The sequence below is a fragment of the Pipistrellus hanaki genome, assembly GCF_964339955.1.
Source record: "Pipistrellus hanaki genome assembly, chromosome: 13".
Classification (NCBI taxonomy): domain Eukaryota; kingdom Metazoa; phylum Chordata; class Mammalia; order Chiroptera; family Vespertilionidae; genus Pipistrellus; species Pipistrellus hanaki.
In genome coordinates, this window is record NC_140515.1 from 32,629,920 (window position 1) to 32,905,157 (window position 275,238).

Genomic DNA, 275,238 nt, shown 5'->3' on the forward strand with positions numbered 1-275,238 from the left:
ATCACCATTTATCCCCACTGTATCCTCTTCTGCATCCCTCAGCCTCCTTTTCCTCTGGTAACCACCATACATTTGTCTGAGTCTATGACTTTTTTTTTTTTCTTTTTTTTTTTCTTTTCTTAATCCCTTCACCCTTTTCACATAGCCCCTAGTCACCAAATATTTTTTTTATGTGTTTTTATTTATTTTAGTGGGAAAGAGAAAGAGAAACATCAATGGGAGAGAGAAACTTTGATTGGATTGCCTCTTGCACACCCCGGGGCAAGTGTATGAGACCTGAACGGGAATCAAACCTCTTTTTAAAAATACATATTTTTATTGATTTCAGAGAGGAAAGAAGAGGAAGAGAGAGAGAAACAGCAATGATGAGAGAATCATTGATCGGCTGCCTCTTGCACACCCCACACTGGGGATTGAGCCTGCAACTTGGGCGTGTGCCCTGACCGGGAATCAAACCCTGACTTCCTGATTCATAGGTTGACGCCCAACCCCTGAACCACACTCGCCAGGCATCAAACCTTTTGATGTATGGGACAACACTCCAGCTTACCGACCACACCGGCCAGGGCAATAGCATCGCACTTTTATTTATTTATTTATTTTTAATATATTTTATTGATTTTGTACAGAGAGGAAGGGAGATAGTTAGAAACAGCTATGAGAGAGAGTCATCGATCAGCTGCCTCTTGCACACCCCCTACTGGGGATATGCCCGCAACCAAGGTACATACCCTTGACCGGAATCGAACCCGGGTCCCTTCAGTCCCCAAGCTGACACTCTATCCATTGAGCCAAACCGGTTTCGGCAGCATCGCACTTTTAAATGTGGTCGCCATTTGAACCAAAAGCCTGGGTCTGGGACTCCAGGCCAGGCATTTTGGCATGGGGGCCAGGACCACTGACTGGAGCTAAATTGACTGGTTTTTAAATATATATATACTTTATTGATTTTTTACAGAGAGGAAGAGAGAGGGATAGAGAGTTAGAAACATCAATGGGAGAAAATCATCGATCAGCTGCCTCTTGCACACCCCCATTGGTGCCCACAACCAAGGTACATGCCCCTGACCGGAATCGAACCTGGGACCTTCCAGTTCGCAGGCTGACGCTCTATCCACTGAGCCAAATTGGTTTCGGCTTGACTGGGTTTTAACTAGCCCCATCCCTTATCTAGGATCCAGGAAATACTATTAACCTGGTATGCCCAGGCTTTCACATCTGTGAACTTAATCTACTCATAATACCTAACACCTCAGCATCACCAGGGAATTTTCTGGGGTGACTGAAAAAAAGGCCATGTCTTGATTGGTATTTATTTGGGTTGTAGGGGTGTACGCATCACCAAAAGTCAGAAAACTCCTGATTTGTGTATTTTATTGTAAGATATCCCTCAATTAAAAAACAAAAAGAAGAAGAAGAGAAGAAGTAAAAACCCACGCCCTCACAATAAGTGTCCGGGAACATTGGAGAGGGGAGGAGGCTGCTATGGGGGCCTCAGGAAGGGATGCACGCCGTAGCCCTGGGTGAGCTCCTGAGGCAGAGCCCCTCGGACTCCTCTCCAGCCTCAGTGCCCCGTGCAGTACAAAGCATGACCGGCATTCCCAGAGCACCACCGAGCAGGAGGAGATGACGGGACCGTCTCCTCCAAAGCTCACAACAAGCAGGAAGGACAGACTGTGATGGAGCAGACCCTTGGAGGGATGCAAGTCCCAGCTCAGGAGGGCGCGCTCTGTGGGCCTGCAAGATGGTTGGATGTGCAGAACCCAGGGCTCCCCTCACGTGGCCCCTGCTTGGGCTCCAGGCTGCACTTGCTACAGGAGCTTGTTCCGGACGATTTTGAGCACAAGAGTTTGGAGGTGGCCCAGCGAGGCGTGCTGATTACCTCATGGCTAGCTGAGCCCAAGGACTTCCTGGTTTTGTCCCATCACAATCAGCTTTGGAGGCTTCTCATCTGGTTCCTAGGAATCTTGGCCCTCAGCCCATCTTCATGCTGAGGATCACCCTTATCTCAAACGCCAGAACCTCTTCCCTTGAATCCTCAAGTCCGTAGAGTTTAAATGAAGAGGCAGATCTCCTGTTGTTGAGGTTTGCAGTCGCAGAGCAGCCCATTCCTGAAGTGACTAATAGCCGACCTGCCCTCACCTGTTACACCTGCCCCAGCCTAAAAGGAAATGACAGCAAAATATGGCCTTGGAGGGGGAAAGGAAGGCATTTCTAACTATGACCGAAATCGAGAAGCCATAGAGCAAGGTTGTTAAATACAACTAAATAAACATTTTTTTAAAAATGCTTGATTGTAGAAACCATTATAAGCGAATTCAGAAAACAATGGACTGGGGACACATTTTTCAATTCGTGTAATAGAATAAGAGTTCAACTTCTCCTATAAATCAACAAAGACCAACCCCCCGGTTTAAAGAAATGACAGAAGCTGTGAAAAGAAAGTTCTAGATAAAAGTTATAGATCAATTCTTTAAAAAATTGATTCTAGAGTGGGAGTAAGTGGGAAAGGGAGGGGGGGGAAGAGAGATAGATAGACCCCAATGTGAGAGAGATACGTTGATTGATTGCCTCCTAGATACACCCTGACCGGGAATTGAATCCACAACGTAGGTATGTCTCCTGATCAGGAATCAAACCTGTGAACTTCCAACCAGCTGAGCCTCACCAGCCAGGGTAATAAGTGACTGTTAAGATTAAAAAAATTATCAGCCTCACAATGAGAGAAGTAAAACCACATAAAATTGCTGATAGTCAAAAATTAATTTTACCTAAAAAAACAGCAACTTCCTATGGCTAATGCTAATACAAATTAAAACAACATGGAGATACTGGTTTTATCCTTTCATATTGATAAAATTAGAAGGTTTATCAACATCTTGTGTTGGCAAGACTCTGAGGAAACAGGGACATTGAGGGCAGAATGCTAACACGTATGGAAGGCGATTTGACAGTTGCCTCTCAAATGATAAATGTAAATATACTTTGAGTTGGCTATTCTGCTGCAAAACAAATCTACAAAGGTACTCACATACCTAGATATACACAGTTATTTACTACAACAATGAAATTTCAAACAATTAAATGTCCATCAGTTGGTACACTGGCTAGATAAATTATGGTACATTGATACACATGCACAACAAAGCATTAGTAAAAACAGAATGAGGAGTCGCTTTATGTATTGGTTTTAAATGATCTCTAAGATACACTGATAGGATTTTTAAAATTGTGCACACAAGATTCAGAACATTATGTATAGTATGTTACCATCTGTATGAACAAATATAAAGGTGTGTGTTATAATGACCTGGAAAAACATTTTTGTTTTTAAAGGAGCCAATTCTTTTTTTAAAATTGATTTCAGAGAGGAAGGGAGAGGAAGAGAGATATACTAGTAGAAAAACTAGTGATGAGAGAGAATCATTGATCAGCTGCCCTTTGCATGCCCACATTGGGGAGTGAGCCCCCAACCTGGCACGTGCCCTGAGGGGGAATCGAACCACGACCTCCTAGTTCATAGGTCGATGCACAACCACTGAGCCACACCAGCTGGGCTGAAAGCATTTGTTGTGCCTACAAGTGGGGACTTGGGTGGCTGGAAAATAGAGGTAGGAGGAAAGCATTTCATTGAATACTGTTTTATGCCTTTTGAATTTTGAACCCTGTGAATAATTACCCATTCAAAACAAACAACCCAAGGAATAGCCAGTATTCCCTATTAAAATACCACCTTCTAACCAAAGCATTAACAGAACAGGATTAGACAGAAAGAAACTCAGCACACGAAGGGTCCCTCCTCCCAAAGTCTGCCCTATTCTTCTGACGTGTATTGTCTCAGGACATGTTGTCTGAGCAAAGAGCTGGGAGGGATTTGGTAACACTAGAGCTAAGGTCTTAGGCAGGCGCTGGTCTGAACTTCCTGAGCTCCTGCTGGGCGGGCCCTGGTGACAGGAGCTTAGAGGCAACTGGAGGAGACAGAACTCATTCAGGCTGGAGACAGAGTTAAATAAGAGACAAGACAGGAGAGCCGCAAGGTGAGACTGGGGTGCTGGCTGCCGAGAGATACCCGGCGAGCTAAGCCAGAGAAGAAGGTGACCTGCAGGGGACCGGGAAGTCAGCCTGGGCCAGGGAACCCGAGGCTCCGGAGGCCCATTTACCATTGCTCCTAGGATCCACTTTTGTGCTTGTGGTGCCTGCAGCTGAGTTCTGCAGTGTTGGGGGTCCTGGACCCCAAAGGGGCTGCACTCTTGCCGGGGGACACCACAAGACTCCCGTTGAATTACAAGCTACAGCTCCTCGCCAGGGTCCTGCTGATGAGAGGAGGCAAGGGTAAGCGACAGTGACCAGAAGGAGGTCAAACTGCTTTTACATAATGGACAAGAGGAACACGTGTGGGGCCCAGGGGACCCACTAATCCACTCCACCCCCTTGCCTCAGAACTATGAATGAGCATGTGCAGCAACCCCAGCCTGAGATAGGTATGATTACCAGCGGTCAGTCCACCAGGTCAGCTACAGCCTGCAGAGGTGACCCGTACGAGGCATTTTGAGTAAGTAGTGAAGGGGGGAGAGAATAAATACCAGTTGCAACTCAGAGATCGGCTGCAGCCATGGGTGCTGGCGTTGTCCAATAACCTCCCAGAAAGCAAGGCATTCAGGATCCTCTGTGGAAAAACACATTTGTGCAATGCAGGGGGGTAGGCTGAAGTGGCCCAGATAATGTGCCCCTCAGATCGCCATCTGTGGGGGTGTTTGACCATCATGACAGGCTTCTCGAAACCAATGGCTAAGCTCATCAGAGACATGAGGGCAGGCCCATCTCCAGGAGCCCAGATGGGGACTCCTCTGATGGCGACTTAGACTCAGAGTCTCCTTGTCAGCTTAGCCAGGACTGCACTTGCTCACTCACCTTCCTTCCTCCTCTTCCTCCACACATGCTAGACCTACATCATGGCCTGATGCTCTCCCAACCCCCTCCAGCTTCCTAATCCTTTTCCCTCTCGGGTCTTTTCCCTGTAAGTTTCTTGAGGTTCAACTCCATCTTGGCATCCACTTTTCAGAAGATCTGAGCTAAGACAAAAACTATTGCCATTCTGTATAAAATGAGTTTTCTGGCATCACAGAAAAAAAAATACTGAATTATTATATGGTAGTCATAAGTGCTCTTCACCAAGTATCTTTAGTCCCTCCACTTCCATGCACATTGTTTTGTTGTTGTTGTTGTTTGTTTGTTTTAATATATTTTATTGATTTTTTACAGAGAGGAAGAGAGAAGGATAGAGAGTTAGAAACATCTATGAGAGAGAATCACTGATCAGCTGCCTCTTGCACACTCCCTACTGGGGATGTGCCCACAACCAAGGTACATGCCCTTGACTGGAATTGAACCTGGGACTCCTCAATCCGCAGACCGACGCTCTATCCACTGAGCCAAACTGGTTTTGCCTAAACACACATTGTTGAGTGCTTCCTTGAATTTAATTGCTCTAAGTCAATAAGATTTGGAGGGGATCCTTTTTATAACCCTCAGCCAGCCTTGCCTGAGTAATAACATACGTTGGTTCTTTGTCTCTTACTCAGTGTTTGCCAATAGCAGCAGTGCTGGCGGCATGGATCAGAGAATCTTTGCTGTGGAAGACAGTACTATGCATTGTAGGATGTTTAACAGCATCTCTGGCCTCCACTCACTAGATAACAGGGGTACTCCCACAGTTGTGACAACCACGCATGTCTCTAGGCATTGCCAGAAGTCGCTGAGGGGGCAAAATCTCTGTCAATTGAGAACTGCTTATGTAAACAGTAGCAGCAAAATTTTTCTTCATAAAGAGGTCAAAGGGAGCCCTGGCTGGTGTTGCTCGGTTGGCTGGAGCATCCTCCTATACAAGAGAATGTGGCACATTCGGTCCCCCGAGAGGGCACATACCCATGTTGCAGGTTCAGTGCCCGGTGAGGTCACATACAGAGGCAACTGTTCAGTGTTTCTCTCTCCCTCTCCCCCTCCCTCTCTCTCTGAAATCAATTTTTTTTTTTTTTTAAGTTTGAGTTAAAACACACACACACACACACACACACACACACACAAAACAACTTAGAATAAAAAAACAAGTTACAAGCATAGTGGATATAAATCCAGTGATATCAATCATCATTCTAAATGTGAGTTGTCCCATGAGAATAAGAAGACAAGCCACAAACTGGGAGAAAATATTGGCACTGTGTATACTTTCTGCTCAATTTTGCTGTAATTCTAAAACTGCTTCCCCCCCCCCCCCCCAATTTTTTTAATAGTTAAAAAAAATGTGAATGGTCTAAATACACAGACTGAAAGAGACTGTTCAAATGGGCAAAAAAATAAATAAAATCTACAGATAACTTTGCCCTCAGTAGTGAGAAACTGCATGCTTTCCCTTCAAAATTGGCAGCAAGTCTAAGGCAAGGGTGTCTTCTCTCAACACTCTGTCTCAGCATTGTGCTAGAAGGCCTCGCGACTACGTTAAGACAAGAAAGGGAAATAAAAGGTAAACAGATTGGGAAGCAGTTACAGATTACATGATTGTTTATGTAGAAAATCCCAAAATAACTTCTGGAGTCAATAAACAAGTATAGCAAAGTGGCAGTTCATACCGATATAAATAAATGGTTAAATAAATAAATAGGGAGAAGTAGTACATTTCCTATGCAGAAGAATTCCAAATAATGTAATGTTAAAATTCTAAACCCTGGCACTTGTGAGGTTACTTGGAAATAGTGCCTTTGCAGAAAGAATTAAGTTGAGGTGAGGTCATTAGGGTGGGCTCCAAACTATAATAATAAAAGGGTACAATGCTAATTAGACTGGACGTTATTCCGGATGAAGCCGGGGCTGGAGGGAAGCCGGGGCTGGCAGCCGGGGGGCGGAAGGCCTACTCATGCACAAATGTTATGCGTTGGGCCTCTAGGCCAATATACAATAATTGGTGGTCTGATCAGAAGAGAAGGGCAGAGACAACAGCAGAACCCTTTGTGCTGATGGAGGCAGACACTGGAGTGATGCATCTACAAGCCAAGGAACACCCAGGCAGCACTGTGAGCTAGGACAGAGGCACCAATCAAAACCCTCAGAAACTTCTGAGAGAACATGGCCCTGCTGACACCTTGAATTCAGACTTCTCGCCTCCACAACTAGAATAAATTTGTCATTTTTTTTTCTTTTTCCTCCCCGAAACTGGTTTGGCTCAGTGGATAGAGTATTGGCCTGCAGACTGAAGGGTCCCAGGTTTGATTCCGGTCAAGGGCATGTACCTTGGTTGCGGGCACATCCCCAGTAGGGGTGTGCAAGAGGCAGCTGATCGATGATTCTCTCTCATCGATGTTTCTAACTCTCTTCCTCTCTGTGAAAAATCAATAAAATATATTTTTAAAAAAACTTCTGTGTCATGCAATTAAGAAGATTGAGGAGTATTTATCTATTCCCAATAGCGATTCCCATGCCTCTCTCATCTGCGATGCTGCCATCGCTAACATACCTATAAGGAAGGGGAAGGGAGTGTGAGGACCTTGCAGGATGGCTTTTAATGGGCTACCCATGAAAGTGGTATACATCAGCTTCCACTTGCATTTCTTTCTCCATAACTTCATCAAGCCCCTACCTAACTGCAGAGGGCTGGGAAATGCGGCTGGAAGCTTAGGGAAAAGAGGAGTGGTGTTTGGTGAGCATCTGGACAGTCTCATCATCACACATGTAACACCATTTACCTTCCACTAGGGTAGGTGTCAGCATGACCTCGGCCAGAGAATCCTGAGACATGCACACCCTTACTCCCATGCTATTCTTTGGTCTGAGGTGGACCAGCAACCCAGTGTCTTCCTTTCTCCCCTCATGCCTCACAGCCAGTCAGTCACCAAATACCATGGTCTCCACCCTTACATATCTTTAAATAGCAATCATCTCTCTGACTGCAACTGGCAGACTTTAGTGCATCAGCCTCCCACATGGCCTCCCTTCATGCAAGACTCCTGCTCTCAGGGGGCTTCTATCCCATATAACAAAAGCATAATATGCAAATCGACCTAACAGCGGACGACCAGTCGCTATGATGTGCACTGACCACCAGGGGGCAGACGCTGAATGCAGGAGCTGCCCCCTGGTGGTCCATGCACTCCCACAGGGAGAGCGCCGCTCAGCCAGAAGCCGGCTCACAGCTGGTGATTTGGGGTGAGAAGAAGGAGCTGATTGATATAGGACAGTCAGTGATGGTCGCATTGAAGAGGAAGCTATGGCAGATATTATAGTACGTATTATCCAGAATTGTCCAGAAAAGCAATATTTCCATTTTAGTGTACTGTTGCAGAACCCTGCCACTCCCCATGCAAGTGGTAGAGTATCTGTTCTTGAGACTTGTGACTTGCTCAACTAAAGACGTACAACAGAAGTGACGCTTTGTGACTTCTGAGGGTAGGTCATGAAAGACAATAAAGCTTACACCTGGGTCTTTGGGGACATTTTCCTGGAAACCCAGCTTCATGAACAACCAAGGCTCTCAGGCTTCAGCTCTGGTGCTGCTCATAAATGACTTTCGGCACCAGCTTGCCAGCCATGGGAGTGAGCAGATCCTCAGTTCTTGGTGGATTTGCCCCAGGGGGCAGAGATGCATCTTCCCCATCAAACCCTGCTCAGATTACAGAAACATAAGCAAAACAGATGACAGCTGTTTTGGAGCCACTGAACTTTCGAAGGTTTCATTATGAAACAAAGCACTGAACTGAGGCCTAAATACCAAGGAGCCAGCCACAAGGAAACCTTGACGGCATCTTAAGCATTGCCAACAACAATCCCATGGCTCTGCGACAGGAACAAGCTTGGCACACGGAACGAACCAACAAGACCACGTGGCTGAAGGGGAAAGCAGTAAGACATGTGACTTCAGAGAAAGGCTGTAGCCACATATACAGAGCCTCCTGCACCAGGATCAGAAGTTTGAAATGTATCAAAAGTTCAACGGGAGCCTTCAGAGGATTCTGAGCAGGGGCTGTGGCCTGTCCTTGAGAGATGGCTCTGGCTGCTGTGAGGAGGGTGATCTGAAGCAGGACATAAGTAGAAGCAGGGAGACCAGTTAGCAGACCCCAGAAGTTGTCTGTGATGAACTGATTGCCACAAAGTGGTGAAGAGAAGAAGATAGATTCTGGGCATTGGGTAGAGTCAATAGGCCTTGCCGATAGATAGAATGAGGGGTGAAGGATAATAAAAAATAAAGGTTGCCCTAACTGGTTTGGCTCAGTGGATAGCAAGACGGCCTGTGGACTGAAGGGTCCTGCAGGGTTCGATTCCGGTCAAGGGCATGTACCTTGGTTGCAGGCGCATCCCCAGTGGGGGGTGTGCAGGAGGCAGCTGATGTATGTTTCTCTCTCATCGATGTTTTGGTTCTCTCTCCCTCTCCCTTCCTCTCTGTAAAAAAATCAATAAAATACATTTTGGAAAAAAAAAATAAAGGTAAACGTCTAGGTTTTTCTCTCTCAAACAGCCAGGTGAATAACAGTGCTACCGCCTGGATGGGGAAGGCTTGGGGAGGAGCAGGATGGGGGGATAGGAAAAACAGCTCATTCCCTTGGAATATACAATTTCGTTGTGGTTATAAAAAGAACTCAAGCTGATTAAATAGTTCTCACTAAGCACTTCGCAGTCAGTACAGAACTTCTGGGTCAGGTAGGAGTGGGGATTCTAACAGCTGCGTGGCTTTAAGAAGTCCTTTCTATTTGTTTGCCTGTATAGCTTTAAGAGTCTCCATGCAGACTGTGGTTGATACAATGACTATGGCAAAGATCCCAGTTGGAAGCTAAAACACACCCAAAGGAGGAAATTGAACTCAACACGTAGGGGATCCAGCCAAGCACTTCCTCCAAACCGTACTTCATTTGCCAGTCTGGGGAAAGGGTCCCCGTGTGACCAAGAGGAAGGGACCAGGCCTTTGGTGCTCACTGCGAGAATGGCTGAAATGTGTTGGGGGAAGAGCTTGAACTTCAGTAAGGACTTTCATTTCCAGCAGGCAGACCTAAGCTGCTGGAAGCCTTTTACCTCTCCTTTGATTCTAAATGAAAGCTTTGCTGGGTAGAGTAGTCCTTGCTTTTCATCACTGAATATTTCTTGCCAATCCTTCTGGCCTACAAATCAGCTGACAGTCTCACTTGTAGGTAACTAACTGCTTTTCTTTTGTTACTTTTAAGATTCTCTCTTTGTCTTTAACCTTTTATATTTTAACTAGAGACCTGGTGCACAGATTTATGCACCAGTGAGGTCTCTCAGCCTGGCCTGCAGGGATCGGGCCAAAACCAGCTCTTCCACATTCCCTGAGGGGTCCCGGATTGCGAGAAGGCACAGGCCAGACCAAGGGACCCCACTGATGTACAATCGGGCTTGGACAGGGACTGCAGGAGGGCTCTAGGAGGTGTCCTGCCCATCTCACTCCGTGCCGATCAGCCAAACCCCAGCAGCAAGTTAACCTTTCAGTTGGAGCATCTGCCCCCTAGTGGTCAGTGCGCATCATAGTGACCAGTCAAATGGTTGAATGAACGGTCGGACACTTAGCATATTAGGCTTTTATTATGTAGGAATATGATGTGTCTTGGTGTGGGCCTCTTTGGGATGTCTTGTTTGGGACTCTACTTCCTGGACATGTATGCCTATTTTTTTCACCAGGTTAGGGAAGTTTACTGTCATTATTTTTTTATATGTGTTTTTATTGATTTTAGAGAAAGAGGAAGGGAGAGGGAGAAAGAGAAACATCGATGAGAGAGAAACATCCATTGGCTGCCTCCTGCAGGCCTCTACTGGAGGCTGACCCCATGGAGCAGAACTTACAGCCAGGAACTGAATTGGTGACAGGGACGCTTGATGCATAGGATGATATCCAACCAACTGAAGCCACGCTGGCCAAGAATACTGTCATTGTTTTTTCAAATAGGTTTTCATTGTTTTTCTTTCTCTCTGCTCTTTCTGGTACTCTCATGATGCGAATGTTGGCACACTTGAAATTGTTCTAGAGGCATCTTAGACTATCCTCGGGTTGTTTTTTTTTTTTTTTTTTTTTTGATTCTTTTTCAATTTGGTGATTTGGTCATCTGCTTCATGTACTCTACTGTCCATTCCCTATAATGTATTCTTCATTTCAGTTAGTGTATTCCTTTCATTGCTGACTGGTACTTTTTTTTATGTTTTTTATCTCCATTTTTACATTTCCTATCTCATTGTTCAAGTTCTCGTTAAATTCCTCTACTCTTCCCCTGAGTTCACTGAGCATCCTTATAACCACTGTTTTGAATTCTGTATCTGGTGGGTTGCTTTTCTAATTTAGTTCTTTATCTGGAGTTTTGCTCTGTTTTATTTAGTTCTTTTTCTGGAGTTTAGTTTTGTTCTTTCATTTGGGCCATGTGTTGTTGTTGTTGTTGTTGTTTTGTTTTGTTTGTTTGTTTTTTGTCTCCTCATTTTGACAGCCTCCCTGTGTTTGTTTCTGTGCATTATATCTCCAGGTCTTGGTAGAGTGGCCTTACGTAGTAGGTGTCCTGTAGGGCCCAGTGGTGCAGCCTCCCCAGTCACCTGAGCTGGGTGCTCCAGGTACACCCCTCATGTGGGCTATGTGCATCCTTCTGTTGCACAGTGACTGCTGTTGGCACATCAATGGGAGTGATTTACCCTCCCCCACCTTGGCCAATCAGCTTCAAGGACTGGCCACAACCACCTTGGAGGATAGCTGTGAAGGGACTGACCTTATGGAGCAGAACTCACATGGAGCAGAGGGGCTCAGGTACCCATCAAGTTTATCTCTTGAGTGTGCTGCTCATGAAGGTGGTTGGATCTGAAGCTGTCCACCGGGTGGGCTGTGGGGCCTCTTGGGAAGTGCAGGCCAAGGTCAACTGCCACCTTTTCCCTGCCTGGTAGCCACCGAACCTGAGCTACAAAGTGATATGCAGACGACTGCTACTTGTGCTGGGCTTGGAGGTACCAGGGAGAGGCCAATCTGTGAACCAAGGCCTGCTGCCACTAGTGTTGGGCCTGGGGCCACTTGGCAAGAGGTACGGGATACACTGAGGCCCGACGCTGCTTGTTCGAGAGATTTCAGGAAAGTTGGCAGCATGAGCCAAGACAGCCTGCGTGTATGGAAAAGCCACTGGAAACAACAGGTAGGCCCACAAGCTGGGTGGCCCGGGTCTCAGGGAATCATCATGGCAGGGCCAACAGTGCTAGGTGGATGGAGACTGCGATATGGTAGCCTGCCTGCAGGCTCTGTCAGGGGAGGGCCCAGCAAAGGAATAATGGCCGCTGCCAGCACCTCTGCCGGGAGAAATTTGCCTCTCCGGTTCTTACCCTGCTGCCAAACAATTTAGTGCCTCCCCATATGTTGCTAACACCTTTGCTGCCCCAGCACTGGTGTTCAGGGCAAGTGAGTTTGAGTATGTCTGTGGGTGGGCCCTTTAAGAGGAACACCTATGACTCCAGCAGCTTCCATCTCACTCAGCCACAATCCCTGCTGATCTTCACAGCCAGAAATTATCGGGCCCTCTTTTCCCAGCACTGGAACCTGGGCTGGGAGGCCTGGTGTGGGGATAGGACCCTTGGCTCTTCGGGGGGACCTCCATAGCTGACATATCCCTCCCATTTTTTAACTGCCACGTGTGGGTGTCAGGCCAGCCTGTTCTGCATCTCCACTCCTATTAGTTTCTTCTATAGTTTAATTGTAATTTTGATGTGGTTGTGAGAGGTTCCAAGTACTGTGTTTGCCTATACTGCCATCTTAACCAAAAGCCCCGTTAAGTTTTAAAGAATTTATTTGCATTTTTCCAGAATGTCATATACTTTGGATCATGATGTGTAGCCTTTTTAGATTGGCTTCTCTCACTTAGTAGTATGCATTTAAGTGTTCTTCATATGTCTTCAAGACTTGGTAGCTTGTTTCTTTTTAGAGCTGAATATTCCATGTAGAGTGTGCCATGTATACATTGTATTGACATACCACTGGTATTTATCCATTCACCTCCTGCCTTCAGTAGTTGGTTATTCATCTGGGTTGCTCTCTGGATGCTTTTACTATCGTCTCCCTGTCTTTCAGTTTTCCTATGAAGAATGTAGGTGTGGCTTTTCCACCTGATCTCCCTCCCCTTGAGCATGCTCTGGCTGTATCACCAGTGCCGCATCCTCTCCTTCCAGCCACCCCTTCCAGCCACTTGTCATGGTCATCTGACGGTGACAAAGTGTTCTCAGAAGTCTTCAAGACCTGGGACATTGCTGATGGGCTGTGCCTGGAGGTGAAGGAGATGATGGTCAGGAGGATAGCAGATAGCATTGATGACTCACTTATTGCTGGGAATGCCTCCGCTGAAGGCCTGAAGGGCAGAGGGACCAAGAGCACAGTCATCACTGTTGTGGATACTGTCATGACCTTCATTTACAGGAAACCAGCTTCACGAAAGAAGACTATGAGAAATACATCAAGGACTGCATGAACTCAATCAAAGAGAAACTTGGAGTACAGAGACCAGAAAGCATAAAATTTTATGACAGGGTGCAGAACCAATCAAGCACCTTCTTGGTCATTTCAAAAACTATCAGTTCTTTTATTGGTTTGTTGTTGTTTTTTTAGATTGTTTTGAGAGAGAGCCAGAGAAGCACCAATATGAAAAACATCAAACAGTTGTTTCCTGCACGCAGCCTGACTGGTTTCTGCTTGCACCCCAACCCCGGATCAAACCTGCAACCTCACCAGGAATCAAACCTGCCACCTTTTGGATGCACCAACCAACTGAGCCTCACCTGTCAGGGCCTATCAGTTCCTTACTGGTGAAAACATAAATCCAAATGGCATGATTGCTCTGTGGGGTTACTGTGAGGATAGTGTGACCTCAGATATGATCTTCTGGATAAATGTATGTATATTGACTTCAGAGAGGAAAGGAGAGGGAGAGAGAGATAGGGACATTAACGATGAGAGATAATCATGGATTGGCTGCCTCCTGCACACCCCACACTGGGGATCAAACCTGCAACCCAGGCAGGTACCCTTGACTGGAATCGAACCTGGGACCTTTCACAGCCCATGCTCTATCCACGGAGCCAAACCAGGTAGGCCCAGTTTAGAAGTGGGAAAATGTTAACAAGTTTGGCAAGTGGGATCTATCACCTGCCATCATAATTGATTGCTGCTTGTCACCCACACACCAGGATTAGGACAAATGAGTTCTTGAGCTTTTCATTTATTTTAACCTGGATTTATTTTGAGTGGAAGCATGGTTTTTAGAAAAGCATGGCATGTAGGTTGTCTAACAATGAAATGCATTTAAACTCACTTGAGAGGATTCCTCTTAGCTTAATACATATTTAAATCAATCTACTGCCGAAACTGGTTTGGCTCAGTGCATATCAGTCTGCAGACTGAAGGGTCCCAGCTTCGATTCTGGTCAAGGGCATGTACATTGGTTGCGGGCACATCCCCGGTAGGGGGTGTGCAGGAGGCAGCTGGTCAATGTTTCTCTCTCATCGATGTTTCTAGCTCTCTATCTTTCTTCCTTCCTCTCTGTAAAAAATCAATAAAATATATATATTAAAAAATAATAATAAAAATTAAAAAAAAAAAAAATCCATCTACTTTTTGATAGTGTTAAGTATATTCACATTGTTGTGCAACCAATCTGCAGAACTTTTTAATCTTGCAAAACTTTATACCCTTAAACAACTCCTCATTCCATCACCACCTCTGCAACCTTCCTGTTTTGTTTTTTTTTTAATTTTTAAATATATTTTACTGATTTTTTTTTTTTTTTTTTTTTTACAGAGAGGAAGGGAGAGGGATAGAGAGCTAGAAACATCAATGAAAGAGAGTCATGGACCAGTTGCCTCCTGCATGTCCCCCACTGGGGACGTGCCCGCAACCAAGGTACATGCCCTTGACTGGAATCGAACCCTGACCCTTCAGTCCGCAGGCCGACGCTCTATCCACTGAGCCAAACCGGTTTCAGCCAACCTTCCTGTTTTTATGAATTTAATTCAGATGCCTAGTATACTTGAAATCATAGAGCGTTTGTCTTTACATGACTAGCTTGTTTCACATAGCATGAGGTCCTCAAAGTTCACTCGTGCTGAAGCATGTATTAGGATAGCTTCCTTGTTAAGGCTAAAGAATATTCCGTTGTATGTGTAGACCACATTTGTTTATCCATTAACCCATAGATTCCCTGATGCCGCTGTAAACATGGGAGTGAAAATATCTCTTGCAGATGCTGCTTTCAATGCTTTGGGGTATGTACTCAGAAGTGGGATTGCTGGATCATATGATAGTTCTATTTTTAATTTTTTTTTTGAGGAACTGTTTCCCACAGTGGCTGTAACATTTTATATTCTAACTAAGACTGTGCAAAGCTTCCAATTTCTCCATATCTTCATTAACACTTGTTGTTTTTTCTTTCTGTACTAAGGGTTTCATGAGGTTTGTTTGGGACAGAATAAAGCACAATGGTATTGGATCAACAAATATAGACTCTTCAATTTTTAAGTTCCTCATTTTTAAGGGAAGTTTCCAACCACGCCACTGTGGTTAATGGTTCATTGGCCAGCCTGCGATCCAGACTCCTAAATGGGAGGTTTCATTGATATGTAAGAATAACTAGTGTGACAGCATTTCCCCATGGCTTCCGAGAACAGTCCCCGGAGAACTTGAAAACAGAACTCAGGAGAAAAGTTGGGGGGGGGGGAAGGGACTCCTGAGCCGCGGAGGACCACAGCTACCGGTACTTACTTCTTCAAGGTGGCCCCAGGCTGCCAGGTCCTGTGTACAGGTTTCCTATCCCCTTCCTCTTCAAGGTCAAGAATTCCTCTGTACCTTCCCTCTCCCCCAAAAACAGACCTATTAAAAAAAAATCTGCTCAGCTGGTGTAGCTCAGTGGTTGATCATCAATCTATGAACCAGAGGTCACAGTTCAATTCCCGGTCAGGGCAGATGCCCGGGTTTCGGCTTGATCCCCAGTGTGGAGCGTGTAAGGAGGCAGCCGACCAATGGCTCTCTCTCATCATTGATGTTTCTATCTCTCTCTCCCTCTTCCTTCCTCTCTGAAATCAATAACAATATATTTTTACAGAGAGGAAGAGAGAGGGATAGAGAGTTAGAAACATTGATGAGAAACATCAATCAGCTGCCTCTTGCACACCCCCTACTGGGGATGTGCCCTCAACCAAGGTACATGCCCTTGACCAGAATTAAACCCGGGACCTTTCAGTCCGAAGGCTGATGCTCTATCCATTGAGCCAAACCAGTTTCGGCAATAACAATATATATTTTAAAAAACAGTCCCATAAAAAAACAATTCCTCTGCCCTCGCCAGGGAATGGAGGCCTGCTGTGCCCATCTGGAGGAGGCTTCTATTCAGAGAATGCATTCAGCCTTTAGAATGCATTTGGTGGGAAGAACGCTGAACCAGGAATCTGGAGCTCGGAACCCTGGGTTTCAGTTCTGGTGCTCTGGCCCCGAAGCTGTGGGAGATTACACGGACTTCCTGCAGAAACTCCCTTTTTCACAGGATGCAGCGACCTCACCTGCTCTGGACCCACGGCCGAGACAACTGTCCGAGTTCTGAATGCCCATCCTGGTTCAACTGTGCCTTGCTTTTCTATCATCTTTATCGAATAGTGAAAAACCCACCTTCGTAAGAAACAGTTGCATGACTTTTGGGTGTTTTTTTTTTCCTCCAACAATGAAAGCCAGGCAACAGTATGACTGAATGTGATCCCCACTCAGGAAGTACGGAGGCATGAAGTGACTGCCACGGTAGTGAGACTCGTGGGCGGGAAGCGGGGGAGATGTGCAGGGCATGAAAACTTCTCCTTTAAGAGTTAGCGCATGCCGAAACCGGTTTGGCTCAGTGGATAGAGCGTCGGTCTGCGAACTGAAAGGTCCCAAGTTCGATTCTGGTCAAGGGCATGTACCTTGGTTGCGGGCACATCCCCGGTGGAGGATGTGCAGGAGGCAGCTGGTCGATGTTTCTCTCTCATCGACGTTTCTGGCTCTCTATCTCTCTCCCTTCCTCTCTAAAAAATCAATAAAATATATTTTAAAAGAAGAGTTAGCACAACATCGTTATTATAGTTCCTAGTTAATGGCAATGTTTAAACACAAATTTAAAATGACAACCTAGGTTCTTGTAACTTAACTCAGGTTTGCGTAAGAGGGCAAAATGTGAAAAGCCCACCCACCTATCTTTCACCACCCAGTACTTTATCTCCCCTTGTTAAAAGCAATTGACTCTGCATCAGATTTGTGTGCAGGTGGTTCACTGGGAAGTATTCTCAGAAACAGCACTTGCAAAGGACGGAGACAAGGGAAATGAGGCATAGAGAGGGCAGGATGCAAAGCAAACGCAGTTGCAACAGAGGCTGCGGCAATCCCGTGGGGAGCTCTGAAGCTAGGATGGCCCTTCGGAACTGTCCCAGGCTGAGGCAAAGGGGACCTGCCTTTGTACTGCACAAAACCAGTCATTGTGTTCAATCTGTCCCCGGGGAGGGGCTTCAACGTGGCAAAGCAGCTACGTGCAGCTGAGGGCATGCCTGGAGGGGCACTCTGCATAAAGCTGTCAGCAGACAACATCCTGGCAGCTGGGTGAAGTGTCTTGGTTCTAAAGAGAGGCATCTGGATAACACTGCATAGTGCCCAGTACACCCTTATATTACTGTTTCCTTCCCCAGAAAGAAAACCCATGACAGTTAAGTGTGCATACCACTGGACAGTGTTTTGTTTTGTTGTTTTGTTTTTTTAATATATTTTATTGACTTTTTCAGAGGGGAAGGGAGAGGGATAGAGAGTTAGAAACATCCATGAGATAGAAACATCGATCAGCTGCCTCCTGTACACCCCCTACCAGGGATGTGCCCACAACCAAGCTACATGCCCTTGACCAGAATCGAACCTGGGAACTTTCAGTCCGCAGGCCGACGCTCTATCCACTGAGCCAAACTGGTTTTGGCTGGACCGTGTTTTTTAACTCAAATGCATATGTTTTCATACACAGATGTACAGTATATGTAAATACCTTTTCCTTTTTCACTTCAAGAAATTCATAAGATATGCATTGTCCTATTGCTTTGTTCACTGTGCTGGCAATCTTTCAATTAGGGTATAAATCCCTCCCCCCCCCCCTTTTTTTTTTTTTGAAGCCTACAACACCCTTTATTCCCAGTGGTCTCCCATCCAAGTACTAACCAGACCTTGCTTAGCTTCCGAGATCAGACAAGGTTGGATACGTTCAGGGTTCCATGGCCATAGACACTCTCTCTCTGTGTTTTTAAACAATTATTTCATTACATATGTGGCTGTATAATTTCATCAAATACTTTCTTGACATCTATTGTAATAATCCTTTGGTCGTCTTCAAGCTTATCTAATTCTCAAGATTGTTTGAATTGAAAAATGCATGAGCACAGCTCTGGCTGGTGTGGCTCAGTTGGTTGAGCGTTGTCTTATGCACGAAGACAGAAGAGAAGCAGTCCAGAGATGGAAGACGCTGACGATGCCTTGCCATACTAGCAGTCAGCAGCTGTGTGTCACTGCAGGTTGCCCAGTATCAAATCAGAGAGGGTTGGACCTGCATTACCACCATTTGCCCACCATACAGAACTGAAATATCATTGCTGACATGTACACATAAGGAACTGTTTGACATTGAAAATGGGTCTCAAAAGAACTGGTGGCCCAGAAAGAAACTCACTGCAGACTGATTCATATGCCTTTCAGCATAACTATTATTGCTTGTCTCATTTTTTATTCTTATAAGTAGATTTCCAGTAGGACATGATCTAACTCATCTAGGGGAAATGGTGAACAACATAGACTGATGAACAAGAACAGACCCAGAGATAAGGAGCCATGGGTCAGACTGTTACACCTCAAAGGGAGGGTGGGGATAAAAGGGAGAGATCAACCAAAGGACTTATGTGCACACATATGAGCCTAACCAGTGGTCAAGGACAACAGGGGGATGGGGGCATGAGTGTGGGGGGAGGGGGGGGTTGAAATGGGGAGGGTGAGGACAAATATGTGATACCTTAATCAATAAAGAAATCTTTTTTTTAAAGGTCACTGATTTGATTCCCAGTTAGGCCACATGCCCACATTGTGGGTTTGATCCCCAGTCGGGAGAGGCACATATGGGAGGTAATTGATCGATGTTTCTCTCTCACATTAATTTTTTAACTCTCTCCCCATCTCCCTTTCTCTCTAAAAAAAAAAAAAAAAAAAAAAAAAAAAAAAAAAAAATCAATAAAAAACATATTTTTTAAAAAATGCATGAGCACACACACAAAAAAAAACATTAAAAAAAATTATCAACATTGAGAAAAATTGCCTTAGATACCAAATCATAGTAAAAAGCAACAGGAATGGACACAGTGTGGTATTATTGCAGGAGCAGAAAAATTATTAGAATGTATAGAAAACCCCGAAACTGGCTCTGCATACGTATAAAAATATATTCAGTTTATGATAACGATGGCATTTTCAAATCAGCGAATTGGAATTGAAGCAGGCTAGTAGTAAGCCAGGACAAGTGGGATAGGGGAACTGAGGCAGACAGTTAAATGGGGGCCAAGCAGTTAACAGCCATCTAGTAAATCACAAAATCCTATCTTCCCTAACCAAGGACATTTACACATCTCCCCAAACAGAGCTTGAAAAAAAAGCTTTAAATAACCCTAATCAGGGCGATAGCAGAAATCCATTAAGTACCATTTGTGCCAACCACACCCAGGGACAGATGCAGTGAGGGGATAAACCTCATTTTGGCACATCAGCGTGAAGCTGGTGATGACTCTAGGGGGTTCCTCCCCTAAAACCTCCCTTAATCCCCCCGCCATTAACACCCTCCATCCAAAGGACCCAGCGTGCACTCTTCCTCCCTTCTCCTTCCCCACAGGCGTGCATCTCCTGACCTCCACCCAGGACACTTGCTACCACGGGATGAGCAATGGGCCGTGGCAGCGTGTCTGGGGCGAATTTCCTGAACCTGTGTCCATGGCCCCCTTTGCTCTGACTTCTCGGCGAGCCAAAGCAGCCCCGCCCCGTCTCCCTCCTGTGGCTTCTTCTGTCCGAAGCCTTTCCCTGTTTTACGGTCCCCAGCTTGGATAAGCACACACTCATAATCACCTGCACTCACTGTGAAGTCTTTCCCGCCTCAAGTCAAAGAACCCACACACTGCAGGCTGGCCCGGGGCTGATCGCTCTGGGCCAGTCTCTTTCCAGTATCAGAATGAGTATTCAGTGCATGGAATTGGCAACTGACTACTATTTATATATTAAATTATATTCTACCTCACCCCCCATATACAGATTAAAAATCCCACACATTGAAGAGCCCGGCTCAGTGTGGCTCAGTGGTTGAGTGTCAGCCTATGAACCAGGAGGTCACTGGTTTGAGTCCCAACCGGGGCACAGATAACAAAAGATGTAAGTTATGGAACAAGAGATATAAATATCCAATAAAGATATAAAAAGCCACTATCCTTACTAGTAACCAGAGAAATGCGAGTTAAAACAACATAAATTAGCTGATAAGTATCTCAGCGTTCACAGCAGACCCAGGTGAGGCCCAGCCCCAGCGAACTCTGGCTGTTGCAGCCATCCCGCTTGCCAGCCAGGAACTGACCCTGTGGCCTTTGATTTTGTTTGTTCAGCGTTTCTTCTCCTGAGAAACACGGAGGAATTTTCTGTGGTTCTTTGCCATGAAAAAGTGGAGGAGGAGCTGAGACTGTGCCCTCAGGAATGTCTCACTGTCAAGGGCAACCTGGCACAACTGGTCAGTGACCATTCAAGTGTCCTCACGTTTACACATGAGGCCCCCCGGTCAGAACAGCACAGAAGCAGAGGCTGCAGCCTGAGCAGAGCCAGGTTCTGAACAGACCTGGTGCTGCTTGAAGACCTGCTGGTGTGCTGAGGAGACCGGGCTGTGGGGAACAGATGGTCTGAGAATGGAAAGTCACAGGTCTCAGAACTCATGAAAGGTTTCTTTTCTTTTCTTTTTAATATATTTTATTGATTTTTTTTTTTTTTTTTTTTTACAGAGAGGAAGGGAGAGGGATAGAGAGCTAGAAACACTGATGAGAGAGAAACATCGATCAGCCGCCTCCTGCACACCCCCCACTGGGAATGTGCCCGCAACGAAGGTACATGCCCTTGATCAGAATCGAACCTGGGACCCTTCAGTCCACAGGCCAACACTCTATCCACTGAGCCAAACCAGTGTTGGCCATGAAAGGTTTCTTATGAGTGCTTTGCAATTAATACTACTAATTGCTTTGTGGGCTCCATCGGAAATCCCACCCACAAACTTCTGGTTGTGTCTCGCCTGTGGACCTCCCCAACAGGCCCATGGACATCCCAAATGCCTCAACTCTCATCCCGGGCTGACTCCTGGCATGTGCTCCCATGGATAGTAAGTGCAGCATCTTGCAGGTGACTATTGAGTGTGTGCAGAAAGCCAGCCTGCATCTGAGAACTCACAAGCTTGAGCATTTTAGGGCACCATGCTATGGGGGGGGGGGAAAGAAGTTCTCGGTATCTGGCTTTGTAGGATTGAGAGAAAGCATATAATTATAAGAATTTCAAAAAAAAAAGGAGGGGTAGAACCATAGAAAAGATCTGAAAAATTCTCAAGAGTTCCTAACCGGACTGACCGGTGAAGGTATTTATCTTCCAGAGCAAGTCAGTAAACATTTGAGGTAGTGACTTTCTTCCAATGTGAATACAACAATGCAAAACTTCAAGAAACATGAAAAATAAAGAAGTTGTTGCCACCAAAACAGCACAACTTTCTAGTAACTGCCCCCCACAAACGGAGATCTATGTATTCCCTGACAAAGAATTCAAAATATTGTTATAGCGAAGCTCAGTGAACTACAAGAAAACAGAGGCAACTCAATGAAATCAGAAATACATGTGAACCAAACAAGAGGCTCACCAGAGAGATGGAAATCATAAAAAAGAACTCAACAGAAATTCTGGAGCTGAAGAATACAGTGAATAAAATCTATAATAATGAAAGCATAATATGCTAATTAGACTAGGTGTCCTGGAACGAAGCTGGGGCTGCAGCCGCTGGATCCAGGCAGCCTCTGAGGCTGTGAAGGCCTACTCTTGAACGAATTTCGTGCATCAGGCCTCTAGTTTTAAATAACAAATAAACAAATAAAATACTCATTCTAAAAACACTTTGGCATTTATAAATAGGTTCTTCCAATCCCTAAAAACTGGCTTTTGGTCTCATCATATCACTGAAATGTCTCTCTCTCTCCTTATTAAAGAATTCTAAATCCAAAATAATAATAATAATAATAATAATAATAATTATACAATTTTGGAGGACAGAATTATCAAGCAATAAAACACGCAGTAATTTCCATTATTGGCAAAGCTATGGAAGAATGAGTGCTCTCTTTTCTCCATGAGCAGAAAATAAATTGGTAAATCATTTGGAAGAGCAGTTTAATAAGTTCTATCAAAATGTAAGTGGATATATCTTTGGCCCATAAATTTTCTCACATGAACCTATATGATCATATTAACCAATGTCACTCCAATAAATTAAATTAATTAATAAGTGAATCCTAAAGAAATACACTCGTATACAGGAAAGTACATACAATAATCTTGAATGCAGTATATTTTGTAATCGTAGAATATTTGAAATGACCTACATACCCATTAATGAGAACATTTAGTCAAATTACAGTACATTTATGCTATAAAATACTAAACATAAGTTTAAAAGAATGAAATAGAGCTGACATTGAAAAATCTTCAATACATAATGTTAAGAGAAAATAATGATCATTTTTTTAAAAATATATATTTTATTGATATTTTACAGAAAGGAAGGAAGAGGGATAGAGTTAGAAACATCGATGAAAGAGAAACATCAATCAGTTGCCTCCTTCACACTCCCCACTGGGTATGTGCCCACAACCAAGGTACATGCACTTGACCAGAATCGAACTTGCGGCCCTTGAGTCCATAGGCCAACACTCTATCCACTGAGCCAAACCAGGTAGGGCTATTTATTTTATTTATTTATTTTTAAAATATATTTTATTGATTTTGTACAGAGAGGAAGGGAGAGAGATAGAGAACTAGAAACATCAATGAGAGAGAGTCATTGATCAGCTATCTTTTGCACACCCCCCACTGGGGATATGCCCGCAACCAAGGTACATGCCCTTGACCAGAATCGAACCCGGGTCCCCTCAGTCCTCAAGCCGACGCTCTAGCCACTGAGCCAAACCAGCTTCGGCAGGGCCATTTATTTGTTAAATATATTTTTATTAATTTTATAGAGGAAGGGAAAGGGAGAGAGAGAGAGAAACATAAATGATGAGAGAGAATCACTGATCAGCTGCCTTTTGCACACTCCCTACTCGGGACTGAGCCCACAACCTGGGCATCTGCCCTTGACCGGAATCGAACTCAGGACAATTCAGTCCACAAGCCATTGCTCCATCCACCTAGCCAAACCAGCTAGGGCTGATTATATATTTAAATGTATGTATTCTTATTTAACTGCATGCATACTTGCATGTATACCAGTACACATTCAATAAACTTTTATCAATGGTTACAAACCTGAGAGGACACTGACATTGGCCGCTGGGGAGAGTGGCATTTTCATTTTTATGTATTTTTCTAGGACTTGAAGATTTTACGATTAACTCACAATATTTTTGTGATTTAAAAAACAAATTTTAAAAAAGGAAATGGTAATACCAGCTGGTAGGATAATATACAGTGATATAAAGAAGAAAAATCAGCTGTAATCCCATCATTAAGAGAAAACTTCTGTCAACATTTTAATAATCTTTTCAGTTCCTTTCCTGGGTATAACAAATTTTTTAAAAATATTTTTTATTGATTTTAGAGAGAATAAGGAACGGAGAGGGAGTGAGAGACACATCAAGTGGCCTTGATTAGCTTTCCACATGCCCCCTACTGAGGATCTCACAGCAACCTGGGCATGTTCCCTGACCAGGAATCTAACCGGCAACCCCTTGGTGCACAGGACCGTGTTCAGTAACCTGGTTGAGATATAGACTGAATAGTATTTAAATTCCGTTTATCTTTCTTTTCTCACTTCAACTTTCTCTAGAAGCTATCGAGTCTGGAATTCTCCCTCTAACATTGAAGTCCCTGTTTCATTCAGGGTCTAACTTCTGGATCAAAATGAACGCCTCTTGTTCTGGAGGGCTCTCCCCTGATGATCATTACGTTTGAAGCTCCAGATCCTAGACAGGCACAGGGGTGGCTCAGCAGGATCCCCTACCAGCCGGTGCTGTGAGCCTCAGGCTGCTTGGGAGCTCTGGGAAGTAAAGGCACACCAAGGTGCAGGGAGGACTCAGCTTGGGGATCAAGGGAGGGAGCAAAGGAGCCCCTGGCTGTAGCTAACCTTGATTGTTGAAAAGAAATAATCAAAAGACAACAGTAAAATCAGTATTCCCCCAAGTGAGGTTTGGCACTGCTTCTGCCAGGAATCAGAACTTTGCTCCTTGCATCAGGGTTGCAGGGCGGTGTGAGCTGGAATGAGAGATTTCCGCACAGTGCTTTCTGCAGTGTGGATTCCTTCCACTCGAGCTTAGTTCAATGGGGGGAGTGTTTACTTAGACATCAAGAGCAAATCCATACTTCCGATTTATAAACAACGCTCTGTAGATTTAAACAGCTACCAGCCCTAGTTGGTTTGGCTCAGTGGATAGATTGTTGGCCTGCGGACCAAAGGGTTCCGGGTTCTATTCTGGTCCAGGGCGTGTACCTTGGTTGCCCAGGCCCTGATCAGGGCAAGTGCAGGAGGCAACCAATCGATGTGTTTCTCTCATATGGATGTTTCTCTGTCTTTCCCTCTCTCTTCCACTCTCCCTAAAAATCAATGGAAAAATATCCTTGGGTGAGCATTAATAAGAAACAAAACAAAACAAATGACCAGTAAGAGTAGGCAGGCCAAGTTTGGGAATGGGTCTTAGCCAGAAAAATGCCTGCACCACCCTCCCAGACCCCAGCAGTGCAGAACTGAGTGTGTGGGATTAGGGGTGGGGTAAGCAGATCTGCAAGTGGATGAGCAGGCCCTGGCCTCCAGGGAAGAGGCACAAGTTAGATGAGCATCTGAATTTCATCTAATTGTGATCTTACACAGTATGGGTCTAGAATCCATGCATAAATGTATAATCAGAGGAAATAAACATTTAACATACAAGAGACAAGTGACAGAGAATCTGATTACAGGATGGAAAAGGAAAGTTAGCAAGATTGTGAAGTGTTTTTAAATCTCTTTCCAGTAATCATTTTGCAATATCATATATCAAATCATTCGGTTGTACTCCTTAAACTATTACAATGCTTACAAGTCAATCTTATCTATATTAATAAAAGGGTAATATGCTAATTAGACTGGTTCGACCAGACATCTTCCCGTCATCCAGTCCTCTGGTCCTCCTTCTGGGCAAAGCCACAGTCATGGAGGCCAAGACAGAGGTTGGCAGGGGAGGGCGGTTAGGAGCGATCAGGCTAGTAGGCAGAAGTGGTTGGGGGCGATCAGGCAGGTAGACAGAGTAGTTAGGGGTGATCAGGCAGGCAGGCAGGTGAGCAGTTAGGAGCCAGTGGTCCCAGATTGCAAGAGAGAAGTCCAACTGCCCATTTAGGCCTGATCCCACAGGGGTCCCGGATTGAAGAGGGTGCAGACCGGGCTGAGAACCCCACCCCCCACATGCATGAATTTCATGCACCAGGCCTCTAGATCTCAATAAAACTGGAAAAATATAAAATCCCTTTCCATAAAACAAAATGTGCCCTCCCAGTCTAGACTAGATGATTTTAGAAGTTCCTTTAGCAAATATACGTGTTGATTTATATGTGAACACCACTACAATAAGATATTCTTTGGAAAGGGACACAGTCTTCATGATTAAGTCCAGCCCTGCTATCTCTTCTACCTTAGTGAGAAACTTGTTTTGTGTTTGTGGCTGATGGCAAAGCTATGGTGTTTCTGTAGTCAAATCTGATTATTCTCCCAAAGGAGTGTGGGAAAGGCACCAATTACGCCAAATAAGAATCCATGAATATATTTTGATTTTGAAGTATATTGTGATAATTATATGATAAATTGTCCTTTGTTCACTTTATTAGTAATTGCTGAGCATGGGTTAGTTAAACACGGGAATCACCCCTCTCACTAAGGAGACTGTAAGTGTCCCTAGGGGATCCTTCCAACAGAAACGTCCACTCCCTGTTCCAGTGTGGCATGTGACACGAGCTCCACCAATCAAATGCTCTCTCCTAGGGCTTTGGCATTTGAACAAGCTGAGAGGGGGGATATGACCTTTGGTCTCAGTGGACTAAGAATGGAGTAGACCTCTAAAGAGAAAAGGGAGCCAGTTTGGCTCAATGGGTAGAGCGTCAGCTTGGGGGTGTGCAAGAGGCAGCTGATTGATGACTCTCTCTCATTGATGTTTCTAGCTTTCTATCTCTCTCCCTTCCTCTCTGTACAAAATCAATAAAATATATTTTAAAAAATAAAAATAAAAAAAAAATAAAGAGAAAAGGGAAATTATTGTCCATATAGTAAACTCCAAAAGGGACACCGGGATTCAATTCCTCCATTCAAGTTATGCATTTAAGACATTTACTGAGCATGAGTGTGTACCAGGCACTGTACTAGATGCTTGCACATTTCATTTAAGCCCTAGCTGGTGTAGCTCAGTAGGTTTAGCATTGTCCCTTGCACCAAAGGTGGCTGGTTCAATTCCCAGTCAGGGCACATACCCAGGTTGTGGGTTTGGAGGCAATCGTTCCATGTTACTCTCTCTCTGTCTCTTCCTCTCTCCCTAAAAATCAATTAAAATATTTACAAAAAAAAAAAACAAAAAAAAAACAACAACATTTAACAGGTAAGGAAAAATTCAAACTTTCAAGAAACTTGCTCAAGGTCACAACAGCCAGGACAAAAAAGCCAGGATTCAAGCTTTATTTACTAGTGCTTCACTTACTATTCCACAATTGTCTCCAAGGCTTGCCCACATCCAGTTTTAGGGATAAATTGAAGGATAAAACAAAACAAAAAAAATTCTTTTTCAACAGATGAGGCTGACTTAAAGGTGGAACTAAACATATTGGAGAACACGTTGCTGGTCGGGGTGGAGCCTGGAAGGTAGAGATTTCCTAGGACAGAATGGGTGGGGACACACGCTGAGAACAGAACTTCCCCAGATCAGAGAGGAAGACTCTCAGTCCACCAATAGAATGATGTTGAGGTGCTTGGAAATGAATAAGGTAAACAGTCAGATTCTTGGCTACAAGTGAAAGAAACTCAATTCTACTAGCTTAGGCAGCCAGCGAAAGTGCCTCGAGGGCAATTGCAACTAAGACAGCTCTCTTCCTCCCATTCCTGGGTATCTCTCTGAACGTCAACTCCATTCTCTCTCAGACAAGTCCCTACAAGTGAACAGGAATAGGGACTAGCTAATCAACAAAATAGCTGCTGGCAGTTTTAAGACTGCATCTCCCAACTACCCCACCCAGAACTTTCCTCCTCCCCTCAGTGCTAATTCAGACGTCCAAGTGCAGGGCTAGGGGAGTCAGGTAGGCGGTGGGAAGGCAGCCAGGAACTTTGATTTTTCCAAAAGAAATGGAAAGATACGAGCCTGCAGTGATAACATTAAATGTCCTCCCCATGGAGTTATGGTTCTCATTGGCCTCTGTTCTTTCTGACTATAATTACATCACTGTTTCCACAAATTCGGGAAAGATGTTGATGAACAAGAGGTTAATGGGTTCAATCCTATCCCTCATCTACATAAACAGCATCATTATTTTCATTAATGGGTATATTTTGTTGATTAGCTTTTATGCCTATTATCTCTTTATATATATATATATATATATATATATATATATATATATATATATATATTATTGATTTTTTTTTTACAGAAAGTAAGAGAAAGAGATAGAGTTAGAAACATCAGTGAGAGAGAATCATCAATCAGCTGCCTCTTGCACACCCCCTACTGGGGATGTGCCCGCAACCCAGGTACATGCCCTTGACCAGAATCAAACCTGGGACCTTTCAGTCCGCAGGCTGACTCTCTATCCACTGAGCCAAACCGGTTTTGGCTATGCCTATTAGCTCTTGATAGACTATGACGTATGGAAATTTTGAGTGGGTTGATTACCTCTGATAACTATCCAGATTTTTTTGTAGATATTTTCTTTCTCCTTGGACTCTTCCCTTCTATTTCTGTTATGTCAGGAGTGGGGAACGTCTGGCCCTCGGGCCATTATAAGGCTTGAGAAATCATCTGGACTGGCCCTGCCAAGGCATTAAGAGTGAGTTAATTAAATGTTTGACCAAATATGGCAGGCTAATGTTTAAGTTGATAATTTTGTATGGCCCGCAAATGATGTTATAAATATCCAAATGGCCCTTGGCAGAAAAAAGGTTCCCCACCCCTGTGTTATGTGGTCCATTAAAAAGAATAATTCCAAATAATTATTGTAGCATTTCAGAATTGGTTATGCATTGCAGACTCCACTAGATAGATTCAAACCAGGGTTTGCTTACCAAAAAATTTATTGGAGCCCTACATTTGCATCCTTTTCCCTCAATTAGCATAGAAAAAGAAAAAAAAAGGCCCAAACTGGGAAGAAGATGGGGGCTGGATTGATTCCTCACTTTATCATGCACCCTGGGACCTTGGGTAAGTCGCTTTTTTCCATTTCATTCTCTCTAAAATGTTTCATATTTCCATTTCGTTCTCTCTAAAATGTTTCATATTACTTACTTAGGGCTATTGGGAAGTGTAGAGATAGCAGATGCTTAGCACAGAGTATGGGCTTAATACACGATGCTTACTGATTTTGGCCAAAGCCATCCTCCTACAGATGCTCTGAGGTGCCCTTGTCCTGGTTGGGAGGACTCAGCAGTGCTCCACTACAGACTCAACTGTCCAAATTACACAGAAAGTGACCCATCAGCAATTTACAGGGATCTTCCCTCTCAGAGCTGAAATTGCCCTACGTGGCTCGTGGTCCATTTGATCTTTCTATTCGGCTGCATGCCTCAGGGCATGTAGTGTATTGTTAACTCAAGACTATTAACTCCCACATTGTTCAATGTTTCACCATCGGTTGCCAAACTGGACCTTATTTCCTGCCAAGCTAATCTCATTTCCGTTTTTTTGATAGGGTTACTAAACTGGAAGGGTTCTGAGAATACTGCAGACACAGTATATCTGGATTCTGCAAGGGGTATGATAAAGTCCCGTGGTCTCTCTGTGGCCAGAATGGCCAAGCAAAGTGGGAGAGAGGGTAGATAGCAGAGGTCCTAACTGGCTGAACAATTTTTCCTGAAGCCCTTGGATCCGACCAAGAAGTGTGGAAAGTAGGTAGATGCAGAGAAAGTAACCTGGGAATGAGAAGAATTGATGTGGTATGAAAAATATCCTCCAAGGACTAGAATAGGAAGCCCATCAACTCATTTATGTAGCAAATATTTATTGAGTGCCTGTGTGGGGCGTTGTATAAGGCTCTGGGCTAGAAGAGAACAAACAGACAAAAGGCCCCTGCCTTTTTAGAGCTTATGTTCTAGTAGACAGAGAGAGAGACAATGAACACTCAAATTATCTGGAAATTTCTTTGTTTCTTAATTGCGGAGAGCATTACATTATTAAATAGGAAGACTCGATATTCTAAAGATGTCGATTTACAATAAATTAATCTGAAATTTAGCAGAACCAGGATTATTATTTTGTTGTTGTTAATTCTCACAGGAGAATATTTTTCCATTGATTTTTAGAGAGAGTGGAAGGGGGTAAGAGAGACAAAGAAACATTGACGTGAGAGAGACCCATTGATCGGGTGCCTCCTGCGTGTCCCCTACCTAGGATTGAGCCCATACCAAGGGCATGTGCCCTAACTGACAATCAAACCAGCAACCTTTTGGTGTTTAGGATGCTGCCCAACCAACTGAGCCACAACGGCCAGGGCTGTATGTATATAATCTTGCTAGAGGAGACTGCCTCAGCATGGTAAAACAAACATACAAATACATAAACTTAAAAGAAGCTATAAAATAAAGTGCTAATAAATTTCACCTCCCCCCCTCCAGCTACAATGAAGTATAGTGGGAAAAAATGAAATTGCATATATTGAAGGTGTACGACATAATGTTTTGATATACACATACACTATGGTTACCACAATCAAGCCAATTAACATGCCTGCCACCTTACATAGTTACCTTTTGGTGGTGCTGGTAGTGGTGGTGGCGATGTAATAGAATGAAATAATCAGTCCTCCTGACTCCATCTTGCTTGAGCCTGCCCCGTTCCCATGTTTGTTAGCAACTTTTGCTTCTTCCTGCATATGATGTGCTGATCGTTAAAGGAATCTAACCTGCAGCATAGGAATTACTGAAACAACCCCCCAAGGAGATAAGGAAAGTATATACAGAAATAATGATTGTTTATTAAAAGATTTATAAGAAGTTCTTGGCTGAGACCACAAATGCAAAGACGTTTCACCATCCTCCTTAGACCCTTGTTGATGTCCAGATGTCTGCAGTCATCATGCACCTTCTGGCCTCAAATCCCACCCGTTCCTCCTTACATTGACATTTTAAAAAGCCTAAATTCTGTACTTTCTCAAGACAGTTCTTTAGGATGTTAGTCTGCCATCTTCTCGGCATGCTGGCTTTCCAAATAAAGTAACTTTCCTTGCCCCAGCTCCTTGTCACTCGACTTATTGGCTATTGTGCGGCACACAGTTCGAACTTGCGCTCAGTTACAGAGAGAACCTCTGAGATCTACTCTCTTAGCAGATCTCAACTAGATAATGCATTATCGTAAACTCTAGTCACCATGTTATACATTAGGGCTCCAGAACGTACTCATTTGGTAACTAAAAATATGTATGCCTTTGACCAACATCCCATTTCCCTCATCACCCCCAAACACGAATCATCACCATTCTACTCTCTATTAGGTATTCCACTTTATTTATTTATTTATTTTTAAAAATTTTTATTGATTTTTTACAGAGAGGAAGGGAGAAAGAGAGCTAGAAACATCGATGAGAGAGAAACATTGACCAGCTGCCTCCTGCACACCCCCAACTGGGGATGTGCCCGCAACCAATGTACATGTCCTTGACCAGAATCAAACCTGGGACCCTTCAGTCCGCTGGCCGACGCTCTACCACTGAGCCAAACCAGTTTTGGCGTGTTACACTTTTTTAGATTCCACATATAAGTGAGCTCATGCAGTATTATTTGTCTTTCTGTAACTGGCTTATTTTACTTAAATTTACTAAATTCCAACTATTAATTTTTTTTTTAATTCTTAAAAACAATTTTTTTAAATCCTCTCCCAAGGATATTTTTTTTCCATTTTTTAAAAGAGGAATGGCTGGAAGAGGGGGGAGAGAGAAAGGAACATCAATGTGAGAGAGACACTTCAATTGGTTGCCTCCCATTCCCACACTGGGATTGAGCCTACAACTGAGAATCAAACCCGTGATCCTTATACTAGTAGATATTTATTGTACAAATTTGTCTACATCCATTAAAAATATGTATAGTCAGAGTTATCCATTGCAGCCTTGTTTGTAATAATGAAAGGTTGAAAACACCAAAATATTCGTAAGTAGATTGATTCAGTAAATTATGACATCCGTACAATGAAATGCTATGCACCTGCTAAAAGGGATAAAGCACCTCTAAATAATGGTTATGGAATAATGTCAAATATATTTAGAAGGAAATATTGTATATGGTATACTAACATAGGTATTTTAAAAAGGATGTTAATGTGCTTGCAAATGCATATACAGTCTCTGGTAGGATATATATAAAATTACTAATAGTGGTTGACTCTGGGGAGGAGAATGAGGGTCTAGACTTTAGAGGGAGAGAGAAGGAGCTAGAAGGGAGGTTTTCTCTTCATTGTATATTCTTTTATACCTTTTATACTTTTTATGGCAAAAATGAGACTTTTATTGATTTTTTAAAAATATACTTTATTAATTTCTTACAGAGGGGAAGGGAGAGGGATAGAGAGTTAGAAACATCGATCAGCTGCCTCCTGCACACCCCCTACTGGGGATGTGCCCGCAACCAAGGTACATGCCCTTAACCGGAATCGAACCTGGGACCCTTGAGTCCATAGGCCGATGTTCTATCCAATGAGCTAAACCGGTTTTGGCTTGATTTTTATATTGTACATATGCTATCTATTTTTTCAAATAGCTTACAATTTGAAAGTATGTGGTGAAAATATTCATATGTATTTGAACAAGTATAGAAAATAGCCATCCTTAACAGTCCTCACCAGCTGGTGGGAGGTGAAAGATTGGAAATGAGGTTTTACTTTATACTTTTCTACTCTACCATATTGTTTCAATGTGTTACATTAAGCATATATTGCTTTTCTATTGTAAAAAAAAAATTAATAGTAGGCTCTTTACAAGAGAAATGTTTGTATAAAGATGAAAAACAACAACTATTTGCAGAGTACTTTGTAGGGGGAATTCTACCTTGGCGGGGAATGTAAAGACCAGATGCATCTCCAGGCAACCTTCAATGTAAAATGTTACTTAGTTCTATCTATATAAAAGTCTAATATGCAAATTGTCCCCTCGGGAGTTCGACTGGGAGACCAGAAGTTTAATTGTTTGCTATGACATGTGCTGACCATCAGGGGGCTGCACAGAACGAAGGGAGACCCCGGCCAGCAGCCAGAAGGCCCTGATTGGTATCCAGAAGGCCCCGATTGGTCCTGATCGCCAGCCAGGCCTACAGACCTTACCCGTGCTCAAATTTCATCACCCGGCCTCTAGTGATCTATAACTTTAGGTGGACTAGCCTCATTACTCCAACTAAATTATAAGTTCCTAAGGACAGGGGTTCTGAATTTTGCTTTTTTAAAAAAATGCCTCCCTTGCTCTGGCCAGGATGGCTCAGTCGGTTGAACATTGTCCTGTATATCAATAGGTCCCCAGTATGGTACACAGTTAGGGCACATGCTCAGGTTGCAGGCTCTATCCCCAGACAGGGTAAGTGCAGAAAGCAGCCCATTAATGTTTCTCTCTCTCTCTTTGCCTTTCCCCCCTTGACTTCCCTTCCTCTCTCTCTAAAATCAATAAAAACATATTTTCAACATCATTTATTTTTAAATCCTCATCTCAGGGTATTTTCCATTGATTCTTAGAGGGAGTGGAAGAGAGAGGGAAAGACAGAGAGAAATATCAATGTGAGAGAAACATTGATTGATTGCCTCCTGCACTCGCTCTGGAGTCTGCAACTGCGGTACGTGCCCTTGACCAGAATTGAACCCAGGACCCTTCAGTCCACAGCCTGATGCTCTATCCACTGAACCGAACCAGCTAGGGCAAAAACATATTTTAAAAATAAATAAATGCTCTTTTCCCTGGCTGGTGTGGCTCAGTTAGTTGAGGGTTGTCCTGTGCACCAAAGGTTGCGAGTTCAATTCCATCAGGGCACTTAGCAGGGTTATGGACTTGATCTCCGAGAAGGGGGGTGCAGGAGGCAGCCAATGGGTGTTTTACTCTCACATCAATGTTTCTCTCTCTCTCTCTCTCTCCAAAAAAAAAATTATATATATTATAATTTTTATATATATATAATTTTTATATAATTATATATATATAATTTAATTTTTTAAATGCCCCTTATTCTTATGTATCATAAAGGTACATAAACTTGCCAAAGTAAGGCTGTCAGTTGAATGCAGGGACAGCTGTTTTTTCACAGCTGACATAGTGTACTCAGTGCCCAGAACTCTAAGGTCACATATTGTTGTTCCAACCTTTTCTATCACAAAGAGAAAAAAATAATACAATTTTTCTAATAAAGAATGCTTAGTATATTTTGTTTCTGGTTTGGCAAAACAAGAGTTTAGTTGTTCAAAGTCAGTGGACCAAGAAGGGTTGGTCAGCATGTTGCCATGATCTCAATTTATGCACCAACAACATGGCTGCAGGTCTACAGCCTAGGCCCTTTCTCTGGATACCCATTTGGATTCTTAACTAATTATTATTGATCACTCTAGTGTAAACCTTGTACTTAATAAATGTATACCAAATGAATGAAAGTTGAGCCAACATTTGCATGCTTAAATGAAAAGATGCTTTTGTCTGCGTTTCCTCAACCATATCTACCCCCACACCTAGGAAAAAATCTAAGTGAGGAGTGTTCCTACTGCCTTTGAATAATTTCTTAAACATAGTAAGTACTCAATAAATATCTGTTTAAGTAATGAATCATTTAAAATAGTGAAAATGACCCAGCTGGGGGTAGCTCAGCAGTTGAGTGTCAACCCAGGAACCAAGAGATCACCGGTTCAATTCCCGGTCAGAGTATATGCCCAGGTTGCAGGCTCAGTCCCCAGTGGGGTGCATGCAGGAGGCAGCCAATCAATGATTCTCTCTCATCATTGATGTTTCTATCTCTCTCTCCCTCTTCCCTTCCTCTCTGAAATGAATAAAAATATTTTTTAAAATAAAATAAATAGCCAAAACCGGTTTGGCTCAGTGAATAGAGCGTCGGCCTGCGGACTGAAAGGTCCCAGGTTCGATTCCAGTCAAGGGCATGTACCTTGGTCTCATGGCAGCTGGTCGATGTTTCTCTCTCATTGATATTTCTAACTCTCTTCCTCTCTGTAAAAAATCAATAAAATATATTTTAAAAAATAATAATAATAAAATAAAATAAAATAAAATAGTGAAAATGAAAACAAATGTGGGAAATAAAGTAATGATGATTAAGTACATTTTGGCAAAGATCTTTTTTTTTTCTTTATTAAATGTATTGGGGTGACATTAAGTAAGAGGATCATGTAGGTTTCAGGTTTAGATTTCTATGATACAAGATATGTATATTATACTGTGTGCCCACCACCCAAGTCAAATCTTCCTGCATCACCATATATTGGGCCCTCTTCACCCCACACCTCCCACCCGCTTCCCTCTGGCAACCACCACACTGGTGTTTATTTCCACAAGTTTCAGTTTTGTATCCCACATATGAGTGAAATCATATGGTTGTGAGCTTTTTCTATCTGGCTTACTTCACTTAGCATAATATTCTCAAGATCCATCCATGTGTTCATGTTCTTCGGGTATATACTCAGGAGAGGGATTGCTGAATTAGGCATAAACCTTTGACTGACTCTTAAGTAGTCATTGCAAATGTAATTACAATAACCATATTAACATGGAAAATAAACATATTGTTGTGGGGAAAGCAAAATGCAAAATAGCATGCAAGTGTGGTAGATGGTTACCATAAGGGACCCAATGAGCCACACCTGCCTATGTCTGGTCTTTCATGAAGTCCTCTCTCACCTTGACTCTGGGCTTCCCCGTATGACTTTCTTTGGTCACTGGGACGTTAGCCAAGATGATTCAGGCAGCAGCTTGGGCACAGTTTGCGCAGTGGGTCTTGACTTTTTTCTCTTGCTTTTTTAAAAACTCAGCTGCGTAGGGAGCATCCTGAAAATATACCACCCAGCCCATAGCTAGCACCAGACCCAGAATGTCTCATTCATAGAATGAGTGGGTCCATACGACAGCATCCAGCCCCGGTGGAAGTGCCGGAAGACGGCAGTGGCATGAGCACCCTAGTTGATGGCAGCAAAACAAATGCCCAGTTGAGCTCTGCCCAAAAGGATGACTCACAGAAATGAGTTGAGCAAGCATAAGTGTTATAGTTTTAAGCGCTATGTTTTGGAATAGTTTGATATACTATCTACTTTGCTAAAAATAAATGGGTATAGATAGAAGGGACATAAAATGCTGTTTACAGCCGAAACCGGTTTGGCTCAGTGGATAGAGAGTCGGCCTGTGGACTGAAGGGTTCGATTCCGGTCAAGGGCATGTACCTTGTTTAGGGGCACATCCCCAGTGGGGAGTGTGCAGAAGGCAGCTGATCAATGTTTCTCTCACATCGATGTTTCTAACTCTATCACTCTCCCTTCCTCTCTGTAAAAAATCAATAAAATATATATATATTTTTTAAAATGCTGTTCACACAGAAAACCCCCTCAGAGCAATCCTGAGAGGAAAGAAGCTCAAGTGTAGAGACCTCTTGATTAGGGCCCCACCTACCAGCACAGAGACCAACATGTTCTAGAGAAAAAGTTACTTAGACGACAACAAAACACCAAGCACAGAGTACAGAGGTTCTGTTTAGATGAAAAAGTTTTGAAAATAGGTAGTGGTGATGCTTGTATAGCATTGGGATTGTAATTAATGTCATTAAAATGTATATTTAGCTCTGGCCAGTATGGCTCAGTTGGTTGGATCTATGTCCTTTGCACCAAAGATCCTATGTTGGATTCCTGTTCAGGGAAGGTTTTGGGTTTGATCCTGAGTCAGGGCATGTTTGGGAGTTGACTGATCAATGTTTCTCCCTCACAACAATGTTTCTCTCTCTCTTTCTCCCTTCCTCTCTCTCTAAAATCAGTGAAAACATTTTCAGGCAACGATTAAAAAGAAAATGTATTTAGCAATGGTTAAAAAGGTAAGTATATTTATCAGAATTTGAAAAACAAACCCAAAACCATATGATCAAAGTCATCCAGCCCTCTCGGATAACTCTGTTGAAGCATTGTCCAGATGAGCCAAGATTGAGGATCCAATCCCGGATCCGGACACATACAAGAGTCAAACAATGAGTACATAAATAGGTAGAACAATGGTCAATCTCCTCTCTCTCTCTCTCTCTCTCTCTCATCAATAAATAAAAATTTAAGCCGGGGGGGGGGGGGGGGGGGGGAGGAGTCACCCATCACAAACTTTTTCCCAACAAGGGAAATCTCTCTAGCATGCAGTACAAGCGCAGCCACCATGAGCTAACAGCTTGCATCCTGGGCCAATGCCAGCTCTGGGTCACTTTCTGTTTCCGTGTAGACCTAGGCAGACTAATGCACCCTAATCCTGCCATCCTTTCAAGAGGCATGCATGTCAGTAGTGAGAGGTGGAGCTTACCTTCCTCAAAGGAACCAGACAACAGATCTCTACCCAGTCCCTCACTCTCCCCGAGGAGGCACCAAGATTCACTGTGCCCTTCCAGCCACGCCCAGGACCGAGAAGATTTTCTAGTTTCAAGGACCTTTCCCTGCCTCCTGCTTCGTTTGTCACTTATCCTTCTGCCTATGTCCATCTTTGGTGTTAGACCACTCTATGACACTAACCTCTATGACGCTAACGAAGGGTGGCATATCTGGCTGACACCTCCTGGCAGAGGAAGGCAAGGGAGTTGAAAACAGCACCTCACACTCAGTCTTCATGCAAATGAGACCGTGGGGCAGGGTCCAGGGCCCACTGAGTGGGATTCCTTATTGGAGTGGTCAGCTAGCGCTCTCATTGGAAAGGTATTTGCCCGGTGTCTTCTCAGTGGCTCTTTTATCCTAAACTTGGATCTGCTGGGACTGACTCATCTCTCCCTTGAGGCGCCGATACTCAATATGAGGCCACAGCAGCTGCGGCAAAATCCCCGCCTGGCTGGTGGCTGTCTCTCCTCCCGTACAGAACCTGCCCCGGCCCAGTCCCTGCTGCCCACCTCAGGTGTCCTCGGTGCCTGTCCAGTTCAGCCCTGAGGGGTTTTTGCTTTGCTTCTGCACACCAGTGAACATTTGTTACTCATTTCCCCAGCTGTCATCTCCGTGTGCTAGCTTTTGCGTTCCTTTCTGGGGGCTCCTGGGTCCGGTAATTACGCCTTATAACTCAATTACGGGACCTAAAGTTTCGCCCCACTTCCTCTTTCCTTCCATTGTTATGCAGAGGGAGGGGAGGCCGCCAAACGTGCGGAGCGTATTGAATCCGGGAGCAGGATATCTCAGCAGCTCTCTTCCTGGTTCCTTGCGGTCTCACTGCCAACACTCCCCACACCCAGTCGTCGCACTTTCTTTCCACCTGCAAAAAAAAAAACGCCGGAAAAACCAGAAGTGTGAAAGAAATCAGGAAGGGTGCCTTGGCTGAGGCAGCGATGGGAGGCGCTGGGAGGATTCAAAGATGATGGCATTGGAAGGGAGGAAAACGTTTCGCTCCACCGTCTTGGGGCCCCTGGCTGGGTCTGGAAATGAAACAGGCAAAGACAGAGTAACTAACAGGAGAAAAGCAAACAGAGGTTATTAACATTTTGCATGTGCCCGGGAGCCTTCCTAAGGGAATGAAGACCTGAAGTGGTGACCGGAGCATGTGTGAAGAACGGACAAGGCAAGGGATTCGGGCTAGAAATAGTAAGTGGTGAAGAAGTAACTAAGATGATGAGGGTTCACCGGAGACAGGGAAGCATCGATCAGACTGTCAAACGACAGGGAAGGTAGGGGAGGGTAGTGGAAAAGGGGAGAGATCAACTAAAGGACTTGTATGCATGCATATAAACCTAACCAGTGGTCACAGACAACCGGGGGGTGGGAGTGTAAGAGGGGGGAGGGGTTTGGAATGGGAATGGGGGGGGTGGGAATGAGGACAATTATGTGATACCATAATCAATAAAGAAATTAAAATAATTTTTTTTTTAAAGAAGATGAGGGTTCATTTAACAAGTTTTGCTTATACAGCCTCGGCCCCCAATTAGCAGTCTCTGAAGATGAATGTCCTCCTTTTCCTGGTACAGAGCAGGTACCTTTCACAGAGAGTTTTATTACCTGTTTCAAGGAAGAAGGGGAGGGAGGTCAGAGTGACCCTCCTGCTTCTGCCACTTTTTAAAATTCCTTCAGCTTGAAATATTTAATATGCCAACGGGCCCTAGTTCAGGGTACCGTGTTCTGAACCCTATCAGCATATTCTTATCACTTAACACAGGTGAAGGGAGGAGATACTGACATTACAAAATAACACGTTCAAACGATTATATAGAGGAAGAGAACAGTAGTGTTGCGAAGAAAAGTAATTTGATTCAGGAAAAATCAATGCTGAGAACATGTATATAAAAATCTCCGTCCTGGAGCTACTTATTCAAATGACTATTTGTTACCCTTTTGGGGGGACATACCCCCCCCCCCCTGAAAATCTGGTTAGTTACCCAGAATGGTATCCCCAGGAAAGTGCACATAAACTCTGAACCAAACCTTCGGGGCTCACTGCCGCCGGGGATCCTGGGTAAGAGCCGCGTAAGGAAGGCGTTGAGCAGCCAACAGGCCTTTCGCTCTTTGTAAATCCCATCCAGAGTGCAGTGTGGTTGGGAGAAAGCGTTCATTTGTTCATTCATTCAACAAGTAACTCTTTGAGAAACTTCCAAGTGTCAGGCCCCACGCTGGGCCGCATTGTGAAGCAGAAAGAGGTGAATCGGACACAGTGCCTGCTCCCAGGATGCTCGTGGTCTGTCTGGGGAGACCTACCGAGAACAGACAATGCGTGCACAGTGATGAGAGAGGCCGCCCAGAGAAGGGTAAGAGCCTGGAGGGGAGGGGGCCGAGCTTCTTCCCACAGCAGTCAGTGCCTACACTTCTGACTACAAAGCAAAGCGGTTTGGAAAAGCCCAGCTCTGCTCTGAGGGGTGAGCTGAACGGTGCCAGTCAGAGCTCTCACACTCACCCCCCCACCCCACCCCAGCCCACCCCACCAGCCCCATCCAGCTTTCACACCTCCCCTGGGCTGGGTGGGCTTTCCTAGCTCTCCCTCCCCGCAAGCTCCCAGGTGCTATCCAGACTTCACAGCCACGTCGGGTCAGCTTTTAAGTCACCAATCCCCCTGGCACCTCCTCCTTTCTCTGCTTACACCCTGTTCATGTTACCAGTGGGGCTGCAGGGAAATAAGGAGTAACAGAAATAAACTGACTTTAAGGAAGTTACAGATTTGCAAGAAACCTGGGGAGTCCTGGTTTGAGCTGGTCTTTATGCACAGGGCGGAACGCTAGACCACGGAGCTGGGCCTGGCAGGGCTTCCTCTCACCTCTTCCCAGAATTCTCCTTCTCGACTGGGGGGCCTCAGGGAAAAAGTTGCTAGCTTCAAGGCTGAGTGTCAGCAATCCTGCCTGTCTGAGTTGGACGCTATGCTGTATCTGCTTATCCCAGCTGCTTCCCTGTCACCCTTCTGGCCCCTGGCCCCTGAGGTCCCCTGAGAAAGATCTGGCTGCCCTCTTCAGCTCCTGGGTTCCACTCCAGCGGGAGAAATGGCTTCCCCTCTTTGGTGTTCAAGAGCCCTCCCCAGGTCTTCTTTCCCCGTTCACAGAGGTTGCTCTGACTTGGATATCTGCAAGTCCTACTGCAATGTGAATTTTTCACAGGCTTCGATTTATTTTAGAAAACGAATACGTTTACAGTTTGTAGAATAAAGGCAAAGTCATTTAGAAATCTGGTAAGTGAAGGTAGTCATTCCATATGAACATGGTAGGTGTTCACCCCTCTTTTATTCAGGAGGGAAAAAGGGGTGCTAGGTGCTATGGACATAGGTGCATCAACTGTTTGTGTTGCTGTATTCAAGGAGTATCAACTTCTGCATATGTATTGGGCCAATGTTTCTCAAATTGCAAGACTCCATGGGGGTCAAATTAACTTGGTGGATTGCAACTACAATTCTTAAAACATAAAATAAAATAGAATAAAAAATAGGAATGGGCTAGAAAACATCAGAGTGCATCGCACATAATAAGGGTGTTATTCTATCACATTTTTATTTCAGCTTATATTATAAAAGCAGACACACAAACACCCCTTTGACCTGAGTTGCGGCGTAAAATGCATCGCTTACTGTTTCAGAGGCCCTCCATTAAGCTGCCTGGACCGAAGTGTGTTACGATAGTCTCCTCCCTGTTCGGACAGTCCAGAGCTCCAGACACTGAGCCATGTCATCACTGGGAAGTAACACCTGGGAAGCTCATTCAAAGAATCGAAGTGGAAGTGGAGACACAATTTCAGGATGTTGTTGCAGGGTGAACTCGGGATTTTTGTGCTTTGGTTGGCTTGTGTTACATCCTCAAGGCCATTTAATAATATGCGGAGTCAGGTGTGTTTTTTCTTTTTTTTTTTTTCAAATAACAGATGACTTAATGGTTTTCAAAGTTGAATACAGAATTTGTATAAAGCGTTTGCTGCCATGTACGGTTAGGCCATAAATTGTATATCCCTAGAACACACCGAATTAACGACAGTCCTGGAGGAAAGGAACTCAGGGAGGCTGGACGACAGGAGTTATGTGGTATGGAAGGCACAGGGACTATTGTCCTAAACAGATGGTGTTGGAATCCCTGTTTCAGTAACTTGCTGGCTATGCGGATTCAGGTGAAGGGACCGAATACACTTTTGCTGAAGACTTACTCAGAGCAAGGCCCTGTGTCCACTGTAGGAGGTATAAAAATAAACGCAATACCCGTATGCTCTCCCCAAGGGGTTTGTAATCTGGTAGGACTGAGCCTCAGTTTCCTCATCTGTTAAATGCATATAATAATAGACCTATTTCATTTGGCTATTAGGAAGATTAAATAAACAAACTCAGGTACAAATGGCCATGTTCCCTCCTGCCACAGGACCCTTGCCTTGGCTGCTCTGATTGGGAAATGTTTTTGCAAGCTAATAGCATTGTAATTAGCTAGCTACTAATAATAGGAATGGAGCAAAGGGGGAAAGCCAGACCTTGTAGGCATGTCATATGGGCAGCTTAATTGGGAAGCTGCAATTTCGAACTCCCCAGGGATCCAATAAAGGGAAGATAGACACATCTTTTCACCCCAGGAAAGTTGGGGTGACTACCGAAGGTGTCTGTCAATCGTACCTGGGACAGAGATGGTTGGCCAGAATGGGTGTGGCCACAGCAAGTACACTGAACATTTGAGAATACATAATCCCCTAAACAAAGGTGTGTGCTCTCTTGCACTCTTGGGACTCTTTTTTTTTTTTTTTTTTTTTAATCATATTTTTATTGATTTCAGAGAGGAAGGGAGATGGAGAGAGAAGTACAAGCATCAATGATAACAGGAAATCATTGATCGGCTGCCTCCTGCACACCCCACACTGGGGATCAAGCCCAAAACCTGAGCATGTGCTCTGACCAGGAACTGAGCCATGACCTCCTGATTTTTAGGCCGATGCTTAACCACTGAGCCAGGCTGGCCGGGTCACTCTCGGGACTCTTGTTGCTTGCATGGCTCAGGCCTGGCTTTCTTGTATTCGCCCCTTTGAGCCATGGCCGTGCAGACCCCCCATGCCATGGACTAATGGACTCAACAGGAAACACAAGCTAAGCTAGCCTGATGCTGGACCCGGCTCCAACATGGAGAGGAAACTCTGTCAGCAGCTCGGATGTAAGCTCTCCTGGAACCCCAGCTACCCTTCTATGACTGGGCTAAGGGAAATGGGGTGGAATTCCATGGAAATAAAGCTTTCTACTATATCTCACCCTCCCATCGGGGCCTCCAAAATGCTATTGTAGCAGTACCCCAAGAACCCCATTCCCACTAGCATCTGGGGGAGATGAGCCCCTCCCTCTCCTGTCACACCCCCACTCTTTGCCTCCTTAATCTTCCTTCAGACTTAGCCAAGTTTTCCCTCCTTAGGGAAAAGTTTGCTTTCCCCTCTCAGTCCATTCCCCCATTATTATTTACTCCCAGAGCATCCGGCGCCCCACCTTATGGCACTTAGCTGTAATTTACAGTTAATCATGAGATGACTTCATTAAAGACTTTCTTCCTCTGCAGTATGTGCTGTAGGGATCACATTGTTTTGTTCACCTCTGTATCCCCACCATTTATTCCAGTGCCTGGGTCTGCTGCTGAGTGAACAAAGAAATGAATATTCTCAAGATTCTGAGAATAATTTTTTTACCCTCCAAAGAGTCTGCATATTACCAGAATTTGAGGAACACTGTCTTGTATGAATTTCTCTTAGCTTTACTGGAACCCCAGTTTAAATTACTAAAAAACTATTGAGAAAACACTTTAAAAAAAAAAGAGAGAGAGAGAGAGAGAGAGAGAGAGAGAGAGAGAGAGAGAGAGGGAGCCGAAGCCGGTTTGGCTCAGTGGTAGAGCATTGGTCTGCGGACTGAAGGGTCCCAGGTTCGATTCCAGTCAAGGGCATGTACATTGGTTGCGGGCACATCCCCGGAAGGGGGTGTGCAGGAGGCAGCTGGTCGATGTCTCTCTCTCATTGACGTTTCTAGCTCTCTATCTCTCTCCCTTCCTCTCTGTAAAAAATCAATAAAATATATTAAAAAAAAAAAAGAATAAGAAGACACTTGACAAATACTTGCTGATTTCAATCTGAAAGTTTATTCTCAATGGAACATCCCTGAACCCTCTGACGTGTGAGTGTTGGTCTTGTAAAAGAAGCATCTATCCGCCTCTGGACGCATCTGGAGGACTGAGTATGAGGAAGTCATTTCACATTTCACTCAAGTCCCCACCAGTGTTGAGCAATCCAGGTTTTGGTTGTCCAGACCTATCCTGCACCTACCAGCTTCCTCATTTATTTGCATAGGTATTTCAAGACTGCTCTCAAACTGTGAGCTTAGTTTGATTTAAGAATCAAAAGTTAGTGTAAGAAGCCAAACTGCCTTATCTATAATTTAAAAAAACATAATACTCTAATTATACTGAACAGCCGAATGACCTTCCTGATGAAGCCACAGCAGTGGGGGCCAAGACAGAAGCGGGTGGGGGCGATCAGGCAGGCAGGCAGGCAGGTGAGTGGTTAGGAGTCAGCAGCCCCATATTGCAAGAGGGATGTCCGACTGCCAGTTTAGACCCTATCCCACAGGCCTAAACCGGCAGTCAGACATTCCCTGAGGGGTCCCAGATTTCGAGAGGGTGCAGGCTGGGCTGAGGGACTCTCCTCCCCCCTCCCCCAAGCACGAATTTCATGCACTAGGCCTCTAGTCTACCTATATTTTGAAATAAAGACTTAAAATGCAGAAGTTGGCAGGGGGTGCAAGGTGGAGGGAGCCAATAGGGGGGGGGGAACGAGGAACATCTATAATACTTTCAACAATGAAGATAAATTTTTTTTTTAAATATATTTTATTGATTTTGTACAGAGAGGAAGGGAGAGAGATAGAGAGCTAGAAACATCAATGACAGTCATCGACCAGCTGCCTCTTGCACACCCCCTCCTGGGGATATACCCGCAACCAAGGTACATGCCCTTGACCGGAATCGAACCCGGGTCCCTTCAGTCCCCAAGCCGACGCTCTATCCATTGAGCCAAACCGGTCTCGGCTGAAGATAAATTTTTAAAAAAGATGCAGAAGCTAAAGAAAGTCAACTCTCTGGTTTGAGTTTGCTTGAAGAAAAAGGATGTGATGGAGACCACTGTTTTTAGCTAAAGGAATTCCCTTTGCAGTTGGAATTTGTTTTTGCGAAGGTAAGACCTTGTGAGCTGCGTACGGAGCTGAATCCAGGCTCTCCAATAAATTTCAGTAAGATGGCGAGGTAGGGTGAAACTGCCAACAGGCCACTGGCACTAGAGTTTTGAGACATTTCTTCCTTTGATGTCTTCTTAATGAGCCAGGAAATATTTGTTTTAATTGCGTTTAATGGGCTGATATCAGTTAATAAAATTATGTACGTTTCAACTTTAAAATGTGAATCTAAAGACATTACATTATCTTCCATGTTTATAAAAACAGGTTACATTGGAGCCTCCGTGGCTTGTCCACGACAACAAACAGGGCAGGGCAGTGCCTTTGTTGATGAATTGCTCACATTCCACAGGGCAGAGTCACACCCAAAGCCCTTGGGAGCCAGGGCTACAATCTTTGATCTACCTAACCCTGCATACCAGCCCTAATTGGTTTTAAAAGTACCTGATCTATCATTTTTCAACATTCAACTTACATTTCTTCAGTGGATGACACCGTTTCGAGTGGTGCAAGTTAATTGGATGGAAGAGAAATGGTGCTTAAAACTCAAATGTGATCAGCCTTCTCACTTTGCAAGGCTGGTTCCTGAGCCTACATCCTGTCCTTCTGGTGCCTTCATTGCCACACGGGCTCACTCCCGCCCTCGCCTCCACCCCTTCCTCTTGCTTCTTTGCCTCTCCTTTCTCAATGACAGTAGTACCTCTTGCTAAATTACAGCCCTTTGATATGATATGACACACACACACACACATAAAGTAATACGTGAGTGAGGAGGAGCAGAGTTTGACACATCATAATATGCCTTTCTTAGGATATTGATTATTTTTAAACCTTTTATTTTTAAGAAACAAAAGAAACGGGAAGAAACTCGGACCTTACCGTAACTATCTAAAAGAATTTAGATAAAGGATCTGCTTCAGGAAGGGATCTATTATCATAGATAACTGTATTTGAAGATGAACTGAGTGTGGCCGTCAGGGAGAAGCCCGCAATCTTGCTGTTAGACTCCCCACCGTGTCCCATTGTTTCTGGGTGGCCCCAGCAAGAATTTGTTCACCAAATGTTTGCTCCTTCTCATCTACCTGTGAATTGCTCACCTTCCCTTTGAAGTCCAAGCTTCTATTCCCCTTTCTCCTGAGCTCAAGATGGCCTAGAAGCCCCAACCGCCCCATTTGTTCAGGGGTCCTTTAGTTTTACAGAACTCCTGTATGTACATATATAATTAATTTTGGTTATTTCCTCCAGTTAATCTGTCTCGTGTCAACTTGATTATTAGATCATCCAGAAGAATTATGAGGAAACGGAGGGGGAATCCCTATCCCACATAAGCATGATAAAAATGTCAAATAGCAGTCTGGCTGGCGTGGCTCAGTGGTTGATCATCAACCTATGAACCAGGAGGTCATGGTTCGATTCTGGTCAGGGTGTATGTCTGTGTTTCGGGCTCTATCCTAGGTGTGGGGCGTGCAGGAGGCAGTTGATCAATGATTCTCATTATTGATGTTTCTATCTCTCCCTTCTTCTCTGAAATTAATAAAAATATATTTAACAACAACAACAAAAAGTCAAATAGCATAAAGAGAACAACCACAAAAATGAATTGTCCTTTCCACTCTTTTTTTCTCCCTTACATTCTTGTTTTCCAGCCTTTTAGTCCTCTGTCTTCCAGGCAACCACTGTTAACTTCTTATATCTGGCTGGTGATAATCTACGTACATCCAAATAGTAGCATAATTTATTGTTCTGCATCTTACCTTTTTTTATTAAACAATATTTTGGAGATCAGTACATTTAGAAATGCCTATATTTTAAAATTGACTTTAGAGGGAGAGGAAGGGAAAGAGACAGAGAGAAGCATTGATGTGAGAGAGAAACGTTCATTGGCTATCTCCTGTATGTGCCCTGACCAGGGATCAAACCTGCAATCTCTTAGTGTCTGGGATGATGCTCCAACAAGGCCAGGATGCCTTGTTCTTTTTAAAGTTGTATAATATCACGTAATTCAGCTAAAGTCTCTGTGTCTGTATGTATGCATGTGCTCATGTGCATGTGTGTGTAATTGTGTTTTATTCTATTTTTCTCCAAAGCCTTCTATATCTCTTTGATTTCCAGGAGCATGCAGTGTCTGGTCCTCCTTGTGTCCCAATGCCTGGCGTTCTCCTTTTCAGAATGCCCTCCCTGTTTCTACAGGCTCCAGCCCCAAAGGGCGTTCACTGGTGTATCCATATACCCTACTCTAAACCCTTTCCTAAAACAATATGGCTAAAAATGTGAGTAGAGAAGAGAAGCTGATTCTTCAAAAGAAAGCCTTCGATTAAAACCAGCTGCCCTTTGTGCTGGGACCTGAAGACAGAAAAGGGAGCAAGAGAGGGTTCCTCCCTCAGGTTTCTTGCAGCCACTGAGAGACAGGCTGGGAAACCAGGGATTGTCCAGCAGAGAGGTGGGAGTCTGTGTATGGGTTTGATTGGATTTCAAATCCATTTGTTTATGACAAGTAAATTGTTTTCATCCACCTATGGCCAAGGGACATGTAGACTATAAGAACTGAGAGTCGGTGAGGACTGTTCAGGGTTTTGGTTCGGGTACATGGATGCTCTGCCGATGTAAGGAGTTCTCAGGAGATCTTGAGATGCATGCTCCTGCAGTGGCCAAGGGGACTCGTGGGTGGGTGGTGGCACTGAACTGTGTAATGGTCCCTGGAGGGATAGCCCTCAGGGCAGCATAGCTTGGCTGCCAACACTGGCCATCTTCATTCCCTAGCAACGCGCCCTAGCAACAAGGGACTTCCATTTTGTTCCAGGAGCTGAAAGTCAGCTTGCAGGTGGTTTAGCCATCTCTCCCAAGAAACCAAACTCCTATAAACAGTACGCCTCTAAATTTGGACTTTATTCCTTTTGCCTCCCCTTGCCTGTGATTAATCTGTCATTTGTTTGGAGTATGTTATTTATTTGCCTTATTAAGAGATATATTATCCTTTATGCTATTGGCTCGTAAAATTATTATAATTCTCACAGTGAATCTGTGCTAAATAAATGGCTAGAAAAGACAGAATCAGCCTTCGAGTGTAACTGCCTCCAATCAAAAACAAATAAGAATCTCATAGTGGAGCAGGGAGAGGCCAGCAGTCACAAGGAAGTGAAATTGAGGCTGAAGCCATGGAGAAGGGTTGGCCGTGACAATCAGGCAGATGTGGCTTCGATTATGGAGAGTGATAGGGAAAAATTTAAAAACTGAACCTAGCCCCAGCTGCTTTGGCTCAGCGGATAAAGTGTTGGCCTGCGGATTGAAGGGTCCCGGGTTCGATTCTGGTCAAGGGCACATGCCTGGGGTTGAGGGACCAATCCCCAGTGGGGGATATGCATGAGGCAACCGATCAATGATTCTCTCTCATCATTGATGTTTCTCTCTCTCTCTCCCTCTCCCTTCCTCTCTGAAGTCAATAAAAATATATAGTAAAAAACAAAACAAAACAAAACAAAAATCAGTTGAACCTAAATTCCCTTGGACCTTCAGCACCAAAGTAGATACACCCTAGGAAGGCAGGCAGGAAAGATGCCACCAGTCAGGATAAAACTACTCTCTGGTGCCTATAAAAATACACTTGGAGGCTCTAGCCAGTTTGGCTCAGTGGATGGAGTGTTGGCCCAAGGACTGAAGGGTCCCAGTTTTGATTCCGGTCAAAGATTGTACCTTGGTTGCAGGCTCAATCCTTGGCTCTCGTTGGGGTACAGGTGGGAGGCAACCAATGGAAGTGTCTCTCTCACACTGATGTTTCTCTCTCTCTCTCTCTCTCTCTCTCTCTCTCTCTCTCTCTCTCTCTCTCTCTTTTACTCTCTCTAAAAAAACAATGGAAAAATATCCTCAGGTGAGGATTAACAAAACAAAACAAATGCATCCTGACTCTTCTGACAAACCTATGTGGGTTTCATCAGTCTCAGCAGTCCAGGAATGGTTCCTCAGTAATTCCTAGAGAATTCCTCATTCAGCTAGGAATGTTGGCATAAGCAGTGCTTGGAAACCTAATGAGGCCATTTCAATGGGTTATGAGGAGCAACTGGCAGCACTTCAGCAAATTAGGAGCCTAAAAGATCTGGGTTTCCTTGGCCTCTGTGACTATGAGCAAGCCCCTTAACCTCTCTGGGCCTCGGTTTCTGCTATGCAATTGGTTCATTAAAAAATATTTAATAAACCTCTACTATATGTTAGGAATAAATCTCAGTCCTGGGGAGGCAATAGATACAAGGAAATAAATGTGAGGAGACCAGATAATTTTACTCCAGATATCCTGTTTAAAGCAGGCTTTTTATATTTGATATTACCGATAATCAGGCATTTGTGAAAATGTTTTTCTTTTCTGGAGAAAAGCCAGAAATCCATGCCTTTTGCCTTTCCTTCTCTCTCCAATATCACCGTCCACCTTTATCTGTTACCCAAGTTTTCAGTTTCTTCCCAAGTTTTCTTTTCTGTTGCAGAGTTTATTTTTCCTCAAGTGTCTGCTGCTCACCCTTTCACCTTCTCCTCTGCCCTCCATCTGCCTTCCCCTTTCTGTTTTTTTCTCCTGTGTTTGGCAGCCCTGGTGTGTGTGGCGTTTTTGTGCTGGTCTTTGAAGACCGTTGGGAGAGGAGGGGTGAGGAGGGCAGCATGCCAATAGCTGTGGGCAGGACAGGATGTGTGAGGCTTTGTTGGCTCTCTCTGATACTGGAGACCAGCATCCAAGCTCCTCCTTCAGGACCTGGGGATGGTAAATGACTTGCTCTCTGGCTTTGTACAAGTCTTCTCGCCCTTAAGGGCTTTAATTTTTCCTCTGTGTAAGATGAGTGGGCTGTACAATGTGATATTTAAGTCTCAAGCTCCAAGCTCCAAAATTCCAAGAATACCCTGCTGGCAGGGGTAGAAAGGCTCCATCCTCTATGGAGGGTAATTTGGTAATATCCTTAAAAATTACATATACCTATAACTGTTGATCCAGAAATTCTGCTTCCAAGAATTTATTCTGTAGTTATACTTGCACATGTGCAAACGATATAAATTCAAGGTTGTTCGTTGCAGGTTTGTATATCAAAAGATTGGAAACAGCCCTAAACAGTTTGGCTCAGTGGATAGAGCATTGGCCTGCGGACTCATGGGTCCCAGATTCTATTCTGGTCAAGGGCATGTACCTTGGTTGCGGGCACATCCCTAGTAGGAGATGTGCAGGAGGCAGCTGATCTGATGTTTCTTTCTCATCGATGTTTCAAACTCTCTCCCTCTCCCTTTATCTCTGTAAAAAAAAAAATAAACAAATCAATAACATATAAATATAAATATAAATAAATTCTAAATATCCATCAATAAGGGTCCAGATAAATAAGTTATAGAATATCTTTACAGTGAAATATTACATAGCCATAAAATAGAAGACAGATATAATGAAATACTATATGGCAAAGAATGACCCAAGCCCTGTTATTGCAGTAGTGTATGACTCTTAAAATAATGTGGAGGAAATGTAGAGCAAATGGAACCAAACCCAAAAAGAGCACACACTGCATGAATCTATTTGATTGAAGTTTGAAAACAGGAAGTTAGAAGCTGGGATAGTGGTTACCCCTGGAGGCAGGGCAGTGACTGGGGTCAGAGATATTCATTCTACTCTCTTTACTTGATGTAGGAACTGTGTAAGATACAAGTGTGTTTGATATGTGAAAAATTAAGAAGTGCAGTTTTTTGTATATTTTTTATACACCAACAAAAACTTAAAAATAATACAGAAAATCTATATGCACTGATATAAAACAACCTGATATATATATATATATATGAAAAAACAAACACAAAAACAAAACAAGTATAGACTGGCTGGCGTGACTCAGTGGTTGAGCGTTGACCTAGGAACCAGGAGGTCATGGTTTGATTCTCAGTCAGGGCACATGCTTGGGTTGCAGGCTCCATCCCCAGTGGGGCGTGCAAGAGGCAGCTGATCAATGATTCTCATCATTGATGTTTTTTTTTTCTCTCTTTATCCCTTCCTCTTTGAAATCGATAAAAATATATTTTAAAAATAGAAAAAAAAAAACCAAAACAAACCAAGTATAAATCAAGTACTGCAATTTGTGTCAAAAAATGGGGAACTATGCCCTAGCTGGGTAGCTCAGTTGGTTAGAATATGGTCCTGATACACCAATGTTGCGGGTTCAGTCCCCAGTGAGAGCATATACAAGCATCAACAAGCACGAATGCATAAATAAGTGGAAAACAAATCAATGTTTCTCTCTCTCTCAAATCAATAAAAAATGTTTAATTTAAAAATGGGTAAATATATATCTGTGTTTGCTTATATATATATATACACACAATACTTCTGGAAGGATACTCAAGAAAATAGCAACATTGGATAACTTCTTAGCTGTCTGTGAAGGAGACTTTTTACTGGATATTTGGTTGTACATTTTGGATTTCAAACCATGTGAATATATTACTTACACAAGGAAATGAAAGCACTCAAATTCTAAAAAGAAAAATTTTAAAATTCTATGAGCAAATGAAACTAAACCCAAATAGGAAATACTCAGAAGTATTTGGGAAAAGGGGGGGAAATGCCAAAAGAGCATTATATATTGAAAGTGTAGTTCAGAACTCAGTGGTGAGAAGGGTGGTGGGGGTGTGTTGTCAAGGTGAACAAATGAATCTTCTTAAAATTGAAGAAAGCCCTGGTCAGTGGGTTCAGTGCTTAGATAATCGGTTTGCAGACCAAAGGGTTATGGGCTTCATCCCAGTCAAGGGCACGTACCATGGTTGCAGTCTTGATCCCCAGCCCTGGGTGGGGCCTGCGTGGGAGGCAAGGAATCCATGTGTCCCTCTCACATTGATGTTTCTCTCTCTCTGTCTCTCTCCCTCCTTTCCTCTCTCTCTAAAAATAAATGGAAAAAATATCCTTGGGCGAGGCTCAACAGCAAAAACAACAAAATTAGTCACAGCCTGTCAGGTATGGCTCAGTGGTTGAGTGTCAACCTATGAACCAGGAGGTCACAGTTCCATTCCAGGTCAGGGCATGTGCCTGGGTTTCGGGTTCTATCCACAGTGGGGGAGCATGCAGGAAGCAGCCGATCAATGATTCTCTCTCATCATTGGTCTCTCTCTCTCTCTCTCTCTCTCTCTCTCTCTCCTTCTCCCTTACTCTCTGGAATATATATATATATATATATATATATATATATATATATATATATATTTAAAGAATTAGTCACAAATTTTTCCCCTTTAAAACTACATTTATTAGATTAAAATAATAAGATAATACATACACTGGTTATAACAATTAAGATAATTCAAAGACCTATAAAGAAAAAGAACTCCCTCCCACTCACACCCTTCTCTTTCACACTCTGAAGCATCCAGTGTGATCAGCCTAGTGTAAATTCTTCCTCCCCTTTCTTTATGTTCCTATGAATATGTATAAAAATGGTCAGCAATATACTAACAGGATCATACCACTCTTTATCACTCTAAAAAGTGCATTTTACACTTTAGCAATATATTATGGACATCCCTCTGGGTCTAACTCACTTTTGTCATTGCATAATATCCCATAGTACAGAGGCGGTACATTTGATTCATGGATTCCATTACCTATGCCAATCAGGTTGTTCCAAACTTGTGTGTGTTTGTTTTGCACTACAAGTAATACAATGCGTATCTGTATTTGTTTCCTTGGGCTGCTTTAACAAATCACCACAAATTGGGTGGCTTAAAACAGCAGAAATTTATTCTCTTACAGTTCTGGAGTCCAGAGGTCTGAAATCAAGGTGTCATTCCTTCTAGAGGTTCTGAGGGAGAATCTCTTCTATGCCCCTCTCCTACCTTCTGGCAGCTGCCAGCAATCCCTGACATTCTCGGCTTGTGGACACACCACTCCCATTTCTGCCTCATTCTTCCCATCTTTGTGTCTGCATCTTTGTATCTCAAATCTTCCTCTGCCTTTCCCTTTCTCTTACAAGGGCACCTGCCACTGGATTCATGACCCACCCTAAATCTAGGATGATTTCATTCTAAGATCCTTAACTTAATTACACCTGTAAAGATATTTCCAAATAAGTCTATATGCTCACAGGTGCCAGGTGCACATATATTTATTTAGAGGACCAATGTTCAATCCACCGTGGCATCGTTGTGTATATCCTTACAACTGGTAATTTCTGTAGTTTTGCTACAGGGCAGAGTTAATCCCCCCCCCCCGTGAGTAGGTATGTGTATTTTAAATTTTAATAGATATTCCCAGAGTTAGTGTCAATTTACATTTCCATCAGCTGTGTCCCAGGGCTTGTTTCCACGTGTATCATGTTTGCTTTTGTTAAATGTTTGACAACATGAGAGAAACCTTAATTTCTTAATTTTCTTTTCTATGACTATTAGTGAAATAAGTATCTTTCAAATTTGGATTTTATCTTCTACTGATTGCCTGCTTGTATACTTGTCCATATTTTTAAAACATTGAGCTATTCAGCTTTTTAAAAAAGTCCATTTATAGAAACTCTTTTATGTTAGAGATACAATGTGCTTGCCATATGTTTTGTGTAGTTCTATTCCGTCTATTGTTTTTTCTTTTTTTTTTAAACGTGTCTTGTCATTGTGATGTCACGCAAAACTTTAAAAATATTTATAGAGACAAATGTTTTTATTTTTTCTTTAATGAGTCTGGGCTTCCTGTCTTGCGAAAAGTCCCCCCTCACCAGAGTGATATTACTATTCTTTAAAAATATTCCTCTAAGTTTTTAATTTGTATATTTTATATCTTTAATTCTCCTGGAATTTATTTTTTAATATGGCATGGTTCTATTTTTGATTTATTAAAATTAAAATCACTTGGTTCTACTTCTAGATTCTATCCCAGACTAAACTATTTGTCTGAGCTATTATAGTAGTAAGTTACAATCACGTTACAAATACTAGCTTTATAATAAGTTAAACTTTTGGTTTTCAATAAATGACATTCGAGCATGCCACTAAGAAAGATGGCCATGACATTCCAAAGGTAACAGGAGATAAGGTGTAAGGGCTGGGTCAACCAGAAGGCTCTGCAGCAAATGTTAGCTGTTGTTATCGCCACAATGAACATACAGGAGAAGAATCTTGGGCTCAAAAGGCTAAACTTTTTCTGTTATGATCATTAACAGGGCAGGGAACGAAGGGCCGGCTGTGTGTGTGTGTGGGGACTGACCAAGGGTTCCCATCCCAGAACCGGAGTGACAGAGGGGAAGGGGTGCTGCCTGCGCTCAAGAGCCGAGGAGTCTGTTCAAAATCGCAGGACGGAATTAGGGAGAGGAGCTGCGAAGAGCCGGCCGGCAAGGAGAGCCAGGCACAGCGAGGTCTCCGGGGCAGGTGGTGGGTGTTTCCTAAGGGCTGCGTGCCGGGGATTCCCCATCCTGCGGTCCTCCGGCAGCAAAAGGAGCAGCAGCTCCGCGCAGCAGCGGGGCGGGCGGGCGGAGAGGACTCCGGCCGCAGACTCCTTTCTCCCAGCCACGCCCCGCCCCGCCTGCCCCGTAGGTCTGCGGCGGCCGCTGCGGGCTCTGGGATTGGCCCGAGCGGCGCGCGGGGGCGGGGTCATCACGCGCGCGCGCACGCGCGGGCGCGGCCACGGCGGCGGCGCGCGCGTGCTCCGTCGGTCGGTGCGGCGGCAGCGGCTAGGGGCTGCGGCGGCGGTGGCGGCGGAGGAACGGGGCGGGCCATGGCCGTGGGCGGCGGGACGGTGTAGCGCCGCGCGGGGCAGGCGGGAGGTGACTGAGAGAGGAGCCATGGGAGCGCCGCAGCTGGTCGGTAGCGGCGGTCTGGGCTGCTGACCGCACAGCCGAGCTGGGAGCCCACGGCGGCGGCGGCGGCGGCGGCGGAGCGCCAGGCAGGTGAGTGTGGCGGAGCGCGACCCGGATATGCGGCGCGGCTGCTGGGCGCGGGCGCGGGCGCGGCGGGCGAGGTTCCCCCCGAGCGGGCCGGCGGCGTGCTCTGGCTTGGCCACAGCCCGTGGTGGTGCCTGGTGCCGGCGACTTCGGTGCCCGCGCCGCGGTTCCTCTCGGCTCGGAGGACTCCCGCCTGCCCGCCGGCCCGCGGGGGCGCCTGGCTTGACGGCTGCGGCCCTCCCGGAGGTTTCTCCAAGGTGAGCCGCGCTGCCCGGCCTCCCGCGGCACAGACGCCGCTGGGCGCCCCGGGCCGCCGGCGCAGTCGGTCGCATTCCGGACGGGAGTCACTGTGGAGAGGGTGTCCTTGCCCCCCCCCCCTGCGTCTACGCGGCCAGCTCCGGAGCCTCCCGACTCTCGGGTATCTTTTAGGGGCAGAGATCCGGGACTGTTGGGGGGTATATGGTCGTGTTTTCCAATCCTCATGCCGCCACCTATCAGTCCTGGGGCCTTGGGTCAGAGTGCCCAGTTTTGTTCATGGGAAGAATAATAATACGTAAATTCACAGGTTTGTTGTGAGGATAGACTCGAAAGGTGTGCAAGGCCGAACAGCAGGTGATCGGTGAATGGTAGGCTGTTAGGAGCAAACCCTGGTGCATCCTCTTGTGTCAGCTGTTGCTGATTCCTGGCCGCGCGGGCACGCTTGGAGGGCACACTATTGGGGAAGAACTCTGGGGTTTGCAGCCACCTCCCGTGGCGACTGTTGAATGTTGGGAGTGGCATGGGAATCCTCCAGCTTCATTCTAGAATCCTGTCTGCAGTCTTCTGCTTCGGTTGCCTTGGGATACCTGTCTCGTACCGAGTGGGAAACTGTTGCTGGAATATAAACCCAGCCAGCGAGTTTAAGGATTCGCTTTAGGATGGAAGATGGCGGGACGCACACACTTGAAGTGCTTTGCTGATTCAATAATCTTAAGTGACACTTAAACTCTGTCACTTGTTACAGAGTATAAACACACACGAGGAATATGGAAACAGACTTTTTTTCTTTCTTTCTTTTTCTGCATTGCTACATCCGAAGGGAGTGACAAGTGCTTCTGTAAACATCGTCGTGGGCAGTGTTACTGTCTGGTGAAGTCATCATAATTAAATTAGATGAGTACTTATTTTTGAAGCCCTGAATGAATGTTTGGAAATATGATTCCTAATTAAATCATCTCCAGCGAGTCAGAATTCTCAGCAGTTCATTAATCACTTGGGGATTTTTTATGCTATGCTCCAAGATTTTTATGGTAAAAAGCAGAACTGTTTAAGTCATGATCATGTAGCATAGGAGGGGGTGGGTGTTCAGGTTACAAATCTTAACCTAGTTTCAGGAGGCAAATGTGCAAGAAAGTAAAGCCCTTAAGCTTTAAAACTGGAAGCAAAAATGACTAAAAACAGAGAACTTTTGTTTTACATCCATGTTTCACACTCGGATGAGTGCCTTCTACCTTCAGGTTATTTTTTTAGAAGTGGAGAATATTGGGTTGGGTTTATTGCCTTTTGCACCTCTTGTCTGTATTTCCTGCTTTTCCTAGCGACTCATTCATAAAGACTTGTGATCCAAGTTGCTTTGTGAATGTGAACAAAACACATAGAAAATAATTAAAAGTGAGCTTTACCGTTTAAATTATGTTCCTCCTTGTAGTCTAATTGTGTTCTTCCTAACTGATGATCTTCCCTGTTGTCTAATTTTAGACTAGTGAGCCCAATAGTAGAAGTACTGTTAGCTACTGTGCAAAGGCTAGGGGTCAGAAGTCACATCTTGGTTCTAGGCCTGAACATGAGTCCCAAAAAGCTGGAGTCTTTCTGGACCTCAATTTATGTATATATTTTTATAATTAATGGAATTTGAGTGTGTGTGTGTGTGTGTGTGTGACCAGTAGATTGGGAGGATGGTGGTAGACTAGAGAATCATATTATACATATAAAGGATATTATTATATTTGCCCTTCTCTTTACTCTTTCTCTCTTTTGTTGACTTTTTCTTCTCTTCTTGAATTCAAACTTTCTAATGCCTCAGAGTTTTCAAGCTTGCCCCTCTACTTTTTTCTTCTTCTATCTATACTCTTTCTGGATGATCCTATCAAACATGCTCTATGATTTAAATACTCTCAATGTATTGTTTACTCTCAGATTTTTTATCTTGGGTCCTGAATTTCAGATTTCTTCTACTTGCCTACATGACATCTTTACCTATTTTGTCTGTAGGCATCTTAAACTTAACATGTTCAAAGTAGAGCTCTTGATTTCCATCCCTCAACTTATTTCTTTCCCAGCAGTCTCCATTTCATAAGAGCATCTCCTCCTCCACACTACTTACGTGAAAAATCTGGTATCCATTCTTAATTCATTCTTTTGCCTCACTCCTCGCCTATCACACGAATGACCAGCAAAATCTATAAATTTACCTCCAAAATATGTGCCGAGTATTTTTAGTTTAGTTTGTTTTTAAAGGCACCATCCCAATTCTTACTGGGTAGTAGTTTCCTAACTGGCGTCTCTGCCTCTCGTCTTACTCTCCTACAGTCCATTTTCAAACAGCAATCAGCATGATCTTTACTTAGTTTCTTGCTCTAGTAGCTTCTTGTTACACTAAGAAATAAATCCAACTCTTATCTGCACCATCAGTTAATTATCTAGCTTATTCTTTTCTTTGTTTATGGTGTTTTCCTCCATCTAGCTGTGCTATAAGTTATCTGATGGCTGGGACTTCTCTGTCTTCTGGGCTACAGTAACTCGAACAGTGATTGGAACATTTAACGTGCGAATGAAATAAGTTATAAAATATTCTGATTCCAAGTATAACATGTACTGATCACACTTTACCCTTTTTTGGTCCCAGATTTGTGCACATGAGGAAGAAATCAGAAGGCATAGAGTTACTCTGCTAGACATCCTTAGTCCTTCAGTCTTCATAAACATGCTATACTTCCTGAAAAGGCTAAGCATTTAGAACTTAAGCCACCGATAACAAAACAAATGTGAATTTTGTTCATTGTGTGCTGGACCATTAGTATTTTTGCAAATAAGGAACCAAACTAGTGTTCCGCACTGTTTTGTTATTTTGAGGCATTGAATTTTGGTCTTGACAGGAGGGAGTTGGTTCTAGAATGTGGTAGTTTGATCATATAATTGCTTAACAAATCACGTAGGGTAGCAGTTAGAATTTTTACAGAGAGCAAATGTCTTTGTTCAGTTGCACTATTTAAAAACAAAAGTCTGAGACTTTCCCCCCCACGTTTTGTGAGTGTGTGTGCATCCATATATGTACATATTCTGGGAACCATTTGATTTGAAGTTGTCATAACATATCATGGGAATAAATCCCTATTATTTGGTTTCTCTTTATTTTCTGCTAATCCTCACCTGAGGATATTTCCCCATTGATTTTAAGAGAATGGAAAGGAAAGAGAGACAGAGAGAAGCATGGATCGTGAGAAAGATATCGATTGGTTGCCTCCTGCCTGTACCAGATCAAGCCTGCAATCAAGGTACATGTCTTTGACTGGACTTGAACCTGGGACCCTTCAGTCTGAGGGCTGATGCTCTATCCACTGAGCCAAACCAGCTAGGGCTATTTGGTTTCTATTACCTGCTCACTTGACAGCTTTGTCATGTTGTAGAAAGAGGCAAATAACTTAGTATTTCTCTCCTCTGCCTGAAACTGAGTCTAGCCCTGAAAACTATGAACAAAGAAAGGCATGGAAAAAATTAGAAGTGTACAATTCCATTGTCAAAGTAGAAATATAGGAAAAATATGTTGGACGAGGAAATCCGAGATTAGAGGAATAATTTTTTTTTAACTAATGACATAGCTGTTTATTATCATTATCAAGTATTATTGTATATGTTACACTTTTGTTCAGCAGTAGGTTTGTTTACACCAGCATTACCACAAACACATGATAGTGAGTTGTGCACAGTGTTAAGACAGTTATGATGTCACTGGGCAATAGGAGTTTTTCAGCTCCATTATATTCTTTTTTTTAAATTCTTTTTTATTGAAAATTTTACATGTATCTCCTTTCCCCCTCATTGACCTCTCCCCACCTGCTCCTACCCCCAGCACATGTCCCCACCCCCTATTGTCTGTCTATTGGTCATGCTCACATGCTTGGATACAAGTCTTTTGGTGGATCTCTAGAGGAAGAATATTGACTGAACATTTAGTAGAAAAGAAAGATAAGGGAAAACAGAGATTTTGAGGCTTATGTGAGACAAGTTCCTCTCACCCCTCTTACCTCTCACCCAAATTTTGACACTTGGCTATTTTCCCGTTTGCTTCCTCTCCGTTTGCTGATGTATATGGGTTGTTTTTCTAAGGAGTGTCTATGATCCTACTGTAGTAATGTCAGAATACAAAGGAAACTTCTTTTTTTTTTTAATACCCAGAAATCAGTTGCATTTTTATTTTATTTATTGATTTTAGAGGGAGGAAGGGAGGAAGAGAGAGAGAGAGAAAGAGGAAGAGAGAGGGAGAGAGAGAGAGGGAGGGAGGTGTGCTATTTCACTTATTTATGTATTCATTGATTGCTCCTTGTTGGTGTCCTGACCTGGGATTGAACTGGCAACCTAGGCGTATTGGGATGATGCTCTAACCAACTGAGCTACCCAACCACAGCTATCCTTTTCTTTTAAAATTATTTGTTTATTTTATTATTTTTCTTTTTATATCTATTGATTGGGGGGGGGGGATACATAGAGAAAGAGAGAGAAATATCTATGTGAGAGAGAAATATTGGTTGGTTGCCTCCATCGCCTTCCTACTGGGGATGGGACCCACAACCTGGGTATGTGCCCTAACCAGGATTCCAATCCATCTTTTGGTTATAGGATGATGCTCCAACCATCTGAGCCACAGTGGCAGCTAAGGCAGGGCCTTTTTTTCTCTTGAGTAATCTTGGTTGTAGGTTCTTACTATTCATCACTTTGAATATTTCTTGTCACTCCTGTCCGGACTGCATAGTTTCTGTTGAGAAATCAGCTGATAATCATATGGGTGTTCCCTTGTAGGTAACTACACGTTTCTCTCTTGCTGCTTTTAATATTCTCTCTTTGTCTTTTGCTCTTGGCATTTTAATTATGATGTGTCTTGGTGTGGTCCTCTTTGGATTCCTTTTGTTTGGGGTTCTGTGTGCTTCCTGGACTTAAAAGTCTATTTCTTTCACCAGGTGGGGGAAGTTTTCGGTCATTATTTCTTCAAATAGGTTTTCAGTGTCTTGCTCTCTCTCTTCTTCTGGCACCCCCATAATTCTGATGTTGGTATGCTTGAAGCCCCAGAGGCTCCTTACACTGCCTTCAAGTTTCTGGATTCTCTTCTCTTCTTGCTTCTCCAGGGAGTGTCCTTTGCCTCTTTGTATTCCAAATCTTTGACTTGATTCTTGCGTTTCTCTAGTCTGCTGTTGGTTCTTTGTATAATATTTTTTATTTCAGACAGTGTATGTTTAATTTCTAGTTGGTCCTTTTTCATATCCTCAAGGGTCTCGTTAAATTTATCAGCTTTCTCTAGGAAATTCTTGAAAAACCTTATAACTGTGGTTTTGAACTCTATGTCCAGTCGTTTGTTCTCCATTTCTTTCATTTGTGATGTTTCCCTGTCTCATTTTCGCTGCTTCCCTGAGTTGGTAGGGTGGCTTTGTGTGCTGGATGTCCTATATGGTTCAATGGGTCAGCCTCCCAGTTACCTGATATGGACACTCTTGGTGCACCCCTTTGTGGACTGTGTGTACAGCGTTGTTGTAGTTAAGTCTTTTTTTTATTTTTTATTTTTTTTATTTATTTTTATCAAATTATTATCTTTGTACATATACCATTGCTGTAGTTAAGTCTTGATTGTTGTTGGTGTCACTGGGAGAAATTGACCTCCAGGTCAATTGGCTGTGAGGACCAGCTATGTCAGCTTTTTAGCTTTTTAGTGCTTGTGCTCCATTCAGCCAGCTTTCCCATGGTTCTGGGTGATAGACGTTTTGTCTTTTAGTTGTAGTTTTGAAATTGTTGTGCGAGGCAGCAGATTAGTTGTTTACCTTTATCGCCTTCTTGGTTTCTCCTTATTTTATTTTTATTATATTCTTTTATTGATTTCAGAGGGAGAGAGAGAGAGAAACATCAATGATGAGAGAGAATCATTGATTGGCTGCCTTCTGCACACCCCCCACCTGCAAGCCAGGCATGTGCCCTGACTGGGAATTGAACCATGATCTCCTGGTTCATAGGTCAATGCTCAACCATTGAGCTATGCTAGCCTGGCAGACTTAAGTGTTTTTTAAAGAAAAAATTTCTCAAGTATCAGAATAAGAATAAGTATATAATTAATTGATCAACATACTGGTTTTCTTTTAGAGATATAAAAGAGAATTCCAATCTTCAACATAATGGGTTTACATGCAATAAAATATTTAACCTTGTAAAAGGAGGAATATTTCTAAGGGCTTTAACTTAAAAATTATCTTATACCTTTTGGAACCTGTCAAGTGATACAAATCTCATAATATCAGGTTATAATAGGTACCATCTAACAAAGAAATTTGGGGGCTAAGTGTGATAAAATGGTAATGGACATCATCACATATCCTCTCATGTCTCTTTATTTTTTTTATTTTTATTTATTTTTTATTTTTTTAAATAAATCTTTATTGTTCATATTATTACAAATGTTCATTTTTTTTCACCTTCATTGCTCCCCTCCACCAAGTTTCCACCCCACCTTCTGCCCTTTCCCCACCCCCAGTGTCCTCATCCATAGGTGCACAGTTTTTGTTCAGGCTCTTCCCGCATCCCCCTCTCCTTTTTCTCCCAAGAATTGTCAGTCCACTCTCCTTCCATACCTCTGATTCTATTATATTCACCAATTAATATTGTTCATCAGGTTTTTTAATTCCCTTGGCTTTTAGTTTCACTTGTTGATAGCTATGTATTTGTTGATCATAATTTTTATATCTTCTTCCTCTTCCTAAAGAACCCCTTTCAGCAATTCATATAATTCTGGTTTGGCGGTGATGAACTCCTTTAGCTCTTTTTTTTATTAGTGAAGCTCTTTATCTGGCCTTTGATTCTGAGTGATAGCTTTGCTGGGTAGAGCATTTTTGGCTGTAGGTTCTTGGTATTCATCACCTTGAATATTTCTTGCCATTCCCCGGCTGGCCTGCATGGTTTCTGTTGAGAAATCAGCTGACAATCGTATGGGTGTTCCTTTATAGGTAACTACCTGCTTTTCTCTTGCTGCTTTTAATATTTTCTCTTTGTCTTTTGCTCTTGGAATTTTAATTATGATGTGTCTTGGTGTGGTCCTCTTTGGATTCCTTTTGTTTGGGGTTCTGTGCGTTTCTTGGATTTGTAAGTCTATTTCTTTCCCCAGGTGGGGGAAGTTTTCTGTCACTATTTCTTCCAGTATTCTTTCGGTATCTTGCTCTCTCTCTTCTTCTGGCACCCCCATAATTCTGATGTTGGTTCGTTTGAAATTGTCCCAGAGGTTCTTACACTATCTTCAACTTTCTGGGTTCTCGTATCTTCTTGCTTCTGTGAATGAGTGTCCTCTGGCTCTTTATGCTCCAAATCTTTGACTTGATTCTTGCCATCTTCCATTCTGTTTTTAGGACTCTGTATAATATTTTTTATTTCAGACAATGTATTCTTTATTTCTAGTTGATCCCTTTTCATATCCTCATAGGTCTCGTTTATTTTATCGGCCTTTTCTAGGAAATTCTTGAAAAACCTTATAAGTGTGGTTTTGAACTCTATATCCAGTCGCTTTTCCGCCATTTCTTTTGTTTGTGATCTGTTTCCTTGTCTCGGCATTTTCACAGCTTCCCTGAGTTGGTAGGGTGGCTTTGTGTGCTAAGGTGTCCTATATGGTTCAGTGAGTCAGCCTCCCAGTTACCTGAGGTGGACAGTCTTTGTGGGCTGTGTGTGCAGTCTTGTTGTTAAGCCTTGCTTGTTGTTGGTATCACTGGGAAGCGTTGATAGCCAAGCCAATTGGCTATTGGGATCAGAAGTGTATCAGCTAGGAGGGTTTCTGTATTCCGCTTGAATGGGCGGAGTCTCAGAGTGGCACAGACAAGCTTTGTTGAATCCCGCACAATTGGTTGTAGGTGCGCGCACCTCTTTGGTATAGGCGCAGACAAGCTTTAGATTCCTGTCTGTTACTCCCTAGGAGAGTCCTATTTGCAGCGAACGAGAAAGCTAGCCACTGGAATGGCTTCTGTGCTCCGCTTGGATGAGGCGGAGTCTCAGGGTGGTGCATTCAAGCTTTATTCAGCCCCTCCCTATGAGGGTCTGGTTTCTGAGTCCCGCAGTAATGGCCACTGGCTTCACACACCTCCGAGAGATCTCTGCCCACTGCCTGACAGTCTGGCCTCTCCCTGTTTGGGGCTATCAGCGCAATAGGGTGGTTCTGTTTTCCTCCCAAACAAGAAAGCTAGCGTGCATTAGCTGTCTGCCCTCTCTGCCGGGAGTAAGCCAGCAGCGAACTCAGCCCACCCTCTCTGCGCTCCTCAAGCAAGCCGGCAGGGAAGTCCGGTGGCCGCCTTTTCGCGCGCATAGTTCTCTGTACCTTCACAGTTCCTGAGGTTCAGCGTGCCTTCTCTCTCCTTCCCAGATGGTAGAGCCTCCTCTCAGCCAGCCGTCTGGCGCTTCAGGGCAATGTTTCCCCTGTTTTTCAGTTCTAAATTCAAATTTGTTGTGGTAAGCTGCATTTGGGTGTCTACTCTATGCCGCCATCTTGGTTTCTAAACAAAAGTATTTTTCTCATGTCTCTTTAATGAATTCAGAATTCCCATTTACTGTTATCACGGTAGAGATTAATTTTGCAAAAGATAATGGTGTGAAGTTATAGCTTTTCTCCCGGGTCTGTCTAGCATTGTCACTTTCTGCTAGCCTATCCATTTTATTCCAGCACTTAAGAGTTGCAGGTATTCAACTTTCCTAGGAGTTGAGGAGGAGGATATATTGTTACCTGTACAGCTAAAGTACATCGTAAATCTAGCTTTCCATTCTCCTATTAACTTGGTTCCAGCCTAAAGCAGTTAATGTAGAAATTCCATCATTTACTCAGAAAATTCACAAATCCTCTTCCTGAAAAAATCCTGGCTTTTGGATTTATATATATCTTTCCGGATTTATATATCTTTCCCTATTTCTTCACCAAGCTATGGATATTGCCTTATTTCCTCTAATATTTAAAGCATATCACCTGAGGTTATTATTAGTTGACCCTTTGGGAGTATTTACTGCTGAAATAATGTTAATCTGGGCAGTCCCCTATATCCTGGCATTGCTAGAACCAAGTCTGCAGCTCAGAATCCCGAGAGACTGCCACATTGCTGACCCTGTAGTTTGTCATTTTTTGGTGCTCTGGCCTCTTGGGAGACCACTAAGCAAATGCTCATTTGCCTTCAAGGGAAATGTGATCCTGATTATCCATGCCTTCAGGGGGAGGATTATGTGGATTAAGAGAAATCCTTGGGTAACTCAGAAGCTTTATTTAAACTATTTTACCCACATTCCTGACCATGGTTTTTTCTCAAATTTATAATATTTACTTATTTCCTATCTCTCTCCATTTACCATTTAGAAGTAATGGTAGTCTGTGAGGTAGTGGAGAGATGGGAGCAGTCAAAGGAGTTAGATAATCATCAGGCATTGCCCCACATAATTTGGTGTTGACTGGGTGGTTTAGCCAAGATGCTTACTAGACCTTGAAGACCTGAATTCCATGAATTCCTTATCTGCTGAGCCACTGGAAGGAATCAGAGGTGACAAGAGGTCATACTTTATTTTGAGACATTTGCACTTTACTAGCATAACTGATTGAGCTTTGTGATTTAAATAATGAGATTTCAGATTTAAATAATGAGATTTCAGATGGAGTTTTAAGTTTAATTTGAATTTGTAACTGAAGACAGTGCAATTCAAAATAGAGATGCTGACTTTTTGTAGCCAGGTCACTAGCTACTACTTTTAAGTTACATGTAGTTACACAGTAATCAATTTCTAATAAATAGTTGAAATATTGTCATTTAAAATTGTTTACTCTTGAGCTGTTGATTTAGTGGAGGACCTGTATTTGTGTTACATGCCATTGAGTGGATAGTTATTTAAAATTATGTTTAGTCTTATCTATAAATTTATTTCAGGATAGTAAAGGGGGTGTTATAGAATATTTACTTTTTTTAACTTTTTTTATTTTTATGGATTTTTAATGACAGAAACAAAAAATATCTAAAACCGCAGCTTCTGGAAGAACCACTTGTTCTTGCCAGTCTTGTACCTCTCTTCAAACTTGACTTTGGCCTCCCTTCGGGCCTTGTGTTTTAGAGCAGGGTCTCTGAAAACATCCTTGTTGACAACAGTTTTGTCCAAGGGAATGTCCACAGAGTACCTTGTGGGCATGAGGTGATTGTAGTTATAAACTTTCACAAAAGACTTGATCTTTGACCTCTTGGCAATTTTCTTCTTGCCCATGGCAGCTGTCACTTTTCGGGGGTAGCGGTCAATTCCAGCCACCAGAGCATGCCATCGTCAATGTTCTTTACGATGACGGCTTTGCGTCCGGAGTAGCGTCCGGCCAGGACCAGCATCACCTTCCCAGGTTTCATAAACTTGCCCATTTCGAATGCAGCCACTCGGGCCTAGAGCAGAAAAGCTAGAATATTTCTTTTAAAAAAAAGGAGCATTGAGTTTGATATGACTGAGACCACCTAAGACAGGTGGGATGCAGTGGTGTAGCACATGGGAAAACTCTGGTGGGAGGAAGCCTGGCATCTTGTAGAAACTGAATGAGGCCATATATAGCTGGAGAGGAGAGGGTGAGGAGAAGATGTGTAGGAAAAGAGATGTGTAGGATGAGTCCAAGTTCAGGTATGATCTTGTAGGAAGAAGCTTGGACATTTGTTTGACTGGAACCATGGTCGGCAAACTGCGGCTTGAGATTCACATGCGGAGGCTCTTTGGCCCTTTGAGTGTGGCTTTTCCACAAAATACCACGGCCTGGGTGAGTCTATTTTGAAGAAGTAGCATTAGAAGAAGTTTAAGTTTAAAAAATTTGACTCTCAAAAGAAATTTCAATCGTTGATATTTGGCTCCGTTGACTAATGAGTTTGCTGACCACTGGACTAGAACGAAAGCTGAATACTTGTGCGGTGTAGAGTTGCTTGACCAAGTAGAATTTAAAGTTGAAATGGATTTTAAAGATCATATAATTTAACTGTCCAATTTTACAAATAAAGTGTAAATTAGGGAACATTCCCAAGGTTAAACAGTTAGTGGGTGAGGTGGAGCTAGAACTCAATGATGCTAGTTCATTGTTAACGTTTAGCTATCAGACCTAGGGGTTAAATCTAATAGGTAGTTGGGAGCATTTCAGGTTTGAAGCAAGAGAATTCCAAGAGGGAGATGGCTGGATGGCTGTGTGCACCCAGTAGATAGTGGGTAATGGGAAGCCACAAAGTCAGGTCCCATTTATGAGGATTTGAGTTGTGCTACTAGTGTACTAGCATCTTCATTTCATCTTCCTGCATTGACTTTTTACCTAGCAAAATAGACTTGTGGTTGCCTTCAGAGATTAGTTCATGCTCTCCATAGCAAAGCTCTTCTCCAGCAACTTACTTTGATGACTGTACTTTTAAGTAATAATGAAAATGTAGATATTATAAACAGTATTAATTCTTTAATAATGCAATAAGTGACTGGGCTGAGGAAAATCATTAAAAGTAAAATCTTGGAATAAGGTCTTGAGGTGCTTGGGGCCGGCACTAACCACTTAATAACACTGGCCAGGGCTGGTGATTTCGCCCCTCACTCAGCATAATTTTCTGAAGCTTTATGAAGCTGTTGCATATATCAATAGACATTTTCTTATATAGCCATAGTATAGTTACTGTAATGTTTCCTTTCAAGTTTGAAAAATCACTGAAGATTTTATAAACAAATCACTGAAGTGTTTATAATTGTGTGTCAAGATACCTTTCTCTTAATCTATACAAACTGTTGCTCTGCTGATCTAATTAAAGAAATCTGATTCTTTTTGTAAGGAGAAGAATCCTTTAAGAATACGAAGTGGAGTTGCTAATGCCTGGGGAAGAAATTGCAGAAATTAAGAATTCTTTCTTTTTTAAAAAAAATATATTTTATTGATTTTGTACAGAGAGGAAGGGAGATAGTTAGAAACAGCTATGAGAGAGAGTCATCGATCAGCTGCCTCTTGCACACCCCCTACTGGGGATATGCCCGCAACCAAGGTACATACCCTTGACCGGAATCGAACCCAGGTCCCTTCAGTCCCCAAGCCGACGCTCTATCCATTGAGCCAAACCGGTTTCAGCGAAATTAAGAATTCTTAAGGAGTTGTGTGTCTTGCATTTAATGACTTAGCTTTGTAGAGATGTTCTTAACAGTTGGTAAGAATAATAAACACAATCTAAAGGCCATAGAAGGCTTCTTCAGTAGGTAACATGAGAAATAAATAAAATTAAAAATATTGTGAAAAAGCAATTTAATGTTTTCATTTATTTCAGAAAGAGGAAGGGAGAGGGGAAGAGGAATAGAAACATCAGTTATAAGAGAATCATTAATAGGCTGCCTCCCTCATGCTCCCTACTGGGGATTGAGCCCCCACCAGGATTCAAATGGTGACCTCCTGATTCATGGATTGATGCTCAACCACTGAGCAACACCGGCCAGGAATAGTGAAATTTTAGTGAACATAATGGATAACAGTTCACAAGAAAAGCCTATTTTCTAAACCATGACATTATAATGGTTCTATGAACCTGTTCTAAGGGTACGCCAAAGTGAATGTCTCTGTATTTACAAGTTGTACTGCCAATGAAAAATGTTGTGATTTTAACCACTAAAAGTTTAAGTGGCCCTTTATAAAACAATAGGAGCTAGGAAATTATTTTAATGATTATCATTTTCTAAAGTATTCACATGGCTTTTCTGTATAAGAGGTCAAGTAATTAGTTTACTTCTGTTATTTCCTTATCTAGAAAACCTGTTAACAGTATTAACTCGTTTGTTGTAAATTATCTTACAGTAATTAAATGCTCTGTCAGTCTGATGTGGAATGCTAGTGCACTGACTTGTCTAAATTCAGACCTTCGGAATGTCAGACTTGTTCTGCCATGGGGTTGGGGCTTTCCTGGGCAACATAGACTTCCTGAAAATCATGTTAGAGAGCCTCTGCATTTTAGAGCTTCATTTTACATTTGAGAGTGGAGACCTAGGGAAGGTGGCTATCAGCTTGGGTGTGCAGGCTGCAGTGGCCCTTGAACCCCAGGTTCTTTTAGCCCGGCATTCAGTTTTCCCTTCACTCCTGGGGATTGTCCCAAGAGCGTTTCTCATCCCCTTGGTGAGTGTACCAACCCACTCCAACTGATCCCAGGCCTTATTGCAAAAGTATTTCTTTTTCCTTGGTATATGTATCCCTTTGAATACCCAGTAAAGCCCTTGCCTGTTTGGCCCAGTAGATAGAGCATCAGCCTTCAGACTGAAGGGTTCTATTCCAGTCAAGGGCACATGCCCAGATTTCAGGCTCGATCCCCAGTGAGGGACATGTAGGAGTTAGCCAATCAGTCATTCTCTTTCATCATTGATGTTTCTCTCTCCCTCTCCCTTCCTCTCTGAAATCAATAAAAATATATTTAAAGCCGAGGCCGGTTTGGCTCAGTGGAGAGCGTCGGTCTGCGGACTGAAAGGTTCCAGGTTCGATTCCGGTCAAGGGTATGTATGTTGGGTGCGGGCACATCCCCAGTAGGGGGTGTGCAAGAGGCAGCTGATCGATGTCTCTCTCTCATCGATGTTTCTATCTCTCTATCTCTCTCTCTTCCTCTCTGTAAAAAATCAATAAAATATATATTTAAAAATATATATATATTTAAAAAATAAATAAATACCCAGTTAATGAAATTAGACATCTTGGTTGAGCTTCAAATATTAGACTAGGTATAAGTGAGAGAGACAAAAGTGTCCTATTTTCAATAATGTTATATTGGTGTTTAATTGAATTGGGAGGATATTGTTCATTTATAGAAATAAAAGGAGGTATTGGTTTGAAAAACAAGGTGAATAAAAATAGGACCTTTTAAAAAATATTCTAGTACAGTTGACAACATTCAAGAAATTCATAAGCTGAAAATACCTGTTTGATTCTAGTTATCAGTTACCGGTACTCTCCCTACCTTGACACTAACACTCCCTCTTCCCTGTCCTGCCATTTTTTCAAACAGTGGTGTAATTGTCTTGGTGCAGAGGTGGATACTTTTATTTAGTCAGAAGACTGGAGCTGTGGGTGTTTGTTTACAGTCTAAGATGTTTTTTAGGATCTGCTTTCCTTGTTGCCTCAGGGCTGAACTTTGAAAAGGTCTAATCTAGTGTGGTTAAGCCAGGTCTGAATGTATCCTTTATTCTACTTTTGGCATTGCTGTCAATATATCATAAGATTTTCTTTTATTCATTTCTATTAGCTAAAAAATTGGCCATAGGAAAATCTGGTTCATTCACATATTCCTTTATGTTAATTAGGGTGTGTGAACATGTCCCTCTATTTACCATTTTATAAGAGACTAAAGGGCCCTAGTGGGTTTGGCTCAGTGGCTAGAGCACCAGCCTGCAAATGGAAGTGTCCCAGATTTGATTCTGGTCAAGGGCCTGTGCCTGGCTTGTGGGCTCTATCCCTAGTAGGAGGTGTGCAGGAGGCAGCTAATCAGTGATTCTCATCATTGATGTTTCTATCTCTCTCTCCCCTCTCCCTTCATCTCTGAAATAAATAAATAAAATATTTTTTAAAAAGTGGAAGTGGATCCTGAAACCAAAAAGTTTGAGAACCCCTTGAATAAAAATTTACAACCTAGTCCTCAAGGGAGAGGTAGTCAAGGAAATATTCCTGTATGAGATGATACCAGGGCTTAATCACAGGTGTATAAATAACTGCCAGCTGGAATGTAATGTGGGAGGGAGTTTCAGAAGTTAGGCAGGAAGAGGTAGATCACAGAAGGCCTTTGTATGCCAGACTGAGAAGTTTGTTCCAGTTCCTATACTCAAAAATAATGAGATTCTAAAATGTGTTATTTCTACCCTTGTGAAATACTTTTGGTATCTATTTTACTGTATAATTTTTTATATAAAAAGATTAGAAAGTTGTGTTTATGATTTTGTGTGATTTGGTAAATTGGCAGTCAACATTTTGTATATCAAAAGGTAATCTATACATTATTAGCATTGACAACATATGAGTAGTCTGTGACTTCAAGTCCTCATACTATGTAAATGAAGTTATTTTACTTATTGTAAAATGTAGATTTCAAGTAACCACTTGTCAGTGATGCCAAATTCTTTTTTTATTTATTTATATATTTTATTGATTTTGTACAGAGAGGAAGGGAGAGAGATAGAGAGTTAGAAACATCGATGAGAGAGAGTCATCGATCAGCTGCCTCTTGCACACCCCCTACTGGGGATATGCCCGCAACCAAGGTACATGCCCTTGACCGGAATCGAACCCAGGTCCCTTCCGTCCCCAAGCCGACGCTCTATCCATTGAGCCAAATTCTTATATATTATTTTTAATGTGCTGGTTATGGTTATAAGTTAATATTAACAAAAATCTTATTTTGAACCTTAAGGTTAAGTGATAGGTAAATGCAGATCCTAACATTCAAATAAAGGGTCAATGAGAAAATATTAGTAAAGTATAAGTCAAATAAGGCATATAAATGTATATATGTGTGTATATATATATATATGTATGTATGTGTGTGTATATATACATATATAAAGAACATTTACAAGTCAATAAAGATGTAAATAATCCAACTTAAAAATTGGCAACATGTTTAAACATTTTCCAATGAAGATATACAAATGGCTAATAAACATATGATTAATTGCTCAGCATCATTAGTCATTAGGGAAATGCAAATCAAAACCATAATGAGATACCAATTCATACCAATAGCATGACTAACCAAAAGGTAGACAGTAAGTTTTGCATGTGGTATTGGAACTTTCATATATTGCTATCGATAGTTAGATTGTAAAATAGCATAGCCACTTAAGAAAAGCGGTTTGTCAGTTCCTCAAAAAGTTAAAAACAGAGTTACCACATGACCCAGCAATTTCATTCCTGGGTATTTACCCAAGAGAATTGAAACACATGTCCATTCAAAAAAACTTTACATAAATGTTCAAAGCAGCGTTATTTATAATAGCTACAAAGTGGAAATATCACAAATGCCCATTTGTGAATGGATAAATAAAATGCAGTTTATTCATATAGTGAAATAGTATTCAGCCTTAAAAATGGATACAGTTTTTGTACATGTTACATTATACAAGGGTAAACCTTGAAAATATTATGGTAAGTGAAAGAGGCTAGTCACAAAAGATGATATATTATATGATTCCATTTATATAAAATGTCCAGAATAGGCAATTCCATGGAGAATTATTTAAAACTAGTGTCCTGGTGCACAGATTCATGAACATTGAAAGAAAATTAATTAGGAGAAATATTTTAATATTGCTATTCACCCTTTCTCTATAATAGAATTGTCAGCCAAATTCACGATCGATAACGACAGATCGAAATATGTGTGCGTTTGGTGCCAGTGAGAACTTTATGTTTTGCACATGCGCAAGTCAACTTAGCCTTTTATATATATAGATAAAATTGATTAATTAGACCTGCTTTCTGATTTAGCTCAACTTTTTCCAGCCCAGTGAAGCACCCCAATTTCTCTTTCAGGTAATTGTCAGCAATGCAGCAGTAAATATCAACACAAAGCAGATTATTATTAATATTATAGATCATGCAGGAGAACAAAGGATAAAATATTTAACTGTAGCAGTGTTTGACTATATTCTGCACAGTGAAAAAATTGAAATCATTTTCCAGGTCCACCATTTCTTTCTTCTTTGCAGTGGGGTCAAGTTTCTAAATTTCTAAATCTCTGTTTTCTGGCTAATGAAAAGAAAATAGGATTCTACCAAGTCTCCTACCTACCTACTCCAGGACTTCTGTGAGGATCAAATGAGAGGAGGCACGGGAAAATGTTTCACAAACATTTGGCTGAACTGTAAAATGTTTGCATCTGGCTATAAAGCAAGTCTTGTTCCTGGGCTGAAGAAACTCCAAGGAGGCTGGTTGCTAGGGAGAGGAAGCCTGGCGTTGCTGTGTTATGTCATTACCTGGCGCTCGTTTCCAGGCTGGGCTGGGCTGTGGGTCACATTTTGTGCCATGGGGTCTCGGCAGCATCAGCTGCGATTTGGTGGGGCATCGCTTCGGGGTGGTGGCAGGGCTTGTGTCCCACTGGGGGGAAGCTGAGTGTTGGTTTGTCAGCACCAGGTCTGGTTTGTCCCATGGTGCTGTTTATTTTTAAACTAGAGGCCCAGTGCACGAAATTTGTGCATGGGGTGGGGGGAGGGGTTGTCCCTCAGCCCAGCCTGTACCCTCTCCAATCTTGAACCCATCAAGGGATGTCCGACTGCCCATTTAGGCCCGATCCCACCATGATTGGGCCTAAACAGACAGTTGGACATCCCTCTCACAATCCAGGAATGCTGGCTCCCAACTGCTTGCCTGCCTGCCTTCCTGATTGCCCCTAACCGCTTCTGCCTGCCAGGCTGATCACCACATAACCACTCCCATGCCAACCTGATTGATGTCTAACTGCTCCCCTGCCAGCCTGTTTGCCCCCAACTTCCATCCTCTGTCGGCCTGGTCACCTCTAACTGCTTTCCCTTTCAGGGTTGATTGCCTTCAACTGCCCTCCCTTGCAGGCCTGGTCCCTCCCAACTGCCTTTCTCTGCTGGCCATCTTGTGTCAACATATGGGCAGGATCTTTGACCACATGGGGGCAGCTATATTGTGTGTTGGAGTGATGGTCATTTTGCATATTATTCTTTTATTAGATAGGATAGAGGCCTGATGCACGGTTGGGGACACTAGTTTGCCCTGAGGGGTGTCCCAGATCAGGGTGGGGGTTCCCTTGGGGCGTGGGGCAGCCTGAGCAAGGGGCCTGTGGTGGTTTGCAGGCCAGCCACACTCCCCAATGACCCAAGTGGAGGCCCTGGTATCTGGGATATATTTACTTTCTAAAATTGAAACTTTTTTTTTTTTTTTTTTTAATATATTTTATTGATTTTACACAGAGAGGAATTGAGAGGGATAGAGAGTTAGAAACGTCGATGAGAGAGAAACATCGACCAGCTGCCTCTTGCACACCCCCCACTGGGGATGTGTCCACAACCAATGTACATGCCCTTGACCGGAATCGAACCCGGGACCCTTCAGTCCCCAGGCCGATGCTCTTCCACTGAGCCAAACCGGCTTCGGCTACAATTGAAACTTTGTAGCCTGGAGCAAAGCTAAGCCCACTGTTCACTCTGTGGATGCCACCATTTCTGTTTGGATTTGTTTACCTTCTATAATTGGAACTTTGTAGCTTTGAGTGGAGGCTTAGGCCAGCAAGGGCAGGCAGAAAGCTTGGTTTCCTCCATTACCGGGGAAACGCCTACCTCCTGCTCTCTGTGGCTTGGTTGGGTTTATTTGCATACTTGCTCTGATTGGCTGGCAGGCATGGCTTGTGGAGCGGAGTGATGGTTAATTTGCATATTACTCTTTTATTAGGTAGGATGGCCACTGCGCATCATGGCAGCTCCTGCATTGAGCATTTGCCCCCTGGTGGTCAGTGCACATCATAGCTACTGGTCAGAGAGAAGGACGGACGGACACACACACACACACACACACACACACACACATATATATATATATATATATATATATATATATATATATAATTTTAGACTTATAAAAAAGGTATTGAAAAAGATAAAGGCCTGTGGATTAAAGCTATCCTCAAGACTTTCCCTTTTTGCCGATGGAAAAACAAATATATAAATGATAAATGAGAATTGTAAGTACTGATAAGTTTTATGAAGATGATAAAGTGATAGAGAATGTCGATGTAAGAACTTCCAAGCCTGTAGAGAATTTTTATAAAAATTTATTTGAGCCAGACAGAGGATACTCCAAGAAGTAAGAAAGATCTCAACAGACTGAGAAAACGGCTTCTTGGAATGTTCATTTGCAGGTTTTTTTTTTAGGCATTTGAAATTAAGGAGGGAAGGTTGGAGAAAACATGAAAGTGGGAGAAAACAAGGTGGAGATTGGATTGCAGGATAGTTAACAAGATTATATGCTCTCTTGAGGGTGGCTCCTATGGGGTCTGAAAGGCATTTCAAAGATATGAGGGGTGGGTTATGTCTGGCCTGAGGGCTGTGTAAGTCCTGCAAAATCATTTGGTCTGGTCCTGCCAAGGCAGCCGCAGGCTGGACTCGAAATTCAATAAATTTAGAAACTTTTTTTCAAAGCAACATAAATTTATATTAAGTGAATTATATTAAGTGAATGATATTATAAATAGCCGAATGACCCTTGGCAGAAAAAAGGTGCCGCACCCTTTGAGCTAGATGCACAGACAATGGACAAGGCTTGCTTAAAGCAAATATAAACCTTTTACTAAAGAAGTTATATGGCCGAGGCTGATGTGGCTCAGTGCTTGAGCGACTACCCATGAACCAGGAAGTCGTCCTTTGATTCCAGGTCTGGGCAACATGCCCAGGTTGCAGGCTTGATTCCCAGTTGGGGGCAGGTAGGGGACAGTCAGTCAGTGATTCTCATCATTGATGTTTCTTTCCGTCTCTCCCTCTTCCTTCTCTCTGAAATAAATAAAAAACAAACCATTTTTTTATAAAAAGAAGTTATGTGCCTGGCGTGTGCCTATCCACCATGACCTGCCCAGTTAGGAATTTATGATTAGGTCACTCTGCCAGGTTACTTTCTATAGAACCCTTTTTTATTCATAAGAATGACCCAGGCTACTATCTTTAAAGATATTTTAATTTTATTTTTAAAGTTTACTTAACTTAAGCTTTATATTGTTGACAGTACCAGGTTATTATCTTAATTGTGATGATACACTAAAACCCTTAAAAGAGGTAACTTTTGAGTTGAGACTTGAATGTTAGATGGATGACCTGGGGCAGAACATTCCAAGCTGCAAGAACAGCAAGTACAAAAGCCCTCAGGTAGGAGCAAAATATGTGACAAAGGCATAGCAAAACCAGTATGGCTAGAGAGTAGTGAATGAGGAAGAGAGTGGAAGATGAGGTCATAGGTAGACATAGAAACCAAATCATATAGGATGCTTATAGGTCCTAGTTGCAAATCAGGTCTGGTTACACTGGGAAGCTTTTGGAGGTTTTAAACAAGGTATTGGAGTCGTCTGTTTTTTGCTTTACAAGGTACATTCTGGTTGCTCTGGCACAATAGAGAGGCAGTGAGTCCTTCTTGGGAGGTATCATTTTTCTCAGGGTCCACAGAACAAATAACTGTACTCTAGGTAATACAGTAGGTCCTCAGGCTATGTCAGAGATCTGTTCCTATGGCGTGACATAACGAAATTTTTGCTATAAGTCGGAACCCACCTACATATAAGCACCTATGTCATTCACATGGAGCACATAAACAGGAGTAATGAAGTGAAACAGTAAAAAAAACATTGAAAAGAAAGATAACAATTCCTGACCTTTACTTGTGGTAAATAAATAATAAAAAACATCACATATGTACATATGTTGAAGTGATGGAACTTTTTTTTTTTTTTAATAAATGGGAGATGGTGACATAACCATGAAACGACATTTAGATTTCTCAGAAGTAAGGAAATCAGTAAACTCAGCTGTGTGTGGGGGCAGGGATATATGGGAACTCTACTTCCTGCCTAATTTTGCTGTGAACCTAGAACTGCTCTCTAAAAAATAGTGTCTATTCAAAAAGGGAGGGGAAAGAAAGATTTGACACAATATCAGCTAATACTGAATGTAAGTATATTGCTTACTGTTCTTAGACAGTCCACAAAATTACTCTGATTTCATCACAGAATTAAAAAAAAAATTTATTCTTCAAGTTCCTAATAATTCTTCAGGTATAAAAATGTTATCAATGACCTTACATATGAATATCCACTCACACAACTTTATCGTGGGGAGGGGGAAAGAAACAATATACTAGGTGGGAAAAGTTCTAAACAAATAATAAATATCCAATATTGCCAATTATCATAGGGAAAAATGGGCACTCTTATTAGTACTTCAGAAAGTAAATATTAAAATCACAATAATACCACTGTGTACCCATCAAAATAGATAAAAATTAAAGAAACTAGCATTACCCAGGCTTGCTGAGGATGTGCAGCAATGGAAATTCACATCCCTTATAATAGCAATTCCACATTAGATATAATATTTTATTTTATTTTTATTTTTATATATATTTTATTGATTTTGTACAGAGAGGAAGGGAGAGAGATAGAGAGTTAGAAACATCGATGAGAGAGAGTCATCGATCAGCTGCCTCTTGCACACCCCCTACTGGGGATATGCCTGCAACCAAGGTACATGCCCTTGACCGGAATCGAACCCGGGACCTTTCAGTCCCCAAGCTGACGCTCTATCCATTGAGCCAAACCGGTCCTGGCTAGATATAATATTTTAATATTAGTTTCAGGTGTACATTGCAGTGGTTAGAAATTTATATAATTTAGGAAGTAATTGTCCCAGTAAGTCCAGTACCTACCTGGTACCATAGTGAGTTACAATACTAGAGGCCTGGTGAACAAAATTGTGCATGGGTGGGGTCTGGCTGGCCCACCCCGATCTGGTTGATAGGGCTGGGCCAGCTAGGGTGAGGAGACGCAGGAGGTTGGCCGGCCAGCCCTGCCCCCAATTGGGGGACAGGAATTGAGAGGAGGCACCAGTTGGGGGGTGGGGGCATCTGGCCCATCCCTTGTTTGAACTCCCAGTCAAGGGGACATTTTGCATATTAGCCTTTTATTGTATAAGATTAGTGACTATATTCCCTATGCTGTACTTTATAGCCTTGAGATTTTTCAGGCTTCGCTCCCTCCTTTTAAATGTAAACTGCTCTAACCAAATGCTTAAACTTCTTTTGTAAAATTCCTGACATGGAGTACTGACAAATATAAATTATTGCAAACTTGGTGTGTAGTACAAACTCTAACCTGAGTTGAGTGAGCTTGCCCAGAAATGAATTAAATGATATTGATTAGGATGCTATCATCAAGGCTACAAAGTCCTATAAAATGTCATCAGTGGAGAATGGGACATAACAGCTGAGAGGAGAAGGCTGTGAACTCAATCCTTGGGAAACACTCATGGTTTAGAGCTCAAATTGGAGGCAAGCTATAAAACTTTATGATAACAGTAAGAATTCAACAAGACAGAAGAGTCAACTAAAAATATATATATATATTTTTTATCACATTAAAATGAATGTTCATGTAAGGACACCATAAATACAATGAAAAGATAAACCACAAACTTGGGCAAAGAAAATACTATCAATATATGTAATTTTTCAAAAAGTAATAATGACTTTGAGTGGTGAACACACAGTGTAATATACAGATCATGTACTATAGAATTGTGCACTTGAAACCTATATAATTTTATTAACCAATGTCACCCCCATAAATTCAATAAAAAATAAAATGAAAAAGCACCCCAGCTGGTGTGGCTCAGTGGTTGAGCATCAACCTATGAACCAGGAGGTCACAGTTCGATTTCTGGTCAGGGCACATGCCCAAGTTTCAGGCTCAACCCCCAGAAGGGTGCATGAAGTGGCCAATCAAAGATTCTTTCACCTTGTTGATGTTTCTATCCTCTCTCTCTCTTCCTCTCTGAAATAGACACACACACACACACACACACATACACACACACCCTATATAATAAAAGGATAATATGCAAGTTGACGGAACAACTGGTTGCTGTGGTGCGCACTGACCACGAGGGGGCAGACGCTCAATGCAGGGGCTGGGGAGAGCGCTGCTCAGCCAGAAGCTCTGAGCCAGGCTCACAGCTGGCGAGTACAGTGGTTGTGGTGGGAGCCTCTCTCACCTCAGTGGCAGTGCTAAGGGTGTCCGGCAGCACTAAGGATGTCTGACTGGCAGCTTAGGCCCATTCCCCACAGGGAGTGGGCATAAATTGGCAGTCAGACATTCCCCGAGGGGTCCTCAGCACTGCTGTAGAGGCGGGAAGGCTCCCACTACCCCCACTGCACTCCCCAGCTGTGAGCCTAGCTTCTGGCTGAGGGGTACTCCCTGTGGGAGTGCATTGACCACCAACGGGCAGCTCCTGCATTGAGCATCTGCCCCCTGGTGGTCAGTGCACATCATAGCGATGGGTTGTTCTGTCATTCGGTCTATTTGCATATTAGTCTTTCATTATGTAGGAAGGTTTAAAGAAAGGAGAGCATTTAGTTGATAGAATGTCCACTTAAACCCCTCCCAGTTCTAACATTCTATAATTTTAATGTTGTGGTTCATGTGTGTTTTACATTTTCCCCATATTAAAAAACTAGAAGCTCTGCACATGAATTCATGTACCAATAGCTCTCTGCAGGGCCTGGCTGCTCCACACCCACAGCCCAGAGGCCCATCCGCAGCCAGGCACGGAACGCTTGCCTCGTTGCCATGGTGACGAAGCAAGCATTCCGCCAGGCCACTCACGCTGCCCATTCTCACTGGCCGCCCCCCTGGGACTGGGGGACTCCGGTGGGGCTGAGAGAACTCAGTGTCGCCATTTTGTGACAGTGATGGTTAATTTGCATATTACCCCTTAATTAGATAGGAGGATATAGTTCTGAGCAATTAAATGTCATAAAAGTAATAAAATTTATTTTTAATTTAGCACATTTAATGTTAATATCTTTTATCTTTACTTTTTTTGTAGAGTTATCTTCCAATCTGATAAAGTCTCCCATGAAAACTTCACTTTAAAAAAATAAGTAATGCCATCTGTTTTCCTAAAAGACTGAAATGGGGGCTACCATTTCGAGGTAAGTGTTCAGTTTTGTATCTTTGATTACTTACATTATTTTTCCAGAAGTAAAATATAGAAGGAAACTGTGGATATTGGTTAGATTCTAAATCTTATAGTTTATTTGGGGTGGGAGCTGGGGGATACTAGGTCTTGCTTTAAGACAGTGGTATGTTTAGGATTAGTTTACCACAGAGTTAATAGAGCTTCATGAAAGAGAGAGGAGGGACCAGTAGTGTTGAAAACTTTTTAGAGGTAAATTGAAAACAAAAGAAACGTTTTTGAATATGGCAGTAAGAAGGTCATTACTGGTTCTAACAGGGCCCATTTCAGGACAGTGTTTGTGGCTGAAAGTAAACTTGCAATGGATTAAAGAATAAGGAGATGATAAAGTGAATATTTTAGCTCTTGATTCATTCATTAAATATCATACAGTATGTACTTAGGATGCAGCAATTATTTAAAAACTAGAATTACAGTTAGTGTGACCATATATATCCTGGCTTAAGGTTTTTATAGATCAATTAATACCCCACTAGTTTTTCCAACTTTGAAATACAATTAACACATAATACTGTGTAATTGCCCTTTTTTACTCTCAAGTCTACTGATTTGGATGATAAATAACGTGATTATACCGATAACACCCTCGTTATTAACAAGGATGGACATTCCTGCCCAAAGTTATCTTTCTTGCTAGTCTGAGCTTTTAGTCTAGCAGGCAAGTTAGGAGTTAACAAATAGCTATGAAATTAATTGGATAAGTACAGTATTGATAAATGCTGAAGAAGTGAAATAAGGACCACCTGAATGAGTAGTAGGAGTGAAAGTCATTGATCTGTGAATTCATTTTGCGGGGTAGATTTCATAGGTAGATTTGGCAGGGAATAGGGAAGAAAGAAGTCATATAAATGTGAGTTTCAGTGGTTAGAAGCATGATGGTACCATAAACAGAAAAAGGAAAGTAAGGAAACTGTGAGGAAAGATTGGTATTAGAGGTTCAGAGGGTAGGACTGTAACATAATGAATTCTGTTAGTCCTATTTGTATTTTGGGGGTACAGATAGAACTTTGAGAATTATCTCCTTAAATGTGGATATATGAGATTGAAATTTAGGAAAAGATAATTTAGGGCATTAAGATACAGAATTAGGAGAAATTCACATAGTGTTTAAGCCCTGAAAATAGATAAATTTCCAGTATCTTAGCAGAGAGCAGAGAAAAAAAGGTAAAGCACTGAACTTTAGGAAATGGCTGTTGTTAAAAAAGAATCATTAAAGGAAAAATAAGAAAGGCATGAAGGAAACCATAATCCTGTAGTGTTTTTCTCTCAAGCACAATAAAGTGTCTTAAGGAGGACCTCTTCAGAGGAAAGATACTGTAGAAAGATTAAGGATTTTATTACCCTAGAAGGGGCCATTGAATTTAATTAAGAGGTTATTGAACAGAGAACAGATTGAGTAGACCAGGATGAATCCTAAGAGTTTAAGTAAATGGTTTTACAAACATACAGCTAGAAGAATAAAATAGAATGTGTTTCAAGGAATTTGTGCAGGATGTGAGACAGTGATCATTTTGAGGAGTAGCCATTAGGAAAATATATTTTTAGCATTAGCACTTGGTATACAATATTTTGTAAAAAGGAATGATCTATTAGATAGTTTAAACATGTAGAGTAGCTCAAAAATTAGAGTGATTAATTGCCCAGAGGAGGCAAGATGTTTTGAGATCAAGGACACCGGCAAAAGGCTTAACTTTTACCAAAAAGTACAGCATTTCTGCTTAGAAAGCAGACAAATGGAAGAGAGGGTGAATCAAGGAATTTTTAGGCGAAGAGGAAAAAAACAACAACTATAGTTCGTATCCTGCTTTTTAAATAAGCTGGGGCTTAAAGTTATCTATTAGATTTATAATCAGTGGTGGGTTGGAATCCTGGGAGAGAAACATTGATTGGTTGCCTCCTGTATGCATCTTGACTTGGGATTGAACCCACAACCTTTTGGTGTATGGGATGATACTCAAGCCAACTGAGCCATTCAGCTCTGATGACCATTTTAACAATTTTTAAGAGTACATTTCACTGGTATTAAATACATTCATAATGTTGTATAACCGTGACCACTCTCTTATCTCCAGAACTTTTTCATCATCTCTAACTGAAAATATACCTATTAAACAAGGACATGAAGATTGCTCTCTCACCTCTAGTTCCAGATATCCAGTAATCTACTTTCTGTCTTTGTGAATTTGCCTATATTAGATATTTCATATAAATAGAATCATATAATATTTATACTTTTGTGGCTGGTTTACTTCACAGCATAATGTCCTCAAGGTTCATCCATGTTGTAGCATGTGTCACAATGTTCTTTTTAAAAGTAGATCATACTCCATTGTGTGTATAAGCCACATTTTGTTGATCTATTGATCCATTAATGGACAAAGGGTTATTTTTCACCTTTGGCTATTGTTAATAATACTGCTATGTATGTGAATGTATAAATATCTATTGAGTCCCTGGTTTTAGTTCTTTTGGGTGCATAGCAAGAAGTGGAATTACTGGATCATATGGTAATTCTTTTTTTTTTTTTTTTTTTTAATAAACCTTTATTGTTCATATTATTACAAAAGTTCCTCATTTTCCCCCCCCTCCACCAGGTTCCTACCCCACCCTCTGCCCTTTCCCCACCCCCCATTGTCCTCATCCATAGGTGCACAGTTTATGTTCAGTCTCTTCCCACACCCCCCACTCCTCTTTTCCCTGAGAATCATCAGTCCATTCCCTTTCCGAACCTCTGATTCTATTATATTCAACAGTTAATATTGTTCATCAGGTTTTTTAATTCCCTTGGTTTTTAGATTCACTTGTTGATAGTTATGTATTTGTTGTTCATAATTTTTATCTTTATTTTCTTTCTCTTCCAAAAGAACCCCCTTCAGCAATTCATATAATTCTGGTTTAGCGGTGATGAACTCCTTTAGCTTTTTTTTTTTTATTAGTGAAGCTCTTTATCTGGCCTTTGATTCTGAGTGATAGCTTTGCTGGGTAGATTATTTTTGGCTGTAGGTTCTTACTATTCATCACCTTGAATATTTCTTGCCATTCCCCGGCTGGCCTGCATGGTTTCTGTTGAGAAATCAGCTGACAATCGTATGGGTGTTCCTTTATAGGTAACTACCCGTTTCTCTCTTGCTGCTTTTAATATTCTCTCTTTGTCTTTTGCTCTTGGCATTTTAATTATGATGTGTCTTGGTGTGGTCCTCTTTGGATTCCTTTTGTTTGGGGTTCTGTGCGCTTCCTGGACTTGTAGGTCTAATTTTTTCACCAGGTGGGGGAAGTTTTCTGTCACTATTTCTTTCAGTATGTTTTTTGGTATCTTGCTCTCTCTCTTTTTCTGGGACCCCCATAATTCTGATGTTGGTTCGCTTGAAGTTGTCCCAGAGGTTTCTTACATTATCTTCAACTTTCTGGATTCTCTTGTCTTCTTGCTTCTGCGGAGGAGTGTCTTCTGGCTCTTTATGTACCAAATCTTTGACTTGATTCTTGCAATCTTCCATTCTGTTTTTTGGACTCTGTATAATATTTTTTATTTCAGACAATGTATTCTTTATTTCTTGTTGATCCCTTATTATTTCTTGTTGATCCCTTATTATTTCTAGTTGATCCCTTTTCATATCCTCATAGGTCTTATCGACCTTTTCTTGGAAATTCTTGAAAAACCTTATAAGCGTGGTTTTGAACTCTATATCCAGTCACTTTTTGTCCTCCAATTCTTTTTTTTGTGATCTGTTTCCTTGTCTCGGCATTTTCGCAGCTTCCCTGAGTTGGTAGCCTTAAAAGTCTCTGTTCAGCTTCGATGGGGCTGAGTTTCAGGGTCGAGCCTATAGTCTTGGCTTCCGTCAGCCACACCCTATGAGGCTCCTGAGTCTCAGTATTCCTCAGGGTCCTTCAGTACTTGTTGCAAGCACCTCTGAGAGAAAGGTGCCCTCGAGTTTCGCCTGCTACCAAACAGTCTAGGCTCTCCCCCAATGAGCCCGGAACTGGGGTTCAGTTCAGTTGGAAGTGGGGTTCAGAGCAGTCTGGAGCCCCCGTCTCCCTCCTGCCAGGGCAATCCAGCAGCACAGCCAACCATCTGTTCTCTGTGCGCAATGTGCGGGCCTCTGGGACCTCCTTTCGCCATTCCCCCGGGTTTCCTCCTTACAGCCCAGGCTCCCTCTGTATGAGCCTGGGTCCCTGGGGTCTGGCCTAGAATTGGGGTTCAGTGCTGTCGGATCTGGGGTTCAGCACAGTCCAGAGCTTTTATCTCCTTTCCACTAGGGAATGCCAGCCAGGCACTCAGGCTCCCCCTCCTCTCCGGCTCCTTCCTCTCCGTGCTTGCAATGTGTCTCCATACCTTAGGCTTTTACAGCTCCTCTGATTTTCCTTCTGGTTTTCTCTTTCCTTCTCATTGTAGAATTTCCAGTCAGTCGACTTTCCTGTAGTTCTGGGTAATGTCCATTTTGTATTTCAGTTGTATTTTATTGAAATTGTTGTGTGCGGCTGCGGTTAGGTGTTTACCTGTGCCGCCATCTTGTCTTCTCCCTGGTAATTCTATTTTTAAATTTTTGAGAAACCTCTGTACTTTTATACACATCAATTGCATTATTTTACATTCCCAGCAGTAATATGCAGGGTTGCCTTTGCCTGAATTTGGGTATCTTTGCTTTTAGGCAGTAGAATGTTTTCAATATATTTCCTTAAAAAAATGTTTCTCATATATTGTTTTCTAGTAGTTTTGGAAGTAACACAAATCCTCATACTCTACTATGAAGTTAGAACTAGTTTAGGAAGTTGTGTTCTAGTTAAATTTTAGTGAGAAATCCCCTCAGGAATTAAAATTCTGGGGCCTTAAAAGAATGCATTGCTAGGAACTTGTGGTTACTATGTCTGTGTAACTTGGCTGTGAAGTATAAATATACTAAAGTATACTAAGGAGAAAACCGCATGTTTTGGTTTCTAAGTAGAATAACTGATTGCTCAGGATTGGAAAAAAAGGATTAAATGAGCTAGAATGATTTTTCTTCTTCTTCATAGAGTATATGTGTTAATCTCTGAGATTGGAAATTTAAAAGTTGGTGGAGGAATTTTATCTTTCTGTTGATTGACACATTATTTATGTAACAGGTGGGGAAGACATTCCTTGTTCAGTTGGATAATAGACAAATAAAAGTTATTCAGGGAAAAAATGCTGGTGGAATTACAGCCCCTGCAGAGAGGTTTTTGAAACTTTGCACCTTGTTGCAATTGTCATTAAGATTTGGGAAATTTGAAATAATTCATATTGTATAATTATTGTTTCCCCTTAATAAGTGGTGTTTTAATTTGAAAAAATTTACTTTAGAAGCTTCTTATCATGTTATATGAACAGTATGAATAAACGGAATGATTTATACTTGCCTTGCAGTTTTTAGCAGTTCTTCCTCCTCCAGTTCTTTCTTTGCCCCAGGGTTCTTTTTCTTTAATTGCTTTGGTTGTTTATGCAGTTAGAAAAAATGTTCATAAAGATTATATTGTTGAGTGCCTACTGTTTCTGGTCCTTTGATAAATAACATGCTTTTTGCTTTACTCAGAAAATAACTGTGGTCAGATTGTCATATAGTCTGTCATACACAGTAAGGATATTGTGAAAGAAATTCTGACTGACTGTGTAGCATGACCTTTCAAAATTGTTTTCTTTGCTGCAAGCATCTCACTTAGCCTTTTGACTGTCACATGACAGAGGAAGTAGTATATAAAGGACAACATAAATGACTGCCTTGTTGATCTCAAAACAGTTTTCCAATATAAGAGCATGCTGAACAGTCACATACGTTATTAAATATTGTTGTTTTATTTAGGTGGAGCATTAGCCAGCTTTATGCATAATGCAGAGTATATCCTGAGTTTGATTTTATAACATTTACTAGTGGCCCAGTGCACAAAATTCGTGCACATTAAAAGTGAATTAATTAGAGGAAATATTTTAATATTGCTATTTGCCCTTTCTCTATAATAGACGTGTCAGATGAAAGAAAATTAGTAACATGAACATGAAAATTTTCCTCCTGTCAGAGTCTAGGGTGTGCTGCGGGACCAAGAGTCAAGTCCCCACCCACCCCTGCATGTGCCTCAAAGTTGCGTGAGACCCAGACCCGGCTGGCCCCATCCCTGTCAAGCCCCACCAGACCGGGTGGGGTGGGTGGGCACAGTCTCAGGTCCCCTGGCCTGGCACCAGGGTAGGGGGCACAGCCTGAGTCCCTGGACCTGGCTGGGGTGGGGAGTGCGCCTTGAGGTCCCATGTCACAGGAGGCACAGCCTCAGGTCCCCCAGCCTAGCCAGTGCCATGCAGCCTCAGGTCCCTGCTGATCGATGGTTATGGGAACCCCACCTCCACTGTGGGCACAGCCATCTTGTAATGGCATAAGGGTTGATTTACATATAACCTCTTTATTATATAGGATAATATTTAATATTTAAAATTTAAATAGGAAAACATTTATTACTTTGAAAAGGCACCTAGATTTTTACTCAAAATATTAAGAATTATTAGTAAATATAGATTTATTACATATAGCCATGAGTACAAATCCACCTTTTTTGTGGACAAAGATTTTTATTTAAAAAAAAATATTTTATTGATTTTTTTTTTTTTACAGAGAGGGAGAGAGAGAAGGATAGAGAGTTAGAAACATCAATGAGAGAGAGAAACATCAATCAGCTGCCTTCTGCTCACCCCTACTGGGGATGTGCCTGCAACCAAGGTACATGCCCTTGACCAGAATTGAACCTGGGACCCTTGAATCCACAGATTGATGCTCTATCCACTGAGCCAAACTGGCTAGAGCGTGGACAAAGATTTTAAAGCAGTTTTAGAGGTATCTTTCTGGTGTTCTTGAGCAGTCAAGAGAGACTTCTTTAAAACTGTGACAGGACCTGGGGAACATGAGTAAGCACCAGCCTGATTTTAAACTTTGATCTTATTTTTCACTAGTAATATAGCTCTATTATTTACCTGTTTAGTTACTGAGGACTTGTATCAGGCACCGTGTGGAGCCCTGAAGATAAAAAAGCCTGTCCCTGTCTCTCAGGAACACGCTGTCCAGACATTAGCAAGGATGACAGAAATAAAGTTTAGCAGGATCACAACTCCTTGCTGTTGGTGCTAATGTCACTTCCCTTCTAGAATCTAGAGGAAGGGTAAAGGTTATAAGGAGAAGCAGCAGGGGCGTGAGGATAGTCAGGATTCTTAGATGAGAATAGTGCTGGCAGGTGACAGTAGAAATCTGGAGCCTGAATTTGATTATCACTTACACTGAGGTCATAAGCAGAGGAAAATGGAAATGGATTCCCATCAAATGGATTTCCCATGCCAGGTGCTGTTTAGGGCCTTTACACATACTATTGCTCTAAGTCCATTTTTTAAAGTTGTGAAATGTAGCTTATATACAGAAGAGCGTATGAAAACTCAAATTTATAATTTAAAGAGTCAAAAATAAAACATGTATGTAACAGCTTAGCTAACTTATGTGCCTTCCTCAATCATATTTCCCTCCTTCTTCCAAAGATACACTTTGCTGAATTGTTTACTTCCTTGCTTTTCTTTATACCTTTTTCACCTACCTTTATATCTCTGAACAATATTTAACTTTGTATGTATACTTGAAATGGAATCACATTGTGTGTGTGTGTGTGTGTGTGTGTGTGTGTGTGTATTTGTTTCTCTTAACATTGTATGGTTCATTCATAGTGATGTGTCTAGCTGTATTTTGTTAATTTTCCATATAAAATATTCAATACAACTTATTGATCATTCTATTAATGTGCATTTAGGTTATGTCTAATTTTTCGGTATTATGAAAAATTACACATTGAATATTTATGTACATGTGACATTTTGGGATAAGGATTTTCCTAGTATATAAACCTAATAATGGAATTTTAATGCCAAATTCTTTGTAAGAGGTTGAATTGGTTTATTCTCCCACCATCAGTGATCTGTGAAATGTCATTGAATTATGGTTTTAATTTACATTTCCTTGATGACTGGCTAATGACATTGAACATTTTTGTTTCCATATGTTTCTGGGGTTTTTTTGGGTTCCTGTGACGTTTCTGTTTAATTATTTTGTCCATTTTTCTATTGGGATTTTGTTCTTTACATATTTATTTTTCACTGTCATTTATAAAAATTATTTGATCAATTTTTATTTACCTGTTTAACATTCTTCATTGAATCTCTTCTTTTTTGTTTTGTTTTGTTTTTGTTTTTTGTTTTTTGCATTAAGAGCAACCTTTTTTTTTATTTTTTTATTTTTTTATTTTTAAATCAATCTTTATTGTTCATATTATTACAAAGGTTCCTCATTTCTTCCCCCCTCCACCAGGTTCCCACCCCACCCTTCGCCTCCTCCCCATCCCCCATTGTCCTCATCCATAGGTGCAGTTTATGTTCAGTCTCTTCCTCCCTCCCTTTCCCAAATAGTAAATCCCTTTTCAGATAGTAAATCAGTTACTTAGCATTTTCTCATATCAATAATACCTCCACATGCCCAATGATATATTTCATACAAAAGACATTTCCAAATAGATCAACCAACCTCATCCAGGCCCACCCAAGGCACTCACAGATCAACACCCCAGCCCTATACTAACTCAACACATCCAGATCTAAGCCTTCATCACTTGATTCAGCAAACCCTCAAGTTCCCACAACAGTTTCCAGCCATGTCTGAGAGGCAGCTGTGGGGCAGGGGCAGGTGAGGAGCGAGCTGTTCCGGGCCTGGCTGCTCTGGGCATGGCCTCTGTTGCTCTGGTTTGTTCCACAACCAGCTGCTCCGGGTCTGGTCACTGCCGCTCCTGACCTAGTTGCTCTGGACTTGGCTGCTGCTGCTCCGGGCCTGACAGCTCCGGGCCTGGTCGCTCCCAGCCTGGCAGATGCTGCTCCGGGCCTGGCCGCTCCCAGCCTGGCAGCTGCTGCTCCGGGCCTGGCCACACCGGACCCGGCTGCTCCGGGCCTGGCCGCTCCCAGCCTGGCAGCTGCTGCTTCAGGCCTGGCCGTACCAGACCCGGCTGAAGAGCAACCTTTTATATGGCCTACCAGAATCTGGATCTAGCCAGCCTCTCCAATACCATTTTTTCTGTTTTCTGCCTTTCTGTGTTTTGGGTTTTTTTGTTTGTTTGTTTGTTTGTTTTTTGTGTTTGTGTGTGTGTGTGTGTGTGTGTGTGTTTTGTCTTGGCATATATTCTTTCTCCTTTTGCCTAGAATTTCTTCTCTTCAAATCTATACTAAAATTCTGCTTTTCTAGGAAATTACTATTGGCTTTACCTGCCTCAAATTCATATACTTTGTACATCTACATTTATTTCTGAGAAATATAGTAATTTTAGTTAGATGACTGGTTAGGAGCAGAAAGAGAGTCAATATTTCTGCCAGTAAATTAAAAAATGCATTGTGCAAGTGATAAACATGGAGAAAAGCTGTTGAGTTGAAATAGGAGAGAATGATCTGCTAGTGTCATAATGGTACTTTCATTATGATGTTCTCTCACTTCTCTACAAGATTCTGTTTTCTGTTTGGATGGAGAAGGGTGATAAGAAAAATATAGTGTAGAGTAAACCAATCAGTGGACAGAATATAACTGAGGAGGATCTGTGGGATTTATTTATTCATTCATTTATTCATTCATTCATTTATTTTCAAAGGAATGAATTTCCTTTTAAATCTTTTTTCTGTTAATTTCAGAGAGAAAGGGAGAGGGGGAGAGAGATAGAAATATCATTGATGAGAGAGGATCATTGATTGGCTGCCTCCTGCACACCCTCTACTTGGGATCAAGCCCACAACCTGGGCATGTGCCCTGATGGGGAATCAAACCGGTACTTCCTGGTTCATAGGTCAATGCTTAACCACTGAGCCAGACTGGTGATACATGGTTTTTAATTATGGCCTTGCAGCCACCTAAACCAGCGATTTTCAATGTCACACATAAACTAATAACTAAAATTCTGCAGCACACCAAAAATGTTGTTTTGCTGATCTGCCATAATGTAGGTATAATTTTGATTGATTTGCAAAAATACATAATAATACTAATTACCCTTTTTGCTCCAGTGTGACTTAAAAAACATACAACAGCCGAAACCGGTTTGGCTCAGTGAATGGAACGTCAGCCCACAGATTGAAAGGTCCTAGGTTCGATTCCCGTCAAGGGCATGTACCTTGGTTGCCGGTACATCTCCTGTAGGGGGTGTACAAGAGGCAGCTGATTGATGATTCTCTCATTGATGTTTCTAACTCTCTGTCCCTCTCTGTAAAAAAATCAATAAAATATATTTTAAAAAAACACAACAGGTGTCTATATTTGTATATAAGAATTTCTAGTACCAAGAATTACCGTCAGACACAACATTATTGTGTGATGTGATCAATAAGATGCCATTCTATTATATGACATATATTTATGATTCAAGACAGGGCATTCATACTGGTCAGCAATTTTGTTGGCTGTTGTCATTTTTTAATTTGACAATCCAGGGGAAAAGAGGTCAGTACCCCTGACTAAATAGTCAGGTATTGCATGTTTTAAAAATTCTTGCGGCACATCAGTTGAAAATTGCTGATTTAAACTATGTATTTGACTAAATTTAGTGAAGTCCAAATTGCGATAGCAGACTTAAAATGAATAATGGCTCAAACACAGTGGATGTTTATTTTTTACTCATGGGAGAGTCCAAAGTGTATTGTTCTCTTTGAAGGGTGGATTCTCTTCCTGGTGATTTCTTCTATCTTATGACTTTCATTCTCTATGACCAGTGGAAAAGAAAAGAAAAGATATAGGCAGCACACTCACTTTTTTTTTTTTTAAAGACCTCACCTGAAGTGACATTTCCATTCAACATGCCCCTGGAGAACCCTTAGTACATGACTGTTTCTTACTGCACAGCCTCCAGACCCATGCGCATGCATATCCCTCCTCTTAGGTCATCACTATTATAGTTTTGTGAATTTTGTTATTCTTGCTTGCCTTTCATTCCTTAAGCAATAATAGTTTTGTATTTTTAATATACATAAACTACTTATGTCACATTGTTTTGCTTTTTTCTACAGGAAGTTAGAATACCTAGTCTGCCAAGTGCGCAGCCCCAATTCCATACTGTGGCAGGAGAAAAGCAGTCTCTTTCACAGTGACCCTGGTCATCTTTTATTTTTGTAGATCTCATAAAATAAGGCATCTATACTCAAGAAGACTTATAATATAGCACATATCCTTCTTTCTTAGAGATTAAATTTAAAATGCACAAGGAAAGTGTTTCCATTGTGTCTCCGTTCACCTTGGTCAGTGCAATTTGAAGGAATGTGAGATGCTAAAGCTTTTACATCACTATTAGCTCCTCGTCATCACAACTGAGCTACTCATACTTTTAGCTTTATCTAGGCCCCGGGTACAACTCTACCACGAATGGAAGCTTATTATATGAGGTGAAATAATTCTGATGTTATGTGTTTGTACAAAGTAGTAGACAAATGTGTTAGCTTATAAATGCTAAATTAAGAACCTGTTTACATAGTCTATATTTTCTCTAGAAAACCTAAGATTATTAAGTGTATTTATAAACATATAATTAAGGAAGCTGACTAGAGCTTGCATCAGTTTATAAATTTGGACTGTAAGTTTCAGCAGTTATGATATAAAGGAAACTACTTTGATAGTTGCTTTTTTTTTTTTTTTTAAATATATTTTATTGACTTTTTTACAGAGAGGAAGGGAGAGAGATAGAGAGCTAGAAACGACGATGAAGAGAAACATTGACCAGCTGCCTCTTGCACACCCCCTACCGGAGATGTGCCCGCAACCAATGTATAATACATGCCCTTGACCGGAATCGAATCTGGGACCTTTCAGTCCGCAGACCGATGCTCTACCACTGAGCCAAACCGGTTTTGGCTGATAGTTGTTTTCTTAACTGAAGTTTGATAGATCAAAGTTTGATAATATAAATCTCATTTTTATACTGTATATAGAACTAAAAAACTAAGTTGAACAGTTGGTGGTTGCCAGAGGTAGGAGGTTAGAGGTTGGCAAAATGGAGGCAAAGGGCTTGAAAGGTTCAAACTCTGAGAGATAAATAAGCCGTCAGGATGTAATATACAACATGGTGACTATAGTTAATAAACTATCTTGTATGTTTGGAAGTTGTTAAGAGAGTAGATCTTAAAAGTTTTCATTAGAAGGAAAATTATGCTGCTTTAAAAATAATGGATTTGAGGTTTTTTAAATAATGTGATATATTAAATGTTGTAAATTAAATATAGGATATTATCCAGAAGCTGAATTTGAAGCATAAATAAATGAAGACATCAGATCCTTTGGGAACCTAGGCACAGTGAATTCCTGTGATAAATTATTACTAGAATAACCCAAACCAGTGATTTTCAACAAGTATGCTACAAGAATTTTTAATACATATGTTACCTATTTAGTCAGGTGCACTGACCTCTTTTCCCCTGGATTGTCAAATTAAAAAAATGGCAACAAGCCAATACAACAATAGCTGACCAGAGTGAATGCCCAGTCTTGAGCCATAAATATATAGGTCATATAATAGAGTTGCATCTTATTGGTCATATTGCATAATAAAGTTGCATGTGATTGATTCATACTTGATACTAAAAATTCTTATGAACAATATAGGCACCTGATTTTGTTAAAAGTCACTTTGGAGCAAAAGGGGTAGGTAATTACTACTATTTGTGTGTGTGTGTGTGTGTGTGTGTGTGTGTGTGTGTTTTTAAGTCATTCAAAGTTAGACCTATTTTTTGGGTCAGATCAGCAATATATATATATATATATATATATATATATATATATATATATATATATATATATTTTTATTTTTATTTTATTTTATTTTTTGCAAAGTTTTAGTAGTTAGTTTATGTGTGCTATGAGATGAAAAAGTTTGAAAATTGCTGTTCCAAATCATGTAACTCCCAGTACTTATTCTATGGTGTTCTGGTCCTTGTGGTAGGCAGAGCAGTTTGGCAGTGAGGGGGATTTCATGGCAGCAAAACTGTGGTGCTACCTAACCTTTAAGGTCAAGTCTTCTGAAATTTCCAATATTGCATCCTCATCTCTTGTGGTTGAGGCTCTGTGGGGTTGAGGTGGAAAATGGTCATATAAGCCTTCACTATCTTTCTCTGTTTTATTTCTCCCCCATCCCCCAGCAGTCTAAGAAGGAGCATCATCCAAATAAACAGACCAGTCATACCTCCCACTTGTCTTTCTCAGCTGACCTAAGTGCTCTGGTGCAGGATGAGTTGCAAAGGGCTCCATGTTTTATTTTTATAATCCAATCTTTTCCCAAACTATGGTGTGATATGGTATCTTAAACAGAATGAATTCTTAATAAATATTTATTGACTTGAAGTCTAATAATTTTTCTTCCTTTCTCTGTTAATCAAGTACCAGCACTGAGATGACACTGTCAGCCAGCCTCTCTTGACTTACTGTGTCCTCTAGAGAATTGGCAGTGAAAGAAGAGTTGGCACCAAGGACAAATTTCCCTACTCTTGGTTGTTGTTAAATTTTCAGTTTATATCAGTAGTGAAGGGATAATAAAAAATACACACAGAAGCATTTGTCATTTATGGCTGGATAGCTTAGGAGGAACATTGGTCTCCATATAAAAGCTATAAAACAAACAGATACTTGCATAGACCAACTTAAACCAGCATGCAAAGGAGTAATCCTGAAATGGCTTGGGAGAAATGCCAGCCTTTTGGGATGCTCTGTTAATTTTTATATCTTATAACTTATTTTAAACACAACAGCACACAGAAATAACTAAAAGGTTCAGAGTCTGGAATTGTGCTTTTTCTACAGCTGTAAGCTATTTAAAATTCAGCTCGTGTTACTGTTTGCCATCCAGATGGCTTTCTGGCACTGGTTCAGTTCCTAGATGTGAAGGCTGCCGGTTATTTACTCACCAGTATCACCACACTCTTGTATAATTTGACTCATGACTCACAATGCTTACATGTGGGTGCCCTTTACTATACAGTCATTCCTGATTGTCATAATGTCACTTGTTATAAACATGTTCCAGAATTGATTGGACACCAGTTCCAAATGAAGGTTTGTTGACATTTAAAAGAACACGCTGGTTAGTCTGTTGGTTCCATTGCCACTGGAGTGAGAAACAGAAACAGTCATCCAGACAATGAAACTTTTGTCTGAAATATTTATGTGCATGATAGATACAAAGTGTATCCAGTAAACCAGAATTATTTGCTTTACTTTTTTACTATTAACTAAAGTGATTAAAATGCAAAAAGGGCTTACCATAGAAATCAGTATTGTGGTGAGAGGCTAGGGAGGGGGAGGGGGTTGCTATTTAAAAGGAACATCCTGAAGATGCAGACAGTGTTGTCTCCCTCCCTCCCTCCCTCCCTCCTTCCCTTCTTCCCTCCCTCCTTCCCTTCTTCCCTCCCTCCTTCCCTTCTTCCCTCCCTCTTTCCCTCCTTCCCTCCCTCCTTCCCTTCCTCCTTTTTTTAAGTCCTCACCCAAGGATATGTTTTGATTGATTTTTGAGAGAGAGGAAGGGGGAAAGAGAAATATCAATTGGTTGCCTTCCGTACACACCCCAACTGGGGATTGAACCCACATCCTAGGCATGTGCCCTGACTGGGAATCAAACCTAAAACCTTTGGGTGTATGGGACAACACTCCAACCAACTGAGCCACCCAGCCAGGGCAGTGTTGTATTTCTAGACCTGGACTGTGGTTTGCTTTATAATAGGTGCTGCTTTTTAATAATTTTGTTTGGTACTTTTTAATTTATGTGTTATTTTAAACAATAAAAATGTTTTATTTTATTTTTTTTTTTAAATATATATTTTATTGATTTTGTACAGAGAGGAAGGGAGAGAGATAGAGAGCTAGAAACATCAATGAGAGAGAGTCATCGACCAGCTGCCTCTTGCACACCCCCTACTGGGGATATGCCCGCAACCAAGGTATGTGCCCTTGACCGGAATCGAACCCAGGACCTTTCAGTCCCCAAGCCGACGCTCTATCCATTGAGCCAAACCGGTCTTGGCAACAATAAAAATGTTTTAAAATATAGTATACTTGCCTATCATGTAGGTCACATACTTTGTAATAGATGTTAGTAGTAAGTTTTTGTCCTGTTAATTTTTATCTATTTAGGAAAATACCCATTTTTGCCCTAAAATATGGTAATGGTCAAATAGTGATTTAAATAGGTTTAGCAGTTAGTTCCCCTTTCCACAATACTACTCATTTCAGTTTCAGGAAGAGAAGGGACAGGTTGAGGAGAGAATATAGTGGGGATGAAATATATCTTTCTTAGTTGTATATACCCCAATAGAATAATCATCTTTTGTTGTTGGTAAGCAAGATGAAAGAAAATTAGAATACTGAAAAAATTGGTTAGCATTAATTAATAAGAAGCTAAATATTCTAACTCAAGTTAATGTAAGTAATTTAAAATAGAATATTTTATAACACCAAAGTAATACAAAGGATTATAAGAATATATTATGAACAACTATATGCCAACAAATTGGACATTCTGGATGAAATTGATAAATTTAAATTTATACATATAATCTTCCAAAACTAAATCAGGAAGAATCAGAGAATCTGGATAGATTAAAACTAATGAAATTGAAGTAATAATAAAGAAACTTCCAACAAACAAAAGTCCTGGACTGGATAGCTTAATAGTTGAATTTTTTCCAAACATTCAAAGAACTAACAGCAAACTATCTTTTTCAAACTTCAAAAAAATTCAAGAAGAGGGAAGATTCCCAAGCTAATTATATAAGGCCAGCATCCTAATTCCAAAACCAGATAAGGACATGACAAAGAAAGAAAATTTAGGTTAATATCCCTCGTGAACATAGGTGCTGAAATCCTCAGCAAAGTATTAGCAATCGAATCCAGCAATGCATTGAAAAGATCATACACCATGATCAAGTGGGATTTATTCCAGGGATACAAGGTTGGTGTAGTATTTGCAAAACAATAAATGTGATATATCAAATAAACAAAATAAATGATAAAGACCATATGATCATATCCATAGATGCAGAAAAAGCATTTGATTAAATCTAATACCCATTTATGATAAAAACTGAGCAAATTGGGAATAGAGGGAACATACCTCAGCCTAATAAAGGCCATATATGACAAGCCCACAGCCAACATCATACTTAATAGGCAAAAACTACAAGTGCTCCCCTTTAGATCAGGAATAAGTGTCTTTTTGAAATTTATGTGCTTTATTTGATCACAATGAGAATTATTTTCAAAGCAAATATTCTTTAATTTTCAAAGCAAATATTCCATTTATTTGCATAGAATATTTTAACATATTGAAAGTTACAAAGCCTAAGATAAGCAAACCAACAGGTCAGTAACTCAGAATTCTAACATTTTTACATATTATTCATTACAAAATGCAAAAAGACCATTAATATTTAGGTAGAATGATCTCTAACCTATAAATTACAATACTATGACCAAACACATATAGAAACACAGATTCCATTAAATATTTTAAAAGTTTGATTTTACACATAATTAGAGAAATGCAAATTAACTCAAGAACTTGATTACAATCCTATTAATGGATGCTGTATACTAGTACAATTATTAAGTAGTGGGAATACAGATTGCTAAAATTTATGTATAAAGAACTTTAAAGAATTTTATACCAGTGATTCTAAACCCTGTTAGACCAAAAGCCCTTTTTTTTAAATAGTATTTTTTGTAACACTTGTTGGTGCAAAGCTGACACCAGAATTTGCCAAGGGGAACATTAAGCTGATTGCCCTTTCAGTAGACAGTGTAGACTAGGGGTGTCGAACTCAATCAGAGAAGGGGCCAAAATCTAAAATCCAGCCTAAATCGCGGGCCGAATGGTTTACTGAACAGTCATAAACTGACAATGTCATAAACTGACAGCGGAGTGCAGTGATGACAGCGCGGTGCGGGCCACATTGCAAGGCCTGGCGGGCTGGATTTGGCCCGCGGGCCTTGTGTTTGACACATGTGGCTGTAGACCATCATCTAGCCTGGAGCATATCAGTGCTTACAGCTGCGAAGGGCCCATGGGAAAGTTACATTTTCCCATCATTGATGATAGGAACTGGGATCTCACTGTCCTATGGGGCATGCTGGGCCCAGAAGAGGACAAAAAGGGCATGCCTGTGATGGCACACTGAAGCTGTCTATCCTTTACCCAACTATCACTGGCAGGAACTTTGAACAGATTCTTGGAGTAGTTCTTTCTCCAGCTGACTGCAGAAAAGAGAGTTGCCATCCTAGGTGATTGGGAAGTTGGAGACAGTGTGACGGTCCTTCCAACCATCCTGAAGAGGAAGCCAAGAAACCTTTTCCTAAAGGATTTTTCACCAAAGAGCTCCCATTTGGCAAGAAATACCTGGGCTACATGCTCCACCAGTAGGTCTCCTCGAGAAGCTGATGCCTAATATGCTCACTTGGCACAGTGAGCTAGAGGGTGCCAGCTGTCAATCAAGTGTTCTACAGCAATTCCATAAATACATCTTACTGTGATCACAGCCACAGTCTTTAGGTTGCTGTACTCTTGGCTACTTAAATGAAAATGGCATTAAAAATAGATAAACTCTAACCTGAGTCTTTCATTTGGAGATTGGTATTCCTTTAGTGAGCAAAGAGAGCATGGTTAGCTGTAAAGCTAAAGGATTAAACTTTAATTTATAACGCATTTTGAGATGGTACCTTTGTTCTCCCTGCATGATCTACAATAATAATCTGCTTTGTGTTGATACCAAAAAAATGCTTGATAGTGCAACACATTTTTGGCAATTATTAACTATGCCCTGACCAGGAATTAAACCTGCTACCTTCTGGTGAATGAATAGGATGATACTCTAACCAACTGAGCTACCTGGCTAGGGCCTAAACTATTATTTTTATATTCCCATCCCTCCTCTTCCTTCCCCTTCTGCAACCACTAGCTTGTTCTCTATATGTCTATATGTATAGATATGTTTCTGTTGGTTTTTTGTTTTTGTTTTTTGTTTTTTGTTTGTTTTTGTTAATCCTCACCTGAGGATATTTTTTCATTGATTTTTAGAAAGAGTGGAAAGGAGGGGGAAAGACAGAGAGAGAAATATCAATGTGAGAGAGAGACATCAATTGGTTGCTTCCCACATGCACCCTGACCAAGTCTGGGATTGAGCCTGCAACCAAGGTACTTGTCTTTGACTGGCATTGAACCTGGGACCCTTCAGTCCTCGGACCCATGCTCTATCCACTGAGCCAAACCAGCTAGGGCTGATTTGTTCATTCATTAAAAAAAATAATAATAATAAAAAAAATATATATATATATATATATATATATATATATATATATATATATATATATATATTCCACATATAAGATAGATAATATGCTGTTTACCCTCCAGGTCCACCTATTTTGTCCCAAATGGCAAGCTTTTATTTTCTTATTTCTGAATAATATTTTATTATTAATACATGGTGTGCATGATGATGCTCCAACCAACAGAGCCCCCTGGTCAGGGCATGACGTCTAGTCTTTATTTGCCTTTATTCTGGAGCCATTCAGAAGTTTCTGGAGCCTTGGGCACCAGCTTGCTTGCCTGGAGTTAGCTCCAGGGAGGGAGGACAGATGTGTGTGTGACATCATTTTGTTCACGCTTGTTTTCTGTGTTTAGAAGCAAAAGGCTTTGGGCAATGTAGCTGGGAATGTGCTATAATCGTCTAGCTGGTAGGCCAAAGTACCAGAAGAGAATGTGTCTACCATATCTAAGTGGGAGAGAACTAAAGTGGCCCTCCCTTATACTCCTCCACCCTAGAGAGTTCCTTCTGTATTCTCTCTTTCTCTCATTTACTGTTCAAAAGCTATTCATTCAGCCCTTAGTTGTCTCGTAGGAGTACTTGCTCTCCATATACATGTACTAGTATATTTGAAAAGAACAAGATTAATGTACTCCTATGCCGTGGCCATCTTGAACTCATAGTATTTATTTTTTTTAGTTAATGGAAATTCAGGAAGTTTCAGTGACTTACCAAAATTCACATACAGGGTAAGTAGTTTAGATTAGATGTAATAATTTTTTATTATGAAAAATTACAAGTGTACACAAAAGCAGAGGAGTAATATAATGTACTTCTCATCACCCAGCTTCAGCAAGTATCAACATTTTGCTTTTCTTGTTGCCTCTAGCCCCCTCATTAAAAATAATAATAATAACTTTTAAAAAGCTTTATTGAGGTATAATTAATATATAATGAAGTACACATATTTAAAGTACATAACTTGACATATTTGATGCATTATAGAACTTGCAAGCACAACACAATCGAGATAATAAACACAACACATCCAGCACTACCAAGAATTTCCTTGTGTTCCTTTGTATTCCTCCCTCCCTGCTTCTCCCACTCACTTCCCCACACAAGTTAGCCACTAATCTGTTACTATAGTTTAGTGTACATTTTCTGGAATTTTATGTAAATGGAATTCATTGAGTATGTACTCTTTTTGTCAAGCTTTTTTCAGTCAGCATAATTCTTTTGAGATTTATCCATAATACTGAATATATTAGTGTGTGTGTGTGTGTTTTACTGTGTAGTACTCCATTGTATGAATATGTCACAATTAAAAAAATATGTCACAATTTTTTTATTCATTTATCTGTTGATGGACATTTGAATTATTTCCAATTTTTGGATAGTATAGGTAAGGCTTCTGTGAACAATTATATGAATATGTGTCTTCATTATTTCTATTTTTAACTTATATTTGTAGTGGGATAATAAATTATATAGTAGATGTATGTTCAGAAACTGCCAATAGTGTTTGAGAATTCTAGTTCCCTCTGAATCTTTTCTAATACTTGGAATGATTGGTCTTTCTTAATTTTAGATTTTGGAATAAGTCTGTAGTGGTATCTTGTACTTTGCACTGACTAATGATATTGAGCCCTTTTGCCATCTACATATCTGCTTTGATGGTGTCTGTTCAAATATTTTGCCAAAGTTTAAAAACTGAGGTGTTTGTTTTCTTATTATTGTATGTCGAGTTCTTTATGTATTCTGTATATAAGCCCTTAATATGATTTGCAAGCATTTTCTCCCAGCCTGTGACTTTTAAAAAATATATTTTTTTTTATTGATTTCAGAGAGGAAGTGAAGGGGAGATAGAAACATCAGTGATGAGAGAGAATTATCGATCTGTTGCGTACTGCACACCCCACATTGGGGGGTTGATCCCATAAACCAAGCATGTGCCCCAACAGAGAATCCAACTGTCATCACCTGGTTCATAGGTCAATGCACTGAGCCACACTGGCCAGGAAATCTTTTGATATTATGAATAATTGTATCTAAAGTCACAAGTTTTCAGTTTTGATGATGTTTATCAATTTTTTAAACTTATAAATTCTGCTTTTGGTGTCATATCTCAGGAATCTTTGCTTAATCCAAAATCACAATATTTTTGCTTATTTTCTTCTTTAGGTTTTTGGTTTTGGAACCATTTGGTCCTATGGCCCATTTTGAGTTCATTTTTATTTTTGGCTTAAGATAGGAATCAAGGTTCATTGTCTTAGTATATGGATGTTCAGTTATTACTGCACCATTTGCTGAAAATATTTTTTTTCATCATCTTATCTTTATACAAACTTTTGAAACCAGCTGTCCATTCACCTTTGAAAAAAAATAGAATGATTTAAAGCAAATGCCAACATAATGCTATTTACACCTACATGTACTGCCATTATGCATCTCTAATGGATAGCACTGATTTTTAGAAACATAACATTCCAGCATTATATGTCACAAACTTAACAGGATTTACTCAATATCATCTAGTATTCAATCCATATTTAAATTTTCTAGGTTGTTTGAAAGATAGTTTTTTTTAATAGAGGATCTGTTCAAATCAACATTGAATTTGACTATGTCTCCTAAGTATTCTTTTATTATTTTAACAGTCCTCCCACCAGCCTTTTCCTTCCTGTTATTAATTAGTTTGCTTTCTTGTTATTGTTTTACTGATGATCCAGCATTTTGGACACTACTTACTGATTGCTTCCTTGATTGTTTAACTTTCTCCTCTATTTCCCCTAGTTTCTATAAACTGGTAGATATATCAAATTTGGAACTTCATTAGATTCAAGTACATTTTTTAAAAAGTCTTAGTATGTAGTGACTGTGTAGTATTTACTGCTGTAGTACAGGAACAGTCATGTCTGGGTTATTCAGAGAGTTTAGGTGTGTCAACCTGAATGATAAAGTTCCACCTGGATTATTCAGAGAATTTAGATGGTGTCAACCTGAATTGTAAAGTTCCCTATTTTTTCACCTTACATTGTAAAGTTCTTTTTAGCATTCATTAATGATCCTTGCCTAAATCCATTATTTCATTAGAGGTTGTAATATGGTGATTTTTCTAATTATATTATTCTTTTTGCATTTATTAGCTAAAATTGTTCTTAAAAACACACACCTTAAACTCATCAATTATGAATTTATAGTACAAACAAGCAGGTAAGTGTGTGGTTTACAGGTCCTCATTTTTTATCAGTTTTCAAAATAATGAGTTGGTTTAAGCAGCCTTCAATGGTGACAAATAAAGGGTTTATTTATTTATTGATATCATTATTAAGTCGCACATTGTATATATTTGATGTGTTTCAATCCACGGATGTCATCATTCTTTTTGATGCTCAAATGCTTTTTAAGTTGGCTCCTTTGTCTTTTATTGTGATACTTTCATACTTTGAATAAAGGGGCTTGAACCTAAATAAAGTTTATTTAACTTCAAAGCCAATGTTCTTTCCACTGTTATTATATCTTCTTTAAGAAAGCTCTTAAAGAATAGATGAGACTTAAATGGCACAGTTGAGGGGGGCACTTGTTAGGATAGGATTTTGATGCAGGAGTGTCAGCCTCAATGAACATAGGTCTACCAGTAGGAAGACAAAAGGCACTTGAGGCACGAGGGTCTGGGCTATGAAGTGCTAGGAGGAAAGGAACATAGGCCAGAAACATAGTACCAAGGACTTTGCTAGCTGGGTGGAGGGATTTGATCTTATTTATTTATTTATTTTAATATATTTTATTGATTTTTTACAGAGAGAAATAGAGAGTTAGAAACATCAATGAGAGAGAATCATTGATCAGCTGCCTCTTGCACACCCCCTACTGGGGGGGGATGTACCGGCAACCATGGTACATGCCCTTGACCGGAATTGAATCCGGGACCTTTCGGTCCGCAGGCCGACGCTCTATCCACTGAGCCAAACTGGTTTCGGCGGATTTGGTCTTTTTAATACTTAGGTGGCAGGTCGTGGGATTAAATTGATGATATTTTGTTTCTTACATGAGATTGGAAGAAAATTATTTTCGAAAGAAGGCCTCTTGATTGCTGTTTTCATTGGAGTTTGTAAAGAAAAAGTCAGCCAAAGAAGCCAATATCATCTAAGCAAAGTCTGGAAATAATCACTTGTTGAGTGATTGTTAACTTTTTCAGAACCCTATAATCCTTAACTGTTCATCTTTTACATGTGATATTTATGTTGAATTTGAGTCAGTGGGGGGGGGGTGTGTGATTGTGTGTGTGTATAATATTTATCTAGTGATAACCAATTTGTATAATATTTATGTAGTGATAACCAAAGTATATTTAAGTATTTTATTTCTGTTGGCTTACTGTTGCTTGATTACATTACTGGCTATGTTAAAACACAAGAACTAATTATGGATTTGTGGGCTTTATCATATTTTAGTATAATATCTGGTTAACTATTCACTAAATTTTATTTACTGATTTCTAGGGCCCCATGGTTATGAATGTGCTTCAATTTCATAATGCCTCCTGCTATGGCAGACATCCTTGACATCTGGGCAGTGGATTCACAGATAGCATCTGATGGCTCCATACCTGTGGATTTCCTTTTGCCCACTGGGATTTATATCCAGTTGGAGGTACCTCGGGAAGCTACCATTTCTACTATTAAACAGGTATGATAATACTAGAATTTCTATAAATGTAACTTATTACTATAACACTTAAGGGAACATGTTCTTCTATTATGGAAAGTATAATGTAAACCAAAGGATAAATTTGAGGGACTTTTAACCTTCAGCTCATGACATTTAAAAATTTTGATTCGTGCTTTATCTCTTATGAACATTTAAATCATCCTCATTCTTATTCTCACATTTAATTAAACCCAAGACCCTTCTGTGCACAGGCCAATCCTCTAACCACTGAGTAACACCGGTTAGGGCTCTCGCAATTTTTTATTTTAAAGAAACACACCTTAATATGTCTTTGATAGCTTTCCATATTTCTATTTTATATTTATAGTTCTTTAATGTTCTACAATTTATTTAACCAATCTCTTACTGCTACACATTTGTTTTCAGTTTTTGAAATAGTGCTACAGTGAGTATCCTTGTAGATGTGTCTTTGTGCACTTAAGCAAGTGCCATTTCAGAAAATGTCTTATTTTTATCCTGCAGATGTTGTGGAAACAGATTAATAATTACCCAATGTTTAACCTCCTTATGGAAATTGACTCATATATGTTTGCATGTGTGAATCAAACTGCTGTATATGAGGAGCTTGAAGATGAAACAAGAAGACTCTGTGATGTCAGACCTTTTCTTCCAGTTCTCAAATTAGTGACTAGAAGTTGTGACCCAGGGGAAAAATTAGACTCAAAAATTGGAGTCCTTATAGGAAAAGGTAATTAAAATTTTTTCTAATATGAATTCTTAACTTGTTTTTTGCGATATATACAAACATGTAAGTATGATTTAAGACATTGCTTTGCAAAGTGTTGTCCACGGACCAGTGATGGCCTGTAAATTGTTACCAGTTATTGAGACAAGTACAGAAATCAGGAATAAAAACTCCTCTAGCAATGTGATAGTGCCACAATATCCAAGGGCTTAAGTTTCTTTTTCGAGTGACTTATTTTTATTTTATAAAAATACTGGTTTTTTTTGACAGGTTGTAGAGAAATATGTTCCTTTGCCTCAGATAGTTTGAGAAGTCCTTTTCTAAGAGATACTGAACTGCTCCTATAGTATGAACATAATTTTTAAAATATATTTTATTGGTTCTTTTAAAAAAATTATCTTTATTGTTGTAAGTATGATAGATGTCCCCTTTTTTTCCCCATGGACACCCCCCCCTCCATCCTGCCCCTACTCCCCCATGAACATAATTTATATAGAACTGTAGGCCCAGTGCATGAAAATTCATGCACTGGAGGGGGGGGTGGTCCTTCAGCCTAGCCTGCTCCCTCTCACAGTCTGGGAGCCCTCAGGGGCAGGAGACGACCCGGTGATCAGGGAAAGGTGATACCCCATCACACTTCTGCACCTGCCACTGCTGGCAGTGCAAGCTTCAGCCAGCCCTAGTTACCTGAGCCTCGGGCAGCCCTGGGCAGCTGGGAATGGCCATTTGTGGCTTGCCTGCACCTCGGGCCATCCCTGGGTGGCTGGGCAGCTGCCATCCAAGGCTTGCCTGCGCCTTAGGGGCTGGGGGTCTGACGGGACTGGGGACTCTGGAGGCAGGTGAGCAGAACAGCCAGGCCCACCTGGGGGTAGGCCCAGCCTTGCTGCGCACCTGCCACTCAGTGGGGCTGAGGGGACTGGGCCCCACCATCTTGTGGCTGTGGGCGCCACCTTCTTTGATGGTGTGGCAGTCAGTTAGCATAGTCCCTCCTTATTGGCTGTGGGCGCCGCCATTTTGCAACATTGTGAAGGTCAATTAGCATATTCCCTCTTTATTAAATAGAATTCTCTATGCCCACCAAGACTTTAAGCTGATAAGTTTTCATAAGTAACCCATATTATTGACAAATTTTACTCCATAACTAAAATTATTTTTAAGAAGTTAATTTTGTAGTGAGTCAAGATACAGCATGTCTATAGTATTCTTTGCAAATTAATTTCAGGGGAGAATTGTTAGTAACAAAATAAAAAAAACAAGTACAAATCTCTCTTCTGTAGTAATCTCAGAGGCCAGTATTTACTATCAATATCCTATTCCCTTAGACAAGATACCAATATGAAGTGAGTACCATAGGGTAATTGAGGAAGAGACTTGGAAGTTTAAATACAAAACCAAAAAAATCTACTGGAGATTATTGGATCTGCATTGGCTACCTATATTAATCAAATTTAATATTAGAGTATAATATAGTACCATCTCAAGAACCATCCCATTTAAAACAGTATTCTTTGATCTTGACCTAAGGTAATTCAGGGTAGACAATAATTACACTGTGAGGCTGACCTCTTCCCTTTGAGTACTTAGAACAGAACCCTGTTGATTTGCTAATGGCATCCTGTTCTTTAAAATGTTTGATTACTTCAGAGGATAGCTTGTTAGCTTCTCGCAATAATCCCCCCCCCCCCCACACACAATTAATAGATATATAATTACATTACCATACAGATTTTTTCTTATATATTACTAGACTTCATAGAAAGCATTCTTTTCTATTTTCTCCAAATGCTCCAAAGATTTTTATAGGTTATTAAATTTTCTTCATTAGCAAAAGTTTTCCGCTGAAACCGGTTTGGCTCAGTGGTAGAGCGTCGGTCTGCGGACTGAAAGGTCCCAGGTTCGATTCCGGTCAAGGGCATGTACATTGGTTGCAGGCACATCCCCGGTAGGGGGTGTGCAAGAGGCAGCTGGTCGATGTTTCTCTCTCATCGACGTTTCTAGCTCTCTATCCCTCTCTCCTCCTCTCTATAAAAAAATCAATAAAATATATTTTTTTAAAAATAGTTTTCCTTCACTTGAATTGAAGAATATATGGAAAAGTAGAAAGAATTAAAAATTACTTATAATCTTTTATCTTCTAGGATAAGACTATCCACTTGATAATATTTTGATGTATCTAAAACATTTGGTAATCCAAAAGGGTAGCACCACAGAGATAGTTAACTCTCTTCAGAATATAGGTATCTTTTTAAAATTTACCATCTTTTCAACCTTTAGGTTACTGTGTTCCCTTCTGGTCTTGATTTATAAAACATAGGATTCATTAGCTATCATTACCTCTATCCAATCTTGCCAAATTTAATAAGAATATAGGCGAACCAAATATTACATAGGATATATTTATGCTAAAAAACTATTCATTGTTTACCTAAAATTGAAATAGAATTTGGCATGCTATTTTTCTTTGGCAAACCTAACTTTACCTTACTACAGCACAGGAAATATGTATATTAGAATTGAATTTCTCTTTCTATAAGTAGTGTATTATAGAATCATAAAGCTTATTGTATAATTTTATTTTGCAGTATTCCTTGCAATTTAAAAGATCAGCATGTAAGAAGTGTTTTACTGTGTTAAATTAAACAGTTTGTAAACTCTTAACTCTTTATAAATTGTACTTTAGATCTTCAGCATCTCTAGAAAAACTGGTGTTTTGATCATATACACAAATTTAAATGTTAACATTCATTTAAGAAGTTAAATAAGTCTGTTTTAATATTTTAGAACCAATTTTCACTTTAAATACCTAACAAGTAAAGTTTTGCAATTGTTGTTTTGTATTTCATGACTACAACCGGGTTTAGTGAGGTCATACCTCCTGTCAAAACAATAAACAATTATTTCAATTTAACTTCAGGAACAAGTTTGCTGCCTCCTCCTCCCCAAAGAAAACAATAGAACCTTTACAGATATAACTGCCTAATGGGTCTAAAAATACCTTCTTTTAAATATGATGTGCCTGATTATTTTCTTTTTAATTCTAGATTATCATTTATAGAGCAGTTCAACCAGTGAGCCACATCAGCTGGGCTACTTTTAGTATTTTATCTGGCTATTCATTGATTTTGTATAATATTTTCCTGCCCAGTTTTGTTTGCTTAATAAAAGCCAATTATATAAGTTTTCATTGAATATATTTTATATTCTCTTATATTTTTTATATTCTCTTTAATATTAGCTACTCAAAATGACTACTTTAAAAAATGTGTTTAGGTTTGCATGAATTTGATGCCTTGAAGGATCCTGAAGTGAATGAATTCCGAATAAAAATGCGTAAATTCAGTGAGGAAAAGATCCAGTCGCTTGTGGGATTGTCTTGGATGGACTGGCTAAAGCAGACATATCCACCAGAGCATGAATCATCCATCCTTGAAAACTTAGAAGATAAACTTTATGGAGGAAAGCTCATTGTGGCTGTGCATTTTGAAAATTGTCAGGTAATTTTATTTTAATAAATAATTTGTAATAAATCTGTGACTTTTACCTAAATACAGCTCCACCCTCAGAGGAGGCTCTTGCTTGCCTAGAAAATTTTTATACAGAACATTTTTATTTAATTTTTATTTTTATATATTTTTATAGATTTCAGAGAGGAAGGAAGAGTGAGAGAGAGAAACATCAATGATAAGAGAGAATCATTGATTGGTTGCCTCCTGCATGCCCTACTCTGGGGATCGAGCCTGCAACCTGTGCATGTGCCCTGACTGGGAATCGAACTGCGTCCTACTGATTCATAGGTTGATGCTCAACCACTGAGCAACATTGGCTGGGCAAGAGTATTTTTAGATTTAGTGTGGAAATATATTTAGGATTATAATAATAGTGATATATCCTTTGCTCATATATGATTTTTTGATGCAGTGGCATGTTAGCAAACTGTACGGTTTTTGAATAGTTTTTATTAATATATTTTCAATGGGTTATAAAAAAGTAAAGAATTTTAAAGGGATATTAAAAAGAAAAGAAAGAGAATATGTGACAAAGATACATGTCTTCAGAGTCTGGTCCTTTACAGAAAATATTTGCTAACTCCTATTTAGAAAATGTTCTTTAGTGCAGATATTTTTTTTCTTTTCTATAAAATGAAAGGTTTGGCCAAATGATCCCCCCCAAATTATTCTTGTATTTGTTAATATGTAAATTAAGTACTGATATGGAGTTGGACATTTCCATGTATGTTTATAAAGTTAATCTGCATCTTAATGTTCTGAGCAGTTTTACAAACTGAATTATGCTATTACCTTTGTATTATCATTTTATTATCTAGGGTCAGCCTTAGGATTAGTGTAGAAGTTAAAATAGTTTTATTCTTCAATTACTATGATAACAGTGACAAAAACCATTATCTGTAGCCATTCTATTTTGAGTACTAATACTATGCCTGGATCTATGAAAGGAATTTTAATATATTTACTAGTTCTCACAATCTATAAAATGAAGTTATTGTCTCCACTTGTATAGTGAAGAAACAGAAAAGAAGAGAAATTTGGTTATTTATGCCAGGCTTCATAACTGGCCAGTGTTAGAACAAGGATTTTATCTTGGTGTTTATGGCTTTATCCAGTCCTACCACCTTTCAAACAGCATGTTATAAGTATTTATTAGGACAAATATGAGAAAAGGACCCTGCCTTCTGGCATTTTACAAAGGAATTTTGTGTAGGAAACAAAAACGATTTACTACTCTATCCAGAGATGTGTTGAGATTAAAGTTCAATTTGAGCCAAGATTAGGATATCATGAGGTGTCAAGATCAAATTTAAAATATTGTTTAGTGAATTCTGCGCTATTGGAAGATCTGGAATAGGGAATTTTACTGTTAAGAGATTATTAGAGTTTAAGTTAAAAACAGTAGAATTTAACTTGAACACAGCCTGGATTTCTAAATCAGTCTGTATTTAAGTACTAGAGGCCCAGTGCACAAATTCGTGCACACTGAAAGGAAAAATATTAATTAGAAAAAATATTTTAATATTGCTACTTGCCCTTTCTCTGTAATAGAAGTGTCAACCAAATTCATGATTGACAATGACAAATTGAAACATATGCATGCAATTGGCGCCAGCACAAACTTTATACGTATTGTGCATGCATGAGTCAACTTAGCCTTTTATATATAGAGAATAAACTTCCTTAATTAGTCCTGCTTTCTGATTTAGCTCAACTTTTTCCAGCCCAGTGTAGCACCCCAACTTCTCTTTTAGGTAATGTCAGCAACACAGTAAATATCAACATGAAGCAGATTATTATTGTAAATCTTGCAGGGAGAATAAAGGGTAAAATTTTATTACATCAGTGTAAGACTATGATTTATCAAGTGAGTCTGTGGATCTTAGTTCCTGTGCTATGATGCACAAGACACCAACTCAGAAAATACAGAAGAAAGGGTAAAAATACTGGAGAAAATAGATTGGAAGACCCAGTAGGTTTAGGTCTTAGAAGTTTGAATTTGAGATACCTTGTGGAAAAGGGAGGTGATGTAAATTAATTTAGTGGAAATTACTGCAAAGTCAATTTCAGGTCAGTATAGAGAATCTATATATATAAAAAGCTAATACGTTAAAGTGTCTCTCCAGCCGGCCGACTGGTTGCTATGATACACACTGATTACCAGGGGACAGATGCTCACACTCTATGCAGGAGCCACCTAAAGGATGTACACAGTAATGTGCACTGGCCATTTACAGAGAAACGCAGCGTGGATCTGGCGCCAACAAAGCAACACTCAGCTTCCCCCAAGTGGGACACAGGCCCTGCCACCACCCTGGGACAACAGCTCACCAAATCGCAGCTGACGCTGTCATGGTGGGAAAATGTGGCTCACAGCCCAGCCCAGCCCACCTCGGAATCGGTGGCTGTGGGCACCGGATAATGACATCAGCTAGCAATGTCCGACTTCCTCTCCCTAGCAACTAGCCTCTTTGGAGTTTATTCACCCAAAAATATGACTTGCTTTATAGCCAGTTGCAAATATTTTACACATTAACCAAATGTTTGTGAAGCATTTTCCCATGCCTCATCTCATTTGATCCTTTCAGAAGTCCTGGAGTAGGTAGATAGAAGACTCAGTAGAATCCTATTTTTATTAGCTGGAAAATGGAGATTTAGAAAGTTTAGAAACTTGACCCCACTGAAAAGAAGTAAGAAATGGTGGACCTTGAAAATGACTTCAAGCTTTTCACGAAGATGGCGCCGAAGCGAAGAAGGAAGCCTCTGCCCCTCCCAAAGCCGAAGCCAAAGCAAAGGCTTGGAAGGCAAAGAAAGCAGTGCTGAAAGGCATCCACAGCCACAAAAAAAAGAAGATCCGCACGTCACCCACCTTCCGACGGCCAAAGACACTAAGGCTCCGGAGGTAGCCTAAATGTCCTCAGAAGAGCGCACCCAGGAGAAACAAGCTTGACCACTATGCCATCATCAAGTTCCCCCTGATTACCGAATCAGCCATGAAGAAGATAGAAGACAATAATACACTTGTGTTCATTGTGGATGTCAAGGCCAACAAGCACCAGATCAAACAGGCTGTGAAGAAGCTCTATGACATTGATGTGGCCAAGGTCAACACCTTGATCAGGCCTGATGGCGAGAAGAAGGCATATGTTCGACTGGCTCCTGACTATGATTCTTTGGATGTTGCCAACAAAATTGGAATCATCTAAACTGAGTCCAGCTGCCTAATTCTAAATATAAAAATTTTACACTGTAAAAAGAAAAAAAGAAAATAACTTCAAGTTTTCTCACTGTACAGAATATATTCAAACACTGCTGCAGTTAAACATTTTACCTTTTGTTCTCCCTGTGTGATCTACAATAACTATCTGCTTTCTGTTGATATTTACTGCTGTGTTGCTGACCTGAAAGAGAAGTTGGGGTTCTTTACTGGGCTGGGAAAAGTTGAACTAAATCAGAAAGCAGATTTAATTAAGCAAGTTTATTCTATATATATAAAAGGCTAGTTGACTCGCCCATGCTCGATACATATAAAGCTCTCACTGGCGCCAATTGCACGCATGTTTTTCTATTTGTTATTGTCAATCGTGATTTTGGTTGACACTTCTATTATAGAGAAAGAGCAAATAACGGTATTAAAATATTCTAATTTCCTTTCAATGTGTATGAATCCGTGCACCAGGCCACTAGTGTTCTAATAATCATTGTTGTCCAGGGTAGCAGTTGGCTGCTGTGAGAGAGAGTGAGCTTTCTTATATCTTTGATATATGATCATTTGGTGTGAAATTATTTTGCTATATTATAGAAGGATTCAGGTATTATTAAACAATATTTAATATCTCTACCTTTGGAATTTATGCATAGGTTTAATATTATTCCATCACAATTATATCTCCATTTTTCACTAGTTAAAATTTCTCTGTTTCTTTTTACATGTTTATAAAATCAGACAAAAATTTTTAAAATATGTTTCAATTAGTATAAAGTAAAAATCTCTTCTTACTAGTGACTACATATAACTTTTATTAATACAGACTAAAAACACAGGGTTTTGGGTAACTTTTTAAAAGAAGGATATTTACTGGAAAATGCATGTGATAAACTACCTGAAGATAAATTTTAGTTAAATATTATTAAACTTTAGTTAAATATTTATCTGACTTGTGGAAACTATGGCACACTCTATAGTGTAAGATGAATTGCAAATTAACAGAAATCTTAGCATATTTGGCATGGACACAGTATATTTAGAAAACAAAGATTTACTGAAATATTAAATCTAAAGGATGTACATATCTGAATATTATGTATAGCTATTTATAATGTAGTAATATGTACAAATGTAAAGAGTGTTTTGTTTTTATTTTTTAAATTATTTTTAAAATATATTTTATTGATTTTTTTACAGAGAGGAAGGGAGAGAGATAGAGAGCTAGGAACATCGATGAGAGAGAAACATCGACCAGCTGCCTCCTGCACACCCCCTCCTGGGGATGTGCCCGCAACCAATGTACATGCCCTTGACCGGAATTGAACCTGGGACTCTTCAGTCCGCAGACCGACGCTCTACCACTGAGCCAAACTGGTTTAGGCGAGTGTTTTGTTTTTAACACAGATGTTTAATTGTGGTGTTTGTTTTATTTCTATCTCTCCCTTTAGGATGTGTTTAGCTTTCAAGTATCTCCTAATATGAATCCTATAAAAATAAATGAATTGGCAATCCAAAAACGTTTGACTATTCATTGGAAGGAGGATGAAGTTAGCCCCTACGACTATGTGCTGCAAATCAGTGGGAGAGTAGAATATGTATTTGGTGATCACCCACTAATCCAATTCCAGGTATGAGTGTTAACTTTCAGTTCACCAGAGAAGTGTGTGTGTGTATTTAACAATTTGACAATTTAAATTTCTGACATAAAAATGTGTTAACTATAGTCAGCATTTGGAACCTACAAAAAATTACACTCAAATAATAGCCACAATCCTACCTCCCTCCAAGTTGATCATTGTTAACATTTTGGCATGTTTTTGTCATTTTACTCAAAGTTACATGTATTTTTGGCATTATGTGTTTATCTAGATTTTTTTTTTTTTTTTTTTTTTTTTACAGAGAGGAAGAGAGAGGGAAAGAGAGTTAGAAATATCGATGAGAGAGAATCATCAATCAGCTGCCTCTTGCACACCCCATACCGGGGATGTGCCCGCAACCAAGGTACATGCCCTTGACCGGAATTGAACCCGGGACCTTTCAGTCCACAGGTCGATGCTCTATCCACTGAGCCAAACCGGTTTTGGCTATCTAGAATGTTTTTATTCTGCTTTTTTGATTGTTTCAGTGTCATAATTTCATATAGTATTATGAATTCTTATTTCATCATATAAACAATGATTTAGATATGAAATATTCTGGGGGGAACAAAAGAAAATATTTTCATTAAATGGCCACTAATTGAAATTATATAAAAACTTATTTGCAATTATCTGTTAACTAGGTAAACTAATATTAAAAATTTCCATTAAGTATTATAAAACTTTTCAGTTTAAGCCTAAAATTATATGTGTAATTCCCTCCTTCACCCCTCACCCACTTTTTTGTTACTTCCATATATGGTAGAAATTGTGTTAGAATTAAGTTTCACCATTCTCCAAAAGTCTTTCTTACTTTTCGGTTATTTATTACCATTTAGTCATGATTTCTCTGCTTATATGTGTTATGAAAGGCACTCCAGTGCCTCAGATTATTTTTGGAGTAAAGTGGAGTTTAAATAAGATATGTGCAATGCACTACCTCTTCCCCCACCATATGGTATCCTATTTAAAGGATAGGATCCTAGCTGTGCCTTCAAGGTATTTGAGGATTATTTTTTGAAATTACATTTGGAGACTAAAAAATGATAATTATATTAAGAACAATAAGCTGAGTGCCACGTTGGATAAATAACAAAATTTTAGAGTAATATGTGATCACTTTTATTTTTGTTTTGTTTTAAGAAAGAGGAATACAGGCATGTCAAATATTAAGTGATGTTTGTTTGAGAATAAAGACCTGTGATTTATTAGAAGGAAATAGGGAATTTTACACCTTTGTTTTCAGATTTTTGGTGTAACCTTCAGTTCTTGTGCTTTAGTAAGTAGGAAGTCTAACAGTGATGATAACTTCTGTGCACAGCTTTGTGAGCTGTGCATTCTGATAGTAAGTGCTTGAACTTTGGCTCCTAAGAGGAAGAAGGAAAATGTAAAGTGCTTGGTGGGCATAGAAGTACTGCTTTTTCCCTTCATGTTTTGCCATATTTTAAGCAGCCTCCTGTTTGTTTAACTTAACATCTTTTTCTTAATAAGAGGAAGGTATATTGTTTTGCCAAAAAATAGAATTTGTTATTATAAAGAAAAATAAAGCCATGTATACGTTTTTGTATAAAGTCATATTGGAAAGAAAATATACAGTATCAGTAAAGAAATATGAAAGAAAAGTAATGATACATCTTTCATAGTGAAAAGTTGCGAATGAATACATTTATCACAAAATCATGTAATTCCACCTATAGGCCATCCTGGGATTGTTTGTTGTTTTTTTAATTTCAGAATTATATTTTTAGTGGTTCTACATTTGATACAATACATGGAATTACACTTTATATCTGTACTAGAGGCCCGGTACACAAAATTTGTGCACAGGGGTGGGGGGGTGTCCCCTCAGTCCAGCCTGTACTCTCTCCCAGTCCAGGACATGCCTCTTATAATCTGGGACTGCTGACTCCTAACCGCTCACCTGTCTGCCTGCCTGCCTGCCTGATCGCCCCTAACCACTTGCCTGCCTGTCTGAATACCCCCAACCCCTCTGCTGGCCTGCCTGGTCGCCCCTAATCACTCACCTGATTGCCCCCAACTGTTTGCCTGCCTGCCTGATTGCCCCCAACTGTTTGCCTGCCTGCCTGCCTGATCACTCTTAACCTCCTCTGCCTCGGCCGAGGCATCTGCAGCTTCGTCAGGAAGGAAGTCCGGAAGATGATTCAGCTGTCCAGGCTAATTAGCATATTATACTTTTATAGATAAGAAAGTTTTTCTTTTGAGTAATACATTGGATTTCTATTCGTTTTTTTAAGGAATCTTTGGTAATGTGAATAACCACCTCCCTTTTTACATGCCTCTCTGGAGTGTCATCCTGGTTTCATGGAAATAGAGCAATAATCCCTCCCCCGCCCCCCAAACAATAATGGTTGCCTGGAACCCTGTGCTAAAAAAAGTACCAGGTTTACTTCAGGAATCCATAGGAAAGTGTGAGTGGACAATTGAGATGACTTAAGAAATGGCCACATGAGTACTACATGCTAACCTTTCTTGACTGATTGGTGAAAGCTTGTACTGTGACATCCGTCTAAGATGTTCATGTCCTGTCCTAGAAAGATATGCCTATTGTCAAACTGTCAGGTATTAAGTGCAGAAAAGAGAAACATGCTAACCTTCCTTGACTGATTGGTGAAAGCTTGTACTGTGACATCTGTCTAAGATGTTCATGTCCTGTCCTAGAAAGATATGCCTATTGTCAAACTGTTAGGTATTAAGTGCAGAAAAGAGAAAATAAAACATCTAGACTGAGGCATGTGTTTCAAGTTTAGCCAATAAACAAAACAAAAAAAAGGCAGGTGGATTTAAATTCAGGTCTTAAAGATACTAGATGTATAACAACTCTTCGAATTTTTGTTCTTTAATATATTAAATGGGGGATAATTGCTCTAATAGAGTTTTTATGAAGATTACCTATAATGTATAAGAATTGTCTAGCTCAGTTCTTATGTACTTGGATGGTAGTGAATGGTAGTTTTTTTGTGGTGTGACTTTATTTCTCATATTCTTGACATTAACTTGGTTAAGATATACTTTCAAAGTCATTTTAATATAGTATTGTTCAGCTTAATTTTATTCTTCTATTGATTTAAGTATTTGCTTGAATATCCTTACCTATTGTTTCTTGCCACTGTTAGTATATCCGGAACTGTGTAATGAACAGGACCTTGCCTCATTTTATACTTGTGGAATGTTGCAAGATCAAAAAGATGTATGAACAGGAAATGATTGCCATAGAGGCTGCCATAAATCGAAATTCATCTAACCTTCCTCTTCCTTTACCACCAAAGAAACGAATTATTTCTGTAAGTTTTATGAACTTTTGCCAACCCCAGAAGGCATGTGATTTTGTTAAGTTGTACATGTAAGTCTCTCTCACACACACACTTTTTTTTCCCCACTTCTCCTTCTGTGAAAACCAATGCATACAAATCCCTTTCCATTTATAATAATTATGTTTAGTTACTATTATTTTTCTTTACCTACTACATATAAATGTAAATATGACATTTATATTTTTGTTGTTCTTTTGATTCCAAATAAAAATGCCATTAAATTAGAGATTTTTTTAGATTAGAGCTGAACATAGGACTTGAGTAATTTGAGACATTGTGGTAGAAAAGTTAGATGTGCAGAAATAGTTGATTTACTATTTTATTTTATTTCTATCAGCTTAGCTATGATAGTGTTGTGGTATATATACACTGAATGGCCAGATTATTATGATCTCTGAACGCATAATAATCTGGCCACTCAGTGTGTGTGTGTGTGTGTGTGTGTGTGTGTGTGTGTGTGTATTAGAAGCCTGCTGCATGAATTTGCAATGGTGGGGTCTGGCTAGCCTGGCTAGGGAGGGAGACATGGGTGATTGACCGGCCTGCCTGCTGGTTGAACTCCTGGTCAAGGGGACAATTTGCAAATTAGCCTTTTATTATATATAGTATATACACTAAATTATTATGCGTTCAGAGATCATAATAATCTGGCCACTCAGTGTAATTTGTCTGTCTTATTGAATACTTTTAGACTTTAATTGTATCAAAAGAAGAAATGTTTGTGTTCATGGGAACAGTTAACACTTTTAAATAGTTATTCAGTCTTAGGAAATTGTATGAGTAAGATATTATCTATATATTAATTTAGATGTAAATTCTTAATTTATTCAAAGCTTTTAATACTATTTGATTATGATATTTAGCTTTGTGAATCTCTTAGCAATATTGGAATGCTGCTTGTGTTTTACTGTGAGAATTAAGTGCTAAAGGTTATGATGCTTACTTTAACATATGTGACTTTCAGTTGTTAGTTTAGAGGTCTATTTTCATTATTTTGCCAGTGGACATGAGAATTGATGAAATGATTTTATTGTTGGTAAAACATACTCATGTCTTTAATTAAAATATCTTGTACTTATTTCATTCTTTTACAGCATGTTTGGGAAAATAACAACCCTTTCCAAATTGTCTTGGTTAAGGGAAATAAACTTAACACAGAAGAAAGTGTAAAAGTGAGTACTTGCTAAGATTTGAATTTGTCTCCTGCTCCATTCTTTAAATAACTCACTGATATGCTCAGTAAACGTCACATTGGAAATTAAATTTTACTAGCATTGGTCAATTATATGAGGGTAGAATATGGCAGTTAATTATAAGACAAGAATTTTTGTTATTAAAAATGGTTTTTTGTTTTAAACTATTTAAATACTTGTTTGGAGATATAATGGATAGATTGACATTTTCCAATATATTATATAAAAGAAATTGCTTTAGAACAGGGATATAGCAAGTGAAATTTAAGTTGAAACTATAGATTATGTGTTTGTATGCAAGCTTACTCTTCTTTCTTGGCCTTGCTTAGAGCTGCACCCAGCCCCCCTTTTTTTCTTTTAAATTTGCTAAGCACAAAAAATGTAATACAATTTCCTGCAAGAAAATAGATGGCTACATTATAGACCACAAGTTGTTAACACATGGAGATTTATTGCACAGCCCCATACAATTAAATGAAGACTTAACAAGGCATTTTGTCTCAAAGTAAAAGCATGCACTTTCTCCTATTTTGTTTGGCAGAAAATTAAGTGAACAGTTTTGTGATCCAAGAAAGAGATTCAGTTAGTTTGAGATGTTTGCTGGCATGACAACATATTCAGGAAGCTGGCAAGAGGAGACTCGCAAACTAGATGAAGTGGACTAGGCGACATTTTATGTCCTCTTGCCAAAGATTACCTATAGCTTGCTTTTGTAAATGGACATTAAAGATTCTTTGGGTAGCTGTTATTAAAATAAGGTTGTGTGTTTTTTTTTTTCTTAGAGTTTTAGCTAGATTTGAATTTTTAATGAATGTTTTCTATTTTAGTTAGCCTTTGTTTTCTATTTTAGTGGTAATTTTATTTTTTCCTTTAATTTAATTTTTTTAAATTTTCTTATAAATTATTTTCCAATCATAAAAGTATAACATTATTGCAACAGGTTAAAAAAAATCCAAACATGATTATAGAAAAAAGTTACTGATTTCTCCTACCTGCCTCTATCATCATATATAACCAGTATTGTGAGTGATTTCCATAATTATATAAATACAATATATACATATAGTTTGGGGGTTGAATAGGTTTTGATTGTGTTTGCTGATTGGTTGGTTTGTTAAAAAGGGATGATACTGTATGCATTATTCTACAACCTGATTTATTTACTTTATAATTCATCTTAGACTGTCATAAATAGTCACTAAAGTTCCTTGGGTTTTATATTTCTAATGGCAGAAATCACATATAGGCAATTCTATCCTCAAGTCATATGGAGTATTATATATGTTTGTTATAGTTTTTTTCCTTGATTTGTATGTAAGGATGTGTAATTTACATTGTAAAAATGGGAATTCTTGTTCTCCCCATTTGTAGTTTATTGTATTTGTCTTCGGTAGGTAATTTATGTTATTTAATTATTGTGTAGTTATTAAATTTCCTACAATATTCTATTTTATTTCTTCTGCAGAAGACCAAAGAAGCCTTCACTTCCTGCTTTATTTTCTATGTCTTTGTCAGTGACATTTTATTTCCATAGGTTTTTGCCAACTTCCAACAGATATTTCAAGCTGAATTGATTCTGTTGTTTTTGGTCATGCTCTAAGGCACATGTGTCAAACACAAGGCCCGCGGGCCAAATCCGGCCGGCCAGGCCTTGCAATGTGGCCCACACCGCGCTGTCATCACTGCACTCCGCTGTCAGTTTATGACATTGTCAGTTTATGACTGTTCAGTAAACCATTTGGCCCGCGATTTAGGCTGGATTTTAGATTTTGGCCCCTTCTCTGATTGAGTTCGACACCCCTACTCTAAGGAGTAATAGTCTTAATGACACATAAAATGTCTCCTAGTCCACTTCATCTAGTTTGCGAGTCTCCTCTTGCCAGCCTCCTTTATTTTTTCCATAGGGGTTATATTGTTGAATGGAAGTAAGTTAAGGCAATTATGACATGATTTATTTTTATAGATGCCCACCATTCTGTTTAATTGCTACACGTTAGGAGCTCCAGTACAATGTTGAAAAGAAATCTGAAGGAAATAAAAGAAGGGGGTATGCCGCTTTACTTCTTTCCAAACTTTCTGGCTAGGACCTTCAATATATGATGTTAAATGGAAATGAAGAGAGCAGATGTATCTGTCAGGATTCTTCAGAGAAACAAAACCAGTAGAATATATGGTGGGTCAAGGGGGCAGGGGGCGGGGGCATGCAGACATGCACATGTAGACACACATTTATTGTATTTAAGGAATTAGCTCACATGATTATAAAGTTGATTAAGTCCTGTGATCTGTAGGGATAGAGGCAGACTGGAGATTCAGAGCTCAGAGTTTAATTCTAGTGTGAGTCTGAAGGTTTGAGAACCAGGTGATTGTTTTGAGGAGTTCCTGTTGAAGGCTGGCAGGCTCAAGACCAGGAAGAGCTGCTATTTCAGTTCTGACTACAGGAGAAAAGCTGATAAATCACTCAGGCAGGAAGAATTCTTTCTTACTCTTCCGAGGGTCAGCTTTTTTCTTTCCTTTCCTATTTTATTCTTCAACAAATTGGATTAGGGTCACCCGTTTTAGGAAGGGCAATCTGCTTTAGTCAGCCTACCATTTGAATGTTTATCTCATCTAAAATCCCCAAAGGAACACCCAGAACATTTGGACATTCCAAAGCTTAGTATTCTTAAAGGAAAGTATTCAGTCTTACAACTTTAAGTATAATGTTAGCTGTACATTTTTCAAGATGCCCAAGCACTTTGAGACTCAAGCTGTATGGGGCTGTTTTGGGTTCTTAAGGCATGCCAGGGGAGTTTGTCATTGTTTTCTTTACCCGTTGAATTCCTTTTAAGATAACGTTTGATACAAAAGTGCTGGAACCTTTTCCTAACCTCCTGATGAATTCAAACTTCTATCCATTGTGTGTTCTTTAACTGATGCTCAATCTTCCTGAGGTATGTTAGGAAGGAAAATAAAACTTAGAAATTTAGGTTTTGTGTTTTTTTTCCCTACCTTCCATATGATTTTACTGACACCAAATGCCATTTATTGTGCGTTTCATGATGAGGTCATTGCTTAGAAAAGAACTGTTAAATGATTCTTATAGGCAATTAAAGTTTTCTTTAGAGAATAAAGTAATTATGAAAATGAGAAATTGTGTATCAATATGCTTTCTTATTCCTCTTCTGTCTTGGCTATTAAAAATACTAATATTTGTTTCTCATAGTTTAGATACTTTGAGTATAGCATAAAGGTAGATACAGAGATTTCTTTAAAGTACTGTTGTATAAAATCTTTTTAATTTTTCTTACCATATCCTTTATAAACTAAATATGAAAATCTCCAGGCTTTTAATCTAAATTTTGGGGAAATATCATTTACAACATTTTAGAGACATGGACTTGAACAAAGGTTGCTTAAAGCTGTGGCTACTCAATCTAGAAACTATTTAAATAAATAGGGAGTAAAACATGAATCATGGTTTTTAACAGTAATACCAAAAATATCATTTTCATTTTTATTCGTACCTTTATTAAATAGAATGAGTTTTAGGTTGATTGTGGACATTTGCTATTATGTCTGTGTTATAAGATCTTAAATTTAGATAACCAACTTGCTTCTCCCTGTATATGTTTGTTTATTCTCCAAGTTTAGAGGTGCAGCAGTGGTACAGTATTCATGAATCTGTATTTGTTTTTGTCTCCCTCATTACAGGTTCATGTCAGGGCTGGCCTTTTTCATGGTACTGAACTCCTGTGTAAAACCATCGTAAGCTCAGAGATATCAGGGAAAAATGATCATGTTTGGAATGAACCACTGGAATTTGATATTAATATTTGTGACCTGCCACGAATGGCTAGATTATGTTTTGCTGTTTATGCAGTTTTGGATAAAGTGAAAACAAAGAAATCTACTAAAACAATTAATGCCTCTAAATATCAGACCATCAGGAAATCTGGGAAAGTGGTAATTATATACTAACTTCTGAAAATTTTTAATAATTAAGTAACTTAATGGAATAATATAATGAAGTAATTTTAAGACCCTTTGACATAATTGAGTAATATACCGTAAGTGAAATTAATATTTAATATAACTTTGGTCCCTAAGAACTGATTTCAAAAAGATAATAAATCTCCTTTTTTTTATGTCCTCATTCATTTCTCTTTTGGCCAATTTATTTTAGTAAGTATCATGCTATAAGTGCTCTATTATAAATGTTATACTGTTTAGGAGATACTGATGAAAAAGAATAAAGACATTTTAAAAATTACAAGTCCACAATCTCTTAACTGAAATTTCAGGTGCCACATATTTGAGGATTAAGAATTTTGTGCGTTTTAGGAAGATCGTAGATTGTCATATTGCATTCAACACACCTTGGGGGTCTGGGACTCAAATCTGTAGTCAAACACATCAGTATTTAGGAGGAAAGTATATGAATAGTCATGTTAAATGAGGCAAATATTAATTTCATGTTATTGTTTTAAACTATCAAATGAGTTATGAACAGACCTTTAGTTTTCACTTTCAATTTTGAAATTGTGAATAAAGGATGGTGCATTTTTTCCCATATTCTCTTCCATTTAATATTTTTAGTCAAGATTTTTTTCTTTCTTTCTTTCTTTCTTTCTTTCTTTCTTTCTTTCTTTCTTTCTTTTTTTTTTTTTCAGAGAGAGGAAGGCAGAGGGAAAGAGATAGAAACATCAATGATGAGAGAGGATCATTGATTGGCTGCCTCCTGCACACCCCTTACTAGGGATCAAGCCTACAACCCAGGCATATGCCCTTAGCCAGAATTGAACCTGAGACCCTTCAGTCCACAGGCTGACACTATCCACTGAGCCAAATCATTTCTCTTCTTTATAAAAAGTTGTGAGTTTTTTGAGAGAATTTTATACTTTAAAAAAAAAGTCTCAATTATTACATTTATCTATATGGATTTATATACTTCTAGGAGCCTGTTGCACACAATTTGTGCACTCAGGGGATGTCCGATTGACGGCTTACACCAGCCTAAGCCGTCAGTCAGACATCCTTAGCACTACTACAGAGGTGGGAAAGGCTCCCGCCACCACTGCTGGGCTCTCCAGCCATGAGCCCAACTTCTGGCTGAACAATGCTTCCCCTGTGGGAGTGCACTGACCACCAGGGGGCAGCTCTTACATTGAGCATCTGCCCCCTGATGGTCAGTGCTTGTCATAGTGACTGGTTGTTCCACCATTCTGTTGATTTACATATTAGACTTTTATATAGGATTCTTAATATCAGAATGTAAATATTTTCTCTGATTATTATGATTTTTAAGAACTATATGTTTTTATTGATTTCAGAGAGGAAAGGAGAGGGAGAGATAGTGGGAAACATCAATGATGAGAGAGAATCATTGATTGGCACCCTCCTGCACACCCCCTACTGGGGATGGAGCCTAACCAGGAATCAAATCTCCTGATTGATAGGTCGGTGGTCAACCGCTGAGGCACACCGGCTAGGCTGGTTATTATGATTTTTTCAAAATAAAATTTTCACAAAGAAGTCACAGAAGAGTTACTTTCTTAGTCTTTCTTCTCCTCTCCCCGTTCTCCTCCCCTCCCCCCCATTGATACTGAATTTTTTTACTCAAAGCATTTGAGGGTTAATAAGGTTTTTTGATACACTGACTTATTAGCCTTAAGTGTCTACATAAAAGTCCTGTCAGCTTAGTGCTTCCTTTTTAGACATATAAATAAATTCTATGATATCTAGAGGCGTTGCCTTCTTCTAGTTATATATGCTGAAAGGTCTTAAAACATATAACCTGACAGACAACATATTAGATATATTTTCTTTAATCATTAAAAGCTTCTCATTTTCAGTGGATGTACAACAACATTTCATTTTTTAGATATACTATTTTGTGAAACTTTCATTGGTTTTTAGGGTTTTTTTCAACCATTGTAAAGACATTGAACATTTTATAATATATATCTTGGGGGATTTTGTTTGTTTGTTTTGGTGGGGGATAATTTAGAATTCTAGACATTTCTAGAACTAAGATTATTGGAACAAAGACATGTAGTACATGTTTACACCTTAAAATTCATTCTTAGCATATTGATGCAATTGTATCTTTTTCAACAGCATTATCCTGTAGCATGGGTAAATACGATGGTTTTTGACTTTAAAGGGCAGTTGAGATCTGGAGACATAATATTGCACAGCTGGTCTTCATTTCCTGGTAAGATTTACTTTCTAATTCTTAGTGTTAATAACTTTTGGCATGTGGACTAGTTAATGTTTCTTTCTGACTCATTATTCTTTCAGTTTAGTAAAACCATCATTTCATATCTTTATTGTTTATTTTAAAACAAATTTCCATAGGTTATTTTTTGAAAATATATATTTTATTGATTTTTTACAGAGAGGAAGGGAGAGAGATGAGAGAGAAACATTAACCAGCCGCCTCCTGCACACCCCCAACCGGGGATGTGCCCGCAACCAATGTACATGCCCTTGACTGGAATCAAACCTGGGACCTTTCAGTCCGCAGACCGACGCTCTACCACTGAGCCAAACCAGTTTCAGCTCCATAGGTTATTTTAATAAAAAGTTATTTTTGTCTGCATATATTGTGTTCAATGAATGTGTTCATGCTGTAAACATTTTATATTTTTAAGTTTTTTGAGAAGTTCTCCAAAGGAATGTCTTTTTTATAACATTGTCTTTTCTTTATTGCAACTTGTTGTTCTAATTTCTATAGTAGTAGAAGGAACATTCACTAATATGGGAAGAATAATAAAAATGCTTATTTATTAGTTGGCTTTAGCCTGAAATTTGAGCAAAGAAGAGCACCTTCTACATGCCTATATTTCTCACATACAGCTCAGAGTACTCCTATCAGGTCAATGGTTTTATCTCCATTTTACAAATGAGAAAAGTGAACCTCTGTCAATCTTACATAATTGGTTCAAACCTAGGATTTGTACAAAAGACTGCTTGGCTCTTCTCATTACTCTATACTTACCCAAATGTTGGACATTTTTAGTGTGTAACTTGCATTATATAAGTGGGTTTTTTTTGTTTGTTTTTTTCTGTCTTCATAGATGTTTAATACAGTTTTGAACTAGCATTGTAAAATTACTCTGTGGGTGACAAACATTTGAAAAATGTTCATATATTAGTAGTTGCTAGCATAGAAGTTTTTGGTTTTTTTTGACACACCCACACACATAATTGTTTTGTACATAAATTATAATTAGTTATTTATGAATGTATATACTTGTTTTACATTCTAATATTTTATGTGTGCATATTGTGTTCCTATTCTTTCCTGCATATACCTTCAATTATTTTCACTAATCACATTAATCCCCAATTATAGGAAAGCAATGTGCATTTACACATTTCTTAAGAGGAACTATGATTTCACCATTAGGGTAAAAATTATGCATTTCAGAAATATTCTTTTTTTGAAAATCTGAATTTAGATTCACACATGTTCTCCAGAATCATCAAGCAATGTGACTGGTATTTTTAGAAAATATTTTAGTGGTATGAACTAGGTATACCATGAACTTAACTTTATCATCTAACAAAATGTAAGGTGAACAATAATAAGTGAACACCTTTGCTCTGCATGTATCAGCTCTAGAATTGTCACATTTAGCCCAGTAGAAGGAGCAAGTCAGAAATGAACTATAAATCTGTTACCTTGAGTTCCTAGGTCATCATTAAAAGGCATATCATTACATTTATTGTTTGCTTTTGTGTCTTTCCAGAATTTTTCATGTATATACTAGGCAATATAAAAGTAGATTTTTATTTCCCCCCCCCCATTCTTCCATAAAATAGCATATTCTGTGTAGTGTTCTGCTCTTTGGCCTTTTGACCTTTTCTCTTTACTAAAGCAGAGTTATGTTGTGATAGTTTTAACAGTAATAATGAGTAACCTTGCTTATGTGCAGGTATATATCTAAAGTAAATTCTCTTTAAGTTGGATTTATTGAGTCAAAGAACAAACACATTTGTAATATTGATAATCTCAAATTGTTCTCTTAGAGTTCATACCAATTTGTTGCCTCCTATGTGCACCCCGACCATAATCTGGGCATGTGCCCTGACAGGGAATCGAACTGGCAACCTTTCGGTACATGGAAAGACACTCAGCCAACTGAACCACACCAGCCAGGGTGCTGGGCCCTTAATTTTGATGGAGGAAGAACATTTTCAATTAAAATTTTCCCCCCAAAATTGAGACTACTTACCAAATTGAAGAATGATGCGATGTAGCTATTAATTTTTTATTAATTTTCTCATTTTAAAAATGTATATAAACTCAGATTCAAATTTTGTGCCAAGCATTAATAGAAAATTAGAGGTTTACTGATAAAATTGTCTGCCATACTTCCTTAGGTGACACACTTTTAAAATCATTTTCATGGTTTAAATCTGTTAAAGTTCTATTTCTTTTTCAAAAATATATTTTAAAAATCAAAATTATTTACATGTTTTAGATGAACTTGAAGAAATGTTGAATCCAATGGGAACTGTTCAAACAAATCCATATACTGAGAATGCAACAGCTTTGCATATCAGATTCCCAGAGAATAAAAAACAACCTTATTATTACCCTCCCTTTGATAAGGTAAGATTATTATTTAAAGGACCACTATGTGTGAAGTAATTTAATTATTAGTTCCTGGTTCTGAAGGTGTATAGTTGAAGCTCTATTTGTCTATTTCTATTTCTGTTTCAAAACATCGCATAAATTGCCAGCTTGTTCAGTGGAAAGATCACTGGAGTCAACTCTGTTTAGTCCTGGTTTTGTCACTGACCCAGTGAGATATGTTATCTTTAGAGTTCTGGTTCCTCATTTATAAAATGAGGAAATCATAATTGTTCACAGGGGTTTTGGTTTGTTTGTTTTTCAGTTTACAAGGGCAGTAAATGCAGTTAGATGTAATTCTGAACAAGTGAAATATGCCAGCATGTTGGTTCAGAGATTAAAGACATAATAACTGCTGTGTTAGAGTTGGTATTCGAGAAAAGGTGATTTATGTAGAATATTACTTGTAGTAGGACTTCCTAAGAGACTATTATTTTTGTAGAATCTTTAGCAAGGATTTCCGTTTCTAAACACATTTTCTTAGTGTGAATTGGCATGTCTTGAGGATAAGGAAAGTATCATAGTATGCCTAATTAACATGCGAAGAGAGTTAAGTAAGCTGCATATGTTTTATCTTCAGGTTTGGTATCTTTATTTCAGGTATGATTGCTGATATTTACGATGAAATCTTTGAGCAAATTCTCAAATAATAATCTTCCTTTTATTTCCTTAATCCATTTGTGAATGGCTACCTTTAAAAGTTGATGTTATACTAAGTAGTATTTAAATTACTCCACCTATAAACTTAATTGTGTTTTAATGTTTAGCACTACCAGACCTGTAGAGAGTAGGTTTTAAAAGTTTGTAAATTAAATATATATAATTTAGAGTTTTTTTCCTTTACTTGTGTTTTAATTGAATTTTATCCACCTAAGGAATAGCTTTTCATTTCAGATTCTTATAAAATGTTTTTCTGGTCAATAATACTTTGTGATTCTTACAATAGAAATCCTAAATATGTCAAGAATCCTCTATTTTAGTGTACATTGAGTAAAAAAAGGTACATTTATGCCATGGCTTTATTCCTTAGCATAGTAATAAAATAGGCCTAGCTCTGCCTATTTTTGTGTTTAATTATGGTATATTTGACAATCAGGTATGATTTTTTTGAAATCGGATGAGATCGCATTTCAATGCACTTTTACAAATATAACATCCTGTGCAAGTATAAATGTTTTTAATATAATACATCAAGAGGAGTTTAACTTTTAAAAAATGTGTTACTTCAGTGTTGTGTAAGTCCTCTTCATTCGGTCACTAAACTTTTTTTTGTCTTTGAAGATCAACTTGGGATGAAGATTTTAGTCTTTAAGTATGTCTAAACACATTTATATTTACTGGGTTTTCTTTAATAGTACAACTTTTTGGTGTTCTATAAACACCAAATCAAATAACACAGATATAAAAAGTGAAAGTTCCTCATAATTCTTTTTCATGTCTTTTTTTTTTTTTTCCTGTAATCTCACACGCATTTTGCTTTTCAGATCAACTTTATTTTTATTGCTTAACTATAATCTCATTTTACTATTATAAAAACCCTATGAAATAGAATGGGAATTATCCTTACATTTTACAGATGAGGATACAAATTATTAATTTGTTCCCTAACTCAGATAGAGATTCTCATTCTTTACAACTGATCTTCTTCCTGAATTCATGGGGTCCCAGCTTTTTAATAATTTGAGCCCTTTTGAACTTAATGGTTTAAAAAATATTTTTAGGTTTTTTTATATCTGTTAATTCAGAAAAAAAGTGATGACAAATGACAAAAGTTTATCATTAGTAACTCTCACATACCTTTTTATTTTCTTAATCAGAAGACATTTACCTATATTAAAAAAAATTTTCCCCACCTCTGTATGCAAGCCACTGCTCACTTTATCTACAGACAATCCTAGTGCATCCCAGGAGTCACAGTCCCTTATAGCTATGCCATTGGTTCCTAGTTTTCTGGAGTTTAAAGATTGTGAATCTCTGCACAATACCATTTTGCATTTCAAATTCATGTTTACATTATAAAGCATTGAAATGCCAGACTATATATACAAGTGAAGTCTTTTATATTTAAAATTTTATAAATACAAAAGCCAAAATTTATTTTTTAAAACTTTTTAAACAGATTATCGAAAAGGCAGCTGAGATTGCAAGCAGCGACAGTGCTAATGTATCAGTAAGTAACAAGGTTTTTACATGACTCTTATTATAAAGTTGTGCTTATTATTAGCTACCTTCATCTCACTTATGGCAATGAACTTACAGAAGACTGTACTCATGCATATGTACATTCTAATGTTTTGTTAAATGGCAGCTGTCTGTAGGGGTCTGTGTTCCACATGCTAAGCCCTTTTCTGCGATAAACACAAGGTCAGCTAGTTTGTTAGGGACGCTATGACATCTCATAGATTAATAATACTCTGAATATTATTCAGTTGAATGAGGAGGCTGTAATTTTCTTTTCCTTTTTTAATGTGTTTTTATTGATTTTAGAGAAAGGGGAAGAGAGCAAAAACATCAGTGTGAGAGAGAAACATTAATTGGTTGACTTCCATATGCACCCTGACCCAGGACGAACCCGAAACCTTGGTACCTGCCCTGACCAGCAGTCGAACTGGCAGCCCTTTGTTGCATGGAACAGTGTTCAACCCACTGAGCAACACTTGTAGTTCTGTTGTCTAAACTACACATTCCATTCAAATTTAGCCACTTGTCTCAATAATGTCCTTTATTGGGTACAGGATCCAACTCAGGATTATTTGTTGTATTTCATTGTTGTGCGTCTTTCGTTTCCTTCATTCTAAAGCAGTTGCTCAGCCTTTCCTTATTTTAATAACTGACTTTTTAAAGAATACAAGCCAGTTACTTTGTAGAATGTCACTCACTTTGGATTGCCTAATGTTTTATCCATGATCAAATGGATAAAAACCAGCTATGCCTTTTTAACAGGAATACTATGGAAGTAATGGAGTGTTCTTCTTTACTGAATTTTATCAGGAAGCAACAATGTCAATTGGTGTGATTAATATTAGTACTAATTGTTATCATTTGATCTACTGGGTTTTTCTCTATAAAGTTAGTAAATATTTTATGGGGGCGTATTTTGACTCCAAGTAGACATCCTGATTCACATTTTTACCCAGTTGTTTTAATATTAACATACCTTGCTTGAATCAATATTATTACAGTAGTTTGCCAAGTGCTGAATTTAAAATTTATTTTTCCTGTTGGATTTATTAGTTGGCTTATATCATAAAAGAGGTTTTCTTCTCCATTTTTTGCTCACTCTCTCTTTTTTTTAGGGTATAGTAATACAGACTCATGATTTCCATTTTATTTAGTGATTTATAATTAATCACTGTCATTTATTTTGATTTTCAAAAATGACTCAGACTTGGCCAGTGGCAGCTCATTTAAGCTCTCCTGTAACTTAAAATAATTTTTTTTTTTTTTTTTTATTGATTTCAGAGAGGAAGTGAGAGGGAGAAGGGAAGAGAGAAGCATCAATGATGAGAGAGAATCATTGATCGGCTGTCTCCTACATGGCACCCACTGGGGACCGAGCCTGCAATGCAGGCAGGCATGTGTCCTGACCGGGAATTGAACCAGTTACCTCTCCGTGCATAAGATGATACTCAACAAACTGAGCCACATCTGTGAGGGCCATTGGTTGCTTCTTGTATGTTCCTCTATCAGGGATCGAATTGCAGCCTTTGCATATGGGGATGCAGCTCTAATCAACTGAGCTACCTGCCCAGAGCTACTTTTCTTTTAAAACTTAATATGTTTGGTTTATCTCTTTTTTTTTTTTTTTTGTGTGTGTGTGTGTGTGTGTGTGTGTGTGTGTGTTTCCATAGGAACTGAAAATTAAAGAAGAAACTTACGTTCAAATAATAACTTATTTTTAATCCAGATTGCAATTCTGCCACCTAGTGTTTGCATATGGATTTTTAGGAAGCAATATTTTTCTTTTTTCAAAACTGCTTGAGAATAATTCATTCCTTTATTCTTTGCTTACAGATGTTATATTTGACAATAAAAACCTTAAAAGGAAAATACATCTTTATTAATCTTTTTGAGTAATTCTATTTTAGGTATCTCACATGTTAAAGCTGATAAGTTGTTAATAAATTCATTGTATAAAATTTGCTAAGTGTTTGCCAGGGATGTTTGCACAATTCGATTCTATAATGAGTAATTTTACTTTCTTAGAGTCGGGGTGGAAAAAAGTTTCTTGCTGTGCTGAAGGAAATCTTGGACAGGGATCCCTTGTCTCAACTGTGTGAGAATGAAATGGATCTTATTTGGACTTTACGACAAGACTGCAGAGAGAACTTCCCACAGTCACTGCCAAAGCTATTACTGTCGATCAAGTGGAATAAACTTGAGGATGTTGCTCAGGTAACAAAAGATCACTTCTATAACATCTTTTGGGAGTATATGTTACTTTGTTGTCTTTGTGTAAATTGTCCTTTCCTACATAGTAGGTATATGTGTATAGGTTGGCTATTTTTCTATAGGAGAAATTTTGAGATTTTAACTCATATATAATCTAAGTAGTAGTCCAGAAAGTAAAATTTAAAAAGCCCAGATTTTGTGTAGATTTCCTATATCTTTCACTAAACACAATAAAAACAATGGTTTTGGTAATAATAATTACACACACACACACACACACACACACACACACACACAGTAATTACTGACAGGTTCTAGGTCCTGGGTTACTTCTAACAGGTCAGTGAACTCCAAAGTTTTAATCTTAAGATCCTTTGCAGTGGCTGTTCTAAAATGAGTATGTTATTTGAAAATTACTTCCATTTGTGACAGTTAACATTTTAGAACATAAACCATTCAGCTCAATTTTAACATTCATTTCTGTTTGGCAGAGTTGAATGTTTGCTTTTAGGCAGAATAGAGGGGGGGCGGGGGGGGATTTGCTTCATTTTAAAAGACCACTAAATTTTAACTCCTTTTTTGATTTTTTAAGACTTTCAAAAAACACCAGCATTTATTAAATTTAATTGACCATAAAAGATGTATAGAAAGATCCTTTTTCTGTTTGTAATCAGTACAGATACATTTGGAATATTGAAATAATCAAAGTTTTTACTTAGTTGAATTCACCCAGTGTTGTTTTTTTTTAAAGAGTTTTTTGGGTTTAGTAATTCTATGATGACTTTAAAATTTTATTTTAATCAAATGCATTTTTAAAATCTTTGTTATAGTTTTTCTTCTCAAATTAAGTATAGAAAGGATTTCTTTTGAGTTTATTTCTTAATGATTTTTTTGAACAGTTATATAATTATATTTATTATGGGCTTTGTTTAAACTGTTTCTATAGTTAGACCACATGCATATTACTTACTCTGAAAAAAACTAATTTTGTCCTTTAGATAGGTTTTATTGTTGTTACATCTTATTTAAATTCAAGCTTAGTTTTCGGTGAGCCCTCATAATGGTGGCATACCAGATATAAACATTTTTTAGTTGGCACATTTGCCTACTTCTCATAGGTAGTGTTCATTTCTAAGTACTTCCCGATCCTACCCTCCACCAAGAAATACATCATATTATTTTGTATAAAATTATAGAGTAGGAAATAATTCTTGCTGTATACGTAAAAGATATTTGAGAAAGAGGTTTTATTGTATGTCAACTGTCAGAAAATAGAATGAACTAATTTATGGTTAATATTTATTTGTACCCTACAGACAGTAATTTTTATATTCAGGAATTTAGCATGCTTATCTGATTTCCATGAGGGAATCTAAAGCATTATTTTCAGATAGTTTAACATCCTCCATTTTGATGTTAAAAGAAAGCTAGTAGTGCAACTTAATACTCAAGTATACACACCTAAATGTTAGGAAACAAGTGTGTGAAAGCATGAATTTCACAATCCTAATCTTTTTTTAGTAGTGTAGGGAAAAAAATTTAATAGAATAAAAAGTAATGTGGTTTGGCTTTTCTCTCAACCCTGCCCTATTGCCAGTTACAGTAAACTGGTACAGAAGAATGCAGATTGTATTTTCAGTAAACCTACTACCTTAAAAAGTGAGTCAGAAGCCTGGTGCATAGTTTGTACTCTGATTCTACAGGTATAGGCCATAGATGAAAATTCTATAGAGTAGTCTCCCATTAATCCACAGGAAAATACTCTGTTGGCATAATGCAGAAGGGCTTCAATGGTCTTTGCAGCATGCAGATAAGTCATTAGTCAGCATTGCTTTTACTATTTATATGGCTGAGTCCGATTATTTCCCTTCCCTGTTGGTTTCTATGTTTCCATAAACTAAAGTGATGGGTTTTGGTAATTTATTTATGTTTATATAATTGATTTTTAAATAATCTTAGCAAAGTTAATTACTTTTCAATAGGAGGGCTGTTTTTAGCCCACAACATAGTTGAACCTCAAGTATTAGAGTATTATCTACCCTTAGCAGTATTGTTTTTGTGGAGTAATGTATTCCAAGTGTTAACTCAAGATGCTGGAGCTTTTTTTACTATTGTTTCAGACCCACAGGAAATGGTGCCCACTAATTCCTCTCTCCATAATGAGGACTGCTGGTCCTTTATGGCCTTGAGCAAAGTGGGGAAGGGGTGGATATTTTATATCTTTAAACCAGTATTTCTCAAACTTTTTAAAATATTACACTCTGTAGGAATCTTTTTAAGTCTTTTTATAACCTCATTCCCGTGAGATTTTGATACCACAGACAAGTATCTGTCTGTTATGTAATGTATGCTTTAAAATATATGAATAACAAGTATACTTATTTTTATTCAATGCAACTTTTAAGAATAATTAAAATTTTAAGGTAGGTAAAAGTTAAAATAAAATAACATTTTACTGTTTGTTGAAAATTTTTCATGTAATTATGAATATTAAGTTTTACATGTATCAATTTATATCAATGTATACTAATAGCAAGGTAATAAAATCTTTAAAACTTACTCACGAGCTATCCTGTAAATATATAATGATTGAAAAATTAAGTTAATTTCTTAAATTATCTTTAGTAAACTTTGAAATTTCTTTGATACAAGAAAATACCTTTTAACTTAGCTATTAGATATTCAGATATTACTGATTTTAGGGGGGCACCGACATAATTAATGAGAAGTTGAATAATTTGTAGAATTAAATAATAAAATGTAAACTATTTTTATTTAATTCTCAAAGCCCAAATCTCACATAACAGTTCAAATGACATATACAAGGCAGCTTGCAGGTAGTAACAGACCATCTCTCACAACATGACTTCGAGATTGGGGCAGTCAGTGAGAGAACGTTTTCCATTCATTGCCGTCTATTTGCCATAGTTTGTAACTTTCTTGTATGCGTTTTGTGTTTTCTCCTTGGACCTGTCAGTAATAACGAAGGAAACCCAACAAGATAAATATTAAAGACAAAGATTTTATTACATAGGGTTGAGCTTTAGAGTGCTACATTCATAATTAACAAAAAATTTTTTTGCTCTCCATAACCAATTTTCTTCCCACTTAACCATCCCTGATAAGAATGCATGCTATCAACATATCAAAAACATGAGGAAAGAGCTCTTGCCAAGAGCATCCTGATGAGTCTCGAGCTGTGCTCTGATAAGATGCAGATAAAATACAAACTGTTTTTACTTAATTTTTTTTATATATATTTTTATTTATTTCAGAGAGGTAGGGAGAGGGAGAGAAAGAGAGAAACATCAATGATGTTCCCTGACCAGTTTGGCTCAGTGGATAGAGCGTCAGCCTGCGGACTCAAGGGCCCAGGTTCGATTCTGGTCAAGGGCATATACCTTGGTTGCAGGCACATTCCCAGTAGGGGGTGTGGAGGAGGCAGCTGATTGGTGTTTCTCTCTCATTGATGTTTCTGACTCTCTCTCCCTCTCCATTCCTCTCTGTAAAAAACCAATAAAATATATTTTTAAAAAATAAAGAAGAAACATCAATGATGAGAGCCCTAGCTGGTTTGGTTGAGTGGATAGAGCATTAGCCTTCGGACTGAGGGGTCCTACGTTTGATTCCAGTCAAGGGCACATGCCCGGGTTGCAGGCTCGATCTCCAGTATGGGGCGAGCAGGAGATAGCCAATCAGTGATTCTTTCCCATCATTTATGTTTCTCTCTCTGTCACCCTCTCCCTTCCTCTATGAAATCAATAAAAGTTGTATTTTTTTTTTTTAAAGAAACATTACTCTTAATTCTTAAATTCTTAGAGCCTAAGTCTTGTACAAAAGCTCAAGAAGTTTGTGCTTTCTGGAACTCAGGTTTCCAAAGATGTGGCCATGTGTACCCAAACCTGCCCTCTACCTGTAGTCCCAGTTTATCTCCCCAAGGGATTATTTTTTATCCTAAATCTAGACCATTTCTAAGTGGCATCTGCAACTAGAAGACTAGTTATATTTGTCTTGTTTATAAAAATAAACAACTTAGGTACTATTTATTTTTAATGAGTTACTTATTATGATTTAGGGTTTAAGCATGTTATGATCAATAAAAAGTTCCATCAAGTCATTAGATTCTCTTAAAATATTAAGAGTTAAAAGTAAACTCCCTCAAAATAATTTTATGTTGTTATTAATGAACTTAACATGTAAATAACTCATTAATTTGAGCATTGCCACCTATATTTGTACTTTGAATTTTACCTTTAAGTATTTCTTTTTTTTTTTTTTTAAATATATTTTATTGATTTTGTACAGAGAGGAAGGGAGAGAGATAGAGAGTCAGAAACATCGATGAGAGAGAGTCATCGATCAGCTGCCTCTTGCACACCCCCTACTGGGGATATGCCCGCAACCAAGGTACATGCCCTTGACCGGAATCGAACCCGGGACCCTTCAGTTCCCAAGCTCTTATCCATTGAGCCAAACCGGTCTCGGCCCTTTAAGTATTTCTTGATAATTTTGTGCACATGTACTCTTCCTCACCCTCTCTTTCTTTTCAAATTATTTAATGGTCATTGATTGTAGAATTCATATATTCAGTGCTTCATCTATTTCCAAGTAAGTATTTAATAGCTTTTATTTTCTGTCTATCTATAGAATATTTCAACTGTGACAGTCTTTATTATTCCATATTAACAGGAATGGATTTTTGAGGCCTCTGTAATTTCAAGTATGCTTCTCCTTTTGACCCATCTCTTCTCCTAACCCCTATAATTTCTGAACCAGTTTCAATTTTTAAACAGCTTCAGGCACTACTTCAGATTTGGCCTAAACTACCTCCTCGGGAGGCCCTGGAGCTTCTAGATTTCAACTATCCAGATCAGTACGTTCGGGAATATGCTGTAGGCTGCCTGCGACAGATGAGGTATCTCCTGCAGTTGGCTTTTTGGGGGGCAAGGAATTACTTGGGTGTATATAGAGACGGTAATGCCTGCTTGAATATCTAATAAGAAAGCAAAAGGGTAGAAATTATTCAGAATTTAAAGCATTTGTTTTCTCTTTCTCCCTCCCTCTCTCTCTGCCTTTACTCTATATTGTAAAACAAAACATACTGTATCAGAGGTCCCACGATCACCCTCAGGTTCTATGATTCACTAGGATGACTCATAGGACTCAGCATATAATCATACTCTTGGTTATGATTTATTACAGCAAAAGGATACAGAGCAGAATTGGCAAAGGAAAAAGATTCATGGGGCAAAGTCTGGAGGAAACCAGGCAAGTTTCTAAGGTTCCTTTCCCAGTGGAATCAAACTAAATACACTTAATTTCCCCCAATAATGAGTTGAAAACACACGTTTGAAATGTCTACAAGGGAAGCATTAGAGACTTGGTTGCTAATCACATAAGCACCCTCTATCTAGCACAAACCAAAATTCTAGAGTTCCAGAAGAAAAATGGATATGTAACATAAAATATACTATTTGCACAGTTTAAGCACATTGAGCTACTCTTTTCTGTTAGGTTGGTAGAAAGCCTTTTAAATCTGTTTCCAGATGCCTGCCAAGGGCCAGCCTTTTTCAAAGGATAGCAGTTAGGCCTGCTGTGTTAACTTCTATCTACCACTCAGAATTAATAAATGTTAATATTTTGTAATGATTATTTAATTTTAATTTTTAAGTAAATAACATTACAGTTAAAGATGAAGTCCTTGTAGTTTCCTAACTGAGCCCTGATTTTTACTTTCATTTTCCAGAGACAGCCATAATCATGAATTTGATATTTATCCTTCTATACCACACTTTCTGCTTTACCACACTTCTATATCTATAAAAATATAGGTACAGCCGAATCTGGTTTGGCTCAGTGGTAGAGCATCGGTCTGTGGACTGAAAGGTCCCAGGTTCGATTCCGGTCAAGGGCATGTACCTTGGTTGCGGGCACATCCCCGGTAGGGGGTGTGCAAGAGGCAGCTGGTCGATGTTTCTCTCTCATCGACGTTTCTAACTCTCTATCTCTCTCCCTTTCTCTCTGTTAAAAATCAATAACCTATATTTAAAAAAACAAACAAAAAAAAAAAACCTCAAAGGACTTTGATCTTTAAAAATAAATAAATAAATAAATAAAATAAAAATATAGGTACAAATTGATAATATAATACATTTAAAATTCACACAAATGTGTTTTGCTGTGTGTATTGTTTTGCACTTCACTTTTTTAAAAAAATCAACATTAGGTTTTTAAGGTCAGTCTCTCTCATTATAAATGTAGTTTATTTATTTTACCACTGTGTAATATTCTGTTATAAGGATATGTCTTAATTATTTCATTCCCCTATTGAGGAACACTTTAAGTTTTCTCTTGATTTGTCTGTTATAAGCAATCCTGCAGTGAATATGCTTGTACAGTCCCCTTTGGTCAAAACTGTGTGGAAATCTATGGCATTTACTTGTAAGTTGTGGACTTGAGATTCATATCTTACCTGACTACTGGAATTGCCTCTGATGGGAGTGCGTTTACATGTGAATGGTTTTGGGATGGACATCCAATAGAGAACCACTAACCTTAATTAATTCAACTCATGTTAATTACGATATTATGTTTTATTAATTCAGTGGTTCGGTACTCACAAATGCATTCGTTTTCTTATCCTTCAGACTACTTAAAGTTAAGATTTTAATTGTACATTCATTATCTGGGAGAAAGAATTACTTAATCCTAATCATAGGAGAGGAAAATAAATTACCACAGTACTGACATAGTTTTAAAATGATTGCTTGACTGAGTACACAACATTTTCAACATGACCAGAAGTTAGTACTGAATTTTATTATAACTCTGGCCAATTATAAGTACAATCATCTCTTGTCTCATCCTAAATAATTTAATAAAAATGCCCCATATATCTGTTCTTTGCTCCCTTCCACTCTCCCTCTTGCTGAAATCTTCAGCTTTTCTTGTGTTACTGTAATAGTGGAGCCGTGAATGGAAGCATGCAACAGGCCTGACCCAAAAGAACCACTGTGCTTCAGAAAGTTAATACTCAGTAGTTTGATAGGAAGGGATCTTTTTCTGGCACAGGATGTTAAGTGACTTACTGTGTGTGTTTTGTTTGTCTTGTTTTTTCCAGTGATGAAGAACTCTCGCAATATCTATTACAACTGGTGCAAGTTTTAAAATATGAGCCTTTTCTCGATTGTGCCCTCTCTAGATTCCTATTAGAAAGAGCACTTGCTAATCGGAGGATAGGGCAGTTCCTGTTTTGGCACCTTAGGTAAGTTAAGTGTTTTATAAACATCTCAGGGATTAAGGTATAACTTCCTGTTCCAAATATATAAACATTGTTTAAGTGAGAAAAATTGAATAAAAACGAGTTGGGAGATTTAGTCAATTGTGTGAGATGAGTCAGATCTTTGTAAGTATCTCTAAATTGGTAATATTACCATTTCACTCTAAAAAGCAAATAAGGTAATATGTAAAATATTTGAATTTCTTGGAAGAATTAAGTAACTATAAAATTTCATACCTTTTTGTACTATGATGTTTAAAGAATTGAAATCTCACTAAAATATTTTAGCAGGAGGATTTTTTTTTTCTTTTTTCATTTGGTTGGCATCATAAGTTAATATATATAAAATTCAAGCGACTGGATGACTGGAACTAGGTTGCCATGACACTCACTGCAGCCAGCCAGTCAACCTCCTGTGACCCCTCCTTCTAACTGGCCCCGCCCCCAATCACCTCCCCTGACCCTGATCAGGGGTGGGATCTGCTGGCCAACTTCCCACGTCCCCTCCCCTTGGCCAGCTGGCCCTGAGGCCCCGATCTGCCCTGATCATAGAGGGCTGGCCAGACCCCCCACCTGTGCACAAATTTGTGCACTGGGCCTCTAGTCCTATATAATAAAGAGCTAATATGCTAATTAGGACAGCCAAATGTTCTTCTGGATGACCTTCTAGACAACGCTGGGGCTGAGAGGGCCAAGCCTTGCCACCCTGGGAGAGGTGGGGTGCAGGCCTGGTCCCAGTGCTCCCCTTCCCCAGAGACAGTGGGAGAGGGGGCTGCGTGGGCCCAGTATCTCCACAGAGGTGGGGAAGAGGTGGGATGGGGCACTATCACAACCCCTCAGCCTCTCACAGCTGGAGCCTCAACCTCCCATGGCCCCTCTCCTGGCTAGCCCCCACCCCCACCAGTGGGCAGGAGGGCGGGGCCAGCACTAAGAAGCAGCAAGCCAGCTACTGTTTGAGCGGCATTTCCTTTCCCCTCTCCCCCGTCTCCCCCAATTCAGCCAGAAGCTCATGGTTGGCGAGGCAGCAGCAGTGGCAGGAGCTCTCCTGCCTCCGCTGCAGTAAGCAGCAAGGGGTCCTGGACTAGGAGAGCCCCAGACTGTGAGAGGGATGTCTTGAGTGCTGGCTTGGGCCCAGGGGGATCGGGCCTAAGCCAATAGGTGGACAACCCCTGAGGGGTCCCGGACTGCAAGAGGGTGCAGGCTGGGCTGAGGGATTACCCCCACCCCCACCTCCAGAGCATAAATTTCATGTACTGAGCCTCTAGTGATAGAATAAAGAAGTCATTACTTTCATTTGGTGAATCTGAAGTGTTTGATAAACCATCATAATATTAACTTTCTGCAGATCAGAAGTGCACATTCCTGCTATCTCCGTACAGTTTGGTGTCATCCTTGAAGCGTACTGCCGGGGAAGCGTAGGGCACATGAAAGTGCTTTCCAAGCAGGTATCAGCTTGTTTTTTGTTTGTTTGTTTTAAATATATTTTTATTGATTTCAGAGAGGAAGGGTGAGGGAGAGAGAGATAGAAACATCAGTGATGAGAGAGAATCTTCATATTCAATTTGCCACATGGAACTTGATAAATTGTATAATTTCTTCCATTTCATTACTTATAGAGGTTTTAGTAACTGAATCTTGTTAACATATTTTTTAAAATAAAAATTTAAATAAAAAAATGAAGTTTCAACAATTTTAGCAGAAGATCCAGGAGAGCCAATATTCTGAAAGTAGGTAAGCGTGGCACCTAAGGAGAGCCCATGTTTCAGTTCAAGTCCAAAAACAGGAAAAGACCTTTGTCCACGTTCAAGGCAGTAAGACGGGTGGAATTTCTTCTTTCTCACAGGAGGGTATGCCTTTTGTTCTATTCAAAATTTCATGCTTGGATGAGGCCCAAGCCTCACATAGGGGATGGCAATTTGCTTTTCTCAGGCTACTGATTCAAATGCTAATCTCACCTGAAAACACCCTCACAGACACACCTAGAATAATTTTGGATAAATTTCTGAACATTCCATTGCTCAGTCAAATTAACTATGGCAGATGAAGCATCCATATGCAGAATGTTAAATCATACTTAATCTCCAAATAAGGGCAATAACAAGGTCAAAATTTCACCTAACCTGATACAACTACCCTGAGTATAATTAAAAATGAGTGACCCCCCTAACTGGTTTGGCTCAGTGGATAGAGCATCGGCCTGCGGACTGAAGGGTCCCAGGTTCGATTCCGGTCAAGGGCATGTACCTTGGTTGTGGGCACATGCCCTGTAGGAGGTGTGCAGGAGGCAGCTGATCGATGTTTCTCTCTCATCAATATTTCTAACTATCTTTCTCCCTCTCTGTAAAAAAATAAAAATCAATAAAATATATATTAAAAGAAAAAAATGACTGACCTCTTTCCCAGAAGAGGAGGTTCCTTGAATGGTGATTATTCTTCTCCTTGACATACTGTAAATTAAATACTATGATGTAAAATTAACAACATTTAAATACCCTAATATAAAGTCAATTTATCTTATGTTTTGTGATAAGGAAATAAGAGCAAGAAGAAACAGACATTTTCTAAAAACATACCACATACAAACACATAACAAAATGAGATAGTCATAACAATCCTCATTTTCGTAAGTGGTCACATGGTCATAGCTGGTGTTTATTACTACCTTCTTCCAACCTATTCTGTAATTCCTTTGCCTTTAGCAAGTTCCTCAGTTGGTTGTGGTTTTTTTTTTACCTGCTGGAATGACTCAAACCTTCATTCTTGAAGAGTGTAGGCCATTAGTAGTCCTGCCTGGATTGGCTTATAATTTTCCATTGACCTTAATCTCAGAGCCTGATAATACCAAGTGATCTATATTTCAGACGTATTCTTCCCTATCTCCATTGTGGAGTAGTAGGCTAATTGCACCTTGGTAGTCAGGGCCAATTTCTCCAGCTAGCTTCGTGACGCCCTTCTTCTCTGCCTGTTCTCCCATGAGGACTGCAGAGTGGCTGGAAAGGAATCTTCAAGTTCCATGGCATCATTGTTGTGTCTTCCAGGGGAAGATTCTTCCCTTTGTAACTAAGATAACTGTGCCGGGAGAGCATATGGTCACAGGAGCAGGAAACAAAAGTTTTGCTAGTGGTGTCATCTCCAGTTCCACACCTTGATTCTAAGACCCATGCTCTGGGCAATACAGCACCATATATTGGCCACTGATTTAGAGCACATTCAGCCTTCTGGGGAACCTTGCCCCCCCTGCTCTGGAAGGTATTACCACATAGCTGGTGCTGTAACTGAGTCTTAAAAAGGCCATTTCACTGTTCTATCAAGCCAACTACTTTAGGGTGGTGGGGAATATGGTAAGACCAGTGAATTCCATGAGCACCGAGCCCATTGCTGCATTTCATTTTCTTGTTCAGAAGCAGTGCTATATTAAATACCGCAATGATAGATAAGGTGTTCTGTAAGTCCATGGATGGTAGTTTTAGCAGAAGCATTGAATGCAGGGAAGCAAATTCGTAGCCACTGCACTTTTCTAACTTATTTGCATTGCCAGAGAAACTCCCATAGGTTTTCAGAGATAATTTTAATATTGATGACCTTTTAATTCATGTTGAAATGAATTATATCTGATCCCTCCCTTTTGGAAAGCCCTTTAATGATGGTAATAATAGCTAAGCACTTATTATGGGCCATTTATTCTTCACAATAATCTGAGATTGACTATTAATCCCCTTAATTTTATAGTCCCCTTAAATCTATCTCATACCTATCTATGAATCTTGTTTTCATGGCTACCACCCTAGTTTCATCCATTACCTTCTTACCTGTATGTCTTCATTAACCTCCTAAATTGCACCCTTTTTTCATTCTCCCCCTCCCTTACCCCTTTTCTTTACAGATAAAGTTACTATGTTTTTAAAATGTAGATGTATTATGTCATTTCCCTTTTTAAAATCCCTGCAGTAATTTTTATTATTATACATGGAGAATAAAAATTCAAACTTGTCGAAATCTGTAAGGCCACACTTGATGAAGTCTCTACTTCTTTGGCTTCACTCATATGCTCAAATCACACTGGACATCTTCTTGGTTCTCTGGGGCCTCAGCTTGACTTTTATAACAGCAATCATATTACATATGTATGATTATATTAGTATTACTTTTTTTATCTATACTGAAGAATTGCAAGGGGAAGAATACCCTTTACATGGCAGTTCTTATTTTCACTGTAAAGCTACAAAAAGACAAGGTGTTGCAGCATTTATGGCCATATGGGTATTCAGGACACTGTTCCAGGAAATGAATATCAACACATTAGTGATGGGAATGAAAATTCCCAACTGTACAAACATGGAAGAAATTAAAATTTGAAATACTTCTAAAAGTTCCTGTTTGCATAGCCCATTTTTTAGCTGGCTCCCTTTTCACCACTGTTTGTACAGCTTCTGGAATTGTTGAGAAACGAAGTGTCTATAGTTTTGACAGATGACTAACTTGGCAGGTTGGTCAGCCATCTCAATTTTATCATCAAGCTAATAGAAATTTCCCAGTTTCCTGTGTGTAAGCCCTTAGCCTGTGTGTAAAAACTGTATGCCTGAATTCACCTCCCTACAGAGTCTTAGTAGTTTTTTTGAATAGGAGCAGAGTTTGAAAATGAAAATATGATATAGTAAAATCTCATGTTCATGGAAATTCAAGCCATGGTATTCATAATGTTTTTTTGTATACATATTTTATATGTTTGTTATATATAATACAACTTATGCATACTTTGTTTTTATCATTAGTTGTTTCCAGTTTTAATGCCATATGATAAACTATTTTGACTTGTGGTTGGCCAAGCTGACTTAGGGGAATTTTATGTAACATGATGGAAAGACCCTCAGTCATTAGATAAAGTTACCTTTTAAACACAGTGGTTTTGATTAAGTTGGCCATTGTTGATTGACCTTGTATTTCTTGCATAAACTTTTTTTATTTGCATAAGTTGTTTTTTTTTATATATTTCATTGATTTTTTTTTTTTACAGAGAGGAAGGGAGAGGGATAGAAAGTTAGAAACATCGATGAGAGAGAAACATCGACCACCTGCCTCCTGCATACCCCCCACTGGGGCTGTGCCCACAGCCAAGGTACATGCCTTTGACCGGAATCGAACCTCGGACCCTTGAATCTACAGGCCAATGCTCTGAGCCAAAAGTTTTGATAGCCAGTGCCCTCATTATAAAAACAAGTCATTAATTTAGACTTGGACAACAAATACTGTGTCTGTATTTTTATTTATTACACACAAAAAAAATCCATTTTAACATACTATTAATGGAAAGAGAATATACTGAGAAGATATCATATAAGAATGATGACAAGAAGCAGGTAGTAAGGTTGAATATTAGGAACCCCAAGTTACTTGTACATAAATTTTCCTCTTAAACTACGGAGTTTCTAAATGGAGTGGTTCAGGTTAGTTTTGTTTTAAATTATATTACTTAATGAGTTGCAGAGTTCTGTGTAGTTTTAAGTTTTATACTTATCTTTTTATCCATAATCTATGTCCCTTTTCTTTTTCGTGATTGATAAGATCCCATTTAAGACAAGGGTTTAAGAAAGTTTGAAAAATGATGTTTTAAGTAACAAGTGATAAAAGTAAGTTTTTTATGCTGTTGTATCTGTTTTTCCTAAGCCAAGTACTGTTTTTACTTTAGCTGGTTTGTGTGTGTGGGGTTGCGGATGTGTTCTGAGTGGCTGCTGATTAATATGATCAAATTGTGTCATAGTATTTTGTATTATTTTTAATCATGAATTAATTTTGGTGGTGGGGAAACTTATTTTTCAGGTTGAAGCACTCAATAAATTAAAAACTTTAAATAGTTTAATCAAACTGAATGCAATGAAGCTAAACAGAGCCAAAGGCAAAGAGGCCATGCACACTTGTTTAAAACAGAATGCTTACCGGGAAGCCCTCTCTGACCTGCAGTCCCCTCTGAACCCATGTGTCATCCTCTCAGAACTCTAGTAAGTGACAGTCTGTGCTATGTTCAGTGGAAAACAGCAATAAAGGATTTCTAAGTGACTGCCTTGGAGGAGGAAAGGGGCCACGTATTAGCACCAATAAGTGGAATATAATTAAAGAAGGAAAATCTTAAATGTCCTCAAAGGTTATTCTTGCGTTCAATAGGATGTATGTCTGCTAGCTAAATTTACCTGTGGAGTTAGTGCAAGTTATTTCAAGTTAACTTTCTTTCAAGTGTCTATACTAGTAATTAAATTTATTTTCTATTACTGGTTTCTAAGAGTTGAAAATCCTATGTAAGTCAATATGTTGGTACCCATCATTTGATAATTAACTTATTTTAAAATTATTTACTAACCAGCTTTCCTATTTCAAAATGAGACCTTGAATAAATTTGGAAAATTATTTCTCACTTTTTCATTCTCTATAGAAGCAATAATGGAGAACTAATAACATGTATTCAGTATATCAGTATTCAAAATTGACCCCTTTTTAAGAAATTAAGAATGAACTCTTAATAATTTTAATTTAATAATATTATTGACTATACATAACATACAGAAGAATAAGGAAAAGAAAGGAGGAATTTTAAATGTAAGGTAGTAAGAAGGATAAACCTGGGTTTTTAGTCCAGCCCATCCGGCATCACTACATCCAGGTTGCTTTTCTGCCAAGAGGAAATGCTCTAGTTCTGACTTCTGTAGACTGGAACAGGTGAGGGTGTTCTTCCTCGACTAGTATATCACAGCAAAATTGTGATTTTGTCTTGTCTTTAAAATGAAGTGGGCTAATATTCCCTTTATTTGATTTCAGTGTTGAAAAGTGTAAATACATGGATTCTAAAATGAAGCCGTTGTGGCTGGTATACAACAACAAGATATTTGGTGAGGATTCAGTCGGCGTGATTTTTAAAAATGGTGATGGTATGTACTAAAGTTTTTATAGTGCCAAATTTCTTAGTATTTCTTCTTTTGTTGTCGGTTTCTTTATCTGAAATGTGTAAATGTGTAACAGCAAATGGCATCCAAAAGAGATAGCTATCAGTGGTCGTGAGGTTGAATTGTCCTAAATCTTCCCCCTTCACCCTCCTTTGGAAATTGACTTCTACAGCTTACATACATTGTTCTACAATGTCCCTTCCCCTTCCCCCCTAAAAAATACAAAGTCTATTCCGAAAAAGCTTGTGAAATACAACAGAATATTTCCGATAATATATTCAGTGATAACAATTTTGATATTGCTGCCATAGTTTTCTTTTTTAAAATACCTTACTGAGTCCTAACAGATGTGGCTTAGTTGGTTGGGCGTCATTCTTTGCACCAGTTCGATTCTTTGTTAGGGCACATGTCTGGGTTGTGGGCTCGATCCCCAGTAAGAGGTGTGCAGGAAGCAGCTAACCAATGTTTCACATCGCTGTTTCTCTCTTTCTCCATCTCCCTTCCTCTCTCTCTAAAAATCAGTCTTTAAAAAACACAAGAAAAACTTTACTGGCCCATATTTTATAAAGGGAATGCCTCTGAAGTATGCACACCAAGTGCTGCCACTTATTAGTTGTGCGACTGCAGACAAGTCATGCAAAATTCATTGAGCTTCAGATTCCTCATGTATATGAGGATTATAGCATGTATATATTGGGTTATTAACAGGAATTAAGTGAGATAACAAGTAAATGTGCTTAGCATAATATGTGCTTACAGTTACTTTTAAAAGAAGTTGTAGTGTTTTGCCAGACATTTAACATCACTTGACCATATGAATGTCATTATGTAGAAGTCACTACTTTCACAGCCTCTATTACCTGAAAATTACCCCTGGACATCATAAATAAAATAAGCTATTTCTGTTTTGTGAACGCATCATGCAGTTATTACTTTGGTAATTCTTGAGAGCTTCCTGTGTATCACTAAAATTAAAACAGAAGGAAAAAAATTAGTGTGGATGCTTTAGTACAACATTATTGTGTTAAAGCTGTATTATAATTAGTAGAGTAGCTTACACATAGTAAACTAAATTATTTTTACACTGTTTTTCAAAAAAATATATTTTATTGATTTTTTACAGAGAGAAAGAGAGAGGGATAGAGAGTTAGAAACATCAATAAGAGAGAATCATCGATCAGCTGCCTCTTGTACATGCCCTTGACTGTAATCGAACCTGGAACCTTTCAGTCCGCAGGCCGACGCTCTATCCACTGAGCCAAACTGGTTTCGGCTACACTCTGTTTTTGAAATTGTGTTATTGGAATGTGCTAACCAACAAACTTTTTTTTTTTTTTAATTTTATTGATTACGAGAGGAAGGAAGAAGGAAAGAGAGAGAGAAGCATTCATGATGAGAGAGAATCATGGAATGGCTGCCTCCTGCAAGTCCCCCACTGGGGATCAAACCCACAACCTGGGCATGTGCCCTTGACCAGAATCGAACCTGGGACCCTTCAGTTCTCAGGCTGAGAGATATTTGCTCTATCCACTGAGCCAAACCAGCCAGGTCCCCAACAAACCTCTTAATGAATATGATCAACTTTAAAACTGTGGGGGGGAAATTATCAGAGCATTTGCCAATGATTTTAGTTAATTCTAGCTGCTAATCTTAAATTCATGTTAGCAATTATAAAATGGAAAACATTTGTAATAATGCAGGATTTTTCTCTTAGATTTACGACAGGATATGTTAACACTCCAAATGCTGCGCTTGATGGATTTACTCTGGAAAGAAGCCGGTCTGGATCTTCGGTGAGATTTCTAGTGAATTATTATTATTATTTTTTTAAATATTAGTTACAAGTTGTTTTTTAAAATATATTTTTGTGGATTTCAGAGAAGAAGGGAGAGGAAGGGAGGGAGGGAGGGAGGGAGGGAGGGATAGAAACATCAATAATGGCCAAAACCGGTTTGGCTCAGTGGATAGAGCATCGGCCTGCGGACTGAAGGGTCCCGGGTTCGATTCCGGTCAAGGGCACATACCTTCATTGCAGGCACATCCCCAGTAGGGGGTGTGCAAGAGGCAGCTGATCGATGATTCTCTCTCATCGATGTTTCTAACTCTCTATCCCTCTCTCTTCCTCTCTGTAAAAAATCAATAAAATATATTAAAAAAAGAAAGAAAGAAAGAAAGAAACATCAATAATGAGTCATCAGTCAGCTGTCTCTTGCACACCTCCCACTGGGGATTGAGCCCACAACCCAGACATATGCCCTGACCAGGAATTGAGCCTGGGCCCCTGCAGTCCACAGGCCAATGTTCTATCCACTGAGCCAAACTGGCCAGACACTAGTGAATTATTTTTGTCTCATGTTATATTCCTTTCACAGCAGAATTTTTAAAATTTATTGATTCCTTCCCTCCTGTTATTAATTTTTATAATAATATTTATATACCTTTTTATAGTTTTCAGTGTACTCTCAAATATCTTATTTGCCCTAACAGGCTCAGTTGATAGAGCGCCAGCCTGCGGACTCAAGGGTCCCAGGTTCGATTCTGGTCAAGGGCATGTACCTTGGTTGCTGGCACATCCCCAGTAGAGGGTGTGCAGGAGGCAGCTGATCAATGTTTCTAACTCTCTATCCCTCTTCCTTCCTCTCTGGAAAAAAAAAAAAAATCAATAAAATATATTAAAAAATATATATATTATCTTATTTAAACTTCATCAAGTGTAGAACTAGATTTGTGATGGTGAATTCAGAAAGAAAGAATCTGTTTACTTTCAGGGATGAATCACATGGTTATGGAGTGACAAGGCCAGTGAAAGGATTGCCCTTCATTTTAGCCTAGTAACATTATTTTCTCTGCCTTCCTGAGAGCCAAGAGTTTTGGTAAACTTTTAGGGCTTTTAAGTTACCACCATTATTAAGGGTGGACAGTAAGAGGAAAGGCTATGGCAACAGAAAAAAGGAAACATACTGGATTTTAAAAGTTTAATTATCAGATATTCTAAGGTAAAGAGCAGATGATAAAACCACTGTAAATTAATATAATTCTGTGTAGCAAGTTTATTTAGACCCTGTATCTAATATTTCCAGAATTTTAAAATTAGAAATTTGGAAAGAGATTTATGCACAAAGATATTTACCCTTGCTTTATATACAGATTTTAAAATTCGACTATCCTTTTGAATATTTGCTCAATAGTAAGATAACACTTTAAAAAATTCCTAGCTTTCCCAGTCTGACCAGATATCTTCAGGTATTTTTTAAATATTGTTTATAGAGAATTGCTAACAATTTGGAGAAAGCGATTCCCTTTAAATATCAAATGTATTTGATGCAAAAGTATTTTTATAAAATTACTAGAGGCCCAGTGCACGATCCTCGCGCACTGAGGGGCATGTCTGAGCCCTCTCACAGTCCGAGACCCCCAAGGATCGGGCCTAAGCTGGCAGGTGGACATCCCTCTTGCAATACAGGACCAATTGCTCCTTACCACCTGCCTGCTCGCTGCTCCTTACCGCTCAGCTCACTGCTCCTTCACGCTGCTGCAGAGGTGGGAAAGGCTCTCTTCAGCCATGAGCCCAGCTTCTGGCTGGGCGGTGTTCCCCCTGTAGGAGCACATTGGCCAGCAGGGGGCAGCTCTTGCATTGAGCATCTGGCCCCTGGTGGTCAGTGCGCATCATAGTGACCAGTCATTCTGGTTTTTCTACCATAACAGTCGCTTAGGCTTTTATTATATAGATTTCAACCATGGTAAAGATTAACTGAGTAATGACAAACTGATGTTGACAGAAACTAATGTCAATAGTCATTTCAGGTGGTTGGACTGAAATGGTTCCCCTCTTTCCACCCCACTCCACCCCCTTTGTGTATCTGTTTTTCTAGTTTTCTACAATGGTAATCTCTTTTACTCAAGGAGGAAAAAAAACATTAAGCATGTTTCATGATATAGCATAGGTCCATGCAGTTTTTAAACTTTTAAAATGCTAGTTAATAATATTTAACTTTATCATTTACCTAATTCTCTATGTTCTTTTAATTGTGGACTGTTTCAAACATGAAAGTTCAGAAGAAAATTTACAGCAAGTTTTATATTCTGATGTTCAGATTTAATAAGCATATATTTAGCATTCAGAGAGGAAGGGAGAATGAGAGAGAGATAGAAACATCAATGATGAGAGGGAATCATTGTTCGGCTGTCTCTTGCATGCTCCATACTGAAGATCGAGCCTGAAACTCAGGCATCTTCCCTGACTAGGAATTGAATCATGACCTTGTGGTCCATAGGTCGACTGTCATCCACTGAGCCTGTCGGCTCTATTTTTTTAATCTTGACAGTTTGACTATAATGTGTCTACTCCCTATTGGGGATCGAGCCTGCAACCCAGGTATGTGCCCTTGACCAGAATTAAACCCAAGTCCCTTCAGTCCACAGCCCGACACTCTGTCCACTGAGCCAAACCAGCTAGAGTGTGCTATTCCTTTTTAATAGCAGAGAAAATTAAGAGTCAAGGGATGTTAAATAATTTGTCAAAACTTACAAAAATATTAATTAGCAGAGCCACATTCAGACGAGATCGGGCGCGTTCAGGGTGGTATGGCCGTAGACAGCAGAGCCACATTCAAATCCAGCTCTGTTAGATTCTAAACTTGATGTCTTTCTATTATTTTATCAGTCTGAACGAGAAAACAATTATGGTAAGATATATCTAATACCTCCCCCTTCTTTAAAAATATGTTTTTATTGGTTTTTTAGAGAGAGAGAGAGAAAAACATCATCGATTGGCTGCCTTCTGCATGCTCCCTACTGGGGATCAAGCCTGCAACCTTGGCGTGTACCCTGAACGGGAATTGAACAGTAACCTCTTGGTTCCTGGGTCAACGCTCAACTGCTGAGCCAGACCAGTTGGGCTATATAGTAATTTTTTATTTATCCAGGTGTTCTGGTACCCAAAAAGTATGTATTTTCCCCATTGATATTCTCTTTCTCTCACCCTCTTTTTAGAAAGTTTTCTAGTCTTAAATCCTTCCACGGTAAACTGGCTATGCTGTTGAGGTAGAAAGAACGATGCACAGGTATTGTTGTTTTCATGAGACTTGTAGATGTGATTGGAATAAGGAAGAGAGATTCTATAGTTCATCTAAAAAAGACCCTTTTAACACCATAAATTATAGTGTTGTTTTTTAATTAGGAGGAATTTCTAATACAGCTGGGTAAAATGGAATTAATAATTTTGAGTAGGAAACAAGTTTTTTGGTCAACTACTCATAAAAAATACTGCATAGATAAAAGGCATGGTGATTGTGAGAAACTCTGCCTGAGGGATATAAACCCAGAGGGATTTAAGCTGGCTTTTTAAAAATAAAGTTTTATTAGTACACAACCAAATCCATTTATTTGCTGATAGTCTGTGTCCACTTTTATGCTATTAATAACAGAATTGAATAGCAACCTAATAGTCTGCAGCATCTAAAATATTGTCTCATTCCAGCAAAAGTTTAGAGACCCTTCCAAAAACAGTAAACCACGATAAAAATGTTTTATTTTACTTATACCATAAAAAAATGGGGGAAACTTTTCAGGCTCAGGTTAACTCATTGATTCTTTTCAAATTCAGCATTGAAACTACATAGTGGTCTCCTTTCGCTAAGAACAGATTCAGGTCATATGATGAATCTTATCTAAATATATAAAAGCCTAAGCGACTGACCAGCTGACCATTCAACTGGCTGGCCAACTATTCGACCTGCTGGCTGGTAGCTATGCCACGCACTGACCACCAGAGAGCAGTTGCTCAACGCAGGAGTGGAAACCACAGGCATGGAAACATGGAACAGACTGATGAATCTCAGAGGGTTTGGGAGAGGGCAGGAAGAGATTTAACTAAAGATCTTATTATATGCATGCTAGAGGCCTGGTGCACATGGGGTGCCTTGGCCGGGCCTGTGCCCTCTTGCAATCTGAGACCCCTCAGGAGATGTCAGAGAGCCCATTTCAGCCTGATCCCCACAGGCCAGACCAAGGGACCACATGTGCACCAGATTCATGCATCGGGCCTCTAGTTTAGTTATAAAAGGCTGAGCTAAAGATTTTGTCCTTAGTTCCATCAACCTAATTAAAAGCCCCAACCAGGTTCTTTTCTTTTAGTTTTGATTTTACATTCTGATCAAATATGAAGTATGTTTAGCATTATCTGAAGTTCACTGTGACCTCGGGCAAAGGGAAGGCAGCCCCATGTGAGGCAGTGCTAGAAATAAACCTGGTGTCTCCCAGCTGGGAAGCAATGTGTGTCTAACAAGAAAAAGGAACTTGTCTGTGTAGAGATCTTTGCTGACTTTTGGTACTCTGACCCCATGTTTAAAAAAATATGCAGGACTTTAATTATTTTGAGTTCATTTTCAAACTAGTACCTTTTCCTCGCTAAACGTTTTTTACTGTTTCTATAAATATACATGTCTCCAGTGTTTCTATTGTGTTTGTTTTTCTTTTGGCCAGCTGTTCAGGTTAAACTGGGTCACGTAGCACATACTTATAAGTTTAATCTAAAATTTAATGTAACTTCTATACAGCACTATTTTGATCAGAATATTTTAGTACTTGTAACAGTGCCATTTTAGCTTGAACCAAAGTGCTTATTTCTCATTTTCATTTTCCCCTGATGTCTTAAAGTACTTTTTTGTCATATTTAAACACCCTGACCTCCTTTGCTCAACAAATAATAGCCTTTTCTGTCAAGTCCAATATATTTTCTACATTTAAATCTATCAAGCCTTTGTTAAAGTTGACAGTCCTCCCTCTTTACCCCCTCAACACACACACACACACACACACACACACACACACACCCATAAATACATGTGACATTAAATTTTAAATATATAGTTGTCTTCGTTGTGTCTTACATCTGAGTTGCACTAATGGGGTTTACTTCCCTAGTAAGAGAGAGTGCTTTGATCACACTGGTATCAGTGGTCTGAGAATGAAGGGAGAAGATTGAATTAATGAAATCATTAAGTAAAGATGTTATGCTCTCCTGCTTTGGAGACAATGGGCTAAGGTACCATTGAGTCTTGGGTCAATGTGTCAGAGTCAAGGCCAGAGAAAACTTTCTACATACCCATTCAGAGTAGGGTTAATGAGCTGCCACTCCACTATAGAATTAAATATATTATTAAATTCTTTCTTTAGTGAGAAGGTAGCAAATTGCTCTTTGGGTCAGAGAGTCAGAAAGGAAGGTAAACATTGCTAATTGTTGTCAAGGCCTTTATAAGAAGTATAGAAGTTGAGTGCAAAGGAGGCCCTGTAAGATAGTCAGGATTTGTCCCCAGCTTGACTCTGTCAAACTGTCTTTCAGACAAGAGTGTTTTTTCCTTCCTATTGTGAGTGTTACATCCTCAAGACACTGAATGCTTTCATCATTGCCTGCTTTTGAAGGGGAAGTTGTTGGATTTTTGCCCAGGGGGCTGCAAGTAGGGTGGGAGGAGATGCAGGAAAGTGAGCCAGAGTGCACTTGAATCGGCACTGTTTACTTCACATGTGTTGTGTCATGATAAGGATAAGGAAATTGGTAAAAACCTTTCAGGCACCATAACTGCCTTTTTTGTTGAGGGGTAAATTCTTAAAAGGAGAAATAAGTTAATAATGCAGATATGAAGCAGTCCACTGGTAATATCAGACTGCCAGCATGTACTTTGACAACTCTGCTCTCAACCTTATTTTGCTAGAATTAGGCAAGTGCTTCAAGAGGCATAAACATGCTCAGCAGGTATGGCTCAGAGTCTGGGCATAGACCCCGGAACCAAGAGGTCACTGGTTTGATTCCCAATCAGGGCACATGCCCAGGTTGGGGACTTGATCTCCAATAGTCGGGGGTGCAGGAGGCAGCCAATCAATGATTCTCTCTCATCATTAATGTTTCTATCTCTCCATTCCTCTTCCTTCCTCTCTCCCTCAAATCAGTGAGAGCATATGTTAAAAAAAAAAAAAAAATACACACACACAAAAAAAAACCCTGGCCATTTTAGGGTTTTTTTGTTTGTTTTTTAATTTTTTTTTTAATTGATTTCAGAGAGGGAGAGAGAGAAGAGAGATCAATGATGAGAGAGAATCATTGATTGGCTACCTCCTGCATGCACCCTACTAGGGATCAAGCCTGCAACCCAGGCATTCGCCCTTTACCTGAATCGAGCCCAGGAGTCTTCAGTCTGTAGGCCGATGCTCTATCCACTGAGCAAAACCAACCAGGGTGTCATTTCAGTTTTGTTTTTTGTTTTTTGTTTTTAATATATTTTATTGATTTTGTACAGAGAGGAAGAGAGAGAGATAGTTAGAAACATCGATGAGAGTCATCGATCAGCTGCCTCTTGCACACCCCCTACTGGGGATGTGCCTGCAACCAAGGTACATGCCCTTGACCGGAATCGAACCCGGACCTTTCAGTCCCCAAGCCGACGCTCTATCCATTGAGCCAAACCGGTTTCGGCTCATTTCAGTTTTTTTTTTTTAAAAGAGGCATAAACTGTTTGAATTGTATGGTAGAAAATTTAGGAAGTACTTAAAACTCTCTTGTTTTATCTGATTGTTACATGCACTAACACACATTCCCCAGATTACAAATACACGCACATTCTCTCTCTCTCTCATAAAGTCCTTCAAAGGCTTTTTCAGTGAGTTTGGGACAATGACAAGCTTTTACATGATCCTGCATGGTCTTTCCGACACCGATTGTTTCTTATCCTCACCTTGCTTTTTGCTCCCCTTGCACTCTCCTCCAGCCATTCTGACCTTCCCCCTCTCAGAGATCTTATCTGACTCTTGGCATGTTCTTATGACACTTCTCATTCATACAAAGATTATATGTAGTATATTGTGCATTTGTGATTTGTCTGGATGAAAGGCTAGTATTTTTGCTCATTTCTGCATCACCATTAGCTAACACAATGCTTGGCACATAGCTACACCCAAATACTTATTGAATCAATGAATTCCATCCATTTCATTTTCTGTAGTTACCAGACTTTCATGTGAACTTTTCAAGGTATCTCATTTCATTTTGGAATTGTTGTAATGTTAATGAAGTTTTTAGAAAACTGGAGAAAATGTTCACAACCAGAATTAGAAAAGGATATCTATACTAATAAAAGGATAATATGCAAATTGGTGCCCTCACAGTAATAGGCCAAACAGCAGGCTGGGTGGGGCAACCAGGCCAGCGGGGTTGGGGGTGGAGGGTGGCAGTGAGTAGTGACCAAGTGACTGAAAAGCAGGCAGGTGAGCAGTTAGAAGCCAGCGTCCCAGATTGTGAGAGGGATGTCCCAACTGCTAGTTTAGGTCCAATCCCAAGGGGTCCTGGATTGGAGAGGGTGCAGGCTGGGCTGAGGGGACCCCCTCCCCAACCCATCCCCTGTGCATGGATTTCATGCACCGGGCCTCTAGTTATAATATAAAGAACTAATATAAATCACTAAGGAAAATATGTAAAATCCTAATAGGCAAAGATGTGAATAGCTAATTTACAAAAGAAATTCTTCTTAAAATGGCTAAAAGAGAGCCGAGAAGTTTTATTTTCACTAAGGGTCATAAAAATGCAAATCAAAGCAAAATGCTTCTTATCAATTTGGTGAAAATTATTTTGCACAAGAAGAAGCCTTACAGGTTTCTTATATATATTCATGACATTAGAAACTATATAAGGTTAAAAAGATAGTTTTGGAGCCTCATAGACATAGTTTTAAGCATTGGATATTTTACTTAGTTAAATGTCTGACTTTTTGCACATTACTTTATTTCTCGTGTGTAATATTGGTAACATTATAGGGATTTTGTTACTAAATGTTTATTCATTAAAAATATTTGTTGAGTGCCTGCTTTGTGCCAAGCACATTCTTAGGCACTGAGGATTTTGCAGTGAACAAAGCATCCCTGCCAATGGAACTTACACCATGAGGGTGGATACAGACAATAAGCTTACAAATAAAATGTATAGGATACTGGATAGTATTGAGGTCTATAGAGGAAAGTAAAACAAGGAAGAGAGAGCAAGTGTTGTACCACAGATATTGTTGCTATTTTAAATAGGATGATCCAGGAATTTTTTGCTGAGATGCTAACATTACAGCAAAGGTGCCCAAAAGGCAAGGCAATAAGTCATGTAAATATCTTGGGAAAGAATGATCCAGGCAGAAAAAATTTCACTTCTAAAGGAATGAGGGAGTATTAGTGCCTGGTGTATTTGAGGAACAGAAAGGAAGCCACTGTAGTCTACCTTTCCGAGGGGAGGACATTAGGAAAGGTAAAGGGGAGTAGATTGAAGGCCTTGTGAGCTATGACGACTATATTGGCTTTCATTGTAAGGTGGGAAGCCATTGCAGACATTTCCATCAGGAGAGTGACATAATATAAGTATACCGTAAGTGCAAGAAACTAGAAACACCAATCAGAAAGGATATATGCACCCCTATGTTCATAGCAGCACAATTTACAATAGCTAGAGTCTGGAAAGAGCCTAGGTGCCTGTCAGCAGATGATTGGATCAAAAAATTATGGTACATCTACACAATGGAATACTATGCTGCCATAAAAAAGAAGGAATTCTCATCATTTGCAGCAACCTGGATAGAATTAGAGAACATCATGCTGAGTGAATAAGCCAGTCAATGAAAGAGAAATATCACATGACCTCACTCATTTATGGATATTAAAGAACATTATAAACTGATGAACCAAAAGACAGATATAAAGACAGTAAAGCAACAAGCAGACTGTCAAATTACAGCGGGGAGGGAAGGAAGATCTGGGGGAGATAATAGATCAACCGAAGGACTTGTATACATGCATATAAGTACAACCAATGGACACAAAACTGGGGGGCGCAATGTTAAAATATGTACACAGATAATTTAATAAAAAATTTTAAAAGAATAAGTATATCTTAAGTGGATTATGTTGCTGTTGCATCTAAAACTATGATGTGGAAGCGGGAAGACTAGTTAGGAAACTGTTGAATAATTAAGTGTTGATGGTGACTTGAACTAGGGTAGTAGGAGAAGAAACGATGGAGGCAATATAGTCGTCATAGCTCACAAGGCCTTCAATCTACATGTTGGGCATGAGAGAAAGCGTAAAGGTGACCTTAAGATTGTGGGCTGGAATCTGGACACGTGAAATTGTCATTAACTAAGCTAATATGAAGTACTTACCTTGCTATGTATTACCTTTTAGGTGCTCCATTAAGGATTGTTTCCTTCCTCAAAATCTAGAGTAAAAAATGAGACTTTTATCTGATGTACTTCTGTCCACCTATGTGAATTAATAGAATATTTCACCAGAATAACTAGATAACAGATTTTACATTTAGCTGGCATATTGAAATTCTAGTAAATTACTCTATCTGTTGTCCAAGAGATTTACTTCCTAACAGGAGGTAGAACTCATATCTTTCCACATGAGAGCAATACAGTAATGGCAAGATTAGTAGTAAAATGTTTTTAAAAATAAAAGAAAAATCTTACTCAGTTAATATTTCATTTAATAGATAATTTACACATGTGGCTCTTTATTCCCTTTTTCTTTTCTTTTCTTTTTTCCTTTCAGGATGTTGCCTTATGGCTGCTTAGCCACAGGAGATCGCTCAGGCCTCATTGAAGTTGTGAGCACCTCTGAAACAATTGCTGACATTCAGCTGAACAGTAGCAATGTGGCTGCTGCAGCAGCCTTCAATAAAGATGCCCTTCTGAACTGGCTTAAAGAATACAATTCTGGGTTAGTTTATTTTGTTTGATTATTATTTTTCCGAACAAACAGCCAAATAACTATTCTCCCATTTAGAATCATCAGTGTCCTGGAGGAAATATTAATGTATTTATTGCTTTATTTCAGGTTAGATCAAAATGACAAATAGGATCTCCTAAAGTCTTACAGACGATTAGTGTTTAATTCTACTTTATCTAAATCTTAAATTCCAACATTTAGATATTTTAAAAAGAACTTGCAGGTTTTTGTTTATATTTATCAACTTTTATAATTATGTGAATGTGTGAGCTTAAGTGAGTTCTCAATGGATTTTTGTAATAGAAGTAAATGAGTTTGTAGACTGATCTCTCCACACTAAAATATAAAGTGCTTGGGTCTGTGTTTTTTATGATTATTGTATTGGAAAGTCCTAATAAATAGGAAATTAAGAAATTACACAGTAAGAGGAAAACACTTTCCAAGTATTTTTAGCTAAAGACCACAAAATCAGACTTAAATTTCATTATTGACAAAATCCAAACTCTTGTATGTATCAGTTTACAAATTTTGATCTTGTCTCTAATGGGTCTTTATTCTAATTTAGGTCAGTGACATGAATGATTGGAACTGTAATACTTAACTCTTAAATATGGAATTCTAGTGTTAGGTCAAACAGACAAAAATGTTCCAAAGCCCCAGCATTATCCAGAAAAGCTAACGGTCTCCTCTCATTTCTATGCATCTGAATCTGCCCCCATCTTTAGTGAAACATGACCCCAAGGCCCGGTCATTTGAATGGCTGAAGTCTAGTCTTATGGCTTTAAGCCATCCTGTTCATGTTTACTCCTTTCTGTCCTGCTCCTGTGATGACTGTCCTCACCATCTTGGCTGAGCCAGCAAGTTCTGATCATATGGTTTTGACAGCTCTGAGTTGCAGTTCTCACAATTAAAGAGGAAACAAGTGTGGGGTTGGGTCTTACCTCTCTCATTTGGAGACCGAAAACATTTATTGCTTGTATTTTTTTCTTTTGTTCAGGGATGACTTGGACCGAGCCATTGAGGAGTTTACCCTGTCCTGTGCTGGCTACTGTGTAGCTTCTTATGTCCTCGGAATTGGTGACAGACATAGTGACAACATCATGGTAAAAAAAAATGGCCAGGTGAGCTGTTCCCCAGAGTCTGCCAAGGGCCTCAGGGATGCTTGCTTATGTACAGCACGGTCTCTTGTGAAACTCAGGCAGATTCTGTTTCCAAGCACCTAACTTCTCTTCCTGTCTTTGTTTTATCTTAAAATGGATACAAAATAATTAAATTTCAGGGCTATTTTGATTATTAGAGGTATGTTATATGATGTGACCAACTCATATTATAGCCTTACTAAATAATTGGTTATTACTCAATATAAAAGACCTATGAATGTTAGACATGCTCTTTCCCAAGAAGGCTTTGGAAAGAGAGAAGGGCTTAAGCTGAGGGTGGGTATAGTATATGTGGACCTAGGACTGCTGAGATCTTGCCTTTCTATTTAGCACCCACAAGAAAAACAAGGGAAATGAAATCCCATTTGTTTTCCAGCTCTTTCACATTGACTTTGGACATATTCTTGGAAATTTTAAGTCTAAATTTGGCATTAAAAGGGAGCGAGTGCCTTTTATTCTTACCTATGATTTCATTCATGTGATTCAACAAGGAAAAACAGGAAACACAGAAAAGTTTGGCCGGTGAGTATTGTCCTCATGTTAAGGGTATAATCACACCTAACGTTTTCTCCTCAGACCAGCTGGCCTTGCATTTCTTTGGTCTGGGAAATAGTCTGTTAATAGGAGGTCTTGGGGGGAATTTGCCTTTTAGATCCAGGTTGTAATTCAGATACACTCAGAGAAGAGAAACTACACTACAAAACTGAAATAAGTTTCTGTGTTTTATTCTAATAGTGTATCACCTTTTCCTCTCTTCGAAAATTCTCTGAAACTATTAAGACATTTGAGAGTGAGAGGCTGAGAACAGGCCCTTGGCTGTTATTCAGTGTGGAGTGCAGTACGGGAGCCAGGGTTCAGGGGTAGACTTTGTAATCTCTGATCTGTGCCTCACTCCTTGTATGTTTCCAAGCACATAACTTATCTTCCTGTCTTTGTTTTATCTTAAAATGGATACAAAATAATTAAATTTCAGGGCTATTTTGATTATTAGAGGTATGTTATATGATGTGACCAACTCATATTATAGCCTTACTAAATAATTGCTGTTATCATTGCTAGTTCTGCCTGGGTTTATGCAGAATATACCTCTGGGTCCATTTTTTTCTTTGGCAAAGTTAAGTTTGGATGGTCCTCTTGAATAACCATCTTGAAGAGGAGGGAGAAAGATGGAAGGATGACAGGGAGGCCCAATACAAAAGCATTGACACTGATTTCAGGGACAATAAAGAAAATCTCTAGAATCAGGCCACAAATCTAGAAGTATGTTCAGGAATCCTCATGGATTATAATTATCACTTTGTTTTTATAACCTTTTTTTTTTTCCTCATAGAATTTAAAAGGCTAAATTAAGTTGTTGTTTTTTTTATTGCCTTTTATCATAGAATTTCTATTTGGTTTTTGTTTTTAAAAAGATATCTGTGGCCTGGCCACCGTGGCTCAGGAACTAGCTTGGTTGCCAGTTCGAATTCCCGGTCAGGGCTCATGCTCAGATTATGGGCCCAATCCCCAGTGTGTTGTGTGAAGGAGGCAGCCAATCAACGATTCTTTCTCAACATTGGTATTTCTAACTCTTTATCTCTTCCCCTTCCTCTCGGAAATCAATTTTTTTGAAGAGAAAAGATATAAGTGTGATTTTAGAGAGTTTGATTTATTTTATGTAAATTTTAGTCCTGGCAGTTTTCAAAGAAGCAGAACTATTAATTAATTTAGTAGAAAATGTTCAGCTCTTATGGAAAGTCTAGCTATGTCTCTCTTGCTTTCTTACACTAATTTGCTATCTTCCCCTCTAACGTCATGCTCCTGTGATTTGCCACATCAACGGAAGGTTCCGCCAGTGCTGTGAGGACGCCTACCTGATCTTACGGCGGCACGGGAACCTCTTCATCACCCTCTTTGCACTGATGTTGACTGCAGGGCTTCCTGAGCTCACATCAGTTAAGGATATACAGTATCTTAAGGTATAAACCCCTTTCTATGTATGTAATAGTTCAAGTATGCCTGCCTATTTCATTCAAATGTTCAAAGGGAATGGAACAAAGTCATGTTCAGTGAGATAGTTCTTATCAGGAGTGGTAGCTCAGGAGTGGTAGCGACAAACCCTTTGAGTAGCTGTCTTTCAGTAATCATAAATTCATTACATCTTCAAAAACCCTTTGGCAGAGATCATATCATCACCCTACCTTGGTGTTCATGCTCCCTGCTGCAAGTGGCATTTAAATAAAAACAGTAGGTCCAGAGACTAGACTAGTCTGCATGGACTAGACCAGGGGTCTTCAAACTACGGCCCGCGGGCCACATGCGGCCCGCAGAGGAGTCTGATCAGGCCCGCCAGGTTTTTTGGGCAGTGAGCGCAGCCGAGGTATTACAGTAGGAATTAGTAGTTCATATAGTCCGGCCCTCCAGCTCTCTGAGGGACCGTGATCTGGCCCCCACTTTAAAAAGTTTGAGGACCCCTGGACTAGACTGACAGATCTCAGAGGGGAGGACAGTGGGAGGATGGGAAGAGATTAACCAAAGAACATAAATGCATAGCCCACATACCAGTGGTGAGGTGAAGGCCTGAGGTGGGGTGGGGTGGGGGTGGGGTGGAGGTGAGAAAGGGGGAGGGCGTGGGGGCATCTGTAATACTGTCAACAATAAATATAAAAATAAAAACATGAGGCTCACAACTTCATGTTGGCTGGGTTGGCATGGCCAAGTAAGCTTCCTGCATACATTTGCATATCACTTGGGAACATGTATAAAATCTGATTTTTTTTACCTTCAATTTTTAGGACTCACTTGCCTTAGGGAAGAGTGAAGAAGAAGCACTCAAACAATTTAAGCAAAAATTTGATGAGGCACTCAGGGAAAGCTGGACTACTAAGGTGAACTGGATGGCCCACACGGTTCGAAAAGACTACAGATCTTAATGACCAGCCTTTGGTTTCATTTTCATTTTGCACTTGCACTAAATTGAACATGACCCTGCCAGAGATTTTATAAAGGGAATGAAATTCTGAATTTCAGTTCAATTAAGAACAATGCATCAACAGAACAATCCCCAATTACCACCCTCTTCTTTTTGTATGCTTCCAAGATTCATCACGAAAACTGTCAACATAATGGATAATCATTTCCTGCTGACTTTGCACGCCAAGGAATGCTACTAGAGATTGTTTTTTGTCTTTTTAAATTTTATTTTCATTATTTGGTACTTTTCCAAAAAGGTGTAAATACTTCTTTTATGAATTGTGACCAAGTGTTATCACTCAGCCAACTTATCCACGCCTGGGGACTGGTGGCTGTTCTTAATTTCCAAATGAGGCTTAAAAAACAGTATCTTTCTTCCTTTTTAAATTGTGTAAACTACAAATTATAATATAATATGAGATTATGATTATTTTTCAAAAGAAATCTTTTAAACCTGTGGGAGCATTAATTCTTTTGTTGATATTTATCTATCGTGATAGCATCATCTCAGTCAGACATACTGAAAATCTACTGGTGAGGCAAATATAATATATTTGCTGCCTATATATTTATAAAATTTCTAGTAGGAGTTCTGTATAAAAATATGTTTTGTTTTGTTTTTTTGTTTTCCTTCAGCCTCTGTTTTACAGAAAGCAGAGCATCTCCCTAAGTTACTTTTTAGTTAATTATGTGATCCAGTTCTTCCAGCTGCTTCTGTACTGAGGCACACATTAATACAGATTTTACTGTATCTGTAAAAGAGTTCACTTCATAGAGCATAATACCTGAGCGAATGTATCCAAGACAGAAAACAAATGAAAAGGAAACTCTTATGAAATAAACTTCAGGCCTAAAATTCAGTATTTTAGTAAAATGCCAGCTGTTCTTACTGTATTTATTAAAACTTATGATGTGATTTTTTTTTTAAGGGTATTAGTTGAAAATGAAATGGTTTCATGGAATTCTTTAATTTATTTGTTGAGGTACCATATATTTAGGGTGCTAGATGGCAAATAATGTTGTTAATATGTGCAATAGGAACTACTGGTTTGAATGTGTAAATGGATGCTCTTTCTGAGTACTGGCAACATCCAGCAAAACTACTGCTTATTCTCCAAAGACTATTGGGATCTCCAATCCTCAGTGACATGGGAAAGAAAACTGAGTATTTGCCCTGTGACTGAGTTTTCTATAGGAATTTCATTAAAGATTGTTTAATTTTGTTGTCTTCCTTCATGTTTTCAGTCAAATAAATGTGTGCGCTGGTTTCAGCTACTCTTGGGATGTATGGGCCTCTTCTTTATGGGCAGCTCAGGCCTTTGACCTTGGCACTGGGACTCTGAAGAAACAGTCAAGTCGAGACAAACCAACCTCAGGAATTGTAAGGCACACGGTCTCTTCCCTGACTCCTCTCCCTGCTTCCCTATCCCATTAGTACTACGGGAGGCCTCTGGACTTTGGTGGGAGCTTGAGGCAAGAGGGTACCCTCATCAAGTTTCCATATCTTTGGGAGGTACCCCAGGGTCTAAAATGCCTCTTCAGTTACTCGGTACCCAGGCCAAAGCCAGGCTGTACCACTTTGGCACTCTCTTCCACAGGCAGCTGTTCAGAGCAGGTCACAGTTTATTGGAAATAACTCAGCTGAGAATGGGGATTGATCTCTCTCAATATTACCAGGGCTGGTCTAGACTCAGTGAGAGTTCCAGAAACAGGAATGTAGAAGTATGGTTTGTTCAGGGATTTTTGTCTGGTCTTAGTCCATCATTACATGCACCAGATTGCAAGCCTGGGGTTTGCAGGAGGCTGAACATTGCCTGGCAGAAATGGGCACCACTGTTTCCAGAGGGGTCTCCTCGGTCAGTGAATGTGAATGTCTTTAAGAGCAAAAAAAGGAAAATGACCTCTCCAGACAGTGCTGGACCTGGGTCCAGAATGGCTTGTTTCATACTGTAGGCCCTAAAGATGCCAGGACACTGTGGGACAGGAGCCTCAGGTGCTGCTAAGCATACTAGTAACTAGAAGGTGATCCCTACAGACTTGATGAATTGCATGTCTGATAATCAGGGTGATAGGTATAATTGTTCTTCCCCACTTCACAGATGAGAAAACTGATGCATAGAATGTTCAGTAATTTGTCCAAAGGAGGAATCACAATGCAAATCCAGGGAGTTTGTCTTAAGTGTAAATTCTTTACTTACAGTTATTGATGTTTTCATATATATTTCAAAATATGCTAATTGATATTCACCAAAAGAAACCTATGGAAATTTTGAATGGGATTGCATTAAATTGTAGATTAGGTTGAGGCAAATTGACATCTTCAGAATATTGACTTCCAATCTGTAGTATCCTTTATTTAGATCCTCTTTAATTTATATCCATCATGATTCATAGTTTTCTTTGTATAGTCTTGTATATCTTTTGCTAGATTCCTGGTTATTTAATTTTCATTGTTGCTAAAATATCACAGTAGTTTTGGAAGAGTGGTCCCCTGACTAGGAATATTAGCATCATTTAGAAACTGGTTAGAACTGCAAATTCTTGATCCTCACACTAGACCAACTGAATCAGAAAATCTGGAGATAGAATTCAACAATATGTGATTTTAAAGTTTCAGAGCAATCAATAAAAGCAATTGATGTATTTACCAGACTTACCAAACATTTTGTTAATCCTATTTATAGAAATTATTTTAATTTCACATATATCATCTACAGATAATTGCAGCTTTATTTCTTCTTTCTGTTCCCTCCCATTATTTTTTGTTCTTGCCCTTCTGCATTCCTGTTAGGAATTCCAAAAAAGGTGAAATTTTTCAACATTAAGTATGGTGTTTGTCCTAGACTCTGGATTTATTTTTTTATTTTATTTTATTTTATTTTTCTTACCAAATTAAAGAAGTAAACTTCAGTTCCCAAGATGTATATCGTTTTACTTATGAAAGGGAGCCTCTGGATTGGTAAACGCATATACAATATATGATGTTGGCACACCAACTCCTCAAAGAACAGGAGCTCCTGTGCTCAGGACTCCCCTGGACCTTGCCCCGTGGGCCTCTTCATCAGTGTGTTATGTATAACTTTTATAATAAACTGGTTATGGTAACTTTAAAAAGATCATAAAAGGATTGAATTTTGTCAAATCATTTTTCTATATTATGAAGATGTTCATAAAGTTTTTCTGACTTGGTGAGTTATATTGATTGATATGCAAACATTAAACCAAGTTTACATTCCTAGAATGAGGCATTTGATTGCTATGTATTATCCTTTTTATATAATGCTGAGTTTGATTGCCAATATTTCATTTGGGGTTTTTGCATCTATTTTCATCAGTGGGATTTACTCTTAAGTTGTTTTTGAAGGTCTGTTAGGTTTTGTTAACAAGGTGTTTGTAATGTTATAACACAAATAAGATTGACATTACTTCTTACTTTGAAGTTTGATAGAATTTTGCCAGTGACTTTAGGTGTGATTTTTTCTTTGAGATATGGATGTGGTTTATTCAATAGCTAAAATAATATTATTTTTGTATCTTGTGTTCATCTTAAAGAGTTCCACTTTTCTAGGAATGTGTCCATTTCATCTACATTTTCAAATTTTTATTTTATTTTTTAATAAACCTTTATTGTTCATATTATTACAAAAGTTCCTCATTTTTCCCCCCTCCACCAGGTTCCTACCCCACCCTCTGCTGCTGCTGCTCCAGGCCTGGATTCTCCGGGCCTGGCTGCTGCTGCTCCGGGCCTGGCTGCGCCTGGCTGCGGGCCTGGTTGCTGCTGCTCCGGGCCTGGCTGCTGCTGCTCTGGGCCCGGCTGCTCCAGGCCTGGCTGCTCCAGGCCTGCCATTCTTCCACCTCACCAGCTGGTCACATTTTTCTCAAATTTATTTTTATAATGTTTTGAGTTTAGTGAATTAATAGTGATGTCTTTTTCAGTCTTGGTATTTGTTAGTGCCTTGTTTTCTGAATTGGTCTCAGTAGAGGTTTCCCAGTTGCATTGATCTTCACAAAGAATCAGCTTTCTGCTTTTTTTATCCTGTTGTATGTTTTTAACTCTCCTTTATCTTTATTTTCTTCCTTCATTTGTATTTATTTTGTTGTTATTCCTCTCCTCCAGTTGTATGTTTGCTTAGCTGACCAATAGCAATCTTTATAATAATCTTTATCTGCATCTCGTAAGTTTTAATATGAAGTCTTCATTACCATTCAGAACAAAATATCTAATTTTCATTTTGGTTTCTCTGTGTTACTGTTTACTTAGTAGTATGCTTATTAATTTCCAAATACTCATGGATTTTCTCATTACCATTTCGTTGATTTCTAGGTTGCATGGCATTCAGAGAACATCTTCTGTATGACTTCAGTTCTTTGAAATTTGTGGGACTTGTTTTCATGACTCACGCTGTGGTCAAGTATTATAAATGTTCAGTGTGCATGTAAAAAATCCATATTCAATTATTAGATTGTTCTATGTTCATTAGGTCAAGTCTGCTAATTGTGTTACTGTTTAAGTGTACATAACTACTGAGTTTTTGTCTAGCATTTATGAGATAAAATATCCCACTATGATTTTGGATTTGCCTATTCTAGTTATGTCAATTTTTGTTTGATAGAGTTTGAGCCAATATCATCAAGTACATACAAATTTAAAGATGATTGCTCTGAGGACAGTGAGAAGGCAGCTCTCTGAGCAAGGAGGCAGGCTTTCACTGGGGAGCCAAATCAGTCAGTATCTTGATCTTGGACTTCTCAATCTCCAGAACTGTGAGAAATAAATGTCTTGTTTCATCCACAGTCTATGGAATGTTGTCATAGCAGCCCAAGATGACTAATGACCACCAATGAAGACATATTGCAAGTTGCCAGTCCTCAAATGGGGAATGTGAGCTGAGGTACATGAGGGCCTCCCCTTGCACCCGTTTCCTTCCCCCTCCCCCTCCTTTCTCCCTATACACACACACACACACACACACACACACACACACGCCCAGTTAGGAAACTGTCATCATTGTATCATTGTTCCCTAGCAGAAAAGCAAGCAGGTTGAAAGGTACCTGTCTATCTCAGGATTTTGACCACATGTTCATCGAGGCTAGTACTCTAGGACTTGATAAAAAAAAATATTGGGATGGTGGTGGTGGAGTCTCCTAGTGGACTTTAGTAAGGTTCTGCAAGATAAGCACACTCTTTGCTCGCAGCTGCCTTGTCTGAAGTAGGAAGGAAGGGAAATGCAGACCTTATAAGGCAGGTTTTCCAACTGGCTCAGAGCCAGTGTGAAAGCCAAATTTGCAGCCCCAAGATAAAGATTAGTAAAAATGACGATTGAAAAAAAAAAATTTAGAGATGATTTATATCCCTGGTGAATTGAACTGTTTAAAAATTATTTTAAAGTGTTATGTATTTCCGGTAATTCTTTTTTGCCTTAAAGACTACTTTAACTGATGTTAATATCATTATGCCAGCTTTCATTTTTTAATTCTATATTTTTTCAAAAATTTTTCCTGTTCCCTCTACAGTTCTCTGAATTGTCTATTACCTTGAATATTTTAAACATAGCTCTACACTCTCAATCTGTAGCCCCAGTGAGTCTGTTTCTACTGTTGTTTTTTCTGTACACCCATTCATGTTGTCCTGTCTGATTTGCACAGTGAAAAATATATAAAGACATCCATTTTTAGAAACACAATCAAGCAGCACCAATTTTATTTTATAATGTTTATTACAGTAAAAGGTCCTGTTGTAAAACATTAGTGATTTTGGTCCATATCTTATTTTCCATTTGGCTTTGAAACATTTTTACATTATTTACAAAATAAATTGCAGGTCTTTTTAATTGTATATAATATTTTTCCCTGACTCTTGGAACATTACAGTTTCAAGTAACTAAAAAAATAAAAACATGGCAGATTAAATGTACTGAGAAGTACATATTGAACATATTTAATTACCACAGTAATGTAAAAGTCCTGATTGTTACTTCTTAAGATTAATGTTCATGAACATGAAGTCATTCAGGAACCTCTGGGATTTCCCTGTTATCCACAATGAGAGTATGAATAATCCCTTCTCTCCGCTTTCCACTGCTGACAGCCTTTATGTAACACTCGTGGCTCCCAACGCTGAAGTGAGTTTCAGTCCCATCATCTACAAACTCACCCTAGGCCAACAGAGAAGGAGAAATTAGTGTTCAGAAATACTTACCTTTGTCTAGAGCACTAACACCATCTAAAAGGGTGGTAAAGTGAATTACATGGTAAATGTTAAGCTTTGTAAAGTTAGAAACTAGTATTTAAGTGCTTTTACATTCTGCTATGAATTGGAAGTTTCTTATTTGTACTCTCTACAATCCAAGAATCTTAAGTTTCAGAGAAAAGTAAAACCACATGCACCTCATGGCTCTGTGTATGTAACATGTACTACACAGACATACAGAATATTTTCAAAAGTATAAAAGATAAACATGATAAGAAAACACTTATTGTTACTTATCCTATATCAAGAATGGTTTACATGCATTATTTTACTGCATCCTCACAAGAACCCTGACAGAAATACTATTACCCTCATTTTACAGATAAGGAAAGTGAGGCACAGAGTAACTTGTTAAAGACCCTAGATTTGCAGATCTGACTCCTCACGGTATAAAGTGGCTTTATAATAAAATACAGAGGTCACATAAACACCACTAGATCTAGACTTGCTCTGTCCAATACAATTAGCCACCAGTCATATGTGGCAAAATTGAGCACTTGAAATGTGTTGAGTCTGGAATGAGATAGGCTGTTTAAGTATAAAATATACTCCGGATTTGAAATACTTAGTATGAAACAAAGGATGTAAAATAATTCACTAAAAACTGTTTCTATTGATTGCATGTTAAATAACACTATTTTGATAGATGGATTTAAATCAAATATATTATAAATGTCACCTTAAAACATTATGGCTAATAAAAAAGTTACATTCAAAGCTCATGTTTGTGGCTTATACTGAATAGTACTGATCTGGAATAAGAAAATAGGGGTCAAGTAGTATAGAGAAGGAAGGAAGAAAAGGAGGATTAAAGGATAAGAATGAATTACTCCAGAAAGCAAGGAAACCCCAGTCAGACGTAAGACTTGGCTGTGAGCTTCCTGGCAGACAACCAGACAGAGCAAGGTCCCGCAGCTAAAGTTATCTAACCAAAGAAAGCATAGGTGCATCCGGGAGAAGCATTTTCCTAGCTCTGAGAAGAATGTGGTCAGTAGCTCTTAGGAGAGCTGTACTGAACACCTCCAAAGTGAGCTGGTCTGAACTTGGAGTGCAATGTGTTTTCACTCTTTTTTATTCTGCACCTTGAAAAATGTCCTTTAGCCAAAACCGGTTTGGCTCAGTGGTAGAGCGTCGGTCTGCGGACTGAAAGGTCCCGGGTTCGATTCCGGTCAAGGGCATGTACCTTGGTTGCGGGCACATCCCCTGTAGGGGGTGTGCAAGAGGCAACTGGTCGATGTTTCTCTCTCATCGACGTTTCTAGCTCTCTATCTCTCTCCCTTCCTCTCTGTGGAAAATCAATAAAATATATTTAAAAAAGAAAGAAAAATGTCCTTTAAGTCATACTTCTGTAAAGATCAATTCAGAAAACAGGGCAATGGTTTAGTAAAATAATGCCTCTAAGTAGCTTCTTGACAATTTGACAGATTCATAACCTTGGTCATGATGCTTGGAGATAAAAAGGAAAAGGAGAAAATACGATGTAACTTGCACGTGTGCCCAGTACTGGGGAGGCTGCCCGAACACAGAGCTGCCAAAGTGTCCTGCAAACGAGGCTGTAGTTACAGTGAGGAGGCAACTGGGTCATAAAGAGCTACTGTCCACACACTTGCGGTTTCCTATCAATTACTGAGAAACAGACAGTGTAGGGTGAACACTATTTTGAACCAATTTGCAACCATATCAATATCATAAAACCATGTTCTCTTTACATAGGCACTGGAGAATTCTGTGAGTGTGGAAGGGAATGTGGTTGAAACTGCTCCTTCTCCACCGAGAGAACTGCAGGACAGGAAAGTAAGGACAGGAAGGAGCACCGGGCGGGGCGCTGGGCACGCAGCAGGTGCCCAGTCCATGTGAATGGTAACAGACGCCCTTCCCAAAGGGGTCACAGGATACCGAACAGCTCACCGAGCAGAGAAGTCAATGAGGAGATTGAACCTGGTGAGTAGCTTAAGCTCTGAGGATCAATTTTGAGTGAGTCCTGGTTAAATTTCCCTTCAAGAATTAATGTCATATAATAGAATCAGGGGCATAGAAAAGGGGTGGACTGACAATCTTCGGGGGGAAGGGGGAGCTGTGGGAGGTGCAGGAAGAGTCTGGACAAAAATAATACACCTATGGATGAGGACAGTGGAGGAGGGGGGGGGGGTAGAGAGGATTAGGGCAGAGGGTGGAGTGGGAACCCGGTGGAAGGGAGCTATGGGGGGAAAAAAAGAGGAACAACTAATAATCTGAACAATAAAGATTTATAAAAAGAAAAAGAATAACTGAGTAGGAACTCAGAGTTGATTCAGTGGTAGATTCTGATACTGGTAGGTCTCCCATCCCCAAATTCCTTTAGGACATATTTTTCATCTTATCCTTATGTTGTGGGAGAAGAAGAAAATGAAATGTTTAAATGGCATACAACATAAAAAGAAACAACTGTAAAAATCTGAACAATAAAGATTTAAAACACAAAAATAAAATTATTACCACATTAAAAAAAAAAGTCAACTTACTGCTGTCTCCATTTTTTTACCATTGCACCATACGTCCATAGTGTCTTTTTCTGTAAAAGTAACAAATTAAAATTTATAATATATGATTTAAAGATAAAGTTAACTCTTTATGTTTATTATTTTTAGAAAGGTTTGATACACTGGATTCCTCAAAGTCCATTAACTTTTCACAACTTTGAATTGGTTCTAAATTTGAAGAAACGGATTATTTTCTTCACAGACAAAATCAAAATGAAACAAAACAAACTTTTAAGAGAATCTCATAATCCTAATACAAATTGATGAAGACTTGTTAAACTCAAAAGTAAATACGGAAGCATAATCTTCAAAGGAAGATGCATACAAGTGAATGTGAGGAGCAGATGCTCCGGGCCCGGAGCAGCCAGTGACTAGATGACTACGCCGGCCTCTCACACTGACTCAATTGGAAGATGGCATAAAAAGACCACCAAGCCCTGGGCAGTGTGGCTCAGTTGGTTGGGGTGTTGTGCCATATACTAAAAGGTCACAAGTTCAATTCCTGGTCAGGGCATATGCTTAGGTTGCAGGTTCAATCCTCGATCAAATAAGTATAGGAGGTAACTGATGGATGTTTCTCTCTCCCATCAATGTTTCTCTCTCCCTTCCTCTCTCTCTAAAAATCCTATAAAAATGTCCTCAGGTGAGGATTAAAAAAAGACCACGACAAAGGGCTGCCACAGAGTTCATACAGAATAGACAGGATAAAATTCTAAAGGTTAGAAATGTAGCCTTACTAGTAAATTTTTTAATGGATAGTGCAATAATCTCTATTCATTTTTGTAATGGTTTCACTTGAGGGGAAAATTACTGGATCATAAGAAAAAATATAAGTATACATGGTGGACAGAGCAAAATGCTGCCAAAATACACCTGAGAGAGAAATATCAATGTGAGAGAGAAACATTGATTAGTTGCCTCCCATACTCACCCTGGCCTGAGATCGAACCCGCAATGTGGGTAGGTGCTCTGACTGAGAATGGAACCCCAGCCTTTTGGTGCACAGGACAATGCTCCAACCAATTGAGTTACCCAGCTAGGACCGTTTATTTATTTTTAAATATAATATATATATTTTGTCGATTTTTTACAGAGAGGGAAGGAGAGGGATAGAGAGTTAGAAACATTCGAGAGAGAGAGAGAGAGAGAGACCTCAATCAGCTGCCTCCTGCACACCCCCTACTGGAGATGTGCTCGCAACCAAAGTACATGCCCTTGACCGGAATCGAACCTGGGATCCTTTAGTCTGCAGGCCAACGCTCTATCCACTGAGCCAAACCTGTTTCAGCCCTTTTATTCATTTATTTATTTATTTTCAATCTACTTTTACCTGGACTCAACAATTTGATCTGTTGCAGTCCTAACCCTATTGCCACCTAGAGAAAATGGGTGAATCTTAAATTTCCAACTGCCTTTAGACATGCTTTTAAAGTGAAATGTTGAATAATAGCAAATGTCTGTATCAATATTTTTTATTCACTTAAAATGTTATTTACTGGTTTCAGAGAGAGGGGATGGAAGAGAAAAAACATCAATTTGTTGATCTACTTATTTGTGCATTCATTGGTTGACTCTTGTATGTGCCCCATCCAAGAGGAACACACAACCTTGGTGCATCAGGACGATGCTCTGACCGAGGGAGCTACCCGGCCAGGGTCCAAGAGTTCTGTTTTTAAACCTAAGTTTATGCTCCTCAAATCCATCACTATAAACTCTGGCTCTCACATTTTATATATCAATCAACCAATTAACTGAATACTTCATTCACACAGAACACATTAAAAATACACCTATTCAAAGCTCCCATGTGGGGGGGGTGCCGGAGAGGAGATCAGCCAATGAACTTGTATGCCTATCTGCATAACCCACAGACAGACAATAAAGTGGTGAAGGCCTGGGGGGAGAGGGGGCCCCTCTGGGATAAAAGGGAACATATGTAATACTTCCAACAATAAAGATTTGAAAGGGGGAAAAAAGCTACCATAAAAGATCTGCACAGTTAGAGAAAGTAATTATAAATTTTTATATATATATATAAAAATTATGAAGTAATTTTTATAATGTGTGCCACTATAAAAAGCCAACAATTCTGCAGTAACAGCAATCACTTACCCAATACAACTCTCAAGTCTTCACCATCCAAATGTAATACCCAAGTATTGGTGGTTTTTGATCTGTTCTCCATATACTTCTTAAGACTTTTCCCATTAATTTCCAGAGTATATTCATAAGCAAAACCACTGATAGCATCTATATTTATGGTTGCTTTTGTCTTTGCAGCTCCAACATAGAAGGTTTCTTTGCCCACTAATTTGAACATCCATTCTCTTCTTATCTCTTCCTAAGTAACAAAATAGAAAAGTTGAAAACACACAAATGGAAGAAAATGTAATGTTTAATGTTAGAAATAATATAATTAAAGTGAGCAAATGATAATGCTAGTAATATTAATTTGTGATGCAAAGGTCTTAGACTCTAAAGGCATTTTACGTTTAAATATTAGATGTTATAGTCTATGAATTCCTTAATTATGATTCAATAGCTTTGTACAGCAAAATGATACAGGCCAAAATATAAAGATAACCACTTTAGTAAGAGAAAAGCCTGAATATACATATGAAGAATCTACACTAACAAAATAAACCTTCTCTGTACACCATATTTACAAAGTAACGTGCTTTTTTTCCTACCTTCCCATCTACATATACCACACGTTTGCCGGATGTGGTCCCATGTTCAAATTCAATCCTATGGATTCCATCACTCAAAGCAACATCCCAAACAGCTACAAGATCTGTCATTCTTACCAGGCTATCCGGAGGGCTAAGGGAATAAAATACAGCAATTACAGCAGGCCAGAAACAGTTATTAGATAGTCAACTAACCCTTCCAAGATGAAAATAACAGATGTTTAAAACCCTTAAAATGACAAAATATTAAAGTAATAAAACCTAAGAAATCTCACTCACAGTACATGTAACTATCTTCTTTCTCTTATGCACTCTTTAAGATGAAAGTACTCTCATGGGTATACACAGGTAATTCCAAACAAAGTCACCTTAATTTTAATAGGATTAAGAATCTATCAGTTTATCCGTGACAGTATTCTAAGCGAGGCTACAGAATAATGCTTGGAAAGGTCAGTAAGAAGTCTCTATTTCTCCCTCCCCTCATTGAAGTGGTTTGTTTTTTCCAGATCCAATAATTCCAAAATAAGAATTCTACAAACCCTTCATACTTAAACCAATGACTAAGAATTAATTTTAACATACACACTTTTTAATTTACTAAAGTAAGACTGAGAAAAAGAGAAGTCATGGAAGAAATGTCCTATAATAAAGATTAAAATGTTATGAAAAATAGTAACTCTTATCACTGCTATGGAAAAATCTTAAAAAGAGGAAAAAGAAAGTATTTTTAAAATAAAGGATTTTATTTAGTCAGAAGTTTCTGGCATAATTTAAACACATTTTAATATAAAAATATAAATATTTGAATATCAAACATTATGTTTTATATGTAAATGACGTATAATATGATATTGATGGAGGTTTTTAGCTTTGGGAAAAGTAACATTACAGCTTTAATGACCGTAGCTAACAGTGAAGTGTTTACTGGGTGCCAGTCACTGTTGTAAGAGCTTTCCGCGAATTCACTGGTAGAATCCTCATCATGGCTGGGTACTATTATTATCATCACTAGGTTATAGGTGAGGAGACAGGCTCAGAGAGGCCAAGGGCTCGTCTAAGGTCACAATGACAGCAAGTGGGATGGGATTTAAACTTAGGACTCTGGCTCACGAACCTGCTCTCTTAACTACATCCGACTCTTCATTCCCTCTCATCTCCTCTGTGTGCTCTAAATCAGATACTGACTGGGTTTTACATCGTTTTGGAGTGACTGCCAAGAACTGTGCCGAGAGGGATTTGAAGATCTGACATCCATCCCGGTCCTGTAAAGGATGCCATGTGGGCAGTGGCCACCCTCAGACCGGGTGTTTGCTATCCTCATTCACATCATGGAAAAGCGAAACCATGCATTCTGCAATTTTACAAAATGTGTCCTTTAAAAGGTGACCTGGATAAATAACTCTTCTGGATGACTAAGACAGTCTTGAAAGTTTCAAAAGCCAGTTTGGTTGCAATGCAAGATATTTACCTTTCGTCATCTTCAAAGATAGGACTCTCATCTCCAGATGCCATGGTTGGCAAAACAGTCCTTAATCCAATTAGCAGCCAGGAAAGAAAACAGCAGAATTGCAGGCAAGAAAGATTGAGAGCAACAGAGAAGACAGAAAAACCATCTGTAAGAGGGTTTTTCTAACTTTGCAATCCATTTCTTGAAATGGGATGAAGTTTCTGATGAAACAGCTTTTACACACAACAGAATTGCCATCTTGAGTTTTCAGGGAAAGAAGTCAAGTCATTCAAATTGATTAATCATATTTTTCTGTGGTATGGATTTATAATTTCGTAAAACTGGGAGAATAAACTCTAGTTTATTTCAAGGGCTCTACCACATCAGAGCATCAAGAGACCTGGAAGTCCCCTGGGTCCCAAGCTCCTCAAATGGAGGCAGAAGGAGCCCCCAGGGTCTGAGGCAGTAGGCCAGGGAATACATAAAACTCTAGGATAAACAGAATGCATCTTTTGGAAGCATCAGTGTTACAGGTGGTTACAAATTTAAAATGCAATCTTTATACTAAACTTTAGAAGGCTACATTATGGTAGAATATATAATTAAAACAAATTTTTTTTTAGAGAACTTCAAAGAAATGGTGTTTGCAGGAAGCAGTCAAGAAGAGGCTAGCTGCCTTTAGAAGAGCAAACTTAATTTACCTGTTTACTCAAGCCCACTTAACGCACTAGTGCCAGAAAGGAATCCACAAAAATTGTGTGGTTTGCTCAGGCCTCTAGCAGGGCCCAAGCCAAACCTAGAGCCTGGTGCTCCTGTGCATATTAACTAAACGGTAACTGGGCTACAATGCTAACTAAGTTTTGCTGCAATCAGAAGCACAGGTGTACTCACACACACAGGAATCCCTTCATATTTGAAGATTTGGGATTAATGGTTATACCACTGCCAAACCTACTAAAAAAATGGGCTTACTAATTTTTGCTCCAAGTTCTACCCTAGCCTAGCCTTCTCCCTACAATTTTAATATTGATTTCTAACCCCCTTTTTATTTGTTGTGTTATCTTTTAGTAAGCCCAAGGGTGCTCTCTCCTTGTTAAAAAATGGAAGCTCAAACAACCAGAAGCCACAAATTGTTTTTTTTTTTTAAGATGTTAAAAGATTAGCATCCATAAAAGCAATATAACAGGCAAAGGAAGGCTAAGAATTTCAGAATGAAAACTAGGTATTTAAAACACTTTGTACCTAAAATAAACCCCTCTTTTTTATTTATTTTTTATTAGCCCCTTAAAATTTTGTAGATTTTTCTAGTCTTAGGAAGCCCTAGGGTGAAGGTGGAGGGTAGATGGAACTAGAGAGCACTATGCTAAGCGAAATAAGCTAGTCTGAGAAAGATAAATATCACATGATCTCACTCATGTGTGGGATATAATGATCAACATAATTTGATGAACAAAAATAGATCCAGCCGAAACAGGTTTGGCTCAATGGATAGAGCGTCGGCTTGGGGACTGAAGGGACCCGGGTTCAATTCCGGTCAAGGGCATGTACCTTGGTTGCGGGCATATCCCCAGTAGGGGGTGTGCAAGAGGCAGCTGATGGATGACTCCCTCTCATCGATGTTTCTGGTTCTCTATCTCTCTCCCTTCCTCTCTGTACAAAATCAATAAAATATATTTTTTTAAAAATAGATCCAGAGACAAATGGCAGGGGAGGTGAGGGGAGGTGGTTAGAGAGCAGCCAAAGGACTTGTATGCATGCATATTAGCATATCCAATGGACAGGCACTGGGGAGGTGAGGGCTTTCCCGGGTGGGAATGGTTGGGGGGGGGGGGTGTCAATTGGGGGAAAAGGAGACATGTAAAACTTTAGACAATAAAAAAACAAAAAGAAAGTGGAGGGTATCCCACAACTATAAAAGCAAAGGGAATGCATAGCAATAGAGTAAGCCAGTGTAATATCAACTTGGATAAAGCATCCTCTGTAAATCAGAGTGGATTTAGGGATTTCATTCAAATTTTGCTCTACAACTTGTAGAGACCCTAGAAAGTTCAGTAATTCAGTATTCAAACTTGAACGAATTGCCCAGTTTTCCATTATAAGGAACTTCAAGTATTATTATTATTATATATAAGATAATGCATGATGCCATCTTAGTTATAATAACTTTTCATATAGGTATAAAAGATAACACAACAAATAAAAAGGGGGTTAGAAATCAATATTAAAATTGTTTTAAATGATCAACATCCATTCATATATTTATTTATGGAGTATCTGTTTAAGGTGTAAACATGTTTTAGAAATACTATTGGTGATGGTTGAACAACACTGTGAGTGTACTTAATGTTATTAAATTCTTGACTCTTAAAAATAAAGTGACAAATTTTGTCATATATATTTTACCACAACTTAAGCAAAAAAATTGAATTGTATACTTTGAATGGATAAATTATATGGTGTATAAATTACATATCAACAAAGTTGTAAAAAAACACACACAAAAAAAACCACACTGCTGGTGTTTCTTGGAATGCAATACACTTAAACTCAAGAGATAATCACAGCTGCCCCGGTCACCTTACTCATTTGAGTGAAAAGTCAGTCACACACAGATCTCTAACTCACAAACTGGACTTAATAAACACTCATAATCTGAATGCACCCACCATGCTAATAGTTATCAGTCACTTGTGTGCCAGGCACGGAGCTCAGAGTGAGGGCCCTGGAGAGATGGAAGGAGGGTCACAGCACCACATGGGAGTGCCTTACACAGGGAGGCAGGAGAGGGCAGAATGGGCCCACGGAGAAAGGACCCCAGCCCTGCCAAGTGGGGGGAAGGCTTTGGTTTAATATTCGGGAGAAAGGAATCAATTTACTGTAATTTTTAAATTCCTATCTAAAAATTTAATTTTCAGGCTCATGTGACCAAATAGGAAAATGATCATGACAAGGAAAAATTCCCTCTATTTTAGCACAAAACTTAAAAAATGTAAATGAAACGAATGGAAGAACGAATTCCACGTATTTTCACTGATGAGGACAATGCCACTCACTCAAAGTCTTTTTCAAGTCTTCAAGGGGAGATTTTGAAGACTCCCCTTAACAGTGTATGACTTAATTAATTAACAGTGTAATCCCTTCCCTTAACAGTGTATGACTTAAACTTATTAAAATGTTTCCACGATTCATCTAAGCCCAGCTTGAATTTTGCATTACCCTAAGTTTAACCGTACTGGGGACTGTGGTGGTTTGTCCAAGCTAAATCTAAATCAAATTTTAAAATTTCCAAGGTACTCATCGTTCCCTTTTCTGCAAAAGCTCTAGGTAAGGACCGCCACAAAGCCAGTCCCTCTTCAGCCAACAGGTGTTGACAAGTTGCTCCCTGTGCCCTGGGGGACCTACAACAAAGGCGACCAGGAAGTTCCTTGAACCAGGTACTCCCAAACCCCGGTGAGGGTTTTGGGAATAACTCCTCTAAGGAGCATTCTGCAATGCACATCTGCCACAAGCCTCACCCAGGAGTCGCTGTAAACAAAAGCCAGGCGGAACAGTGCTAACAATTGGCTTTTGTAAAAACTGCAAACCGCCTGTCTGTGTGTGTGTTCGCCATCAGGGAGTTCCCCTGAAGTAAACCACAGTCCTGACATTCAACAGGTCAGACTCCGGGGAGGATGCCAGGTCAGCCCGGCCCCGGGGCCGCGGCCTCGCGTCCTCCAGACAAAGAAACAGGAAACCCTCCCCCCGGCCGCGGTGGTGCCCGCGATGCACGGACAGAAAGGGGCCGGTTACTCTGCTTTCTGCTCCAGGTCCTGCGAAACACAATCTGATCGCGTTTATAGGGAAAAGGAAGGAAATGCAGGTTCAAGTTCACCCGCGCTGTTTCCCGGGCTCTGGTGCTTTCCGGTCCCACTTTCCCAACTTTAGGGCTGGGACGAGGCCGGGGCTGGAGCGGCGATCGCGGGGCCTGGCCGGCACCGGGGGGGGGGGGGAAGGGGATCCCCGCCTCCGTCCGCGCGGCCGGGCGGCCGGAACACACCCCGCGGCCCGGGCCTCCCGCCGCGCGGACCGCCCGCAGCGCCGCGGCTCCCGGGGTGGCGGCCGGGGCCGCGCGCAGGGCCTCCGGGGGCCGGGCCGCCGGCTCACCTGGGCGCCGTGGGCTCCGGGCCGCGCCGGCGATCGGTGGGACTCGGCCGCTTAGGCCGCGCGCGGGGCCTTCTCCCGCCGCCGAGAACCGGACGCAGCCCGCCCCGCGCGGAAGCCGAGACGCGGCCGCGCGAGTCCCCTGCGCGCCGGCTGTGAGTCCGCTCCGGTCCCCGGGGGCGCCGGGCGCGGGCCGCCACCGCCCGCCGCGCCGCCGCCTGGGCGACCGCCCCGCCCGGGCGACCGCCACGCCCAGCCCCGACCCCGGCCCCGGCCCAGGCCCGGCCGGCGGTGGCGGTGAGAACCCGCAGGGCTGGGCGCTGGGCGGTCCCCTGGGGGCAAAGCGGTCCGGGTGCCTTCGCTCCAGACACCGGGCAGGTTAATCTGATCGCGGCATTCGCCCCTTGAAATATCTCGGTGGGTTCTGACTTCTTCAGTTCAGAGACCCAGACCCCTGTGAGAGGCTGAGGCCCGGTGTGTGAGGATCGTGCCCACCTGCCCAAGTGGGTGCCCGCTCCTTCTCCCCCCAGGGCCTCTGCAACGCTCCTGGCTTCTTTCTTCAGGTTGCGTCCACTTTGTTGTCGAGATTATTCCGCATGACCGTTTCTTAAGGAAAACTACTCTGGCCTCTAAGATGTGCAGCACCTGTCGCTCTTCTTCTTAGCCCCTGGCAAGGTGTGCAGTTTTGTGCGTGATTTTTGCTGAAGGAGTGTCTTAGCAGAGTGAGGTCCGTGAAGGCCGGGGCCATGGCCGCTTGGCTCCCACTCTTGTAGCTCCCACACCTGCTCATGCAGGCTCCGATAAATGTTCGTTGAGTGAGTGAATGAACATGAGGCCCCGGTGATGCGTTAAGTACGTTGGGTTTCCCTGTAAGGAGGGACAATGTCACCTGCAGAGAGGGAAGAAGGCTGCTGGGTGGGCCATCTGAGGACAGCGATGAGTGGTCTTGGGACCAGCAACAAGTTAGAGACCAGTGAAGCGTTCTGGAGGGGTTCGGAGGGCCCAGCAGATTGGGGGGCAGAGAGGCAGCCAGGCTCCTTGTGCGATTTCTTCTTGCCGCTGAATTCAATGTAAATGATGGTGACACCCTGGCAGGGAGGATGAATTTGTTTTAAAAGTACGTGAGTGGCCAAAACCAGTTTGGCTCAGTGGATAGAGCGTAGGCCTGTGGACTGAAAGGTCCCAGGTTTCTATTCCGGTCAAGGGCATGTACCTTGGTTGCAGGCACATCCCCAGTAGGGGGTGTGCAAGAGGCAGCTAATCGATGATTCTCATCGATGTTTCTAACTCTCTATCCCTCTCTCTTCCTCTCTGTAAAAAATCAATAAAAATATATTTTTAAAATATTCCTCTTTAAAAAAATAAAATAAAAATACGTGAGTGAAGGGGGAATTGGAAGACAACAGGTAACTACTGATTAGGCTAACCAGTCTGCAAAGTAATAAAAATGGGTTCTTAAGCAAAATATGTTACAGGGATTCTGCTTAGCGAGTGTTAAGTTCTTGTTTGCTACCCTGTATTGAAAGTCCCCTGAAGACAAAGACTTTTCAAATATTTGCATTTTCTTCTGTACCAGTGTCTTGAACAGAGACTTTTCAATAAGCGATTGTTGAAGGAATGGATTAGGGGGGGAAAGGTAAAAGGCTCCAGTGTGACAAACTTTCCAGAGCTGGGACAGGCTAGGTGAAGACCTCTCCTTAATTCTTTCCTCCTAGTCCGTAGTTCTGAGAAACAATCCTGAGTTGCTGGGTTAGGACCAGGAGATCCTGGTTGGGGATACGTTGTCATATCAAAGATATGTTAATGAAGGATCAGATTTTCTTAAGAAACTAGGATTCTGGATATATTCTTTTTTTTTTTTTTTTTAAATAAGTTTTTATTTTTCATATTATTACAAATGTTCCTTCCCTCCCCCCACCATTGCTCTCCTCCACCAGGTTCCCACCCCACCCTCTGCCCTTTCCCCTCTCCCCATTGTCCTCATCCATAGGTGCACAGTTTATGTTCAGTCTCTTCCCACGCCCCCCTCTCCCCTTTTCCCCAAGAATCGTCAGTTCACTCCCCTTCCATACCTCTGATTCTATTATATTCAACAGTTAATATTGTTCATCAGATTTTTTTTAATTTCCTTGGTTTTTAGATTCACTTGTTGATAATTACGTATTTGTTGTTCATAATTTTTATCTTTGTTTACTTTCTCTTCTGAAGGAACCCCCTTCAGCAATTCATATAATTCTGGTTTGGTGGTGATGAACTCCTTTAGCTTTTTTTTATTAGTGAAGCTCTTTATCTGACCTTCGATTCTGAGTGATAGCTTTGCTGGGTAGCTTATTTTTGGCTGTAGGTTCTTGCTATTCATCACCTTGAATATTTCTTGCCATTCCCTTCTGGCCTGCATGGTTTCTGTTGAGAAGTCAGCTGACAATCGTATAGGTGCTCCTTTATAAGTTACTACCTTCTTTGCTCTTGCTTCTTTTAATATTCTCTCTTTATCTTTTGCTCTTGGAATTTTAATAATGATGTGTCTCGGTGTGGTCCTCTTTGGATTCCTTTTGTTTGGAGTTCTGTGCGCTTCCTGGACTTGTAAGTCAAATTCTTTCACCAGGTGGGGGAAGTTTTCTGTCACTATTTCTTTCAGTATGTTTTCGATATCTTGCTCTCTCTCATCTTCTGGAATCCCCATAATTCTGATGTTGGTTCGCTTGAAGTTGTCCCAGAGGTTTCTTACATTATCTTCAATTTTCTGGATTCTCTTGCCTTCTAGCTTCTGTGGAGGAGTGTCTTCTGGCTCTTTATGTTCCAAATCTTTGACTTGATTCTTGCGATCTTCCCTTCTGTTTTTAGGACTCTGTAGAATATTTTTTATTTCAGACAATGTATTCTTTATTTCTTGTTGATCCCTTATCATTTCTTGTTGACTCCTTATTAATTCTAGTTGATCTCTTTTCATATCCTCATAGGCCTTATCCATCTTTTCTAGGAAATTCTTGAAAAACCTTATAAGCGTAGATTTGAACTCTATATCCAGACGCTTTTTGCCCTCCATTTCTTTCGTTTGTGATCTATTTTGTTGTCGCATTTCGCAGTTACAGATGGGACGGGGTTTCAGGGTGGAGCCTGCAGCTTTGGCTTCCATCAGCCCCGCCCTATGCGGGTCCTTCAGTGCTCGCTGCCGGCGCCTCTGAGAGAAAGGTGCCCTCGATTTTCGCCTGCTGCCAAACAGTCTATGCTCTCCCACAATGAGCCCGGTATTGGGGTTCAGTTCAGTTGGAAGTGGAGTTGGAGGTGGCGTTCAGAGCAGTCTGGAGCCCCAGTCTCCTTCCCGTCAGGGCAATCCCGCGGCACAGCCGACCGTCCCTTCTCTGGGGGCAGTGTGCGCGCCTCCGGGACCTCCTTTCTCCGCTACCCCGGGGTTCCGACTTACAGCCCAGCTCCCTATGGCTGAGCCTGAGTCCCCGGGGTCTGGCCCAGAACTGGGGTTCAGAGCAGTCAGGGGCCCAGCACAGTCGGAGTTTTATCTCCTTTCCGCTAGGGAACGCCCGCCAGGCACTCGGCCTCCCTCCTCTCCGGCTCCGTCCTCTTCGAGTGCGCCGCGTGTCTCCGTACCTTAGGCTTTTACAGCTCCTCCGTGCTTCCTTCTGGTTTTCTCCTTGCTTCTTGTTGTAGGATTTCCAGTCAGTCGACTTTCCTGTAGTTCTGGGTAATGTCCATTTTATATTTTAGTTGTATTTTATTAAAATTGTTGTGTGCGGCTGCGGCTAGTTGCCTACCCGAGCAGCCATCTTGGATTCTTCCCTGGATATATTCTTAATAAAACTAATATGTGTAATTGAATACTTGCTATATGTCTTGTATATCATTACCTATAGTTCCTACAGCAGCCCAGTGATTACATTTACACCAAATTACAGCATGTGGAGCCAGGCCTGGGGAATTTGAAATGCTCATGTTAGTAGACCTTCTTAGAAAAGTGTTCATTGTGATTGAAGAAAAATCCGAGCCCTGACTCCGAGGCCTGGAAAGTTTCTTTGTCCAGGGACTCCAGAGTCAGCTCATAAGGTACATCCAAGTCTGCACCCAGAAAAGGCAAAACAGTTTGCGATTCCGAAGATAATCTGTACTGTGCCACTATTTCCTCTTTGGGTCTGGTTTCTAGGATACCTGGAATTAAGGAACATACCTGCATTTTCTACCTACTGATTCCCTCCATCCAGGACACTGGAGGTAAGAAGAGTGAATTGTTACCAAACAGGATTGTTATGGATGAAAATAAAGTCTGAACAAAATACTGTGAAAAGTATTGAGATTGAGTACAAAACATGCTCATTCATTCAGAGGTGTCCGGCTTTCGACTTTATTCTCACTGAGTTGTTCCTTTGTTTCCCAGGAAGTGCCTATATGCTTCTCTTTCTTCTTAAATGGCCTCTTACCAATTTGCCCTTAGACATCAGTGATTTATTTTAAGAGAGCAGCTAAAAATGCTTTAATTCACAAGAGTCCATGTTTTTATTGGGCCTCCTTTTGAAAAGGGAACTGTTAATGGATTGACTGATTTTTATTTTATTTTTTTGTATTGACTGATTTTCTGAACTTGTTTTTTAAACAGCATGAATGGAGATCGGAATAGAAAGAAAGGGTTACATAATCTGATGCCTACAGATTTAAAATTTCCATGTGCCCTTCCAGAATTGTTTCAGGGTGACTGCTGGTTATGTTAAAGGAAGAGGGCACTTTAGAAATGAGCTCAGGGCTCAGGATTCTGACCTCAGAGAATCGTGTGTCAGAACCAATGCCAGAAACTACAGCCTCATGCTGCTGGCCAGGCTCTCCCTCAGCTCAAGGAGGCTGTGGCACAAATACCGAGAGTGGAAAAGCAGCAAACCAAGGGGATTTTGTAAAACTTCAAACCAGAAAATCTTGAGGAGAAAATAGGTTTGGTCTGAGTCATGTGGAGAGTGGGGTTTGCAGATACACCCTTACTTAGAGTAAAGAGCCAAAGGAAGGCAGTGCAGACATATGTTTCAGTTGGTTAAGAGTCTGAAAATTTGTATCTTGTTTATTTTTATTTTCTTAAAGATTTTTAAAATTGATTTTTAGAGAGAGGAACAGAGAGAGAGAAACAGATATGAGAGCGGAACATCAATTGGCTGCCTTCTGCCTTCTGCACACTCCCCATTGAGCTGCAACCTGGGCATGTGTCCTGACTGAGAATCAAACTAGCAATCTTTTGGTGCATGGGACAACATCCAACCAACTGAGCCACAGCGGCCAGGGCATATCCTGTTTATTTATTTATTTATTTATTTATTTATTTATTTTAATATATTTTATTGATTTTGTACAGAGAGGAAGGGAGAGAGATAGTTAGAAACACCGATGAGAGATAGACATCGATTGGCTGCCTCTTGCACACCCCTTACTGGGGATATGCCCACAACCAAGGTACATGCCCTTGACCAAAATCGAACCCGGGACCTTTCAGTCCCCAAGCCAACACTCTATCCATTGAGCCAAACCGGTCTTGGCTATTTTGAGAAGTTTTTAAAATATAGAAACAGAGTATAATTCTTACATTCCTGCTATCCAGAGTTGAGTGACCATCACTAAATATTGACTCAATAAAAACCTTAATAGAAGAAAATGTTGCAGATAAAACCCTATTTGACTTTCAATTCCAACACCATTATATTCTTCTCCTCCCCAAAGGCCAATGTTCTCATCAATGTGGTGTTACCTTCCAAGTCCACTTTCTATCTATCTATCTATCTATCTATCTATAAAAGCCCAGCAACCAGAACGGCGGAACAACCAGAACAACTGGTAGCCATGACATGCACTGTGGCAGCCAACCAGCCTGATCTGGGCCCCGAATGGCCCACAACAACTCAATCAGGGGCGGGGCCAGCTGGCCAGCTGGCCAACTGCCCATGGGCTATCCAATGATGGGCACCTCGGGGCAGGCCACCCACGCACAAATTCATGCACCAGGCCTCTAGTAGTTACATAGAAACTAGAGGCCAGGTGCATGAAATTTGTGCATGGGGCTGGGGGGTTGGGAGGAGTCAGGGTTGTCCCTCTAATCGTTATATAGAAATTATATACATAAGTAAATGTTCTTGGGCATGGATATAGTCCTGCTTTTAAAAATTATTTAAATGGTACCATGAATGGCAGCTATCTGTTTGTTATACGACAAGGATTGAGCTGAGTCCTGCTAACAGCCAAGGTTTGAATTTGGAAGTAAATCCTTCAGCCCCTGTTGAACCTTGAGATGGGAAGCCCTGGCCAACAGCTTGACTGAAAACTCATGAAAGATTCTGTCCAGACCACCCAGCTAAGCCACTCCTGTATTTCTGGCCCATAAAACTTTTGAGATAGTAAATGTTTGTTTTAAGCTGCTGTGTTGAGGGGTAATTTATTGTTATACATCAATAGATAACTAATATAGAGATAGATGAAATAATTGCAAATTAAAGTAAGTGCATACACCAACTTACAGTAGATGCCCATCATGAGAAATGGTATGGTCATGTGATTAATGAAATAGACTCTGGATCCAGAATTTTAATTGTAGATCCTGGCTCTGCCACACACTTGCTAAGAGACCTAAGCAAGTCTGGTTTGTGTTTTCTTTTTCATTATATTTTCTAATTTGATAATTTGTAACATAAGATAATAACAGTATTCATACTACAGTTGTTGTGATGAGTCAACAAGTTAAAAGATGAAAATGTCCCAGACCCTGGCACATTTTAAGGGCTCAATGAATAAACTATGGTTATTCTGTACAGGTTCTTGAGCATTTGTTATTAATATATTTGCCTGAGCTATGCCTTGGTGGTCCATAAGAAGGGGATTTCTTTGGAGGACAATGATATAGAGCTTCCTCCCCTCCCCTTGCTACACATGAAATCCAGGAGTGATGAGAGAAGGGGCTGTCTGTTGTTAGGAAATAGAGAGCAATTAGGCTTCTTGTGCTTTGTAGATTATAAATACTGGTGATCTGTTTATCTAGCATCCACTGTCCTCTCACTGCTTACAGGACTTCAGTTTTACTTAAGTTGCCTCCACCTTCCAACTTAAGGAACACCCACCCCACTGCCAATTCCTGTTATGGTGATCCCCTTTTGCATGGGGGCCAGGCACAGAGATCAGACTCTGTGGTCCCAGCTGCCTGGAGTAAGGCTGTGTATGCGCCCGAAAGTATTGAGCTATGAACCTAAGACCTTTCCTGTGAGCGATACTATGGTTAATGTCTTATGTGGGAGAAGCTTTGTTGGCCATTGTGGGACCTGCATCACTGCAGACCTGCTTCATTGAACCACTTGGAAAATACAGGTTGTTAACAGCGACATCATGTGGCTATATGATGTGATGACAGCGATTCATATTTGTACAGTTGGGGCTATTTTTACAGTTGTTTTTGTGTTGTTGTTTTTACAGTTTTCACATATATAACAGGATGCAACACCCAGACCAAACAAACAAACAAACAACAACAAAAAAAAACCTTTTCATTTCATGCTTCTTTTGAAAACTTGTCTATTTGTTTTCAAAGATAACAAGATAAAGTCCCAGCTTCTTAGCATACTTCCTGAGGTTTCCTCCTCAGCCTCTCTAGTGATGCAACACATTCTTCCACTTTCTCAGGAAGCCCTCAGTAAGTTCCATTATATTTGTAAGTGTTTGGGGAGTATTTCTCCAGGTTTGCCATTTTCAAGTATGGCTGCACATTAAAATCACTTGGGAAGCTTTCCAAACTATGGACACCTGGGTCCCACCCTGGAGATTCTGATTTAATTGGTCTGAGGTCTGAGCAATAAGGGGTTTCAAAGCTCCCCAGTTAATTCTAATGTGCAATCAGGGTTGGTAACTACTTGGGTTTAGTGACTGAGTTAGATAAGCCTCCTTCGCTTTCCCTCCTGGGCCCGTCTCAGCCTTCTCTGATCATATCACAATGTCTCTTCTCTAACTAGTATCTCCAGTCAGCCACCTCTGCACCTCTGGAGCCCGATGTAGGTCCTGACATTTTGTAGAGATTTGGAAAATGATGAATGGGAAAGCAAAATGTCATCAACAAACGCTTTTAGGGTCCTCCACATGCCAGACGCCGCCGTGCTCAGCCAGGTCTGGAACATAGAGAACAGCTGGCGGGGTCCGGCAGCGAGAACTCACAATTTTGGCGGGTGCAGGTGGCGGGCGGGCAGTTTGTGGTGTGGCCACATGACGCGGGCCTCCCTTTCACCGATAGCCTTAAGCATGTATTTCTTACCAGTAAGTCGTCCGGACAAAGCAGAACTCCAGGTAGGCGGTAAAACACCTGCGAGCCAAGAGCAGCGAATTACAGGTGTGGAGGAAGTGCGCAGGCGCAGAGGGCGACGCCGCGCCCGAATTTACAACTGTTTTGATGTAAGCCCCGCCCCCAACAGCGGAACCAATCAGAGGGCGCGGGGCGGTTCCAGCCTCCCACGCGCGGCCCGAGAAATCGCTCTCCGGCGTTCGGGAAGCGGGGGCGGAAGGAGACGCCTCGACGCGCTCGGGCTCGATTGGCCCGCCTCGCACGGCGCGGTAACGGTCGCGGAGGCGGGGCCCCAGCGGCGGAGCCGGCCCAGCGGGGCGCGCTGCTGGTGGGAGGCGGGCGGCCGCGGAAGGTGAGTGGGGCGCTCGGGGTTCGGGGTTCGCGGAGGCGGCGGCTGAGGGTCCTCAGGCTCGGCTACCTCTGGGCCCTGCGAGAGATCAGACTGTGGCCCTTGTCATGATCCCCCCAGAGGAGCCGCCGGGGACGGGTTCGCGCCGATTAAAAAATCTCCGTCGTGTGTTAGGATCGGGCACCGGGCTCGCCCGGTCCCCCCGGCCCCCCGCTTTGTGGTCTGCGGCCGCCGGCGGCACGTCTGGGCGCCGCGATTTCTCCGTTCACCGAGCACAGCTGGTTATTCCTGCCCGGCCTGGTGGGCTGAGGAGGTTAAATGGGCCAAAAACGTCTAAATCTTAGAGCCGCGACTTTCAACCCTTTTCACCTCTTGGCTAAAATTACGCGGCACACCAAAAAAAAATTTTTTTTTTTTTTGCTAATATAATAAAACAGACAAAAAAAGGTATAATTAATTTTATATTTTTTTGGAGTTTGTGTGTTTTATTTGTGTAAATCATAGTATTAGACAACAGTGCACATGGTAGTGCGGTATAATTAATTTTAAAAAGAGAAGTTTTCACTTAAAAAAAAGAAAGATAATTTTGACAGTGGAAGGGGAAGAGGTCAGGAGAGGTCAGTGCCCGGCGTAAACGGGCCGCACGTGTCGGCGGTTCCGCGGCACACCGGCTGACAGTCGGTGCTTTAAGCGATGCCCGCCGCCGGGCTCTGGATAAATGGAGGGCCATTGGGCGTCTGGGAGGGCAGCGCGGCTGGTGAGCGCTCGGAGGGAAAGGCGGGGGGCCGTGTGGGCGAGAGCGTAGCGGGTAAATAGCATCCTCTTTCTCCGGTTTGTGCGTGCCCTTTCCCGACTCCGGGCGCTTCTGACTCTATGGGGCGTCTGATTTGATCCTATTAAGGAGATCCGTGAGATGGAAACGTCAGAGGCCGAGAGGCCCGTAATGCAGGGACCGGCCAGGAAGGGTTTCTAACCGCCCCGTTTTTTTCAGACTGTGATGGTATTAAGCACCGCGCAGGCATTACCCATTTGTTGTTGTTTTACTTTCTGTATTGCCATGTGACCCCACTTTGGGGGAGAGGGAGCCCCACTGGGGTTTGGCCTCAGCTTCGGCTTCCAAGGGGAGAGGTGTGTTGGGGCCTGTTATGCCACCGCTCCTGGGGCAGGATGATCGGGTTGAGATGATAACCAGTTCTAACTCCATTTCCTTATTGGTGGTAGATTCCTTTTTTTTTTTTTTTTTTTTTTTTTAGGAACGTTACACGGCGTGTTGGCATATTTTTGGAATAGAGTTTTTGCATTTAATAGACAGTAGAGACTTTGAAAACATTTGTTGAAATAATGGGAACGACATGCTTTTGAGAAAGTTAATCACAGATTTTAACATGACCCACTTGAGAAAGAACAGTGACTGGCCATGGTTTGTTATTTCCAGCTTCTCCTCCCCTCCCCCAAATGGTGAAAAATGATGACAGTTTAATGTACGGTGCACTGTAACGGGATACGGCGGCCTGGGTTCACGGGCACTGGCCTCTTCCCCCTTCCACTGTCAAAATTATATCTTTCTTTTTTAGTATATGTGCTGCCGAAGCGAGCACTATATCTTTCTTTTTTAAGTGAAAATACCAAAGGGCTCTTGGGAAACCTGGGCAGTGCCAGATATACAGCTGTGTTTGGCATTGGCTTTCTATGCCACATAGGAACCAACTCCTATCCAGCAACGCCTATACCCACCGTCTTACTCAAGGTGAGGTATCAAAAAAGCCCCAGGCCCGTTGCAGCTCCAGCTTCTGCCTTGGCAAGTGGGCTGCTGCAAACTATTACTCATCAATTTCACAGTATGGATCTCTAAAAAGGAGCATTTAGTTACAGGTGGATTGATGCCTTTGCCTTTTATGTTCAGTGGCATTTATGTCTCTGAGCACGCTCCTTTTTAGAACCCTTGCAAATGAGAATGCCCTGCCTGTGAAGCCAGGAGGCAGAATGAATGAAAGATAGATTTGGACCCCAGCAGGGGGAGGAAAGTTAGGAAGAGGTGGGTGGTGAGCATCGGAGTCCATTAGCAGTTACTTCAGTTGTTCAGCCTCAGTTTAGTGGTGACCAGTACCATGAATTCCTGCGCTGGGAGTAACACAAGACCATTCTTCCCAGGAGGTTGGACATTTTAAGATTTTGGCCTGTTTATTCTTTTTGAAACCTAGATGAAGATCCAGTTACAAACGTGAGATTCACTGGGTGATCATTTCATTGAAATCAACTTGAATGACCAGATAAAAAGTGCAAGAGGAATGTGCTGGGACTGAGGTATGCCTAATGTGACAGATGACTGTGGATGTGGGAGACCATGGAAAGAATCTGTTGGTGGTTTTTTGTTTTGTTTTGTTTTAATCCTCAAAAGAGGATATTTTCCCATTGCTTTTAGGCCAGGAAACCAACCGACAACCCAGGTTTGTGCCATTGATTGGGAATTGAACCCAGTGTAGGGGCTAACGCTCTAATCACTGAGCACACAGGCCCGGGCAAATCTACTGTTTATTGACTAGTATACTGGGTATAATACCGGTACATATATTTCCTATTGAACTCCTGATAATCCTATCAAGTAGATATTTTAAATTCAGTTAAGGAAATTGAAGCCCAGAGAGGTTAAATAGCTAAGCTAACACAGCTGATCACCGCCTAACTCTAATCACCATCTCCGTCCTGCTATGTGCCAGGCACTGTTCTGTTTCCTTTCTACAGGCATACCTTGTTTAATTGCGCTTAATTTTTCTGCACTTCACAGTTATTGTATTTTTTACAAATTGAAAATAAGTCCCTTTATCAGCAAAAAAGATTCCAATCTCTAAAGGCTCAGATGATGGTTAGTATTTCTTAGAAATAAAGCATTTTAAAATTAAGGTAGTATGTGCATTTTTTAGAATAATACTATTGCACACTTAATAGAGTATTATGTAAGCATAACTTATATATATGCTTGGAAACCAAAACATTTGTATGACTTGCTTTATTATGGTGGTCTGGAGCCAAACCTGCAATATCTCTTGAGGTATGCCTGTATATTAACACTCATAATCTTCACAACAACCCTGTGAGCTAAACACTTATTATTCTCCCTTCATGATAAAGAAATTGAGAGAGATTAGTACTTTTCCTGGCTTTGTGGCAGAATCCACAATTCAAATGCAGGTAGTTTGATTACAAAATTATACCAGCTTCCTTCATATTTCCTTTACTTTTATTGTTATTTAACTAGAGGCCTGATGCACGAATTTGTACAAGGGCCTGAGGCGGCCGCCCTCTGCCTCAGCCCCCATCTGCCACCATGGCTCTTTGTCATGAAGGAAGGATATCTGGACTAATTCCTACCATATTATGCTTTTATTATTATAGATACATTTTTTAAATAGTAAAATGAATTTTATTATGAAATCAAGTAGAACATACATACCAGATGCATAGCTTAACGAATTGTTAAGAGACAGTACCATGTAGGTCAGGGTGTAGAACAGCACTATCCATGCCACAGCTGCTCTGCTGCCACAGATGCTCTGCTGCCCCAGCCCAAGCACAGCTACTTCCATTAGTAGCCATTCTTCTTACTTTTATAGTAATTGCTTTCTTGTGTGTGTTTTTTTTAATTTTTTCATAAGTGCGTATTCCTAAATATTATAATGTAGTTTTATCCATTAAAAATTTTTTAAAATGTTTAATTTGTAGTTTTTCTCTCTATTCCTTTTTCTTACAATTTTTTTTTTCCTTCTGATAAAAGAGCCTGAGTCATTTGACCTGTATATCTTACAGTCTGGATTTTGCTGATTGTATGAATTGTGTATAGTTCATATGTTTGCCTGCCTTGGGTAGTTCCTACACATTAGTAGTTGGATTGCAGACTGGATCAGACTTAGTCATCCCCTTGGCAATTGTCTAAATGGTGGTTGGCAAGACCATAGGAAGTACATAATGTGTCCTTGTTTCTCTCTTCCTGATCTCAGCAGCTGGTGCTACTTGATGCCTTTATATCTATTCACTGAAGGTTGCAAATAGTGGTATTGTATTTCTACCAGATCTTTTTCACTTATTGGTTGGAATACTAGTCCCTTATCTATCATTTGGATAGGCAGCAGTATAATTCCTTCAGGAAAGGCAGCATTTATTCTTGATTTCTATCATTTACTTGCCAGTTTTCAAGATTATAAGTTGGTTCTTTATTTCTTCCCCCCCCCCCCAGTTTAGATATTATTGAATTTACATTTTAATGTAAATATTGACAATGTTAGACATTCACAAAGTTGAATTTTCCTATTTGAATGCATATAGATTGAAAATATTTACTTTAGGCCGAAATTGGTTTGGCTCAGTGGATAGAGCGTCTGTCTGTGGACTGAGAGGTCCCAGGTTCTATTCCAGTCAAGGGCATGTACATTGGTTGCAGGCACATCCTCAAAGGGAGGTGTGCAGGAGGAGGCAGCTGATCGATGTTTCTCTCTTGTCAGTGTTTCTAGCTCTCTATTCCTCTCCCTTCCTCTCTTTAAGAGAGAGATAGAAACATCAGTGATGAGAGAGAATCATTGATTGGCTGCCTGCTGCACGCCCCACACTGGGGCATTGAGCCTGCAACCTGGCATGTGCCTTATCGGGAAATTGAACTGTGACCTCCTGATTCATAGGTCGATGCTCAACCACTGAGCCACACCAGCCGGGCATCCTATAGATTTCTGAGTACAAGTCTTTTACCTCCTTGGTTAAGTTTATTCCTAAGTATCTTACATTTTTTGTTACAATGGTAAATGAGATTTTTTTTTTTTTTATCTTCTCTGTCTGCGAGGCTCAAAGATGTTAATGAATTTGCCCATATCATACAGTTTAATAAATGGTTAAGCTGGTAGTCACTCAGGCCATCTGACTCTGAACTCTAAACCTCTATACTTTATTCTTTATAGTGCTACAAGAACATATAACAAGAGAACCTGATCTAGTCATGGAATCAGGGGAGATTTCCCTGAAGAAGGAGATTTGAGCTGACATCAGAAGGTCAAGTATGAGTTAACCAAGTGAAGAAGAGATTGAACTCCTAGGCCTTGAATATGGAGGGAAATGGCATTTTGAAGATTTGAGAGAGGTCCAGGGTGTCTGCTAGGAAGACTGTTAGAATATGTGGCTCCATGCTTTTTGAAAGATTCTCTTACATTGATGTCTACTAAAGTTATGTCTGATTTACAAGGTGTATTCTTCCCACTTTCAAACTTTGGCTGATTACTAATGGTGATGCAGTAGGAACACAGCCCTACCTCTGAATTATTCTTGCCATAAAATATTGAACTGGAATTTAATAAAGCCTCTAGATATAACCAGTTTACAAGAAATATAGGAGATGGAGAAATATATTAAATAATGCAATATGCTAAATCTGAAATGCAGGTAACTGAAGACAAATGGCCTATTTCTTTAACAAATGCCATATTAAAAAGGAGACTGGGACTTAAACATTAAAAGAAACTTAAGAGTGCTATATATGGACCTTATTTGAAAAAAAATCACAATATATTTGGGGGAAATTGTACATGGACTAGATATTAGGTAATAGTAAAGAATTATTGATATTTTTATTGGGTGTGATAATGAGTCTATATTTGTTAGACATGTCTACTGAAATATAAGTAGATAAGGAAGAAATGTAATAAGAAAAAAGGAATGTTATTGAAGCAGGATTGATAAATACATGAGTTCAGTATAGTCTTTCTCTACTTTTGTGTATCTTTTGAAAAATTTCTCAAATGAAAAGTTAAAAAGCTAGTAACTGAATTTGGCTGGCATTTTTTAAAGGATCTTTATTTAAAACTAGAGGCCTGGTGCACAAAATTCGTTCACGGGGGAGGGAGGGGCAGTGTCCCTCAGCCCAGCCTGCACCCTCTCCAATCTGGGAATGTCCGACCACTGGGATCGAACCTAAACAGGCAGTTGGACATCCCTCTCACAATCCAGGACTGCTGGCTCCCAACCACTCACTTGCCTGATCACCCCCTAACCTCTCCCCTGCCAGCTTGATCAATGCCTAACTGCTCCCCTGCCAGCCCGATTGCTCTTAACTGCTCTCCCCTGCTGGCGTAGTCACCCCTAACTGCCCTCCTTTGCTAGCCTGGTCACACCTAACTGCCCTCCCCTACAGGCCTGGTCGCCCCCAACTGCCCTCCCCTGCAGGCCCTGTTCCCCCCAACTGTCCTCCCCTGAAGGCCTGGCCTCTCCAATTGTCCTCCCCTGATGCCTTGGTCACCCCTAACTTTCCTTCCTTGCCAGCCTTGTCGCCCCGAACTGCCTTCCCCTTCAGGCATTATCACACCTAACTGCCCTCCTCTGTAGGCCTGGTCCCTCCCAACTGCCCTTCCCTGCTGGCCTGATCGCCCACAACTGCCCTCCCCTGCTGGCCATCTTGTGTCTATATGGGGTGGTTATCTTTGACCACATAGGGGCAGCCATCTTATATGTTAGAGTGATGGCCAATTTGCATATTACCTCTTTATTATATAGGATAAAGGCAGGAGGATTGAGTGTAGTATCTGATTGACTTATGGAAAGAGATCAGAGTTTAAAGGGAGAAAGGACTCTGATGTGAAACCACAAAAGTGGCAGCATTTGAAAATAAGTAGTATGTTACTAAGTTTAGCTAAAATAAATTATTAGTGACCAACAAGTTGTTTAGTTGGATTTCACTATCTGAAGCAGAAGGGTGGTTTGGATGAAACATTGAACTGGCAGGAAGGAGGCCTACCTCTAATCAGTCCTGGAAGATTATTGCACCTCTCTGGGCCTCAGATGTCTCTGGTACCTGATATATTGGTACAGCTCTCCCTACACTCTTTTCTGCCAGCTGTGAACAGCTAGAAATTTAGGATTAAACAATTTTCAAGGTCCTCTCAAGTTCTTAAATTCCATGATGCTAATGAATATGTGGGATTGTGCCTCTGGAGGGGAAGAATTATACCTATATATCAAACAACCAAAAAAAACACGTTTTTTCTATAGAATGGTCCAGACTTAGATAATGAGAGCAAGTGACAGTAGGTTAGACTGAATATAAACTTCTGTGTGTGCCTGTCAAACAGAATCCTTTGTCGCTAACCTCTGATCTATTTAGAAATAAAGTCCACTTAAGAAAGTGGCACTCGCCGAAACTGGTTTGGCTCAGTGGAGCATCAGCCTGCGGACTGAAGGGTCCTGGGTTCGATTCCGGTCAAGGGCATGTACATAGGTTGTGGGCACATCCCTGGTGTGGGATGTGCAGGAGGCAGCTGGTCGATGTCTCTCTCTCATCGATGTTTCTAGCCTCTATCTCTCTCCTCTCCCTTCCTCTCTGTAAAAAATCAGTAAAAAATATATATATATATTTTAAAGTGATTTAAAAAAAAAGAAAAAAAAAAGAAGTGGCACTCCGTTCACTCTTGGAGTCAGTCCAGTGAATATATTAGACTGGCCCACCATAACTTTTGGGTCAGGCACAATTCTTTTAGTTTTTTGAAAAGCAGCTTCCAAAAGATAACAATTTATTAGAATCATGTACTTTTCACAGTTAAAACAAAAATATTTTTCTTGTGTTGTTATGTGTGTAAAACCCCATATTATTTTATTTCTAGAGGAAAACATTATAAGATAAGGTATATTCTAACCATTCTTTAAATTAGCTTTCTAAGAAGTAACAAAAGTTTTGACACAGGAATGGCTTAAATTGTCAAGAGTAGTGGTTCTTTTAAGTATAATTTCTTTTAACACCTCTTGTACTTTTTTCTGTTTTAATTTAGGCAACTCAAAAATTTTCACTGCCAGTCTCTACTTCTTTGGTTCTGCAAAGGAACAGTATACCTCCAGCAGCCCCCAAAGCCCAGCAGTCCAGTGAATCATCAAACAGACTCATGACTGAAAAACAGGTAAATGTGAAATATTTGAACCAGTGTTTTTCAAAGTATGTGGTGGCAAATAATAATTCATCTCCAAATGTGAAAAATCTTAAAAGCATTCTTAGTTTAAAAGGATTCAGGTGTACAGCATAGGGAGTATAGTCAATAATATTGTAATAACTGTGTATGGTGCCAAGTGAGTACTGGAAATACTGGGGGAACACTTTGTAAAGTATAGGATTATCTAACCACTATGCTCTACACCTGAAACTGATACAAATAATATTAAATATAAACTGTAATTGAAAAATAAAATAAAAAAATTCTTTTATTTAGTAAAACTAGAGGCCTCGTGCACGAAATACATACACTGGGGTGGCGTCTCTCAGCTCGGCCTATGCCCTCCCACAGTCCGGGAGCCCTTGGGGGATGTTCGACTGACAGTGGGCCTAAGCTGTCAGTAGGATATCCCCAGCACTAGGAGAGGCTCCTACCACTGCTGCTGCACTCACCAGCCGTGAACCCAGCTTCTGACTGAGTGGCACGCCCCCTGTGGGAGCATACTGACCACCAGGAGGCAGCTTTTGCATTGAGCATTTGCCCCTTGATGGGTCATTGTGTGTTGTTCTGCTGTTTGGTTGATTTGCATACTAGCCTTTTATTATCCTATATAATAAAGAGGTAATATGTAAATTGACCGTCACTCCAACACACAAGATGGCCACCACAATGATAGCCAGGAGGGGAGAGCAGTTAGGAGTGATAGGCCTGCAGGGGAGGGCAGTTAGGGTGATCAGGCTGGCAAGGGAAGGCAGTTAGGGATGACTGCACCAGCAGGGGAGAGCAGTTAGGGGCAATCGAGCTGGCAGGGGAGCAGTTAGGCATTGATCAGGCTGGCAGCGGAGTTGGTAGGGGCAGGCAGGCAGGCAAGTGAGTGGTTGGGAACCAGTAGTCCTGGATTATGAGAGGGGTGTGCGACTGCCTGTTTAGGCCCAATCCCAACAGGCAATCAGACATTCCTCGAGGGTCCCAGATTGAGAGGGTGTAAGTTGGGCTGAGGGACATCCCCTCCCCATGCATGAATTTCGTGCATCAGGCCTCTAGTATAGTATAATTTTGGGAAATGCCGGGTTAAAGACTATTAAATGATTTCATTACTCTAAGATACCAGTTTCTAAAAGGAGGCTCAAGTATAAAGCACATAATTTGGAAAAAGCCATTCTTAGCTCTCTTCAGAATTTGCAAACAGTTGATGTTAGTCTTTCTCTTAAAAGGTATTAGAGACCCTGGCCAGTGTAACTCAGTTGGTTGGAGTGTTGTCCTATACATCAAAGATTGCAGTGGGGGTGCATGTGGGAGGCAACCGATCGATGTTTCTCTCTCCCTTCTTCTCTCTCTTAAAAAAAAATCAATTGAAAAGATAAGGAACAACATGTATAACTTGATCATTAAAAATTCATGACAGTATTATTTACAAAGCATTTTGTCATTATAAGTCATACTAGGTAGACCTCCACTGAGATATCCACATAGCTTTTGGCTCCTAAAACAGATATCAGTAATAATTTTTTTTATTTACTGATTTGAGTGGGGGGTAGGACAGAAACATCAGTTGTTGTTCCACTTATTTATGCATTTATTGGTTGCTTTTTATAAAATTGTAATGATTTCAGAGAGGAAAGGAAAGAGAGATAGAAACATCAATGATGAAAGGGAATCATTGATTGGCTGCCTCCTGCAAGCCCCCAACTTGGGATAGAGCCCTCAATCCAGGCATGTGACCTTGGCCGGAATCAAACCCGACATCCTTCAGTCCATAGGCTGATGCTCTATCCACTGAGCTAAACTGGTTAGGGCTATTGGTTGCTTCTTGTATATGCCCTGACCAGGGAGCTTATCAGAACAACACTCCAACCAACTGAGCTATCAGCTGGGCTATCAGTAGTAATTCTAGCTCTGTGTCATTAATCTTTGTGACCACAAGACCTAAGCATAAATAAGAGGAGAGGTTTGGGGAAGGAGGAGTGTAGAAAAGATAAAAAAGGGAAAGAAAGTCGGCAACCAAAAGGAAAGGCTTATTTGGCGCTGTGGGTCATGATACTATCAAAGAGTCATCAGGGTAATTTGGTCCTTTTTTATCCTGATAGAATCTTTAATGTCAGAGGAGCATTTGGATGTGGAGAGTAATGCTTTTATTCGTGTTTTGTCTGTCTAAATTATTAATCTTTAAGCTAGTACAGTATTTACATTCTATACCAGTAATAAAATGTATTTATTGTATAAATTATATTTTCTCAAGCATTTAAACATTGAAAAGTCACTCAAATTGGCTTTGATTATTGTACTTAACATTAAAAGCCCATTATAAAACTTATCAATATCAGGAATTTAAATGTGTCATTTAAAAAATTATCTCCAACTGATGAACAAGAACAGACCCAGAGATCAGGAGCCATGGGTCAGACTGTTGGACCTCAAAGGGAGGGTGGGGATAAAAGGGAGAGATCTACCAAAGGACTTATGTGCACACATATAAGCCTAACTAGTGGTCAAGGACAATAGGGGGGTGGGGTATGAGTGGGAGTGGGGTGGGGGATTGGAATGGGGGGTTGAGGACAAATATGTGATACCTTAATCAATAAAGAAATTAAAAAAAAATTATCTCTATTCCGTTCCATCTTTTAAAAAAATATATATTAAAATTTTTTGGAGAACAAGTTCTGTTATTCTAAAAACAAAGGAAATATACAAGAAGGTATTTTTTTATTTTATATCATAAACTTGATCCTTTTCTCTCTCCTTTGTAATTGTAGCAGGAAGAAGCAGAATGGGAGAGCATAAATGTGCTGTTGATGACGCATGGCTTAAAACCTTTAGTTCTAGTCAAAAGAACAGATCTTAAAGGTAACCAGATCCTATTCTTTTTCCTGATGGTAAAAAGCTGGGTTTTTTTTCTTTAAAAAATTTTTTATCTTAAAAATTTTTTACTATAACCTTTATTTTTACTAATTGTATTTTTTTTTTAATGTAGATCTCATCGTTTTTGACAAACGGTCATCACAAAGGATGAGACAGAACTTGAAAACGTTGGTGGAAGAAACAGAACGTCAACAGAATGTGATCCAGGAGCTCATAGACACTAATCAGCAGCTTAAGTAAGAAAATGGGGGAGAGGAGGCTCTCTTGGATTTTTGCATCTAGGTAGATTCAAATACAAATATATTTTTATTGATATCAAAGAGGAAGGGAGAGAGATAGAAATATCAATGATGAGAGAGAATCCTTGATTGGCTGCCTCCTGCATGTCCCCCACAGGGGATTGAGCCTGCAACCAGGCATGTGCCCTTCACGGGCTGATGTTCTATCCACTGAGCCAAATAAGATAGGGCGCAAATATAAATATTTTTAATAGGTAAGCTTTTGGTAATAGCTTAGCAAAGAAATTTTAGAAATTATTTGTTAGATGAATAGATTTCTTGGTGTGATTTGTATTTATTACTAAGGAAGGACTTGTGTGTCTATCATTAGAAAAGAACTTGAACTAGAAAAATGCCGAACAGTAAATCAGGAACAACGAGCTAATGACTTGGAACAAATAGTGGAGAGTGTGAAATCCAAAATTGGTGAATTGGAGGATGATTCCATAAATAGAGTTTGTCAGCAGCAGAATCAAATAAAAGATCTTCAAAAGGAGCATAAAGCTTTACAGGTACTGAGTTATATATTTTTTTACAAGAGTATAAAACAGCTCATCAAGGTTACAGGTGACTTTCATGTTGCTTAATTCAATGGTCTTTACCTTACCTGGCCTATTACTGTTTCTTCTTGATATTCTCCCCTTCGTTTCTAGAACATTTCCTCATTTGGTTTCCCTCTATCCCCACTGCTGATTCTTCTCATCTCCATAACCTCTCAGTGTTGGGATTCCCTAGTAGTAATTCCTTAGTCCTTTTTTCTTCCCTATATACTTTAACTCCCTTGGTGATGCTCAGTCTTTCTTAGCACCTAGTTTAAATCTATAGCCCAAACCTCTTCCCTTACTTCCTGACTCATTTCCCACTACCCACTTGACATCACTCCTGGAGGTCTAATAGGCATCTAGAACTTTACCTGTCTACAACTGAGTTCCTGTATTTCCCCTCCAAAACTTTCTTCTGTTAGTCTCCATTCCGGTCCAAGTCACCTTCATTTATCCTCTGCTTCTCTCTTGGCTTTGCTGCTTCTCACTTTGCCTTTTTTCTTTTTCTTTCCTTTTTTGTTAGTTCTCACCTGAGGATACTTTTCCATTGACTTTTAGAGAGAATGTAAGGGAGAGGGAGAGACAAAAGGAGAGAAACAACTGATGTGAGAGAGACACATCTGTTGGTTGCCCTCCCGCACATGCCTCAACCAGAGCCAGGGATTTAGCCTTTAACCGAGGTGCATGCCCTTGACTGGAATCGAACCTGAGACCCTTCAGGTAGGGCCGATGCTCTACCTTCTGAGCTAACCAGTTAGGGTTATCCTTAGTTTTTTATTTATTTATTATTATTTTTTTAACATATTTTTATTGATTTCAGAGAGAAAGGGAGAAAAAGAGAGAGAGAACCATCAATGATGAGAGCGAATCATAGATCACTGCCTCCTGCACGTCCCACAGTGGATGGAGCCTACAACCTGGGCATATGCCCTGACCATGAATCAAACCTAAGACCTCCTGTTCATAGGTCGATACTCTGAACCACTGAGCCTTGCCTTTTTAATGTGCTCTCAGCATAGTAGCTCAATACTCTCCAATGGCTTTCCTTTTTTCTTTAGTGTTATGGAGATTCTTTGGATTCCTTTACTATTATGAAACCTTGAATGCAAGCAGTTATAAGCTATAATTCCCCTATTTTATACCTATTTTACTTGTTACATGTTTACATTTATGGAGCTAGTACCTATTTAAAAACAGCCTCAGTACTGAAGTTCTTGAATGAAGCAGCTCGATAGAAACTGTGAAGATGGCTTTGTGTACAATATTGTTAGAACTGCATGTCCTAGATGTACATATTATAATTTTTTTTAATTTCTTCTAGGCAAAATGTCAGCATTATAAGAGAAAGCAGATGGAGCAACAAGAGACTATTGATTTTTTGCAAAAGGATATCTGTAGATTAACAAAGGAGGAGGAAGAGCGCATTGTCACTCAAAACCGAGTATTTTCTTACCTCTGCAAAAGAGTTCCTCATACCATCCTGGATAGACAGTAACGTTTACTTTATAAATTGATATGTGGATAGATTCATCATTTTTTAAAACTGATTTTATTTTGGGAGTGGTTATATGTATCTCTTATAAATTGGGTTCTGCTTTCTTTATAGTAGGATAAAAATTCCCAGGATTTCTAAGCAAAGAAATTAAGCCCAGAGACAGAAAGACAAGTTAGCAATGAGCTGTAATAGTGTAGGTGGGAGATAATGAAGGCCTGTGTTAGGGCTAAAAGAGAGATATTGTAGAGATGAACAGAAATTGTCCAGGTTGACTGACTATAGTTGTTGAGAGGAGGAGAGGAGTCAAAGATTACTAGATTTCAAGTTAGATTTGGGGAATGGCGAGGAAAGAGGATGAACTCATTTTTGGACAAGTGCCTAAACACCTTATGCCAGCTATGTAGAAGTATCAGGGCTGCAGGTAGAAGGACCAAACTCCAGAGAACTTCCAAATTTCAGATAGACAAAAAAGACGCAGAAGAGAAGTTATGTTGGGTGTCAGGATAACCAAGGAGCAGAGTGTTTCAAGGAGAGGGTGGTATGAAGTGTTACATGCTGCCTCATCAGTTTATATGTTTACCTTCTTCCTGTCTTATTTGCTCAGAACTCCCATTTGACACATAATAACTCCTCACTAAAAGTTTATTGAAGATAGCAGGTAACAATCGTCCAGAATGAGTGGAGTTTGCTAAGGAGGAAAAGATAAAAATGGAATGGTAGCTTAAGGGGGAAGTGTGGGATGAGAGGGCTTGTGAAGTATAGAAAGGATAAGCTAGTATGTGTTGGGATGGGGGAAGGTTGAAAAGAAAGACTAATCCATAAAGTTATATTAAAAGCACAATTGGTTGAATTAGATCTAAAGGCAGGAGATGGGTAAGTTTCCCAAGATAGGAGAGACATAGTATGAATTCTTACTTTAAAAAGAATAACATGTGAAAGTATAGTGTTATTTTATTTCTTTTTAAGGATTTTTTTAAATTAAAAAAGCGGTACATGCTTATAAAAATTCAAATAATATAGAAGTGTTTAAAATGTTATACACCTGCCTGTCCCTCCTAATTCCCACACCTTAGAGATAACCACTTTAATCATTTGGTTTGTGCCCTTCCTAGTATTCACAACAAGAGTGCTCTTGGTATTTTGGGTGGGACTGTCATGCTCATTGATGAAATTTTTAAAAAATATATTTTATTGATTTTTTACAGAGAAGAAGGGAGAGGGTTAGAGAGTTAGAAACATTGATGAGAGAGACACTGATTCAGCTGCCTCCTACACACCTTCTACTGGGGATGTGCCCGCAACCAAGGTACATGCCCTTGACTAGAATTGAACCCGGGACCCTTCAGTCCGCAGGCCGACATTCTATTCACTGAGCCAAACCGGTTAGGACTCATTGATGAAATTTTAATATCTTGCCTTCTCCCCAACCAGTCAGTCTGCAGCCAACTCTTCCCTAGATTATAGTATTATCCCCCAGTTAACCTATAGAGTTCTTTTTCAATACACATACAAAATCTCATACAATTATTTCTTTAAAAAATATTAGTGATATACATTTGGCTATGCAACATTAATTTTTCACTTACTCATTAATAGGACATACAAATATACATTTTCTTTCTAATGCTCTATCATTTTCTATAGTATGGATGTGCCATTATTTATTTAACTTTTTCCTTGTTGAAGAATAAATTGTTTCTGTGTTTTCACCTTTCTAAATAATGGTGCAATGAGCAACTTTGCTCAACTTGACTACAACCCTGGGGCATATATTTCTGTGAGAACGATTGTACAGGTAGAACTGTTGGGACATTGAGAATATACATTTAATATGCTGAAATATGTTTATGATTATTTTTAAAACTATACTTTGAAAGTAATATAATATATGATTTAGTATAATACTGGCAAAACTACTTAAATTTTTTTAAAACTTGCTAGATTATCTGTACACTTATCACTGTCATTTGAAATTATATAGAAAGAATAGTAAATGCTACAATATCACATTTTTAAATAATTTATTTCCTGTTTTCTAGGTTGCTTTGCCTAATTGACTACTATGAATCTAAAATTAGAAAACTTCATAAACAAAGGTACAACTAATCCTGTATTGCAATTTTTAAAGATACTACCCAGTTGAGTCACATCAAAAGTAGTCAGCATTTTGAAACCTAAAATATGCTCTGGAAATTTACCTAATATGTAACTATAAATTTTTAAAATATTTTTTTAAAATTTAATAAATTTTTATTCAGATTATTACAATTTTTCCTCTTTTTCCCCCCATAGTTCCCCTCCACCCGTCCCCACTCCACCCTCTGCCCCTACCTCCCCCCCACAACTGTCCTCATCCATGGGTGTACGATTTTTGTCCAGTCTCTTTCTTCACCCCCCTACACCTCTCCCCCCCGCACCAGTATTGTCAGTCCACTCCCTTTCTATGCCCCTGATTCCATTATATTCACCAGATTATTCTGTTCATCAGATTTTTTATTCACTTGATTTTTAGATTTACTTGTTGATATGTATTTGTTCATAATTTTTATCTTTTTCTTCTTCTTCCTCTTCTTAAAGAATACCTTTCATATAATACTGGTTTGGTGGTGATGAACTCCTTTAGCTTTTTCTTTTATCTGTGAATCTCTTTATCTGCCCTTCAATTCTGAATGATAGCTTTGCTGGTTAATCTTGGTTGTAGGTTTTTGCTATTCATCATTTTGAATATTTCTTGCTACTCCCTTCTGGCCTGCATAGTTTCTGTTGAGAAATCACCTGACAGTCATATGGGTGCCCCCTTGTAGGTAACTGTTTTTCTCTTGCTGTTTTTAATATTCTCTCTTTGTCTTTTGCTCTTGACCTTATAATTATGATGTGTCTTGGTATGGTCCTCTTTGGATTCCTTTTGTTTGGGGTTCTGTGCACTTCCTGGATTTGTAAGTCTTATTTCTTTCCACCAGGTGGGGGAAGTTTTTGGTCATTATTTCTTCAAATAGATTTTCAGTATCTACTCTCTCCTCTTCTTCTGGCACCCCCATAATTCTGATGTTGGTATGCTAGAAGTTGTCCCAGCAGCTCCTTATACTATATTCATATTTTTGGATTCGTTTTGCTTTTTGCTTTTCCAGTTGAGTGTTTTTTGCTTCTTTGTATTTCAAATCTTTGACTTGATTCTTGCGATCCTCTAGTCTGCTGTTAGATCTCTGTGTAATATTTTTCATTTCAGTCAGTATATGTTTAATTTCTAATTGGTCCTTTTTCATATCTTCAAGGGTCTCACTAAATTTATCGGCCTTTTCTAGAAAATTGTTGAAAAACCTTATAACCATGGTTTTAAAGTCTACATCCAGTCGTTTGCTTTCCTTCATTTCTTTCATTTGTGATCTGTTTCTTTGTCTCTGCATTTTGGCTGCTTCCCTGAGTGATAGAGTGGCTTTGTATGCTAGGTGTCCTATATGGTCCAGTGGCTCAGCCTCCCCAGTTACCTGAGGTGGACACTCTTGGTGCATCTCTTTGTGGGCTGTGTGCAGTCTTGTTGTAGTTAAGCCTTAATTGTTGTTGGTATCACTGGAAGGAATTGACCTCCAGTCCAATTGACCTCCAGGAATTGACCTCCAGTGTCTATGCTGGGAGAACTTCTGTGCTGGAGGTACCCTTATGAGACAAGACTTCCAAAAGCCTCTGTGCTCAGCTTGGATGGTACAGAGTCTCAGTGCGGAATAGACAGCATTGGCTTCCCGTCATCCCGTCCTAATTGGCCCCTTTGTCTCAGTGTCCTGTGGTAATCGCTGCAAGCACCTTTAGGTTAATGGTTTTCAATTAACCTAAAATAGCTGAATAATCTAAAGCCAAATAACCTAAAGTGCTTTCATATACAGTCATTAAAACAGTAGCTAGTCTATTTCATTGTTTATAGATGAAACAGTTCTTTTAACAGAATGTTAACAGTTCTTTTAACATTCTTTGTGCCATGGTCTAGTTTAGGGACAAAGGATAACATGATAAACTAACCAGCTAAATCTCCACTTTGATTAAGCATACATTCTAGTATTCTTAAGAAAAATAACTTTCCAGAAACTCAGCAGGACCAGTGACAGAGCTGTGCTGGTTGCTGATTCCTTCTAGCCCCTTGAGACTCTTAAAAAGAGAGCAGATGGAGGGAAGAAGGCGAGGGGGAGGGGGGGAGAGAGGGAGGAAGGGAAGACAAGAACAGCTAATGGTAGAGTAAATCCTTGCTTCATTCTATTCAGAAAGCAGTATTATAAGTAACTTTAGGGACCTTCTCATTTTCAAATGATACTTACGTTTTAGATTGTAGGCGTGGTGTTAGATTCTGCAGAGATAGGACAGAATTTTAGGTAGGGTTCTTACATTCTAGGATTTTGCAGTCTACTAAGGGAGATTAAATGTCCACTTATACTCTACATCTTTTCATATAGTTTTTTTGTGACATAAAAGTATTAAAAGGAAAAAAACAGTATGCTTTGTTTACTCATTCAACAAATGCTTTTTCATTTACTCTTAGGCTCCATACTCTTCTAGAAAATGAGATATCATGGTGAACAAGACAATGTTCTGGTTTCCGTTGATCTTATATTTTAATTAAGGTGATAGCAGATATACCGTATTTTCCGGTGTATAAGACGACCCCCTAATTTTGCAGTTAAAACATAGGTTTAGGCCTATATTCGCTGTATAAGACTACCCCCCACTTCAAAGAAAAGACTTACTTTGCCATCAAGATCTGCAGGTAATTTTTGTGCAATTTTGGTCTTTTGCCCCCGATTTTCAGTTGCCTTTTTTTCATTTCAAAAGTCGTCTTATATGCCGGAAAATACGGGTATATACTCTACTCTTAGGTAGTAGTACTTAATACCTAATACTGTTCTCTATTGAGGACAAGTAAAAAATTTGGCTTAAATTTTAATTCATATTTGGGTTATTAAATAAATCATTTCTTTGAAGATAGATTTTTTTTCCCATAAGTGTACTGCATCTATTTTTCATAGGCGATATAATGAAGATGAAAGTCAGTCAGAGGACGATGACGACTGCAGCAGTCTTGATGCCTCACCAACTTATAAAGGCCTTCTACTGGTACAGGGACTACATGACTCATAAACACTTTTTTATAAAGCAAAATAATCATGGAGGAAAGTTAACTTTTTTATTTGAAATATGTTGCAGTCATTACAGAATCAACTGAAGGAATCAAAATTTAAGATTGATACACTTTTAAGTGAAAAGCTGAATCTCCAAAAAGATTTGGAAACCAGGTGAGAGAAACTTAAGTAATTTTTATGTAATCTTTGAAAAGTAAGCACATATTGGAATTTAGAATGTTAAATGAGTTCGTTCTAGCCCTTTTACTCTAAAACTAATCTTGAGGAAATTCATACTCTCATTCATTTTAGTCAGTTGTCTGTCATATAATGGAAGGAACAAGAACACATAGGTAGGCACGGGAAGTGAGAAAATAGGAGTCTACATTGAAAAGATAAAACTGGGTAGGAACTCAGAGTTGATTCAGTAGTAGATTTTTATACTAGTAGGTTTACCGTCCCTAGATTCCTTTAGGACATAGTATTTCATCATATCCTAATGTTGTGGGAGAAGAAGAAAATGAAAAGTTTAAATGGAGCCCTAATCAGTTTGGCTCAGTGCATAGAGCATCACTGCGGACTGAAGTGTCCTGGATTCGATTCCAGTCAAGGGCATGTAGCCTGGTTGTGGCCACATCCCCAGTAGAGGGTGTGCGGGAGGCAGCAGGTCGATGTTTCTCTCTAATCGGTGTTTCTTACTCTCTATCCCTCTCTCTTACTCTCTGTAAAAAAAAAAAAAATCAATAAAATATATTTAAAAAAATTTTTTAAATGGAATATAACAGAAAGGTATATTTATATACAGCATACTACTACAAAAGAATGAGACTCTACATGTGTACAGTGATTAATAAGGAATGAGACATTTGCCAAAACCTTTTGGCTCAGTGGATAGAACATCAACCTGCGCACTGAAAGGTCCTGGGTTTGATTCCGGTCAAGGGCATGTACCTTGGTTGTGGGCATCTCCAGTAGGGGATATGCAAGAGGCAGCTGATCGATGATACTCTCTCATCGATGTTTCTAACTCTCTATCCCTCTGTAAAAAATTAATAAAATATATTTTTTAAAAATTTAAAAAAAGGAATGAGACATTTAATTCAACAAATATTTATTGAACATCTATTATAAGTTAGACACTTTCCTAGTATACAAGCTCTAGTATAATATAATGACCAAAACGAATACCTATTCTCATAAAGCTTATATTTTAATGGAGAGGGCATTGATACCTATAGTATAAACCTTTTATGTAAATTTTAACAACCTGCCACATAGTAATATGGAAAATTGTATAAATAGTAAAAATTTAAAACATGCAAGGGAATTATGAACAGTGGTTACTTATGTTATGCAAAAGATAGGAATGACATTACTAAGGGACACATATGGAGTAGAAAGTATATGTATAATGTTTTAGTTAAGAGATTTGAACCAAATCTGTTAATATTCAACTTTAATATAGTAAAACTATTTATAAAATACTATTTGTTTTACTAAATATTTCACATATAAACAAATAATAGGTTTACAATGATAAAAATGGGTAAAAGTTTTATTAAAAAATATATTTTATTGACTTTTTTTTTTTTTTTTTTTTTTTTTTTACAAAGAGGAAGGGAAGAGAGAGAGTTAAAAACATCAATGAGAGAGATACCGATTCAGCTGCCTCCTGCACACCTCCTACTGAGAATGTGCCCACAACCAAGGTACATGCCGTTAACTGGAATCGAACCTGAGACCTTTCAATTTGTAGGCCGACACTATATCCACTGAGCCATACCAGTTAGGGCTGGGTAAAAAGTTTTGAATAGGAAATATAGAGAAGAAATCCAATGGCCAATCAACTCTCACTAGCAGTCGTGAGATATTTTAAGAATTTTAATAAGCATATTTGTGACAAGTAACAAAGTATATACTATTGTTTATTATTAAATATCCTTACATGTTTATTTAATACATTGAATATATTCAATATGATTTATTTTCTACAGGCCCACACAGCATGAATTAACAATTTATAAACAACAGGTGAAGAAACTGGAGAAAGCCCTAAAGAAAAGCATCAAGTAATTATATTTTTGGAAGTTACAAATTTATTAGGCTTTTGTATTTTATTACCTCTCATTTTCCCTCATAGTGAGGTTGGCTTAAAATTACCAGGCTGATGGAGGGAAATGACATTAAAAAGGGGTATTTCTGGTTCCACAGTTTAAAAAACAATTTCTACTGTGCTAGATTTGGCTATATATTCATCTTAAATAAGAACAAGAAAACAGAATTTGCCTAATTTAATAAAGGGCAAGATTTTAACTAGAAATTGTCTTTGGAAATCATGGAGGGATTTTAAGAGAATCATTGAAATTAGAAATGTCAAATCCCAAATCATGGTGGTAGTCATGACCTGAAAAATATATAGCCTCATCATACTTTAAAAGTACCAGAATGAATGCAGTGATCCATTCATATTCACATTTGTATCTTCTTTGACTTTGAAAAACACATATTCAGAGGAGTTTCAAAAATTTTTTCCTCCAATAGTGGGTAGTATTTTCTGAAGATTATGTGTACTCTGACTCAAGGGAATGGGATTTAAGGGATTATTGGGATGAAATATTTTGAAAACTATATGAATTAATTTATGTATTAGATGTATTAAATCAATTGTATTAGCATAAGTTGATTCAGTTTTTAATGACAGCTTTATTTCCTTCTTCCTGTGGCAATACTTCTTCCATTTAGTATTCTGGATATATAAGAATTATATATTGAATTAGATAAAATGATACAGAAGGAAAAACTAAAGAGAGAAGTGAAGGTTTGGAAAAGCTGCATTCATTCATTCAATTACTATTTTTTCCCTTCCTACAATAGTAATTGCTTGACATTTTGGGTACCTATGATACCTCCTTCTATCTGCTTGGCATTCTGGGTACTGGAATTACAGTGGTAAACCAAATAGAAAAGGTTCCTGCTCTCGTGGAGATCACACAACAGGAGAAGACCAGTGAAAATGACAAGACAGTTTTGATATAAAAGTAATAAATGTAAGATAGTGTAAGAGTTGCTATTGTGTGAGTTTTGGACAGATCAAAGGTGGCAGTAGTGATGGTGTTGAGAAGTGTTTGGAATATTAGAATGGATAGATTGTGATGGATTGAATACAGGCAGCTGGGAGGGAGAGGAAAATCAGGACTCCTACTTTTAGGCCTGAATAACTAGGTAATTGTTTGTGCATTAACCAAGTTGGGAAAATCAGCTGAGAAACAACTAGTAAAAGGAGGCTATAGGGAGGTAATAAGTCAGAGGAGAAAGTGTAAGCAAGAAAAAGCTTTTCATTAGCCCTTTTAGGGTCTCTGTCTGGGCCTGAAAACTAAACTGACAAGGACAGATTAACATGAGAAAAGCATACAGATTTATTGAATATAAGTTTTATATGATATAGCATCCTTAAGGAAATAAAGATCTGAACATGCAGTTAAGCCTGAGTGTTTTTATACCAGGTTTGATGAAGAGTGGAAGTTGTGGTAAAATGTAATAGGACAAAAGAGTATGAACTAAGGGTAGTAAACTGGGGGAGACTCAGTTGGTGTCCCTCTGTCTTCAGGGATAAAGTTTCTCTTTTCCTCCTGGCACAGGAGGGCTTTCTGATCTGCCTCAAGAAAGAAGAGGGAGGTCAGGAAAACCTTCCTGCACCTACCATTTTCAGAGAGAGAGAGAGAGAGAGAGAGAGAGAGAGAGAGAGAGAGAGAGAGAGAGAGAGAGAGAGAGATAGATCAGTAATGCGAGAGAGTCATTGATAGGCTGCCTCCTGCATGGCCTGCACCTGCCATTTTAAAATTCCTTCAGCTTAAAACATTTCTTATGTCAATGTGGTATATTTTGTAGTGCCATGCCTTGATCCTCTACAAAGGAATCTTACTGACTTTAAGGCAAATATAATACACACATGCATATATATATATATATATATATATATATATATATATATATACAGAGATAACAGAGTTAATCCTTATTATTTGCAGATAACATATTTGTGAACTTGCCTACCTGCTAAATTTTATTTTTAATCCCCAAATCAATATTTGCTGCACTTTCATAATCACTCATGGACATGCCCAACACAAACATTTCCAGCTGTTGAACAAGATGATGTTCTGCCCTTTTCTTTCAGCCCTTATGCTGTAAAGAAGTATCCTTGTTATCACAGTGCCACTCTTTTTTTTTTTTTTTCTTTTCCATTTTTGGGCTTTTTGTTAGTGATTTCTCTGAGATGGCTCCCAGGCCTTCATGTGACAGGTATCCTTTCTGTACCAGGAGGAAAGAAGCAACTTTATCTCTGAAGACAGGGACACCACGAAGAATCTGAGTTTCCCCAGTTTACTACCCTTAGCTCATACTCTTCTTCTGTATACACAAGAAAGCTGTGATGTGCCTTACAGAAAAAATACACGCGCTACATAAACTTTATTATGGCATGAGTTATAGTGCTGTTAGCCCTGTCTTTAAACATTCACACACAGTTGAGAAAGTATGACCAGATGCATGCAGGAACCTGACCTTATATTTCCCCTAGGAGTAGTGGTTTCATCTTTGCTAATTAGTGTCTGTTGTTTAGTAAGCATATTTGTGACTTTATAGAACATATTTACCACTAATAGGAATTGACTAAATATGTTTTGTGTTGTTCATTAGGCTCTGGTCTTTAGGTTGACTTTTCACTATTAGCCTTTAAAATTATTATTCAGAACCAATCCCTGCCATATTTTTCTGCAATATTTTAAGAAATTATATTTTTTAATAATTTAAATTTGGAATTTTAAAAATGTATTTTTGGTATATGGGACGATGCTGCAACTCACTGAGCCACATTGTCTAGGGCTTAAAAGTTTTTTGTTTTTTTTAAAAGTATTTAGATGTAGAAACAGAATTTGGAATGTTAGGTAACTTGCATCACATGGGTGGTACGTAGAAGAAATCAGTTCTGTACCCAATCATTTTTACTCCAAAGCACACACTCCTAACCATCACACTAATAATTAGAACCAAACAAAACACCCAATGAAAAGAAATTTTTAAGGTAAAACATTTCAAATTTTTATTTTAAGTGGCAGGGTTAAAATATTTTTCAAACAACTGATGTTGGAGAAATAATTAAGAATATGATCTGTCAATCCATGAGTCCTTTCTACATATATAGAAAAAAAGAAACTGTTTCATTACTGAATAAACATTCAGCCAGATTGATATGTTCTATAGACAGTCTGCTAAAGAGATAACAAAGACAGAAAGAGATCTCACCCTTTTGTACAGCCAGGCAGATACTATGAATTGTAATGGATAAAAGGAAAAAGAAAACTTTTCATAACTTTAGCAGCTGGTCGTTGTTTCTCATCAACGTTTCTGGCTCTCTATCCCTCTTCCCTTCCTCTCTGTGGAAAATTATATATATATAAAAGAAGCAGAGCTGTTGCTGTTGTCTACATAGAATGAGTGTCTGCTATGTAGGCAAAATATCCCTTAGTGCCAGGGGTCCTCAAACTTTTTAAAGTGGGGGCCAGATCACGGTCCCTCAGCTGGAGGGCCGGACTATATGAACTACTAATTCCTACTGTAACACCTTGGCTGCGCTCACTGCCCAAAAAACCTGGCGGGCAGGATCAGACTCCCCTGGGGGCTGCATGTGGCCCGCGAGCCGTAGTTTGAAGACCCCTGCAGTCACTCTTAGGGGATTTTTATGGCCTTCAGGCCCTGCTCACTGCTTTGGAAACTACAAAACAACTCTAGCATATTTCTGAGTACAGCCTATTCTGCTACAATATAGGTTTCTCAAACATTAACTTAATTGGAAAAAAAAAAAAAAAAGCTTTTCTCTTTGGCTGCTTAAAGGTCAGTCACCATCATGATTGACACAGTAACTAGCGACCAGAAAGTTCATGACCAATAGACTGCTTGCACTGAAACAAATGGTCATTGATATCCTTCACCCTGCAAGACAGCAGTACCTAAGGCAGAAATTGGGGGAAAGCTAGCCAAAATGTGTAAGACCACACCAGATGCTATCTTTGTATTTGGATTCAGAACCCACTTTGGGGATGGCAAGACAACTGGCTTTGGGATGATTTATGATTCCTTGGATTATGTAAAGAAAAATGAACTCTAACCTAGGCTTGTCAGACATGGTCTGTATTAAAAGAGACAACTTCCAGAAAACAGCGACAGGAATGCAAGAATGGAATGAAGAAAGTCAGGAATTACAAAGGCCATGTTGGTGCTGGCAAAAAAGTCAAGATTCTTCAGTGACTCTCTGTGGTAATTGTGCAGATTTTTCATGAGAGGATTAATAAACTAAGAACTTAAAAAAAGGCCAAAAAAAGAGAGAACAGCATTTTTGGTGGGATAAAAAAGAATTTAATGCAGATTGAGACAGAAACTCAAATAGTGTCCCAATTGCAGGGTGAAAACAAGAGGTTTTATGAGAAAAGGAAAGGAACAATTATGTGAATAGAAGTGTTGATCTAAAAAAAGCCACAATGAGCGACCACAATCATTTGTTTGAGATCCAAAAGAATAGCTTATCAGGAAGCATTGATTCAGGCGGAAACCCAAAGTGTCCCAATTGGGTTAATGGCAAACGGTTTTTATGAGAAAGGGAAGGAGACATGAATAATGACATGAATAGAAGGTACAAGTTTCTATGGATATTAATAAGTAAAGGAAGGAATTTCTATAGGGGCACGTAAGCTAGGTCATTCTTTAGCTAAATATGGTGAAGCTAATTCTAAAGAAGGTCTTTAATTTTCAGTCCAGAGTGTCAGCTTTCCTGTTAGCTTTTCAAATAGTTGTTTGAAATACAGTGATGTTTTAGGCCTAGTCCAGTGGTCTGCAAACTATGTCTCTCGAGCCACATGCGGCTCTTTGGCCCCTTGAGTGTGGCTCTTCCACAACATACCACATACCCTAATCAAGTTAATAACAATGTGCTTACCTATATAGTTTAAGTTTAAAAAATTTGGCTCTCAAAAGAAATTTCAATCGTTATACTGTTGATATTTGGCTCTGTTGACAAATGAGTTTGCCGACCACTGGCCTAGTCTAAAGGTTGTTTTGCCCATTTTGAACATTCCAGAGGTTCAAGGAGCAAGACTGTAAAGTTAGTTAACATTTAAATTCAGATACATCAGTTTACTGGTATTCCCACTAGAGAGCATATTGGCTTTTCTGTCTCTTGTATTTTAGATAATATGCTCTTGACTGCCTTTAGGCAAAGCTGTAAAGTATGTGAATATGGAAAATAGGTGGGAAATCAACTGGAAAATGGATTATGAGATCTTTGTGTCTACTAGAGGAAAGAGGCTGACTTTTTACCTAGAACTAATCCATTTACTTTTTATTTTTGTCATATACTCACCAGAGAGCAGAGAAAAGCAATTGAGTGAAGATCAAGGGCCATGCATGTTACTGGAGTAGGTAATTGTAAGATAGTAGTAAGAAATGAGGTAAGAAAGAAGTCAGTAGGAATATTGGGTTAGGACTAACCACATGGAGAGATTCAAATGCTAACCCAAGGAGATTAGTTTAATTTACAAAGCAATGGTAAGCAATTGATTGTTTTTTAGCAGGCAAATGACATGTGAGTCATGGAATCAATTTGATGAGTCAAGATTCTGTAGGAAACTGATAAGCATACTCAAAGTTAAGATAGTTAATTTAAAATGGGTATAAATAGACCTGTTTTTCAAAGGGAGGATAGAAGGAAGAATATCTACTACAGTTTGACTTCAGAGATTTTTGGAGAAGGGCAATGGTTTGCTACTAGGTAGATACACTCATACATAGTTATGTTTCTGGGCAAAGAGACTCCCCCAGCATTCTAATAGCATCCAGTAATAATGTTTTCTTGGGTTTCCATGCCCTCTTGACTGGCCCAAGCATCACGTTATCAGTGGAGCATGAAGAGAGAACCATACTTTCTAGCTCAGCAGTTGCCTACTGGTGGTCCAAGGGGTCCAAAGGGTTGGTGACCGCTGCTCTAGTTCTTGCTGTTTCAGTGCCCAAGCCAGTTGCCCTACCCATTGATTCTTTCTTCCTTTCTCTTGTAGCTCCCAAGCTTGGATCCCTTGGAAGCTGCTTCCATTCTTTACTGTAGTTCTTTCCTATTCTGTATTTTTTGCAAGTGTTGGGGAGTGGTTAGAACTTTCTTCTTCAGTCTTATCCCTTTTGTTATCAGCAGTTCCTTCTAATTTATGGTCTATTGAGAGGATCTTCTTATTTCCAGTGACAATATGGTTTACATTTTAAAAACGCATGTATGCATGTGTGTGAGCACATGTACACACATACATTCATAAAATGATATAAAGCTGTTGGGAGGGTAGCTGGATCATTTGACTGAGTTTGTTATCTTCATCCAGTATGTAGGAAAGCATTTTGTATTATCTTGACTTTTCCCCCCCTCTAGATTACAGGATTGTCTCAGTCAAAGCAAGACTGAGGACACAGAGAAAAAAGATGACCCCAGCAAAGATAACCAGCGGCAGGCCCTAATTGACCAGAGATTCTTTCAGGTATGGAATAGCTGGCAAAGAGATTAGTGTTTGTAGTCGACTTTGGTTTTAATTGCAGTGTCCTAAATTATCCGTTGGTAAGGAATATTTGTATCCAATATTTGTTGTGCTTATCCTGTCATGTCTTGCCATGACATACTATGGTTCTCATTAGAACTTATGTTTAATCATGTTGATGAAACTGTTGTACTTTCAAAACATTACAAATGTCAATCTTGTTAAAGATCTTGCTCTCAATGATAATTTAGTGGAGAGAAATATTTTCCCATTAAAATTGTATTTAAAAATTTTAAATATAATAGAAGTGACATACTGAAATGCACTAAAATAAGCAATAAACAAAACTGCTTGTAAATAAGCATCAGAAGTCAAATTCTCAAGAAACCTGTAGCTTTTATGGGGAGAAAAGAAAAATAGCACAGCATTTTCCACTCACTAGTTCTGCCACTTTTTAAAAATACATTAATCTTGATAAATCCTGGCCAATGAATCACTAACATTTTCTTACATAGGCTGGTCACTATCCAGATCAGTTTGATCACCTCTCAGCAAGACCTGCATGATGTTTTTTAGGATTTCTGTTTAGAATGTGTGGGGCTTTATAATTCACTAGAGGCCCGGTGCATGAAATTCATGCACGGGGGCGGCGTTTCCCTCAGCCCAGCCTGTACCTCTCCAATGTGGAACCCCTCGAGAAATGTCCAACTGCCCATTTAGGCCCATTCCTAAACAGTTGGACATCACTCTCACAATCCAGGACTGCTGGCTCCCAGCTGCTCGCCTGCCTGATTGCCCCTAACTGCTTCTGCCTGCCAGCCTGATCACCCCCTAACTTCCCTCCCCTATAGGCCTGATCACCCCCAACTGTCCTCCCCTGCTGGCCCAGTCACCCCTAACTACCCTCCCTTGCCAGCCTGGTTGCCCCTAACTGCCCTCCCCTGTTGGCCTTGTTGCCCCCATCTGCCCTCCCCTGCATGCCTGGGTCCCCCATAACTACCCTCCCCTGCCGGTCTTCTTGTGGCATCCATTTTATATCCATATGGGGGCAGCCATCTTTGACCACATGGCAGTGGCCATCTTATGTGTTGGAGTGATGGTCATTTTGCATATTACCTCTTTATTATATAGGATTGTCCTTATTCAGAACTTCAGCGCAAGCTGTGAAACATCAGGAAATGCTCCCATTTAATATCCAAATTAGCTTTAATATAATATAAGAAGTGAGGAATAGGGAAATATGGGACTCTAGCTAAGGATATTTGGATGATAATTCTTCTCTATGTGGATTATAATAGGTCATAACTACTTTCAAGTCTACATCAGTTAATATATTTTAGTTTTTGTGTGAAATCTGTGGTTCTCATTAGAACTTATGTTTAATCATATTGATGAAACTATTGTACTTTTAAAACATGACAAGTGTCAGTCTTATTAAAGACCTTCTTAATGCCTAAAACTAACTTTGAAAATGAAGTTACATTGACATATAAAGCACTCCTTTTACTTATGTCACTTTTAAAGGACTATGGTAAACATTTCAATTAAAGACATTCTTTTTTTTTTTTTTAAGGTACTGAGTAGCATCAACTCAATTATTCACAACCCAAGAGCTCCAGTAATACTTTATAAACAGAGCAAAGGAGGAGTCCAACATTTTAATAAAGATTTTGGTCAAGATTGTGAATTTGAGCATCTTGTTCCTATCCTAGAAATGTGGGCAGATCAACTGACTTCCCTGAAGGTAAGGGGCTGAATAGTTTTTACATGCTTAGAAAACCTATTGGAATTGTGGATGTGATTAATAGGCGAGGCTTAATTTGTTTTAACTGTAAAGCTAAAATGGCTTATCTTATTAAGTGTTTTTTTTAAATATATATTTTATTGATTTTTTAACAGAGAGGAAGAGAGAGGGAAAGAAAGTTAGAAACATTGATCAGCTGCCTCCTGCACACTCCCCACTGGGGATGTGCCTGCAACCAAGGTACATGCCCTTGACTGGAATCAAACCTGGGACCCTTCAGTCCGCAGGCCGACGCTCTATCCACTGAGCCAAACCGGTTTTGGCCTTATCTTATTAAGTGTTAATCTTGCTACTTACATATCTGTTTTAAGTACTATCTATTTGATGTTGTCATTACTATAAGCTGCCTCCTATAAGATTCTACCAAACAAGACATTTTTTAGGCTCATTGCTTTGTTAGAAATCGATAGTAGATCCACTTTGACTTCTAGGTGCTTCCCTGTTCTACTTTCATCTCCCTCTTTTTGTTATCTCCATGATACAGATTTTCCTCACCCTTATTTCTCTTCAAATGTAGTGTTTTATCCTTCATTTCATTTTAATTGGGAATGTTTCTTTTCTTTTCATATTTAAAATTATTTTTTCTTTTAAAGCTTATCTCCATGTCTGTCTATTCTGTGGAGCAGATTTTGGTCAGATAGTTAGCCAGTACTACTATTACTTATTCTTTTTATCCATGGGAGATGAAATTTTCTTCACTTTATACAGTTGTTATATATTTTTTATTAACTTCAGGTTTTTCCAGATTTTGTTGAGTAGCTCACTGAAAGGTGAATTGCTAAAGTCATAGTATTTAATTTCTGTACCCATTAAATTTTTATTTTTTAAACACATACACACACACACACACACACACACACACACACACACACTAGAGGCCCGGTGCACGAGATTCGTGCACAGAGCAGATGGGGGTGGGGGGTGTCCCTCAGCCCAGCCTGCACCCTCTCCAATCTGGGACCCCCAGAGGGATGTCCAACTGCCCATTTAGACCCTAAACTGGCAATCGGACATCCCTCTCACAATCCAGGACTGCTGGCTCCCAACTGCTCGTCTGCCTGCCTTCCTGATTGCCCCTAACTGCTTCTGCCTGCCAGCCTGATTACCCCCTAACCACTCCCATGCCAGCCTGATTAATGTCTTAACTGCTCCCCTGCCAGCCTGTTTGCCCCCAACTTCCCTCCTCTGCCGGCCTGGTCACTCCTAACTGCTTTCCCCTGCAGGGTTGATCTCCTCCAACTGCCCTCTCTTGCAGGCCTGGTGCCTCCCAGCTGTCCTCCCCTGCTGGCCATCTTGTGGTGGCCATCTTGTGTCCACATGGGGACAGCCATCTTTGACCACATGGGGGCAGCTATTGTGTGTTGGAGTGATGGTCAATCTGCATATTACTCGTTTATTAGATAGGATAGAGGCCTGGTGCATGGGTGGGGGCCAGTTGGTTTTCCCTGAAGGGTGTCCCGGATCTGGGTGTAGGGTGGCTTGAGCCAGGGGCCTGTGGTGGTTTGCAGGCTAGCCATGTCCCCTGGTGACCCAAGTGGAGGCTCTGGTATTCTGAATTTATTTACCTTCTACAATTGAAACTTTGTAGCCTGGAGCAGAGCCAAGCCTCATGCTCGCTCCATGGCCGGCAGCCATTTCTGTTTGGATTTGTTTACCTTCTATAATTGAAACTTTGTGGCCTTGTGTGGAAGCTTAGGCTGGCAAGGGCAGGTGGAAAGCTTGGCTTCCTACGTTGCCTGGGAAACCCAAGCCTCCCTCCTGTTGTCTGTGGTTGTAGCCATTTTGTTTGGGTTTATTTGCATACTTGCTTTGATTGGCTGGTGGGCGTAGCGGAGTGAGGGTACTTTGCATATTACTCTTTTATTAGGTAGGATATGTGTATATATGTATACATACATATATTTTATTAATTTCAAAGAGGAAGGGAGAGGGAGAGAGATAGAAACATCAATGAGAGAATCATTGATCAGCCGCCTCCTGCACACCCCGCACTGGGGATGGAGCATGCAAACCGTGCATGTGCCCTTGACCGGAATCAAACTGGGGACCCTTCAGTCCACAGGCCAAAACTCTATCCACCGAGCCAAACCAAGTTAGGGCTGTACCCTTTAAATTTTATATTTTTCAGTAACTAATATATATAGCATTCCTCTGTTCATGAAGGTGTGATTCAGTAATAGTATTTATCAATAGAAGCCTTATCATAGGAAGCATAAAGGTTGCCAAAGATACGTGTAAGAATGTGTAAGTTCCAGGGGTTTTGTCTTTGTCCTCTGATGTGTTCCAAGGAATCTCCTGATATATAATCAATATTCAATATTTGTCAAAAGAAAATGAATCAGAATAGCATAGTCCAAGGCAACAAAATAGAGAAGATAGGCCTGAATTTAAAAAGTTTTTAATGAAAGCACACCTGTAACTGACAAAAGAATCTTCACTTTTCAGTCTAATTTTTTCTTCCCATTTTAACTAGGGCTCAGATAGAGCTATAAAATAAAAATAAAAATTTTTTAATTGAGTGACAGTGTTGGATTAATATACCTATTTTATAGGCTTGAGTTCTCCAGTTTATATCTTAGAAGAGAGTGGAATAATTAGTGATTAATTATGTAAATCATGGCATTTTCCAAATTATTGCTTGTCAGGGGATTCTTCCAATAGAAGAGAATAGTGCTGATTTCACTTTTCTCCTTCTCAGGGCAGATGGGCTAAAAAAAAAGCCCTAGCCTTCCCAAGACAAGGGAAAGATTAGAAGAGAAAGAGAGAAAGGAGGCAAAGGAAGAATCAAATAAATGTATAGTCACTGGTTATTTACTGTGTTCATTGTGGGAGGTATCAGAAAATATGAACATAGATTCAGATTAATTGGAGAGAGAAAACATGCTAAAATATATGAAATAAAATTTACCATAGGAAGAAATGAAAACAGATAGGCCATGAAGTGCCAAGTGGAGGATGCAAATAATTTGTACTCCAGATTCTGGAGGAGGAAGGAGCCCCCAAGAAAAGCTTTACAGTGGTGGTGGTGAGTTCTTGCTACTGTATATTTTTCTCACTAGAAGGAGAGGAGAATTAGTTTTATAATTAGAATATCCTAAGGACCCCCCAACAGGAATTTAGTGACTTTGCCACTGAAATAACTCAGAGATTGGGGGCCGTGCATCAGATATTTACCTTATGCTGCAGAATCGGGATCCAAATTGAGCAAGTACGTGAGGTTCTTTGAGGTCTCTTCATATGAGAGGTTTTTCTAAATGTAGCAGCCTCTGAGTTTGGGACAGCCATTTTCCCAGATTAGTTTATTTCTCAAGTTAGACTTGGCATAAAAGAGAAAGATGGAAAACGCGTGGAGCTAGCTAGCTAGCTGTCTCCTTCCTATTGTCTTTCCCACCACCCACATTTCCCAGAAAGTTGAGCTACAGACTCTGTAGCTTTCCCAGCCCAATGCTGTGGTGTGCTGTGGCTTCCCATCCCCTAGTGCTCCAGAGGCCAGCCGTCCAAAGTCGGACATGACCTGTACTTCTACATCCCTTAGCTGAGCAATGTGGAGAATCTAGAAGACCCTCTTTTAGGTTTTTTGGGGCTTACTTGATGGACCACTACAGCCATCCTGCACTGCTAAGTACATCAGACATCTTCTCTCCCCCACCCCCTTAATCTTGCTAAGACTTTTATTCTCAAGCAGAAATTTATAATTGGTGTGGTTTGCACCATAGGCCATTTGTTTATGACTACATCTTGTTGATGGAACGTTGGTTAATGAAAGTATCATTATGCTGCAACTTTTGGACTTTTAAAAAAATTCTGGTGTCACCTAGTGTTTAAAACATTCATTTGACACTGAATGTATTGCCTTGAATTGCTAAAATAGGTAATTACCTTCTTATCAAATGAAAGGTTAAAGAAGTCTGGGCATTAATTGAAAAGTGTTAAATAAGTGGAGGACTAAAAGAGTTGGGGGGAAAATGTCCTGTATACTTTCTGTATTCTGAAATTGCACTAATACAGTAACCACCTGCCACGTGTAGCTTTATTGAAATGTGGCTAGTTCCAATTGAGATGTGCTGTAAGTATAAAATACTCTATTTAGAACACTTAGTGTGGAAAAAATAATATTAAATATTAAATCATAAAAGTTCAGATATATTGGGTTAAATAAAATAAATCATTAAAGTTAATGTCACGTGTTTCTCTTTTTAAAGTGTGGCTACTAGACAATTTAAAATTACTATGACTCAAAAGCAAATGCCCTTAAAGGAAGTGGGATGAGTCAATAATTTGACTCATGCACATATGACAAGGGGGGACTGAAAGGGCAGGCCGGGGCTAACTCCTGATCCTCCATTTTGTAACTGGATCCTAGCCCTCACCCAACCAATCGGCGTCAGCCAAAGCAGTGACATCACCACCACTATAAAACCCTTTGATCTGTTGAAGCTCACTCTCTTCCGCCACACCGCTGTTGGTGTAAGTGGGACAGAGCCCGTGCTAGCATGGAATAAAAGGCTCTTTTGTTTTTTGAAAAAAATAAATAAATAAAATAAAATTACTATGACTCACATTTCTTTTGGACAGCATTGTTCTGAAGGGCAAAGTACTGTGCCATGCACATATGGATGTTTAGTAAATATTTTTCAGTTGAACAATCTTGAAGTTCTAAACTTTCAGTAGCCTTGCCCCTATGCAGTTTAAAATAGACTAGGACAACATGTCTAGACCAGGAGAACTAAGTAGGCCATCATCAAGATTAAGTACAATTAATTTAGGCATCCTTTCAAATTAAAACCTGCTTGGAGATATATGCTATAATACGGATGAAGCTGGAAAATATTATCCTAAATGAAAGAGGCCAGTCACAAAAGGCCATTTATTATATGATTCCACTTTATGTGAAATGCCCAGAATAGACAAATCCATAGAAAAAGAAAGATCAGTAGTTACCCAGGATCTTGGGTCAGGGCAGAATGGGGAATGACTTTAAGTAGGTGCAGGTTTATTTTTGTGTTGATGATAATGCTCAGAAATTAAATAATGTCTGCACATCTCTGTAAACATATTAAAATACTTAGTTATATACTTAAAGAGGGTGAATTTTATGTTGTGTGAATTACATCTTTATAAGTTTGTTATAAAAAGTTCCAGGCCAAGATATAAAGAACAAACTTATTTTTTATCCATCAATAAACCAATTTAAATTATATAAGCTGATAATAAAATAATATATAATTGTTTAAAACATCCAATTTCAAGCAATTATATATATGTTAATATGGAATGTTTTATGTAAGGCCTATATTTACCTGGAGAAAACTATTTTAACAGGTTTCTCTAAACTGGTAATGGTATTTAAAAAAATACTGATAATAGCTGAAACCGGTTTGGCTCAGTGGTAGAGCATCGGTCTGGGGACTAAAAGGTCCCAGGTTCGATTCTGGTCAGGGGCATGTACATTGGTTGCGGGCACATCCCTGATAGGGGGTGTGCAAGAGGCAGCTGGTCGGTGTTTCTCTCTCATCGACGTTTCTAGCTCGCTCTCTCTCCCTTCCTCTCTGTAAAAAATCAATAAAAAAATATATTAAAAAAATACTGATAATAGTCAAAACCGGTTTGGCTCAATGGATACAGCGTCGGCCTGCGGACTGAAGGGTCCTGGGTTCGATTCCGGTCAAGGGCATGTACATGGTTGCGGGCACATCCCCAGTGGGGGGTATGCAGGAGGCAGCTGATTGATGATTCTCTCTCATCGATGTTTCTGGCTCTCTATCCCTCTCTCTTCCTCTCTGTAAAAAATCAATAAAATATATTTTTTCATAAAAAAAAATACTGATAATAATGTACTTAGTAGATCCTAGTATAAATCCTGATTTTAAAAAGACATTGAAACATAATTACATTTTATTAGTATATTTATGGAAACTTATTTTTAAATCAATGATACCTTGTTATTTCTTTTGTTATAAAGGATTTGTATAAGTCCTTGAAAAGACTATCTGCAGAATTGGTGCCTTGGCATAATTTAAAGAAGCCGGATGAAAAGGAAGGTATCAGAGTTGAACACCTGTTGTTTATGGTAGATACCATATTGGAAGAAATTGAAAATAAGGAAAAGGTAATACTACTATGTAAATGTTTATATTTTAACTAGTGGCCTGGTGCACAAAATTTGTGCACTTGGAGGCGGGTCCTTCGCCTAGTCCGGGAGCCCTTGGGGGATGCCCAATTGACAGCAGCATAGTATTTTTACAGCAGCATAGTATTCCCTCGTGTAGATGTACTACAATTTTCTAATCCTGAGCCTACAGTTGGACATCTTAGTGCTGCCGCAGAGCACTACCTGTATGCTCACCAGCCTTGAGCCCAGCCAGGGGACAGCTCCTGCATTGAGCATCTGCCCCCTGGTGATCCATGTGCATCATAGCGACGTCATTCCACAGTTTGGTCAATTTGCATATTAGCCTTTTATTATATAGGAAGATGTAATCTTAACTTAAAATTGGTAACAATATGGATATTGATAGTCTACTAGGACTCTGTTTCTCTTTTTAAAGTTTTTATTTTTTTAAAGATTGGGGATTATTTTTAACATGTGAACTTTCTTTTTCTCCCTTTTTTGGACAGGACAGCAACATACCAAACTTTAAAACTTTGAAAGCTATTGTTTGTCATTTCCAAAAATTATTTGATGTGCCTACTTTAAATGGAGTCTATCCCCGAATGAATGAAGTTTATACTAGGCTTGGAGAACTGAACAGTGCTGTGAGAAACCTCCAAGAACTCTTAGGATTAGGTAATGACCCTTTGTCATTTTGGGTCCCCATTTAAGAATTATTTGTAATCAACAAAAAGTAGGTAAAAAAGTTTAAAGTAAAAAAATTGAGGCTAAGTGAGGGATAATTGAGGATAATTGGTCTGATAAATTAATGATTTTGAGAATTCTTTTAAAATACCTTATTCTTTTTAAAATTTTATTTTATTATTTAAAGTATTACAAATAGTAGTACATGTGTCTCCTTTTTCCCCATTGACCTGCCCCTGGCCTCCCTTACCCCTGGCACATGCCTTCACCGCGCCCCCCTTCCCCCCCCCCCCCCCCCCCCCCCGTGTCTTGTGTCCATTGGTTATGCTTATATGCATGCATACAAGTCCTTCAGTTGATCTCTTAACCACCACCACCACCACCTCCCCCCCACATCCCCCCTCCCAATCCTCCCCTGCCTTCCCAGTGTAGTTTAACATCTGTTGGATGCTTCTTTGCCTCTGGATCTATTTTTGTTCATCAGTTTATAATACTGTTTATATTACACAAATGAGTGAGATCATGTGGTATTTATCTTTCTCTGACTGGCTTATTTCGCTTAGCATAATGCTCTCTAGTACCATCCATGTTGCAAATGGTAAGAATTCCTTCTTTTTTACAGCAGCATAGTATTCCCTTGTGTAGATGTACTACAATTTTCTAATCCAATCATCTGCTGATGGGCATTTAGGCTGTTTCCAAATCTTAGCTTAAAATACATTATTCTTTTATTTCTTTTGCAGATAGTTCATCCTCATTGTGTGTGCTGGTAAGCACAGTTGGAAAATTGTGTAGGTTGATTAATGAGGATATGAATGAACAGGTTATGCAGGTGTTGGGACCTGAAGACCTCCAGAGGTATTTGTTTTTAAAATCTTGCAAAATATCATCAAGAATGCTTGGAGTGGTGAAATTAAAGACTCAAACTTTATAAGTTTTTTATCTTTCCTGTTTGGAATAGCATCCTTTAAATAACTTGACAATCTAAAATAATCTTACACGTTAGGGGTGGAGAGAATGTCAAGTATTTACAAGATAAAAATAGATTGTAAAGCCTATAGGCTTACATAGGGTGGATATGTTTACATAATCCAGCATTATTGCTATAAGCCTGTTCCCAGGAGAAATAATATGTTGGCAACTTCCTGTGAGTTTAGAATATATAAACAAGTTCTATTTTTAGTATACTACATATTTGATTAGAAGATAAAATGTTATGGGTGTGTTTTTTTTAAAGCTAGGCATCTCTGTTATAAATCCTTTCTCCCCACCCCCCACAGAAATTTTATATTGCAACATATTGTAAGGGAAACATATCCCATATGCTCTATAAATTTTTTAAGAAGAACCTTTACCTAACCTGACACTTTACTTTTCTGGTACTTAATGCTTTTATTTTTAAATATATTTTTATTGATTTCATAAAGGAAGGGAGAGGGAGAGAGAGACAGAAACATCAATGATGAGAGTGAATCACTGATCGGCTGCCTCCTGCACGTCCCTACCAGGGACCTGGACCAAGCCCACAACTAGGGCATGAGCCTTGCCCAGGAATTGAACCGTGATCTCCTGGTTCGTAGGACAACACTTAACCACTGAGCCACACCAGCTGGGCTACTTAATGCTTTTAAAAGGAACATTTATCTCACTACTGGTCTTTTTTCCCTTCCCACCATTTTACTAGTACTGGCTACTAATATTTAATGTTTAAGAGAACACTAGATATAAAAGCCAATTATTTTTTTAAAATATATTATAGAACATGGTCTCTCAAGAATTCTTGAGCTAAATGGTAGGGAAACTTTATATGAATTTACCTAAATTTAACCTTAGAATAGATATTTACACTGATAATAAGGTATATATATAGTTTAGAAAACTGATGTTTGATGAACAAAGAGCTCAAAAGAAAGTATTACAGTAAATTATTAAATTTATATTTAAATTAGGACAGTTTCTATTTTGAAAATGTTCTATGTTTAATCAGATGCAAGAACTTTAAGTTGGAAATTCAGTGTAAACTGTCCTTTTTTTAATTTTTTTTTTATAAAGCATTATCATCAAATTGCAAGAACACGAGGAATTTTTTCCAGCTTTTCAGGCATTCACTAATGATCTACTTGAAATCTTAGGTAAGCTCTCTGTTAATGGTGTTTAAATTTCAAGTCTCAAGATGTCAGTGGGTTTGAGTGAAGACCGTTGTCCTTAGTCTCTGAATTAGTGTTTTTACCTGGAGAGTTTGGTAGAAAGTCTCTGGAAACCATGAGCAGTCCTGCGAACACTCCTAACTCGCAGCTGGAGGTGATTGGGATTAGTCTACAGAACAGAGAAGCACATACCCTTTACGGAGCAGGGGCTGCCTTTGTCCTGGGACCTGGAGATGAGAAATGGCATTTACTCTGGCTGGGCCCTGGCTCTGTGATTTCCCAGTGAGAAACCTTGATAGAATTTATGACCTTGAATAGTGTTTTTTTCTTTTCCTCCTCCTTTTCTTGCTCCTTTTAAAAGATAGTACCTGTCTACTGTGTTTTTTAAATATACAAATTATCCCTGCTGGTGTGGCTCAGTTGGGTGGAGCAGTGTCCCATTCACCAAAAGGTGGTGGGTTCGATTTCTGGTCAGGGCACATAGTACTCAGGTTGTGGGTTTGATCCCCAGTATAGAATAATAAGACTTTACCTGCTTCTGCATAACTTAAATAGTGAAGTTCTCATTATTAATAGATATTTTAATAGATGTGCTGGTAACACTTATTTCAGAATCCTTCTGTACAATTTCCTCTCAGATGTTAGCATGGTTCATGTGAGATCATTTGCTTTAAGAAGCCAGGTCTCCCTGCAGATGAAGTCTGCATTTTAGTCACAGTTGCAATTCTGGAATTAAATATTATATATAACATTGGGAAAGTTAAAATCTATTTTGGGAAGCATGACTTTTTTTATTACTAGATGTCATAGTAAGCATCTATAACTACCGAGTGATGTACTGAATATCAGATATGGAGGTCTTTCTTCCTAATTTCATATAAGCTGAGAAAATTCTCATATTAGCCAAGATTCTTATCATTTATCAGGTAGATTTCTCATTTAGTGAGAAAATAGGTGTGATTTCATAATGGGTTAGATAACGGCTTGCTCTTGTACCTTATCAGGATATAATGTGTGAACCAAATTCTATGTTGTAAATTTGCTTGTATTTTTTCCTTTCTTATATCTTGATGCTTTGTAATTGGATCCAGACAAGTATTCTGACTGAAGTCAGAAGCTTAAATAACATGGGGTCATGTGTTTAAACAAAAGAAAGAACCACCAAAATCCAGCTAAACATTGAGGGAGGAAGGTGGATACTAAGGAAGCATGTTTTATGTAAGATTTATGAACAGCGGCCTAGCAGAATAATCTAGAAAAAGTGGTAAGAATCTAGAGAACCTGCCAGTGGGGCTTACTTTAAGTAGGGCTGGACTTTATTTTATTTTATTTTTTAAATATATTTTATTGATTTTTTTACAGAGAGGAAGAGAGAGGGATAGAGAGTTAGAAACATCGATGAGAGAGAATCATCGTTCAGCTGCCTCTTGCACACCCCCTACTGGGGATGTGCCCGCAACCAAGGTACATGCCCTTGACCGGAATCGAACCTGGGACCTTTTAGTCTGCAGGCCGACGCTCTATCCACTGAGCCAAACCGGTTTCGGCGGGACTTTTTTTTTTAATTTTTAAAAAATTTTTTGTTAATCATCAGTTGAGGATGTTTTTTCATTGATTTTTAGAGAGAGTGTAAGGGAGATAGAGAGAAAGATACATCAATGTGAGAGAGACACATTGATTGGTTGCCTCCTGCACACACCCCAATCAGGGAACCTGCAACCGAGGTATGTACCCTTGACCAGAATCAAACCCAGGACCCTTCAGTCCACAGGCTGACACACTATCCACTGAGCCAAACCGGTGAGGGCATGGAGTTTAGATAATCGGAGAAAGGTCTGTGCTTCCTCAGTAACCAGGAGCTTTCAGAGTTCTGACTTGGGCTCATTGGGAAAAGATAGTTTTGGGAAGAAAAATCAGATTCAGAAAGAAGCTGGTGGAGAAAAACATGAACTGATTTATCTGGGAAGCTGGAGCAGGCTAACCTCTAATACATTACATCTAATATTTGTACTTTGGGAAGCTTCACATCTTTTATTACATTTCATCCTAAGAAGTAGACTTCAGAGTGATCCTACTAATGAGAAATCTTTCCAAGAGAATTAAGGACAGGACTATGTTCCATGCAAAGAAATCCTTAGGGACCAGGAGAGAAAAGGCCTCTACCTGGGGTTTCACCATGTAGGCTCACCCACGTAATCATACAGACTTAAAGAGGCAGTAACATCATATCATAATGTGGCCAGAAAGATCTAGGAATAAGAGCATACTGCTAATGAATTTAAGTCAGTGAATGCTTATAGGTAGGGAGTAGCTTTTACAAACAAGATGCCCTGTGAAGCATCTGTGTCTGCATTAGTGATATTCTCATCATCACTATTGGAGAAAAATGTCATGTACATGAAAGCACCAGTGTTGTTGCTTTTGTGTTTGATGTTTGCCTTTGCATAGGGATTCTCATTTCATCTGAGCCTATCACTAGACAATGCTACTCTTTTATCATTCTTGTGTGTTTTTTATTACAGAAATTGATAACTTGGATGCCATTGTACCTGCAGTAAAGAAATTAAAAGTACTTTCATACTGAAAACAAATCATTTTTACTGTGTAAATTGCATTCTTGACATTCTAATTATTTTGTAGGATTGATCTTATCTTTGAGACCAGTTATAAAAAGTATTTACCTTCAGAATTCATTCCCTTCTTAGGTCCTTATATATATATTTTTTAACTTTGAGATTCTTATGTAGAAAACAGTTAAGTTAAAGTAGTCAGTTAACTTTAGACCCTTTAATCATTTCTCAAGCAATATTGAGTGCTTAAAATTCAATATTTAGAGTATAGTGTGTAAGTAAAAGAGAAACTCAGGGAGAGTTTGAAAATAATAGAAAGGTCACATTTAAGTTCAGGGTTTAGTGACCTTTCTGGTTCTGGGAACAAAGAATGCAATGGCTCTACGTCCAGTAGGAAGATATTGCTTTCCTAGCAAGAAAATGGCACCTGTTAAGATATCCCTCATGGCACTTATCCTTTCAAAGCAAGAGTAAGAAAAGGAAGAAGGAGGAAATGTATTAGGATAGAAAATAAATTATGAGGTAACATAGATGAGTAGATAAAAGTTTCTCATAAAGAAGTGTCCTTTTTTTTGCAATCTTGATGTAATGTACTTTTTATAAGGGCATGAGAACTTAAATAAAATTTTTATGAAGAATTTTCAAACATAAGCGTCCTCAGTGACTTATTTGTATCACTCACAAATAATGAGTCATATTCTCTTATTAGTCATATTCACTTCCTTGGGCAGCAAGTTCACCCTTGGATGCCGTCTACTTATTCTTTATTCTCAATATTCAAGTCTTTATTTTCTTAAAGGACTAGTGTTCTGCTTCACATCTATGAGTACAAGCCACTTTGGGTTACTACTGCTTCCCCTACCACAGCCCTGTACCCCCTGCCCCCTCACTTTCATAAGTAGTAGACCTAGGAAGACTACTTAGTTATTCTTGTTTGTTGTTGTGTAGAACTTTATAAAGAATTTCCAGGAAGCAGCAGGCTAGAGTGGAGAGAGGAATGTCAGTAGATATGCATACAGATCCTTGGTGTTGTGACTTTAGGGATTAGACATAGTTCTTTCTAGATTTAAAATTGTTTTATTAGTCTGCAATTATATTTTCAAACAATAGCCCATAATTTGTGAGCCTGTATCAGAGGGTTAGATAGAAAAAAATATTTGGGATCTGGCCAGTATAGCTCAGTTGGTTGGAGTGTTGTCCTGTACACCAAAAAATGGTGGGTTTGATTCTGGTTGCAGGTTCTATCCCCAGTTGGAGTGTGTACAAGTGACAACTGATCGATTCTTCTCTCAAGTCAATAAAAACTTAAAAAAATACACACACACACACACACACACACACGTATATGTGTATGTATATGTGTGTTTATGTATGTATTTGGATATTTAATAATGTAAATATGCTGAGTTGATTAGATTATTCCAAGAAATTGCTATGAGACACTTTGGAGATTAATTTTTTCCTTTCAAATATTGTTTAAAGTTTAATTTTAAAAATTTAAAAAGAAATTTAAAAAGGAAGTTTAAAAAGCTTAATCTAAATTTTGTCAATTTAATCTAAATTTTAAGAGCCTATGGCTAACTCTTAGTTTAAAACAAAGGATTTTTAGACTCTTCCTCAAAAGCCTAGGAGTCTTTTGGAGCCACTAGTCCTCTTTATTTGACAATTAAAGTATAACTAAAGTTCTGCAAATATTATTTAGCTCTTGATTTTCTTTTTAAAAAAATATATTTTATTGATTTTTTTACAGAGAGGAAGAGAGAGGGATAGAGAGTTAGAAACATCGATGAGAGAGAATCATCGATCAGCTGTCTCTTGCGCAAGCAACCAAGGTACATGCCCTTGACCGGAATCAAACCTGGGACCTTTCAGTCTGCAGGTCGACGCTCTATCCATTGAGCCAAACTGGTTTCAGCTAGCTCTTGATTTTCTTACAATTTTATTGATGTGTAATTGACATAAATTATACATATTTAAAGTATATGGTTTGATAAATTCTTATACATCTGTGAAACCATCACCACATTCAAAATAATATACCCATCACTCCAAAAGGTATTTCTTTGCCCTGGCAACAAATATCTGCTTTTAGTCATTATAGTTTGCTTTTGATAGGATTTTATGTAAGTGGCGTCATACAATGAGTTCTCTTGCTTGTCTTCTCACTTGGCATAATTATTTTGAGGTTTTTGCATGTTGCATTTATATTAACAGTTTGTTCCTTTTTATTGCTGTGCAGTATCCCATTGTATGAATATACCATAAATTGTCCATTCCTTTGTTGTTGGAAAGTTGGGTTATTTCCAGTTTTTCACTATTTCTACAAATAAAACTTGTATGAACATTCATGTTCAGGTCTTTGTGTGGACACATACCTGATATTCAGTGACTTGAAAACTATGGTTTTCATGTATTTTGTCTTTTTGTTGATTTTGGTTGGTATAGGCAGTATTTTGTCTTTTTGTTGATTTTGGTTGGTATAGGCAGAAGGGTAAATTTGGTTTCTGTCAGACCATCCTGGTTTAAAAGTGGAAGTTTAGAAGAAAATAATGCAGGGTTGTCTCCTTACTTTTTCTAATTTTATTACATTGTAGTCAGTTTGGATACTAAGTCTTTGGAATTTGTTGACTATGTGATAAATTATATACCTGTTCTATATGTGCTTTAAAAAAAAGTCTAATTTCATACGTTATAGCTATGTTGTTTAAATCTACTTTTTGTCTGCTTGATTTGTTTATGGGCGATACTGAAATTTCTGGATTTTTCAAATTTGTTTTATATACTTTGAATCCATTTTATAAGTAGTTATAAATTCAGAGTTGATAATATCCTCTTATCCTCTATTTATTGCTACTCGTGCATTTTGCCTTGAACACAATATTGTCCATTCTTTTAATTAATAGTTGCTAGATATTCTTTTTTTCATGTATTTCACTAATCTTTTATTTATTGTAAAAAATATGCTAAAAAATGTTAAAAGCCATAAATGTCAAATATAACAAATGTTTATAAAGTGAACACTCTGCAACAACCAAGAAGTAGAACATCACAAGCACTCCAAAAGGCCTTCCCCCATTAGAGGTAAGGAAGTATTTATTTTGTAAACAGGTTTTTCATTTTTGTGTGTATGGCCAAACCAAGATAGATGAATTTTGCCTGTTTTTGAACTTTATAAAATTGGAATCATATGTGTATTTTTAACATTTCTTATTTTGGTCAGTACTGTGTTTTTACTCTACATCCATGTTGCTGTGTGTAAGTCTAGGCTATTTGTTTTCACTGCTGTCTAGTGTTCCTCTATGATAGGGGTGTCGAACTCAGAGAAGGGGCCAAAATCTAAAATCCAGCCTAAATCGCAGGCCGTATGGTTTACTGAACAGTCATAAACTGACAATGTCATAAACTGACAGCGGAGTGCAGTGATGACAGCGCGGTGCGGGCCACATTGCAAGGCCTGGCGGGCTGGATTTGGCCCGCGGGCCTTGTGTTTGACACATGTGCTCTATGAATATGTTACAATCCATTTGTTCCACTGGAGATTGATACTTAGGTTGTTTCTAGGTTGTTTCTAGTTCTTAGCTACTACGAACCGCTGCTATGAAAATTTTTGTAAATGGAACTTTGTACACTTGTGTGCAAGTTTTCTAGAACAATATCCAAAAAGTAAAACTGCTGGATCTTACGGGAAAACACTTCTATATGTAGCCACAGAGGCTGTGTAATGTACAAATGGAGGTAGTACCATTTCTATAGGTAACAGTGTAAATGGGGCCTCTGGGATTATACAGTGTGACTACTTTTAATAGTGAATGTATATTTGCAGTTTTAGAAGAAAATGTCAAACTATTGTCCAAAGTTGTTGCACCATTTTGTCCGCGTTGGTGGTATATTGGTTAGCATAGCTGCCTTCAAAGTTGTTGCACTATTTTATTCTCCCATCATCTGTATAGGAGTTCCTACTTTTCCATATCCTGACCAGTACCAGGTAAATCAATTTTTAAACTTTTTTCTAGATTAGTGTATAGAGCTATTATTTTTATTTTAATGTTTATTTCCATTATTACTAATGAAGGTAAGCATCTTTTTGATTAATGGCCACTTATATTTCTTAAGGTGCATTTATGTGTCTATTTTTCTGTGGGACTTTCTATTGGTTTGTAAGTTATATATTCTGGACATGAGTGATTTGACAGTTACATGTCTTGCAAATGTCTTCTTTCCATTTTCCTGTACTTGCTTTGTATGAACTGAAGAATCTAATTTTGATATAGTGCTCTTCGTGTCTTATGAAATCTTTCCGTAGTCACAAGTTGTAATGTTATTTTCCTATATTATCTGATAGCTATATAGAGTTGCCTTTCACATTTAGTCTAATATACCTGGAGTTGTTTGACTTGTGTATTTTTTAAATAATCAAGACTTACTGAGGGTTATCAACATATCTTACAGATTTCTTCACTCTCTACTGTTTCCCGCATACTACTTCTGACTTCTTGCTGAAATACGTCTGGCCATTTTTGTATAATCTGCTCATGTGCTTCATATTTTTTAAATTCTACTTTTTATAAATTATCCAGTGAATTTAGTGGGGATTATCTGCTGTAGTCCACACGTGCCCTGGATGGTAATGGCAACCCTAAGGGCCAGTTTTGTGATTGCCTCTTACAGGGCTTCACATGGTTCCAGGTTCAAAACCTATTTTCACCTAAGTTTCAAGTTTGCGGGGTTCACCAAGTCAGTTTTGTTAACTTTAGACCCTGTGAACCCATAAAGAAGATTAGCTAATTGTTTTTACCCATTGCTGACAACCAATTCCTTGTCTTTATTGATAAGGACTGTTCTTGACACTAAATTTTTCAGGCTCCTTGTCTCTCATATAGTAAGTAGCCTTGTCTCCTGGCTGGTGTATGCTAAAATTCTGGTTCCCTTCAACACCCCTCAGCTCCTGTACATTGCTTTAGATTGCCTCTTTAACCTTACCTATTACTTTTTAATTAACCATGTTTAAAATAAATGTTCATGCTTTAACTAGGTTTTTTATGTTTGGAAGAGGAAAGATAGGTTTTCGCTCGTCTGCTTTGCCATTTTGGTCAGTTGTTTTAGGGTTGCCAGGTTTCAGGATCTGATATATGATAACATTCCCTTTTACTTCTTTGGTCCTTTACCATTTACAAGACCTTTGTCTACTTAGTGAACATGACAATGCCATTGTGAGGTAGATAGGACAGGCATCAGTTGCCCCATTTTATTATAAGAATTTGTCATTCAAGATAGAAATCACAGCAGAAACAAATTTATTACACATCTACATGTACTTAGCATAATCTTGGATGACGGAGGTGAAATCATCAATTCAAATAGCTTATATAGTCAAACCTCATTTCTCCAATGGCTCCCATCTCCAGCAATTTTGTTCTTGACCAAGTTGCTCACAGAAAAAATGTCTAGGTTATGGAACCAAGCTTCGGTTTTTAATCTGACAACCCTCTCATGCTGAGATATCAGCATGAAAGGCTCAGGCAACAAAGAGATAATGCTTTTGTTGCTGGGGAAGTCATAATTAGCACAATTTTAAAACATAAAGAGGTCGAGAGTGCTAATGTTGCTAACTGTGAAAGAAACAATGATCACAGGCAATTGAAGAAGTAGAAAAACATGGATTTGGATAAACAAAAAGCAGTCAGGGACAGCCATTTCGGACGCAGTGATAAATTAAAGATGCTGCATGCTGATCTGAAAGTGATTCGTTTAAGGCTAGTAGGGATAGTTTGATAAACTTAAGTGCTTATTTATAGATGAAAAAGTACAGTAGACGTGTACTGTATATAAGAAAGATTAAAGCAGTGAATCATTTGGCAGTCTGGATAGATTAATTGAATTTACATTATTTCTAATGGAAAAATGATTACTTCTTTAACAGCCTTCCAGAATGAATTAAGTTCAAGAACCGAGGTTCCACTGTAGTTCAATTGGAGAGTAAATGGAAACAAAAAAATACCAAACACAGTACAATCAGTTGCTTAGCATGTAGATACCTATTAAACTCTTTTAAATTAAACGTTACAAGACAGGGAATTGTTAAAATGAAAAATGCACAGTATTGCTATACTATAGGTGATGGGGAGAGGCCTAGTGGAGGAGGTGGATTTGAGATAGGCCTTTTAAGAGTTGAGTAGGATTTTAATAAGCAGGATGTAATATTTGGACTATTCTATAACAGTGGTCGGCAAACTCATTAGTCAACAGAGCCAAATAACAGTACAACGATTAAAATTTCTTTTGAGAGCCAAATTTTTTAAACTTCTTCTAATGACACTTCTTCAATAGACTCGCCCAGGCCCTGGTATTTTGTGGAAGAGCCACACTCAAGGGGCCAAAGAGCTGCATGTGTCTCATGAGCCGCAGTTTGCCGACCCTAGTTCTAGAAGAGCAAAAAGTAGCAAAAAAATCCTGGAGACTAGATTATGTTAGATTTAAAAGGCAAATTAAAGAGTGGGCTTTAATCTTACAGAAAATAAAAATATATAATTTATAAGTGAGAGTAACAGAGTAAACGAAAAGCTGCAGCGAATGCAGTGGTTGGGAGAGAAAACTGATGGCAACAGGGCATTGCCTAATGGATAAGAGACGAGGACATGACAGTTCTAGGAACAGCTGAGAACAAGAATATTTGTTTTTATAGTTTGAAATGCAAAGGAGGCACTTGTTTAAATATACAGTTTACATGGTTTGCTTTTTACATGTTATTAGCGGAACCAGCTGTCTTTTAGAAAGGTGGAGCTGAATTCCACATCTGTCTGAGAGGATACAGAAAGCCTCTCTGGCTCTGACTGCAGCAGAGTCCAGCTCTGCTACGGGAGTGCAGACGTAGACCGGGAACTTGGCTTGTCCTATGGAAACATGCTGGAGTATGGTGACAGGCCATCCACACTGGGGTATTTAACGCAATGTGTTTGAGTATATTATTGTATAGTTTTTAGTTACAATTCAGATAGGCAGAGGAGTGCCAGAGGTGGCAGCCAGAAGGGCTTAGGTAGTGTTAGCTCTGAGCAATTTGGAGGTGGGTCACCTTTTAGTCCCCTAAAAGAAGCCTCCTCCCTTGGTCAGCCATTGCTCCAGGAACAGACCTCTCCCAGCCCCAATGTCTGAGATGGGGCATTTTTGACACATGCATTCAGGCAAGGCCTGAATTCAGGCGGTCTACAATTAGCTATCAAAAGTGAAAAATCACCACTGAGATAATAATTAGCCATGAATACCCCATTTCTTTCGGGATTTGAACAATTAAATCCAACCAAGAGAGAGTAGTTCTTGCTTTCACTTACGTTTATCTCTTCCTAATACTATCCATTCAGTTAAATTCACACAAGAATGTATGTATATTTTCAAATGGCTGTTCTGAATTAAATTACAAAATATACATATATACACATTTTAATATAAAGATGATTATGTTGCTCATCATCAACTCCTGGGCTGTCCATCTGGAGTGAGCTCATACCTGTAAGACAATTGGGTTTGGATTTATGTTAGTATTGAGAGTGTTTTGTGATAGCATCAGGACAGTCTAGCCTGTATGGGACCAGCAGAACCCATCCTATATAATAAAGAGTTAATATGCTAATTAGACCAAACAGCAGAATGACTGTCCGTCATGCATCAGGCCTCTAGTCTCTTTATAAGTCAGGATTAAGGCTAGAGCTGACAGATCCTCTAGGTAAGTGAGATGTGCAGACAGTAAAGGTGACTGATAATCAGCCTTCCTCGACCAAAGGAGCTGAAATGTTCTAAGGAAAAACTGTGGAGAGAGGGATGGGCAAATAAGACGATTAATGTGATAAAATGAAAGGTCTCACTTACCATTGTGAGAAGCCCATAATCAGATCTTCTTTTGACAAATCAATCAGTACCTAAACAATCACAAATAAATCAGTTCACTTCCAAAAATGTTGTATTAAATGGAAACATACGAGATAAATGGAATTGACTGTAAAAAGGTCTTTTTGGCTTGCAACATGGAACCTCTCCAGGACAGTGACCTCAGTGTCCTGGGGGGATGTGAATTGCTGTATACCCCAGGAATGTCTATATGAATGTTACAGAAAGAACAGCTTGCCTCTGGTCATAATTTAAAGCAAGACACCATAGTTGCCTCAACTATATCACTTCATAGAAGTGGGCTTTAAAAAGATGAGCATAAAATGTTTATTAGAATACAACTATGAACAAAATATAATTCTTTGTTTCTCTTTGGCATCTTCCTGAAGGTTCTCTTTCCTCTATTTCTACTTTAAGCAAAATCCTTTCATTACAAAAATATTGATGTAATAAGATCCAAGCTTCACAACAATGCTATAAATATATACAGAAACAATACCTAACACCCTGGTAGATGTTCAAATACTTGTGTAGTAATGAATTGGGATATTCTTGAGTTTTTACAGTATGGTTTATCATACTAATTTATTCACCTACATAATTTAGTTTTAAGAATATTTTAAGAAACATACCAAGAATCTCTCAATGAGGCCATACGTTTCTTGAATTCAGTTCTGGTAACAGTTGAATGATCCAATCAGAATTTCTACAAGGCTGCCATTCCACCAAGGAGCTAGCGAGAGTACTAGGAGGGACAGAGTACCAAGAGTTCTCATACTTACTTTTCCTAGCTCCTTCCTTCTGTGTGAGCCAAGTGGCCTACTGTTTTTCACTGCGACGTCTAGTGACCTCTTCTGTACTTCTTCCAAGGGAACAAAAAATTCAAATCTTTAAGAAGCAAAAAGTCAGGAAATCAGAGTTACATATTTTCATAGAAAATTGAAAATGTGCCATCTATTTTCCTACTTTTAAAACAGAAGATATAGACTATTGAGAATAGCTTATAGAACAGTATTGGCTCATAGCAGATACTCAGTGCTTCACTGTCTATAATCATTGTCCTGGAAGTGTCAAGAGCCTGTTTGCCTCTTAAGTTATCGGACTACTGTGCTTTGTGTTCTTGGTGCTGTTGTTGACTATTAGTTGATCATATATGTATGGGTTTATTTCTGCATTCTCTATTGTTCCATTGATCTATGTGTCTGATTACTGTAGCTTTGTAATATCATTGCAATTGAGCAATGATGCCTCTGGCTTTGTTCTTAAGGTTGCTTTGGGTCTTTTATAGTTTCATGCAAATTTTAGGATTGTTTGTTCTATTTCTATGAAATATACCTGGGATTTTAATAGGGATTGTGTTAAATCTGTAGATTGCTATGGGTAGTATTAATTTCTTCAATTCATGAGCACAAACTATCCATTTATTTATGTTCCCTTCAATTTCTTTAATTAATGTCTTGTAGTTTTTAATATACAGGTCTTTCACTTTCTTGATTAAATTTATTCCTAGGTATTTTATTCTTTATATAGTAAAGTTATAGAATACAAAATCAATACAAAATATGTTGTATTCTTGGAAACGAAGAAAATAACTCCATTTACAATTGCCACAAAAATAATAAATACCTAGGAATAAACCTAACAAAAGAGGTAAAGGACCTTTACACTGAAAACTGCAATAAATTGAAGACATAACATAATGGAAAGAATCTTTGTTAAATGAACATATTACCTAATGCAATATATGGATTTAATGCAACCCCAATGGTATTTCTCACATAAATAGAACAAAAAAATTGAATGGAATAACAAAAGACTCTGAAATAGCCAATGCATTCCTGAATGTAGCACACTCCAATTTCAAATTACACTACAAAGCTATAGTAATCAACAGTATGGTAATGACAAAAAAACAGACACAGACCAATGGAACAGAATTGAGAGCCCAGAGATAAACCCACACACAAGCAACTAATTTTTTTACAAAGGAGCCTTAAACACACAATGGAGAAAGAAAATTATTTTCAATAAATGGTGCTAAGAAAACTGGAAAGCCACATGCAAAAGAATGAAACTAGACTGCTGACACAATATACTCAAAATGGATTAAAGACCTGAAATAAGATACATAGAAAACAAAGACACTAAATTTATGGACCTTGGTCTCAGAGGGTCTTTGGGAACTTGATCCCAAAGACAAGGGAAGTAGAAGCTAAAATGGGTAGTTATTCCAAGATAAGAGGAAACCAAAACTATTGTATTATGTATACTGTATCTTCCTTGGCTGGCTAGAAATGTCTTCTCAGGATTTTGAAGAAGGAAGCAATGGTGACATTTTTATTTCTGCACCTTGAGGCCAACTTGAAATCAAGAATGGATAAGACTGCCACAAAGCCCTCGAAAACAAGCAGGTCCCCCAAGTACATGGGTGGACCAAGTATTGAGGTATCTGTTTCATCTGTCACCTATGCTTTGCTGTATGAGGGAACAGAGGCTAAATAACTTGCCTTAGAGAAAATGTTATGCTTATTTTTAACTTTTTGCTCTAAAACAGATTCAAAGAAAATATATTTAACCAGATTAAAATCCTTTTCCTGCCAAAGAGGCTTCATTTAAAGGTATGGAACATTACATAATCAGGAACACTTCAGTTCCTGTGACCAAGAATAGTCGTCGGCTGCTTTGCTAAACTGCCCTGGCAGTCCTTTTCTTCCACTAAAGCAGTGTTTCCCCAAAGGGTGGTAGGGGTACGGGAAGAGTTTGGTGGGGGTCCGCGTTGCACCGGAGTTTGTTGGGGATATGCACTGCACCGTGCTTAGCTGCGCCTAATTCTACGTTCTCATGAGGACGAGGGGTACTCAGCGTTACAAAAATTATAGAAGGGGTACACATATGTCAAAAGCTTGGGAAACACTGCTATAGAGAAGCTTCATGAAGGCATAGACCATGTTGTCCTGTTCAATCCAGCCCTTCAGACTGCCAGGCACACAGCAGCTGCTCAGCAAGTACCTGAATGGGTGAGGCCCTCTAGGCAGGCCGGCTGGACCACTTACGTCTCATCGAACAGGGGTTCCACGGTCTTCCGCTTCACTGAGGTCTTCTTACGACTTGCCCACCTCCTTTCTGGCAACAAGTAGACACGGACATAAGGATCAACGCCACTGCTGGTACAGCGTGTCAGGTTTCTGATTTGGTTTCAAAGACATTAAAGAAAAAAGGTCCTGGTTTTCAAACATTAAAAACACTCATTTGGAGAAAGCTGTACTAGCTATTCAGCTTTAGGTGGCCTTGAGGATAAAAATGTCCAGGAGTCTAAATGACCAACAAAGCAAAAGCCTGTAGAATTTGGAGGACAGAACATCAGATGCATGGCTTTGACAACATAAGTTTTTGTCTAGTTTGGAGTACAGCTAAATACTTTCCATCTAAAAGAAGGTGGGAAAATGTACTGACTCCACTACCCCGGGCAGTTTGGCAGCGCGTGCTTCTGAGCAAAGCCCTTGGCTTGAGCTCGTCAACACCTCTGAGGACCTTGTCACTCACAGCAGGACAGCTTTCAAACCTCACTCGTTCCCACTGTACTGTCTGTCTTGGGGCTGCCCATCTCTGCACTGCTCCAAGTGCTCCCACTCCTTTTGGCCACCTGACGCTCCCAAAGGACCGTTCCTGGCCCGGCCTCCTTACCTGCAGCCGTTGATGAGCACGCTGAGGCAGCGCCGCAGACACACGTAACGCACAGTGAGCTGGATCTCGCCCAGCCTCCGCGGCCTGAAATCCCTGCCCCTGTAAAGAAAGGGCTCGTCACTGCTTTGCCTTTACAGGTGTTGGCCTCTCTCCCCAAGACAGCATGTCCTGATTTCAGAATACGGGTTAATTTAAAAATTCTTAAGTGGGAAGTCAGTTCCATCCCGCATTCATGTATAATTATCCCACTTTACCATAGGAAGAGCATGAACCCTGCAGTGGGACCTGCCTTACAGCGTGATTGCTTGTGGGATCCTGGGTGAGTTATTTCCCTTTTAGGATAGTAAGTTCTATTTCATAGGGTTATTGTGAAAATCGAATTAAATAATGCACTATCTGATACCACAATAAACACTTAAGTGGCAGTCATTGATTACATAATTCCATGTTATCTCTGCATAACTCTTCAGAACTCAGGAAAGGTTTCTGATGTTACCAAAGTCCAGGGTCTATTTACGGTTCTGTATGTAGACTATTGGGTGCACATGTGCTCCCCCCGCATCCTGGGTTCTTTCTACCACACCATGCTGCCTCTCGTGAAGCCATTCTGTGAAAAACCAGAACTGGAACAGAAAAGCAAGTTCATATCTACTCTTCCATCCAGGGAGTTATTTTCATGCAGTGATCTTAGAAAAGATTAAGCGAAGAAATGCATACTCGATGTTGAGGCTGATATCTGTCAGGTCAAAGCAGGAGGTGGCCAGGGAGTTGAGTGAGGACATGCTGGGAGCCAGCCCCGCGGGCGGCCACTCGAAGGGGAAGGCAGGGCATTTCATGGGTCTGGGTGACTTGATGGGCCCTGGAGAGTGGGGGCCGGGGACAGTCAGGAAGATGGAGGCCGAACTCTTCTTCTCCCCCACGGGCTCACGGAAACCTTTGGCACTGTCCTTGCCTTTCGGCTCTGGGCCTGGCGCTTGGGGGGTGGGCTCGGTGGCAGCAGTGGTGGCGCTGGTGGCTGTCGTGCTCTTGGAGGCCTCCTTGGTACCAGAAGCAGGGTCTGGGGGGCATGGCAAGTCTGCAGGCCCCTCTCCCTGGGGTGGGTCTTTGGGGCCTTGATTGGTGGCCACTTTCTTAACGAACAGAGGGCCTTTCTTTAGGGCGTCAGGTCCCGTGTATGGGCTCCCCATCTCCCGTTCTTCCACACGTAGGAACTGCAAGCAAACGACAGGGTTGTTTATGGGCTGTGCCCACCACTTCCATTTCACTCTCACCTTAACCTCTGGGAAATGGTTCCTTTTTTTTTTTTTTTTCAAAACTCCCAGTTCCTTCCTGACCGCCCAATCCAATGAAATTTCCTCTCCAGACTATGTTTTCCTTAACCTCGTTCGGCCTCTGTCTTTCCTCTTCTCCTGCCTCACTGTGGGTCTTCATGAAGATGCAGTCCCGGTCCCTCCTTGCTGTACTCACACTGGCTGCAGGAGAGTTGTACTCTCAGCGTGCAGTTTCCCTCTGTGCAGAGGCTTCCCTCACCCTGACCTTCACACACATCACCAGCTACCTTCTGGACATGGTCGTTTTCCAACTGTCACCTATTCACCATTACTTTCCCTAACATGTGTTCTATCCAGACTCACCTCTGTAGTCCTAGCACCAAATTTTCAAACTTCAGCCATTGCATTTCCTCTTTTCCCTTCACTTATTACTTATCAAAACCCTTTCTAAGGGTTTCCATTTCCAGCAATATGGTGGTTAAAATACTCTGAAAAACATCTTGTTAGGAATGGCTCAATAAAATATCCTTTTAAATAACCAAAATCACAATAAAATCCCTAGAGCTAAAAAAAAAAAAAAAAAAAAAAAGTGAGGGGGTGGGAGAAAAAACTAAAAAATAAAGGTTAAGCTTTCTGAGGGTCATTTATCAACCTTGGAATCCAAGGGGTTAGGAAAAGAGGCCTTGGCCAATGTGGGATGGGGAGTGAACCTATGAAGGTGGAAACTCTTTAGTGAAAAAGTAGCCTAGGGCCATGGTTAGCAAACTGCTGCTCACGAGCCACATGCGGCTCTTTGGCCCCTTGAGTGTGGCTCTTCCACAAAATACCACGGCCTGGGCGAGTCTATTTTGAAGAAGTGGCATTAGAAGAAGTTTAAAAAATTTGGCTCTCAAAAGAAATTTCAATCATTATACTGTTGAGTTTGCCGACCACTGGCCTAGGATAAACTAATGACAGGACATGTGTCCGTCTTAGCTGGGGGGAAATTAAATATTTTCTAACAATAGGGCATCTGTCTCACTATCTATGATGTCTTGAAACCCAGAGTTAAAAATGAACCTAGGCCCTGGCTGGGTAGCTTAGTTGGTTGGAGCATTGTTCCAATACGCCAAGGCTGCAGGTTCAATCCCCAGTCAGGGCAACATACAAGAGTCAACCAATGAATGCATAAATAAGTGAACAAAAATTGATGTTTCTCTTTCCCTCTTTCCCTAAAAATCCACACATACGTTAACATAAAAAAGAGCCCGTCTTTGTAGTGCCCCTGAGGTTCTTGGAAGTGAACACCCTCAGCCCAGCTCACAAGGGAACACTGACCAGGTTTCAACCCGAGTTGCCAAACACAGAAATGAGTCGTCATGAAAAAGCATCAACAGACATGCCTTATAACTATTTTTAAATGACTAAAGGTGAAATAAACATGAAAAGATAATAAAGTTAGAGGTGAAAAATAGCCTTTGAAGACCATGGACAGGTTAAAGATCAGATTAGGCATAGCCAAAGAAGGGTTTAGTGGACTGGAAGATAGAGCTGAAGAAATTAGAATATAGCACTGAGATAAAAAGATAGAAAATATGAAGATGAGAAGATTTAGCATGGAAGGGGTTCTGGAAGGATTAAAAGAATGGGAGAGGCAATACTTGAAGAGGTAATGGTTCATAATATTCCAAGACTATGGAAAATAGGAATCCATCTCCTAGCTTCTTCCCAATGTAGAGCATGTACTTAGTGTTGGGGCCATCTACCTTGCACAGGGCTCCACCCCGTCCTCGTGGAGGGGAGGAAAGGGAGAGATTTACCCGAAGCACCAGCCTCATGGAGATGAGGCTGTCCAGGCCCGAGTGGTCCAGCTGGAAGCGCTGCTGGAGGGTCAGGTCCGCATAGGGGAGAATCTGGCACAGGGGCAACTCCAGCACTCCCAGCGCGTACTCCTGGTCGTCATCCAGTACCTGTGCAACAGGCAAGTCACAAAGCAAGAGAATCACCACCCTCTGGGCCCAGCCAGCTCTGAATTCACTTCTGTAAGCATGGACTGTGCTGCTATGGGCCTCTGGTCCCGTTCTGAAAACCAGGAATGGGAGCAGGCCTGCTCCCTGCCTCATCAGGAAGTGAGGGACTCAGGGTAGAGGCAGCTATGGGCTATATAAGGCAAGTGTGTCAGAGACAGTGGGCCTGGCGCTTTCAGGGCTGGTGAGCTGGGCTGCTCCATGAGGGGACACCAGGCTGAGGCCCCGGGACCCCCAAGGTCTCAGACAAGTCGTCGTTTAAGCCTCCATTGACTCTTGCACAGATCTTTTGTGAAAATTAACATTTTAAAATAAAAAAATAATGTCCTGAGTAGATTTCACACAGGCCACTCTGGGTGCGGTAACAACCAGAAAGACTTTCACAGGGAGAGCCAAGGGACCTGAGGGGTGTGCCCACCGCCTCTTACCCAGTGACCTTGGGCACCAGCCTCCCTGAGATATGGGGCCTGCCTCTCCCACACACAGGATCAGACCACACCCGCTTGTGGGAGGCCTCAGGCGCGGCTGACTATGGCCGGGAACCGGCTCGAGGTGCACTTCGAGCTCCCACCCCCCTGGCTTAGACACCTCTTAGCTCTGACCCAACAGCCCAGCTGCCAGCAAACCTTGAGATGCAGCTGCTCCGATGCCACATTGCCCACAAAGAAGGAGAACACCTGGCTCCACACAGGGTCCTTGCTGCGGGGACAGGTCTGGGGACAAGAAGAGAGACCATTAAAGGGTCTGGTTGGGCTGAGCAGGACACCCGGTGCTCTCTCTCCGGCCCCCAGGGACCTCTGGTGGCCTCTGCCCATGATCAGACCCACACTCGCTTGTGGGGGCATTAGGGCGGGGCAGCCAGACTCATAAGCAAGGAGAGCTTTGCCAAGAAGTGTTACAGGGGCTGAGTCCTGCTAGCATCGTGCTCGCTCCGGAGGGCAGGTTTCTGCTGCTGGAGTGGGAAGTGGGGTGGTGGAAGGGACTTAGAGTCATGCCTAAACTTGGACCCCAGCTCTGCTGCTTTCTAGCATGTGCCCTTGGGTAAGTCACTGATCTCTCACCCTCAGATTCTTGAACTATGAAACTATTTGTGAGGTTACTTTGAAGACTAAATAAAATGTAAAGTGTCTAGAATGTGTCCTGGCACCTGCTTGGTATTGAGTGTAAGCTAATTCCCTTGTCTTTTGCTTCTCTCCCTGAGAAGGGTTGGGGCCCCCATTTGCGTGTCCCGTGGTTACACACCAAGCTGTCTTACCTTGCTCACATACGTCTTCTTGCCTACAGATAGCTTGACATAGGAAGAAGGGTCTCTGCTCACCTTATTCTGTGAGGGGGCAAATCACAACGATGGGGGTGGCATCATCAGTGTCAGCTCAAGATGCCACACCCTCCCCCCCGCCTCCCAGCCCTCAGGAGCGTCAGTGGGGCCTGTGGCCAGCCAGCTGCTTCCCTCTGGCAGGACCCTGGGCGGCCGTCTGTGCAGGCACCTGGACAGGCTGACCCCGGGGGCCTAAGGGAACAGTGAGCTGGCTGGTACAGGCTCTGGCTCCCTGGCATTACGGAGACACACCGCGTGGATTCAAGTTCCAGCTCCTCCCTTAATGTGTGACCCACGCACTCAACCTTCTGGGTCTGTTTGTAAAATGGCAGTAAGATTGGACATGGTCATCCTGTCTCACGGGCACAGTGAGTGTGGGGGGGTGAGTTGCCGAGCCCAGTGCCTGGCACCAGGGAATTTGACAAGGACGGCCCTTTGCCAAACCCAGGCCGTGTGTGCAGACTGTCCCCGGAAAGCATGGGGCTGGGTTACTCTGGGGAAAAGGAGATCTGACTTGCCCTCAGGTTTTCAGCCACACACACACTCACCTTGGCAAATCTGGAGAGCTTTTTGGCTCGATATTCACCATTCAGGTACTCAAAAGGGTTTCTCTGCAGCACAAGAAGACATTTCCGTTTCAAGTGAGCATTAGGAAGGGGCGGGCTCAAGGCAGGCAGGGTGTGTGACACTGACCACACCACTCACCGGCAGGTTGCAGGCGCTGTCCAAGAAGACCACCAGGATGGCGGTGGAAAGGCCAGCGTGGTCCTGCAAGCAGACAGACCTCCTTAGGTGTCCCGTGGAGGGAAGCCAGGCCCTGCCCTCCGGCTGGCCAGAAGGTCCCTCACAACCTAGCTTTTCTCTTAGCGCTGAGACTCCAACTGCCGCATGACAGGTGCAAGTCAGACACAGAACTAGGCTGTGGTCTTTCCCTGCGGTCTGGGCTGACAGGCACCAGCAGGTTTAAGGATCCCAGCTTCCCTGAAGGAGGCTGAGATGCTCAGAGGGGAGGAGGAGAGGGAGAGAAGACCGAGACCAGGAGCTGCCCTGAAGACTAAGATCTGGGGGCTCAGCCCGCACGTGACCAGCCCCGCTTTCTGTTAGCGAGCCCCAACACCTTGCACTCACCTCAGTCAGAGCCTCAGGGTCAGCGATCAGCGAAAGCCACTCCAGCCGCAGGTGCAGCCGTCCGGTGGTGGTGTCATTCAGGACAAACCACTGTGGGGAGGTGAGGAGGGAAAGGAGAGCTTGGGGCTGGGGCCAGGGAGGTGCAGGCAGCTCCGTTCTGGGACCCTGCGGCCCCAGTAGAGGCTCCGGGAAAAGGGGAAGCAGCCCAGACTGGCTGAGGGACTGGGACATGTGGTTTAGGAGGAAGGGCTGCACTTTGGGATGGAAAAGCCCTCCTACCCAGGCCCAGCCCTGCAGTGACCATCCCCTGCTGGAGGTCCTTGGTCTGGGCATTCCAGGGAAGCTCCTTCCAACCCAGGCCTTGGAGGGTTCCCTGGACCCATCTGTGTCTTGTCCAGCTCTTGCCCCTGAAGACCATGTGTGGCTCAGCATGGGAGGGGCCTGTTCCATAGGCCAGCTGGGCTGAAGCGACCTGCGAGGGCTGTCCACGGGAGGGGTGCCGCACTCTACCTCATCCACCACTCTGTTGGTCATGACATCCCCGAGGGAGATCTGCAGGCTGGAAGACACAGGGAGGGGTCAGCTCAGCTCCGAGGAGGCAGGCAGCAGCGGTGCGGCGGCCCACCTGGAATCTGGGCTCAAATATCCGAGCGGGCCCTCAGCACCCAGGGTCTTACTCATGCCGGGGGATCAACGGGAAGCCAAGGAGGAAGGACTGTCTCAGCCATCCCGGCATGCTGCCCCAGAGGCAGGTGGCTTCCACCCCAGAGGGGAATAACCAGATAATGCCGGGCACATCGGCTCTGAATTCTCAGTGATGGTATACTGGCATTTGAGTGGAATTGTCAGGTGCCCTCTAAACGCCATGGCTCCACTCCCCATAGTCATTGTAACAACCCCAAATGCCTCTCCATTTCCAGAACTGCCCAATGCCTTCCACAGGATCATGTAGGCATGTGTGGGAAAAGGTAACACCCACATTCTCAGTGTGCCTCCCAGCTATCCTGACTCAAGCCAGAGGAGAAATTAATTGCATGTAACTGTTAGAAGTGTGTTTGAGCCCCAAACCCACTTGAAATCAATTACAAAAACATAGGAACCACAAGCCACACTTCAAATCTGCAATACTATAAAAATTACTAAGGTGAGAAAAAAAGATGAGCAACACTTGCTTCTGAGCTATTTCTTAGGCTGTCAGGTCCCACTTTGTTTTGTTCAGACTTTCTAAAATTCTGTGTTCATGGAAACAGGCTGAACAACACAGGAGTGTGCAGCTTCGTGTAAAATTTGTTTCCGCCTCCCAATCCCAGCCCTCTGGGACCAGCAGTGTGAGCAGACTGCTATGTACATGAACATGAACATGTACACACATGTACACACACGGGTCCCCCTGGGAAGGTGACTCAAAACTGCACGGTCACTCCCACCTGCCCCTCTGCCTACTGCATAACGGACTTCCTCCAGGTCAACACAGGTCCTGCTCAGGGTTTAAAGCTGCAGAATATCCTCTCGTTTGGCTACGGCAAGTTTACCCAAATACTCGGCCAGGGTCCTCTGAGGCTGGACACTGGTGTCAGGCTCTTGCTTTGCCACCTCAGTTCTCCATTAACACTTCCGGGTAATGCGTTTAGGGGACCCGGAAGTGGGCAGTGTGACAGGCAGCCCCAGCCAGGCCGTGTCAGTCTTCACGCGCCCTGGGTTTCTGTGTTCTGCCCCCGAGGGAGTGGCCAGGATTCCCTGACATCCATGTCAGCTTTGCCCCTGCCCCCTACCCGAAATGGGGGCTCGGGGTACATTAGTAAGAAAATGTACATGAACCTTGGGTCCTCTCCCAGAGTCCAGGGAGGAACACTCAGGAGAACGGCGGAGGGAGGTGCGGGAGGCCCCGAGACAGAAGGCCCAGCGCCCCAGGCCCGCGCAGCCCTCCTCACCTGCCCAGGAAGTCGTCCCTGTCAGTATCCTCGTCATACAGGTCCACCTCCAGGTCCTGCCCAGGGACTTCGTACACTAAGAACTGGAAGGAAAGGGGTGACGTGACCCGCAGGCCACGGCAGCGGATGAAGCAGACTCACCCATGACCCCTGGGGAGCCAGGTTCCAGCGCTAAGCTGCCAGCGGGAGCCCGGGCAGGTGCCCAGGAAACCCTCCTGTGAGAGGCGCCCCCTGCAGGTGGGGAGAGGAGAGGCGAGTGCAGGCCCATGCGGGGTGGTGCCCAGGACACAGCGTGTGCTTGGCAGCTTCCAGGGCCCTTCCCAGGCGGTGGGCATCTCCTCGGAGCAGGGCCGTGGTTAAGCTTAAGGGAGAACCTCAGCCCCTGAGGTCTGGCTCTGGCCGAGAGGATTGGGCAGAGCTGCCTGGAGGTTTTCTCTCTCACTTAGATATGAAAGCCTCCAACGAAGCTGCCTGGGGGAAAGGACATGGAAGCTCCCCTATAAGCTGTCCCTCGGGGCCACGGCAGCCCACCTCTGGGAACGCGGAGGGTTTGGGAAGAGGAATCACGCAGACCATTCTGCCCGTCCCCAAGGCCCGCTCCTTTGGCCGGTGCCGCCCCACAGGGCCAGGCCTCCCACCTGTCCCCAGCGCGGCCCAGCGGGGAGCCCGCAGGACATCCAGGTGGCCGTGGTGGCCCAGGGGCCCCTCACCTCAAACACCTCGTTCCAGACGGGGCTCAGGCACTTGTAGACGGTCTTGCTGCGGAAGTGCTGCAGGCCGATGCTCACCTTGGCGTAGGGGTCTGACTTGCCTCGGATCCCCAGGAAGTGGTCCATCTGGGCCAGCTTCTCCGCCTCCAGCAGGTGGACCCGGATAACCCCCTGGAAAAGGCCCAGCGCAGGGCTCACCGCTGCTTCCTGGGCCGCGCCGGCCCCCAAGGCCCGCAAACCGGGCGAGAGCCATCAGACACCACCCAGCCACCTCACCCTCTTCTCGGTCTGGGTGGGGAGACAGCGGCCAGAGACGGCGGCCTCCTGGCCAAGGCCACGCAGCGTGTGAGGGCAGGCCCAGAGCTCTGTCCACTGCGCCTCAGAGCCCCGCCCACACTCCTGCCCTCCCCACCTGCCCTGGGACTGGCTGATTCCACGGCAGCCATTGCCGCCCATGCCAACAACCACGGCAAACAGAGCCTCCTGAGGTTTCCTGTCTGTAACCGGCATGCAGACTGACCTCCAGGGTCACTTCTTCCCAGTGCCCAGGTGCATACAGCCCGCGGGCACTGCTTGCTGCTGGCAGGGGGTCCCTGCCCTCCTGAAAGCCCCAGCACTATCTCCCTGACACCCCCCCCACACACACACCTCAGGCTATGTCCTAAGAGCCAAGGACTGGGAAGAGTAGCCTTCCTGCCTGGAACTATTTCTTTTTAAATATTAGTAAGTACGTAGGTATTTTCCCTCGGACCCAGCCCTAAAGCCATACTGTAAACACGTCCCAACAGCCTGTTTGTCCCAGAAAAACGCAAGACACAACTGTGTGTCAGTGAGGAACCGATAAAATTCGTGCAGCACGCCTGCACGTGGAGCACCCAGGCGGCCCTCAGAATGAGGGCTCCATCCACACAGTCAGGGAGAGATCCCCAGGACACGGCCTGACACACCCAGGCGGGGAAGTGCTATGCGGCCGTCACCCAGGAAAGGGGTTCTGAGGACAGGTGAGCAGGCATCAACACAGGGGCGTATCAGCCATCTTAGAAAACAAGTGAAAAATAGTGTGTGGGGGGAGAGGAGGAGAGAAACCACTACTTCCAGGGAGAAGGTGCAGAGTAGGGTGAGGGACAAGGGCTAGAAGCCAGACTTCTTAAAATATAACTTGTTCTTTATATTGCACTTTGGAAGCATGCACAACCTATATAATAAAAGGCTAATATGCAAATAGACCGAATGGCAGAACAACCGAATAACTGGTCACTATGACGCACACTGACCACCAGGGGGCATATGTGGAACATGGTGGGCATTGCCTGCAGCAGGATGTTGGAGCAGCTGAGCGGGGGCGCCAATCACTGTCATCAGGGCGAGCCTCTGGAGGTTACTAAAAATTCTTTGCTCCTGCGTGCTTCGGTCCTGACTGGTACTCACACCTGCTGTCAGCCCTGGCCCTGCTTGCACCCACTGCCAGCACAGGAGCCGCCACTCGCACCCGCTGCCAGTGCCCAGCGCTGGCCTGATTGCTCAGCCCCATCAGCAGGTGTGAGCGGCGGCTGCTGGCCCCAATCATCTCCCAGGGCTTCTCCACATCCCCCTGCTGAGGGGCAATCAGGGCAGTAGCTGCCACTCACACCTGCTGATGGCGAACGCAGCCTCGCGGCCCACAGTTCCTTTCAAGATGCACGAATTCATACACTGGGTCCCTAGTCTATATATATATATAAAAGCCCAGCAACCAGAACAGCAGAACAACCAGAATGACCAGTGGCTATGATGCACACTGTTGCAGCCAACCAGCATGATCCGGGCCCTCACAACCCCAAGTGGCCCCCCCCATGACCTCACCCATGCACAAATTCATGCACCACGCATCTAGTGTTTTTATATGATTGTAAAATTAAGGTAAAAATTAAACCCTAAAAATATAAATCAATATAAACATTCACGGGCAGCTGGTGTCCCAGACACACAGAGGAACTGTTCCTATTGGGTCTAAGTCGCAGCAGCTTGACAGCACACCTGGCGTGGGACACCGAGGAGTGTTTTAGCGTTTGTGACGCAGGAGGTGGCATCGCATTGTTAGTCTGAGACTGCCTCACCGTAGTGAGACGGAGCCCACACTCCATATGGGAAGGCCGACAGGATGGACTGAGTGTCCCTGGCGATCCAGTCCCTCAACCCTGCATGGCCTGAGTAGGCTGATGGCCACACCTGGTGCTGATGGTGAAGTGGGCACTTTCCCCTTTCCCGAGGCCTCGACTCCCAGCCCTGAGGGCTCAGGGCCACAGCCAGGGCCCCTTCTGTACGAAGCTGCATGGCTGCCCCCAGGGGCCTCCCTAGCTGGGCCCAGGATGGGGGTGGGAGAACAGTGGGCTGAGCACCCAAGGAAGCCTCCCGCCTGGCTCTACCAAACATTCTCCTTTCCAACAGCCCCCGAGGATGGAGTCAGGAGCCTCATGTCCCCGAAGGAGGATGGGAGCTCCTGAGTCTCCTGGGGCGGGGGCACAGGGTACCAGGATCTGGGAAGGAGTGCCACCTGGGCTTTGCCCATCCCTGTATGGGTGACGTTGGACAAGTCAATCCCAAGACTCAGTCTTCGCCCTATAAACCGGAGGTGCCATGTCCCTCCCCCATGTGAGAATGCACTCCCCTCCAGCCATCTATCCCCAGCTCCAGGCCCTGGGCACTCGGCCCTGGCAGCTGCGGGTACTCACGCAGGGCAGAGGGTAGCGCAGGTTGGTCACATCCAAGCCCTTCTTCACGGGCACGGTCACGCGGTTGGGCAGCACCAGGTGGGCGGCGATGAGGTCCTCCAGCAGGCTGTCTGACATCTCACTGGGACGGTGGGCACGACCAGCTGTGAGAGGTGGCACTGCCTCCCCCCGGCCGCCCATCCCTCCACCCATCCCCGGAGCTGGCACAGGAGCAGAGCGCCAGGGTGGGCCCTGCCTACAGCCTCAGCGTGGTAGCTAAGAGTGCCGGCCTGAAGCCGTGTTAGAATCGCAGGAGCTGTATGACCTTGGGGAACCTGATAACCTCTCTGGACCTCAGTCTCCTCATCCCTAAACCGAGGATCATCATACCTGCCCCCCAGCGTTTGACGAGGATGGCTCACATGTGGAAAGGGCTGAGAGCAGTGCCTGGCGCACAGTGAATGCTGGATGAGTGGTCACTACCTTAGCCCGCTGGTCCCTCCCATCACATCCACATTCTCTTCATCTTCTGGCTGACTCCACCCCCCAGAGAGGGAGCAGGGACCGTCCCTAAAAGAGGGTTCCTCCCCGCAGGTGGGGGACAGCTGCCCACGCCTGGTGAGCCAGCGGTGCGAGCCCGACTGGCCCAGCTGGCCCTCCCTGCTGGGGCTGTGTCCACAGAGGGCTGAGGCCCTTCTCCACTGGTGGCCTGCAGCTCTGGGTACAGCACCCTCCCTGCCAGCCCCAGGAAGGAGGGATTTCCCAGACCAGCTCCTCCTCACTGGTGCCCTCACTGTGCCTGTGGCCATGGTGGGGCGGCCACACGGGCTTCTCACCACACCCACCTTGCCACCACCATGAGTGAGTGGTCTCTACCTTAGCCCTCGGGTCCCTCACATCACATCCTCATTCACTGTGTGAGAATAAACAAGTCACCTTTTCTGCCAAAAAAAGCAGTTTAGACAGCTGCCTTTTTGGACTGTGTGACTTGGCAGCCGCCATGTTGGCCACAAGGCTTGCAGCTCCCTGGGGGCTGCCATCTTGAAACAGCAAAGGCCAACCCCTTCTCTTTGAATTAGCCAATCGCGAAAGACTGTGCGCCTGAGCTCCAGTCAAGAGCAAGGGACAGGTCACATGCGTCAGGGATTATAAAGCCCAGCAGACCACCTGCGCAGTGTGCATGTGTGAGCGCCCTTCTGCGTAGCAGTGAAGATGTTTGCTGTGCTGCCTGGCTCCCAAGCATGTTTTGTGTTCTACCAGGACCCCTGAACTTAGGGGCCCGCCTTATTTCTAACATGTGCTCCACTTTCACTGAGGAAGAGCCCAGAGAGGTGAAGCAATTTGTCTAAAGTCACAGCTGCTAACCAACTGCGCCAGGAGCCTCATTAGCCCCCACGCCTCCTCTAGGACATCCCATCGCATCAGAGCCGCTCTCCCACGTGTGTGTGTGTGTGTGTGTGTGTGTGTGTACACATATGTGATGTGTGTGTGTGTGTGTGTGTGTGTGTGTTCTGAGCACAGTGCCTGCCCACAGGCTCAGAACACACACAGAGGCCAAACAATGCTGTCAGCCTCCCACTCCCACCCCCTTTGTCCCCCAGAGGGCGGGGAGCTGGGTGCCTGCCCCGCTCCTCACACAGGGAGGAACACAACCACTGCGCACCGGCCCTGAGCTCAGCTCCAGGACCCCCGCCGGCTCCGCTGGCGGCCCTCACGGGCACTTACTTGATTCCCGGTGCGTCCAGCAGGTTGGTCAGGCCAGTCCAGTTGATCTGCAGGTGCTGCAGGCAGAGGGGCTGTTAGTCTGGAAGGAGCCAGAAGCCCAGGACTGAGAGCCCTCTGCCAAGCACCCACGCCCCCGGAGAACCCAGCCTGCTGAGGCGCCCGCTCCGGGGCCGGGCTGTGGGGCCTGCTGCCTTCCTGCCTGGGTTACGCAGCGAGGCCAGCGCCCGAGGCCCTGGGGGGCCCTGCAGCTTCCCCGAGCGGCTCTGGTCTCGGGGAGAGCGAGTCGGGCGCCTCCGGCTGCGGTAGATTTCCCAGGACGGGCACGTGGGAGCCGGTCTAGGGGGCTTAGGCATCTCCGTTCGTGGGTCAGGCCCAGCGCCCGGGCCCGGCAGGCGCCGCTCACGGCCGGGGGTGGCGGGCCGGCCTGGCGTCCGGGGGCTCACCGGCTTCTGCAGGAAGAACACGGTCACGGCCCCCACGAAGGGCTTGTCCACCAGGAGGGGGTCCAGGATGATCCGCAGCGTGCCCTGCAGCTGGACGGCACCGCGGGCTCCGTGAGGGACTCTCCCCTCCGCCCGCGCCCGCCCTCTCCCCGACGCCCACGCCACACACGTCAGGACCGGCTGCTGTCACCGCAGGGACCACACCCACAAACAGAAACCTGCCACCTTTGGCTAGCTCCCCAGGGGCCATGAGCTGGCCCCACCGCCTTCCCGGGGGGCACTGGGCTGAGGGCCTGCAGCCTCGTCCACATCCCAGGCATGGCTCCTCCTCCTCCTCCTCCTCCTCCTCCTCCTCCTCCTCCTCCTCCTCCTCTTCCTCCTCCTCCTCTTCTTCCTCCTCCTCCTCCCCCTCCTCCTCAATCTGCCCGTTTCCAAGCACGGGGTCTGCATCACCCCATCCCCAGAGCCCCTGCCTCTCTGAGCCGCGGAAGTCTCTCAGACAGAGACAGGCTGAGGGCTGAGGGCTCTGGGGCTGAGCCGCAGACTGGGGGCCCAGCAGTCACTTCCTGGCCGTGTGACCTGGGGCCTGGAACCCTTCCGTCATTACCAGCCTGTGTGGTGTCACCACCCCCTTTTTAAAAAATTTTTATTTATTTACTTTTTTTTTTTAAGTATATTTTATTGATTTTCTTACAGAGAGGAAGGGAGAGAGATAGAGAGCTAGGAGCATCGATGAAAGAGAAACATCGACCAGCTGCCTCCTGCACACCTCCCACCGGGGATGTGCCCGCAACTAAGGTACATGCCCTTGACCGGAATCGAACCTGGGACCCCTCAGTCCGCAGACCGACGCTCTACCACTGAGCCAAACTGGTTTCGGCTCACCACCCCCTTTGGCAGCCTGCTCCAGGATGAGCCTGTGTTTTCCCTGGCCTGATCCCCACCCCCACCCCCACCCCTGGGACAGGAGTGGGGGCAGCACCATCGGGCCCCACTCACCTGGATCCCGTTCACACCAGCCTGTATCTTCTGCAGCTCCACGCTGATCTCGCAGTCCCCGATGTAGCTGAAAGTGGGGGGAGAGGAAGGTCGGGAAGAGGACAGGTCCACCTCTCAGGGAGGGGGGGAAACCAGCCCGGGCCCGCCTCACCCGGATAGGTCTCCCTCGCAGCCTCGGCTTCTCTCGGCTCTGACAGACACTGACCCCGGCCCCTGCACCCAGGCCCCATGCACATCCCAGCTCTGCCCGTGATGACCGTGACTCTGAGCATCACCTGGTCCCACGACCCCCAGGGAGGTGAAGGAGGGGAACACAGGGCCCACCCCCTGCCACGGCTCTGCTCCTGCCGCCCTCCGCCAGGTCTCTTCCCCGCGGACAGGGCAGCCACACTGCCTGCCGCCAGCCCTCCCCCGGGCGGCGGCTGGGGTGGGGGAGGAAAGGCAATGCTCTCAGGAGCCGAGTCCTGCCGGAGGCTCCTGCCAAGTGCTGGGCCCCGGGCGCTCAGAACGGGGGAGTGCCTCTGAGGCTAAAGGCCGAGACCCTGTGACAGGCCTGGAGCCATGCGGTGGCCACCAAGTATCTGCAGGGCACAGGCAGGGGAGCGAGCGCCCCTGGAAGGGCCAGGATAAGCCTGGGGACTCGGGGGCTGACCAGGAAGCTGGGTGGGGAAGCCAGGTGACCCTGACAGGCCCTAGCTATCACACAGGCTCTGCAGCAGTGCCCTGGGGCCAGATCCAAAGCTGTCACCATCCCAGCACACGTGAGAGCAGCCCCCAACTGGGGATGGGATTCCCAGAGCCGACTCTGCCCTCAGTGCCAGCCTCTGGGACAAGAACAGGAAATACGAGGCACTGAGAAGGAGGGCAACATTCTGGGGCCTCGGGAGTTGGTCCTGGTTCCTTTAACACATAATTCCGATCTCACCACCTCCAGGAAGACTTCCTGGGTTCAATCTCCCTTCTCACCGACTCAAGGCCTGTTGCAAACCTCATTCAGAAACTGAGCCCTCGCCCAACCCACTCAGCGAGTCATTTATGTGTCTCTGCCTCCTTCCGTTTTCAGAGGCGCCACAGGGCCCAGATCTGGGCATCCCTCAGCCTGGGTGGGAGCTCCCGGGGACTCGCCCCAAGCCCCAGCATCTTGTCACCCGTGCTCCGTCTTGCTACATCCTCTGTGAGGCAGCTGCTCGGACCCTCGAGGTCAGACCTGGCCCCAGCCCCTAGGAGAGCTCAGCTCCTGGCCTTGGCACCCAGAACACGCCTGGTGCCTGGTCTGCTGGAGGAGCAAGGCCTGGACTGAGGGGTCCGAGGGTGGTGGCTCCCCGGACCATGCCTTCTGCTGAAACTTCCCCATCCCAAGCTCCAGCCCGGGGCAGCTTGTGGGGGGAGGGGGGTAATATCTGCTCTGAGGGGCAAGTCAGAGCGTCTACCAGCTACCCCATCTGCACACCGGCTGCTCCCACAGAACGTGGCCCCGGACCCACGCCCCCCAGGCAGGAGTGCTCACCAGATCTGCAGGTCCAGGACCACCTGCCTCCGGTTGTGCTTGCTGGTGTGCGCCTTGACGCCGTTGACCCGGGGGCACTGGAAGAGAGGGGGGCGAGGTCGGCGGGGGCATGCGGCCGGGTTCTGTCCACAACGACCAGCACGACCTCTGAGCTCCGAAGGCATCACCGCAGAAACCCACGCCGCAGTCCCACCGGCCTCGGTCACCCCGGTACTTCCCTCCCCGGAACGTGCCCCTCGTTTCTCTCCCCTCCACAGACAGTCACTGCGCTCCCACGCTGCACCCGCGCCGGCCTGGGAGAAGGTGACAAGCATGGTGGCCGGACCTGGCCTCCCAGCCCCCAGCCCCCAGCCCCCAGCCCCAGCCCAGCGAGGAGACGGCGGGGAGGGAGGGAGGTGCAGCCTGTGCTGCCACGTGGGCATCTGGGGACGGCGGGGGCACCTCCTAGCCCGGTGTGGGGTGGGCAGAGGGAGCCAAGGCTCCCTGCAGGGGCGTCTAAGCAGTTCAGGCAGATGAGGAGGTGGCTCCTCAGGGCAAAGGAAGCTGCAGGGTCAGTGATCTCACCCTAGCAATGTCAGAGCCCCACGCCAGGACGCAGGCCCCCGGCTCTGGGCCGAGGGCTGGGCTCCGAGGTCACCTCTCTCCCCGCTCTGCCCACTCTCCTCCTGTCAGGGCACTGAGGAAGGCCTGGTTATCGTTTAGCAAGAATCAAAAATAAACTTTATGCCGACACCAGTTTGGCTCAGTAGATAGAGCGTCGGTCTGCGGACTGAAAGGTCCCAGGTTCGATTCCGGTGGAGGGCATGTACATTGGTTGCCGGTACATCCCCAGTAGGAGGTGTGCAGGAGGCAGCTGATTGAGGGTTCTCTCTCATCGATGTTTCTAACTCTCTATCCCTCTCCCTTTCTCTATGTAAAAAAATCAATAATATATATATATATATATATATATATTTTTTAAGCATTCTCAGGATCAGCCACCTCTAGGCCTGTGCCTGCTGCCAGCAGGGGGCGCTCTCCAGCAGTGCCACATCCCACCGGCACCACCAGGCGATCGGCCTGGCTGAGCAGGCTCTGCTCTCCACACAGCCGTCTGCAGGCTGCCGGGCTCTCCGCCTGCAGAATTCTTCAAATGCCAGCTCAGCTACCTCCCCTCTGGGCAGCCTTCCCCGCCTGCCACCGCCCCACCCCTGCATCCACGCATTCCTGCACCCCTGCACAAACTGCCACGCACACTGCCACGTCCTCATCCGCCTGTGCGTGCATCTGCCTCCACAACAGGACCGGCACCTTCCTGAAGGCGGGGCCGCAGCCACACCGCCTCTGTCTGCGGCGGATGCCTCACACATGAACAAATGAACAAATGAACCAGCAGGTTCTGGGACGAGCCAGGCCTGGCAGAGTCTGAGTGCCATGAGCCAGACTCTCTAGGGCTCAGGCGAGCCTGACCCAGCCCCCACTGGGGGAGGGGGTGGCAGGGGAGGGGCATCAGAGCGGGGTCCTTGCCCGGGGCCGCAGCTCTCAGCAGACTGGCCTCCCTCGGACACCTGCTTATTCCAGAGCAGATCAGAGGCCAGGCCTCCGTATACTGGGTGATGACAGCCACGCTCCTCTGCCTGGGGGTGAGTTTTCAGATGACCAAAGTCAGACTCACATCCAGGGGGCCCTTTGGGGCCAGAGGGGTGGGGCAGGAGGTGGCATCAGGAGCCCAGGCTAGAATAGGGAAGATGTAGTGTTAGGTCTGTTACACAGAAGCCTCTTGCACCCCGAGTCTGGGCTCTGGACACGGCCCGCCAGGATCAATGGGTTGGCATGGCGTCACGTACCGCTCTGAGTGAGGTGCCCTCTCACGCCCAGAGGGTGTGTCCCCTGGCCAGCACCCGGGGGGAGCAGGTGGGACCTGGACACCTGTATCTGGCTGGCTTCCATCCTTTCAAACGCTGGCTGAGAAAATCTGGAATTGTTTCCCACCCCAACCCTGCTCTGAGCGGGGCTCCCTCAGATCTGCATCGACCCGTGGTCTGCAAACTGCAGCTCTCGAACCACACGCGGCTCTTTGGCCCCGAGTGTGGCTCTTCCACAAAATACCACGGCCTGGGTGAGTCTATGTTGAAGAAGTGGCGTTAGAAGACGTTGAAGTTTAAAAAAAAAAATTGGCTCTCCAAAGAAATGTCAATTGTTGCACTGTTGATATTTGGCTCTGTGGACTAATGAGTTTGCCGACCACTGGGCTAGATGGTACTGAGGCCCGGGAGCCGGGGCGGGGGGGTGGGGGAGGGGGTCCAGGCGGAGGCCCCGGGGCCGTGACCGGGGGAAGGGACAGAGCCTCGGCCCAGGCTGGCTGCCCCCAGCCGCACTGACCTTCCGTCCGAAGTCGAGCTTGGTGAAGGTGAAGGTCCGCAGGTGGACGCTCTTCTCCCGGATCTTGGGCTCGAGTTTCTCCCGGAACTTGTTTTCCATGATTAAGCTCAGGTAGGGCCAGATCTGGGCGATGACCTGTGGGCATGGGACGGGAAGAGGCCCTCAGTGGTCAGGGCTGTGTCCTCCTCCCCAGACCCATGGCGGCCTGAACTGACGCTGGCAGGCCTTGGGGCACGGCCATCTCCGGCCTAATCCCAGCCCTCACTGAAAAGCTAACCTGGAATTTCACTTCCAAAATTTAACATCTTCTATGTTAAAATCCTATTCTATTTTATTTTTTTTATTTGTTTTTCCACTTATGCATTCACTGATTCATTGGTTGCTATATATATATATATATATATATATATATATATATATATATATACTTTTTTTTTTTTTTTCCCAAATTGATTTTCCACAGAGAGGAAGGGAGAGGGATAGAGATCCAGAAACATCGATGAGAGAGAAACATCGACCAGCTGCCTCCTGCACACCCCCCACAGGGGATATGCCCGCAACCAATGCACATGCCCCTGACCGGAATCAAACTGGGACCCTTCAGTCCGTAGACCGACGCTCTATCCACTGAGCCAAACCTGTTTCGGCTAAAATTCTATTTTAAATATATGCCTATAAGGGCCACAGGATCCTCTGCACTGCCCATCTGCCCGCCCAGCCGGCCGCCTGTCCGCCACGCAGGGGTAACTACAGCAGTGGTTCTTGCTCTCGTGCAGACAGCAGGTCCCCTAGATCTGGCGCTGTGTGCGGAACAGCCCGAGACAGACAGTCCTTCACCACACCGAACAAAGTCCTTCCGTCCTGCGCTAACACACACGCCATCTGAACCTTCCCTGTGGGATAAGTAAGGAACAGCAGGCCTGGAGTTTAAGGGAAAAACCCCGCAGAAGAGAAACCAATTGTCTCCTGTGGATGTAGGCTTTTTCTAGCCGTCAGAACAGGCTGCCTTCTCCGGCCGATTTCTCCGCAGAGTGACCACGGCGGGTCTGGGCACCAGAGCGGGGCCGGGGAGGGGAAGGCACGGAGACGGGCCTGGTGCCGGAGACGGGACCGGAGAGGAGTATAGAGGGAGGGCAGGGCGGCCGCAGGCTCCTCTCCTTCCCTCAGGCTCCGGCCTCAGTTTACAGAGGGGCCTCCCCAGCCTGGGCGGGAGGCTCGCCCCTCTCCCGGGGGCCTCCCAGGGGCTGGTCCCGCCTTCCCGTCTCGCTCGCTGTCACTTGCCCACGGCCTCCTGAGCACCAGGCTCTGAGGGCCGCACTGGGTGCCCCCGCGTGTGGTTCCCTACGTGACTGCTTCCCCGCCCTGAGCCTCGCTCCTCTGGTGCGCGTCGAAGCAAGAAGATACCATGCCTGCGGGGCCTGGGAACACACAAGCGCACAGAAACACACTACGGGGGTGGGGGGGGGCCACACAGGACACGGTGTGTCCCAGAGGCCCTGGGCCCGCACTGACCCACAGGGATCTGCTCCCTCCCGCTAAAGCAGCAAACCGCTTCCTCCACATTTCACCCAGAGGCCGAGAACAGGTGTTTTTAAAAAAATACATTTTCATTGCCGAAACCAGTTTGGCTCAGTGGATAGAGCATCGGTCTGCAGACTGAAAGGTCCCAGGTTCGATTCCGGTCAAGGGCATGTGCATTGGTTGCAGGCACATCCCCGGTAGGGGGTGTGCAGGAGGCAGCTGGTCGATGTTTCTCTCTCATCGACGTTTCTAGCTCTCTATCCCTCTCTCCTCCTCTCTGTAAAAAATCAATAAAATATATATTTTTTAAAAATTATATATATATATTCATTTATTTCAGAGAGGAAGGGAGAGGGAAGGAGAGGGAGAGAAACCTCAGTGATGAGAGAGAACCATTGATTGGCTGCCTCTTGTATACCTCCTACTGGGGATCGAGCCTACAACCCGGGCATGTGCCCTGACTGGGAACTGAGCAGTGGCCTCCTGGTTCATAGGTCAACGCTCAACCACTGAGCCATGCCGGCCAGGCAGAGAAGCTTTTGATCCACTCGGCAAAGACATTTGGGGTAATACGAGAATAGCAACCTTAGATCAAACACAATCGGGCCCTATGTGGTTTGGCTCAGTGGACAGAGCATCAGCCTGCGAACCAAAGGGTTCTGGTTCAATTCCAGTCAAGGGCATGTACCTTGGTTGCAGGCTCCTCCCTGGCCTGGTGGGGGCGTGTGCAGGAGGCAACCAATCCATGTGTTTTTCTCACATGGATGTTCTTTTTGTCTTTCCCTCTCTCCCTAACATTTTTCCAAGGGAAAAATATCCTCAGGTGAGGATTAACAAAAAACACCCAAACAAAAAAACAAAACACAATAATCCGAACGCTGTTTTTCTATTTAACCTAAGTCATTCCTATCCAGAACAGAGGCGAGGTTTGTGTTCAGGTCTCCAGGGGGACTGCACGAGCCTTTACATGGAGGGGCAGCTCTGGCCAGGGCCCGGAGGAACTAGTCTGCTTTCTCACTGTAAGGGGAGGGGCCGGACCCGGAGCCTCAGAGCCCAGCCCGGGGCATCTGAACAGCCACACCTGTGAGGACAGCCATCCTGGCACCCAGGAAGCCAGGCACCGTGGGGCACTAATTACCTCACTAATCCGCGCACCAAGCGCTCTGGCGGGGACCATAATCGCTCCCCTGCACGGAGGAGGGAGCCGGCTCTGAGACACCAGGCAGCCTGCCCGGTCGCCAGGCCAGTGCTGGCGGGTCTGGGCTGGGAGCCAGGCCAAGGCCGAGGCCAGAGGCAGCTGTGGAATCAGCCCCCTCCGCTCCCAGGCAGCGTCTCTGGGCCAGGCCGCTGGAGGCTGCACTTTCCTTCCTTCCTTTCTTTCTTCCTTTCTTTCTTTCTTTCTTTCTTTCTTTCTTTCTTAAATATATTTTATTGATTTTTTTACAGAGAGGAAGAGAGAGGGATAGAGAGTTAGAAACATGGATGAGAGAGAGCCATCCATCCACTGCCTCTTGCACACCCCTCACTGGGGATGCACCCACAACCATCGAACATGCCCTTGACCGGGACTGAACCTTGACCGAGACCTTTCAGTCCGCAGGCGGATGCTCTATCCACTGAGCCAGACCGGTTTCAGCGAGGCTGCGCTTTTCTGTCTACACTCTGTCTTTCCTGACGTCCCTGCTGCACCATGCATTAACTGCACAGGAAAAAGCATGTGTTTTCATAGCAAAGAGAGCCATTGGTGATGAGAAGAACCGGGCGGGAGGGAAGGGCTAAGGGGAGAGACGGGAGGAGGCCACCCACCACTCCAGGGCAGGAAGGGCCTGGGCCCACATGCTGCCCCCCTCCTGCCCCATCCCTGCAGGTCCCTCGGCGGAGGGAGGCGGCGGGAGGCCCTGGAGTGAGGTCAGCCCCGCGCCCGGTGCCCAGCCTTACCTTGTTGGCCCACTCGACCCGCTCCACGTCCGGGAAGTGGATCTAGAGAAAAGAAGGCCCGCGGGGACGTTAGACTTGAGAGCTGCAGGCTCCTGGCACCAGACGGGCTGCCGGGCCAGCCGGGCTGTGCCGGGGGCAGGTCTCCTCCGGGCGCTGAGCGCACTGGGCGCCCGGCATTGACTCAGCGGCCCTGCCCTCAGGGAGCAGCCGGCCGGTGGGGCCCACGCTGGGCTGTGACACTGACCGGGCGCCAGACACCAGCTCCGCCAGCTCCGGCCTGGGGTGCCCTCCGGGTGGCTGTGGCGATCCTCCTCCCCCCCCCCCCACTTCTCCTCCCCCCGGGGCTCACAGAACCCGCTCCTTCTCTTGGGCACACAAGGCCCACCTCCTGGTGGAAGCCAGCAGCCCCCGCCGGAGCCTCTCCCTGGATAACACGGGGTTTGCTCCTGGCACCATATTCCTGTGAATGGCACAGTGCTCGGCAGAAGAACTAGGACGTGTAGCTAAGCCAAAGGGAACGTATTTTGTCAGGGAATGCCACCAGTGGCAGCGGCCGGCCGTGGGCGGGTGGATACGCTTCCTCCAGTCTTTTCCAGAAGCAGTTTTCACAGACACAGAGGTCACACTGAGCCCCACAGTGTGAGGGTGCAGACTCTGCAGGTCCCTGGTGCCCATTGGAAAAGCCAGAAAGGGCGTCCTGCTGCTGGTTACATCGGCAAGTGGGGGGTGGGGCTGCCGAGGGGGACCCTTCTCCGCGTCCAGGAGCCCCAGCTGAGCCCCACCCCTCCCCAGGAAGGAGGGCCCTCAGGTGGGGCGGGGGAGAAGGGTGGGGTGGGGGTCTCCTGGTCACGGCCCCAGCCCCTGCCTGCTGCTGAGTCCTGCCGTCCGAGAGGGAGGTGCCCAGGATGCAGTGGAATCCTGCTGGCTAACGGTTCCCTGATATGAGGTGAAGGAGGGGGCTTCATACCCTCCCCAGGGGTCTCCGCCCCTCCCCCGGGGTTTCTGGGATGGGCGGAGGGCAAAGAGTGTGCGGGGCAGCTGGTACAAAGCAGATGGGTAACAAGGCCACTGCTAGTGCCATGCCCATAGTGCAAGGCAACTCAGAGAGATCCACTGGGCCCGGACCTCCCCGGCGGAGAAAGGGCTGGTCCTTCCCATCAGCTCGAGGCTCACTGCCCGGGGACTGAGCAGAGCTGTCCCTGCAGCCCTCGCACCCAGCGCACACCCGCCAGGCCCCAGGGTGCCCTCCAGGCCCAGGCCCAGGCCTCTGAGACCACTATCCCGGGGAGAGCCACTCCCCAGGAGGCGGAGCCCTGGAATTCTCACGGACACTGGGACACAGTTTTCAGCTTGTGAGGTCCCAGGAGCCCGGTCCTGAGGCTCAGGGGCTGAAGGAATGCTTCCTGGTTCCCGGGAGGAGCACTGGCCCAGGCCCCAGGAACAGAGGGGGATGACGGAGAAGGAAGTGGCAGGAGCTGGGGTCAGGCCCCCCAGTCCGGCTGGAGAAAAGCAGCCGCTCACCACCCATGCCCCGCAGCTGCCCGGAGCAGGCCCCGCTGGGTACCGGAGAGTGCCCCTGCCGCGCGGCCAGCACTGACGTAGACACGCCTGCTCGCGGGCTCTGCGGGGCCCCAGCCCGTACCCGGGCCTCACCCCCCAGCACATCCCCGTCTGAAGTAGTCGCCTTGACCTCTTCAGCCCCGGCCCAGGCCTGCACGTCCCGTTCCGCGGGGCTGAAGCACACTTCCCTGTTCGCCTTTAATTGCCCCGTTCATCACCCTCCCAGACTCCACTTCCTCCCGGTGGCCTCCCGGCCTCTCAGGCGGGGTGAGTGTCCTGTGGCGTGTCTGCTGACTCCCCCGCAGTGTTAGCACACGCTGGCGCTGCCCGGTCTCCCTGCCTCCTGCCGGGACTGGAAGTGCTAGTGGGCTGACTCAGCCTCCATCCCCATTAGGGCCTGCCCCGGGCATGCCAATGTCTTAATGCATATTTGTGGAATGAATGAATGAGTGAATGAATGAATGCAATGTGCTTGGCCTTCAAGGAGCTCCCAGGCAAGTGAAGGAACCAGGCAATCCACAGACCATTCCAGGCCGGGGTCAGAGCCGAGGGGGCGGGCGGAGGGGGCATTGCAGAGATGAGTCTGGTGACAGCTGGGCTCTCCCTGGCACCTCCAGGCTGGACCCCTCGCGCTCCTCCCACCCTAACCACAGCCCTTCCCACTCCCCCCGCCCCAGGCAGACATGTGTACCCCTTCCTCCCCGGGCGGTCCTGCACCCCCGGGAGCTGAGCAGCCCTCATCTCCTGGACCCGGGGGAGGTGGTCCAGGCTGGCCAGGCGTGGGAGCCGGTCAGACAGAGGCTGCTGAGCCGCCCCACATGGGCTGAATCAGGGCGGCAGGGCGGGGCCTCCCCTTTATCTTTAACAAGCTCCGGGCGTGACTCTGGGGTTCAGCAGGGGTGGCGGGGAGGGGCCCCTGGCCAGCCCATCTCTTGCTTCAGCGTGACCCACACTCACCCCGACGGGGAGGGCGGCCATGGGAGGCCCAGGGTCGCACCGATGACCTGGGCCTGGTGTCTCCGGGCCGCCCAGGCCTGCGCTGGAGGCTTCTCGCTAAGACATTCCTCCAGACAGCGAGCCTGAACCCCCAGGCAGAGCAGCAACTCAGACCAAGAGAGCGTCAGGTCCTGCCTCAGGCACTCTGAAGGCCCTCCTCAGCCCCTCAGCACCTGCCATCCCTCCCCAGGAGCCACACAGCAGCCAGGCCGCCTTCCCGGTGCCCCCGACAAGTCTGGCCCAGAGGATGGAATGAAGAGACTGGCTCCTCGTACCCAGCACTCAGCCCGACATAGACACATTACTCCGTTTTTCCATTATCACTGGTCTTCTGGGGATCTTTCCCTATTTCCAATTCTCAGCTACTCTGTTTTTATCTATGGGCTTCATATTTTAGCTGTTGCACTTAGTCTGGGATTTTTAAATAGTGGGTGAGATAGGCCTATCATTTCATTTCTCTCTCATTCTAAGGCAATTTTCTAACATCACATACTAAAAATTAAAAAAGCCGAAACCGGTTTAGCTCAGTGGATAGAGCGTCGGCCTGCAAACTGAAGGGTCCCAGGTTCGATTCCAGTCAAGGGCATGCACACTAGTTGCGGGCACATCCCCGGTAGGGGGTGTGCAGGAGGCAGCTGGTCAATGTTTCTCTCTCATCGATGTTTCTAAATCTCTATCCCTCTCCGTTCCTCTCTATAAAAAATCAATAAAATATATATTTTTTAAAAATTTAAAAAAAAAAAAGTCCACTTTTCTCCTGACTTGTAAGGCTACTTCCCTCCTGAGTCGTGTGCATTCTCACGTGTGGCTGAACTTGGCGCTGAACTTGGCCTGGTCTGTCCCTGCACCGCCACTGTTCCGCTGTAATCTCTCTGGCTCTGCAGTACCACCGGGGGGAGGGTGAAGCCCCAAATTTTGCTTTTCTTTTTTAGGCTGATTCAAAACATGGCAGGTATTTATTTCTACTTCCATGGGAACCTTAGCATCATCTTATCCGGCAAAAAAAAAAAAAAGTATATATCCTCCTGGGATTTTGATTGCTCTATTTTTTAATTTATAAATTTGTAAGAGAACTGACATCTTTACAATATTAAGTCTGCGTCCATGACCAGAGTATTTCCCTTTATTAATGCACATGGCTGTATTCAGGTAGGGTCACAAACTGCGTTCTGTTAAAGTCCTGGGCATATTTTGTTAGCTGGCTCTGACGGTGTTACGGTTATTAGAAATTTCATTTTCTGGGCTACTTGGCTGAAATCTGTTACGAGTTCTAATGGCCCACTGATTCTCAGAGTTATTTACATTCATTTATAATCTCCAAATAATAACTCCTGTTGTTCTTTGCTCCCCGCCCTTATCTTTACTATTGGTTTCTCTTGTGTGACTAGCGGGGCGGTAGCGAGCACCTCTCTCCTGACCCTGACCTCCCCGGGAACTTTCTAACACATTGTGGGCCAGCAGTTCCATTGCTAGCTTTACCCAGTGGCCAGACACGTTTCTACTGACTGAGTACAAAAAAACGTTTTACATAAATGTTAAAGGCACGCTTTAAAATTAAACACCCATTGCATTTTGGAGTTATTACATTTTCTTACAAGCTAATATCTTTTTAAAGAATTGTCATGATTAGTCACAAGCCTTAGAACAGAAGAGAGAATTCTCGTGATCCGTCTGCGATGTGTTAAACACGGTTTTTGCTGGACGTTTTTATTTATTTTTAATATATATTTTATTGATTTTTTACAGAGAGGAAGGGAGAGAGATAGAGAGCCAGAAACGTCGATGAGAGAGAAACATCAACCAGCTGCCTCTTGCACACCCCCTACCGGGGATGTGCCCGCAACCAACGTGCATGCCCTTGACCAGAATCGAACCTGGGACCTTTCAGTCCGCAGACCGACGCTCTACCACTGAGCCAAACCAGCTTCGGCTGCCGGATGCTTTTAGAGGACAGCTTCTGCCAGGAGGAGGAATCCTCTGCTCCTGAGAGCTTCATTGTTTAAGGGCACTGAGCCCCGTTCAATATTTCCTCATACATACCGAGATACGTTCTTTTCCCTTTTGTTCACTAACGCGGGCAACTTCACTGACATTTCTCTCTAAAGCAGAACTGTCTCAAGTTCCTGGGTTAACCCCCTTTTTCTAATATATTTATTTAGTCAGCTGATAGTTCGCTGAGGTTTTATACACTCAGGATTTGAAGTGATACCTACAAGTTTTGTTCTTGTTCAGTTCATACCTGGTCTTGGTATAAAGATTTTACAATAAATCAAAAAATGAGTGAGATAGCTTTTCCCTCATCTTTCTCTTTTCTGCAACAACTTGTAACTATAGAAACTACCTGACCCATGAAGGTTAGGGTATCTTACCTAGAAAACCACCTGAGCCGGAGGGGGCGGTAAATTACCTTTCCCTCTTTCATGGTTAGCGAGGTGTTCAAGGTCTCCTTCTCTCTTATGGTGGTAATTGTGGCCTTTACATTTTTTCTATAAGTGTGTCCCATCTAGGTTTTCAAATGTATTGATATATATTTGTTTATAATATTTTATTATTTGAAATCTGTATCGTTATGTTATGTCTGTATTTATTCCTTTTTCACTCCATACTGCTTTCATTTTTTCTTTATCATTATCAAACTTTGACAAATATTTTGCCTATTGTATTCATCTTTTCAGAAAACTAACTTTTTTGTTGTTAATTTTCTGTCTCCTTTTCCTTTAAATTTTCTATATTTCATCCTTATCTTTTTTATTTCCTTCCTTCCTTCTTATTTGATCTAAATCTCACTTTGTGGAGTGTCTGACTATCTGACCACTCTGCTGTACACTGGAAACTAATGCAAATTAATACTGAATGTAAACTGTAATTTGAAAAATAAAACCATTGCTTTTCTATGTTCTTAGAGTAGAACTCTATGAATCTTAGAGTGGAATAATTTGTTATAAGTCCCCTAAAATGTATGACATAGTGGTTTGTTTTTCTTTTATAATTTCCATTATTATATCTTCTTAAATGATTTTTTAAAATAGTAATGTTTTTAGAAATCTACACATGAGATTTCTACAGCAATCCATTCATTATTGTTTTCTAATTTCTTTGTGGCCTGGACAATTCCTTGGAATATATTGCTAATGCCCTTGTGGTTTAGTGCGTGATTAATTCCTATGACTGTCCCATGTGTGATCAAGTTAGTAATCATGTCCTTTTAATATTCTTTATTCTTGTTTCCTCTTTGTCTACTTTATCTTTCATTTTCAGAGCGGAATGTATGAAAACTTTCAAGCCCAACTATTGATTTATCTCCTCTGTGCAGTTTTTCAGTTGTTGGTTTATATTTCAAGTTTATAATATACAAAATACATGGCCATGATTATATATTCTTAGTTATGGCTACTCTTATGAGACTACTAGAGGCCTGATGCTCGAAATTTGTGCGCGGGGGTGGGGGTGGGGGGTGGGGAGGTGGGGGGGGGTGCTCTCTCAGCCCTGCTTGAACACCCTCTTGCAATCTGGGACCCCTCAGGGGATGTTCCTCTCACAGTCAGGGACTGCTGGCTCCTAACCACTCACCTGTCTGCTTTATCACCCCTAACCACTCTACCTGCCTGCCTGATCACCCCTAACCACTTGCCTACCTGCCTGATCACCCCTAACCACTCTGCCTACCTGCCTGATCGCCCCTAACCGCCTCTGCCTCGGCCCCTGCAGCTTCATCTGGAAGGACATCCAGAATGACGTCCGGAAGGTCATTCAGCTGTCCAGTCTAAGTAGCATATTGCACTTTTATTATTATAGAAGATAACATCTTTCTTTGTCTTTATGATATATTTGAGTTATACTGTTTTATCTAATATAAAAATTGCTTTCTTTGTTTCGAAGTTGCCCAGTACATCTTTCTCCAGTCCTATTTTCAACCCTTTTGAGTTCCTGTTATCTCATGTTATTTAATTCTCCCCTTAACCCCTTATTAGATTATAAAAATTAATTAAATAAGTAAATGGAGCCAGAGCTGCCATCCCAGAGGAATGGCCTTGCACACCTTACACCTCAAACCTTTGGAATGTTAAAACAGGCAAAAACCGCCTTTGGACTTGGCCTAAGGCAACATCATGCCCCCAGAAACGGTTTGCAAAGATAATAAGAAAGCAGACATTATGACTGTCGAACTGATGACTACCAGACTAATAAATAAAGTCCATTTATTAGTGTCCCGCTAGCCTATTCTTTTCACATTTGAAATTTAGCCCCTGTTAACCTCAGTTTTCTCATCCACAAGATGGGTCCAGCACTGCCCACTCTACAGAGTTCCTGAGAAAATGAAACTCGACTCAGACAACGCACGTAAGGTGCTCAGCGTTCCTCCTGGCTCAGACGCGGTCGCTTGCTGGAAGCTGCACAGACCCTGGAGGCACAGACCCTCTGACACCTTTAAGCTCAGGTACCTGCCGAGAACAGGGGCACCTGGCGGTGTGCCCACGGCTGCCCGGCCCACAGCCCAGCAAATTCTCCACTGGGTCTCTCGGTGCCCCCAGCTCTGCACGCTGGGAGACCACCGAGACGGAGAGTAAAAAGTGGGGAGAGGCTGACACAGCGAAAGTTCGGCCACCTGGTTGAGGCCACAGAGGAAGGACGACCGTGGACCTGTTTCCTTGGCCTCTGCTGACCGGCTGAGGGAGCTGTGCCCCCAAAGGCGGCCAGACAGGAGGGCCCAATGCCCGTGAGCGCCCTGAGAAAGTCTGCCCCGGAGGGCGCTTCCCAGTGAGGAGCGGCAGAGGGGCCCGGTCAGGGCCTCTGTCCGTGTCTTCCCTCACCAGGCCCCTGAAGGGAAGGCAGGAGGCAGGAGGCTCGCTCTCAGACTGAGCCCCAATGTCACTGAGCTTTTGCCCCAGGTCCCCAGGTGCTGGGACACCCACAGCACCGGGCAATGCAAAGGGCTAGACTGGGCAGTGGCTCTCAAACTTTTCTGCATCACCACCCCCTGGAGAGCTCAGAGACACATGGGCTCCTGGGTAGAGCCCCAGCAATGCTGCGTCAGGAGGCCTGGGGCAGGGCCTGGAAACCTGCATCCTTAACAAGCTCCCAGGCGGTTCTGGTCCTGCAGGGGGAGGGGGGAGTGTGGGAGATGAGTGAGCAGGGCTGCAGGCCGGAGGACCTGCTCAGGCCCTGGAGGAAGGTGGCTCCTGTGCCCCATGGGGTTCCTGATGGGGCTCCAAAGTCACAGCTGTCACTCCCGAGAGAACACCAAATTCTAACCTGTAACCTACCGACCTCAATTCTTTTTTTCTTTTTTTTAAATATATTTTATTGATTTTCTTACAGAGAGGAAGAGAGAGGGATAGAGAATTAGAAACATGATCAGCCGCCTCTTGCACACCCCATAGCGGGGATGTGCCCGCAACCAACGTACATGCCCTCGACTGGAATCGAACCTGGGACCTTTCAGTCCACAGGCCAAGGTTCCATCCACTGAGCCAAACCGGTTTTGGCCCGACCTCAATTCCTTTACAAAGGGATCATTATCATTTGCGCCACTAAAAGGGAAGGAAAGAGCGAGCAGGGAGGGAAAAAAAAAACAAACCCCTAACATCATTATATCACTGAGCTCCAGGCACTGCCCTTCCCCTCACAGCTGAGCCACTCCCACCTGAGGGCCACTTCCTCCGAGGAGGCTGCCTGGCCCGTGGGCCTGGGCCCGGCCCGGAGCCTCGCACTGCCACCTTGCAGACTCATCACCCTGAGTCAGGAAAGGCTGTTCTCGGCTCTGGAGCCACCTAGCCCCGGGGTTCCTCAGGGGCGGGGACCCAGTGTCACTCGTGTTGTGGGCCAGCCTGTGGCACGGGGCCTGGCATCCTGCAAGCCCTCGGCAGATGCTTGCCAACTGAGTAAAGGATGCCTTAGATCCCCGTGCTGGGCTTGGAGGCGGGGAGGCCCACATTCTGCTCCTCTCTTGCCCAATCCTGGCCCGGGGCCTGGGAAGTCCATGAAGCATCGCTAAGACATGGGGCAGAGACCCTGGGGCGTGACTGAAACCTGCCTGCCTCCTGCCTCCTGCCTCCTGCCTCCTGAGGACAGGCCTGGTGACGCCAAGCCACATGAGTGACCTCACTGGCCTCGTGGCCTCATGGGTAGAAGCCCCCCAGTTCCAGTGGCCCCCAAGCAGTCCTGATGTTCAAAACCAGGTTCCACATATGAGCTCCAAGAAGTGAGCTTTGAAACGGGACCTGAGAGTGCCCAGCCCGGCTCAGAGCTGTCATCGCATTTTCTTCCCTCATTAACCAAAGTCTCAGCACCAGAGGGAGGGACCGGAGGGACCGTGAGAGCCTGGGCCCTGGAAAACCGGGGCTCCACCCAAAGGAGGCACGCCCAACTCCCAGAGGAAAGCACTCAGCTTGGCTGTCTGCCTGGACGGCTGGCTGCGGGGCTTCCAGGGGCCCTCCCAGGGGCCCAGCATCGCAGGGATGCTGCCCTGAGCCTTGGGATGCTCACCTGTCAGCCGCCATCCACCAGGTGCACCCAATTGGGGGAGGGGAGGCAGGCAGAAAGTTTGGGGAACAGGGTCCTCCGGGCAGGGGGCACCAGAGAAAAGCCAACTGGGGACGGATTCCTCATGGCAGGCTCCTAAGTCCTCGTCGTGTCCCGAGAGAAGTCCGGGACCCAGAGAAGACAGGTCCCCAATGAACGAGCACAGACTCCAAGCCCAGACCTGCCCCCAATCACAAGGGTGCACTGTGCCTGACTGGCTGTCAGGCCCGAGACCACAGACAGACAGACAGAATGCCACGTTTCCTGACAGTGTTTTCCTCTCTCCACCTGACCTCAGGCCCTCAGTCCCCAAACACCTCCCTCCTCACACCGGCCCACGTGGCAGCAGCAAAACAATATCAAACCCATCAGCCACCTGGGCACCGGCAAGGGCTCGAGAATAAGCATCATCGCCCGCAGCTGCGAAGGGGCGGCTGCAGGAACCCAGGAGTGCGGCCTGCCCGGCTCCCACGGGACCCTGCCCCAGGATGGGGCGGGGCTTAGGGTTAGAGCAGCAGCCAGGGTTCCCCAGGAGGGTCTTGAGGAGCCCAGAGCATGGGGGAGCGATGCTGAGGGTCAGAGGGAAGTGGGTGCTGGAGCACCACGGCTGGAGTCCCTGCACCCACAGGCCGGGCCCAGCAGAGCCGGGCAGGCGGAGCCGGGACAGCCCCCCCTCTGCACATCCCTCCTCCGGGTCCACCCCTGCGGTCATCCCGCTCCGGGACACACGTGCTGCTAGGGCCCTTGGGAACCAGTTTCCTACAAGGAAGGCAGGGTCAGGAGGCCCGGGAGCTGAGAGTGCGGGCACAGCCCCCACGAGCCCTCATCGCCGGCTCCGAACAGGCAGCTTCGGACACTCACCTCACACAGCCGCTGGGGGAACGCGCTCCAGGCTGCAGCCGAATGGGGGTGCGCTGGATGTCACCCCACTCCTGTCACTCTGCTGTCCCCCAGACCGCAGGCTGGCAGGGGGGCTGACCGAGGCAGCTCTCCCTTCCTCCAAAAACAGCCCTACATGCTGGGTGCGAGCAGCACTCACACGGCCCCCCGGCAGCCACTCCTGCCCAGGGGCTGAGCCGGGGAGGCCCGCTGCTCTCTCCCCGAGCCCCGGCCACAGCCACAGGACAGGGCAGTCCACAGGTTCTCTCCTCACAGCCCTTCTCAGGCGGAAGCATCCCTTCCAGCTGCATCTTCCGTGGAAGAGACCCCGGGAGGCCCAGGGGGCCTGTCTGGGGTTCTCACAGGTGAGGACGAGGAGCCCCAACAGGGAGGACAACGTCTAAGATCACCCGGAGGCAGCAACTGGCAGCCCTGTGGGGAGGGTCTGATAGGGCAGGAAAGGCTGCTGCAGTGAGAACCGAGCGCCAAGTCCCAGACGGCTGTGGGGGGGGGGGGATGATGGCGTCTCTGCTCAGCCCCCCTGGCCTTGGCTCTGCCCCGCACAGGCCGGTGGAAGGCAGAGGAGGGAGCTTTCCAAGCAGCGGCCACCTGAGAGCAGCGGGCGGCCACGCACACCCCCCTCCTCCCCGGGCTGCTCTGCGGGACCAGGTGAGGCCCGGGATCACGGCCTGGGGCGGAGACCCTGGGCTTTTCTTCAACCCCAGCTGCGGGCTGGCCGTGTTAATGTGATATCAAAGGGGGCCGTAAGCCATCCGCCAACTCCCATGCGAGGAAATCAGGTCTCAAGATGGCAAGGCGGCCTGGTGCCCCCGGTGTAAGAGAGAGACAGCTGTGCTGGCATCGCGGGCAAGGGGCAGCTGCCCCGCCTCCCCAGAGCCTGTCTCCGTCCTCAGGAGGCAGAGGATGGAGAAGAATATCCCACCGAGTAGTTGCCAGGTTTTCCACGTTTCGCCCCTCCCCGCAGCTTGTAAACCTTCCTGCGGCGGGTCAGAAAGCCACATTTACACCTATTTGCATACACTTCACAGGTGATCACATTTACACCTATTTGCATACTCTTCTCAGGTGATCAGACAGACCTGCTTCTCATCCTGGATTCCTAATCCCAGGAATGGGCGCCCAATGACCAAATCCGAAGCCTCCCTGCCAGGCAGAGGGGGAGAGAAGCCCTGCCCCGGCCCCACAGCCTCTCCCTTGCCCCTCTCTGCTCCCTCCCCGCACAACCGTCTCTGGCCCTGCCTCCCAGCTCCATCCCGACCAGCGCAGAGCCAAACTGTCAACATATGCTGGGAAGCAGAATCTCATCGAATTGAGGTAATGCTCCTGCGTTCTTTCTTTGAATCAGCAGGCGGGCCCGCTCCCTCCGGGGAACTCCGCAGAGGCCCGGGCGCCCTGGTTTTTCGGGGTGTGGCCCGCCCGTGGCTTCCCTCCCAGGCTCTGGGCCCTTCAATGACACCCAGGTTCCCTCTCCCAGCGCAGCCGCCGAACCAGAGGTGGAATGAGAATGAGAGGTGGGATGGGAACGAGGGGTGGGATGAGAACCTAAGGTGGGGTGGGAACGAGGGCCGGGAGGGGCACGGTCCCCGCCCCACGGTCTCTGAACCGGGCCCGTGGGGGACCAGGTCCGCGGGTCCCCTGGCTCCTGCCTCCCTCGGGCCCCCGCGTCCCCAGACCCTCCGCGCACCGCAGGTTCCCTCCGAGCCTCCAACCAAGGGCCTCCCACCCCCACCTCCGGCCCCCGCCCGCCAGGTCCCGGGTCGGCTCACCCAGGCCGGCAGGTGCTGGCCCAGCAGCTCGCGGCTGATGAACTGGCGCTCGTTGTCCAGGAACTCGAAGGCGGCCGCCAGGCGCCCGAGCTTCCCGCGGCGGTTGCGGCGCCAGCAGCGCCAGAGCAGCGCGCCGAGCAGCAGCCAGGTGACGCTGAGCCCCAGGCAGCCGGCCAGGTAGGCGGGCGCCAGGCACAGCAGCACGCGCGCCGCGAAGCCGCACAGCTCGGGCAGCAGCTGGCCGGCCAGGCGCGGCTCCGGGCGCGGCTCCGGGGCGCAGGGGGCATCAGCGGGCGCGCCCGGGGCGCAGGGGGCATCAGCGGGCGCGCCCGGGGCGCAGGGGGCATCAGCGGGCGCGCCCGGGGCGCAGGGGCTCTCCGCGGGCATCTCCTCCCGCCGCCGCCGTCTGGCTTTTCCCCGAAAGCTTCACTGGGGCTCCGGTCCGTGCGTGCGGACGCCCGGACACATGTGTCCTCCGGGCGCGAGGACCGGACTGCCTGCGGGACTGGCCGCGCCGTCGGGGCGCTCGGAGCTCGAGGTTCCCAGCGGCCGGCTCAGCGCGGGGCCTGGGAGTGCGCCGCGGGCAGCGCCTCTCCGCCCCCAGCCCGGCCCCTCGAGGTTGGCTCCGCCTCCAGGGGCGGGGCCATGCAGGAGGGTGCGGGGTCAGGAGGTTGCCTGGGTGTAAAAATGATCTTTTAAAAAATATATATTTTATTGATTTTTTTTTACAGAGAGGAAGAGAGAGGGATAGAGAGTTAGAAATATCAATGAGAGAGAAACATCGATCAGCTGCCTCTTGCACACCCCTTACTGGAGATGTGCCCACAACCAAGTTGCAGGCCCTTGACTGGAATCGAACCCGGGACCTTTCAGTCCGCAGGCCAATGCTCTATCCACTGAGCCAAACCATAATATAGCCAGTTTCGGCTATATTTTATTTTTCGGAAAGGGCCTCCTCCAACATCCACATCCCGCCGCGCAGGCGTCAGAGGCGGGTGCAGTTGCAACACCCATTGGAAAACCCTGGGTGGACCGGGTGCTGCCGCAGGCAGTGTATGACTCACCTGTGCACAGACGGCTTGTCACAGGTAAACATCACCGAATGCCTGTCTCCTACACCCGTCTCTCCACTCCGTGCAGACTCCTGGCTGGGCACTCGAGGGCCTCCCGGCCCCAGCGTGGACCTGACCTTGTGCCTGAGCCCTCCAAGGGGTCCCTAGAACCCTGCATCTCCTTTTTTTTTTTTTTTTTTAATATATTTTATTGATTTTTTTACAGAGAGGAAGGGAGAGAGATAGAGAGTTAGAAATATCGATGAGAGAGAGTCATCGACCAGCTGCCTCTTGCACACCCCCTACTGGGGATATGCCTGCAACCAAGGTACATGCCCTTGACCGGAATCAAACCCCGGACCTTTCAGTCCCCAAGCTGACGCTCTATCCATTGAGCCAAACCGGTTTCGGCTGCATCTCCTTTTCTTGCATCTATACAGCTTAGACCTAGCCCCCAGCCCAACCTGGCCGAGCTCAGGAGCCCTCCTGTGACCACAACACCTTCTGCCCTCCCACCCCCCAACCTCTGTGCGGGTGCTAGTTTGGATCTTCATTCCTTGCCTCATCGGACCAGGAGTTTCCGAGGGCCAGCCCAGGTCCCGCTCACCTCCGGGGCGCCCAGCATGGTATGGGATGGGTGAAGGACGACAGAGGAATGATGAGCCAGCCCTCGGCAGCGTGCGGGGCAGTGATGAAGCCCTGGGTTTCTGTCTAACCCGCTGTGAATGATCGGAGCAGGGGACTGTCTAAGTCTCCAAAGCTCAGACAGTAAGTCTCCAGGACGGAGGAGGATACATTTCTGTTGTTTGAAGCCCCCCAGGGTGTGGCACCTGGTTTGGGCGGCCCCTGGAAATGAGTAGGACCGCTGGCTGCGTGGCTGGCACTGTGCTCGGCACCGGAGATCTGGGTGGACAGAAGAAGCCCGCTCTCACAGAGCTGACCTTCTAGTGGGCAGACAGGCCACAAACAATCCAAGAACAAGAAAAGAGCAGACAAGGAAAGGTATGAAGACAACGCAGTAAGTGGTGAGAGAGAGAGTGACTGGAGTGGGGTAGAGGGCTGCTTTAGCGAGGGTGGTTTTTATGGCCCAGCATACAGTCTATCTTGGTTCTGTGTGTGCTTGAAAAACAAGGGTGTGTTCTTCACACACAAGAACAAACTCAAAATGGATATAAAAGATTTAAATGTAAGTCACAAAACCATAGAAATCCTAGAAGAAAACATAGGCAGTAAAATATCAGACATCTCACGTAGGAGTATTTTCACTGTTACATTGCCTAGGGCAGTGGTCAGCAAACTCTTTAATCAACAGAGCCAAATATCAACAGGGTCAAATATCTTCAGTACAACGACTGAAATTTCTTTTGATCCGAAAACTGACTTCTGGGCCGGAGCATGGGCCACGAAGCTTCAATCGCACTGTAAGTTCATGCCCACACGTGGTATTTTGTGAAAGAGCCAAAGAGCACTCAAGGGGCCAAAGAGCACTCAAGGGGCTTGTGAGCCACAGTTTGCCAACTACTGGCCTAGGGCAAGGGAAACAAAATAAACAAATGGGACTACATCAAACTGTAAAGCTTCTGCACAGCAAAGGAAACCATCCACAAAATGAAAAGGGAACCTGCTGTATGGGAAAACATATTCACCAATGATACATCTGATAAGGAGTTCATTTCCAAAATATATAAAGACCATACAGCCGAAACCGGTTTGGCTCAGTGGATAGAGCGTCAGCCTGCAGACTGAGGGGTCCCAGGTTCGATTCCTGTCAAAGGCATGTACCTTGGTTGTGGGCATATCCCCAGTAGGGGGTGTGCAGGAGGCAGCTGGTCGATGTTTCTCTCTCATTGATGTTTCTAACTCTCTATCTCTCTCCCTTCTTCTCTGTATAAAATCAATGTTATTATCAATAACATATATATATATATATATATATATATATATATATATATATATATATATATGTTGTTTGTTTTTTTTTAAAGCAAACCCTAGTGGATTGTTGGTGGGAATGCAGACTGGTGAAGCCATTGTGGAAAATAGTATGGAGGTTCCTCAAAAAATTAAAAATGGAACTCCCATTTGACCCAGCAATCCTACTTCTGGGAATATATCCTAAGAATCCCAAAACACCCGTATGTTCATAGCGGCATTATTTCAATAGCTAAGATCTGGAAACAAACCAAGTGCTCATCAGCAGATGAGTGGATAAAAATGCTGCGGTACCTTTCACAATGGAATACTATGCAGCTGTAAAAAAAAAAAAAAAAGAAGGATCTCTTACCCTTTGAAACAGCATGGATGGACCTGGAGACTATTATGTTAAGTGAAGGAAGCCAGTTAGAGAAAGACAAATATCACATGATTTTGCTTACATGTCAATCTAATAAAATAAACTGACAAAATAGGGCCAGAGGTATGGATGCATGGAACAGAATAACAGATCTCAGTGGGGATGGTGGTGGGGAGGGAATAGGAAGAGATTATGCAAGAACATATATGCATATATGCCTAACCCATGGACACAGACAATATTTGGGGAAGCCCTGGGGTGGGTGGGGTGGGGGTTGGGTGGAGGGAGGCAAAGGGGAGAAAATGGGAGACAACTGTAATACTGTCAACAATCAAGAAAAAAAATTTTAAATGGTGTATTCTGTACTCGTTGGGTATAATATTTTATGAGTCATTTAAATAATAAAGATTGATAGTATTGTTCAGAATTTCTACATCGTTACACATTTTTTTGTCTAGCTATTCTATAAGTTACTAAGAACAGGGTTTGATTTGTCTATTTCTTTGAGTTCTGTCAAATATTGCTTTGTGTGTTTTAAAGCAGAAATTGGGCCTATACACATTTACAACATGTTTCCCTACTAAATTCACCATTTTATTATTATAAAGTGTCACTGCTTATCTCTGATAGTTCTCCTTGTCTTGAAGTCTATTTTGCCGGATCTGAATATAATCACTCCAGCTTTCTGGTGCTTACTGTGTGTATGACAATATCTCTTTCCATCCTGTTATTTTCAACTCATCTGTGTTCTTATAGTAAAGTGTCTTGTATGCCTAACGTTGGGTATTTTTAAAAACTAGTCAGACAATCTCTGTCTTTAATTGTCGTGTTTAGTCCTCTGGGATTTAAGGTAGCAAGTGGCATATTTGGGTTTCACTCTGCTGTCTGCTCTTTGTTCTATCTACTATTTCCTTTTCCTCCTTCTACCATTAAAAAAAAAAAAAATCAAGCAAAGGGGGAATCAACAATTCTTCGGTCATAATTGGGGGTTTTAACACTTCTTCCTCAATACAGGTAGACTTAGACATAAAATCAGAAAGGATTTAGAAAATCTGAATGGCATCATCACTGCAACTTAAAGAACATGTATAGGATGCTATACCACAAATGGCCAACTCTATTCTTTCAAGTATGCATGGTGCCCCAGATGCTAAGCCAGTAGTCAGTAAACTCATTAGTCATCAGAGCCAAATATCAACAGGACAACGATTGAAATTTCTTTTGAGAGCCAAATTTTTTAAACTTAAACTTCTTCTAACGCCACTTCTTCAAAATAGACTCGCCCAGGCCGTGGTATTTTGTGGAAGAGCCACACTCAAGGGGTCAAAAAGCCGCATGTGGCTCGAGAGCTACAGTTTGCTGACCATGGTTCTAAGCCATTAAAGTAAAAGGATTGAAATTATACAGGGTATATCCTCCAACCACAGCGATATTAAATTAGAGCTCAATAATAAGATAACTAGAAAAACCTGAAATATTTGGAAATTAAAACCCACTCTAAATCTCATGATAATCTTATCATGAGATCTTTAACTTAATCATACTTCCAAAGATACTAATTCCAAGTAAAGTCACATTCATAGGTTCTGGGGGTGAAGACTTGTGACTTTTTGAAGCCATTGTTCAGCTCACTTACACTTCTACCCATAGAATCATAAAAATGATTGAGGGTTTCTGAGACACATACAAGTTTATTTGTAATTAGAGGAAAAAAATCTACTTTCTGGCAGCTGCCAGCATCACTGAGACAGCCTTGTTTGCATGATGCTTCAGCTCCATTTTCAGAGGGAACAAGTCTGTTTCCTCTCTCGCTGTGTGTGTGTGCGTGCGTGTGTGTGTATGTGTGTGTGTGTGCGCACGCGTGTGTGGAGGGATCTGGATGGCAATGCTGAGTTCTATGAAGTCCCACTCTGGAGGTGTCCGGCAGGGGCAGGAATGAACAGGTCACACTTCCTGTCAAACATCTATAATCTAATTGAGACTGGGAGCTTCTAAAAGAATGGGCCGGCACCTCTCCCTCCACCAGGAACCATGCTGCCCCATCCCAAGCCTGGTCCTCCCGGGGCAGGGGCTCCCATCTACATTACGGGGGATGGAGGGGAGAGGATGCAGGACATGGGCCTGCATCTCCTCCCCCTTCTCTCTCTCTCTCTCTCTCTCTCTCTCTCTCTCTCTCTCTCTTAAATATATTTTATTGACTTTTTGCAGAGAGGAAGGGAGAAAAATAGTCAGAAACATCGATGAGAAACATCAGTCAGCTGCCTCCTGCACACCTCCCGTTGGGGATGTGCAAGCAACCAAGGTACATGCCCTTGATTGGAATCCAACCTGGGAACCTTCAGTCCGCAGGCCCAATGCTCTATCCACTGAGCCAAGCCAGTTAGGGCCCCTACCCCTTCTCACTGTAACACATCAATGCCTCGGAGGAGAACAATTGTAAAGCTGTCGTCGGAAACAAGATAGACCATGAAATCTGATCATCTGCAAAGTCCCCTGTCACAAGTCAGAGAGTCCTGTTTGCTAAGCAACTGCAATGAAAACATTACACATTTCCATCAAGATAAACGCTAAAACCGCCATGGCTTAGAGCACCTTCCTCTGGGAAAACACCTATCACAGCCATGCCTGGTGGCATACCACACTACCCACTACCCGCACTATTGACACAACACTTGGCCCCTTAGCAATGACGACTGAGATCTACCGGACCTCTGGAGAGAGCGATTTGGCCACGTCTGCGGGGCAGGATCCTGCAGCCACAGGCGAGGGGGAGGGCAGGCCAGCGTGCCTCAAACCGCAATGGCGCAGAGTAGCCTGGGGGCTTGTTAGCCACAGATGGCTGCCCCCCCCCGCCCCCCCCCCCCCAGAGTCTCTGATTGGGGAGAATTTGCATTTTTTACAAGTTCCCAGGTGATGTGTAGCAGTGGTCCTGAGAAGCACTGGCCCAGGGTGGGGCTTTGGCATCTGCCTGTTAAGAGGCTCCATCTGTGACTGAGGTCCTCCCACAACATTCTATGAAATGCTGGTTGCCCAGCGAACAGATCGAACAGATCGGGGGTCAGGAACTCGGGGTCTGCTGGCTGGCCGCAGGGTGGGACGGTGAACATGTGCGGAGCCTGTCTGCAGCTCCTTCCCGGGGCCCACGTTTCCTTGTATTTACCTGGGAAGCTTGAAGCAGATGGAGCGATCCGTCCCCTGAAGACAACTGAAATCAGCCGTGAGGGATTGGGCTTGGCTGTGGTGCGGAGCGTCCAGAAGGAGCCAGCCTGGCCCGTGGGGAAGTTTAGA

At 41.9% G+C, this 275,238-nt stretch overlaps 4 protein-coding genes and 3 pseudogenes across 17 annotated transcripts; 4 read left to right on the forward strand and 3 right to left on the reverse strand.

The window, feature by feature from the left end:
* The first annotated feature begins 53,958 nt into the window (after nt 1-53,958).
* On the forward strand, nt 53,959-159,221 carry PIK3CB (phosphatidylinositol-4,5-bisphosphate 3-kinase catalytic subunit beta). 3 transcript variants are annotated; one of them, XM_084901764.1, is made up of 25 exons: nt 53,959-54,225; nt 78,073-78,178; nt 101,059-101,245; nt 101,750-101,975; nt 105,243-105,466; nt 110,135-110,314; nt 113,458-113,625; nt 114,750-114,827; nt 118,542-118,793; nt 120,948-121,044; nt 123,320-123,450; nt 125,591-125,641; nt 127,678-127,866; nt 132,657-132,778; nt 133,066-133,131; nt 134,984-135,127; nt 136,488-136,587; nt 140,960-141,138; nt 141,950-142,059; nt 143,789-143,867; nt 153,655-153,822; nt 154,829-154,952; nt 155,368-155,513; nt 156,817-156,949; nt 157,766-159,221. In XM_084901764.1, the coding sequence occupies exons 3-25, from the start codon at nt 101,075-101,077 to the stop codon at nt 157,901-157,903; spliced, it is 3,276 nt and encodes a 1,091-aa protein (XP_084757890.1). In that variant the 5' UTR covers nt 53,959-54,225; nt 78,073-78,178; nt 101,059-101,074; the 3' UTR covers nt 157,904-159,221. The 3 variants fall into 3 exon arrangements, with proteins under 3 accessions (XP_084757890.1, XP_084757892.1, XP_084757891.1); XM_084901765.1 differs by having other exon boundaries at nt 53,985-54,229; nt 78,075-78,178; XM_084901766.1 differs by lacking the exon at nt 133,066-133,131.
* On the reverse strand, nt 64,418-64,900 carry LOC311632078 (large ribosomal subunit protein eL27-like; annotated as a pseudogene). Its single transcript has one exon. The product of its transcript is annotated as a large ribosomal subunit protein eL27-like (transcript).
* On the forward strand, nt 108,209-108,727 carry LOC311631592 (large ribosomal subunit protein uL23-like; annotated as a pseudogene). Its single transcript has one exon. The product of its transcript is annotated as a large ribosomal subunit protein uL23-like (transcript).
* Nucleotides 159,222-163,643: 4,422 nt separating the features above from the next.
* On the reverse strand, nt 163,644-175,224 carry FAIM (Fas apoptotic inhibitory molecule). Its single transcript, XM_084901826.1, has 5 exons — nt 174,995-175,224; nt 169,405-169,537; nt 168,827-169,055; nt 166,697-166,746; nt 163,644-164,100 (listed from the first exon to the last, which is right to left on the reverse strand). The coding sequence occupies exons 2-5, from the start codon at nt 169,513-169,515 to the stop codon at nt 163,951-163,953; spliced, it is 540 nt and encodes a 179-aa protein (XP_084757952.1). The 5' UTR covers nt 169,516-169,537; nt 174,995-175,224; the 3' UTR covers nt 163,644-163,950.
* Nucleotides 175,225-183,503: 8,279 nt separating this feature from the next.
* Nucleotides 183,504-225,185, forward strand: CEP70 (centrosomal protein 70). 8 transcript variants are annotated; one of them, XM_084901777.1, is made up of 19 exons: nt 183,504-183,642; nt 185,841-185,943; nt 188,583-188,678; nt 191,436-191,561; nt 194,345-194,435; nt 194,563-194,686; nt 195,060-195,240; nt 196,592-196,761; nt 198,805-198,861; nt 201,775-201,862; nt 201,953-202,041; nt 203,862-203,936; nt 210,332-210,437; nt 212,008-212,178; nt 218,201-218,347; nt 218,857-219,025; nt 219,778-219,892; nt 221,087-221,166; nt 223,704-225,182. In XM_084901777.1, exons 4-19 carry the CDS (start codon nt 191,547-191,549, stop codon nt 223,763-223,765), a joined length of 1,740 nt encoding a protein of 579 aa, XP_084757903.1. In that variant the 5' UTR covers nt 183,504-183,642; nt 185,841-185,943; nt 188,583-188,678; nt 191,436-191,546; the 3' UTR covers nt 223,766-225,182. The 8 variants fall into 8 exon arrangements, with proteins under 8 accessions (XP_084757903.1, XP_084757902.1, XP_084757906.1 ...); XM_084901776.1 differs by having other exon boundaries at nt 188,583-188,673; nt 223,704-225,181; XM_084901780.1 differs by lacking the exon at nt 203,862-203,936 and having other exon boundaries at nt 188,583-188,673; nt 223,704-225,184.
* On the forward strand, nt 203,952-210,325 carry LOC311631589 (small ribosomal subunit protein eS24-like; annotated as a pseudogene). The gene has a single exon. The product of its transcript is annotated as a small ribosomal subunit protein eS24-like (transcript).
* Nucleotides 225,186-230,726: 5,541 nt separating the features above from the next.
* On the reverse strand, nt 230,727-269,145 carry ESYT3 (extended synaptotagmin 3). 2 transcript variants are annotated; one of them, XM_084901770.1, is made up of 23 exons: nt 268,606-269,145; nt 256,862-256,903; nt 253,403-253,537; nt 251,042-251,118; nt 249,535-249,601; nt 248,536-248,625; nt 248,093-248,148; nt 246,389-246,509; nt 243,678-243,848; nt 242,968-243,050; nt 241,547-241,595; nt 241,037-241,126; nt 240,614-240,676; nt 240,457-240,519; nt 239,846-239,914; nt 239,217-239,303; nt 238,384-238,533; nt 236,031-236,524; nt 235,314-235,412; nt 234,683-234,814; nt 232,412-232,517; nt 231,612-231,661; nt 230,727-231,252 (listed from the first exon to the last, which is right to left on the reverse strand). In XM_084901770.1, exons 1-23 carry the CDS (start codon nt 268,990-268,992, stop codon nt 231,216-231,218), a joined length of 2,718 nt encoding a protein of 905 aa, XP_084757896.1. In that variant the 5' UTR covers nt 268,993-269,145; the 3' UTR covers nt 230,727-231,215. The 2 variants fall into 2 exon arrangements, with proteins under 2 accessions (XP_084757896.1, XP_084757895.1); XM_084901769.1 differs by having other exon boundaries at nt 230,727-232,517.
* Nucleotides 269,146-275,238: the final 6,093 nt, after the last annotated feature.

Bases quoted from the DNA above. Each gene is read 5' to 3' on its own strand.
- PIK3CB (XM_084901764.1), top strand. From the start codon at position 101,075: ATGTGCTTCAATTTCATAATGCCTCCTGCTATGGCAGACATCCTTGAC. The intron at 123,451-125,590 runs GTAAGATTATTA...CTTTTTAAACAG, and splicing joins ATTACCCTCCCTTTGATAAG to ATTATCGAAAAGGCAGCTGA. The intron at 127,867-132,656 runs GTAACAAAAGAT...ATTTTTAAACAG, and splicing joins AACTTGAGGATGTTGCTCAG to CTTCAGGCACTACTTCAGAT.
- FAIM (XM_084901826.1), bottom strand. From the start codon at position 169,515: ATGACAGATCTTGTAGCTGTTTGGGATGTTGCTTTGAGTGATGGAATC. The intron at 166,747-168,826 runs GTAAGTGATTGC...TTACTTTTACAG, and splicing joins AGACTTGAGAGTTGTATTGG to AAAAAGACACTATGGACGTA. The intron at 164,101-166,696 runs GTAAGTTGACTT...CTGTTGGCCTAG, and splicing joins GTAAAAAAATGGAGACAGCA to GGTGAGTTTGTAGATGATGG.
- CEP70 (XM_084901777.1), top strand. The intron at 196,762-198,804 runs GTAACGTTTACT...CCTGTTTTCTAG, and splicing joins CATACCATCCTGGATAGACA to GTTGCTTTGCCTAATTGACT. The intron at 198,862-201,774 runs GTACAACTAATC...TATTTTTCATAG, and splicing joins AGAAAACTTCATAAACAAAG to GCGATATAATGAAGATGAAA.
- ESYT3 (XM_084901769.1), bottom strand. From the start codon at position 268,992: ATGCCCGCGGAGAGCCCCTGCGCCCCGGGCGCGCCCGCTGATGCCCCC. The intron at 256,904-268,605 runs GTGAGCCGACCC...TCTTTTCTCTAG, and splicing joins GCCAGCACCTGCCGGCCTGG to ATCCACTTCCCGGACGTGGA. The intron at 236,525-238,383 runs GTAAATCTCTCC...GTTTGCTTGCAG, and splicing joins CCATGAGGCTGGTGCTTCGG to TTCCTACGTGTGGAAGAACG.